General features: G+C 27.6%; 10 protein-coding genes across 16 annotated transcripts in view; 7 read left to right on the forward strand and 3 right to left on the reverse strand.

Annotated features, from left to right (window-relative positions):
• The first annotated feature begins 4,493 nt into the window (after positions 1-4,493).
• LOC149060895 (KRAB domain-containing protein 2-like) lies at positions 4,494-5,621 on the forward strand. Its single transcript, XM_089230772.1, has 2 exons — positions 4,494-4,901; positions 5,145-5,621. The coding sequence occupies exons 1-2, from the start codon at positions 4,494-4,496 to the stop codon at positions 5,619-5,621; spliced, it is 885 nt and encodes a 294-aa protein (XP_089086898.1).
• A 23,801-nt stretch (positions 5,622-29,422) lies between these two features.
• On the forward strand, positions 29,423-149,356 carry Camta (Calmodulin-binding transcription activator). 4 transcript variants are annotated; one of them, XM_089216231.1, is made up of 32 exons: positions 29,423-29,622; positions 38,406-38,550; positions 44,623-44,714; positions 97,265-97,332; positions 110,704-110,839; positions 121,831-121,902; positions 122,540-122,684; positions 122,777-122,820; positions 126,260-126,430; positions 127,093-127,212; positions 127,418-127,555; positions 127,918-128,246; positions 128,732-128,865; positions 128,959-129,074; positions 129,131-129,254; positions 130,842-131,062; positions 131,131-131,294; positions 131,370-131,472; positions 131,565-131,697; positions 131,765-131,849; positions 131,917-131,999; positions 132,097-132,247; positions 132,357-132,457; positions 133,278-133,424; positions 141,347-141,414; positions 141,807-141,955; positions 143,842-144,026; positions 144,105-144,238; positions 144,389-144,516; positions 144,812-144,886; positions 145,068-145,086; positions 145,468-149,354. In XM_089216231.1, the coding sequence occupies exons 2-32, from the start codon at positions 38,415-38,417 to the stop codon at positions 145,573-145,575; spliced, it is 3,879 nt and encodes a 1,292-aa protein (XP_089072357.1). In that variant the 5' UTR covers positions 29,423-29,622; positions 38,406-38,414; the 3' UTR covers positions 145,576-149,354. The 4 variants fall into 4 exon arrangements, with proteins under 4 accessions (XP_089072357.1, XP_089072356.1, XP_089072358.1 ...); XM_089216230.1 differs by having other exon boundaries at positions 131,128-131,294; positions 145,468-149,352; XM_089216232.1 differs by lacking the exon at positions 145,068-145,086 and having other exon boundaries at positions 131,128-131,294; positions 145,468-149,356.
• A 5,135-nt stretch (positions 149,357-154,491) lies between these two features.
• LOC149060896 (sodium-dependent proline transporter-like) lies at positions 154,492-177,355 on the forward strand. Its single transcript, XM_089224095.1, has 13 exons — positions 154,492-154,626; positions 155,439-155,565; positions 158,268-158,399; positions 158,527-158,761; positions 164,709-164,847; positions 166,824-166,958; positions 167,373-167,640; positions 168,836-168,948; positions 171,610-171,741; positions 172,412-172,609; positions 173,882-174,043; positions 174,147-174,357; positions 177,168-177,355. Exons 1-13 carry the CDS (start codon positions 154,492-154,494, stop codon positions 177,353-177,355), a joined length of 2,175 nt encoding a protein of 724 aa, XP_089080221.1.
• A 2,907-nt stretch (positions 177,356-180,262) lies between these two features.
• mRpS7 (mitochondrial ribosomal protein S7) lies at positions 180,263-184,752 on the forward strand. The gene is made up of 6 exons (XM_015515405.2): positions 180,263-180,438; positions 181,766-181,957; positions 182,637-182,700; positions 183,793-183,963; positions 184,287-184,424; positions 184,602-184,752. Exons 1-6 carry the CDS (start codon positions 180,383-180,385, stop codon positions 184,680-184,682), a joined length of 702 nt encoding a protein of 233 aa, XP_015370891.2. The 5' UTR covers positions 180,263-180,382; the 3' UTR covers positions 184,683-184,752.
• A 2,418-nt stretch (positions 184,753-187,170) lies between these two features.
• LOC107166640 (don juan like) lies at positions 187,171-189,607 on the reverse strand. Its single transcript, XM_015515397.2, has 3 exons — positions 189,484-189,607; positions 189,001-189,411; positions 187,171-188,200 (listed from the first exon to the last, which is right to left on the reverse strand). Exons 2-3 carry the CDS (start codon positions 189,409-189,411, stop codon positions 187,199-187,201), a joined length of 1,413 nt encoding a protein of 470 aa, XP_015370883.1. The 5' UTR covers positions 189,484-189,607; the 3' UTR covers positions 187,171-187,198.
• Positions 189,608-194,126: 4,519 nt separating this feature from the next.
• Positions 194,127-198,078, reverse strand: LOC107166642 (uncharacterized). The gene is made up of 2 exons (XM_015515398.2): positions 197,913-198,078; positions 194,127-194,825 (listed from the first exon to the last, which is right to left on the reverse strand). Exons 1-2 carry the CDS (start codon positions 198,076-198,078, stop codon positions 194,176-194,178), a joined length of 816 nt encoding a protein of 271 aa, XP_015370884.2. The 3' UTR covers positions 194,127-194,175.
• A 24,774-nt stretch (positions 198,079-222,852) lies between these two features.
• Positions 222,853-269,787, forward strand: Ppn (proteoglycan-like sulfated glycoprotein papilin). 4 transcript variants are annotated; one of them, XM_089215949.1, is made up of 41 exons: positions 222,853-223,148; positions 239,023-239,083; positions 247,447-247,649; positions 249,806-249,866; positions 250,229-250,311; positions 250,378-250,528; positions 251,036-251,159; positions 251,426-251,506; positions 251,580-251,752; positions 252,158-252,293; positions 253,157-253,350; positions 253,616-253,762; positions 254,499-254,678; positions 254,747-254,917; positions 254,998-255,180; positions 255,259-255,400; positions 255,488-255,606; positions 255,720-256,593; positions 256,680-256,814; positions 256,921-257,164; positions 257,275-257,450; positions 258,660-258,833; positions 259,025-259,177; positions 259,399-259,623; positions 259,689-259,865; positions 259,935-260,111; positions 260,187-260,363; positions 260,432-260,611; positions 260,848-261,042; positions 261,535-261,747; positions 261,813-261,983; positions 262,107-262,366; positions 262,454-262,589; positions 262,657-262,950; positions 263,273-263,467; positions 263,832-263,959; positions 264,380-264,530; positions 265,467-265,946; positions 267,600-267,755; positions 267,917-268,027; positions 268,650-269,787. In XM_089215949.1, the coding sequence occupies exons 1-41, from the start codon at positions 223,126-223,128 to the stop codon at positions 268,883-268,885; spliced, it is 7,650 nt and encodes a 2,549-aa protein (XP_089072075.1). In that variant the 5' UTR covers positions 222,853-223,125; the 3' UTR covers positions 268,886-269,787. The 4 variants fall into 4 exon arrangements, with proteins under 4 accessions (XP_089072075.1, XP_089072056.1, XP_089072069.1 ...); XM_089215930.1 differs by lacking the exon at positions 260,848-261,042 and adding an exon at positions 261,277-261,453; XM_089215943.1 differs by lacking the exons at positions 260,848-261,042; positions 265,467-265,946 and adding an exon at positions 261,277-261,453.
• A 4,010-nt stretch (positions 269,788-273,797) lies between these two features.
• On the reverse strand, positions 273,798-277,870 carry LOC107166647 (ethylmalonyl-CoA decarboxylase-like). Its single transcript, XM_089216428.1, has 3 exons — positions 277,669-277,870; positions 274,978-275,211; positions 273,798-274,624 (listed from the first exon to the last, which is right to left on the reverse strand). The coding sequence occupies exons 1-3, from the start codon at positions 277,868-277,870 to the stop codon at positions 274,170-274,172; spliced, it is 891 nt and encodes a 296-aa protein (XP_089072554.1). The 3' UTR covers positions 273,798-274,169.
• LOC107166643 (uncharacterized) overlaps positions 277,818-288,358 on the forward strand; it is a 13,632-nt gene continuing 3,091 nt past the window's right edge. The window contains exon 1 of the mRNA XM_089216430.1: positions 277,818-277,942. Coding sequence (XP_089072556.1) covers positions 277,941-277,942 — 2 coding nt within the window. The 5' untranslated portion in view covers positions 277,818-277,940. The remainder of the gene's footprint in view (positions 277,943-288,358) is intronic.
• LOC149060897 (uncharacterized) lies at positions 285,536-288,199 on the forward strand. The gene is made up of 3 exons (XM_089226468.1): positions 285,536-286,124; positions 287,530-287,981; positions 288,081-288,199. Exons 1-3 carry the CDS (start codon positions 286,108-286,110, stop codon positions 288,197-288,199), a joined length of 588 nt encoding a protein of 195 aa, XP_089082594.1. The 5' UTR covers positions 285,536-286,107.

Genomic DNA, 288,358 nt, shown 5'->3' on the forward strand with positions numbered 1-288,358 from the left:
CATAATAATATATAACAGTACGGTGAACGTGTGTGGGCCCGTGTAAAGAGCACTCCCCCGAGTGGTACCGGCTGACGAGCGAATTACGATCGTGAGACGTATAATAATAATAATGCACGAGACGATTTATAAATTATATTGTTATATAATATAATATAATATGTGGGTGAGTGTGTAATTTTATGAGTGAGAGGAGAAGAAAGAAGAGAAGGAGAGTGCATTTATTCGTATTGCCTCGATCAGTCGACTAGGAACCTATCGGTCGTGGTCAAGGGGTTGGAATAAGTGATTTTTCCACCGATTCACTTTAGTAGTTATCCTCAGAGATACGGTAAATACATGATAATAATAATGATAATAATAAAAATAGGGATAATAAAATACATTTTTGTGTCGAGTACCTAAAGTCACTTGTACTCGGCTATCTTATTTTTTTTTTTTAACTGCTTCTTTGCTACTGCTGGCACAGCAACCCACCGCCTATGGTTCAAAACATGACGTAATAAACATTTTCTACATTATCTGTATCCTGTCGGTATATAATAAGTCATACCTCTCAGCTGTGAGACATTCCTCTGCCACACATACGTCTGTTCAAAACCGTATATAGCCTATATAACGTGCCAACAATGTTTGAATAGGTCTTTATGAATATTTTTCTTGTGCACAAAAAAAAACTTGGAGAATGCGATTTGCATGGATATTACTATCAATAAGGCTTTGAATAATTTTCATTTGTGTGTACGGTACCTCCATAAAGGTAAAGTATTCCGGACAAAACCGGATTTTTAATTTCAAAACGTTGTTCACTTTTTTTAACATCTATACAAAAACACTTACAAAAGTTTATATTGCTCTATGGTATAACTCTTTTAATTGAGTTAAAAATATATTTTTATCAATAATATTTTTAGCTATAAACTAATAATGAAAGTATAATGTATCAAATATTTAAAATATCTTGTTTTTTGAAGAAAATAATTATTATGAATTATGATAATATTATTAAATCAACATATCCACTATATAGTTTACCGAACTAACCACTACCTATACAAATTAAATACATTTTAACTATGATTATATGATTAAGTGTAAAATAATTAAAAACGGCAAAATTGTAAATATCAATTAATAAAAACTATTATTATAAAAGTTATATGAAAATATTGATATTTTTTACTACGAAATAACATTAATAATACATAATTTTAGGTATCAATAATGATACATACCCCCAAATTAGACCTTTCGTCTTTCAAGGACACCGCCCGAAACTCCTTAATAAATAGCAAAAAGATTCACCAACGACTCTGGGACCAGGAACTGAACAACAAACTACATCAAATAAAACCTTTTCTGTCACCTAACCCAAATCCTCCCTCAAGTACGAGAAGACAACAAGTAATATGGACACGGATGAAAATTGGACACACTAACATCTCACACGTACACCTAATGAGAAGAGAGCCGAGACCAAACTGCGAACTATGCAACAACGCACCGATTTCCACAGCACACCTACTCCTGGAATGCCCTAATCTATCTGAACAAAGAAAAATCTTTCCACACTTAACATTAAAAGATATTTTAAGTATAGATAATTTTAACCTCCTAATAACATTCCTTAAAATAACTAATCTCTATAATAGAATTTAAATAATTATATATTACTGTTACCTATACCATTAACACCATATACCTGTATTATACTGTACTTCCTTTATTTAAATATTAATATTAAGATGATTGTAAATAACTTGTAAACATGTTTTTCCGGCTAATGACTTTATTGTTGAAGCCTTATCATTAATAAAAAAAAAAAAAAAAAAAAATAATGATACATAGTAAAATATAATAAAATTAATTTATGCAATTTATAAGTATAAAATATTCAAACTTAATAAAATATTTAACTCAAAAACATATTAAAAAATGGTTTGTAAATGTGTAATATAAATTAATAATAATAATAAAAAAAAAATGGTATGTCAGGTAAAAATAATAAATCATTTAGAATATAATAGGACTAATATAGAATATAATTCTATGATTAACATAGAAGGTTAAATTTAAGTAACTCGTCATTAATTTTTCCCAAAACTGATAATTTGCGTTAATTTATATATTTTATTTAAGTTGATATTTGAGTATATTTTAAATATATATAGTAATAATAATAATATATACTTACATATTAAACTTAAGATCAAAATGGTGATTAATAATAATGGCACTTACTGATTTTAACAAATTGAAATAAAATATATTTTACTTGAAATTAATAAATTTAGTTAGATATACTAAACTGCAGTTGTACAGTAAAAATGTCTAAATACAAATATAACAAAAATGATAGATTAAAGCAGTAAAATACATATTTCATTTCTGATTTTATATCTACTCTTTAAAAAGGTACCTCGGTATAGAAATAAAATAGCAATGTCGCAATGTAATTATTTGTTTGTTTATCGAATATGATTAAAATTAAAATTATCTATTATTTATTTGTAATTATTACATGCTATCATTAGGTAAATAGGATGGAAGGGAGAGGCTTTAGAAGTTCAAATCTACTTTTATAATTTATTAGATAATAGAGTTCTATAAAAATGTTTGTATATAAATAAGTCGTAAATACGTTTTATGAGAAACGTTATTGAAATAACTTTCAGAATGAGAGATTTTCCAAAGTTTTTCTTAAAAAAAGTTTTTTGCTACCTGTATCAATGATTTTTATGAATTTAATTATAGCTGCTTAAAATTAACTTGAAAGTTCTATCACTAGTTGAAGTTTATATGTTTTTTTAGTGTAAATTTTAAAGTTAATTTATGAATGACAAATAATCAAAATTGAAAAATAAAATTTTACAAGTACCTACCCAACAAAATGTTCTTTTTTATAAAATACAAACAGATAATACAAAAATAATATAGCAATATAAAACAATGAAATTATATGAAAATTTTCCATGAAATCGATAATTCAATGTTATTTTATTGTAATAAATATTTAATTATTTGTGTTTTGCATGTATCTTTTCTTAAAAATAAAGTTTATGCACCTAATTGTTAGTGATAATGTAATATAATATAATTATATTATATTTTTGTGCTTATATGTATATAATATATATGTCGTAGGCATATAGTCAAATCAGGCATTTTATTAAATGCCTAGGCATATAGTCAAAGAATTTAATGTTTATGCAATTTCACTATCCGCCTAGACATTTAGTAAAATGCCTAGTCATTTAATTAAGTGACTAGGCATTTGACTAAATGCCTATTTCATGCCAGGCAAATAATAAAAGAACATTTTGTATTATTTTAAAAATTTAAATATATTTTCTATCAGTTATTTATTGCTATTTTATACATAAAAAAAGCTGTGTATTATTTATTAATATGAAAAACACGTATAGATACTCGTATATGAAATAATATGTTTAATTTTGTGTCATTATGTCAACTATTACTATTGTTTTAAAAATGAAATAATAAAAAATAAATATATTCAGGTAATAACTAATTAGGTGTGATAGACATAAATGATGGTACGAGTATATTGTATAGCATATATGTATAGTCAGTAAAGTCTATAGTACGAGTAGTGAGTACTATATATTCTTATTAAATAAAAATAAAAGTTCCATTGGTTTTTACCTTGGAAAATTAACGTTGGTACTAGGTTGTATGAGAACCTTATCTATAGATATTGAGTACTGTGGGACAAATTATAATCTTATCGATTATAACGATAAAAATATGACGTTACGGAAAAAGATACAGAACATGCGATTGAATTGTACAATAATTTAGTTTAGTACGTCTATTACGTTTACGTAAATCGTATGTAGTGTGATCGCGATTGCATGTAATATTGTAACATAGGTATACCTATTGACATTTTTTGTATATTTAAAATTTTGATTGTTTTTATTTGTATTTTAAAATATAATATAATGTCACACAGTGTATTGTTTTATGAAAAATTAAAATCAATTTACGACAACCAAGATAAAAAAAAGGCATGGAGTCAGGAAGACTACGACAAAGCACTAAATGAAATCAATGATGCGAAATTGAATCCAGGTAAAACTAAAACTCAAAACCAATATTATTTATGTCGTAAATATGATCTGATTGAAGTAGGAAATGTTAAACATATTATTTTAAAACCAAAAACTAAAACCGAAAATATTATTTATGTTGTACCATATGAAAACTATTTTGAAAAAATCGAAGAAAGTCATAAAGCGACTGGTCATGGTGGAAGGGATAAAGTTGAGCAGAGTTTAAAAAATAAATACAATATTCCTCGAATAGCAATCCAAATATTTATAAATTTGTGTACAACTTGTAACAAAAAAAAATCAAAACCTTGTAAAGGCGTCGTTATAAAACCAATATTATCGGCAGATTTTAATTCAAGAGGGCAAATTGACCTTATTGATTTCCAATCAACACCCGATGGAAATTTTAAATGGGTTATGAACTATCAGGATCACGCAACCAAATATTTATATCTTCGACCACTTACTTCAAAACGAGCCACCGAAGTTGCACACGAACTTTTAAAAATTTTTTTGGAACAAGGAGCACCTCAAATACTTCAATCTGATAATGGGCGAGAATTTACAGCGAAAATAATTGAAGAATTAGCAGAATTGTGGCCTGAGTGTAAAATAGTACACGGGCGGCCGCGGCACCCTCAGAGTCAGGGATCTGTAGAAAGATCAAATCAAGATGTTGAAAACATGTTACGAGCTTGGGTCGTAGACAATAAAAGTACCAAGTGGTCAATCGGAGTTTATTTTGTACAATGGCAAAAAAACATTTCACATCATCGAATTTTAGGTCGTTCGCCATATCGAGCCTTGTTTGGCACTGAACCGAAGGTAGGTCTTAGTTCTACAAACTTACCTGCCGAAATTATTCAAAAATTATCAAGTGAAGAAGATTTTGAAAATATTTTACAATATTGTGACATAAATAATATCTGCAGTGTTTGTGAAAAATCAGGTAGTGAACTCCAATGTACTATATGTAAAAGAAATATTCATTATGATAATTGCAGCTATTCTATAAATAATAGTAACGATATTGAAAATATTTGTCTGCTATGTAATAATGAAAAACAGATAAAAGTTAACCGCATTGAATCTTACAAACGACAAACTATAGCAGCTAAAAAAATGGCAGAAAATAGTGAAAAACTATTTAAAGAACTAGAGGTTGGTGATCAAATAGTATTAAGTGTTCCAAAAGTAGACCGAGGACCTCTCGATAGTCAAAATATAAATGGGTTAGTGATAGACATTCGGAACGGCGTTTACCAAATTGGCACAGAAGTTGGTATAATAAAAAATTGGTGTTCAAGAGAAGAACTTCAACTAGTGTCAAATAATGGTTTAGAAGACAGCAAAATACAAAAAGACAAATACGTGTCCATACGTGAAGCAGTAGCAAACTTATCAATTTTCAACGGTCAAGGTTTTGTTAAATGTCAATGTCAATCAGGAAAGCGGCAATGTCAAACCAATAGGTGCTTGTGTTTTAAGAAAAATCTTAAATGTTCCAGCAAATGCCACCAAATTACAACATGTGACAACAAGTAATAGGTAACAAAAACTTGTAATTATAATATAACTTTTTATTTATTTTTTATTATTTCATTTTTAAAACAATAGTAATAGTTGACATAATGACACAAAATTAAACATATTATTTCATATACGAGTATCTATACGTGTTTTTCATATTAATAAATAATACACAGCTTTTTTTATGTATAAAATAGCAATAAATAACTGATAGAAAATATATTTAAATTTTTAAAATAATACAAAATGTTCTTTTATTATTTGCCTGGCATGAAATAGGCATTTAGTCAAATGCCTAGTCACTTAATTAAATGACTAGGCATTTTACTAAATGTCTAGGCGGATAGTGAAATTGCATAAACATTAAATTCTTTGACTATATGCCTAGGCATTTAATAAAATGCCTGATTTGACTATATGCCTACGACATATATATATATATATATATATATATATATTATTTTTTTTATTATTATTGATGTTAAGCCGGCGACTAAGGCCATTAGCTATTGTAGGGGTTATGAACTGTGGTAATGGTAAGGTTTTGGTACGGTAGGCTGTTTTTACGGTTGTCACGGTAGGTAGCAAACACGTGTATATGTGGCAAAGTTTTTAACTTACTATGAACCCGGGTGGTAACCCATCCAGGAGCTAGTAGCTGTGGCCGTTACTTACTTTCAGTGATTTACATTTTAGGTACCTACACTACTTGATTCACAATGTTGAAGAAGACTATTATTTTAATATGTATGTAAAATGTATGTAAAATGTCAACTTAAATTTGTTAATTTAAAATCCATCCGGCTGACGTTCTATGCTTTATATTTAATTATTATTTATTATATATTATGGTTTATGGTTATACGTTATTGAATTTCAACAAAAAATCTTTTTGATAATAACTATTAACTACTGTTAAAAAATGTTTTCATCAAGTTATAAAAAGCTCTGTGAGTGTCGTAACTTTTACCCCCTTAACTAGATTCGCTTTTCAAACAGAACAAAACTTCAAAGTTAGAAATTGAAACACTTCCAATTATAGTGACAGACACATAAAAAAAGAAAAAGCACTCACCATTGTGAAACCAATATAATCTAAAATAGTTATAATGTACAACAAACTTTTACTTTGCTGGTCTACAAATATTAATTTAAATATGTATTATGGAATTACTTGTTTTTATGTTACATACCTATTCATGGTTATAAAGGCCACTAAAAGTTTAAATTAAATTTTCTTCTAATTGATATATTTTTTTAAATATTTCATTTTAAAAGGCTTCATATTACTGTACAGGAATTGATTCGATTTTATTTACTCAGTTATTCTTTTATGAACTTTAACTATAATTGGACTCACTGGTATTTATCACTTACATTTGACGTTTGTTAAACCCATAACTTTTACTCCACTACGTTTTTGCTCCTCCGTGATTTTTATCAGATAACTGTAAATTACTTTATAAGTTTAATATTATCATAATAAAATATGTAAGTTTTTGCTATGAACATATTGCTGACATTATAAAAACTAAATGTTTTTACATTGGGTGTTACTCTTAAGTAGTAATAATGTTAATTATTATTACGACAAAATATTTTTTATATATTTTTAATATATATTCTTATAATTTATAAGAATTTAGTTATTAAAATCACTGTATTATGTTTTTGTTTAATTTTTACATGTAAAAATTTAATTTGTAAAGAGTATTTAATTATTTACACGTATTTGAATTTAAGATGAGATGACAAACGTTTTGCGGGATTTGACTATGCTATTCAAATCTGCTTATCAAAATTTTAAACACTTTTCACTAATTAATAACTATTATATTTTTTTCAAAGGTTCTTACAAAAAACTTTTTTTTGTTTGAGAGGGTTTGTTTCACTGTTAGAAAAATTTAACTATTCACTCGAATTGTAGTAATAAAAAGTATTTTAAAAAAAATTACAAAATAATAAATAATATATAAAACTATGAAGAAATGAAATGAATAATTGTATGTGGTTGGTCAAAAACCTGGAATAAAATTAAAAATTACAACAAATCATTAGTACATTTTTAAATTCCATAAAAACATTTTCGTCAACTATTGTATACATTGATGCACCGCAATGTCCATATTAGTATTATATTATAATATTAACAACATACTTTTTATATTTAATTATATACATATCTTCATGCGTATTTTTAGCTTAATATGGAATATATGTCATGAAAAAACAAAATATCATAAAATATTAAAATAAGTTTTTTAATTGCAATAGTTCGCGTGATAAACTTAACGTGTTTTTTTCCCCGTTAGCCGAAGCATCGTGATTTATATTGTTCACAGGGGAAAAGCGTCCATCTTTTTCCATTTTCTTGCCTTATTTAATATTTTACATACATTTTTATATTTCATATAAAAAAAAATGTTTGTGTTTGAAAAACTCGTTAACTCAACGGCAATTTATTTTTCTAACAACAAGGCCCTCAAAAGGTCAAAAAACATTTTTTTCCTACAATTTTTTTATTACTGTATTTAAACCATTAGATATTCATAAAAGATATCTTCATGTTATTTAATATAGCCACATACGTATTATTATGTTGTTAAAAATATTATAATATTGCATTCTTCAAGTATATCACCAGACCGCGTCAAGATAAATAATAAGAACTACATTCAAGCCAACAAAAAGTAATGTAATTGTATAATTTATTTAATTTTAATAATAAATGAAAATACATGATTTTATAATGTACAAATTGTTTTTATTTCATTTTTTTTCATTGTGTACTCGATAATACAATATCCATAAATAAATATATAAATATTATATTCATTAAAGTACTTAGTGAGTTAGGTAAGTTGCTTAGTATTATGTTTTTCATACAACTAACTATTAGTATGTACAGTTAATATTTTGTAATAATTGTGATACTGTCTAATTAATCATTGATTGTAAAGTGTAACGGGCTATAGTTTTTAGGTACTAAAAATTAAAATATGTATCTAACTAAAATTATGGGAATAAAAAGGGAAAAAAAATATGTATACAAAAATATGCACTGATATAATATTAGTAATTGTGAAATTTCTTTAATTTATAGAATATCATTATTTTGTAAAATATCTACCTATTACGAAATATGTAAATACATATATTCAAATTCGAACTACAGGTATAGTTGATTACACCATTTCACAAAACAAATTTATAACTCACCTAGAATATTGTATAACCATCACAAAAAATATATGAAAATGCAAAACATTCTAAACTCTAGTTCATAATAGTGATTAACTCATATGAGACATATATTTTACCTGTACCTACTAAAGCAAAATACAATTATGGTCTGATGAAGAAAATGTAGCTAGTGGGTGAAGTAGAAGGAAATAATTAATTTTTTATTTCTACTTTCTGCTCTTTTTCTCATAAACCTATTTGTTATAATTAATTTTTTTTAATTATTTATTCAAACAAAAATTGTTCGGTATTCTGTCAACTTTTTATTTAATTTTCATCATGCATTTTAATATTTAAATAAAATAATAATTTTTTTAATAAAGTGAACGACCTACCTCATATTTTTAATTAAAATTGTAAAATTTATTGAAAATCACACTCAACAAATAAAGAAAAAATTGATTAAATTAATCAAAACATCCAAAGTTCAGATTCTGGAAAAAAAATAAACACATAAAATAAGTACCATCAAATGATACATAATTTATAGTTTGAACTGAAAATACTTTTATCGTTATTCAGAGAAGAATTAGGTACAAGACTTTGTTCGCAATAGATTAAATCACTATCTTATCAACTATCTGTCATTTATTCTGGGCAGAACTTAACTAAAACTGTTCCTGTGAAATATCGATTAATGCTGTTGTATAAATATTTATCTATTTGTTTTTATTTAGAAAAATACCTATCTAGTTTTAAAATTTAAACGCAAAAGCTCCATAAAGCAATACTAATGCATTGCTCATAAGTTGTAAATTTAAGTGTTTAGTAAATAAAACTTTTAGTTTTCACTCATAAATGTGTTCTGTAAGACGTGACAAAATAATAAAACCCACTTGGATGTCACATCTGTCCATCGTTTGGTCCCAGTTAAGCATTTTGACTTATTTTATATGGCATAACAATTTATTGAGAAATATGTTAGGTTCTTACATCAATAATTATAATTTTAGATCAAATATCAAACAAGTGTCTGTAAATAATAATACCTATATAATTATTTTTCTATTTAAAAATCGTAATTTTAATGATAGTTACTAAATAATATAACAGGCAAATAGAATATTTATTTATCGTTTTTGGAAACAAATAACCACATTGTATAAATTTATATAAAATATATGTATTTATATAGCCTTCTAGGTGTAAAAGAATACTCTTAAGGATTAAAAATATAAAAAATTACCTATGTAATTAAAAAGTTGTTTTGTATCTTTCCGTTAGATATTTTAACTCTATAAAGGGTAGCATTTTTAATTTATACACTTTCTAAAATGTATTGAAATAAACTTTTTTTAATTGGTTTAGTTAAATTTTCCATCAGTTTATATAACTTGTATGTATAAATCCTATAAGTCACAGTAAGTAACTTAGGATGAATAAATAATCAAAACGTATACATTTTATTTTCGAAAATTTTACTCTTATATGATCCTAATATATTTTAATTTATATAAGCTACCATATTATATATTTATCATCTCAAAAAGTTTTTATATTTCCTGGTTTTGTGGAATGCTATAAATTTAATAAGTCTATTGATTATGCTTAAACATGAAAATAAAATGTAGGTACTACTTAATATACTCTTAAACATTTATTTTTTTATTTTGATAAAAATAATCATAGAAATGAGTAAATTACTATAGTTTTTAAAGTTTTTAAAGTTTCTAAATGTATAATATAACAATTCATTTTTATTGATATTAATCTAGTGTAGACAAATTATATTTAAATTTGTATATATCAGTAGGCTTAGATAGCTATTCTAGCTAGGAATGCCTTAATTAATAATTTAAAAAAAAAGGCAAATTATAAATTACATAAATCAATTTTATTTTTAGAATTAAAAAATAATCCTTTTAAATTCATAAAAAACATTTGAACCAACGTAGGTTATCAAATCCCAATAGAATGCACGGATTACAACTTAATAAAATATTATGAAAAATTAAAGCTCGAGAAAACAATACTGCTAAAAAAAGATTTTCATCTTAGTAGTTACCTATATTTTAAACAATATTACTGCTCAAAATGATTGACAAAATATCTCAGTGATATATTTAAAGGATTAGATCCTCTTTGAAAGTGGTCGCTAAATAGAACTACAACGACAGTAAGATGATAAATTATAACTTGGTTATTAGGAAACTTACAGACACTAAGTATTCGACATAGGGTAATTTTTTTTTTTCCAACTATGTATTCGATTCTGAGCGGAGCGATGAATGTATTGATTTTACCATGATGAGTGTTTTTTTTTTTTTTTTTGTTTGTGTCTGTCATCACGTTTTGGGGCAGTAAAAATGCTTCGATTTTTTACTTCAGTACCTCGTTTGATCAGAAAGTGAATCTAGTTGGTACTTTGGGGGGTCAAAAGTAAAAAATACTTAATACTTTTCTAAATAATCGAGAAAAACAAAATGTGAAATTTTACGCACACTAATTTTTCAACAAAATCGATTTTGGTTTTTGATGTAACTTTAAAACAAATGACCATAGATACATGAAATTTGCACCGAATTTTTATATAAATATATTCTATCCACCATGCAATTTTCAAAAAATGTCAACTTAAGTTGAACTATTCATAGGCATTTGAAATTTTCGATCATTATTAGTTTTTTTTTAAATTAATATCGATAAAAATTTATTTGTTCGACAGAAAAGCTTGAAAATTTAATACAAGGCTCTTAACACATTGTTACAGTAGCAGTTGAAAAATAAAATAAATTCATAGCGACAATTTTTTTTTTATAAGCATTCAAAGTTTTAATTTTGACAAAATACGTAAAAACCACGAAAATTCACAAATTACTAGAAATTCATAAAAAGTTTTCTATTTAAATCTAAGATTTCAAAATTTTATGCAAGATTCCTTACAAGTTTTTCAATCTTTATCACAAATAAAAATTTCACCGGAAATTAAAATTAAATTTTTATAAGCATTTGAAATTTAAATTTTTACAACATTGGATTTTCACTTTTAGCGATTTCCTTATTTTGGCGTAACTTTAAAACAAATGACCGCAGATACTTGAAATTTTCACTGAATGTTTATATAGGCATTTTATATATTTGATAATATTTTCAAAATATTTAGATTTGTTTTGAGCTGTTTACTGACATTTTAATTTTTCAACTTTTTTAGTTTTTTTTTTATAAATATCGATAAACAATTATTTGTTCCGTAGAAAAGCTTGAAAATTTAATACAAGGCTTCTAACACATTGTAGCAATAGCAGTTAAAAAATATTAAAAATACATAGGCATGATTTTTTTTATAAGCATTTAAAGTTCAAATTTTGACTAAATACGTAAAAATAACGGCAATGTTCAAATTATCTTAGATAGAAATTCATAAAAGTTTTTCTTTTTAATTCTAAGATTTGAAAATTTAATACAAGGCTCATAACATATTTTTACAATAGCAGTTGAATAATAAAAGGAATACATAGTCACAATTTTTATTTATAAGCATTTAAAGTTCAAATTTTTACAACATATTTTGTAAAAATCACGAAAATTCATAAATTATTTTATGCTAGAAATTCATAAAAAATTTTGCTTTTATATCTAAGCTTTGAAAATTTAATACAAGGCTCATTATATATTTTCACAATAGCAATTGAAAAATAAAAGAAATATATAGTCACAATTTTTTTTTTATAAGCATTTAAAGTTCAAATTTTGACTAAGTACGTACAAATTACGGCAATGTTCAAATTATCTTAGATAGAAATTCATAAAAGTTTTCCTTTTTAATTCTAAGATTTTAAAATTTAATACAAGGCTCCTATCATATTTTTACAACAGCAGTTGCAAAATAAAAGGAATACATAGTCACATTTTTTTTTTTTTTAAGCATTCAAAGTTTGAGTTTTGACAACATATTATGTAAAAATCACGAAAATTCGCAAATTATTTCAAACTAGAAATTCATAAAAATTTTTCTTTTTAAATCTAAGATTTGAAAATGTTTAATAATCTTTAATATATCCTAGACAGATAAATCGTCTTCGCTCAGAATCGTTTTTCGTATACAATGATATAATATCATTGGATTCAAATTTAATTCCATCCATTACAGTAACCCACTTGTAACCTACTGTACATCAGAGCGACATACACGACTTACCCGCTTTTTTTATTTGTATGTATAAACGTTACATTGATATAATATCTTATTTAACCTTTATATTTTACATATAATGCTTATTGTGTTAACAAATCGCCATTTATAAATAACAGATACATCTATTATTGTGAATCTTATGAAAAAAAAAAAAAACTGTTGGTGAGTACGGTTAGGGTATATGTTGATAATGAAAATCGATGGTTGCTTGATAAGGGATACTAAAACGAAATTACCGTAACCTATTTATAACAATGCGTAGGTGTGAGTGTGTGAGTTAAGCATAAATCGTATATAAATGAAACAAAATCCTTTCACTAATCTTATAATTGATCTATTTTAAAATGTTATAGTTACAACGCGACGTGGTGGAAGAGAATAGCTTTTTTAATGTATTCGATAAAATCAGTCAGGGATAATTTTTCAAATATACTTGTCCTTGATCACAGTGGTAATTCATAATAAGGACAGAATAACCATAATATTATAATAATATATATATATGAGATTTCAGTTTAAAATGTAGTCTGATCATTTTATCAGGTTTTCATTTTTTTTTTTTTTAAATAATTGACCGGCATCATAAGGGGATTCTGGTTTGGAATTTCAAATTCTAAAAAAAATATGCTAGTTCAATAAAAATGGTTAGCCAACGAACCTGTTGTAAAGCAAGTACGCTATATATAGGGTTATTCAAAAAGATTCATCCGATTTAAAATGGCTATAAAATGGTTAATAATAAATTGTATCTAATCAAACTATATACCAATTTAAAGAGGGTATTCCTAAGTTTTATCATATCATTAATTCATTATTTTAAAATAATCGCTTACGGCGATAAGTTAGTTTCCGCAAATATGTTGACCGGACAGAACAAAGCATTTTGTGTGTTGCGTTTTTCGAAGTGTGAATCGATAAAAACTGTGAAACGGGATTTTCGCCGTCTTTACGGGATCGATGCACCAACTACTCAGAGCATACGTCGATGGTATAAGCAGTTTGAAGAAACAGGGTTTTGTGCAAAGGAAAAAGCACAGGCTGGCCTAGTGCATCCGATGATAACGTGGAACGAATTAGAGAGAGTTTTGTACGCAGTGTAACCAAAGGAGCTCACATAGAACATTTATAGATACAGTTAATTAAACTTGACATATTTTTCTTTTATTTAATGTTTAACATATTGTTCTAAACCTAAAAAATAAAATAATGTAAGCACTTTAAATCGGATTTAATCGGAATTTTGAATATCCTATATTATATAGGAAGTCATTTGAATATAAAATTGGTAGCTAGGAGGAGAGGCATTATCACCCGATTTAATATTTTAAATATGATTAAGACATAGATGAAAAAACACGCTTTTGATATATCCATACAATATAATAATTATTCTAGAAACGCTGCCAAATTCAGTGGCAAACAATATGGAAAAAGTGTGTGATTGAAAATGAGGTGCAATATTGATTTAGCAGTTAATAAGTACAAAACAAACAATTTTATAGTAATTTATAAAGCTCAATATATAATACAACAACAGAACCACTCAATGTAAGATAATCATTCTACCATATTGAAAAAAATAATGTTGCTATCTGGGAGTAATTATAAATGGGAAAAATAACATACGTTACGTATAGTGAAATTAAGCTGAGAATGAAAGATGCCTATAAAAGTTATTACGCAATGAAAGATATATTATCATCCAAACATTCAAAACTATTGTCAAGACGAACAAAAAAAAGGTTAAACTGTACATACTCGCATCATTATAATATCACGCTTGTGAAACACGGGTCAGAAAAATGTGCATTGAAGAAAGCGTCTGGGATTTGAAAGGAAACTATTAAGAAAAATATATGGACCGACTGGTGCACAATATAGGCACGAAAAGATTTGAAAGAAGAAAACCTGACGTTATATAAACCTTTACGATAAAACGAACATATGTAATTTTCTAAGCAGTCAGACCATCATTGGCAGAGCGAGGGTGTAGGGAAGAAAAAAGATTCATAAGAAAATTCATCATGGAAAAACTGGGTGAAAAGATAGGGATGAAGACGTGATCTCATGCTAGATATAGTTTGACATGCTAAAGAGATATCCATATCTGATAAGATTGAATTCCACCCTTTCGTTTACCACAAACAGAGAATAATGAAGTGGTAATTACATAATTATTTTATTATTTATTTGCCTAAAATATTAATTTGTACACAATTTCAATATTACCTTTAAGTACCAATATTCTTAAATTATAATTTTTAAACGTCTCAATAAAATTATTAGTTATAATGAGCAACTCAAAACAAGAATGTATTAAACACTTTTATTTATATTTTATTTAATATCAAATTAAATTAAAATTTGTCGTGTTTAAAAAATTATTTAAATAATCAAAACATGTTCTAGAAAAATATAATAATAAATTTCTCATAATCACGAGTTTAGTAAATATACTACTAAATGTGCTAGTTGTTATATTTTTTAAATTGATTAATCGCAAACAGTTAATTTCACTTGGTAATTGTTATTAGTAATATTGAATTTGATACGCACATTTTTTATAAAAGAATATATGGTTATGTAGGTCAATATCATATATTATAGTATAAATGGAATTATTAATAAAAATGATTAAAACATCTATCAACTACAATTTATAAGAATTAATAGTAGGTATGTAATTATTGTTACGTTTACTTGCGTGAAAAGTGTAATTTAGACTGATAATACATTTAGTGAAACATAAAGAACTTCTATGATACGATCTAGGCTCTGTTCAATTACTTTAAATTGCATTTAAACTAGAGTTTGAATTTGTATGCATATACATTTTTTTTAGTTCGCCATAGTTTAAAACAAGTAAGAACTATCAACGATTTGTTCAGCAGAGAATCCCCAGAAAACGATTTATAATGCATATAAATGCATTTTTTTACGGATAAAACCATATTTTAAGAATTTCATATGTTTAAGCATACTTCTTCAAAAGTAGTTTTTTGTTTTATTCATTAGTTATTGTGAATATAAAATAAAATCTAATGAAAAAATGATAAATCTTGTTTATTTATACCATAATTTATAAATGTATTTCCAATGAGAAAATTGTTGGAAAATATTTATTGTTTATTTTTAAAAACAGGTCTGGCTCTACTAAATAATTTAAAATATTTCTAAACTATACTAATTTTATTATTAATTGATGTCAATGACAATGTTCCTTATTTATTTATATTTTGGCCAAAAACCAATGTTAATTTATTGAAAATATTGTATACTATTTTCTATATTATTTTGAATTGAATATACAACCATCAACCATACTTCAACCTTTTTTGATGCTTTAAGTTATATTACTTAATACTTTTTAGTGAATTAAACCAGGCATGCGATTTAATATATCTTATTTAACGGTATCTATATTATAATAATTAATCAGTACAATTACAATTTATTAGTTAACCTATCATCTAAACATTATATTTTATACACCAGAAAAAATTGCGATGATAAAGTGATTAATGTTTAATTTTTAATTTTTGTCATCTTTTCCTGTGAATATTTTTAGTAGGTATAATAGGTACAATAAGTCGTAAAAAATGTAGCGACTTAATCGATGATTGATTCTCAAAAATTAATGATAATTACTATTGTAAATGGAATATCGCTCACTATCGGCCCTATCATGCGCTGGTGTTATGGTTAAATAAAGCAAAACTAGTTTCCAATATAATATGCGATCTTCGTAGGTAGTCAAACCCTTGACCACATCAACTCCATATGATTTATATGGAAATAACAAAAAAGAAATAATAAAACTCTGTTGAACATAATAATAATATTTAGTAAGTACATAATAAAAACTTCATATAACTTAATATATAATTTCAATAAATGTCATAATAAATAATACTTTAAGTATACCAAATAAATATAGTACCTGGAAATAAAATTATACAATACAATTTTATAGCGCAATCCAAACTTTTACGACAAAAAAAAATGTTTTTACTCAATTTTAAGTACAATTGAACTTTTGTAATTTAAATACACATTTGACACAATTAAGCCATTAAATTATAATATTATTTTTGTAGCTTTATGTATCTTCAATGTTTTGGTTTACCGTTTAAAGTGCATTATCATTCAATTAGATTAACAGAATATACATTTAAATAAAGATTTTGAATTTTTGGATATGTAACCTGAGTAGTATAGAGCCATTGATAAAATATGATAGTGCATAAATACACTAAACCTAACCTAACCTAACCTAACACACTTTTTAATGTATAATACTGCTTAATAATTAGCTTGATAAGTTAATACATATTATTTAAAAAAAGTTTTTAAGAATTGATGGTATAGTAATTTTAATAGGTAGTTAAACATAATATCGTGTTATTTTTTTAAACATTTATTTGAACATATATAATTTATAATGGTGTTTACAATAAGCATATGCACGTAATAAATTTTACAAAACTTGGAGATTTAAGGAGAGAAGTCATCCAATAGTTACACTTAGTTAAGATCGACTAAATGATAGACTATATTATATTATATGTGTTTTAGTTATTACTTATTACCTATTATTATTATTATTTTTTAAACTGTTTAATTTAATTCAGCCAAGTCACGAATCCAGTGCTTTTTAAGACTTCTTGGTGGATTGCCTGGAATGTTAACCAAATTAAGTGCAGAAATATGTAAGTGGATTCGGATGGTTCGCAGCAGCGGAAGCGCTTTTAGTAGGATGTGGCCAATTCAGCAAAAAATAAGTTAGTTATTTAACTAAGAAATAGTATTGACACAACACATTTTTTTTCAATATGCTGCTTTTATTTTTATTACTTAACTAGTTTGCTCAATCCGATTTCAGATGAATAATTAAGTACTAAGTTCATATTAAATCGTAACTTGAAAAAAGATAAACGATCTAAGCAGACGTTAAACAGACGTCCTCAATGAAGATATTAGTGGAAAATACGCAACGACCGATAAAAATTGGTCAGCTGAAATTATCGTTCTCTTTGAGAAAAAATTATAGTTTATTTCATATATTAAAGAATTGAATTCAATCCTACTCATAGAATAATTAAATGTTTTATACCAATCACTAGTAACCATTTAATTATATCAAAACAAACTCTTAAATAACTTCATGATAATGCATGATATTGTAGCTGTGTACCTAATTGTATTTATAAAATATGATTTCATTAAAATTAATCAATAGTATCCATTACGAAAATCAACTCATTGGAAAAGTTACCACCAATCCGCTAATCTACCAATTTGCTATTCCACTATTTAGTAACGTGTGTGGTGTGTATAATTAAATAATTGTTATAAGTAATAATATATTATACATATGTACGTAAATAGGGTCTTAGAATGAATAAATTAGGTATATTAATATATTATACTATATTAGTTTATAAAAATAATTATTCCAATTTAAATGCCATATTTTTTTTCTGAATTAAATTTTATTTACGGCTGAAAAAATGAAAAGGTTCATATTTATGAACTGAAGTCTGGAGTTAAAATGATAAAATAAGTCATAATGTTAAGACAACATATGTTCTAAACTATTTTTTCAGTATGACATCCAAGCATTATTCCAAACATTTCTAGATTCAAATCAATTTATCACAAAAATGGACCGTTTCACTATAACAAAAATGTGTTACGAAATGCAATATTTTTATTTAAGAAGTTTCGAATGTATATTATGATAAATTGTTTAATAATAATAATAATAATAAACTTCATTCTAATTATTAATTTTTCTAGATTAATTTACAAATCATCTATTTTAGTTAAAAGAATGTAGCATAACATAGGTAAGTAAACTAATGCTACATTAGAACATATAAATATATAACGATATTTAACCATAGGTATAGGTTATATAGCTCAAATAAGTAAACAAGCATCACGACAATTTTATAGATATTATTTATCTATTATAAATGTATTTTATATTAAAAGATACGTTTGTTTGATTAGTTATTTTTATCCAGATAAATATTTTATATTTAATTATAGGTATATCAAATTTACTTTAGATCAGTTTAAAAAAATCTATTCATTCTGCATTAATACCTACACATAGTTTGTATTTCATTTATTATAGATTTAAGTGTTTTTATGGTATCTATTTTATATGATTTGCATGTAATAATTTTTCTTTTTCAGGTTTAATATTTTAATGTGGATAATATTATTTTATTTTCAGTTAAAAACAAAAAGTTATTCACCATTTAGTACATGAAAAAATAAATAAGTGGTGTGTTGTGTCATATACTTTTATTTCATAATATATAACGTGCTAGTATACAGGGTGTCCCGTGAGAATTTACCCATTGCGTTATCTCTCGAAATAATGGTGATATCGAAATTCTGGTTTTGTAACAAGACTCACAGGGATAAGAACTACAATTATTTAATATTTTAATTTATTTTAATGTTTTGGAAAAAAAGTTAAAAAATATATTTTTTTATTTAATTATTTCCAAAAAAATTGATCATAGCAATTTGGTAGAATTTCTTTTTCTGAAAATATTGACGTTTCAAAATTTGATTTTAATTAATTTCCTGTATTTTATTTTTTTTTTGTTTCGAGAAAAATTGTGAATTAGTTAACACCGTAATGTTATCAAACATGTGACCCTCCGTGCCGCGCGCATATTCCCATACGGCCGGTGTCACAGGTTTTTAATACCCTCAAATATTTGTACCCAGGGGGGGGGGGGGTAAAATTATCCTTGGATAACTTTACCGGGGGTATAAATATCCTAGGTTTATTTTACCCCCGATAAAAATAACCTAGTATATTTTTACCCCCGGTAAAATTTTATGGGGGGTAAAATTATCCTAGGTTAATTTTACCCCCGGTAAAAATATCCGGGGGTAAAATTAGCCTGTTACAAAATTATAGACAATTTTTCATTCGAAACTATAGTCACCTAATACGTATGAACTACAAATAATTGAAATTCAAGAGAGGTCTATTAAAAACGAACACATATAAATTTAAATATCAAATTTATAAATACAGTAGCATTAGAGTAATTGATTACACAATCAATCAAACGACGAATTGTAGATATGCATAGTTATATAACCACTGATACCTAATTAAGTCATAAGTTATTGTGCACGTCTATGGTGATATATTGCACACACTGTGTTATCACGTTAGTGATAGCCACATAATATTATATTGTATGGTTACGAAAAATTATTACTTATTCAGTTACTCACGTTTTTGAATTTTACTAATCACTTAATTTTACTCGTTGTGTTAAAAACACTAAAAATATAAAACAATTATTCAACAAATCAAAGTTTTTTTTCTTTTGCAATATTCAACACAACATTTTATGGCGCCAAAACCAGTGACAGATTTTCAGCAAATTAATACATTGATTCATTGATTATGATAGTGTTGTGTTCGAACGAAATACTGTTTTTACTACGTTCATACTCGCCAACACATTATGAAGCGTATTAGTAGGTACTATAATCGACAACAAGTTTCACAAAATTCGTAATTTTGAATGTTTATTATCGTACATGATGTTTGTCTGATACTATACTAAACGTCTTATAAAAATATACAGTCGGTGATAACATAAAAACCATTACGCTAGCATACTCACTACGCATTCATTGTTGATTGTATAACGAATAAACTCAATTAATAATACAAGTGATTAATCTATACTATTACTATAAAGAGAAGTCAACTATTTACGTTATTGAGGGTAATATCTGGAACTACTGAACCGATTAAAAAAATTATTTCACCAATAGGAAGTCACATTCTTTGTGAGTATCATAGGCATAAATTTATTCTGATAAAGTTATTAACAATAAAATTAATAGTTAAAATAAAATACAATAGTGTAGCCATTTTTTTATCAAAAAATATACTAATAAAGGTTATTTTTCATAAGGTTGTTACTTATTGATTTTAAATATAAGGTTCTGAATTATTTATAAGTATTTATTATTGTTTTCGCATTATTCATTTCGCGTTTTCGCAACATTCATTAACATTTTTGCACTTCATTAGGTTATCACTATTAACTTGATTAAAATGCCCAAAATAAAACCAAATATCGGCCGATATGTGTGAGAAGCAAAGAAATTTATAAGAGAAATGACGCCAAAGGGAGAAAACAATAATTTACCACAGTCGTCTTGGTGGTGTAAAGTAATGTCCTCATTTAGATACGACGCATCAATCAAATATGAAGATAATTTCCATGTTTTTATTAGAAATATGACTAATATTTGTATGTTTCATCAGGCAGTGAAATGGCCTCTTGAAGCACACAGTCTTTGCTGTGCTGAAGTGAAAATTCTTTTGAACGAAATCGCTGATCCGCCAGAACCATTAAACAATTTTATTAATAACACACATGATGACTCTATATTGCCTTCAAATTACATCTTGTGGCGTCGCTGATATTAAATATATATTCATGCATACATTAAAAGTTCAAGGTCAGAAATATCATGCAGTTAGTTCACTATAGCTAAGCACGATTGAAGAATCAAAAGTTTTACAAATTAATTTTATGTGAAATGGGAAATGGGAAATATCCGTATGTGATCACTCCAAGGAGAGAATTTTATATGATTTGTAAGAACTTCTGCAAAGTGGCGATCCATATGCACACAGTTTTAAATATGTTATTGAAATACTACTACATTAGAGCCGATATAAAAAACCATCAAACGAGCACAGAAGCCATTTTGATCCACAGGCAGAATGATGAAGTGGCAATACTAATTATTGCCCAAGAATTTACTAAAAGAAACATTATACTTCAGGAAAATACTACAAGCTTCAATCCATCGTACATACTGGCTTTTAGGTGCAATAACGCTATCAAAAAAAATTGTTCACTCTTGTGTAACTTGTTACAAGGTCGAACCACAATCTGTTACTCCTATCAATTACTGAAATTTCACACAGAATAGACACAAGTCATTACAAAAACTAGTTTAGATTAATGTGGACCAGTTTTCTTAAGAACTAGTCGATGCAAGAATTCATCAATCGTAAAAACTTACGTTGCCATTTTTGTAAGCATGGCTACAAAGACCGTTCGCATAGAACTTGCTTAGATCTCTCAACAGACCTAATCTCAAGCGATTCATCCCTAACTTATCAAGAAATGATGACACTGTTAGTGTTCATCAAAGCCTGTCAAATTCGTGTTCGATTAGTCAGATGTTCAACGACCCTGTCGATCTGGAGCCCATTACTCCACGACAGTTTGGTAACGTTGGAGTAGGTAATGAATAAATTGCAACACTTCAACAATGTCCAAAGTGGCACAAAAAGGACCAACCAAATCAACTAACTGAAGGACAGCTGGTGCTGATTAAAGATAAACATGCTCAACTTCTACGTTAAAAACTAGGTTGTTTTTTCAAGCTTTTTCCAGGACAAGATGGATTTCTCAAATTAGTTGAAGTTCAAACAACCAAAGGGACACTGAGACTTGTGATAAGACAACTTTTTCCACTGCCTCAAAAATAAATTATGTATTAATATTATTTTTTCTTTATACATTGCTTGTTATCGTATGTGTGCCTATAATAGTGTACATGATGCACACCCTAGTGATAGCCACACATATTGTATTGATACGAAAAAATTATTACTTACTCAGTTACTCACGTTTTTTTGAATTTTATTTATCACACTATTTCACTTGTTATGTTAAAAACACTAAAAATATTAAACAATTATTCAACAACTCAACGTGATTTTTCTTGTGCAATATATAACGCAACATTTTATGGCGCCGAAATCAGAGACGTTTAGATTTATTTCCAACGGAATGAACAAGAAATTACGAAATTAAGTGTTAAATGTCGTCTAATAAATTTAATCGATATAAATATATGTACATACTCGCTGTGGTATGTTGTAACTGAAGTTTTGCTAGAAATTCCCAACAGATTAACGTATCATCTAGTTTTTAACCAACGGAAGACAGTTTGTACATATTATATATGTTAAGGTGAATGACGACATTTGGTGAATGTTGACATTCATCGGTGAATGTCACATTCAACAAAATTCCTGGTGAATGTCACATTCAACGAAATTCCTGGTGAATGTCGATTTCTTCTTAGAAGTAGACATTCACTGGTGAATGTTGACATGCACTATCTGTTTTTAGTGAATGTTGACATTTTGTAAAAAAAGATTAATACCTAGTTATAAAATAGTTGTAATTAAAGGGTTAATAATTAAACATAAATTATATAGTGGGTACAAACAGATAGACAGATACCGTAATGTTAAAGTGTTAAAGTCGTTAAACGCATCTCTGATAATATTATATAGATCATTAAACACTGTACGATTAAACTATTATACGTTTCTACTGAAACATAATTTTCCCTTCAGCTATTGTGTGAACAATACCATATCTATAAACATTCACAATCTTTACGTGCGACACGATACACCACACTCCAATCGTTGAACGTCTATACTCCAATTTTCAAGGCTGGGAAAGTTAACGATTTTTTTTAACTCGTTAAGTTAAGTTGTTTTAAAATAATAAAGTTAAGTTAAGTTAAAAGTTATTCATATTTTTTTCGTTAACTCGTTAAGTTAAACGTTAACTTAAAAAGTAGCTTAACTTAGTTTAAAGTTAACATTTTCTAATTTGCAAAATAAAAAATTCCTAACACATAATAATGTTTATTAGTTAGTTTTTCTTTACGCCCAAGAAAATTACTGGGGAAATTTAAAATGATACATCAAAGTATTAACTAGCTATCGAAAAACATACTTTTCTAAAATCCTCATAAAAAAAATTTGCATTATTCTTTGGACGAAAATTTATTTTTGAATAAAATTCACTTGAAATTAACATATTAATCTTAAAAAAAGTAACTCATTAAGTTAAAAGATAATTTGAAATAAAAGTAATGAGTTAATGAACTTAATTAACATTAACTTAACGTTTTAACTTAATTTTAACTTTTAATTCATTAATACCCAGCATTGCCAATTTTAACTAAACATTTTTAAAATTCATCAAAACTTAATATTGTGAATGTCAACATTCACCAAAACTCAATTGTGAATGTTGACTTTCACCGGTGTCTGTTGGTAATTTTTTTATATTTAGGTATTTAATATGTTGACATTCACCAAAAACAGCAGTGAATGTCAACATTCACCAAATGTCATCATTCACCTTAACATATATACTGATTACGTAGTTTGTTGTATTATTATCAATTATCAGCCTTACTTTTGTTGTTGTTACTAATTAGCCCAACGCTTTCACATTTCTAGATCTAACGCTGATGGCATAATTATTATATAGTATATTATATATTAATTTACTATTGCGTTTTGAAATTTCTACAATTTTAAAAGGTTTTATTTGGTGACCAATTAATAGCAAAACTTGTTAGGCCCGTGCTCAAGGGAGGAGTGTTCGGGGGATCAACCCCCCCCCCCCACCATGACCGAAAAAATTAAAAAGCTTTAGAATCATTTAATTACCATAACTCACTAGAGTATCATAAAACTTCATTATTAAAATCAAATATGAGAGCAGAAATTAATAACCAAAACATTTTACCAGTTGATTTACAAATTTTGGAACAAAAATGACATTTTTCAATAAAAGTAAAAAAAAGTTTGATTCCTATAATCGAAACTTAAATATTATGTGGCCGTCAGGGTTTGTTCCTTCGTGGTTCAAATAATTCAGGGAGAATAACCTCCGAAGAACCTTTAACTAACGATGGTAATTTTCGGGCTCTTTTAAGATAGGTATCGAGCAAAAACTGATGATCAGCTTAATATTTGTCAGCGAAATTCCTCAAAAGTGCCATGTACCTTTATCAGTAACCGTATACAAAACGAATTTATTATCATCTTTCATAATTTAATTCAAAAACAAATTATTAAACGAGTTAATACGTCTCAACGTTTTTCAATATACTTTTTCAGATGAACCTGCCGATATTGCTGGCATAGAACAAGCCTCAATAATATGTGTAAGGTCTTCAAATTATGATGACCGTAACTTGAAAATATGTGAAGATTTTTAAGTTTTGTACCTGTAGCAGATGTAACTGGGAAATGTTTATCAAATGTTATTTTGAATTTCCTTGAACATTCTGGATTGACTGTGCGTATTTATTTGGACAAGGGTATGACGGGGCTAGTACTATGAGTGGTGAATTCCGTGGAGTTCAAGCGTATATCAGAGAAAAGTATCATTTAGCTCTCTACTCACACTGTGCTGCCCATAGTTTCAATTTGACAGTTAGTGCCGCATGTAGTATCTACCAAATTAGAAACTGCCTTGGTACAGTCCAATCTATTTACAACTTCTTTAATACACCAAAACGATAAATCGCACTTCATGATGCAATGCAAAATAATGACATTTTGTTACAAAAAAAGAAAAAGAAAATTTAAAAATACTGCGCAACAAGGTGGGTACAACAGCATAAAATGTATGCCATAAATCAATTGGAACCTATATAGATTTACAACCAGCTGTTATTGACGCCTTAGAAAAAACATTTCAAGTACCTGGACTGATTCAAAAACAACATCTGGATCTTTTTAATTCCAATCAGCAATAAAAACCTTAGAGTTTCTAGTATCAATTCACATTTTGCATTCAGTGCATGTGTCGTAGGCATATAGTCAAATCAGGCATTTTATTAAATGCCTAGGCATAAAGTCAAAGAATTTAATGTTTATGCAATTTCACTATTCGCATAGACATTTAGTTAAATGCCTATTTCATGCCAGACAAATAATAAAAAAAAAATTTTGTATTATTTTAAAAATTTAAATAAATTATTTTTTATCAGTTATTTATTTAAACGTAATAGACGTACTAAACTAAATTATTGTACGATTCAATTGCATGTTCTGCATCTTTTTCCATAATACCATATTTTTGTCGTTATAATCGATAAGATTAGGTATAATTTGTCCCACGGTACTCAATATAGATAAGGTTATCATACAACCTAGTACCTACGTTAATTTTCCAAGGTAAAAACCAATGGAACTTTTATTTTTATTTAATAAAAATATATAGTAGGTACTCACTACTCGTACTATACAATATACTGACTATAATATAGGCTATACAATATACTCGTACTATCATTTATGTCTATCACATCTAATTATTTATTACCTGAATATATTTATGATTTCATTTTTAAAACAATACTAAATAATAATTAACACAAAATTAAATATACTATTTTATAAACCTAAGTGTTTTTAATATTAATAAATAATATACAGCTTTTTTCATATATAAAATAGCAATAAATAACTGATAGAAAATATATTTAAATTTTTAAAATAATACAAAATGTTTTTTTTTTATTATTTGCCCGGCATGAAATAGGCACTTAGTCAAATGGCTAGTCGGATAGTGAAATCGCATAAACATTAAATTCTTTGACTATATGCCTGGGCATTTAATAAAATGCCTGATTTCACTATATGCCTACGACACATGCATGCATTGGCTTTATCTTTGAGAAGAGTTTTACAAACAGAAAATTAAGATTTGGTCGAGGCTGTTAAGTTAACAGATGCAGCAAAACACGGACTTAAGCAAAGAAGACAATATTCTACAGATAATTTCAACAAAATTTTTGTGATTGTAGAAGATATTTGTAAGAAGGAGTAGCACCGTTTTCGGCCAGTTCACTTTTCGGCGATTCTAAAATGTTCCTTTTCGGCCAGCACACTATTTTGGTCACCAATGAAATATTATTTTATGAGAGAGGAGAACTAATAAAATGTATTGAACGTATGTGTTATAGCCATATAAGGTCTATGGTTATAACTATAAAAAAAATTAAAAATCCAAATAATTTTATACTTGTTGCGTAAATGAATAATATAACTTTTATTTTGTATACTTTTTAACTTAATTCAATATAATATTATAAATTAATAATTGATAATTATTGACGCATAATCGTATACAATAATTTTAGATGTCTTATTATTATTATTATTATTATTAGTTTTATCTTTATTATATTGTATTATAGGTATTTTATTCTTGTCGATATCTAGTCGATCGATATCATTGTTCAATTATATTTCAATGTGTTTATATCGTGTACATATATGTATCTTTGCGTCTGCTGCCGTATAAATCAATAAAGTACTTAGACATGCAAAATAATTGGATCTTATTGATATATAATCAATATATTAATTTTTTTTCATATATATTATTAATTTATACAGTCTATTAAAAAAGTAGTGTTTTGGTAGTTTAAAAAAAAATGAAACGTGAAAATAATATTTCATTGGTGACCAAAATAGTGTGCTGGCCGAAAACGGTAATTTCAGAATGGCCGAAAAGTGTCCCGCCCGTAAGAAGTACAATATACCTGTGACAAAACCAAGACTTGCATCACGTCAAACTAACCATTCTAATATTATAACAGACTCCGTAGCAGATTATTATAAAATTATCATTTACATACCATATCATGATTTATTTATCACTCGTTTTCAGGATCAAACATCGAGATATTTTGTCCAACTTCTCATGTCTTTTTTTATTGAAACTAAATTTTTTTAAAGTTGCTTATAAAACGTTGTTTTAAACCTACAGTTCAATTTTACATGACGATTCCCTAGAAATTTGGATAAGGGGGGTAGAAATTTGGTGACGACGACTAGTCGATAAAAATATTGGAAACGCCTTTGATGCTTTCGATATTTGTAATGCAGATGCATTTCCAAATGTTCATAAAATGTTACGTGTAATATCAGATTCACTTGTAAATACAAAGACTAATGAAAGGTCATTTTAAACATTACGTCGGTTGAAAACTTAACTACGATCAACAATGGGTGAAGATCGCTTAAATGGACTGACTTCATAGAATTTACATCGTGATATAAACGTGGACATAAATCAAGCACTGAATCAATTCTTTTCTGTGTCTCGTCGTATAAATTTATTTAAAAAATGATTTGTATTTTACAATATTATTAAAAAACACTTTTAATATAGGTACATACAAATAATAAGTATATATAATATATATATGTTATAATTCCCACAAAAAGATTCAGCCAAATACTTGGGTATGCACCTTGATTCTCGCCTTAATTGGAAACATCATGTCCGACAGAAAAAAATGCAAATAAAAGAAAAAATGCGCAAGCTATACTGGCTAGTCGCGGTAGACATTCCACACTAGACCTGGTAAACAAACGGCTTCTATATGTAGCTATTATCAAACCGATCTAGACTTATGGCATACAACTGTGGGGCTGTGCCAGCAAATCCAACATCGAAGTCATTCAACGCTGTCAGAATATTTCCCTTCGTACCATTGTCGCAGCATACCGGTTCGACAGGAATGAAATCATCCATCGAGACTTGAATATACCATCCATAGAGGACGAAATTAAAAATGTTGCCAACAAACATGTGAAAAAACTTGAGTTGCACACTTGCACCCAAATGCAACTGCTAAACAACTTCTTCACAACTCGCAACACATTAGGCGCCTCAAACGCCTGAAGCCATACGACTTAGTTTAATTAACTTAGGCTAAGAAAATGGGCTATCTCATTGGAGGTACAACCCCAAACATGTTCTTGTATAATATATATGTATATATAAGTAATTATTATTATTGTATAATACTACTTATGTATTAATATTGTTATACTGTATTCACCCACAATGTATTATATTTATAAAGACTTTTGGTCGTTTAAATAAAGATGCCATAGGCAGTTAAAAAAAAAAAAAAATGTTAAAATAATATTTGCTAATTAATAATGTATCTATTTTATAAATTTTTTTTTCAAAACACCTCTCCCCGGCTTCCCCCCCCCACCACCACCATTACGAAATCCTGTGCACGTGCCTAAAACCTGTAGTTTTAAAGAAAATATCAATTTTTATTTTCGTGAAAAAGGCCACACTACATTTGCGCCTGTAGGCAATTTGTCAACTCAAATGAAACAATTTTTAAGAAAGTAGAAATGATTTATTTTTACATGTATGTTTGTTCCTATGCCTAAAAACCTCTAAAAAAATGTATGAATTTTGTATATGTTTTACACACATACACACACACACAACACAAGCAAAGATACTCGATACACCTTTTGCGGTGTGTCTGTTATAAAAATGATATACACCGAAGAGATTCTTTACGGCACCGCCGGGTGTGCTTAAGAGTTGTAGTTGTGCGTGCGCGGGCGACCGTGTCAGGGGCGTGCGGGCGCGACCGCCACCACCGCCACAGCGCCGCCGTCGCCGCCAAATCTACCACCGCCGCCACCGCCGTCGACAGAGACCGACCGATGAGAACCGTTTTATGCCAAAGGCTACTCAGTGTGTCGACCGCACGCCAGTCGGTCACGCTGCGCCGTCCGACAAACTCGTGTGTCGCAATGCTTTTCCGTCGTTTTAATTTGATTGGCCGTCTTTTTGGAAATTGATTTTTTTCCACCGATCTCGCAATGTATTTTTGATAGAAGAAACGCAGCTATAATACGACGGTGGGCTCACGTGAAATAATCTAGACGACTGTCATTTTTTACTGACGGTACGTATATAGTTAGATATTTATTGTATTTTTTGAAAACATTGAAATAGATATTATTTTAGAACAATAATGGAATACATAAAAAAGAATAAGTTTTCTTACCTTAAATGTGTGCTCCTTAAATGTAATATATTATTATTATATTCATAACTGGTAATACTTAATCTAATGCTCTACGAACTGTATACAATTGTATGTGATAATGAATATTGAAATGTTATATTATTAATTGTAGCCGAGAAACGAGAAATTTAATATCGTATGCAATTTCAAGATGAATTAAATAATTCGCAATATTTTTTATTATTTAATTTTTGTGAAACGCAGTGCTAACAGCGTGTCGTAATAATGCTCGTATAGTTGGGAATTGAAATAAAATGAAATAACAGCTTTTATTATTCATTAATTATTATTTTTATTTATTCGTTAGTATTTCTAATACCAAGTATTATAAATGTATAACATAAATATACATATATGGTATTGTATGATACTAAACTTTTAACTTGAATGATTTGTACGAGTATAATGTATGCTTTTGGACTAGGTTTTTCGGTAAGTTATCTACCATTTATCAAAACGGTGTATTGTATTTTTATCGTATAGGTATGCCTAGAACATTCATCAAATAAAATTAAACATGGTTTATAGAGTATTAATTATTAAATAATATTCGTTTCATTTATAAATCTTTTCGTATTTCAAATAATTTATTTAGGTACATACATGAAACAACTTTTAAACAAACATATAAATAGACACCCACGTAAAAGTTTATACCCGTGTGAATTATGATCAAAATAGCGTTTCATAGTGAAATTATATGAAAAAAGACTAATGATTATGTGCATAATAATTGATTAAAAAATTCTCGGATTTAGGAAGTAGGTACTTCTATATAATACATATTATACATATATATATATATAGATAATACCTAATACATTAACTTAAATATTATATATATGTTTATATAAACATTTTATATTATTTTTATCTTTCCTTCAATATCGATTCTATAATTATTATTAATAAAAATAATTTGTAATCCAGCATTACAAACAGACAATGAGTTATTATAATCAATCAATAAGTAAAAATATTTTAGTGTAGATTAATTAAAAATTAAATATTTTCAAATATCCTATGGATTTAAAGATTTTTTAGATAATACAACTCCTCTGCGTATTATCTCTGCAAGTACCTATCGACTACAAGGTTATATTTATATACTTATTTAAAACATCTAACGCGTGCGTATTACTTTTGAAAATGTTGTTTAACAAGGTTGTTTAGGTAAACTATTTTTAAGTTCTTTTTAATCGAATATCAGTATAAATTATGACAAAATAAGATTTTATGTTTTATGTATTTTTACTAAAATATTGAATTAAATCTTCATTTTTTAACTAAAAATACAAGCAAATATTTGAAATATTGTATTAACGTAAGTACCTATAGGTATCTACTAACAATTCTATGTAAGTTGTAAATGTAAGAAATTATTACCTAAATACTATGCACATGGTATCATATAATATTATCACAATTACGTAATTAATTATATAAATAATTTTTGTCATTATCTTACCACTGGAAAAAAAGGAATACCTAATATTTAACTTATTAAGTTCATGATATACGATAAAGTTATGTATTATAAATAAAGGTTTATTTATTCTAAATAATATGAATCACGCGGGTAAGCAAAGAAAAACATTGAAAATCTCACAAAAACATACATATTCTTTGACTTACTTTGTTTGTTGAAATTGGTATTCAATTATTCAAAATCGAAAATATTCATCATTCTATATACATATTCACGTTCTCCAAGGATGTTCAACACTATTTTCTCTTATAAATTATAATTTATTTATTTAAACATTGATTTATGGAACTTTAAAGTATATTTTTTCTATGGAAAATAGGAAAATAGTTTAAGTTTTTTATGTTTTACCGCTTCAACAAAAAGAATCCAAATTCAAAATTCTATTTTGTAAAATTATTTTTAGAGAGATAACTGTTTTAAAAATTTGATTGTATCCGAATGTATCATAATCAAAATTTGAAACATTAGTTTCTAAATTAGGTAAAATTATATGTTAAGTGGAAGCTATACAACCATTTGTTGTCTTCGTCTTACAAGTGCATAACATAACAAATTAACGTTCAGCAGATCACGTTTAGCTCCGTTAGTTTAAAAATCATCAGAATGAATCGACTTATTATGAAACTTGATGTTAAAAATATTATCTATCTTTGTATATGGGTTTTTTTTACGATAGTTCAATTTTGTAGTAAATATTATGCGTATATAAAAAATGTGTAAATTAAAAATGCTCATAAAGTCATAACTCACTTAAAAACTAAGTTAGGTATTGTAAAAAACCACTTATACAACAAAGATAATGTTTTTACCATCAAGTTTCATAATAGGTCAATTTACTCAAATTTTTAAATAAACAGAACTAAACATGATCTGCTATGTGTAAATTTGGTTGTTATACACTTACAAGACGGAGACGACAAAAAATATGTGTGTAGCGTCCTCTTAAGGATAATAGTCCTTAAGAATAGAAAATATAATATGTTACATCGGATCAAGAATTTGTTGTATAAAAATAATATTGAGAATTAAAATTTTCAAGTCACCATAGCCCCATATCTTTCATTATCATATATTTGGTGGCTTGGTGCTCTAAATCATATCTTTCATAAATAGACTTATAATGTTTAGTACACCAAGTAAAAAGTATCTCAAAACTACTAGTTTAAATTTCGAATTAGAAACATAGAAATGTTCAAAAGAATCATGATTTTATTTGAAAAAAATTAAACATTGATATCGTTACATGTAGCACACTCCTTTAATAGTTTAAAAAGTATATTTGTTTTAAATATAGATTGAGGTATACAATTTAACTGATAACTGTGACAACTTAAGTTGTAATACACATTGCTGGACTGTCATTTACATCGATACTATAGTATTAGACATTAGCTAATGAAGTAGGTACCTACCTAATATAGTTATAAATTTGACTGCAAACACTTTGACTGCCAGTGGTCACACGACATATCATCATCGTACGCCAAGTATATTTTTCTGTGTTATTCCAAGATTGTATATTATAGTTATGGTACCTATGTATTTTAAAATAATTTATAAGTATAAAAAAATTTAAAAATATATTTAGTACATCAAACAATTTGTAATGATTTCCACTACACCACGACACTTTTTTTTTGATGCATTATTGTAATGCCATGGATAATTCGATAAAATAAAATCATATTCAGTTATGGCCGCCGGCGGTCATGTAGCATAGTAGTAATGATCAACTGTGGCCGACGGCGTTCGCAAAAGTATACAATTTTAAAATAACAAATTACCACCGTCTGCCACATAGCAGGCAAAGTGTTAAGTAACAATTTTATTTTTTTATTAACATAGACACAATATAGTAATATATGTGACTATAAGAATATAAAAGGTGGCAAGGCAGAAAATTTCATATGGTTGAAAAAAAAAATTCAGACTTTTACCAATACTGTTCATGATTATACTATCCTAAAATTTATCAAAGCTCATTTGTAAAAGTCCAAAATACAAAAATAAATTATTGAGGTTTGACCAAACTTTTTCGTGTTTCTTAGGTGTTACCGACATCAGTTTTTGTCAAACCAAAAAATTACTGGTAAATAGTATTCGTACTATTATTTATATAAAATAATTACTATATAATGTTGATTTGGTGTACCAATTTTGAAGTACGAGTACATGTAATAGAATATGCATGTTTTTATGCAGTTTTCGATATTTTTTTTAATGTACTTGATTACATTCGTGGTTCACGTTAATCAAAATAAAAAAAATATCTTTATATACGGTTATATATAATAGGTACCTACCTATACTTATGATAATTAATATCAGTATCAAGTATATTATTTTTTTAAATGGATGTAGATAATAATTGAATGAAAATAATGTTTTGGAAAAAAAAATATGGATATTATAAATGAATTTAAATATGAAACTGTGAAATTAAAAATGTTTTTTTCAATAGTTAAATCGTTTCAACTGTGATTAAAAATATTATTGATTAGGTTGTTGTGAAATTATTTTTTAAATTACATAATACCTATAGAATATAAATAGTAAATAGGTACCTACATATTTGTATTTAAAAAAAATTGTTGTAAAAAAAATGCAAGTGAACATCATGCTTGATGAAACACCCTCCACAAATAGTTGATTAAATTCATTCTTCTTAAACTGAATTATCTATTTTATACTACTATTAATCAATAAACTATTGTCAATTATTAACTTTACGATGTTTCTCTTGGCAGCGATGTAGCATATCGATTGTTCTTTTTAATTATTTAAGTTTGAATTTATTTTATTGTCTTTGGACATTTTATTTTCGACAAAGTACCTACATGAAACATGAACCATAAATCAACCTCATTATGTACTATAAAAATTATATGGCTTATTAAATGTTTATGATTGAAATAATGATATATATAATAATAATTGATATATATATAATAATAATTAATATGCTTCTATATCCAAATGTATTACAATGGTCAATGATTAAAAATATTTGTATGAGATCAACTAATTAGTTGTCATATTAAAGTACATATTCTATGTAAAAATGTTAATTACTTAAATAATTGACAGATAATCGTTAAAAGTGATGGTAATTTGTAAGTATAGATCCCAAAATCAATAATATCATAAGCTACCTTTATTTTTCTGAAAAAAAAGAATGAAAAACATAGGTAACTACTCCAATGAATATTTCTGTGTAAATGTAAAATGATTTAACTATTTTCGTTAAAAATATTTTAATAAAATAAAAAATCCATTAAAAATATATAGATTACTTTTAAATTAAAATAATATGCAGTCATAAAATATATACTTTGGTGAAGCCAAACTAAAAATATGTTAGTGGAGCATAAATTAATCACAATAAAATAAATTATTATTTTCTTTGATTACTTATAAGTTATAAATTACCATTAAAAAGCTGAATAAAAATTATTTTGATAAATGCATGTAGAAAAATATACTAAAATATTTGAGAAAAACAATTAAAAATATTTTATTATTAAAAAACCTGACTAAATGAGGTTAGCGTGGAAGACCTGTAACGTTACAAAACTGAAAAATCGATTTTATGAAGGAAAAAACAACAAAGCTTTGATAATTGCATTTCAATATACAGAAACTACGTTGACAGTTCTTTTAGTACCTAATAAACTTGAACAATCTAGACTTTAAAGAATTTCTGAGTTTTATTAAATCTAATTTCCATGCAAGAAATGTATACGAATACATAATACAAAAATTATTTCAACGATGTATTTATAGATTTTTCTAAGTATTTGAATAACAGACGTATCGTATAATTATATTTACAAATATTTAGAACACATGGGATAATGTTTTTATAAATATTAATATGATTTGAAAACTGAAATAAAATAAAGAAATTATTATTGCACAAAAACATTTAGTTTAATCTTCAGCAATGTAATTTTCTTCAGAATATTAACTGTATAGATATTTCAGATTTAAGAGTTACTTTAATTGATGGAATTTAATCAAACTCTGAATTCAAGAATAATGCTATAATAATTAATAAGTATATAATATAAAGTTACGCATTAAATACTTTACTGTTCAGTGTCACAGTACCTATGTTGATATTCTCATTTTAAAGCGTAGTAATGTTAACTATATGAATATTTTGTAGCAGGGTCACTATTTGTGGTATAGTAAGGTATTAATGGTCCTACTTTGTCCGCATTATACCAATATAGTCCGCCTTGATTTTATACTGAATCCAGTACAACCAGAACTTAAAATTTACATACTTATATAATAAAATAATAATAAATTTATTATTAGGTATTTTTAATATATTATAAGTAATTATAATTTTAAAATTACACATTTCTTCATGGATATGGTCCATATACGTAAAGGCAAACAAATTCGCATAATCAAGTTAACATTTTTAAGTATAATAGAAGAAAATAACGAGTTCATGACCAAAATTAATGATTATAATTTTATATAAATTTCATATAACATACTATACTTGTATAATTAGTTTTAAATTTTTTAAAGCTAAAGAAGCTTCCATTAAGTGTAGTAGTGTACGCATGATTTTTCAGTGGGGGAGGGCTTGAAAATAAATAATTACCAACTGTCAACACCCGTTAAATTCATAACCTATGTATTATGTGTACTATGTTGAATATTGTTATATATTGTATGTATTGAACTTTCTTTAACATTATAAACGATGGTAGCCGGAGTAATGCGAAAGCAGTCCTCGTACCATGAAAAAAAAAGGTTTAACAGGTTAACTCGGGCATCAGAATAACGATGCTCGGATAGACGGATAGTGTTGCTAACATCATTTCAATTGTTATCATAGATTATAGATTTATATGGACTGCATAGCATGGCTAAATATAGCATCTTTAATAATGACTACTAACTATGTATAAAAATATTATCTATGAACCTTAGGAGTTTAGCCAGTTTAGGACAATATGGTTTGCACTGTTTGCAATAAATAGATAAACACACGATTTAAGAAACTATATTAACTCGAGTTAAATATAAAAACAATAATATGAGCAATGGAAGGTGCTTTATCCCGTAAGCCCCCCCCCCCCACTGTGGATGCCTTTGATTAAGTGTAATACATGGGAACTACCATGTTAGTTTCAGTTTCTTTACTATGTTACACAATAATTCGAAAAAAAATTATAACAATTATTATCATGCACTATCACCTATGATACTTATTTCATGTAGGAACATGCACAGATTCATTTTTGTTAACCCATTCTTCTTGAAATATGTACATTAAAATTTCTACCTTAATAATAGTAATGATTGTAAACGGTATATATAATATTTTGTGTCCTCACTAAAATAGCTTTTTAATAATTTTCAACAGTGATGTTCGGTGGAATATTATGTGTATATATAATATAAAGGGGAACACAGATAATGATTTATTTACATTGGTTGCTTATAGTTGTTAGTAGTTAGATACAATACAATTAATACATTTGTGTAAATGGTGAATATTGTGCAATTGGTTAGGTATTATATATTACACACACACATACATATATTCATATGTGTGACATTTAAATGTATTCTTCTTAAATTTATATGTAACTAAGCTAGGTACCTATTCAAATATAGATTTTTTAATAATTGATTTGTTATTATTTATTCAACAAATGCATGTATACCTACCTATGTATTATATACTTTCAATATAACATTATGAATGTATGAGGGGTATTCACAAAAGAATATTCATGTAAGCTACGGAGACACAATGTCGACCACAAAACATTTTGGCCAAGACAAAGACGAGACGTGCCAAGTAAATTCAATGTTTATAGCAAAATATCTGTACGAAAGAAATACATTTTCACTTTATGTTTGGTATACAATGTACTATATACATATTATACATGTGTGAATAAGTATGCAAATATTGTAAACGATATATCATAGTATTATACCACTAATGTACACTATACCTACTGTTGCTAGTATAGTGTTGTCAATTTGTTTAAAATACAATTTATAAATTGCTCTGCACGGAAATTTATTATTTGACCAACAGTTTGATAAAAATATCAAATTTAATGATTTATGTTGTGTTTTGTTGAATAATATATACTCTAGATACATGAGAAACATATGTGGCACATGATTTATCAATAAAATAAAATAATGATTTTTAACACAATACATATAGCACATAGATGTTTAGTTAATATTTGCCATTTGGACACTATATTATCAAAATGCTTTGATGCCTATTAAAATAAAACCAAAACTCCTAATCAGAATTTACTACAGGTGATTTAAATAACTATACGATTATTCGAATGCATAATACAACAAAAGATTAATTAATCAATTAATTATAATAGTCAATATTTCACTATATTGAATTATGAGTAAGATTATAATGGTGGAGATTCAAACAAAAATAGTTAAAGAGGGATTATAATACTTTTTTCTATAGATGCTTTCAAATCTGTGCAGAAAAAATGGAAATTGGAGGACTGATAAATTAATTAAAATTTAAATTAAATTGTAAAAAAGGATAAGAGAAGCATACTATGTGCGGATTTCGTTCGTTTGTAGCTTCTGCGTATTATTCGCGTTTAGTTTAAGAATCAGAAATATAGGCTAATTGGACTTTTGCAACAGGTTTTTTGAGAGTGACTTGAATTCTGGTAATCCTTTGAAGTTGGTAGCCTGGTAATAATTGGTGCATTCAGTGCCGGATAGACAAGGTATCGGCCCACCGAGTTTTAGTTTTTTAACCGGCCCTAAAAGGGATCTTTTCAAATAAAAATGTATAAATTGATCTAGATTTGACGTAGCGCACAGAGTTATATTAATGTATTTAAATTTGTGTTATGAAATAATTTCCCAAACACTTACGATTGACATTTTTTTTGAGCGGCCCAGGCCCACCAAGATTTTCTCGATAGCTCGCCTAACCAATCCGGCCCTGGGTGCATTGAGCACATTTGGTGGTAGGTACTATTACGAAAAATAGTGAAAATTCGTGTCATAATATATACCTATACTTAATAATAAAACACTTATTTGGTCTCATTTAATTGTAAATTAATATCCACAATGTACGTTTATTATTCATAAGAACACGTTTTCGATATTATAATTTTATTTTTATTTGCAGGTAAAAAAAATGTCCAGTCATCATGAAACGTTCACTGCCGAATATTGCACAGGTGAAACGGTCACACTGTACAGTCAACAACACCACACGAGAATACATCTGCAAACGCATGCCCACGCTAACAATCACATTCCATTAAATCAAAGTAAAATATTCATTTTTTTTTAATACAAAAATTCTAAGAGTGTATCATAAGAGTATTTAAGAAATACACAACAAAATAGTCAGTCTTGCATAATCACGGGATAAAATTCAATAATCTTTCAAACAAAAATGCATACTGATTTGAAACATATTTCATATTGCACTTGTATAGATTTTTTTTCTAGACATTTATGTATTATAAAGAACTTAAATATATTTTAAATTTAAATCCATAAGCTATTGTCATTCTAGTAATAATAAACATTATTAGGTTTACATTTTAATTTAAATTAAAAATGCATATGAAATAACAGATAGCTATATTTAAAAGTATTTATAATCAAATGAAATCGTAATTAAAATCTATAATGCAATTTAAATTTCTTTGGAAGTAGTGAGGTGTACATAGTTTTTAGATTCGTTTATGGTGCAAAATTAAAAAAAATGTGAATAATAAAACATATTAAGCCCCTTCGGGGTTAACATTAAAAATATAATCGACCATGATGTTATTTACAAATGCAATTCGTAAACTGTCAAATACAGACCATGATTTAGATATCTGGCTTATTTTTCACACTGCGATTTATTAACCGACATTGCAATTTAGATAAAAATCAGATATATATTGGTAACACCCTTATAAATATTGTCATGGAAAATGTGTACAAATTTAATGAAAAATGGGTATTCGAAACTGCATCGATCGTTCTGTGTTATTATGACAAACATTAGATGTACTTAGAAGAAAAATGTTTCTATTTTTTTTTTTAAGGGGAGGGAGGGGTGGTGTTGGATACAAAGTATGAAAAAATACGTAGGTATAATTTTGTTTAAAATATTAAGCCTTTATGGCTATGTTTATTGATGTGCTATGTGCATAGATTTTAATGTTCTATATATTGAGGTAAAAAAATGCAAAAACTAATATGTAACTAATTATAATTATTATTATGAAAATCATATTAAAAAACAAACATCATAACCTAACGTGTATTTACTATACTGTTATATAAAAATGATTAAATAAATATCTAAATTTATATTGTAATTAATAATATAAAAAAGCTTATTATGTCAAAGGTATTTATTAGCAAATATAAGTATTAAGTAACTCTCTACAAGATTAGTAATTTTACTGACGTGATTAATTTGGATACTTTTATGTAAAATATTTAAATATATAAGACAATAAGTACGTAAAATAGGATTTTTTTAAATTAAATACAATTTAAACTACTGTTTTTATATCTAAAAATATTACATTCATATTTTATGTTTGGGTTGATATTATTTAGAAATAATAAGTAATAATTATAATATTATATTGGTTTATATTGTATGCATACATTTTGATTTGATACTAAATTTGATAATGATAACTTTTAATTTAAAGTCTGAAACAAAGAAGTGTTATAGATTCTGAGTGGAACAAGGAATGTATTGATTTTACCATGATGAGTGTGTTTTTTTTTTATGTGTCTATCATCACGTTTTGGAGCAATAAAAATACTTCAATTTTCGACTTTAGTACCTTGTTAGATCAGAAAGTGAATCTAGATAGTACTTTGAGGGTCAAAAGTAAAAAATTATATTTTCTATTTTCTAAATAATCGGAATAAACAAACTAAAAATTAAGGGAAAAACGGAAAACTTTACACACAATCAGTTTTCGACAAAATCTATTTTGGTTTTTGATGTAACTTTAAAAAAAAATGATCATAGATATATGAAATTTTTACCAAATGTTTATATAAGTTTATTCTACCCATCGTTTAATTTTCAAAAAATGTCGAATTAAGTTGAACTATTTATAGTCATATGCAATTTTTGATCATTATTAGTTTTTTTTTAAATTAATAACGATAAAAATTTATTTGTTAGTTAGAAAAGCTTGACAATCTAATACAAGGTTCCTAACATACTGTTACACTAGCAGTTGAAAAATAAAAGAAATTCATAGTCACATTTTTATAAACATTAAAAGTTTGAATTTTGACAAAATTCGCAAAATATTTTAAGCTAGAAATTCATAAAAATTTTCTATTTGAATCTAAGATTTGAAAATTTAATTCAAGATTCTTTATAAGTTTATCTACCTTTATCAAAAAAAAAAAAAAAAAATGTCCACCGGAAAGTCAAATATTTTAATAAATATTAATAATAAGTAATAACAATCTATAATATTTCCTAGACCAATAAACTTTCTCCGCTCAGACTCGTTTTTCGTATACAATTATATAATATTATTGTATTCAAATTTAATTCCATCGATTACAATAACTAACTTGTAACCAACTGTACAGCAGAGCAATATCCACTTTCTCGCTTTTTAAATATTTTTTTTAAATTAAAATCCATCGTTTACAATATTATGATTTATTTTTTTTAGATTTATTAAGATGACGTTATACCTGCATGTATTTAAAATATTCTGACACCTGACTAACACATAGCGCATTTAATGTCCAGAAGAATCTGTTTTATTCCATTGTTTTAAATATTATTATATTTTGCCATATAATTAAATTTAAATGCAGGAATATTATTTAGGGTACCCTTCAAGGTTTTTTGCGTTTTGAGTTTGAAGCACGTTATATTATAGCATTTTAAAATTGTAAATATTAAGACAGAAAAAACACTTAGAATAAAAATTATCTTGAATTATTCTAACTTTTAAATTCAACTCAAATACTCGGACTAGTTTATTTTTTTTTTATAGGCAACAAACAAACGCTAGGTACCAAATTAATTGTTTTTGGTTTTTATACTTATTTTTCCACAAAATAATATATAGGAAGACTATAAAATAATAGTCATTAATCATTATATTACTAGGTTGACAAAAATAAAAAAGGCTCCTACATTTTGTTTAAATTAGGAAGGCATAGGGCGTTGAAACGAATTTGAAGGGAGCATATTTGGTGATCGTCATCTTGTAGAATTTGCCAGGCACCACTACCTACCACCACTGATAAGACGCCGTATTAGCGTATTATGCTGAATTTGTTTTACTAACGTATGCCAAAATATTCGTCATGTAGCTCCAATTTAGTTAATATAATAAATGTACACTATAGATAGTGAATCAACCTATAATCAAACTTAAATTTAAGTACGTTATCTGTGTTATCTCAATTGTATTTTTATGATATTTAATTTTCAATTAAATTATAGGAATTTTAAAATATCAATATTTTACATACTCATAACCCTCTTAAATATTAAAATATTGTATAACCTACCAACGAGAGAACCCCGATATGTCATTCAGTTCAAGATTGATAATAGTTCCGTACATTCTAATATTTAAGTTTAAAACACAAAATTATAGCTGTTGGACATACATTTTGATATGCGTTAGTGAGACTGAGACAACGCATTTACGCGCACGATCTTCGTGGTCCTCTTAAATGGTAATTGCATATCATATTTGTACTAATTGTTTAACAGAAAGACTTGAAACGTAAATAACTTTTGTTCTAATCAATATTTACATAATTAATTTTTTTTTTTTGAATAGATACGTACACTACAAGTATGTAAGTCATAATATTTTTTATTATTTTCTTTTAGATAAATTCAAAACAGTAAATTTTCATATTTAAAAAAAATTATAAAGTTAAAAGCATTTAAGTCAAATAGTTTATTTTTATAGTTGTTAGTTAATTTTTTCAAAATATTATTTTTGGTAATTTTAAGGTATAATTAAATCTTAGATTATTTTTTCAAACATTCAACTTGTATATATATTTTTTATTTATCAAGTATTTCTGTTACAATCTGGTATATCTTATGAGTAATTGAATCGTTTTTAATCTGTTTGTCAAACATTTATTTAATATAATTGATAAAATCGTGTTGAAGGATTTAGTGTAACTATTTATTTTTACAACCTGAACTGTGAATTGGTTGATAACCAACTTTACAGTAACTTAATTCTCTAATAAAGTCTAGTTCAGTTTTTTGGTCTCACTATTTAAGATAATAATTCAAGGCACTACCATTTCATTACTATATTTTATTAGAATATTTATTTAAATGACATGAGCAGCACATTTTTGGTTTATCTAAAAATCACAGATATTATCACTCAATATTTTTTGTTTATATTCATAATTCTCATATGTTGCATAATATTTTTAATTTAATATTATGCTTGTTATACGGTTATCATTTCATCAATAATAATAATTCATCTACCTAAAAATATTTTATAAATTGTATGCTGCCGAGACTAAAGCTAACCTTTGCTAATAATAACAAATATTTTATGAAGTGTCATATTCTATAATATATATATTTAAATATCGAATTCGGAAACTTGAATTTATAATGTATATAACAATAGTGATATTTAAGTACAGTAGTTAATTTTATTTGTGTGTTATAACATTTTACACCTTTTGTGTTTTATTACACAGTTATAACTTTAATACTTTATTTAAAAAAATATGTTTCATGATGCATTTACTTTAAAAACACTCATGTTTAGTATTTTATTTTATTTTACATTTGCGTAGAGATTATGTAGTTATTGACTAAGACGTAAACATTTAAACTGATTAAACCAAAGTACAACATAATGAAAAAAAGAATAAAATAACTTCAAATATGTCCATACTGTGCGATATATATATATACAGGGTGATTCTTTTATCAAACAACACTCAATATTTAAAAAAGCATTGACTTTTTCAAAACATTTTTTTACATAGTTTCAAGTTGTTAAAAAACCAACGTTTTTATTAAAAAATTATATTTTTTAAATATTTTTATCCTTATCATTTTTTAAGTTTTTACTTTTTTGAATGACAACATATAGTTTTAATTTCATATTACAAAGCAGAATATTTTTCTAAGTATTTTGATTCATAAAAATCGAATTTAGGACGAGTAGTTTATGAATTATAAGTATTTAAAGTTTAGACAAGCGGAGTAGTGGACAAACATTTTGCTGGGTAACCCCTTACCACTCCACTCTGACAATCTAAACTTTAAATACTTATAATTCATAAACTACTAGCCCTAAATTCGATTTTTACGAATCAAAATACTTAGAAAAATATTCTACTTTGGAACATGAAAGTAAAACACTATTTTGTCATTCAAAAAAGTAAAAAACTTAAAAAATGAAAAGGATAAAAAATATTTTTAAATAAAAACTTTGATTTTTTAACAACTTGAAACCATGTAAAGAATATTTTGAAAAAGTCAATACTTTTTTAAATAATGATTGTTGTTTTATAAAAGAATCGCCTTGTATTATATATAAATTAGCTTACAAATCACTTAATTACCTACTAATTTCTAAACAATGCAATTCCTAAAATATTTAACTCAAAACTCATATAATTTTATACCTATTAAATTTGTATAGGTAACTCTATGTTTAATTATTAAAAATAAAAATTTATTTGTATAAAAATATAAAACTAAAACACAAAATAATTAAACTTGTTAAAAAAATTGATATTTGATGATATAATAGTATCATTTAAATAACCTATAACAAATTAATTATTTCATAATGAATATAATGGGTTAATGAGAATTGTGTTACATGTTATGGACTCCGCTATTTCTTAAGTAAATAACACTAAGACGGGATCAATTTTTTACCTATCCTTAGAAAATGAATTGTATATCAAGCTATATTCTGATATATTTAAAAGCTTAAAGTTTTAACTTTTAATCTTAATTTAAAATATGAAGTTAGATAAAATATTAATAAGTATTTTTCTTTAATTTGCATTACTAATCAGTTTTTATAAAAAAACTTATAAAGGGACTTACAATGAAGTGTTATCATAATTACTGTTGGAATTTTTCATTAGCTTATAATGTACATGTTTTTTTATTTTTTATAATAATAATATATTCATATAATTTTTTGAATTAGGTTTTATACATAATTTTGTTTATATAAATATTTTGATTTAAATATTTTCAAAATGTCATTAAATTGTAAATAGTAGTTATTTTGTATAATAAATTAATGTATTATACATTCATTAAACGATTATAAACATTAAGTATTTATCATACCATGAACGTTTAATTACATTTTCAGAAGGGGAACCAATTAAATTGCCAGATAACTTAGAGAGTTTGCCGCGTGCTGAGAATTTTCCTGTTCAAAGACATCGCTGGAACACTAACGAGGTATGTTACAATGAAGTTATTAATAAAATTATACATCGAGATATTCAAATTATACTTACAGTGCATAATACGTTAAAAAGTTCATAGATTAAGTTTTCTAACAAGCAATACTTTGTTATAGTTGTCATTCTATCAATAACGTTAACTTTAATAAAAAAATCATTATTAAGTTCTTGAATACTTTTCAATCATATTCAATTACTTATATCAGTTTTCGCTTGATTAGGTACAGCTATTTGAAAATTTGAAAGAATGTTAGAGCATTTTATGGTTTTTAAATTTATAGACTGATCAAATGTATAAAATTAATTTAAATCACCATAGTTTAAAAAAAAAAAAAAGATTCTAATATGTGAAGAACAACGAAGACATATTGCTCTCAGAGAGTTTATAATATATAGGATAGTATTATGTAACATACTAACCTATAATATTTAAGATAATTGCTGTATGTTAAGAGTTATCATAAAGAAAGTATCAGAAATTATTGGATATATCATTTTTATATATAAATATATATATTTTTTTGCTCAAACATAACTCCAATTTTATATTTATTAAATAACATTATTTAAAAATATTATATAAAAATCAATTTTTATGTTTACATTTTTCGTTATAAATTTTCAATTTTAGTTTAAAACTTTTTCATAAAAGGTAAATGATAATATGTTAATCCTATATAGAAAAATAATAATTTTTAGTAAACTTTGTCCACATGCGTTGATTAAAATGATATTCAAATAACAAATAAAAAGAAGTATAGTAATTTCTTATTCTTGTATAAAAGAAGTAAACCTGGTTAGCGGTTATGATATTAATAATTGGTTCATTAGACGCTTTTTATTCATCATCATGATTTTATGAACAACTTAATCGTATTTTTTTTTTTTCTAACTACTTCAACAAATTAAAAATGTATACCATTTATCGTGAAACATTTATAATTTAATGCAGATATGTTTTTGAATAATAATATTACAATTGCATACTTAATTTAGTATTAGCACGTAAAAATTCCGTGAATCATGGAATTTATTATTCAAATATACACATATTTTGTTAGTTTAATAAATATTATAAATCGCAGTTCTTTGAAAAATCATATATGCAATTTAAAATCCAATGATACATTTATATCAGTCAGTATTTGAAAAAAATATCTATAATGAAAATTCAAACACTGGTCGTATTTTAAATACTTGTACTGTACATATTAATTGTAATATAAGTAGAAAGTTTTACCATAAATTTATTTAAAATGTATATAGTGCCAATGCATTCAGTAGATTCATCGTGCTACGCTAATAATATTTAATTATTTATATTTCAATATTTAATTGGTCTGACATATTATTGATGGTAATAATTTATAACACTGATAGCCATCATTGATTGTGATTTAATGCAATTTTCAACTTTTCCATGGTGGTAACCTTTTGAACACAATAAACTTCTTCCCTTACTCAGATTGGTTTATTAAATAAAAAAGTTAAATAACATCACGTCAAGTATCTATTTTATTCATAATTCAAGCTCTAATTTATTATTTTTTTTATTAAAATATAATTTTGAAACTATTGCATCAACCTATTATTATATCCGCTAGCAGTAAGTGCTGCAATTTCATGTAGTTTATTGAGATTTTTGAACATCGAATTTAGCCATTTAGCGTACTTCAATATAAATTTACATATCGTACTAGTAGAGACCAGTTTGTTACGTATGTGAAATGTCAATTTAGATGTCATTGGGTACTGACTGTCCGATAGGATTTCACGAGAAGGGCGGCTTTTTCTCCCTACTCTACCCAATGTCAATTCGTCGGTTGAATATAAAACGACGAATTTATCGGATTTCATACTCTATTAGACTTATTCCTCCCTATCTCTACAAAATCACCCTATGACTCGGCTGACGTGCGTTCATAATATAATTCAATTCCATCGCTCAGCTGGAATCCTCTATTTCTTTCTCTAATGATTCCTTGTTCACATATCAGGGTAATGTGTTTACTGTATGTATATATGTATGTACTATGTATGTATGTATGTATGTCTATGGATGTTGACATTAAAGGAACTGTACGTATAGTATTTTAGTATACCTACGCGTGTGCCTCGTATTGAATTTACATTTTTTTTTTTTTGTATTCGGAATTGAACGTCAATATCAATCCAATGATATATGATCTAATGATCCAATGCTCCATACAAAGATGTTTTATAATTAATTATTAATTACAAGTTGAAGAGTTATCTACTTATTTTAAAATATTATTAGTTTGATTTTAAAATATATTATTTATGGTATTATAGTTAGGGAGTAACTATATCTTCAAATGCTCTTAGCGCGTTAAGTAATAGTTCCTGTTATAATATTTGAGCTTAATACGATTTCAGTAACATACAGTAACTGTTGTCCAGTGTAGACTTTTTATATTATGGTTAAATTATATCAGTGACGGTCAAATGATTTTGCCATGGCCAAAGAGAGTAATAATCAACCCGATTTTTAATATGCACTATTTTATCATATGTAATTTATTATATTATATTAGTACTGAAAGAGGGTTATGTGGATGATCTATCACTCTCATTTCCTTCTCGTTTGACAAATAATGACTTATATTATATTTATTATGAAATATCAAAATTGAAAATATACGTCAAAAGTAAGTTAGTTTTAAAATATGTGATTTTTTTCTGTCTAATTTTAGATTCTGAGCGGATCGAGGAATGTTTTCGTTTTACAATGATATTTATTTCTTTGTCTTTTTTACTCTGTAAACATATTTTCTCCCTCTAAACTTACTCAAAAGTATCAAATGTAGGTAGCATCTTTCCTGAAAGGTAATGTTTTTGAGCACATTTATGGTACTTTAGAAAGGTCATTTTTAGATTTTTGAAACGGTACTAAAAATAAAAAAGGTTTAATGAGAAAAAACGTACGATTTCACGATTTTATAATATTAAATAATTACGGACGACGATCTTTTACCAGAAATATTGCTTCAAATGAAAAATGACAAGAGATCTTTTTTATTGTATTTTGGAATTCGTTCCTTACGGTTTAGAGTTGGAAAATTTTAGCTATTTTTGAGCTACATATGTTAATTTTGAGAGTTTTTTTTTATTGTAATTCAGTTAAAAACATTCGTAAAAACTTGAAATTCAGGTTGTTTACTTATATTACTTAGACATGGTAAAATTTTAAAAACATTTGAGTGACTTATTTTTTTATAAATCTAAGATAATATAATATCATTGGATTCAAATTTAATTCCATCCGTTACAGTAACTAACTTGTAATCTACTGTACAGCAGAATGTCGATCCACGACTTACCCACTTTTTTATGAGATTATTATTAATATACTAAGTATATTATTATTATGTAGCTAAATATTTTATGACGATTTAGAAGACTTATATTTTATTTTACACTTTAGAAACAAAATTTTAGCAAGGATAACATGAGCCATTGTCGTAACCATTGTATTTTTTCATCAATAATAATATGGCCAACAGCAAGTATAATATATTCAGTTTTTCATGATTAATCTTGAAATCTTAAATGTTATTCCTACATACACTTCTGTAATTTAATAGTTTTTTTTTTAGTGTATAAAAGGAATTGAAAGAATATTTGCTAAGATTTGAGTGCAAGGACAATGTTGTTAATTAAAGTTTAAAACAATTGGGGAGTATATTATGCTGTATATAAATATTAATTTCATGAAAATACATAAATGTCATAAATTGCCATAATGGAAATTCTTCATCATCAAATAAATAATAATCAATGTTATTGTTTCGTAATTTATTTATTCGATTCTTGTCGATGTATACTATTATTATTATTATTAGAACTTAAGTAGGAATTCAAATATACTAAAAATTTCATAATATTAATTTTGTATTATAATTAATATATATTCTGGCAAAATTCTAATATACACCTTATAGATTAAACTGTAATTTCATCCTTAACACAGAATGCAAGGGTTCCATTCATTGATAAAATTGATAATACACGAAATGTACGCATTGTTTGGACGTATTCCTTCGTTGCAAATGCCAACAACAATTTATGGCCAACTCTAAATCGATATTATAAAAACTGAATATTTAAAATGAAATCAAAATCGCTAGAGGGATCGAAAGCCATGATGTAGCACCTATATGAAGAAATAAATTGTTTTTTCCCCAGCTGGAACCAGCATCCCTCTAAAACAATTGTAATAAAATAGTTTTATTTGCATTCCTCTCTTTCATCGTTACTCCTACCTCAACGTGTATACACTTGTTTTGTACATGAATAAATATACTTATATATTTATATATAATATATACACATATAATCAATTTTTTCTTGTTTCAATGAGTAATGCTTTACACACTGTCATCAGTTATTTTTTCACGGTTGAATTTATACCAAGCCTATTCACCCTCTCGGCAATTGATATTGGAAGCAATCATGTTACCAGAAAAACATGCCATTATAATACTATAATTATGCTCGCCTACTTTTTTTTTTCAGTTTTGACAATACTTTATACTGTCTCTACAGTGAACAGTGGTCCTGTATTTTTTTGTTCTATGCTTAGTTTTGAATTTCTCAGTTATTCCAAAAATATAAGTTTTATTACGTCATAAAATTTAATATTTATTAATATTTACCTAATCGCATTACAATAATATATTATAGTGTATTGTGTATTTTATAAATTATAAATAATTGCGAATTATTCACAATAACTCAATACATTTTTCCAGTGATTATACATTCAAATAAATTATTTTAGATATGTATTTAAAAAAATCAATTAAAAATTTATAATTTAATGAGAAATCAAAAATGTCAGAAAATAAATCTGAGTATTTCACTTAAATATGATTAATTCATGATGGACATAAATAGGTTTAACAAATAGGTTAAACAGTTTTATAAATTATAGAATATTATATTTATGATGCATATTAGTATCAATTAACCAATTTTTCAATAACACGTGTGTAATTACTAGTTAAGACACTATAACTTAGAAATTTATTTTATTCAATAAAAATAAATTTAATTTCGGAAAATTTCATGAACACATTTTTTGTATTTAAGTAACCTCTTGTACCTATGAAAACTTATTTTTGTATAGTTAAAATATAAATCATAATAGGTAATATTATATTAATCTCTAATTCTATATGAACATAATTGGATAATATGAAACAATTGATGGCAATAAAAAATGGTTATGTACATTTACTTTTATTTTTAAACATAATCAAAAGCTATTTTAAGTGCCTATATCTATTTTGATTAAAATTATTCTTTATTCTGCTTGTGGGATACTAACTAATTACTGTACACGTAATAAACATAATTTATTTATATTTGTTAATTACCGTGCTTAGGGGATTTTCAAAACATTCTCTTAAACAAAATATTTAAACCCAACCAAATTTTTTTTTGCACGCAGTACGAACAATGAACATGAAACAAAAACCTCATAAAGTTTATTTGAGTACCTATACTTAATAAACAGTAAACACAAAAAAATAATTTATTATTCGCTTATTTTTACTTAACGACCAAATTTGATTAAAGTTTAAAACATATAATTTGTCTAGTACCCAACATTAGTTTTAATGATAAGTTAGTCAATCACATTTGTATAATAATTTTAATAAACTAATAAACCGTTAAAATAAAATATGCTTACCCTAATACTATAATTCAACATATTGTGTACTGTAATTATTTTAATTTTTTTCTTTAAGAGAATTTTATTTTATTATTAATTTCCGTGTTCAGTTCCTATATATTTTTTATTATCTCTAAAATATGTTCATTGATATTTCTGCATTATTAAAGTTATAACATAGGTAATGAATAGTTCATATTATTTCGTTATAGTAGTTAATTAGTATAACAGTAATTTTGTGTAGAATTTGGTCTGTTATTATCATATTTCTGACATATTTAATTATTCTCGATATTATACCTAATTATGAGGTATTGTGTTTTGTTTACAGCTTCTAGAGTTGTCTCATTCATATTGTTAGGATAATATCATTTGCTTACACATTATTTAATTAAAATCAAAATCAAGTGTCATCGTTCTAAAGAGTAGAATAAGTATCAATAGTTTTAGTGAGGATAATAAATATCATATTGTTGTGTAAGAAACCACAATATTTAATTTAACATCATAATTTATATAAGTGATATAAGTAAAAAAATTAATTCTGAAATTAGATATATTTTATGAGGAAATAATGTTGAAGTTAGTTTTCCTGAGTTGGAAAACTTAATTTAACTATACAGAGTGATTCATGAGGCGTAAAACACTCAATATTTATAAACACTATTTACTTTTTTTTTAAATAGAAACCTATATTAAAAATATCATAAATTAATAACACTATTTTTTTAATACATTTTCACGTTTAAATTTTCATTTTTCGTTAATCCGTTGACGAGATATAGTCTCTCAAAGTTGGATGGTTTTGGGGTGGTAATTTGTGTTATACTATGTCTCAGTACCGCGGCCGCAGCAATTGGGATTTTTGTACTCTAGCATAAAACATAATACACTTTTCAAATAAATTCAGTAAGTACGATACCTAAGCATAAGTTGTGCTCCAAAATAGGTAAACATATTTACACAGGACGAACACCACCCCAAAACCATCCAACTTTGGGAGACTATATCTTGTCAACGGATTAACGAAAAATGAAAATTTAAACGTGAACATTTATTAAAAAAATAGCTTTATTAATATATGATATTTTTAATATAGGTTGCCATATAAAAATCAAAAGTTGATAGTGGTTTACCTAATAAATATAAGCGCGAAAAATATTAAAAATGTATATAGTTTTAGAACAGCACGTATCTAAATGTCTACACGTCTCCCCCAAGGGTCTATATTTGCTCTTTTATACTTTTTCCATCATTCGAAATTCGATGCCACTTACGACACTGATAGGTATAACACAAATCGTTAGTATTGCAGGTATCTAGTGTAACATACAGAACTTATAATAAATAAGTGTCATTAACAAAAAAAAGAGGAACGTATCGGCAGAGCGTAGATTGTCAATTGTGTTTAATGCCTTTACCCGTTAAACCAATTCGACGTTTTTTCCGGTAGCAAAAATCGATAACCTGTATCAGATTTCACGATGTTCTAGATACACACTAGCGGATATGTATTATATTTTTAACTTCGTCACTAACAATCTCGATATCACGATTGTCACGTTCAAATATATTATACACTTTTAGTTCGAGTTCCAGGGTTGTATAGAAATAGAGGCGCCGCCGTCGCCACCGCCGTTATATTCAATCACGCACTCGATTTTCATACAATATATTTCCATAGATACAATATATTTTATTTAAGCTGCAGTTCTGCGTATGAAATGTTTAATGTGATTTGCCTATTTCCGAAGAAATTCATGGCAATATTAATTTTATTCGTCTGAGTGGATAGTTTTCCAAGCATATAGGTTATCCGCTCGGATATATCGTTGTACCAATAAAGTAGGTAGGTACCTAAACACGGCCGGTAGCTTATCGAAAAGCTCAGAAGTTTATATTGAGGCGAGATACTATAAATGATTTGGAGGCTGTAACTTATAGGTAAATGCGTCACGGGCGTCATCAATGAATAACCATTTTTCAGATGATGAAATATTATAATCGATCGTACAAATGATAAAAGAAATGAGTGTTCAAATACCATAAGTAACTCAATCGTAATAAAAAGTAAAACTATAACTATACATTAATGTTCACAATAGGTATTAATATATGATGAAGGTTTATAGATAGTGTTATTTATAATAATAATAATAATAATAAAAATAATTTTGAGTAGATACTGACGATCTATTAGCCATTAACCATCACCAGTTAATTTTGTTTTTGACGAAAGGAAAAAAAATATATTGTTTAATTACGTCTAAGTGTCTGATGCGTTTCAAAATAATTATTAATATGAAATAATAAATAAATTCACGGTTCATGGTACCAACAAATAAACTATCGCATTACAAAATGTCAATTACTTAATTAAAATGTTTAGTTAACTATTTAGGTACCTGCCTATAAATCTGATGAAAGAGTGACATTTTTTTACTATTATTTAATTACGTTAATTCAAGTTTAGGACTGCCAGATATGATATTGATTATGTACACGAATATAATACTTTTTTTTTTTGAACGTAGATGACAAAACAATAAAATAAAAAATTTTATTATTATTATTAATTTTAACAGGGTATTAAGTATCAACACTTATAATATTTGATATTATGTGTACATACCTAGTGTTTGTTACCTAGTGTACATATCTATATTTCGAGCAAAATACTTCGTAGTGCATCGACGGGCTAATTATGGTATTATGTATAGAAAATATTACAATTATTATCATGGGCATATTATAATTTAGTCTGTTTGAAAGTCATAAATATTGTTAAAAGGCACGTAAATATAATACACATCTTACGGTACGGCCTAAAACCGTATCTATGCCATATTTACTGTAATATATTAGATAATAATATTATTGTTGAAATACTAAAAAAAGATAATATTTGGTGACATTTTAAACAGGACCACCTTCCGACCAGATGCATGTATTATAACGGATTACACAAGTTAATTTAAAATTTAAAATTTTAATATGTATCATCTATACCTGTACGACTACGGATCATAGTTATTTGCTATTATTTATTGTGTAATGTCGGTGTATAATGGTAATAATAATATTATATAGATGTGCTAGCTGCAGTATACCTTCTGTACGCACACTACCGCTATTTGTTTCCGTCTTCACTTCAACCTTTGGTGAAATTTATTAAAATTGAACACTAAACCACTAGACATACATTTTTGCTTTCAAATTTATAATAACCTAAGTTATGAATATATGATAATCAAACGGAGTAAGAAAAAAAATAAAAACAGACACACTGACACTATCCTTGATTAAGATTCATTTTTGGTTTATTATAATAACATAGATCACATATTTATATAATATTATTCTACAAAACTTTCTAAGAATAAACAAATAACAACTGAAATATTACTTATTATTTTTATTTCTATTCCTAACCTAGAATTTTAATTTAATGGTAACTAACTAATGGCCATCCCTGCCAAAGCTGTAAACGATCAATAGTAATAAATAAATAAAAAAGACCACAAACACATTGATACATATATTTCTAAAGAAAAACATTATTGATTTTCCAATTTAAGATACTAAAATAAAAGCAAATATTTAAATAGTAGAAATATTAACATTTAAAGTTGTATCGTTAGATGAAAGTTGTTACTCCACCTGTCTGTTTGTACACCTTAGTATCTCACCATAATGATGCTAAACCATGGCCACTTAATGTAAACTACGAGTTAAAAACAACGCAGACACAGAGGGTTCGGGGTGTACTCACATCATATACTTCAATTTGATACATAATAATAAAAAAAAAATTGCATAATCATATTTCTTGTATTATTATTATTTTTAATTTTTAAGCTATGATTAATTATGGGTATTTGCAACAATAAAAAACATTTCCGTTTATTAAAGTCGTGTAGTACGTAGCTAATTCAATTTTATTCGTATGTTTTATGGATGTAATTAATTAAAACAAACAATGGTAATTAAAAAAAAAAAAACACCGTCGTATTAATAAGTTATTATATAATACGTTTTAGTTTTTAAAAAGTTAAAATATACTTGATTCGGGTCCAGAATATTAAATATGTTATAGAATTCAGCTTTTCGCTAATGATTAGGTAAAATCGATTGTGTACAATTTTAATTTTTCCTCTTCTGTCTTATAGTTGTCATAATATTATTTTATTAACATTAATATAAATATATTAATAATAATATTATAACATTAACATAAAAATTTCTATGAACTAGTGAACTTAATAGTTTTTTATTATCCAGTTCATTTTGTAAAAAATTATATGTTAGCTTACACTATAATATAATTATATTTAGCCCTACATTTGAATAATACACTATAGAACTCGTTCATACATAAACAATTTAAATATCAAAGCTAATTTTTTAATATTTTTAGAATTTAATCTATTTTTATGACATTTAAGTTAATTATAAATATCATAACATTTTTTCACATTCATTCATTCATTATACAAATTTGATTAAATATAGTCTTTTTTCTTTTTTTTGTAAACCTATTTGTGAATATGTTTTAATCTGACGTCAAACAAATATAAAAGGCATTAATTATTTTTAATCAAAATTCATTTTTAAAATCAAGCTGATTATAAAGACATTCAAATGTGTTTGTCATAATATTTTAATCATTGTATTTATATACTTCAATATCTTTTTGGTGTCACTATAACATAAGCATTTGCAAAGAAATAATTGTTTTATACTTCGTACATTTTTTTTTTTTAATTATTCACATAAATATGATTTGTTAGTATAATATTTAAAACGTTACCCATTTTTAAATTACGTATTTAAAAAAAAACACTTAATATATAATCGTAAAAGTTTCGTGAGTGCGTAGATATATTATTTATTATAATAACCAAATTTATATCAAACTTAATGGACATAGGTGGGGTCGATAGACTCAATTCAGCTTTCTCGTTTAATAAAAAATGTAAAAAGTATAATTATTGGTTTTATTGCCATTTTGCAACACATCAAAACATATTTTTATTATGAATCGTTAGTCGGGACCTACCTTCATCGAGAAATACATTTAAAAAGGTCAACAAAAAATAATAATCAATATATAATATGGATTTTTGTTATTCTATTAATTCATCGCCAACCTTCCTCATACTTGTTACTACAATTTCTGAATTTATCCTGTCCATAAAATAAACGAATTAAAACTTTCCTTTCATATTTTTAGAAGTTGGGCCCACCCAATAACCAAACGTTATTATTTAATAATATTTCTGGTTGATCAATTATGAAAATATGAAACAATTTTTTTCTCAGATATTTACTCACTTATTCGGTATAATATTGAATAATTATAAAGTACTTGACAAATTATAAAATATATGACTACTCGTAAGTCGTAAATATAAAAACTAAATACGGTTGGTCGTACCCTACCCCAATCGATATGTTTAATTAAAACCCTACATAAAATGGTGGAATTATATAATATTTCATCAGTCTTATATTTTATCTGTCACCTATCTATATAAGAAATGTGTTGGCCGTGTTGGTCAGTATTCTACATTATTGTATACTTGCTCTGAAATACGACGGCCGGCTGTAGTAATTTGCTAAGTGCCTAAATAATATAACTTTGGGTGGTTCTTAATTTAATGCACCACCACAGTTGTTTACTGACTGATAAACGAAATCTGATAAAAACTATACAGCTATATTATAATTAAACACATTCGTATGTTATCAATAAATAAAAGTTTTCCGGACGATACAAATGATTCACACGAAGACACTGAATACACAAGACCATATCTTATTCGACAAGGAAAATTAATCTGGCGGTATTCAGGTAAGCTCGGTGTGTTGATTTATTTATGGCACTAAATAATGGAGATGTTCAAACGCCAATATCATTCAACAGTCTCCTCGTGAATGGTTTACTAGAATAATGTTGTTGTTTGACGGGCCGTCAGTTAATAGGATCACGAATAGATACTTACTCGCACGCGCGTATATTTATATATTATTTTAAAGTATACGGGCAGTGTATTATGTGTTTTGTCACCGTGTTCATGGCTATGCACGACCCTATTTAAAGGGATAACGAAATTATATTGGGCCACGAGGTTACGACCATTGAACCGTTTACGCGTATACTCGTATTGCGAATGTGGCAAAGTCGCGTGCGAGCTTTGTAATACATATACATGAACATTTTATATTACGCGCGCGCGCGTGTGTGTGTGTGCGTGTGTAGGTTTGTGTAGTGTATTATATAATAATAATAATATATTGTACGGAAATCTCTCACACTAGAGTACTAGACACTATGAAGTAGGAATGGTGCGTGGACGTTACCTCTACGATTACACACTTACATTTACACACACCCCCGCACAAGAGTTGGTACAGTATTCTAGCCAGAGACCACCTCACACATTATTTTATCTCTTGACTGCCACCCATATTTATATATATACCTAATACCCTAATACCCCAGACTGCCCGTTGTCTGATTTTTTTACTCTTTTTAGTATATCCCTGCATGAAAACGACGACGATTATTAGCCTGTTTTTAAAATGTTTTTTATATATATGGAAATAAAATTTGTTGGCACTGTTAGTGTGACTCACTTCTTACTATCTTAATTTATCTCACGAACCGAATTGAACTCCAATTAAACATCAATGAAATTGTGAAAATCGTCTATAATATTTTACCATATACCTAATAGGAACTAGGTAGGTAGGTACTCATTGCACATGCAGTATATCTGGGAACACTAATATCTCTGCGCAGAAATTTTCAATGTGATTCATATGACTCATTTGTCTGTGTATTTACTACATATTGGAATACATAAAGAATACACATATTATTTATGCAATTAATTTTTTTTTTATATACACCTAAGGACTCAAGTTTCACGCTTACACACTAGAACAATTAGTGGGAGACCCGGTGTCTGACCTAACCTAAAATCGACCGATTCATAAAAACAATATACATGTCACATATCACATATGCAAATAATATCTGAAATTCAGAATAGTACGTGCAGAATTAACATAAAAGTGCGATTTTGAAAGTCAGCTTAACGACTAAAATTCAAAAAAAAAAAAAATAACATATAATTATAATCATAATTGGTGGTAAAAATGTAAAATGATAAACATAAAAACGTTATGACAAATTTTAAAAACTTTTCGTTCTCGGCAAACAAGTTTATAAGTTAATAATAAAAAAAAAAAAATAGGAACCAAAGCAAAACCCATTAATTATGTATTTAGAAATCACATTAAGTTATTTTTTTTGGTCAATGTAATAAATAGTGATTTTTATTCTGATGCAAATATAAAAGAAGTATCTACATCATCGCTATTTTTTTTTTTGAAAATGCATTTTTTTAAATATTATTTTTATAATAGAATTTCATTTCTACAATGAATGAATATAGTATATCTACTTACTAATTTTCTTGTTTATAAGTTGGCTTGTCTAATAATGTTTTTAAATACCTTTTCTTGTTTACTGTTCTTATTATTTTGTAAGCCACGTATATTTATGACTTAAAATCCCATTAAAATACCTTTAAAAATGCACTAAAAAATTATCTCCTTAAGGTTAGGGTACATTCATTAAAATAATACTGTTGCTTAAAAGTTCTAATATAACATAAAATGGTATATTAAGATGTGTTTGACTTAAAACAAAACTATAGTAAAATATAAAATATTAATATTCTACGATTAAATGATGAACTAATTTTTTTACTTGAATTCCTAAAAATGCGTCAAACTAATAACCAACGACTTATAGGTACTCTTTGATTTTTTTTTTAAGTATCACTTTTTTAATATTTTTCTTGATAGCTCAATTTTAAGACTATATACTTTATAACTAGGTGTACCTATGCATATTGCATATAGGTAATATTTAGCTTGATAGAATTCATAATTTTATGGTATGAGCCTTATTGTTTAAGTTGACTTTATAATTATTTATAATGGTAACAAAACTATTTTGTGCATCACGAGCGAAGCAAACCAAATTTTCAACACTATTGATCCTGTATAATATATATTTAGACCTCTTTTAATTTTACAATCCATTAAACTTAATTGTTTTCATAAAACTAAATTTTCTCAACTTACTCTTTCTTCTTAAGGTAAAATAAGCAATCGCCATTGTTTCCAAGTAGATATGAAAGCTAAAAGATATAAAAAAGAGCGTGCAGTTAGAGAAGTCAGAAAAATATGACATGTTTATTTTGGATTTTAGGAAAGTGTATGATTTCTGTATACAATTTAAAAATAATAGTTTAAAAATTAACCTTGATTTTAAAAATTCGTTATTTTATGCTTATTAAAAGCAATTGATGTCAATGATAATGATGATGACTTATATCATTTATTAATAGATACTCGAAATGAAAAATTGTAAGATAAATAAATAAAAAGTTTAAATTAGAAGATTATCATTGATTTGAAATAGAAAATAGATTTTAAGTTTTTTGGAAAGGATATAATAGTCTTGAGGAGGACAGCTAAAAGAAACCATTCTGAAGTTTCTTAACTTTAAATATGATTAATATTTAGTATAGCATTTAACTGGTTACAATAGGAATGATTAATCTTCAAATACACAATCTACTAGTGCGTATAGTATACTAGTGCGTGATGCTTCTTAAACAATATTTTGTGAAACTGTAATTTATAGCACATGATATTGGTTTTGGCTTTAGTTATCCTCAATACTTCTAATGCTAAAACTAAGTCCATTTAGTATAAGTTGTAAGTAGTAACTCAACTAAAAGTTTAATTCAATGGAGTTAAAATAAGTTCAAATGAAAGGAATCCAAATTCCATTATTGAACTCAGACACGTACCTATGCAGGATTCAGAGAATATTTTCGTAGTTCTATATTGTTTACCTATTTCTTTTTTTATTTAGAAAAATATTTTTTCCCTATGCTATACGTCATGTTATAATAATATTACAAACTATAATTAAATATTGAACTCGTATTTAAGACAGAAAATTAAACACTTTTAATACATATTACTATATAAACATGACCATTGGCCATTATGTATCCCATCGTTATATTTTATGTTAAATTCACTCCTTTTGAAATTTTGAAAGTGTGTGCTTATGGTATTAAAATTATTTAGCTATTGATTTACATTTTTTCGAGAGTTTTAAAATGACTAATCCTATTTATAGCATAATTATATTGTAATTAGTTGATTGTGTAGTCTTTTCAGAGAGAAAACTGAAGACTACAGAGATTAAAAAAATCTAGCGACATTATTATATAAATTAAACTAAAATCTAATTTTTAAAGCTGCCTCAAATTACCTAATTCATTTAACTTAAGTTTTAGTGACAAAACTCAGTATCCTAGCCAAAAAGGCTGATAGGTCTACAGAAATTATTGAGGAGTAATAACGAAATTAACTTTTATGACGATTAGGCCATGTGAATTGGGTAGTTGAAAATTTGAAATCACATGAAATTACAACCACTCAGTTTTGATTTATGTGTATAATAATACTGTATAGGTAGATACTATAGTTTTAGAAGTTACCTTGGGCTTATTGAAAGACCCTAATAGATGAGTAATATCGATGTTTTTTCTAACAATTGGCCATTTTCTAAATTGGGTAAACATGATTAGTCTTAACTTGTATTACATTTTATGTTTCACGCTTTCACTTTTTCACTGTATCAACACGGATATTCCATAAGGTATATCTACACAGTATGTTCTCAATATATTATTACAAAATTATGAGTATATGCAATAAAATATGGTTGTGTTTGGTACTTGACGTCTTAGTAATTGTATACTCTCAAAAAACTAATTGAAACATCTATGCACATCAGGTACTTCACCTATTTGTCAAATAAATTGCCAATAGAATAGGATGAGCAAATGTTACAATGCTGTTGACATTAATTCCGCTTATTATTGATATATCGAAATATATATGTAATAATATTGTTCGTGTTAATATTATAGCAATTTAAAATCACATCATTTAACCCATTATTTTTACAAATTCCTTGAAATAATAATTGTGAGTTATTTATTTTATGGTTCTGTTTTAATTCTATGTTTCTACTATTTCTATTTTATTTTACGAGTAATAAAACTAATATCAAGATAAATACAACAATTCACGTATAATTTGTTCCTATAATTCAAAAAATATAATATGCACATATTAATTATATTCCGTGGTACGATTAAATGATATAAATTACCTGAAAAGCGTGGAATACAGCGTAGGATAGTAGATTTGTATTTTGCCATTAAAACTACATCTTTCGCAAACTAAATATGATGTTTATGTATATATATAAAACTATTATTGTAATTTAATATAAGGAGTATGATGTTAGATCACATTTTCTTTATTATAACTTAAATGTTATTTATAATAGTATTGATTCTTAAAAAATGATTCTGAGCAAAGATGAGTATAGTTGGGTACTTCTATACCGATTTACTATAGTTAATATTGTAATAATTCCTCATAAATAGTAAACTGTTATTCAATATTATGATTTTCTCTCATCATCATAAAACTTCAATTTACTATATGAATATACAATCGAAAATATCCTCCACGTCCATTGAAAAAGTGTTTTATTTTAATTTTTAACCGACAAATGTTATATATTCGCATAATATTATAAATAACTTATGAATTATATCAGTTAGATAATCTTTAGAATTTATAATAACATAATAAGTGATACGGTCCGTCATTTTCCGACGGCCCGAGATCGTGAATAATTAAAATTCATTGCGGTTTCTTATAAACATATCCGTTTATTGGTTCAACTTTAACATTATGACAGTACAATTAAATGTGGAATAAGTTGTTATTTCCGAACCGTGCAGTCGACTTGGATAAGCAGACCGCAACGGACGGTGTTAGGCCTGTAGAGGCGCGACTAAAAAAATATACAATTTCGGATCCTAACAACAATTATACAATGTTTAATGGGACGCGAGTTGCACTCACTCTGCCACGGTCTTGTATAAGTCGTGTAAAATGCTATGCACTCGTAGTGAATACCTGAGCAGGCTCACTGGGGTGGAACTGAACTTATGGTTCTGAAAAGAACCTTTTTTTTCAGTCGCGATAGTAGGTCGACGGTACGTACAACCACGTGTGAATCACTGGCAGGTTTACGCAAAGTGAATTTTCATATAATAATGTTGCCTGCGTCAGCTGCTGTCTCGTCCCTCGAGTGTCTTCTCTGTTGAGTATGGAGCGTAGTTCGCAGGTACCAACACACACGTTGTTCGTCGGTTATCGCCTCGTTAAACGAGTGTTATCGCCGCTTGGGTCCAGAGCGTAGTCCACAGGTAACAGCACGATGTTCGTTGGTTGCGGCTTCTTCTCACGAGTATCTTCAACGCTTGGGTTCGGAGCGTAAGTATCCAACACTGTGTTCGTCGTTGTATGTCGATGATTATTGATCGATGTTGACGATGGTAGTGTTGATTGAAGAAGGTGTCTTGAATTGGAAAAAGGCCCGGTATATATACTATGATCCGTACCGACTAGTAAACCACCAGTGTGCCGCCGTTCATGCCTGCAGTGCTTACTGTCGGTATGGGTTTTGTTATTATGGGGTCACTTTTGGACTTACAGGTATGTGTGAGGTGTTGTTGTCTTCGTCATTATCTCCCCTGTCCATTGCTGACTTCTGGGGATGTGCGATGAATCTAAAGGTTTTAAATTCACTGCTAAATCCCTCCGATGGTATTGTATTTTAAATGCTGTAATGTGATTGGTGGTCCTGAAAAGGACCGTTTTATGTGGTGAAGACTACACCGTTACATAGGTAGTACTGTTCTTATGGAAGAAAAGTGTCAAGGCGAAACGACTTTTGTGGTCTCTTGTATTCCTATCACACTAATAATAAGTTAGTATATTTATTATTTAATGATATTACATACGAGGCGTGTCCAGAAAGTAAGTGTACTGAGGCTCTCACGGCCATAGGGAATATTTTTTTAGTATATTGGCTACACTTCCGTATAGCTTTACTCCTATCCTTTAAAACAAGATCAGAACAAGTTCAGTACCTTGAAAACTGTTGTTGCACGAATTTTCTTGTTAAACATGACGATCGAGTCTGCCGCCAAGTGCGAAATCCACACCGTTATCCGTTACCTTTTCGCGAAGGAAAAATCTCCACATGAGATTTTTAATGAAGTACGGACCGTTTATGGTGAAGGCCATATGAACTTGGGTTGGACACTATACACCAGAAACCAAGAGACAGTCCGAACAGTGGCGTCACACCACTTCACCCTTAACCAAAAAGTTCAAAACCACCATTTCAGCCAAAACCTTCATGGCATCAGTGTTTTGGGACCACAAAGGCATAATTTTGATTGAATTTACCTCAGGGGAGACCATCAACGCAGCAAGGTATTGTGAGACCCTATAAAAAATGAGGAGAACTATTAAAAATAAAAGGAGGAGTCTGTTAACGAGCGAAGTCTGCCTGCTGCACGACAACGCCAGACCCCACACGGCCAATGTCACGAAGCAATTGTTGGACTCACTTGGATGGGATGTTTTGAACCAACCCCCGTATTCCCCCGACCAGGCGCCTTCATATAACCATTTGCTCATTTCCCTGAAGAAGCACATGGGTGGAAAAAAATTTTCAACTGATGAGGAAGTGAAGGGGACGGTCGACAAGTGGTCAAAGGAGGTGGGCGGCAGAGTTCTACGAGGCAGGCATAAAAAAATTAATCTGCCGTCTCACAACCTGCATTGAAGAGATGGTGACTATGTAGAAAAATAGCACACATTAATTTAACCACGTATTTTTTTTTTTATAAATTTTTTTGAGGCCCACAAAAATTGAGTACACTTACTTTCTGGATACGCCTCGTATTATATAAATTTAATTTACTTCTTTCAAATACCAACGTGTTTAACATCCCTTGTTTCGGGTGACCATAATATGATTATAACACCGGTGATAAACTTACTTACTACATCATAACAACCGCGTCTATGGATTTATAAATATGATTAGAAAATTAAATAAAAGATTCCTCATAAGTTTTACTACTTTGTACAAAAAAAAGTCAAATAATTTTTTATGAGTGTTTTAAATATAAATTTTTTTGACAATGGATTTTAAGCTGTAAATTAACAATTTCTTGTTGAACGATTTTCTTATATTGTTGTATATTTCGATTAAGAATAATCTTAGATACTTGAAATGAGTTTGATTTAGAAATCATTTTCTGTATAGGATACAATTTTCAAAATGTTTTGACTCGTTTTGGTTTATTATAGATATTCTCAATTTTTTATTTTATTCTACAATATTGTCAATGAAATAATTTTCATTGCGTCAAAGATCTTGAAAATTTAACACAAGATTTCACATAAGTTGTTTATAATGCCACCAATTAATCTATAAAATTAAACACATTTATTTTTGCCATTGCTATGTCAAGTTAAAATTTGGATTAAATTAGATATCTAAACGAAGAATAACATTCTTAGTTGTTTTGTTGTAGGTAATATCAAAAAGTATTATAAACGTATATAGACTGACTGTTAAACCTTCTCGGACACCCAGAATAGTCTTTCTTATACAATGATATTTTATCATGAAATTCAAATTTAACACCATCCATTACAATACCTACCTAACCTCTTATAGACTTAGGAATGCTCTAAGTTAAATTTATGTTGAATCAATATTCATATTGTATCTATTGCTATATCAATTTAATATGAGTTATTATGGTTTTATATGGTTTTAAGTTTTTATAACATGTCAACACTCAATATTTAATGCTCGTTTGCTTCTAATTGCACGTTTACCTAACAATAATCACAATTTAAAGATTATGATCAATAATTACAAATAAATGTATGCCATTGAAATACAAACTTTAAAATTGATTGCTTACATAATATGTGGTTCAACTGATTCATAATTATTAAAGAAATTTCTGTTAATTGGTTAATTTAATTTAAATTTGATTTGAAAAAAAATATCTTAGCTTTTTAAATAAGATAATACGTAATATTATAATATCGTCATAAATGTCTTAAGTCAAATAAAAAATGAATTATGAAATTATAATTTGATATTTTTTTTCGGGAAGTTTATACTATCAGTTTATCACGTACGTCTTAGCTGCCTTTGTCAATTGGTAATTATATATATATATATATATATATATATATTATAAAAAAGGTATATTTCGTATTACCTTCTTCATCTCGCATTCTCGCAAGTTAAAATTGACAGAATCGACGTTTTAACTATTAGCTGCTGCCCGTGTAGCGGAATTGATGAAATCCCGTACATACCTAAGCATAAAATATAAATATAAGAATATCTATATATAATAGGCACAGGGTGCTCTACCGGTGCGTGACGTCTGGTTATAAAAATTCCGGAAGGTGTACTTATTATATTAATAATACACTCACTCTGTCGGCGGTGGCCCTACCGTTTAACTCCCACTTATAAAACATTATTATCACCACCCCGGAGGCGGGAAAATGTCGCTGAAATATTATTCTCCGGTGTTATTATATTATCGGATGGGGGAAAAATAAAATTGAAATAATAACAATAATAAAATAGTAGTATATAATATAATTGCCTCATACTCTCCAGGTGTTAATGGTAAAAATAAATGTATAAGGGTAACATTTTAAAATCGTAAAATTTTCTTTCCCGTATGTACCCAATACCTATAATGCGGTAATCTCAATTCCGGTGCATTTGAAATTTCACTATTAAAGGTCGTGACTTTCCTTATTAGCTCTATAATATTTATGAACGCAATATTTGGTGTAACTCGGTGACCCTATAAATATTTGAAGTTTGATGCTTCCTTGCATAGTTCAGGATTTGAAGTTATTTATATTAGTAGGAATGATGCTGGACAGTCTGAGCTGAATTCTAATAAAAAAAAAAAATCGAGTATAGGTGAACATTCTGCTGTTTAGTAAGTATCAATTGACTATTTTTCATCATTGATTAAGTTACACTGTAATGTTTTCAATTTTCATTGTATTTTAATTCAAAAATAAAGCATTTTATACGAAAATAAGTTTCTGATAAAAGACCGTCTGTCAGCCTGTAATATTATTAATACCGCTATAGATGCGTCCTTTATAAAAGTATATTTTTTATATTGCTAACAAAGCAATTTATTTCACCATTAGCATGCTAATGCATTACAGTAGATTCAGGTTGTTTTAATTTTTTTCAAATATAGAGGTACCTATTGCATTTATTATAATATTATTAATATTTAATAATTTATTACTATTATGATTATTTTTTTTTAAATAACCCGCGGCAACATAGGCCATTGAGTGTGGGGAGAATACTGTAGGGTTTGAGGTTGGATAGGTTAATTATTATATAAGCAAATATTAATATTATTTTTATTATTCATAAAAATACTGTATTCTCCAAACGAGAGCGAGATTTTTTTTTATTGACATTTATTAAAAAAAAAACAAACAAGGGCCTAAATATTGTTGATAACCAAGGTAATAAAAATTTAAAAGGATATTAACATTTTAACATTTGTTTATGTTTTATTCACGAATGTTTTAAAATATATACTATAATAATTTTCAATTTCAACTTACCAAAAGTACCATCTACCTAAATCCTAAAATAGAAACCATCATCAAAGTTGATAATCAGTGTATTAATTTTTCTCAAAGTAAAAGTTTTTCAGACCTAAAAATAAAGAAAAAAAACTTATGACTTATAAATAAACTTTCACATTTTTTTTTTTAAATAATAATATTGTATGCTAATAAATGAACTTCTCAAGCCTTCGTTGATAATAATTATTCATTTTTTAATGTCTTAAAAAAAATTCTGTGACTCCTCAACTTAGACGTACCTTGCAGTTGCGGGTCTCGCCCTAAATACGCCCTTTACAGTCATAACTTCTATGTAGCGTGTATTCAAGTGTCTGTCGCATGTTGAAAAACTCAGACGTAGCTGGTACCTCTATCACATTATATTAATAATTCATGGGCGTCTATATATTTTTAGTTATGATTGAATTGTAAGTGACGCGTCAAATGGTGTGGTTAGGCCTAATAAATAATTGAGTGTCGGATTTAATGTCATTGAAACTGCAGCGTAACCAATAACCACGTCATACGCGATTGCCTTACGCGTGTCTAATGCTTATCGCGCGGTCGAGGAGATCTCTCTATGAATGCAATCAATATTACATTATCGTCCTACACGGGTGGTTACGACTTACGAGTCCTTAACGTACGTACTATGTAGGAGAGACACGTCTCGAAATATTTCAAGTTGCGTCGTCGGAACTACACTTCTCATACTCGTTCAATTATTATTGTTATTATTATTATTATAGGTACGTATAGTTTGCTATAATAATTATAATTTGTTACGTCCGGCAATCGAGTACTAATACATAATAATATTATAATGTCCTTTTACACGGATACAATAATTTATAATAATTATTGTCGTTTTCCTCGCGAATTTCTGTCGAATTCAAAACGTTATTTTCTCTCTATCCGGTGTATATATTATATATACACTGTATAGTGACGCTTAAATAAATTTCAAACAAATCACGTAAGATGATAACGACACATTAAAATATTATATAGGTATAACAATATCACATGGCGTCGTGAGTAAAACACATTATATGTTTAATCGCTATTTTAAGGTTCCAAACGGAACAAGGAAGTATTGTTATTCCAGTGGTTGGACATTTCGACAATAATTTATTTTTGTTTTCATTTGAGATTTGTTTAGCATGTACAATATATTGATCCAGAGATCCTTTGCAGCATCTCAATTTATTGAAAATTATTGTACTTTGAGACGTTACATCGATTATTTTAATACTTAGTGATATAATAATTTAATTTTATAAAAAAATGTTTATTTTTAATTTCGAAAGTTCCTATTCCACTTATACTTAGCCTGATTTCCAAGAACTTACAATTGAAGTTTTTTATTCTAGCTTAATTTTTATTCCTGAATTCGTCAATAATATGTTGAATGAGGAATCGCTAAGCATTTAATTGATTAATAGTGAGTTAATGATCGATCAAACATGGTTAGTGGCCCATAATTGATCCATTATATTTTAGTGAACTATTAATTATTATATTTTTACATAAGTTACATATAACTTAGAGTAGGTATGCGATATTAAAAAAATGTATATTAAAGAATTTAAATTAATATTTTATTTAAAAAAAACGGATATTAAAAACATGCTTTATACCAATTCTACTATTAACAATATAACTTTAGTTTTAAAATATGTGTAATTTAAATCACTATTAAAACATGTTATAATTTTGCATTAATTGATGTACTTATTTGGATATTTATGATATTATATATTATACTACTAGCTGATTATTACCGACATTTTCCGTAACAAATTAAATGCCATTGAATTTACACCTTTTCAAATTCTGTTTAATGAAAACTGCATAGATTTTTAACACGTTTATTTGGGTTGTTTTAATCAAATATAAAATTACAGGTCTAAAATGATATACAATCATAACGAATATATTATTTTCTATGATAACAAATGGTAATAAAATATAGAAAATAATTTTGTTTTTTTATGACTCACAACTATAATATATAATATATATATATGTAATACATATTCTACATGAATGTGTTGAAAAATAAGGGGTAGCTCATAAGTTATGAGTCATAACACACTGTCACTGTGGATCTTGTTGAATCTATTGATGAACATTTTATGAAAATCAGTCGAAAACTTTGAATCTGCATAAGAGTTATCCGTTTTAGAACTAAAGTAGATATATTTTAATCATAGTTGATCCTGTATGACGTTACACGTAACAAATTAAATAATGCCACTGGATTTACCTTCTCTTAAACTCTATTAATTATATAATATAAAACCAAATACAAACTGCAAGTTTTAAATTGACTGCAAATTATATCAATTGTACAATACATATTTTATATATTGTAACCAATTGCAAACTTATAGGAATAATTAGTATTCGTTTTTGAGAGCCAACAAATCTCCTCTTTAAAATGTAAAATTAAAAATTTGACTTTGAGGGGTTCACCACATTTTTGTTTATAGGATTACTTATACACCACACATTTCAAAACCATGAGTTTGATAGACTTGTTGTATACACATAAATACTCACACCACCACATATCCAAATTGATAGCAAAATATTATAGTTAAGGTGAAATTTCAGTTTGGTTTAAAACTGGCTTTTATAATATAAAAATTTACTCAACAATTATTGTAATCTTTTAGAATGCATGCTGTAGGGTTACTAAATTTTTCTGTAATGAATCCATTTACAACTGAACAAAATACTAATTTAAAAGTTCATATATGAGAAAAGCTATATCATTTTTAGAACACAAATTGAATTTGTATCACACAAATAAATCTAAATAAATTTTATCAATGTTTTCCACCAAATTATCTAATCTTCTATATATATATAAATGAATTTGTTCTCCTGAGTGATCACCGTAGAGCCCAAACCACAGGGCAGATCTGCTTGAATTTTTTTTTTAAAAGATAATGTATTTTCACGGGTTATTAATATGTGCATTGAATTAATATAGGTAGTACTAAACACACGTCGGTGGTACGTTTGAAACACCTACAGTAAAATGATCGACATGATAAAGTTACAGCGTTTGAATCGTCGACAGGTAGCTACACGAAATATTGACAGGTTAAAATGTCGACGGTTGAAACATATTATATATTTTTCAATATTTCGCCAGAGATATTACTCGTATATAGCGATATATCATATATATTATATAGTATATAAAACATCGTCGATAAATTTAATACGAATACTGGGAAAGTAGGTCTGCTGTATATAGTAGACTTTGAGGCTCATCGACTATAGTCTGAAAGTCACTTAAATGTAAATATTATATCGTGTTAAATTTTAACTCAATAATAAAATGCCACATACGAAGAACAATTCTGATTGAAAATGGAATGACTCCATTTTTAATGAAGGATATTTTATACCCAATTTGTTGACGACCATCAGTACGGTATGTTGAACTACCATAGTTTTAGCCCAAAAATTTGCATTTATTTTCATAAAATATAATTTCAGTATAATATACGTCTTCATACATTATTTTTATTGACTTGGGTATATGTAAATAGAACGGTGTGAATAGATTTGAGGTATAAATATCCAATAATTTATCTAAATATTTTAAAAATTGTATAGAGGATAGAAAATTATATTTTAAGTATAATAGTTAGTAGAATATTAAAATTTCTATGACAGATATTTTTTGAATAATAAAAAAAAAAATATTTGAGGATAATTTGTTGTTAACATTTTAAATACAAAGGTTGAAACAAAAAATAGAAATTGAGAGTAAAGATGTGATTTTGAATGTTTTCAATAGCTATAAAAACCATTCATAAAAAAATTAATATTAAATGTTCACGCTTGTTTCCTAAATATGTATATGTTATCGATCGAAATAAAACTGAAAATTTCAAGAATTTCTATAAACAGCACAAGATTTAAATCCAAAAATATGTTCTAAATAATATCATGTGTTCTAGGAAATGCTATTATAATTATTTGGTGAAAATAAATTTTTGAATTTGGGTTATTGATTTTTAATTTCGATAAGCAGACAAACTAAAAACACGATTTTGCGTTAATATTTCAGCTTTTAAAAATATATTTTTTTTTTGTTTTCCCGATTATTTTAAAAAGTATGAGGAGTTATTCGATCCCCGAATTACCAACTAGGTACAATTTTTGTCTAGAAATAATCGTCAATGTTTATTTTTTGATGTTCTATAATTGCAAAGACAGATAGTATTTAATAATTAAATTGTGAAATCATTAGAATAAAAATTCAACACGATATTGTAGGATATCCAAGAAGTAACTAGGTACTTCATAGCAATTCTAAATGGTTACATTACATGGATTCATCATTTCATTTTTATAAAATAATTAATAAATATAATGTTATAAGAAGGTTTTAGAATTTTAAAAGATATCTTCAAGTTCTGTAATAGTATTATATGCGTCACATAATAATACAAAATAATGCACAACGATGAATGAATAAATGACAATAATAACCCGAGAAAAAATTGTGATATGATAATTATTGTCACTGGTCAGGTTTGTTAAATAGTTAAAAATGAATATTGTGTTCATTAAATCCAGTCAGATGTTCTTTAATTTTTAATATGACCTGACAGGTCAATTTGGTACACTTTGATGTTTCGAACGTCAGCGTTTTAACCTGTCGATGATGATTGACTTATGACTACACATCAATTAACAAAATGTAATTTTCATATTTTCATAACTTTAAATTTAAAATCGATAGTTATATGCAATCCCGCACGCATGAATTCGTATGTAGGTACCTGTGTAATAATATATTTGTAGGATGGATCGACGCAAGTGTCCCCATTTCCTACAAAATAATATAGTAAAAAAAAAAAAACTGGTAAACCAGAAAACACGATAGCCTGTCCTCCAAACATGATGCATAATATATAACATATGTCATATAATACATATACAAATAATAATAGATTGAGAACCCATGTAAATTATTAAACAGACATCGGTAGTCACGCGTATATCTATAGTTTCATCAAAATCCAGTCGGCCAGATGTGAAATGTACTGTTGTTGATTTTTTTTTCAAATGCATTCAGAGCGAAAGCAATAACGTATTGGTAAAAAATAAAAATAATCTCAAATATTCCCTTTTATTTTTATTTTTTCATTGTCACATAATTCAAGCGAAAAAGTCTTTGTAGTCGTCCTACGCCAGTTACCATTTCACAACGTTGTCTCGGTACACCTCCTAAACTTTGACTAGGTAGGATTTTTTTTTGACGCTCAACGTGATAATCGTTTCAGTGTGTTAAAACTTATATTATGTATTTAATATTTATGATTGATGTGTGTACACAGTCACAGTGCATTCTCAATTTTCAATGACCCCGATGTTATTCTGTGTGATAGTGAGACTTTACACTGCAACTGCAAATCGAATAGAGTGTAGACATTCACGAGTTTAAGTCAAATTTAAAACAATGGAAATAGTATTGCTATAATTATTATGGTACAAAGGCATTACGTGGAAAACCCTATTACAGGTACCATGAAATATGCCGTATTCCAATTTAGCTTGTGATACTTTTTATTCCATTTCGGACATCTCGAAAACAAGATAATTTCTCCGTACTAAAGTCTAGCTTCTATATTGTTAGTTGTAATGGAGAAAAATGGTTTATATTTGCAAGCAAATGAGTGTATGCAACCTTTTTTGGTACTAATTTTTATTATTTTATAAAATTATTTCTCAAATAGTAAATAGGTAATTATTAAAACTATCTATTATAAAACAATAAAAATAATTTGGTTCTCGAATTTAAAATTTATGATCATATTATTATGATATTATTGACTATATTGCAATCATAATAATGTACACAGACATTCTTTTTGAAGTACTGAGTCCAATTGAAGACATCAGCAAAAAAATTAATATTTTGTTCCCAAAACATATTAATATGTATAACTCAATCTAAGTAATTTAATATACTCATTAATATGTAGTACCTAATATTATTATTGTTGTAAGTTAATTTTAGCCTTTGTTTTTGATGCTGTACCAACAAAAAAATTATATTTTTAAACATGCCTTCTGTAGAAATAGAAAAAACTCTCAATCTAAAAGATTCCAGACCGGAAAACCTCATCCTTGATATACCCCTAGCTGTGTTCGTGTCACTTCTTTATGATTCTAATTAAAATTGTTTCTCCCTGCCTTTTCCCTCCTAAAAATATGACTTTTCTATTATTTTGTGTTTATTTATTTCAGTTCGGTATGAATTATATGCATTTGTAAATATTATGCTTTACTAACTTAAAAATTAATAATTATACAGACTGATATATATTATTATTATGACCATCTACCGGGGTATAATATTTGTCAGTAAAAATATAATTCTGTATCTATAATATGAATGGAATAGAAATACACCGTTGACCAAAATAAATATCAATATAATAGTGAATCACCGTACCAGTAATATGGAGGATTTTCAACCACTAAAATACATTTATATATATATTATAGTACACAACATATTAAAGTTTATATACTTTTTTTAAATAAGTACATAATATGTGTACTTATATAAGTACTGTTATAATTTTACACAACAAATAAAATAACGTACGCAAAATAATTTAATAAAAATTATATTCTATTATTTACTATGGCTAATGACAATGTATCGGTTCATACGTAATATAAAGACTAAAGAATATTGCTTGGCCTCCCGAATAGTGTGTTGGACGATGACGCTCCGTGTCACAATCAAAATCCTGTGTCAGTGGATTCCACGTACACACTATTCCTGATGGTCTTAACAAATATCATGTAAAATAATATTATATTATAATATGATTCAGGGGTTTATAACAGTACCTACTTAAAAATTTGTATACAGTTTATTTGTAAGATTACCTTTAACACCATTAATTTTTACAGAATAATATGTGTTCATTCAAGAATTGATTGAAATAATGTCAAAATATATTTAAAATCGATTTAAAAAATATAAGCTCATAAATTATAAGATATGTACGATAAATATAATATACTTTTATTTATTCTTTACAACTATCGATATTGTGTGCTTAATCTCATTTTAATGAACGAAAATACTTAATTAGCAACAGCGGACCCATTAAACACATTTTTTTTTTTTTTTTAAACTTAAATATTAAATCAACTGAGTAAATTATAAAACTTTACCTCGATCAATCCTTAGTACACGTTGTGAAAAATTAGAATATTTTGTCAAAATGGAAATCGAGTAATCTTTGAGATTACTCATATCTATTGTTGTAATTTGAGTTGTTTGATAGAGTGAAAAATAAAGTAATATTTAGATTTGTTTTAAAATGTTTCTTGGTAAACTATTATAGGTAGTGTTATTTTAATTTTACACCTGTAATATCTAAGTTTTTCTAAGAAAAACATTTTTATCATACGTTTGAAAATACCTAGGTGTCATTTTTAACAATAATAAAATTAAAATGCGTTTAAATTTATTAAATACAGTACACTTAATATTTAATATAGATTATATTTTCATTAGTTCGATAAGGACTATGCATCTTTCTAGCATGGTAGGTACCATTAAAAAAAATCTCCAGTGACACACACAAAGCACAATATATAAATACAAAAATATTATATTCTACGACTATTTTACTTATTATTCAAACACTAATTTCTGTAAATACGAATATACGTGTTACTAAGAGGGACGAGAGAGAAGATAGATAGATAGAGAGTGAGTGAGAGGAGGAAATAATGTGTGCGCAGTTTGGAATTTATTAATTGTATGCCCGAACCGCAATATTTAAGATGTTTGCTAGAAACTATAATGATAAATTCACTAAGCGAATATATATTCTACGTAAGTCGTTCGTTTCTCGGCTAGTCTACCTATATTTCATGCAAAGTGTCAACCTACCTCTACGATGCTGTATAAACTAAGAATACAATTTCTTCCATGTTTCACAGTGTGATGAATTTTTTATTAGTTCCAAAAGGAAAATCATCCAAAACCGCCAAACCACACTGGCCAGTATTTAGAGCACAATTGTTTTTAATGAAATATTGTGTTAAGGAAAAAAAATAGTAAATTAAAGGAGTCAAAACCACAAAATTCAGCAATATTAAGTACATACTGTGGTCTGTAAGTGTTTAAAAGAAAAAGCCCATCGCAAATTTATCTAAGAATAAATTTAATATATTTTATAAGGAACCATAATAATATATTTATTTAAATTATGATTTTTGTCTTATAATTAATTAATTTAGTTAGATATCAATATATCATCTTATACAAATTCTTAAAATACCTAATTTAAAAAAGTTGTTTCCTGTTAATTAATGTAAGTATAAGACAATAAAATCATTTTAAAATACTTGTACCAATAATAGTAATAAGTTTCCAAACATACAATTGCTTAAATTAAAATATTGGTAAAATAATAATATCATAATTAATATTGTATTGTGCAACTATAACATATCACTAACACTGCAGTTATTCCTATTCATAAATGGAAGATTAACAATGTTTTTAATAAACAAATCAATTACACCAGTGATTCGTGTTTCTTAGTTAATTTTGTGGAAATGGGACGTTTGCTATTATTATTATTTTTTTGCTTTTATACATTATTATAGCATTTCACAACGAGATTGTACTTCATAAATCTAATACACTTTTCCACATTCTTCAAGTACTGTTTAACATGATTTAAATTATCCAATACAATTTTATACTTCACGATTATCATGATCCATTGATGACAATAGTAAAATTAAAATTGTATAAAAAGCAATGATACTTTTCAATTGCTGCAGTATAAACAATAGATATGCAATGGCATTATAATAATTATATGCAGCGAATGTAGTGAAATCAATAAATACAAATGCTGCAGCCAGCTTTAGCGACTCAAGTCTGCTGCAGCTAGCTAAATGACATGAGGGTATTTTTTAGAAACCATCGGCATGTATAAAAATCTACCGGTGAACCTAACCTAAGGACAAGAATTATTTGGAGCAAAACTAACGAGCACAGAAACAAGATGCATGTATTATACAACATTTATGATGGGTTGATATATAGAAACTAACCATATTTTGGTTCATAAACTGATAATATGATATTATAATTTACGTGTAATTAAAATTTGGAGTTGGAGGGATTAAAATTTTTAAAATTTGTTTTAAGCTTTTAATTATTGCATAAAAATATAAGCTTACATAAATAATGTAAATGAATATAAAAGGAAATTTAAATATATTCCCTGGAAAAAATGTAAGCATTAATCAAATAACATTGCCAACAGTGTTTCCGTTCACGGGAAAATTAAATATTAAAATAATAAAATATAACAATTATAAAATTATAATTTATCAGTCAACATTTTAAATAGGTTCCTAAAATTAGTAATAATTAGTAATTAGATTATTTTTAATATATTCAAATTGTATTATTTAATAATACAATATAAATGATAATTGTGGTCTTATTATTTTTAAAATAAAGTTTTTTCTTCAATTTGTTAGGGTAGTCCCTCGTTTACTTCAGTTACTATGGCACTGAGTATACACAATAATTTTGAGTTTAAAGAATAATGATTCATGTTTTAGGAATATAAATATATGATATGTACTATGATTATTGATCATAAATCGTAAACTTATTCGTTGGTCGGAATATCTATCAGGCAGATATAATATTATATTATAGTATATAGTCAGTCAATAATGTTGATGATGATGATAATAATAATTTATCACTGTACCATCGCCACTGCCGTGTGCAGTTGGCTGGGCGGATCTCGAGTCGACGCGATGAAATATTTGCTCCAACTAGATATTATATACCTACGCTTAAGTATAAAGGGAAACAGCATAGCATGTGACAGCTGGTCCCTAAACTTTGCTCGCATTGTCGATGGCCGTCTTTTCGCGAATTATTGTTGTTATAATATAAAAATTGTATCTGAGTCTTCGTAGTTCACTGTTGTTGTTGAGGTTGTTTTTTTTTTGTGGTGATAATGGTTTTGATTTTCTTAAACTTTATCTAAGCGTTAATAAAGTTTTATTAGATATTAAAATTCAAAAAAAAAAAAAAAAAAAAACACTTTGTAATCGGTTATTAAACAAATATTCGTTCCGATGAGAATGATTCGAAAAAAAATCAGTGAACTGCGATTCGCGCATGATTAAACCGCATGAAATTTAAGTATATCGTATTATATCATCATTCATCAGTTATAAAAAACGATGGATGAAAATCATTTATTATCTACTGAAATATAGGGTGCATATTGCAATTTAAAAATTGTTAGATTTTTCATTGAAAATTGGTTTTTTATTTTTTCAATCAAAATTTAAGCTTATTCTATGTTTTTTTTTTTCATAATTTATAACAAAACAAATTTATAACTTGATCTGCAATATACACTAAGAATAAAAATATGAACCTAACCCTAATTATTGAGTTTGATTAGTTACGTTTCTTAGCCTAGGCATGTATAATATCATAACCAGGGCTAGGATTTGTATGCAATAAAAAATTGTAAAATATGCATTTTAATTACCAAAATATGCAAAAATATGCATTTTAATTTCAATCTTAGATTTTATATTGACCGACATACTTTTATTAATTGTTTATCTTTCTTCGTCAAACTATTCAATCTTTAATTGCATAACTATTATACCATAGAATTGTTTTTATAAAAATAAAATTTGTGTTTGACAAATAAACCAAGTTTTATACTTTAATCAGCAGAGCTAGAGTTAAATAAGAAATATTAATATTAAATTATAAATATTAATTACGAAATATACTATAAAATATGAATTTTTCGCATTCTTATAATCGAATTATACAATAATATTAATTTTAATCAATATATGCAAAATAAAAACACCACCATTTATCTCATCATGAGGTGATTCGTGGACAATGGACATTACTGATAAAATCAATAATCAGAAGTCGCAAAAAAAACATGATATTGGATACAAATCCTAGCCCTGATCACAACAGTTATGCACATTATAGTCTTAATATATATATCTACATAGTAATGTGTGTCTATATTTATTATAATAATTATAAATAATCATTTCTCATTTTCTCCAACTTTATGTTTTATTATATCGAAACACACATTGGTTATTATAATATGACATACACTCGTGTATATACCGATCGGCGATCACTATCATCACTTACAAGGTATGAAAATTATGATAGTATAACAGCACGTATTACAACGGATGCGCGTTGAGGTCTCTATAATATTCATAGCAATGTATCAATCAGTTATCGTTTATTATTCACATACAAAACATATCATGATTGATAACTAAATATTAAATACGTGATTGAATTTAATATTGATCGTTGTTATGTTGATAGATAAGGTACAATACAATCTGGACTGCATTTTTGACAGTTCTGATTTTTTTTTTTTTTTTACATATATTGGAGGTGTTTTCATCAATCAACAAGTGACAATAATTTTCCAATTAGCCATAACGAGTGTATAACGTATTAACGTTCGACATATTACTACGGTTATATAATAATATTTCTACTCAACATAAACGAAGACCTATTTATTTAATCGTATAGGTGGTTTAAATCACAGAAAAGATAAAATCAATTTGTATTTAGATTTTATCTTATTGTTTATTGTTAGATTTCATCTGTTCTATGCTTAAATTATCAATAACTATGATGATAAAATTCACAATTTAATCTAAATAGGATGTAAGTCCTTTTGATATTATGTCGTTAGGCGTTATCGTCAAGTTTTTTGATAGTAACATTTGTTTTTTTTATTTATTTAATAAAAGTTTTGAAAATCACGTCGATGATAGATAATATTATTATATTATCTAACAGGACACAAAATTGCACAATTTTTATAGCATTGTACTAAAAATCAATATTGTAATGCAGCCGTGCTTCATATATTATACAACTAGTACGTCTCTTGTAGGCCATTGGTTTACAAGCGATGTTTGATAATAGATATACTCACTAAAGCAAACAAACAATTATTCGAATGCTTAAGAAAAAAAGGCTTTATAGTTTCAAGTTATGTTATTGAATTTCAAAGCCGTGTTCACGAATCACGGCATTATAATAATATATTGTACCTATTTGCGTGGTTACATACACCCACACGCGTACGCATTACAATACACGTTCGTTTGTCGTGATATTACATTTAGAGAGATCCAAAAGACAAACAAATCATGCGTTACTAACGATTGAAACGTTTGTGCATCGGTAACGTATATAATATGTAATGCGCGTATTCATATATGTATATATGTATAAATGTGCATGCTTACCAATCCAATATGAAATAATAAAGTTTAAGGGTGATTCATCGATTTGGCGTTCGTGTGTGTAGGACAAGACGTTAAGAGAAACGTTCCATAATAAATGACAAGGGTTGAAAATATCGTCGGCGGCAATGATAGATGAGTTATGAATCTCATTTAAATAACTAAAACGAGCTCCAGACGTCTGCAAACTCGTAATATAGTTCCGTATCCTAAAGAGACCGTTATTATTATCATTATTATTATTACGTATGAGACTATCAAATGTTTCTATTTTTTTTTTTATACTTTTAATATATTTTATATACGTTATTATTTTCATATCGTATTATTATATTTAGTGTACGTAAAATCAACACAATCCAAAATGATGGTTTACTCAAAAACTGCTTACAATATAGTATAATTAGTATACAAATAGATAATGCTCAGCTACAGTTGAATATGATAAGTAATATATAATATGTTTACAAAAATCAGGTTAAATATTATATTATATCGTATACGTACACACAATCTCGTCAATAATAAAATACCGGACAATACAGTTTTTAATATATAATGTTTATTATATAGGTATCATATATACACAACACACACACACATATATATATATATATACATCGCAAATGAAAAATTGTCCCTTGGAATATCGTCCTTTAGCAGTGACAATAATTCAACCCTCTCCCGTCAACCCCTATTTTTAAACTTACCGTATACACGAATATGTTTGTCCAGGTGCATTTTACTATCCAGAAGTTACACGTGAAATCGTCTGGTATGTACAAAAAGAGAACACGACCCGGGAGTGGTTCACTACTTATTTTATTGGGTGTGAAATGGTCATAAAGTGTCCCCTTCACCACTTTATCATTGTAGTAGAAAGGAAAAAACCCTTCCAGAGCACTTGCTAGTGCGTCACAAAAACCGAAAGGCCATTATGACAGCCGACTATAATATCCATTTGTCTTGCGCAAATTAATCATCGGTCAATGGTCTGAAACCTCCGATAAACATCGTGCTTTCATGGCATTATTGATAGTAATTATAAATAGGTACCTATTACGTGTTTACTTTGACCTCGGCATTATTTCGCAAAGGGTCAGTTTAGTACAAATTAAAGTTTTTATTGGTTTAAAACTTTTCTTTTTTTTTTTTTTTAATCAAATTTTGACCTCGGTAAAAAAAAATCTATACTGTCTGTATACTATATATACCATTCTAGAGAATGAGTGTTTACTTTAAAATAATCCCCCCATAACATAAACCTATATAACGACTTTTTTTTAATTGTTACATCGAATACTAAATGGGTATGTAGGTCTATTCGTTCTTTCATCTTATAATTTTATCACAGCATTTGTCAATATTATAACGATTGTATTAATGTTTAATTCTTATTGTAATTTAAATACTTAAAATTACAACTCTATCTAAAATTGAATACCTAGTTATTTAATTTTAAATTTCGAGGGGCGTAGCTATTTTAATATTATACAATTAAATATTGAGTATGAATTAATTTATGTACTTAGACATCTTATTATTATATATTTAAAACGGTTCATGAATTACGTTTGATGAAAGTATGACTAAATTGTACTAATTACTTTGTTATCTTTAAATAATTCAATTACAAAAACAATTTTTTTCTTAAATTATTGTGCTGTAGTCCATAGCTGCAGAGTATAATAATAATTTATTCCTTATTTTTTTTTTTTAAAGCATTTATCTAAATATTGATTACATAAACTTAAAGAAAACAACTTTCATATATATATATATATATAATTACTAACTTTAATAGTAGAATCTATAGTTATATACGAATAAACGTATATTTATGAATTACATTTCAATGTAACTACAATATTAAGGTAAAATAAAAATATAACTATTACCTAGTGCAATATTAGATAAGATTCGATTAGATTAACCTAGTTTAATTAAAATATAAATACATTAACCATTTACGTTAACCTATATTTGTATTATTGATTATTGATTTATCATTTAGAGCTTCTAAAAATATAAATAACATTTAATAAAACAGTTAGTAAGTAGGTAACCACTCTGTTGTATAGTAGGGGTCGAGTGTAATTTTTCATTGAGTAAGTTATTGTAATGTTCATTTTGGAATCCAATGATGATTAACCTACACTGTTCGAAAAACAATTGTAATTTTAGAAAATGTGTCTCTATTTTCAAGGAAAAATTTAAAACCTAGTTAATTAACATTAAAATTAGAACAACATATTGTACAGTATAATATATTATAACTAAAATATATATTTATATATTTAGTAATACATTTTACTTTTAGTAATAGGTACGGTATATATAACAAATACGCAATACCTTAAATGCAATCTAATTGTATTTAAAACATCATTGAGTAAAATAAAATATAAAAATAGCAGTAAAATATATAGTAAAAATGTCAAGACACCGTGAACATTTTTGTATAATAACAAAATAACTTAAATTATTATAGTATAGTTTAACTTAAAATATTTTATTTAGAAAAAAAATTTACCTTCAAATGTTTTTAAAATAAATTTTGATTTAAGATAATTTAACATATTTAGGTTTCAATAAGAGCTATAGTTGTGAGGAAGAAGCTTGTAAGTTTTATTAAATATTCAAGCCTTCCCTTAACAAATTGAAAATTTTATACATTTTTAATATAAAATATTACTTTTATTTTTTTATTTAAAAACAATATATTTACAATCTATACAATACATAGGTAGGTAGGTACAATCAGTAAGTAGGATGACTAAGACGACAATTAATTAACGTTAATAGTTGGGCCCTAAGATGCCACCAGACATGATAATAATACACATAATTATTTTACAGTTTTATCGGGTTCATGGGTCATTGTTACTTTAATCTTTTGGGTATGAGAGTGGGAGAGGATAGTTTTTTAATTAGAGGATTGACCTTAGAATGAACTTTAATGGAATTAACATATCTATGTTGTTTCTGGAAGGTAGAATAAGATATTTTTTTAGATTTTTGTTAGTTACATACCAAGGGACAAAGGTAATTAGGTGGAGGTCGGTAGATTGGTATGCTTGCGAAGTTTTGGTGTTCGACAGCTTTTCCGACTCCCAAAGTAGGATGCCGTAGGTCAGACTGGGCGGATTATCGATTTGTATATTGCTAGTTTATTAGTTTAGTAGAGCTTTCATTTTAAAAAGCATCTCAGAAAATGTATAGTCTAGAGTTCACGGATTTGCATTTTCCTATTAAATGCGAGCTTCTGATAAGACGTTTATCAAATTTTAACCCTAGGTACTTTACTTCGTTCATCTAACTTTATTGTTAAACATGACAGGTGGCTTACGCATTGTGAAATTTACATGAGTAGACTAGTTTTCATTGTTTTCATTTTCCACAGATTTGTCCATTAGTGTATCATATTTAGATGACTTTGGATCACATGTCGTTTGGAAATCATAATGTGACTCTGATATTTATGTGTAATTCGCTAATAATAAGTTCACAAAATATTTAGCAAATATACTTTGAACTCTTATATTTAAAAAAATCACGCATATGCATTTTTAACATTTTCAAATTCCTTAATTAACAACTTATCTGGGAACTTGTGTTCAATTGTCAAGCTTTTTGATGAAGTCAAACATTTCAATTAACACAAAAAAAAAATCATAAATTTTCAAATAACTATAACTTATAACTATAGTAAAAATATTTTAAAAATTGCATTAAATAGGTGAAAAATCTTATAAATTATTAATGATAAAATATCACATATAATAATGGATCGATCACAGATCGATCATGGTGGATAAATGAGTGTTTTCATTACTAAAGGGGGAAGAGAAATATTTAATATTATTGGTATTATTGCGGTATGTTAAACTATAGTTTTAGCAACGAAAATGCATTATATCATATTACTATTATATCACATTTCTAATCTTATATTAGTATCTTATATTGTTGTTATTTACTTAAAATTTAAGTCAATATCCCGTGTACCGAATAAACGGTTTGAATTGGTATATGTTATAAACAGCAAAAAAATAGTCTAACTATTTTTGTTTTGAATTCTTTGTATAGTATAGAAAATTATATTTTAGGTATACTTGCTGTATTATTACTATTAATATTTTTGAATAATAACGAAAATTATTTTAAAATAGTCATGAATTTGTTGTAAACGTAATTTTATCTTCTAATGCTAATAAAATCAAATTTAAACCCTATCAACTCAAAAAAATACAAATAAAAATATATAAAAATAACCCACAACGTACTACCTCACACAGTCACACTCAATGACCTATCTTGCTACGGAATCCATCCTATATAAAACAATAAAAAAAAAAAAAATAATAATACAATTTGTGAGTAAGAATATATTTTCGATTTTTTATTTTTTTTTTTGAATTGTTATAAGAACAAATGTTGAAGGTATTTATTTTATATGCTTCATTACTTGAAAAAAACTAAAATTTCCAAATATGTATAAATATTACTTGACGATCCCAAACATTTGTAAAAATTATAACGTTATTTTTTTCTCAAAAATCTATAAAGTTATTATAGTAATAAAAATTGATTTTTAATAGTTGCTAAAAAATGTAATAGCTAACTAACAAAAGAAATTAAAAGCAAAAATGTCTTACTCGTAGACTAAGATAAAAATATGGGTTATCGGAATTAAGTATAGTAACAGGAAAATATTTTTATTTAAGTAAAACCAGTAAAATTAATTTAAAAAAAAAAAAAAAACCAATGGATTACTTAAACTACGTTAAACACACAGAATTAATACTACCTACATGCCTTACTAACAATGAATTTTAATATTTACATTAATACTTATAAAGTATATTATAATCACATTATACTATTATTAGGTGATACTCACACAAATTAATTATTCATTGTATAAATAACTGATATTTTTTAAATTTGCATAGGATATTAAAAGAAATTAAAATATATTTGAACAATAGATATTTGATCAACAGTTCTAACATTTAAAGAAACGATTCCAATGACAAAAATAAGTAGGTCAAATAAAAAAACGAAAGAAAAACCTGGAATATCCTAGAAAGTCAATAAAATATTAATAGCTTGAACGAGGGTGTTAAAAAAGGTTGTATCTAGTTCAAAACTGGAATTTAAAATTGTAGTAATAAACCAAGTGTTCTAGATAATATTTTAACGTAGGTAATAATATACTATGTATAAACTGTGTATACATTTAAATTATATTGATACATTTCAGCGACACCACATTCATATATTATTATCTAATCCGAGTGACTGAGTGCTGTACTTTCATTAACTATACTGATTACTCTTCTCAACATTAAATGCGTGATTATATTACACCTAAATGAAATAAAATTAATTAATATTTAATTAAATCTCAGCAATAGATACAATAATGTAACTCTGTTATAATAATAACACAATTGTGGCACAGACGTTATTTCAGTAAAATACTGCCTAGTATCTAAGTACTCAAATCGTGTCGTATAGTAAATTATCCATATTCCAAGTAAATTTACGAACAAAGATATACATAGGTACTAAAAATGTTTAAAACGTATTTTTATTTTAAAATATTATGTCTCTAAATTTAAAAATAATTTGATATATATTTTTTCTTATTTTTATTTAAAAATAGATTTGATTTTATGTCAACTATACGTGGATTCATACCTAATTATATTTAATGTTGATTAGTAATCAATAGATTTTGAATAAAATAGTTGTTATGATATGTAGACGTACGTTTCCCCAGCCCCCCCACTTTCATATTATAACAATTTTTTTATGCAATTATTTAGCACGTAATTAGCACGAATTTGCACGACTATTTTTGTAATTTGCACGATTTTAGATTGTGCGTAAAATCTAAAAATATCCATGGGGGGCTGAAGAAATATTTCACCAGCCCCACCAAACATAAAAAAAGGCAAAACAGAATTAATTCCTGTGCCAATATTTAGCACGTAATTAGCACGAATTTGCACGACTAGACCCGGAATTCGCACCTCACTCCCCCGCCCTACAAATCGAATTTTCCTTTTTTGCGCATTTCCCCAGCCCCCCACAAAACTTAAATAATGTGATTTTCAAACTTTTTCTTGTCCCAATATTTAGCACGTAATTAGCACGAATTTGCACGACTAGACCCGGAATTCGCACCTCACTCCCCCGCCCTACAAATCGAATTTTCTTTTTTGCGCATTTCCCCAGCCCCCCACAAAACTTAAATAATGTGATTTTCAAATTTTTTCTTGTCCCAATATTTAGCACGTAATTAGCACGAATTTGCACGACTAGACCCGGAATTCGCACCTCACTCCCCCGCCCTACAAATCGAATTTTCCTTTTTTGCGCATTTCCCCAGCCCCCCACAAAACTTAAATAATGTGATTTTCAAACTTTTTCTTGTCCCAATATTTAGCACGTAATTAGCACGAATTTGCACGACTAGACCCGGAATTCGCACCTCACTCCCCCGCCCTACAAATCGAATTTTCCCAGAGTATCAAATATAATTATATAATGTGTATTTTTTTTTGTATGTGTATTAAATCCATCATTTATGATGCTACATGTTTTACGTTGCTTTTTGAAGTATGATAAGAATTTATATTATTTTAGAAATAGCTATTAATTCTACTATAGGGCAAAATTGTATAATTCAATTAGTGATATCTAATTAAACAAAAATAATAATATTAGTACTGTGACGAAACAGCTGTGAGCTGTCACATTAAAAAACTACAATGAAACGTGATTCTTGTAGAATAAAATATTAAATAAGTAATAATTATATAAGTAAAATATTATAGTTATAATTTGAATTAACTATATGAGGTTATAGTAACTTGTACATCATTTTATTGTATAATATTTTTTTTTTTTTGTATCTATCTTATGAACATTTTTAAAATATTAATGTAACTCTAAAACAAATTACCGCAGATACTTGAAATGTTGACTGAATGTTTAAATAGCCATTTAATATATTTGATAAAATTTTCAAAATATTTAGATTTGTTTTGAGCTGTTTACTGACATTTTAATTTTTCAACTTTTTTAGTTTTTTTTTCTATAAATATCGATAAAAATTTATTTTTTCGGTAGAAAAGCTTGAATTAATTTTTAATAATCTATAATATATCCTAGACAGATAAACCCCGTTTCAGTTCAGAATCGTTTTTCGTATACAATGATATAATATCATTGAATTCAAATTTCATTCCATCCATTACAGTAACCCACTTATAACCTTCTGTACAGCAGAGTGACATCTACGACTTACCCGCTTTTTTTGTTTTTGTTTTTCTCGATGTTTTTGAGAACTGCTAGAAAATGTATACTTTTGATCTCTCTTATGCACAAAGGATATTCACTTTGCTATCAGGCACCATCAACCACCCCCCCCCCCCCCATGTATGAAATTGCAACATTATTTTAACAAGTTATGCTGTACATAGACAAAAAAAATACAAATCATTTTAGAATCAATACATTCATCACTCTTTCAGAATCTAAAATTGACTATTATCTTTATTATAATAATTTTACTATTGTATTGATTGTTATCATTATATTATTACACCAGTTAATTATTATTATTGTATAATAGCTTGATTTAAAAAACCTTGTTAAATGCTACAATTTATAATCGTTTATTAGTTATGTAATTAAAACATTTTTACATACCATTTTTCATAAGCCGGACAGCCCCTCTTTCTCTTATTGTTTCACAAGCCATTCCTTCATCAAACATTAAAGAAATAGCTTTTTCCTTAGTGGGTCCAATAAGACGACGTTTTTTTGTGGTTATATGTTCGTTTTTATAATTACCAATATACGTGCAATAAATTTATTATAAAATTACACTCAAGAAATATAAAAATGCACACTGCAGACCGTAAATCGATTACTGTCGACTGTCATCGGTCGCAATAACAATTACAAATGAAATGAAATGAAATGAATAATATCTAATGAAAATGTATAATTAGAATTAATATTGATAAAAAGACGCGCTAAATAATATAATATGGTCGTGATACTATCATGAAATATATATATGTACAACAAAACATGATTATATGATTATGATTTGATATTCTGGGAAAATGCGATTTGAAGGGCGGGGGAGTGACGTGCGAATTCCGGGTCTTGTCGTGCAAATTCGTGCTAATTACGTGCTAAATATTGGGACAAGAAAAAGTTTGAAAATCACATTATTTAAGTTTTGTGGGGGGCTGGGGAAATGCGCAAAAAAGGAAAATTCGATTTGTAGGGCGGGGGAGTGAGGTGCGAATTCCGGGTCTAGTCGTGCAAATTCGTGCTAATTACGTGCTAAATATTGGGACAAGAAAAAGTTTGAAAATCACATTATTTAAGTTTTGTGGGGGGCTGGGGAAATGCGCAAAAAAGAAAATTCGATTTGTAGGGCGGGGGAGTGAGGTGCGAATTCCGGGTCTAGTCGTGCAAATTCGTGCTAATTACGTGCTAAATATTGGCACAGGAATTAATTCTGTTTGGCCTTTTTTTATGTTTGGCGGGGCTGGTGAAATATTTCTTCAGCCCCCCATGGATATTTTTAGATTTTACGCACAATCTAAAATCGTGCAAATTACAAAAATAGTCGTGCAAATTCGTGCTAATTACGTGCTAAATAATTGCATAAAAAAATTGTTATAATATAAAAGTGGGGGGGCTGGTGAAACGTACGTGATATGTAGTCAAGGGTATTTAAATGATAATATTTCAACATAAGCATGTCTGAAAACAAAGTCTTGTGACTCGATCAAGTTAGTTTACTTACATAAACAACTATAAGACATAAAAATATATTATTAAAATTTTCGGAATCCGACAAACATTTAATACCTATAACTACTGTACCTATATTAACGCTGTAGACTGTGTACATCCCATGGTTGAAAATTACGATTGTTTTATTGCTAAATAATACAAAATAGTTACGTATAAATACAAAAGGTTTTAATTTGAAACTGCTTCACATTGACGTAGGTATCACTACCAAAATTCGAAGTTTTGGAGTTATTTATTTTTGTGTACTGGCAAAAATAAAAGGCCAACCGTAGAAATGATAATGAATTATAACCATAAATATGGGTTTGAAAAATATAGAACCTTGGTGTTTTTTACGTTTTAGTGATTTATTTATTATAATATTATCACCAACATAAACAATTTGAAAATGATCTAAGTGTAATAAGAGATAAATTTAATATTACATATATTTAATATTTTTTTAAAACCATTTTTAAAGAACATACTTATTATTTATCTTAGTATAGTCATTTGATTAAATGAAAAAGTACTTGCTATCATTTTAATTAGATGCATACCTCAACATTTTCAAATATTTATTTTTTATTTTTTTCAAGCAAGCGTACATTAATATAATATTAAATTTAATAACTAAAATAGTATATTTGTACAATGTTAATACCTAAATAATGTATCCACTAAATAAGTATTTAATAAACTAGTAAAAATTCGTGGTTCTTATTTGAAAAACAGAAGTTAGAATAAGAATTTTTTTTAAATAGTATACAATCATTTATGAATTCAAAAAATTAGACTGAGGTATATCAAAAAATTCCAAATATCAGATTTTGAACAATTTCATTATTAAAAGAAAAAACGTGGGTAAATATTCTTGATGAAGCACTTTGTATAGTAAAATATCTTTAGTAACAATAGTTGACTGGTAGTTACCGTTATTCGTACCAATCAATTATCATTGAATTCAAACTTTACACATCTATTACAGTAGTCTACTCAATGAAACGTCCAGTCGTATCAACTATAATATATAAGAGCGATCTTCAGAGACACTAAAATTCGGAATTAAATTATCAAATAACAAAACTCAAGCCCCAATCAGGAGAATCCAGAATACACGGAACAGTCCAAATACACCTCGCACTATCGATGATATTATGCATAAAACCTTACCAGACCTATTGATTGACCCACTCACGTTTAGCAAAATTATCTTTCCACCATCTCCCCCGTGGATGTGGAATTTCAAACCCAATACTCAACTACTTGAACTCAAAAAAAAAAAAAAAATTACCCCAACCTCAATTATTAGAAATACATTTTCAGAAATTATTGAAGAAAAATACCCTCACCATACAAAAATCTTTACAGACGCCTCAAAATCCTCCCATGGAACTGGATCGCCTTCGTAGAAAATAACAAAAACTCTTTGTTCAAACCTCCGCCTGAAACCAGCATTTTCTCTGCCGAAAGCCAAGCCATCCATAAAGCAATTCAACACGCAACGACTTTAGTGTCCGAAGAAATACTCATTATCAGCGATTCTCTTAGTGCACTTCTTGCTCTCGAAAACCCTTACCTCAAAAATGAAATTATACAAGCCATTGAAGACAAATTAACGCACTAAAATTAGCACACTTTGAGTATCTGGTTCGTATAAATTACGATTTTGTTTTTATTTTATTTTTTAACTATTGCCCAAATAACTCCACATTCGATTCCATGTATAATATGGATGCCAATAAATCGCGGAATGCAATTAAAAAACTAAAATCTCTCCAGATAAGTCTATGGTCTAGCAGTAAACGTACTCGTGTGTCCCTATATTCACACTCACTTTTACCACTCTAAAATTAGTCAGCACATATTGTTTCTTTTAAATTTTATTTTTCAATATAATATACGAAAGTATATCATATGTTAAATATAAATGTGTGTGTACGTGTACGTGCTTTTTTTTTTTAATCAAAACATTGTATTGAACTTAAAACGGTAATAAATTGCGTACTCCCGGTGAAAATATGTTTGGTTGTTAGACAAATTTGTCCCGGAGCAATAGCAGGGGTAAGTGTGCACTCCAACCACCCACACTTTAATATTGTGTTTGTATATATTATATTCCACTTTTTACGGGACATAATCCCTCCACTTCGACTGCACCACTGTACCGGCCGCACAGCTCACGGCTAGTGTATTTTATTACTTTTACACTGGGCTCAGACAGTGGTCTGTATAATTTATGACCATGTTAATTTTCCTTATGTAACAGTTAATAATTACATTAAATAATACACGAGTAGAGGATTAAAAAAAAAATTGCATACAAACAATTTACGCGGGAAAATAATCATATAGGTTGATTGTACCTATATAATATATTATATATATTATTATATCTGAGTATGTTTAGAGTACACGGAAAAACTTTAAAACTTATTCTCATTTCATCTTCATAGCACATGGCTTATATACGAGAATACAAAATTTTGTAATAAGTAATGGTATTATTGATTTATCATGAGGACTATTATATAACTTATAAATTATAATATAGGTGACTGTAGCAGCTTTACTATAAACAACATATTATTCCGATTAGTGTTCATTGAACCTGTTCTAATAAGATCAATAATTTAACTGCCCATATGATTATGAAAAAGAAACACAGTTGAAATGTGTCTAGTACAAAGTGCATATATTTATAATATTTGGATAAACAAATTGGTACCACTATTTTATTCTAGTTCTCCTGTATAAATAATTTTGAACGCGGTATTATATCACGTAGTTTTTGATTTCCAAAATAATAATTACTCTATTGATGTTTCCACTCATGTTATTTTTCTCTAATCATCCCTATTTTTTAAAACAAACGTCAATCGATTTTATAGCTAGGATTTCAAAATGATTTATTTAAAAAAATATCCAATCTCTATTCAGTATATAGTATAAAAAGCATAAAGGCACATTAATATTTCAATGGCGAATTGGTGCGTTTAAGAACCAATCCAGTGAGGGGGGCACTCGCAGTTCATCTACTTTGAGGTTAAGTTTCGAGTTTAATTATTTAAATAAAGCCCTTAAGCCATATTTTCATTATGATTTAAATCACTTATCGCATACGAAATTAAATAATTATTAAAAACCACCTATACAATAAACATAATATTCCTAAATTTATGTTCGGTGGTCTTTTCTAGATTTAGACATTTTATATCATAATATTAAGACATGTTCAATAGTAACAATTTAAGAACTCCTTAAACAAAATCTTCTGTATATATGCATTATATATTATTATGTACATATCAACTTAAGTGTATATTATAATACGATTATAATTCAGAATATTAAAATAATCTGACAAATCGAAACGTACCATCTATCGTATCCTATAGGCATATCATCGATTAACCGGTGGTACCTACACCATATTTCGAATCCGTTTGGAAACCGCACCACCACACAGCGTTTGTATATTTTATTTTTTCAATTTATCCGGCTCACCAACTCTCGTGGGACTTGCTGAAATGCATTTCGGCTTATATCGACAGTGACGTTCGGCCGCTGAGTCAGGGTGTACCGCAACTGCACAACGTAACACCTGTGAAATCGAACCCTCACATTAATCATAATATACGTATTGTATATTTGTATATTGGATATATAATATGTAAAAAATTAAGTATATTTTGATCTGTATGGCTGTAGACGCCGATAACCACGTCGGTTAAATTTTAATCACGATTAGGCAAAATTATAATGATGGTTTTTGTTTTTAAATATAACACGCGTGAAAACATTATATTATACAGGTGGGTAATATTATGATGTATAGGTAGGAGGAAAGCATATTATAGCGATAGTATTTGAGTTATTTATTCGCGAGATTAAATCAATGATTTACGATCAATATTGTTGTCGCTTGTTTTAAAAGGCGAGAGACATAATCTATAAACAAATAAATACACGTTATGAATAAATTAACATGTACAAATTTATTCTGAAACAATAATATAAGGATAAGTAAAAATGAAAACGTGTTATAAATACAATAACATCGTAATATTTCAATATATTACTATAATTATTGTAATAGGTATATATCGCACTAAAAATCAATATAAATATAACAAATAAATGTACCATTCTGTATATTATATGTTATAAATTATGTGCATAAATACACGAATGTTCGTGTACGATAAATTTAAGCTTACCTCCACCATGACCTGTCTTTTCGAGTGTATATAATATACGATGCGTCAATCGGACCTGAATTTGTAATGCAATCTGCCGCGCCAACCGAATAATTCGCAATTTAAGTTATCGCAGATCATCACTCTCGCGTGGTTTTATCGGAACACCACCATCGTCGCGTAATTTAATCGATCAAAAGTTAAAATACCTACCACATTAATTTGATACATTTTCCAATTTATAAAACGATAGGTGTCACGCGGTGGTATTCGTTTTAAATAATTTTCGGTTTACGTTAAATTAAAAAAAATACGGTTTCATCGTAGGTATGATTAAATCTGCTAATATAAAAAATTCTGTCAGTAATTATTGAGACAAAAATAAAAAATAAATAGATTAGAACTAATTTATGTGATATTAAAATCAAAGTTGTATCAAAATAATATATTATTAAAAATAATGTATAATAATTTGTAGTTTAAATGTTGAAGTAGGAAATGGGAGGTAACAAACAAAAAAATTTCCTGAAAACCATCTCAATACATTTTTTAAATAATTATGGTAATTTTGTGTAGAATTCGAACATTTTATATTACACTATTACACGTTTGGACTAGTTTAAATAAAAATTGTATTAAAAAATTGAATCACTTTTGGATAAATTTTTTAGACAGGAAAATAATTATTTCATGTTATACAAATTGATTGATGCGATTGTTGGTATTCATGGATATCTAAAAAATGTACATCCATATTTGATTTGCGACATATTGTGTGACAAACATTCAAATTGATTCCCAAAGGGATTATGTATAAAATAAATTTCAATGATTATTTTTGAGTAATATACCAGTAAACCTAATAAACCAGTAATAAAATTAACGACATTGAATACACACATTTTATAATAAGTAGATATAAAACATAATATAAGTATATGACTGTATTATGAGAAATAATAAAATTAAAATAGCATTGACATTGTTATTCATATGAATTACTTATCTAACGTATACATATTTAATATAGACATTATGAACAAATCATTTTTAAAAGCTAAACACTATTATTTTATTTTATTTTGGCAGCCATAATTTAAAACGTTAATAAATTGTCTTTAAAAAAAACTATAAAATATTTAAATAATAATACTAACTGGGAACTAATTTGAATAAACCTTCCAAAAGAAACAATCCAAGAACCAATTTAGATATCTCGTAATTAATTCAGAACTACTGAATAAAATATTCTATATTCTGGACGATTTTGTCTTTTGACCAATCGAATCTCATCTTATCTAACTATACTGATGTAGACAGTACAGACGAAGATCATATTATTATATAATAATGCTGCACGTCTAGTAAACGCGATATACAGCCCCCACATAATCATGTTCAGTCGCCCATTATCTCCACGAAGAATAAATAAAAATAAAATCAAAAAAATATGAAAAAATATGCGGGCTATGTATTATAACTTCTATCTGTTTATAAAAAAAAACTTGAGTAATAATTTGTTCAAATGAAGAAGGTTAACAAACAGAGGAAAATTGAACTTAATTAATTCATTCTAATATAAATAAAACGAAATGATGCTAAAGTAAAATATATTATGCTTAATATTTATGATAAATTTGTCAACGTTTTACTTGTATTTTAATTTTTCTCAATCTGAAAAATGTATACCATATAAATAATATATATTCCGTAAAAGTATAAATTAATATACAATCAATTCTAAACAAGCAATAAATTAAATTTTTAATGCATAACACACTAATAAATAACTTAAAAATTTAAATATCGTAATCTTAAATTAGATTTTGATAATACTTTAATAGGTCAATTCACTAATTTATTAAGGTGACACATAGTTGTTGATTTTGCGAAATAGCTATATTATATAGGTACTTTTGTAAGACGCGGTCTCTTATTGTTATTTACATGTTTTAGGTTACATATTATAGTAAAAAAATATACATAATATGTTAAAGACTACAATATTAATGTATGTGAAGCATTAATTTATATTATATGCTTGTATAGTAAGTGTTTATATTATAATAAATAGTATATATTACTTTTATAATGACAATGCCATTATAAAATATTTAAGATTTAATTTGAATTGATATGTGAATAATTATGTCAAACACAACGAGAAAAATTTTACATGTATAAAAAAAAGTGATGAGTTTCTGAGTAAAAACTAAGAGAGTAATTTTTCTAATTTCATGTGTTCTCAAAATTATTTTACACATTGTCACATTGATGGTTTGAAAAATAATTTTATATGCGCTCAATTGAGTAGTCAATTTTTTCTACATTTTTTAAATTTACTTATTATTATTTTAAAATGTTTCAGCATATCAGGTACAATAAAAAATACATTTACAATTACAATTAAATTTTTCATTTATATTGCTGATAATAATGATATATTAGTTCATAATTATAAGTTTAATATTAATAGTACTGGTTATTCTTCATATTCTGATTAGAGCTGTTTAGTGTCCGTTGGGAGTACCTATGACTTGAAGCAATCGAGGTTGTAGCTGTCTATTTTGGGTTTTTCTCACTAGTTGGTAATGACGGCCACCGTCCGAGTTTTTAAGCTTGGCGTAGAAGTTTTTGAGTTGGGTTTTAATCCAAATACTTATTAAGGGTGTTCCATTTTCTACATTTAAGTGCAAACGATCTATAAATTGTAAAAGAGTAGAATTTTTGAAATGAGCCAGTACATTATAAACAAATATGTGAGCCAAAAATGTATACAAAATGGCCAAAATGCAGATATAATTTCCAAAATGTTCAAAAACGGTTATCTTCCCTTATAATTACCAGCATATTAGTATTTTTTATTTATTATGGAACGAGGAAATCCGTCAACAGTCATTAAATCATTATAATATTAATTGTATAATAACTTATACACGTAATGTCCATTAAACCTGGAAAATAATCCACGAATAGTATTATTTGAGTTAAATTTAATATTTAATACAAGTCGCATGATTAGTAAAGAAGTAACGAATTTAATTTCAATTGTTTTCGTTCCACAATACATTACGTTAATACGGAATATCAATACCTTAATACAATCATAATTTTTCTACTTAAAAAAAAATGATATATATAAATATATATTAAAATATAAATGTCAAAATATTTAAGTGTTTTTTTTCAATAATAAATATCTGACATTACATTTGTGATTTAACCTTTTAAGTTTTAACCGTGACAGTAAACTACTCATTGATATACCATTATACATCTAATATAATGTACATTTAAATGACAGCTGAATAAATTACTTTAAATATCAATATAAATTTTAAACTGTATAAATTATATTACAATTTAATCCTAAAAAATTCCTTTTAGTATTAAAATATAATATATAATAATAATTATATAACAAATGTGAATGACGACCGAACTATGTAACGTATAGTGTAAGAGGCTGGTTTTTATAGAAATACCTAGATAGGTACCTGAAAGTGAAACCAATTTACTATATTTTGTAGTTTTTCATGCAAAAAATATGAATATAACTTAACATAATTACGAAGTTGACAAATAATCTCATCGCAAAAGTAAAATATAAATTAAATCTAGATTTTTTTTTAAATCTAACATTCATAATATAATTTATTATTATTATGACATTATACAATGTCGATCAGTTTTCAAAACTCATAGACTCAACATACCTAACACAATTTTAAAATGTTAAATATAATGTATTTTATTTTAAAATGAATTTTTAAACTCACAACTCGCAATAATACTAATTATCTAAAACATTATTAAATATTCGTACATATGCACATAATGTTATATTAAAATATGATGTTATAAGCTAATTTTATTTTATTTTTCTTTACGAATATAAAACGTATCAATATTTTATGAACTTACCTTCTCAAAAAACAAAAAAAAAAATAGTAATAATAATAATAGATATGCTAGTAGTGTTTCACACATTTCTTTTATAGATAGTTAAGTCTATATTATAAGACAAGATCCAAAACTTAGATCATGGTTATAGTTGACCGTTTCGTGCCAAAAGTATATTATATTGACATTGTGAGGAAGGTTGAAATCAGAGGATGTAAAAGTTCTTCAGTAGTTAGACAATTATCGTTAAATATATGACTATAGTTTAATAACGAAAATTCTAAAAGTTAAAAATTAGAAAACAATTATTGGTTAGTTAGAAAAAAATAAATTTATAAGATATTGTTTCAAATAGGAAGTTAAAATACTATAAAAGTATTATTTATAAGACATTTTTAAAATTATATTTTTTCTTTATGTACCTACTTAATAACACTTGGGTAATATCGGATCTATTTTTAATCTAAAAGGTTAGGTACAATATAGTGAGTACCACGCTATAATGCATTTATGAGTCAGGAATTAGTTATAGAATTCTATGAAAAACTCCTCTGAACACGATTAAATTTAAATGAAAAGTATTTAAACATTTTTTTAAATATTGATTAAACTTGAAAAAAGAAGTTACTGGAACTTACTATATGTATTTAGTTATTTTATATTTTTCTATATCATTCACTCTTAATTATCTTTGTTCAAAGGTACCATATTTTAACTACTTAACTATTGTTTATAAATATTACAAATGTTGATTTACTATCGTATAAATATGAAGAGTAAAAGTAATTACCTATATTAAAACATTATAGTTTGAAAAAAAGTAATCAAATGTTGAACATTCGCTTATAATATTATATATATATATATATATAAAGTGTATTTAGATGATTAGGATGGATGAACAAATTCCGATGAAACAGTTACAAGCAGTGAATAATAGTTGGTACAATTTTTCACTAACATTTTTAATTTATGTGGAATATGGAACTTTACATGAATAAAGTGACGTAAAAAAATCAATTCACATTCAAAAATAGTTTATTGCCTCAACTAAAATAACTAAGGTGTTCAATCATTCGTAAAATAAGACAAATTTATATTTATACGGACTGAATAAAAAAATGATAAAATTCCCCAAAAGATTAAAAGGGTTTTTTTTTTAAGTGTACTTCAATACAACGTTCATTGTAGATTGAAAAATGTTAATTTTCAGAATATACATATTGTAGTTAATAGGTACAATTTTAAATATTCTATTAAAATAAAGTAAATTTTAATACAATAATAGAATAACTCAAACAAAAAAAATGAAGTATAATCGTTTTAAAAATTGATTCTACAATTTTGTTATTTCAAATACAAAAATATATCATTTATAAGTACAATTTTAGGGTAGCTTATAAAAATAAAATAAAAGCTATTTGCATTAAAAGAAAAAGGACTTGATTTTAATTATGATAAGTTTTAAACCAGAATTAAATATTCAGTGTTTTTATTTATAAATAATATTTTTAAAACATAATAACTTTTAAACGAAAACTTAATATTTATCTTTATATTCTATACCTATTATAAACAAAACATAAATCAAAAAAGTTTACGATACCTAATTAATGTAAGGCAAAACTATTGTAGTAGGTATCTGTTATCATTGTTGTTAATCGAATTTTATAAAACGTATAGGTAATAGTGTAATACTCTCATACATTATATTTGTTAAATTATATATTAATCGCTTAAATAATATAACTTATAACTTATAAGTAGGTATAAATAAATAAATATAATGATTATGAGATTTGTGTACGTATGTAAATTACAAATAATTTTGTTTTATTATATTTCCAGGAAATAGCAGCAATTTTAATCAATTTTGAAAGACATAGCGAATGGCAGTCAAAAGAAGTAAAAATTAGGTAAGATTTCTACATAGTTATTATTTATGACTTACCTATACAAAAAGCATAGTAATAAAACTACTAAGTGTGCATTATAACACATTGTCTCATTATATAAGAAATTATTAAATATTAATTATTATAGTAATACTAGTATATCGTAATGTATATTTGAATTTAATTTGTCTTAATTTTATTAACTCAGACATACCAATGAAATTCACATAATATGTCTGCTGTAGTAAAAAAGTTTGTGTCACAAAAATAAATTATAGAAACAAAATAAATGAAATAGGCAAAAATTATTTTGCCTATATTGTCCTACATTATGAACTTCTACCAACGTTCTATGTATTATTGTATTATTCGTATCAAAATAACAAAATCGTTTAAGTAGGCATTCTAACATATCACGTAAAACCCCCATTTGCAGACTATTATACAATTTAAAGACGTAAGTACTTATTTCAGATCGATAGTGTACTAAGGCTTCCATCTTTTTTTTTTTTTATTATCACAATATAATAAAACAAAATTGCTACCGACATTTATACATGAATGCATTTCAAACGTTTACATATTATGTAATTTTAGATCTGAAGTTAACGGTCCGTTTGATCTTTAATCAAATAATACCTAATAATTACTTAAGTCAAATTGAATATATTTTAACCATATTATTTTGATGAATTGTGTATTTTTTTTTTTTTTTTTTTTTGGTTTAAGCTGGATAGTATTATACATTAATAAAATACGTGACAATATAATATATTATAATATTATATTTATATAATATTACTCTTCTATCTTATACTTACCTTACATTCTGGCATTCTACTTTATGCAGAAGGCAATTATTTGTTTATTGTTGCAAACATTTTTATTTAAGTTTCTTGCCAACTTGTTGATTATTTAAAAATAAATAGTGGACAAAATGACAGGATATTTTTTTTTATTTTGACGTGCCATTTGTCCATGCATTTGTTAAAGTAAATTATTATTATATATTTTTTTTTAATTAAACACTAGTTATACATATGGTTGTTTGTTAAAATATGCGTTAAAGGCTTGCATGCAAGTGAAACCGTGTGTAATTTAGAACCCTTGGGATATTTTGCGAATCTGGCCAAAAAAAAAAAATTATAACAATAATAATAAAATATTTTTCAGGATGCGCTTTTGCCATTATACCGCTAACTGAAAACATTTTACTATATGTGGTGTATATAAATCACTTTGTTGGAACTGTCCTTTGTAGATGACAATATAAGAGTGTGTGTTTGTGTATATGTATATGTATATGTATTTTGTACATTATACACGTGCGCTTTCAATTTACATCCGTCCAGCACGAATACTTTTTAAAACTTTTTCTAAAGCTCTCTCCCGAACTCAATAGTTAAATGTTATAGTGGCTTTTTAAATCAAAAAAAAAAAAAAAGAATTTTAAAAACACATCTAAACGGGACGATTTAAATTCGTGCTTTTTCTTATAAACTCACATATCAAACTACTTAAACAATAACTATTAGTCCTTTAGGAACCAGTAATAGTCATTACCCTAATGTTATAAAGTTACACGGTATAATTAAAAAACCCGAATCATAAATGATGTGCTTAGATTTTAATTTTAAAATGTAATTTAAATACAATGTGTTAATAATTTTCGATGCACAATATTATATTAATCAATAGTTGGGTAACTCATCGTTACTATTAGTGACCAGTTTTAGTACTGTTGACTAATGATTAATATGGCTATCAATAATCTACTAATTAGTTATTCGATAGTTGTTGACTATTACCTACCTAGGTATATGCATTTACTATTTATTCAACTGACTAAAGGAATTATTAGAATACGACAATACGTTGTACCTATAGGTTACTGACCAATTCAAATAAATTAGACATAGATTAATTGCTCAAATAAATCAAATTGCAATTAATTATTTTGTTTTGATATTTTTCATTGTCATTTATTAATATTTGAATAATTATTCAGTCGTTCACGTAGAATATTACTTATCAACTTGAGATAAGTAATTATATCATATTGTAAATTTAACGGAATAGTCTGTTACAATCAGATAAGACAAGGTATTATAGGATATCACTTTTTTGCAGGTGAATTACCTTTGTCGTAAAAATTCTTCTTACCACATTCGTTGATTAAAACAAATATAATCATTTTTTTGGAGATGATGATTGACACATTAGTACCTACCTATCATTCTTCACTTATTAAATATTTCTATTTCAATATGTCATCAATTCCTAGACAATTTTTTTTAGTAAAACAATTTTTTAATCTAACATAAACTACTACTTTTAAAGAAATTTCATGTCATAAATATCAGCATATTGCTTTACTACAACTATAACAAAAAAAAAAATGATTAAATTTTCATTTTCCAGTTGCCAATATTTTTTCCTTGCAAAATTACTTACAGTGAAACACTTTTTTCCATTGTTGTGACTGCACTGATTTTCCATGTATTTTAGTGAATCCATTCAAGTTATAACTCAGTATTTACCAACAGTTCAGGAAAAAATATCTAAAACACCTACATATTTTTTTTTTAAATTTAGGTGTGTTTAATTTTTTTTATTTCAAATGTTTTTTACAAAATTACCGTCAATTTTGTATTCCAAAAAGAACGTGTACCTAATACCTAAATAATATTATCAAAATACTATTAAACGTGTGATGTCATACGGGACGCACTCAAAAGTTTTATCGTAATAATATAGGTACTAGCCAGTTCGATCGATTGTCGATATCTCAGAGAACACCACCTTTACTCGAAGTGGCGGTAACTATAGAAATACGCGAAACTCGCATTGTATATACTGCAACGACTTCGAACAGATTACACTATTGCAGTTGACAGTTTTACTTAATGTCAAATGTAACTCGTCCACATACTGTTGTTTTCGTAATTACATACCGTTTGAACATCAGACATTTACAATTATCTCCACACATCCGCTATTACATCGCACTAATTATAATCGCGTGTCGGCGGCGGCGGCAGCGGCGACGACAACGACAACCAGAGGGTAACAAAAACCCCCCAAAATAAATCCGAACCACGGTCTGCGGCGGTAAATGGATCTCAAAATCGACCGGATGGGTGCAGCGGACTCTGGTAGGGCGGCCATGACCAACGAACAGGTCGGCGTAGTCGGTAAAGCGTTCGCGCACGCTTACTACGCGGCGCTTGTGGCCAGCCCGGCCACGCTGCGTCAGTTCTACGGTTACCGGTCCGAACACCTGTTTATGCTGCGCGGGCGTGAAGACATCACGGCACACAGCCCGGAAGCGGTTCAACGGTTCGCCGCCCGGATGGGGTATGACCGATGCCGGGTGCGCGTCAAATCCGTGGACACGATGCAGGTCTGGGCGAATCGGTTCGTCGTGTTAGTCGTCGGCAAGATAATGTGCTCACGGAGAAGCACTCCAGTGGGCCGGAAGTTCGTCCCGTCGACGGTGGTCAGGCTGCGCAAGTTGAGAAAGTTTTCCATCGTTGGCACGGTGTTCATGTTCGACGACGTGACTTTCGAGAACGACAGAAAAAACGCTGCCAACGCCAAAGACGATGACAACGATGACGGCAAGCCAAAATCGTCGTCCCAACCGCTGACCGATATATCACCACCCATCCGAAAACGATGCACAGTGCCGACAGGTATCAACAATGACAATCACGTGCTCGTGACCGGACTTCCAAACGGCTTCGATGTCAAGGACTTTTGGGCCGAGTTCAGTCGGTTTGGCCAGATATACAGCATCTGCATGATGCAGGGTTCCAAGATGCAAAGCCAGTCGACGAAATCCCTTCACGGCACCGTATTGTACGACCTTGCCGAGACGGCGCTCGCGGTCATCCGGCTCGGTACGGTCACACTGGCCAATGGTCACGTGGTGACCGTCAAGGGGTTGACAAACGTACGACTGGCACCAAGTGACACCCATAGCTAATCTTAAACCAGTTACCGGGACGTATTTTGTGTACCGTGTACCAATAATACCTTCATCATGGTTGTCTTCGTCGTCGCTTAAATTGTTTCTTTAGATATATTTTAACGACATAAAGTATTATTATAATATGGAATATGCTCGTTGCCTGTAAACATCATTTTTTTTTTTAAGTTCTCACATTATATTTTCTTATCGATATTTCTGTAAAAATAGATAATTCAATAAATCATTATAATATTGAGTATCTCAAATGTTCTTCAGTATACTATATTAGAGTGGATTAAATATCAGTTATATACCTATCAGTAATTAACCTATTTAATATTATTTTGTTCAAAAATATTTCAAGGGGGTTTTTATAATATAATATGCCCATAAATTAGGCATATAAAATGTCCAGCTATAACCAAACAACAATATGAACATTTTTTTTTCCATAAAAAGATATATACGGTAACTATTTATTGTATTATTAATATTTCACTAAATTTGGTTTAACCCAGGGTGTAACATTCGTTAAACCCTATTTAGATGTTATACACTAAACACACACACAATATGATTGACAAATACAAAATATACATACTCAACACTTTTTGACTCGTTTCAATTATTACTTATTATTAAAATGATACACGGCAGTTAGTTTGGAAGTAGTCATCAACACGAATAAACTCACCTATTCAATTATTGACAGCCATCTTCTAAAACAGTTAAGTATTATTTTTAATTTAATTATTAATATCTATAAACCAAACGTGTCTTCTTGTTGATAAATACCTAATACACAGTGCCTTACCCTCAGGTAATGAAAACTTATCCATAAGGAATAGAAAACCTTCTCTGGATAGGTAACTAATATCATATAGCAATAGATTCTCTCAACCAAGTTGCAGATGATTGAGTATCACTGTTTTTACATTTTTGTATTGTTCGATCCGGTCATTTAAAGGCCATTGATTAATTATTGAATTATATATTTTAATCAATAATAACAACTGGAAACATATTCAATCATTATTTGTATTACTCCAAGCTCACCAAGATAATGAGTAGGTTCGATATTTTCCCTCCTTATATAAGCTGTAGGTACATCTACAAAATATGGGTTTTTACAATATCCGCTATATAATATATATATATATATATATTATATATATAATATCGAGTTATTGGGTGCGTCAACAACGACTATCGGTGTCGTAATTAGTAAAGATATTAGCCCTGACATATAAATATTATATTGTGTATACTGTGTATAGGCACTAATAGTATAGGTATACTGCAACTATTGAGTGTATCACAAATATTTGATATAATTATATCGATGTAATTTTATTGTAATACAAATACAAACCCTATGGGGTATACTGATCTCCTGAACCCTGTGTATATACACAAAATATAAATGGTATTAATTACTAATTGGAGTATAGTAAAAAGGCTTTTTTTATTATAAATTAAAAACGTCACGAAGGTTACAGATAAGAAATAGTAGGCGCGCTCTTAATTAAATTATTTTTTAGTTTGGTATGCTTTAATAATGTATTATTTAACTCTTTTTTTGAACTTATGAAGTCGTAAAATAAAACTAACATTCTAGATTTGTATAATGGGCGTGACACAAGATCATTTTTTTGCTATATAACATCAACATAAATAGGTGCCTAGTAATCTAATTAGTAATATAATATACAAGGATGCTCTATTTGAGAGTTTCTATGACTTTTTAAATTATTTTAACTAAGTGTATAAAGGATAATGATAATAATAAATTCACTCGTATTTCCACATTAATATTTGTAATTAGCCACGTCTAGTCGTCATGATGAAAACAGACAATACCTATATACTTTGTCATAGTTCATAAGTTATAGTAGATCATGTTTTTATAAGATTAATTAAGACAATATCGATGAAATTTTATATTATTTTTAAAGCATATCGCTATTAACTTCATATTTTTTCAATTTACATTTATTTGATATATTTAAAAACAATTTTTTTAACTTGCAATGAAAAATATTTAAAAAATCAAATATTCATATTTATAAGTAATAATTAAGTTAGTATTAAAACAACAAAAAAGTATCAACAAAAATCAAACTTTCAACATAATATTAAAACCAGAGGAATAATTACGTTAACCATCTAATTTTTATAAAAACAATACATTGATAATTCAAGATACTTCGGTATACATTTTAAATGTCTGTTTTCGACGGAAATATATTCGTGTATAATATTCGTGTTCCATTTTAAATGTATTACTTACGTTTTTATGGTGAATTATTAAACATAGTACGATCACTTGACCAGTAGGTATTATTAAATTATGTAATGAAAATATGGGTTAAAAAAAAATTAGGTATTTAAATATATTTACGCGCGTGCGCGCGCACACACACACAACATTATGATGGCGTCCTTAATATTAAATTTTGGCAATTTTAAAATTATATTTGTCTTACTTTCGTAATAAAACTAATATTTTTAAATTGCCAATACCAAGTGTTAAATCATAAGATAATGTTTTGTTCAGTTGCAATACAGTGTGTAAAAATTACTTTGATACATTAGTTCCAAATCATATTTTTTATATAATGTTAGTTCCCTAGTATAAAATACAATTTGGAGGTTTAAAAAAAATTCTTACTTAGCCCTCCCCAATGCCATCACTGCCAAAAGTATAGACACATACGCAACTACTGTTTCCACAAATCACGATGCGTGAAATGTGGAGTTGATCACTACACAAAAAATTGCATAAAAAAGATGGAAGAACAAACAAAATGTGCAAATTGTGGGGGAAACCACACTGCCAATTATAAAGGATGTCAGACCTTTAAAAAATATTAAGCTACATAAAATTCAAAACAAGAACGCCAGAAACAGTTCATCAACACATTCAAACACATGCTGTACCACTTGCACCTCACAGAAGAGGACATGACACGCTAAGCTCAAACCTAAAAGAAAAACCTCATATGCCAAAGCCACAGCGAAAACTCCACCATTCGATCAACCCCTGTAAATCATCACCAATTTCCTTAACGATTTAAAATTAGTCCTAAATCCCCATCTTAGCTGCTCTAACATGCCTAATAAACAAAATCTCACTCCCACTCATTAATAAATTAACGTACGCATTACATATCTTTTGATCATACCATATTTAATAGGTATATACATTCTTAATTGTATTAATATACTTGTAATACCATGTAATATGTTGACACATTTTAAAATATAATAAATGAAAAAAAAAAAATCTTCTATATTTTCAACTTACATGTACCTACGAATAAACCAAAACGAGTATAGGTACGTAGACAAAAGACAAATCGTTTAATCATAATACGTAGAACTAGTTAATTAGTGTATTGAATAATATTGTATATGACAGCTCTTAACGTGTCTCTTGCATTGTTAAATTACAATATTGACGTCATCTACAGTATAGAATTTAAATTACAATTGAGATGAATTAATATAGATAATATGATTATTGTTTAGTTTAATATTAGTATTCAACTTATAAACGTTTATCTATTTAAAATGGATAAATTTAATGAATATTTGCTTATTACAACATATTTTATTTTAATAGTTAATTACTATAGTACTTATGATGAGCAAATATGTATAATATTAATATTATTGAAATAATATTAGGCAAAAAAGGTATTATATGGTATTTTTCTATAAATAATTAGAAAATATATATCACCTTGAGTAATAAATATGTAATGACTACATATTTAAGTAGAACAATAATTAAAAATGGTTTTTTTTATATAATATGTTATATTATATGGCTGGCTATTCTGTTGACAAAATACACAAGTAAACAAGTAAATCATAATAAAATTAATATGTCTATTAAATTCGTAACATTTTTTAAAATTTTAAAATTTTAAACATAATAATTAACACAACTACAATGATTGAAAATACTTTGAACGCACTCATAAAATCAATCGCCGTAATAGGCTGGGTATTTTTTATTATATGTACTGTTATTTTTATACGCTGGACTAGATTCGTGCACAGAAATCCAAATGCCCAGGATATAATAAATCAAATATTTCTGCGCGTGATTTTTTTAGACTAATTAAAAATAAAAGAAACGTCTAACAAATGAGTGAACCGAAAACTCCAAAAATGGAATGAAATCAAATTTACAAGTAGGTATCAAAGACCACTTAAGAATAAATAATTTAAAAACATTGAATAATGCATAATTTCACATAAAACATCTATATGAAATTTATTACAATATTACAAATAATAATAAATTATTGTTAAGCAGTTCAATGTTTTATTCTTTAAAATGTATACTGTTAAATTTGTTGTAGATGATGTGTAACTAGAAAATGGAAAACAAGATTATTTATTCGAAGCTATTTTAAAAGCATGATATGATGTTTTTCAGTATACATTTTTTAACACTATAATTTTTTTTAATATTAAGATATTTTAAATTAAACTGATTGTAAATTATACAATTACATTTATAAAAACTGCAAAAAAACAGTTATTAAAATTACATTGCAGCTAAATATTAATGAAATATATGAGTTGAGATCACCATGCTTATTAGTTGAGAATTCCCCTCATGATATTCTTTAAATGTTTAAAATAATATAGATATTGGTATGGATATAATATACGCGTAGTATCTACTTAAGACTGTTAATGTGGTTTTTAAAAAATTCCAAAAACTATAAAAGATTTAATATTATTGATAAAATAATCACTCACATAAGTACTATAGTTTATTAAATGCTATAATAATATCTAAATCACTATATTTTTATTACTATTATTGCAATTTATTCTTCAGGCACATTATGTTCTTCTAGTCTGTCTAAACTTCATGTTTTTGGTTCAGGCACCATAAGAAAATTAAATAACTTAAACATAGTGATTAATATTCTAAAACTTAATATTTTATTTTATTATCTTTGAAAAACATTTCTTACTAATAAATTTGTTTAGTTAGGTTAAGATGTTAAGTATGCAGTTATTAGAAATATGATTGTTCACTGATTACACACTCATAATTGGGAACGGATTTTATTGTAAAAATACATATTTTTATGGGAACGAGATATTTTTAATCCGATAAAAAATGTGCACGATTCAGATAATTCTTATTAAAATAAGTCCAATTTTATTTTAAATATTTTTACATATTTGGGTAAAAATACATATATTCACATATTTTCTAAATAACTGAATATTTCGTAAATATTTGGGTATTTTTGGTTTTTTTCGTCAATTTACAACGACGTCCAAGATTATTTGCCTTATCTGAATGGCATTCACATACCCTATGGTCTGTCAATGAAAGCCTAAAATAATTTGTAATTTTCAATGATAATAAATAAATAAACATTATCTACGTTTTCTAAATGGACTTACGTACTTTATACACTGCTATCGTATTATACACTGTGGACAAGTGGGTAGGTAACGTGTTTATTCAATGTTAGGTCTTTACTCTTCAGTCTTCAGTTTATGTCTAGTTACTGTTCTGGTGGGTGTAATTATTTGCATCGTAGCTATTTTTTCCTTCAACTCATACCTACATTGAAATGTTGTTGTTTTTTTTTTTATAAAATTATTTAGAATGCCTAAAGTTGCAAGTTCAATCAATTATAAGGTAGCCGCTTATTTAAAAGAATTATCGAATGAAACATTTCAAGGTAATAGGAAAGTTTTATACTTTAAAGGTTGTGAAAAATCGGTATCAATAGGCCAGCGCTTTCAAGTAAGTCAACATATTTCTACTACCAAACATTAACAAAATAAAGAGCGTCAAAATACATTTAAAAAACAATTTTTAACATCTTTGCCATCTACATCTTCTGATGATAATTCGTCAATATTTTATACTGATTTATACCGAGCATTTATTCGGGCTGACATTCCAATTTTAAAACTAAAAAAAAAAAAATAGCATTGAAAGATTTACTTTAACAATCTATTGGTACTGGTACAACAATTCGAGACGAAAGTACAATAAGAAAAAGATATGTAAATTTAATTTATGAGGAGACTTTAACTTCAATTAGACTACATATACAGGAATGACCTATTTGGTTTCTATTGACGAGTCAACTGATGAGGATGGTAGTTATGTGGGTAATGTTATTGTTGGTGAACTTAGTTTTGAGCCTAGCAATTCATTTCTCTTAAATTATGAGCACTTGGATAAATGCAATCATAAAACCATTGCTAAGTTGTTTAACGATTCTATGAATTTATTATGGCCTGAATGAGTAAAATACGAGTATTTAAATGTATTATTATTTTTGTCCGATGCCGCTCCGTATATGTCTAAAACAGATATTCTGAATGCATTTTTCCCTAAACTAATACATGTTACTTGTTTCACACATGCTTTTCACCGGGTAGTAGAAACAATAAGATCAAGTTATTTACCATGACGTAGACCAATTAATAACAACGATTAGTAAAATATTTCTCAAAGCATCAAGTAGAGTTTTAAAATTTAAAGAATTATACCCCGATCTCAATCTACCTACAGAGCCTAATTTAATGAGATGGGGTACGTGGTTAGAAGCCACTCAATATTATTGTGAACATTTTGAAAAAATTAAAAATATAATTTCAAATCTTAATACTGAAACTGCCACTGCTATCGATTAAGTAAATAATTTGATGGAAAATAATAATTTAAAAAATAATTTAACACACATTTCGGCTAATTTTTGTTTTTTGATTCATATTATAAAACAACTGAAAACTCGAAATATGTCAGTATCAGAAAGTTTATGCGTTATTGAGGAATCACAAAACAAATTAGAACTGTCAAACTCAAACCTTGATGTAGTTAATATAAAGTATGCTATCATTACTTCAGTTGATATGGAACGTTCATTCAGTCAATACAAAAACATTTTATGACCAAATCGCCGCCATTTCAAATTTTAAATCTTAGAGAATATGTAGTTTCACATCGTTTTAATAATTAGATAACTGATAAGATTTTTACACTTACTTTTAATACTTATTTTTTCTGTTGAGCAGTTATTACATATTTTGATTTTTTTTTTACATAAATAAATAAAAATAAGTACATATTTATGTATATATTTTGATTTTTTCATTACACTAAAATCCGTTTCCTTCTCATAATTAATGTTGATTTTTTTTTAACTATTAGGTAATTTGTAAATTATTAAAATTTTAATTTCAATTGATGCTTAGTGATAATTAAATGTGAACTCTGTACCGGAATAGTACATTAAAAAAAATTTGGATTGAATGGTGTCGCAGCGCATTTGATGTTCCCTATCATATTATGCCATGATACTGTGTTTAAAACTTAATAAACTTGTCCCAAAGAATTAAAACATATTATATGCACTCATTGGTAGCTAGGTAAAGTAAAAAATGCATCTATACAATCTCGAGGTTTTGTTTAATGACTTTAAAGGCTACGTGTTCGTTTTTTTAGTTGTACTCTTCGTGAATAACTAACATCAGAGTGTTGTTGACTTGTTTTGCAAAACAGCGTGAAAAAAAACTTTCATTTTAAAGTTTGCAAATGAAGTTGATGTTTTCGTAGCCTTTCGTCCGCGATTGAAAAGTTTTCGAATAAACGAGGAATAAATAATTAAATTGTCACCCGTCAAGAAACTACTCGAGAGAACACTATAACGGCGATTCAGAAGCAAAGATCATTTACGAAAACCTCCAGTGACTTGTTTTTTTTTTTTATATATATATACCGTTATAGACACCAGAAACATTTTAAGTGGCAGTAATTTCGACGAAGAAAGAGATAAAATCAACGTCTCTTTATACAAATTCGAGTCGATTTTTTTTTTAATCTGCATACTAAAAGATGTACCTATTAAAAAAAAAAAAAAAAAAAAAAATTATAAAGTTTCCAAATATTATTTAATTATGAACGGCTTATAAACTATAAATATCAGTGAATATATTTTTAGATATATAAAAACTCAAGAATTATTTATTTTTGATTATTTATTTGGCTATTGTTGATACAGTCTTTCATTGTCAAATTAATAATATTATGAAAAGAATAAAGAAGGAAATATAAATATTTATGTGACGTAAAAGCATGTACATCAATAAATTCAATTGTTACAGACAACCACAATTTTAGTATAGCCGGTTTATCATAGTATATTATTATTATAGCTAACTGTATGACAATTTGTTTTTGAAATATATTATACATTTGAAAAATGACTTATAAATGACTTCATACCTATTTAGTTCTACCCTGAACACAAAAAAATCATTTTTTAATTAATTAAATTATTGGGCCGTTAAACATTAAGCACATTATTTCACTTTTATTTTGTAATAAGTTGAGCGTTTGTTCTCGCATTATTAAAATTGATTATGATTTATGTAAAAACAATCAATTAATATTGTGCAATGCAATTATTAAATAACTTTCCATCTTTTTTAATGCGATTTAAAATTTTATAAAATTAGGTTATATATTATTTTATGGATGCTACAAAATAATTAGTTACTGAACCATTATTTATTCTATTTTAACACTGTTTCGTAGGAATAATTAAGGAATGACATAAGCCAAATGGTATTCTATACTTATTTAATTGTTATGTGATTTAGTTTCGTATAAAAAAAATTGAATTGCAGACTGTTGATAAAATCCTTAGCCTGTTGTACTAATAACTATAGGTATTTTGTTCAGCGCTGTTTCACTCACAGCGATTAAAATAAACTTATGGTGATTTAAATATTTCCACCCTTAAAATATATTTAATGTTTTATTTTATTTACAAATCCTACATTAAAATTGAAATTTTTTACATTGGGTGAATGTTCATCTGGGTGAAACTATTCTAGGCTGCATAGTGCATAGTGCCTATATTGATGCATTCTGAAGAATATCTATTATTCTGACAACCTTCTCTACATTTATGATTTTGATTTATATGCAGAGAATTCTGTCTTTAATTTTTTTGTTCCAATAATTTATAATTTACTCAATGGCCAATACATAATATTATCTCATCTTAATTGATTCTTTTTTATATTATTATACAGCTTAAAACTCACGAAATGGGATTTATTGTGTTAATCCTTAAATGAAAAAAATCCTAATAAAATTCATTAAACACTGTTATATTTCAATATAATATATATTTATAATATATATATATATATATATATGGTTTTAGGTATGGTCTATATATTAAAATATTATCACAGTATTTCTATACAATATACATATTATTGAATATTGGTACTAAATATTGTACTCATTGTTTATAAATAGTTAATACCTATTTTTATTTAATTTCTCAATAAACTTAACTGTTGAACATTAAACCTTGAGTGAGTGTAATTTATAACTATATTTTTAGGCCCAAAAGTGGTTCAATGTTATTGTACAGCAGGAAAAAAGTGCGGTACAGACGGGATGGATATTGTTGGAAAAAAAGAAAAGACGGCAAGACTACTCGTGAAGACCACATGAAGTTGAAAGTTCAAGGAACTGAGGTCAGTGCAATATTTTATATCATTCTGATATTAGAATGAATATGATAGATAAAAACTTTCCTCGAATTAATACATGTTACTACGAGTGAAATTTAATTTAAAGATAAAATAACGGTATTTCTCTTTGGACTGATATATTATAATATTATGTTAAGTGTAAATATGTGAACGTTTCATTATAAAAGTAGTGAATGAAATATAATATATATCTTGGATTTATCACAAATATTTAATCAGTAAATAACGCGTAGGTATTGTATTTATGTGTATATAGCAATACTGCAATTGAGTGTATTTATTCGTTCTTTCGAATATCTACTTATCGAGTTTTAAAAACATTATCGAGACTCTAATGTTTATGTTATAATTGTTTTCCTGCATATTATATCTGATACCTGTATGTAAAAAATGAATAATATCGATATAAGATGATTTTATTGGTTAACTAATATAATAAAGTGCATAACATAAATTTCCTTCAATTATAAATTCATTATTTTATGTACAAGTTTGCCTTAACGACGATAAATTATTTATTATTTTTTTTTAACCACAATAAATGTTAACAACCGCCATAAAGTTTCATAATATTCATCTTTACACCAACAATAAACTTTGATTGCCTTAATTATATAAATAAATTTCTCTACTGTTTACCGGTGTCTCATGATATTTATTTAAAATTTAAACACACAAAATCAGTGTGATATATTCTTAAAAATAAAAGAATTTAGTAGTTTTAGTATAATTATTCATACACTGTATAGATTTAAGTATTTAAATATCAACACACTAAAAATAAAATGTAATAGAATCATTCACTTCTATTATTTAGTTCATGCATTTTAGATTCTGATCACATCAAAAGAACTAGTACAATGGGTTATTCATATATTTTTTTTTATTTGAAAACAACTTTTTGACCATAAAACGTGATCTAGTGGATTGTGGATACATTATGTATACCCACCCATTTTCCAGTAGAACATTTTTATTTTATTGATTGAACTTATAAGAAGTCATTTTTCAGTGTTTGGATATTCTTAGTAATTGCTTAAGCAAAAACTATCAAAACAAGGCAACAAAACTGGTGAACGACTAAATCAAGGTTTTATCCTGCTGTTATTTAACCAACTATTCTTATCTCTTGATACTTTTATAAGAAAAATATTCTTAAATTTTTAAATTTAAATCAAATATACGATATATATATATATATATATATATACTCGTATATCGTATAATATAATACAATATTAAGCTATTAGTTAAATGTTCAATTTTTTTCTGAATAGTATAATGGTTATTTTTATAGACATTTAAAATGTTTTGGTTTTTATACACTGGCAAAATTATATTTATTCAGAAAATCATAGTTTATACATATTCTCTTCTGATGTAATGTTAAACATAATAAATAGGTACATAACAAACATTATTATTTTTAGGTAGTATATTACATAGATATTCGCTCAAAATCATTTCACTGATTGTTTTCAAATGTAATCAACCATCATGATGATCTAATCTTTGGTGATATACACGAAAACTTTATGATACTCTCAGGTCTTTATTTATTGTTATTCGTTTCATGCGGACTTCCATTGTTATTCATCGTTATAATATAGGTATATACACCCTAAATTTTCTGAATTCGTAAACTTGCACTTCGAAATACCCCTAACCTAACCTAGTATACAGAATATAAATTATATCAAAGTGGACAAATTTGATAATTTTTTCAAATGCTGTAAATATAGGTTTCGTGCTCGCGAGGCGTCAACTCCCAAGTGATGAACCAAAACTAATAAATCTACTACCACACCAAACAGTTTTTTTTAATTTTAAATGCACAATTATATTTCTGCACATTTTATAAATAATTTTTAGAGTGACAAATGTGTGCATGCCATTTGAATACTCACACGTTTTACGAATATTCGAGGAAAAAATAATACAATTTTGATCAAAGTGTAAGACGCGACGTCTTATCGGCACTTAATGCTTGAACTTACTTTTTACAAAAAAAAAAAAAATAATAATAATAATAATAAAATAAAAACCTTTTAAACATTATTAACGGTTGTTGTTGAACGTTTAAATATTATATGACCGCATGACGTGTTCTACAGTGCTTATAATTGTAAGTAAAAGCAAATAATGTTATCTTGTTTTCTTCGTCTTAAAATATAATCTTATCCGGACTGAAAGTAAAAGAAAAATTTTTTCAAGGCTTTTAAATCTTAACCATAACTTTTAAACGAACTCAAAGAAACTATGCGGGAATTAATGAAACATTTATTAATCTGTTACTATTATAATATTTAGTAACGATATGTTATCTTATTTTACTTGTTGGAAAAATGTGTTATAAATACATATTATTATTATGATACTTACATAATATTTGTTAGTACTTATAAAATGATATTACTGCGTTTTCGTTGTATAAATCACTATTTTGTTATTATTTTGAATAAAAAAATTGATTCTAACAGATATATAATTATACGATAAGCATAATATATTTATGGCTAAATAATATGTTTTAATTGCAATTCCAATGTGCTATACATTGTGTTATACAATGTGTTGTATAACATATAAAATATTGAACATACAATCCATACAAATAATAAATTAAAGGGATTGTTTACTTTTATAATAATTTAAATTTTGTGTATTTTTTAATTCATTATCTTTGTCCAAAAGTCAATGTTATGTATACGTTATAGATTTTTTCCACACAAGTTCGATGAAAATATTCATAAAAACGATGGCTTGTCGCTTGTTACATATATTTTAATTTCTAAAAAACCTTCTGTAAATTTGTGAATAGAACTTAATTATTGAAATATAAACCGTGCATTTTTATTTCAATTGAAGTTATTATCAAAGATTTATCATGGGACCATTGGGCCAATCTCATGTCTTTCACAGAGCCACGCTACCCAATAAAGCAATAAATGTATTTATGAGATGTCCCTTTTGATTCATTCCATTTATTCGTTATTTTTTATTCATAATTAATAATACTTCAAGTACCTAAAACAATTAAATTTATTTTTTATTCTTAGCTATTATCTTTTTTGTGTTGAAAATATAAAATTAATTGGTATAATTATATTATTCTAGTTTAGTTATTCGAAAAAAAACTAATCCAAGCATACAAAATATGTACCTCTACTCATCTAAGGAATCAAATACAATTATTTATATTGAAAATAAAAACAATTTAACTAAATATATATTTAAAAGGTGGTGTTTACAAATATATTATAAAATAAAATATTATTTAAAACTGTATTTTTATTTAATTTTATTGAAGTAAAACTTCTTTATTGAGGTATGGATGGAGAAAAAAATCGTCACCAAAAATGAAACGCCACGAAAAAATGAAACGGTGTATGACTGCGACAGAATTCGCTTGAATGGTTAAATGTTATTTAATGTTATTTTATTTATTTATTTATTTATTTCAGTGTATATTTTATGTGTTTTTTTTCGTACTGATTTTTTTCACTTCTTCCCTATCTCACTTATGATTTAACGGACCCAATAATTATGAAAGAAGTTTTACTTCCCCAGAGTGTAAATCACACACTCTATTATTATTATTATTATTATTTATTTAATTTTTTTTTTGGGAGGGGGGTGTTTGAATCCAAGACTTATTTTGTGATAAACATAATTGCTGTTATTATTAAGATTATAAACTTATTACAAAACCTATAACATTGACTTTTAAGCATAAAACCTATATCATATCTATATGACATTGTGTTTAAATTAGAAGAGGATTAGGTACATTCCAATTAGCCAAATATTAAGTAAATTATTGTAAATAAATAAGTAAATAGTTAACTAATTTTTATCCTTAAATAGTTAAGTCGTATATCTAAATTTTGGATTTTTTTTGTATTTAAAATTAAAAATATTTACTATATTTATCTTTATTCAAGTATTTAAATAAGTAATATTAAGAAAGGTATTAAATATTAAAAATAAAAATAATTTATATAACATATACTGGATAATTTCCATTCATAAAACAACGAACTACCATGCACATTTTAATGTTATCATTTAATGGTAATATAAAATATTAACAGCGATGAATGGATTGCAACATTTTTTATTTTATTATTTCATTATTAATTTAGGTACTGAAGAACCGTTGACAGAAGTTACACAACAAAAGCATTAACTTCAAGCTTCTAAGACATAGAAGTTAATCAAAGTCCTAATAATTCTGTAGGGCTATGTCCAAAGAAAATTAACGAATCTCCCATGATGAACGTTACATTGTTACAAACCTACCAAAATTTTTCTTCTTTTTATTAATCTAATTTTCGTTTTCGTTTTTTTTTTTTTTTTTTTTTTAACTGTAGATAATGTAGCAACAATTTATTCGTGATTAACGTTATATGTGTAATATTAAACACATACGTGAAAAAAAAATTTAAAACTTCAAACGTATTCTATTACTTAAAACATTCAGGTTGTCTCGTTCTCATATCAGTATGCAAATGCACACAAACCAGCTGAAATCACTATTACATTTTTTACAAAAAATATTTAATCATCACAATTACCTAACCTGTACAGCAACAGAGAATTAGATTATATTACGATTTAAGATAGTATTACTATCTTAAATCGTGAATTATATTTAAAAATGTTATAATTGGTTATAGCAATCGTAGAATTGTATTGATATTAGATAATTTTAAACATAACTTGATAAGATCTTTACGTATGATAAATATTACATTAAATTTTCAACATATCCAGTTTTGCTATGAGTCGTAAAAATATTGTTATTAAAATATTAATAATTGTGTATAATATTGTATGTTTGTATATTGTTATTTCTTATAACTGTTGGACGGCGCGGTGTATAGGCAATTTCGGTACATCGACGTGTAGGTAGCTTTCGAGTTTTCGTATTAAGAACGGTTAATTATATGAATAAATGACTTGTTAAGAAGGTAATTTAATGTTCCTATTTCGTTTATTTTATTTGATGTGTGTATTTATTTTGATATGACTGGTATGATGGTGGGAGAGAGGAGGAGTGATATAAACAGCCAACAAATGTGAACTCACCAATTTATATTACAGATGAAGATTTATTTTGTATGAGTTACGTTGCCATAATATAACGACGGTATTTGTATTTGTAATTTTTCCTATAATTTATTTCAAGACAAAACTCCATTTAATAAATTATCGCTTATGATTAAAATCTCATATTCCATTTTAAATTTTAGTCAACGTTTGGCGTTATCCTTTCACTAAATTAAATTAGCATTGTCCAGAAATAATGTATGATGCTGACACATTCAAAACGAAAGTTCTATTTTTTTTTTTTTTTTTTTTTTGGCAAACGATTTCCGACTATCCTATAAGAACACCATCATCCAAGTGGAGTGGTTTTGCTTCCATTTTTAATCGTATTCTTAGAAAGTTTTGACATATATTGTGCGGTAAAATCACTTTTTTCTAGTCAAAGAGAACATCATATACCAAAATGTCATCGTAAATTACGACGCTCCGACGATATTGCCTTCGACCGCCCCGGAGTAACGGACCATGAATTGAAAGCGACAAAAGATTATATTATATATTTTTGGTTCAGAAAAATGTTTGTTGATTGCTATTTCAGATTAAGGACTTATTATTTATATAATATAAATATATATTATTGGATTTAAATTTCAGAAGGGTTTAATTTTTTCTGTAGGCTGACAAAAACTTCTCTACGGATGTTAGTTTTTAATTCCGATTGTAGGGAGAAAGTTTTATTATATTATTATGATCAATTAAACAATGGCTTTTGTGAATATCCTGGTGCCTCCTTTTGAGGCTAAAACAATAAACAGTAAATAATAATAATACATTTTTAAATAAAATTGCAAAATACGTCGATGATATTTGAGTAATCTGGAAAATAAAAACTGTAATTTATGACAAATGTGGTCGCACACAATAAATCGTGTCCGTTAAATGTTATAACACTTTAAAAATCTGATAAATAATTCGGTTATATTATATCTTTATTTATATGTACTTCAAGCTTTAAATATTTATGTTATAATCATATATAAAACATAATGTATGATATCTTTTGGAAAATATTAATTACTGGCGTCTCAAGCCTTACCCCGTTCTTATTTCCTTATCAATAATTTATTTTTACTTTTAAAATGTGCATAATATAATACTTAAAATATGTTTTCTCGGATAAAAAATATCAGCTAGTTGTTGTACATTTTTTCGATGAAATGAAAAACGCACAAACCCATTTTTAACGATATAATATGATTGAACATTTGGGATCGATATGCAATCTCAGCAGAATTATAGGCGCACCGCAGTCATAATAGTTCATAAATATTTCCAAACAATCAGTGTATAATACAATATTCGTCGTTTTGAATCGGACATTACATATAAATTAATTATCAATGTGAAATATTCGATGACATGATGTCGAACACGATTCGTTCGAATTTATTACACTTTTACAGATGTCTCGTATTGCCGGTTGCACTGTTAAATTAATATATATTTATAAATGTATACATATAAAATTTATATTGACTGTCACAAAGACTGGGGGACGTTGTAACTAATTATTTTAATAATTATTTTATTATCACAAGACTATTTCCACATAATTTTATAGTAATACCAACTATGATATTTTTTTTTTTTGGATGAAGCTAAACGATTTTCCAATCTACTTTTACACAATGGTGAAGGTCTCCCGTATTAAACCTACAAAGTCAGTTGGACACGAAAATTGCATTTTGAACATGTCTTATTGTTTATGTTTTCCGTTATATAATGAACTTAATCTTTGTTGATAACGTGTACGGATATTTACCTGTGAAGGTCAACCGTAGTGGGCTGAGACACTGAATTATGCGTGACGATAAACATAACATAGAATTAATATTATTAGGCCGCAAAAAAATATAAAAATATGGTTTCGAGTTAGTTGTTCTCATATATTTATCTAAATACCTGAAGTGTGCAACTAATGTACGTTTCGATGTTTTTCCCTGCCCTAAAAAAAAACGATTTTTCATTGTTTAACAAAACCACATATTTCCTGAACGGTCATACTGCAGTTTAAGGTAATATATTCACAATCTTTTTTATATAAATCATATTTATACTTATTTTATGCCATCTTACCGTATTTTACGTTCGTTAGCTCTATCACATCATATTTTTACTATTATGTCAACAATATAATATTATAATACATATTCGCAGTCCACAATAATTTCACTGTACGCAAAAATAACTCTCATTGTCCGTACCGAACGTCTTGTTGGAAAATGTAAATGTCTCATTGACGTTTTTCTTTCTTTCGTTGTTACGTGACGTGCACTCCTTAGTCCTTTCGACCACTTCTGCTCAACGTCATCCCCACACCCATCCTATCATCTCACCCACCACCCGCACGTACCACCGAGACTGCATATATACACTACCGTTTATCACAATCTCTGTATACCGTACGTGCAGACGATCGGCCAGACGACCGGACGTATGCAAGCCGGTCGGTCGGCCGTGTGACATTTTTCAATTATTGTTTATATTTTATATAAAACGTATGTATAAATTATATACGTGTCAATAAATTATAATATAATTCTATGTTGAATATTATGATTATGATGACGAGGATAGAATTATCATTATTATTTTACACGTTTTGACATAACTTACTATACGAATTTTACTTGGAAAGCAATAATTGCGTGCAACCAAACTAGTGGCGATTGTTATTATTATGGTTATTTATTATGACAGAAAATTATTTTACACCATCAAACAAATAGTTGAAAGGTCCCATATAAATCAAACGTCCTCCCAAACCATTATTAACAGCAATTGAGGTAGATTTCAAAAACGTCTTTTATTTTTATTTTCCATTACAACATTGAACATATTTATTTTCATTTATGACAATTGTAAGGGTTTTACGATGGCTGAGCTACAAACTGTTGATAGATTTCTTAAGAACCCATATCTTTACCACAACACAAATACCATCAACTATCTTGCGATTAACAAAATTTTAACAAACACAAAGTTATATCAATTCAAAATAGATTATGTCTAACTAAATCATTTTTGGTGTATGTTATTTCAAAATTGAACAATAATATTTAGAATTCCTACTATTATAAAATCTATCTCAAATCATGAACCCATAACTATGAATATATCTTTAAACCAGAGCACACGACAGTATTATAGTGAAGTATAAATTCTAATAGCCAGTAAACTATAGTGAATCACAGAAAAAATGTTTTTAATATAGTTTCAATCATATCTATGACTCTGGACGGAGACATCTTTCATTTTTTGTTTCTTTGACGGCTAAAAAGTTTAATTTTCTAAAATAATTTGATATACATAATAAAACAAGAAAAATAGTTGATTAGTTTTTATAAATTCGTTTGTACGGGTGCTATCTTAAATTTGTTATTAATAGTGTTATAACTTATAAAGATATTTGGCAAGGAGTCCAATTTCAGCTTAACTTCTGAGTGACTATAGATAACCCTACTTCATTACTATAGTCTGCGCACACCTATATATGGATGTGACGTAGCTGTTAATAAGCTAGTATGACAACCTATAAAGAAGTTAGTTGTACTTGTACTTTGCATGCCGGGGGCTCAACGTGTACATCATAATTTTGTTTGTAAACTGAAACAAAACTTGTTTGATTAAACTGAATTTGGATTGGGGACACAATTAATATAATATCTATATAGTATTCGCCTCGAGTCCAAAACTGCAGTGGCGTGTACATTTGTGCACCCGTGTACGGCGACACTTAAATTAGGTAGAAAAAATGATGTTCTTTGCCAGAACGAATTCTTATAATTACTCCAAGACAGTAAGACACTGCTCAAGTTTCTCGGGAAACTCCAAACTTGGACTCTAAACTTTAAGATTTAATACAATGCCTATTGTGCGTGGTCTATAGGGATTTAATGCCGCGCTTGGCCGTGTCAACTGTATGCAATGTCATGGTGAACGAGTGCAACGCCTTCACATCCAAAGTCACGTATTCTGTCGATTCCTGTCCGTCTTCTGACCCGTATCCAATTAAAATTACTACAATTTCACGTACAATGATTTCAAAGATGCTAATTGCGATTTTCTAGCGATGGACCAGCCAGAACCGCCGGTCGCCAAAGTACCTAGCATGATAATAATATAAGTACAAGTACACGTCACGAATTCACAGAAATTTAACTGTCCGTAAATGTTGTTTATGAGCTGCAGTCAGTGCATTTAAGTAATTTCCTGTGTGTAGACTAAGTTATTATAGTTATGATGGTTTTTTTTTTTTTGTTATTAAACTTTTTACTTATAAACAAATTTGTTTTTCTACTCGTTTAAAAATACAATTTGTTTAATAGATCAAGCAGAACCAAGCATAATCGCTACATATTTTAATACCTATTTAATCTTTGATATATTTCTTTGCTTAATCTCATTAGAATACAATATTATGTAAAATTTCTCACAAAAATTATCATCAAACATAATAATATAGATACAATTATACTTACGGTCCTTTTTCAAACCCGTCTATTACTCACACATAATCTACCCATCTAAAACTATAGCTCCTGCTTAAAGTTTAACTTTGAGATTAAAATTAAATTTAAGTTTCGTCACTTTTCACCAGGGTTGTCCTTAGGATTTGCGAGGCCCAGGGAAAAAAATTATTGTTTAGTCTAACAACGAATTTCAGAAGGACTATATATTTATTTTATAGATCTCAGTAGAGGCAGAAAAAATAGTTGGTCTTTGAATTATACAAAACAATTATTCATAGCAGCTGGTATGGCCGGGTCATACAAAATCTCCATGATGTAAATTATGGCTATGAGTAGTGTGCGCAACAAAATAATATCTAAAGTTTTCTGAAAATATTACTGAATCATTTATTTTTACTACCCAATTATCATATGCTTGACCACGACATTTATTAACTTATAAGGTGCATATTTCATATTATGCATACCTTTATCGCGCTTTACTTCCAAGAAATCCGCGCGTATTTCTTTATGAAACAAAATGCTTTTAAATGCTATGAAATAATATGATTTTTGAAACTGTTTCCTATTTTTTTTTCTAACGTGAGGTGCTAAAACTTATAGCAAAAACCACTCGTTCAAGTACCCTCTTAAAACAGACTTTATCACTGTTAAATCAATACGATTTGCTTTCAAGCTTAAGACAGAAAGTTTTCTTGATTTATAATTGTGTACTTAACTTGATCGTCTTACTCTATACATTTGATGATATAATTTTTGCTTTTCGCACGTGCCATCGAAAACGTGTCTACCGTCATCGCATTTCTAATCGTTTGTAATAAACAGCAAGTAAGCAATCAAAAAACGCTTATACTCTTTATTTCAAAACACATGACAAATTAATGTGACAATACTGGTTTAGCTAATAGTATGCTGTATTATAATGTATAATTGTTTTAACTACCTACCTATATAATTATAATACAATGATGCAATTGTACACCTGTGATCTGTATTGATTACAATTTGACAAATCAAACCATACTTGGGAACAATACATGTACAGCGACGTATTATGAATCATGCCACAGGAAAGAAATTTTACTTTTGTTTATTCTACTTTATTATAATAATTATTGTAAAGTGTTCCTGACATACACGATCATCAAAGCTATTGATAAGATGATAACAATATTTTACATTTAGAATAATTGGTAAACGTAATTAATTACAATATTTACAACAAATTTCAATAATTTACATCGATAAATAAATATATAATGGTACAAGAAAGAATAATTAATTTGTCTAGGTTTGGTATTTTTTTTCCTTTGTTCATTCTATTTTTAAGGGTTCCCTAAACTTAACGAATCTCTATTAAATAATAATACAATCATTATATTTTTTTAGTGCATTTACGGGTGCTATGTACATTCAGCGATACTTCCGACATTTCACAGAAGGTGTTACTGGTTGTTGCAAGTGAGTATTTCATACAATATTAAGACCTATCTGTCTTTTTTCGCCATGAATATTATTTCAAAAATTTTAAATCATCAAATATACTTGAAAGTTATACTTAGATGTCACTTATACATCTTAGTGAGGATTAAAATTACGCATGGTTTACTGTTCTCAAGTAAATATTACGAGACGGAAAAATTTTACAATTTTCTTAGGATAAAATAATATCAATAGGTATATCAACCTATCACAGTAGTTTTTAGAATACATATTATACATAGGTACAATAAAACATAAATTCTCGCTACGTTTTGAATGTCATAATTGGATTTTTTAAACCAATACGAATTACGATAAGTTCTTTGGTACGTTTATTAAAATGTGCAAAGTAAGTAAGGGGTACTTGATACAAATTTTATTTCAATACAAACCATACGTAACTACTTATCGATTAGCTACGACAAAGCGTGTTAAAGATATAAGACATAAGTTGTTATAAATCTTATAAAAACAATTTTTTTTATAATTATGAAACCATAGAAATTAAAAATTAAAACTCAAATGCACGTAATAACGATGATACGGTTTTTTTAATATATATAATAATTATAATCAATTTTATTAATAATGCATGTCTAATTCCGGTTATCAATAGAATCCTGATATGGTGTTGGTGCATTATTTGAATGTACCGTATCCGGATGACAACAAATTATCGGTTATTTCGCCAAGCCTTGCACTGTGGGCTGATCGTAAAGAGTGGACGAAAGACGAATTACTATCTCAGTTAAAACCCATGTGTAAGTGGCCCTATGCAATTTGACTATTTCACTGACTTATAAAATTATTTCTCCTTACTGTAAAAATATCTTTTGTTTGTTTATCTTTTCAGTTTACGAAGAAGACCCTGACCTTAACAACGAAATGGAAGTATCGGTAAGTACTTGTAGTGCTTCAAACAAAATTAAATTAGGCCAACGAGCCCGTTTAAAATATAATAAACACCTCTAGTACCTACACGTAACGTAGTACACGATACATTGTAACTGAACACATACAATATTAATTGAATGTATATATTATAATTTATCCATTTAAATGTATATTTTTTATATCTGAAATAAAATAAAAACTATTATATTTTAACTAGGTATACATTTATTTGAATTCAGATTCATTTCCATAGTTGAATACCTATTTAAAAATATATAGTGGCTTGGTGAGGCGCGGTCGTACGCTCAATCTGCGGAAACGCACTGAGCGTACGTACCGGCCGCAGTTGCTAGCTCCTGGATGGGTGACCACCTGGGATTTTTAGCAACATATCCTTGCCACACATACACAAACACGTGTTACATACCTACTCACTTAAAAACCTACAAACAAATACCCCTACCGTACCACCCCACACCCAATGGCCTATGTTGCCGCGGGTACTCCTTACAAAAAAAAAAAAAATATATATATAAATATAAATATGTATACAAACATGCACTGCAGAAAATTCATTCAAATTGTTACAATCGATATATTATATTGTAGTTTATAAATTAAATAATTTTAAAATAATATAGCAACTTATTTATTAAAATTACGATTCAATCGATCAGAAAATAACTTTTTCTTTCGACACATGATTTATTTTTAATGGATTTCAGTTTTGGACAGTGACGCTAATAGTGTGGTCACATTAAACTAAAAACAAATTAATATTAAATTTGAAAAACTTTTATTAACAGTCTGGTTAAGTCATCTTAGCCATAATATATACATATTTTTTTTAATTTACAGTCAAAAACTATATATCTGAAAAGTTATTTTTAAACAATATGTTATTGATAAATGAATTACGTTTTGGTATAATACATAAACAGAATGAACTGTATTAGTACCTTTTCAAAAATTAATTAAAATACCATTTTATACTAAAGAAATGTATTATAAACGTCAAAACACATTATATAAAAATATAAAAACAGCATTCTGAAATGAGTAATCCTCATCATAAATCAGACAAAAAATAACGTAATATTTTACAATCTACTGTATTAATTAATTGTACAGATTATATAATGTTCAACTGCGAAATTTCCAGTCATGTTATCGTAGTGCAATATAATTTTATTTTTAATGTTATTATTATTTTTAAATGACACACAAAATTAAGAAGAATCAAAATGATGTCGTTATTGTTAATAAATATTTATCCTTAAAATATGCTATTTCAGAAGTTAACATTAAAGTAAATAAACTGAATTTCCAAAATATGAATACTAAAAAATAAATATAAATATGACCCATAGGTAATATATTATTAATTAATAATTACCAGTACTAAAATAAGACTTAAATTGAAACCAATAAAATTAGTTATGTGTGCTCAAACATTCTCAGTGAATTTGTTTACTTAAACTTTAAATAATTTTATATCAGTTTTTAGAATTCTATAATAATCAATGGGTATTAATTAAATATATTGGCGAAATTTATAGTATGATTGTTAGTACAAAGTTTTCTATATGATCATTTCAATTATAATTTGAAAAGATACATGATACTGATTTTTATACTTAACTAAAGAATTATCCATACATATTCAGTTGAAAAATGTGGCTGTTGATGCTGATGTATAAAATTGTATGAAACTCTATGTCCAAATATAAATCTAATACCATTTAACTTGTGGCAAGAAACGTTTGAAGAAATTAAATCTAATCGTAAAATATGACATTAAGATTTAAAATGAATAATCATAATATATTGTTGAAAAAATCGTGTTGTCGTTATAAAAATGATAAAAATCAGTTTTATAGAAAACTATATATGTAGTTCATATAAAAATGAGTATTTGCTAAAAAAATTAGAGGCTTTGATTTATAAATATAGATATATGTATTAAATTAATTTAAAATTTGTAATAACTTCAGATGGGATATAAAATTTTATTTTTTAATTGTTAAATTTGTAAGATATTATATATATATATATATATAAATTGATTGGAATGTATGATAATATAAAATTAAGATAAGCAAACTAAATGTTATCTGATATTAAAAAAAAGAAAATGTTTATACGACCAAATGCAATCAACTTATTTAAACTGATAAAAAACAAGCAGACAAAAAAATTTCCGATACTTTATACTTGTATACAATACTTAACATGCAAACAACACAAAGTCGTCACATCAAACTTTTCAAATCTAAAATACGGCCATTCTACTTCATACATATTTTTAACTTTTAATATTGCTTTTCAAAGTTATCGCGAGTTTTTTTTGAATCCATGTCATTAGCATACATGTTTTACCTGACATTATTTTACAATTTAAACTAACATTTATTAGATTTTTATTCCTACAAAGGAATAATGGATACAGTAAATTAAATTATTCCATGTTAAATGTTATTTGAAACTATATATTATACTTTATACTGTGATTTAATACAACAAATGAATACTAATATGATTTTAAATAATTTAAAAACTGCACATACAGATTGATATTAGCTTGTATAGGTACCATCTACAACATATTAACATATTATATGTTATAGTAGTTTGTAGTTTTTACTTTTCAATCATATTTGCATTCAACTAAGCATGGAGATTTCATAGAGTTCTTCAAGTTTTTGATTTCTAATTTCAGTTTTGTTTTTTATTAAGTGAAATAGACAAATTTGAAAAACAAACACGTACAAATAAACAATATTTTAATACACCATGTTTAAATTTCAAAAATTAACTTCATCAATGTACACAGAAATAATTAACCACCTGTGTTGGTATATACAGTACAGGTATAGTAATTGCCACTTGTTTATTCCAAGTCATTTTCCATAACAAAGGAGACAATTTAATGATAACAATTAATTTCAACAGTATACTAACATTGGTCTAATTAATGAATATACCATTGTGTTTAAGTATAGTAAATTAATGAAAGATTTTGAACATCCCATCATTGGTGAAATATCATACAATTCGCTTGAGGTCTGCTAGTATATTTTAAAAAGCTCTGTATACAATCTATGTATAGTTATGACCGCCATGATTCCAGTTCGAACCCAACGATTGCAACCTCGTGGTAATTCAAATCTGATTTACAACAAAGCTCGAATAGAATTGAATAATATTGTGATTAAGGCGTTTTTCTTTGACAATGTGACCTATATAATACATACAAATTAGACTACTGCGTTTTACCGTTTTCCTACGTTAATGTCAAATAAGAAAACAGGAAAAATTATGTGCCACGCTATCTATATCATATCATATGAATAACATATGACACCAAATTATGTATGCACTACAACTAAACCACAATTGAACCCAAAGAACTTATGAATTATTGTACTACGTTATCCGATAGACGGCCGAGTGTGTAGCGGCTATGGTTACACAACTGATGGAGTGGCAGAAGAACGCCAGAGCGACATTACTTAGCCGAACGCTGGAATGTGGATGTCCGGACTCCACGTGCGCGGACGGACAATCGTGCTCGCGCCCGATCAGACGGATTTCGCCGTCAGACAGTAATCAGGTGCGTTCTTAAAAATGTATATAATTATAATAGACTAGAAATAGATCAGGTAACAAAAATAGTATAAGTAGTTACAAAATTATCATGTTTATCATCCTAGTTCCAGAGTTCGGGACTTAAGTATCTAAAATCAGCGATATTAATATTATATTATGCACTAAATTATTTAAAAAACATTAAAATACATAATAAAAAAAATATTCATAAAAATAGTAATATCTCTCTCATACTAAAACAAAATAAAGTAGGTCACAACTCTATTCCCTAAAAAAAATAAAATACCACAACCACATTTATCCTTATATAACATTCTAAGACTTGAGTTATATTATAAGTATAGTTGACTATATTTTTTTTTAAACCACAAAAACCAATTCATTTTTGTCAGCGAAGCTTTCAGATACATCGTCAAAATGTCACGTAAAAATATGCAAACAAAATAGAAAAAATAAAACAGATAAAACTAGAATAATAGTACAGTAACATGTTACTGTCATACTTGAAACGTCACATAAACTAGCACTCGACTAAATTTCATTTCAAATAAAAAAAAACTATCAAATGCTTTAAGTCGCAAACCATGATCATCAGATTAATTATAACATAATTTATTGTAAAAACTCCGAGGTTAACTTGTATTTCGTGGTAACGACGCTTTGCAGGTGTCATCGACGACTGGGAATCGATCGCGCCCCGGTACAATATTACTCTCCAACAACCACATTAATTCGTCCAGGACCACGATGAACACATTAATGATCGCTAATCACGTCAGTCATAAGGTACACACGATGAAAAACTGATACAAAATATTTCATTCCTTCTATCGTAAAAAGTGAAAATGAACTTATGTTTTCACAAGTCACGTTATAATATTGCAGAATACACTAATTAGTGATTAATTAGTGAATTTTAATATTAAAGGAACTATGATACTTAATTCCCATAGAATTAAAATACTAATGAAAATATGAATTTTAATAACAGGCACAAAGTGGGCAAACCTCCTTGAACCCGACAATAAACAACAACTTGTTGTCAAATCCCACAAGGGATTTTCTCAATCAACCACAACAACAGCAATCGCAACCACAACAACAACAAATAATTCTCAAGCACGATTGTGTAAGTATCTTATCCAGGTCCATTATTTTTTTCTAAGAGTAGTGACAAGAAAATCATGTTTTAACAATAATCTATATTTTTTTTTAAATGTTAAGTAAACATAGTATAGAAAAAAAATTGTACATTTGAAATTTTAAACAAATAAATAGAAAATTACAGTTCATAATATATTTTTGTATTTTCAATGGTTATTTTAAGTGTTAATAGTAATTTTCTTCGTAAAACAATCACAAATTTCATTTAAAAAAAAAAAGTTCTTTAGTGATATTATTGTTTCTTAACTATTTTCGACTGTTCTTTAAATTTTATTATTTAAATAACTGCATAACAAACTATTATAACGTGATTTATTTTTATGATAGAGAGATAACAACCAAATATTAAACGATAGACAACCACCAATCAACGTAACGGACAATAATCACATTCCCACTACAATGATATCATATAAACCACAAGGTTCAGACGAAGTGATCCACGTGTATAACGAAAAACAAACATATCACACTTCTCAAAATCAAGACGAGCATACTGCACATTTATTCCACGGACAAGATCATCTAAAAGAACAGTCAGACCACGTGAAATCGGAATTCTATGATGTCACGTTAACTTTGTCTCACGACGATATACAACAGACACTTTCAGCCAATATGCCTGTATCGTGCACCAGTGCTGATCAATTACTAAGGTAAAATCACAATACATTTGGATAAACATTGAATAGGCAGTGTTTTATCACAAACTTCAATATAATGACTGATTTTAAATATATTATTATGTTACCTACTATAATATCTTCGATACTCATTTGCGATCCTTTGTAGAATCACTCAAAATTTTACATATTATGGACGATATTCATAATTTAAGATAATAATTAAAGTGCATGAACAGGATTTTTTAGGGATGCTTTTATTTTACATTAAAATAAAACTAATGAGGATTTACACACTGTAGTAGTGGTCAATCTTGAAAATAATAAGATCAACTATGAAGTAGAACCATTTTATGACAATATAGATACTTTGAAAATATCTCAAATGTATTTACAGTAAATATGTCTACTTTGTGAATAAATATTACTGAGGAGGAGAGGTATTAGACACAGAATACTTCACCTCGTTTGATACACCGCTGTCATAATTTATTATATAATAATTGTATTGTGTACAGATTGGATGACGATCATAGTAATAAGAATCTAAACGGTACTGGAGACGATGTATTTGTAAGTCTTGATGCATTTGATATGCTTACTGACTTCCAAGAACTTGATATCCTGGAACAAGCAACGCAACATGCTTCAAGTACGTTTCTGATGATGATCAGCACGAAATGATCTACTTATGAATTTATATTTTGTACTAATGTTTAGTTGAATATGTAATATTGTTTTACAGATCTGGTTACGGAAATAGGAGCAAATTCCGAGGATATGCAGCCACATGGTCAAACACAATTAGACATGGATGTATTACAAATAACTGATTACTGTCCTGAGTGGGCGTTTCCCGAGGTTTGTGGATGATATTTATATTATAAGCTATTTTATTTTACAAAATTTATTTATAGGGAGGTGTTAAGGTACTTATCACGGGTCCTTGGTTTTCTTCCTCGTCGTACACTGTTATGTTTGATACGATTACAGTTCCGAGCACTTTGATTCAAGGAGGTGTTTTACGATGTTACTGTCCAGGTAGATAATTTACTATTATTAAAATTAATATATATATAAGTATTGTATTTCTATAATATAGCAATTATCTAAGCAATAATATTACGAAATAATTACCTACTTAAAAAATGATGAGGATAAAAAATAAATTTTTTTTATTCGTCTTGTAGATAAATACATAAGTTATCAACATATTACAGAAGTATTATCTCTCTTTATAAAAATGAATCCCTATTTTTCTTCGTCAAAGCATCACGCGTGAACGTGATATAAGTATATAACTTGAATATAATTCAATATTCCTAGTTAATACAATTTTTTTTTTAAACTGTTTTAAATTGTATCACATTGGGGTTGCTATTTGATTTACACCGTTTCCTAATTCAAGTAAAGAATAACTAAATGTGTTATATAAGTAAATTACTAAATCATAAGCGTTAGTATTTTTAATGGGCATTAATAAGAAAATAAAAATAGATTTCTGTTTGTTTATTCTTTACGAGAATGCATTTTTCGTATGCATTCCAATTCCAATTGATGGACCAATTGCAACGAAATTTGATATGATTATAATTGCAGTGTTTATTCAAGCGTGATTATTGAAAAAATGTATAAATTATGTATATATTGTTAAACGTTCAAATAAAGGATAAACAGAAATCGAAGATAAACAGAGATAGCTATATATATATATATCCTATATGCATTCCTATGCGGCTGGACCGATTGCGATGAAATTTTGTACAGAGTTTTATTAGACCTATGGGCAGAAGATAGGCTAAGTTAGAAAGTGATATGCCTAAATATCTTTCAATTTAATATTTAAATTGTCAGAATTATATTGATAGAACAAAGAAAATTACATAATGATTTACAAAATTGAATATCGTTGTACGATTGAAATATATTTCAACCACTATCTATCGTTATGTATAAAATATACTGCTAGCATCATCACATGAAACGAATTAACTCACAGTATGGACCATGTAAGAGGTTGGATTTTTAATGGGCTACGAAGTGCACGGGTTCAGCTAGTATCATATATATTTATGTTATATTATGAAATATATGGATACTAAAAATTTAAAAATTGACATGTTTATACATTTTAATCAATCGGTATTTATTCAATTTTCGTGTTGATTATATAAAAATGTCTTAATGTAAGGATTATGAATCAGTAACATTTTTTAGTTTTTATTATAATGTTAGTAGGTATTTTATTATATGTGGTGGAAATTTCAATATGTTGAAAATACATTATTTAAATAAGAAGATATTATTATTCACAACATTAAAATCACTGAACTACTGATTGTTGCAATGATTGTTAATCAATTTAAATACTATTATCTACATATTTCTAACATTGTACCATATACCTTATACTATACTAGTACCTATAAGTTCTATGCATTGTACCAAATTTTATTGATAAAATAAAAAAATTGATTATTCATTAAAATCAAATTAATCATAGTTAAAAAATCAAACAACCATTCAGTTAGAACATCAAAACTGACGGAAATGTTAAAATTTAAATTTCTAGAACTCCTTATTTATTATGTACTCAAGGTTAAAAAAAAAAAAATGTCTTTTTTGCAGCTCATGATATAGGCACTGTTACATTACAAGTAGTCATTGATGGCAGGCCAGTATCAACCACCGCGATATTTGAATACCGTCAACACGAATTCCCACTAACCATTTCCTCGTTAGCAATGTCAAATACACCGTCTCTACTCAAGTTTCATTTACTACAAAAACTTGACTCCGTTGAAGATTACTTACAGCATCCGAACAATCAACAAACAAACCAATCATTAGTATATATAATATTGGAAGTAAACAATTTAGGATAACGAGGTAACAGGTTTTATTTTTTTTTTAGAAGGATAGTATCGTTATGTTTAGCAAGCCTAACTTTGAAGACCAGCTTGTAAATTACTGTGAAAAAATGAAACAGCTTAAATGGAAATCTGAATCTGAATGCAATGTCAAGCAATTAGAAACCGAAACCACAATTTTACATATGGCCGCATTTTTGGGATATTCTAAGTAAGATTAAACAATATAATTAACAACCGCTAAAACTTTTTCAATTAATTTTTCTAACTTTTGATTTGGTTTTAGACTTGTATGCATACTACTTCAATGGAAATTAGAAAACGTATCACTGTTTCTAGAAATGGAAGTCAATGTGTCAAAACAAGATCGTGAAGGATATACGCCGCTGGTAAATATTTTACCAGCAGCGAATTTAATAAAATGTCACTTTATTGCAATTATATTTTGTAATTATTATTTTTTTTAATTCTGTTTTCCTAGATGTGGGCTTGTAAAAAAGGACACAAAGATACAGCAGTTTTACTGTGTCAGTGGTATCAAACTGTTCAAGGTTCGAATAACAATTTTAATCAAGATTTTTCTCAGCCTGATATATTGGAATCCGTTCATCAGTGTATGAAACAAAATTATTTTTATTTTAACCGATAAATAAACAATATGTAATGTTTATATTATTACAGATTTCAACGACTTCAATGAAAACCAGTATTACACCAATGACAATTTAAGTAACGATGTATTTTTAAGGCCCGATGGAATCAATAGGTATAAAACAAATAAGTACATATAAGTAGTTATTATTTTTTATTCAAATAATATTAATTTTTTTTAGTGACATCAAGAAAGAAATTAATCAAACTACTGTCCATCTAAATAATCCAACAATACCACCTAATAAATCTGTTACCATATTATGTAATTGCTTAATTTATTTATATTATAATATTTTTATACTAATATACTATACATTTATATAAATAATCAATTTAAATTTTATAATTACACGCAAAAGATTCAAAAGATGAAACCAAATTAGATAAAAACGAAATAAAACCACAAGAAACTCAAGGTTCCAAAAGATCATTACCTAATAGTTTTTTTCAAACTGATGACTATTATGATCAATTTTGCAAACCATCACTCTTTTTCCCATCTATTCAAAAGTAAATAATATCTTAATTTTTAATAATATATAATAAATAAAAACTAAGTGTAAAATAAAAATTCACGTATAATTATCAATAACCCATATATATTATTTTGTATGTATAGGTTCCAAAAGAGTTTGTTTCTTCCACTACAATCTCCTACATCAGATAGCGGAAATTCTTCTGAAAAATCACCAGTATTAACAAAGTCTGATTTTATAATTTGTGAGTATATGATTTGCTTAATGACTATCTATATTACTTATAATTTATTATGATATATTATATTATTATAATTAGACTTCAAAATTTCGCTTTTGTTAATAATATAATAATGCTGTATATTATACAGTTCAATTTTTTTTTTTATTATTATTATTACTATCATTATTATTTTGGTAAAATCGAAATTTAGAAAATATCTTTATGTGTTATATTGTTATTATGTAAATGTAGGTGTATATAAGTTACATAAATATGTTATCAGCGTATTTATTATTATTATTTTAACCATATTTAATCGTCATACGTTGACAATACCGTTATATACAAATAGCTGTATATTAATCGTAGAGTAATTATACTGTTATTTTGTATTATAAGTGCCATAATAATAAATGTAGATCAACATAATATGACATTAGTTACAATATTATTGAATAGAAAATTCGCAATATTTGCTATTCGGGTATAATGTTCAAACTGTTCAGAGATCGTATTGCAGGGCATACTTGCAAGAATTGTGTTTGTTTGTTTTGTTTGTTATTATTAGGTATCATTATTATTATTTTTTTTTTTTATCGTTAGGAATTAGTTACCTATGTCGTCGGGCACTCTATCCCGTTATTGTAAATTAATATTAAAACGAACAAGTAGGTGACGTGAATTTATCGTTTCCCAACCTCTGTAAGAGGCCAGATAGTTTTTTGAATTTTATTTCTACCTATTTTTTTCTTTTTATTGTTTTTTCTACATAACTTTTAAGCGTTCGATAGCTTTATTTTTATTAGCTTGTTACGGTAGAATTTGATTGGCTGACCGTTAGGCATGGTAACTGCGCTGGCCGAGGGACCGGCGGACAGAGCCGTGGGTAGTGAGAACGATGGCAATGGTAACATGCGATCCCACGAACGTCAGAACGATGAACGAATCGAAGACGCTGTTCAAACGCCCAAAGATCCCGCTGAACATGGTATGAACACTACTATACTCTACAGTATATTTTTACACTGTGTTATTACGATTTTAAAATAGATGATTGTGTACATATTATTATGTGATATGCATACATATTACATAATGTTACGGGTGGATCACGATGTGTACGTGTGCACATTAAAATTATCGATATACCATTTATTTTGATCTGAAATCAATAGTATTAAATTCAAAAATAAAACAATAATAATATGCATATCCATGTTTCTGTTATTGAATAGGTAGATTTATACTATCTTAATGAAAAAAATATAAATTACCTACTAATAAAAATTAAATAAAAGAAAAAATTATATTAAATTAAATTTAAATTACAACAATTTGAACATATTTATAATTGAGCTATGACGGGACATCAAAATATAGAATAAACTATTAAAAAAACAACTGTTTTCGGTCATTTTAAAAAGTTCCAAAACACTCGGTGAACCTACGAATATCAATTTTAGACTCTCTCTTGTAAATAGAGCCCCAGTCAAAAAACCATGGATTAAGTAGTGTGATACACTATAGTGCCGTATCCAGGAGGTGGGCTTTTGGGCTTAAGCCCTCCCCCCCAAATCTCAAGTGAGATATTTTTTTCCAGTAATGCGTAATGAGTACATATGTTTTTAAATTATTTCCTATTTTCCTATAGAGTTAAGTATAAATGATTAAGCTCCCCTACCCCCGAAAAAAAATCCTTGGTACGGCTCTAATTTTATTAGTAAATTATAGAATTATAGTTTAACGATGTGTATACAAAAAATAAGTAATGATGATAAAATAATTTTTTAAAAATAAAAAGGATTTTTTTTAAATATTGTAATTCATATTGTCATCAAATATCGATCAGAATTTAGGGAAGTTTGGTGATTTAAAATGGGAGAGAATAATAATATAAATTAATGCAGCTTTTGGTACAAAAAAATCGTCATTGACAAATAGGACTTTGATAACAATAAGAGCAAGGGATAAGGGGCTAGTTAAGTTGGGTCTGAAATAAGTTGGGTCCGTTTTGAAAGCGGTAAATTAAGTCCCGGAAAAAAACTGGTAGTAGGCAAGTTGGGTCCCATGAAAAAAATTTGTAGACCCGACTACTAACTAAATACATAAAAAAATAAAAAATAAATTTCATTATTTTTATATATAGGTACCTATGATATTATGTACTCTATAAAAATAAATTTCACTATATTATATTATTATAAATTGTTGAGATATTGATACGATCCATAAAATTTATAACAAAAGAAATTAAAAACGCGAACTACTGGTACTTTTCAAAATTTAATATTCAGGGTCCTAAAATATTTATAATGTTTATAAATTTTGATAAATCACTATCTTGATGATAGTTAAATTTGAATTATATGTTAAAAATAAAAGTATAATTTTAGCAATCAAAATGAACAAGATACACAAATAAGTACATACAAAGTAGTGGGTATTTAAAATAAGTATAAAATACACAATTTATGATCAATTGATCAATAATAAATATCCCCCATACTATGCTATATTATTTAAAAATTGCCCTATATCCTTTATTTAAATAGCTCTCATATTCGTTGTGTAATTTGTCCTGTAATGTATTTATTTATTTATTTTTTTTTTTTTAATATGTATTAAGTCATTATTGATGTATATTTAATTAAAAACAGGTTAAAATAGTGGTTTTTTAACTCTCAATCACTCGTGGTTTGAGGTTTCCCTAGATCATCGGTAAAATTAAATTAAAAATAATCGTTTATATATTTTTATAATTTTCTTTCTCTATAATATTTTGGGAAACCTTAATTATTTTGGATCATATCAGTATTTCACGTTTATAAAAACTGTAGCAGTTTTCCGTTTACCATTATTATATAGGTACTTACTTCATTTATATTGATTAAAAATATAAAAAATAGAAATTAATGAAAAAAATAGAAAATAAATGTCATTATTATTATATTATATAGTAATATTTATTTCGCAAACAAAACAAACAAAATAAATGGGAAAAACTTAATTAATATCGGATTTAATAAACTCAAATCGGATTTTAACATAACTGTTGTATTTGACCATTTCCTTTCTACACATATAATAACATAATTAAATTTATTTATTTTTTGTAGCTGGGACCTACAATCTTTTTCCCATGTAACCCAACTTAACGGGGTCAATTAAGTTGTGTCCCGTAAAAAGATATACACGAATTGTATCCCAAAAATACAGAATGCAATTCATATATTTTAATTAGGGGTTCTTAAACAACTAACAAAAGTAAATAAATAAATAACAATTATAAATATTAAATATAATCACGAATCAATTAAAATATTATTTATAAAATGTAATAAAAAAAATTAAAAAATGTTAAATAATTTAGATTTGATCAAAATCAAAATCAATATAGTCCAAAATTTATACCAAAATGTGGGGCTAGGTAAATTGAGTCCGAGATAAGTTTGGTACATTTTGAAAGCGGTAAATTGAGGGGTGTAACACGATTGCGCCCGGCTTTTCCATTCAAAAAACGCAATACAATTGCGCTCGACCAATTAGCAATATTGCGCTCGTCTATAACCTTTTTTACCTGCATAAAACGAAACACGATATTCCCTATATTTATGACCATTTACTAATATGCATGGTTTACCTTTCTCAGTCTCGAACTTTTTTGATATACATAGATCCATGTATTACACTATTATTATTTTCACGACGATACACTTTACGGAATAGCTAGTGAGTTAAACACGGTTTAAAATAGTTAACAGTCAACAGCCAACAGTCAATTGCAGCTCAAATGTAAAATCCGATCACGACACTATCATTGACGCATACTGATATCTGCAGTCCATGGATAATAAGATAAATTAACAATAAAACATTATCTCGATTACTCGGTTGTACATATGGGGAAATCAATTCCAAGGAAAACCAAGTCCGACTGTATTTTTAAATAGTGTACTAGAAAATTGTTATATAACATATACATATACGGGACAAACACATATATATATATTAGAGCGCAATCGTGTTGCGTTTTATGCAGGTAAAAAAGGTTATAGACGGGCGCAATATTGCTAATTGGTCGAGCGCAATCGTATTGCGTTTTTTGAATGGAAAAAGGTAAGCCGGGCGCAATCGTGGTTCACCGAAATTGAGTCCCGGGGAAAAGTAGGTAGTAGGTAAGTGAGTCCCGTAAAAAATAAGACAGTAGGTAATTTGAGTCCCAGGGAAAAACGATTTATTGCATTTAAAATTTAAAAATTTGCACTATAAAATTTTTATTTGTGGACATTCATTGACTGCATGTATATGATTTTTTATTGCATAAAAAATAATTATATAATTAATAAAAATGCATGTTGCTATATTCAAAATCATATACATGCAGTCAATTAATGTCTACAAATCACAAATAAAAATTTTATAGAGCATATTTTTAAATTTTAAATGCATATAAATCGTTTTTCCCTGGGACTCAAATTACCTACCTGTGCCCCTATAGTTTTCCTCTCTACTCGCTCCATGTCTTTATCAACGTCCATTTGGTTGCCCCTGTTAGTAGTAGGGACGCTTACTTTACCCGTAAGTCTTCCCCATTGAACCAGCCCGTTTACGCTGTTCGCCAGCTGTGTAATGAGTGCCTTTATTTCTCGCTTTGTGTTTGGGGCAGCGATGACCTCAGCATCCAAGTCCTTAAACAGCTTGTATCTGGTCCACTCGCGGGAGGGTTCGCACTCCGCAACCTTCTAACCCAGCGTTTCTCAACCTGTGGTACGCGTACGTAAGAAGGTATGAGGGGGTACGTGAAAAAAAAAGCGTAATGGCGGAAAAAATTACAATTGGTGTGTTTTAAATGGTTTGTAATTTGTTAAATATTTAATAATGTGGTACAGCTAGACGCTGGATTTTATCTTATCGGGTTACGTAACGTTGTTCAATACAATAGCAATCATAACTGATATAAACCTATCGCAAGATATCAAAGTCCAAGTTGTTAAACATTTGAATGGACTCAAGGTGGCTTTTAATAAATACTTCCCAAAATGTGAAAAAGGAGACCACTGGATAGCATTCCCTTTCAGTAAAAAATATTTCGAATCTGCAGTTTTATCAGTACGAGAAAAAGAAAAACTTATTGAACTGAAGACGAATTCTTCACTTGAGGTAATATTTGAAAAAAATCTCTCATCGCTTTTTGGGCTGACGTAAAAGAAGAGTATCCTGAGCTTTCAAACAAAGCATTTAATGTTCTGCTGCCGTTCACGAGTACCTACTGTATTGGTGGAGAGGGCCTTTTCGTCATACACGTACATTAAAAATAAGTATCGTAATAGACTCTCTGTGAGTTCAGATTTACGAGTTTACTTATCATCCGAGGAGCCAGATTTCAAAAAATTATGTGCCAGCAAACAAGCCCAAGGGTCTCATTAAAATTAAATTGTAAAGTTTATATTACTTTTATGTATATATACGTACATTGTATGGCTAATTAAATTAATTAATAAATATTATTTTGAAATTGTCCATCATCGAACTTATTTCATAATATCATATTTGTGTTGTGTGTGAATAAATAATAAATTGACATTTGGGGGTACGTAAAGCAGTGGTGAGAAGTCAAGGGGTACGTAAATGAAAAAAGGTTGAGAAACGCTGTTCTAACCCACTTGGCCAGTATCCGATCCCTCAGGACCCGAGGTTAGGTTAGGTCTGATAGCGGCTCTAGTTCAACCGGTGGGAGGGGCCCCCGTCGTCTGTTCCCGTTGACGTTGCCACCCTTATGACCCCGAACGCCACGAACCGTTCCATGGCCATCGGGTCAATGAGTCCATCTGGTCGATGGGAATGACACCGGCGACGACCGTCACAGCATCGTAGGACACGGTCCGGTACGCACTCACCCTGCCGATGGCGACTCTTCGCTGAACTGCGTTCAGAACATTGAACATTGAGGCGACGCCGATTGTACTTGAGTGTAGGGGCCCACGTCAGGTTACCTTTTTTTTTTTATAATCAAGACATGGAAGGGTATCGCTTAAGCATTACTGCCTCCCATGCCTCATCATTTATTGTGGAGATAGAAACTTTGTACAAAGTAACACAATTTACACATATAACCCGCGTTGCGGGTGTAAATTTGGTAGAGGGCCTCTAACCCCCCTGATTTGTCTTTCAGCCCACATATAATTAACTTAACTAATTTATGTTTCTTCTTTCTTCTTCCCTTTCCACTTCCTCTCTGGTTTTGAGAATTTTCGTTACTGCATCCTCTATTCTCGTCCAAGTTTCCTTGTTCTGCATCATTAATTTCACGATGTATTCTACCGTGATTTGTTCGCCAACGTACACCACCAGTTCCTGTCTTTGTCTCTCCCATGCGTCGCACTCGAAGAAGGCATGCTCGGGCGTATCGGGGGATAATCCACAAAGTTGACATTTGTCTGTATTTCTTCACCGGAATCTATAAAGGTACTCGCCAAAAGCCCCATGTCCTGTTAGAAACTGGGCTAGGTGGTATTTGACTTCGCCATGTTTCCTACTCACCCATTGATGGACGTTTGGTATCAGCCTGTAGGTCCACCTCCGTTAGTGGCGTTACTCCAGCTTTCTTGCCATTCAATCCAGACGTCTTTTTCGCTCTGCGTTCTGTCCTTCCTGTCGTATTTGTTTGCTCGGTATTTAGCCAGGGCCTTTAGAGGCGTCAGTGAAGACACAACCGCAATGGCCTCATGGGATACTGTTCTATAGCTACATACTGTTCCAATGGACATTCTCCGGTACACTGTTTCTAACTTCTTCCATGCCATAGTCGTCATTATCTCTGCCCAGCAAGGTGCCCCGTGTAGGAGCTTCGAAGTCACTACACACGATAGAAGCTTTCTTCTTTTCTGTCCAACTCCACCTATATTAGGTAGAATGTATCCTAGCTGTCTTGTTATAACCGCGGTCTTCTTTGCTGTTTGTTCTGCATGTTCTTTGAATGTGAGCTTTGGGTCAAACGTTAAGCCCAGGTATTTGATCTTATTGCTCGAGCTCACCGTCGTGTTACCGCACTTAACATTTATGTTTTTCTGCGTATATCGTGCAGTAAATATATTGCCTCTGTCTTGTGTTCTGCCAATGTAAGTCCGTTCTTCTGCATCCATTCCTTGACTATTCCGAATTCCATCTCCAGTTTCTCCTCCAAGAAGTTTTTATGCCACTCTGTTGCGACTACTGCCACATCGTCGGCAAACGCTATTATTTCGACGCCTTCTGGTAGTTTTGTTTCAACAGGCCATTGTACATTACGTTCCAAAGGCATGGGCCGATCACTGAGCCTTGCAGGACTCCTGCTTCCACCCTGTACTCTTTTTTCTCGTCTCCTATTGTGTATTGGATTTTTCTGTCCGATAGGTATGACCCTACTATTTTTTTTTTTTTTTTTTTTTTTAACGTCAGGTTACCTAACCTAACCAAGATTATCCTTGGTGAAACCGATATCTGCCCACATTTTCTGAATTACCTTGTGAATAGAAACTTCAAAGTCAACATAAAAAAAAATAGAAATTAAATTCTTGGCAAGCTTTTGAATTATTGTAATTTATATTATTGTCGAAACATCATATCAGAGCCCAAGCTTTCGTATAACTTTATACCTCGGAGAACCCCTGAAAACGAAATAAAAATTCTACAATTTCACCAACATAGTGGGACGCAATTCATGTGTAACTTTTTGACGGAACGCAACTAAAGTACCCCGAACATACCTACTACCTTTTTTTCCGAGCACCAATCTACCAATCCCGAGGGATAGAAGAACTTAAAATTTATGATTATTGTAATCACCATTAATGATATTTTGTATAATATCCAACAAATCTATGCGACTTAACTGTGGTGGTATATAAAATCATTGGACATTATGTGGAATTCGATTGGTATCGATTTTACTAAGAACTATTTTGAGATAAGTATTAAGTGTGTCTTACAATACAGATTTACCATAGTTGTAAATGATAAAAATTATACTACTCATTTAATACCTTATTCTTAACTGTGTCAATCTGAATTTTGTTTCTAGTAGTTTTTGATTCAATCGTTCTTTCTGCGAACGCAACTTTCTAGGGTTGAATCTAAAATATCACCAAATATGGTGGGACATTTCGTTTAAATACAATATAATACGTTCTAAAAATTATAACAATTATTGACTTCTGGCTTTAATTACCGCATTTGATTGCAGTGACGAATAGAATTGTATCCTAGTTTTGTGAAATATCGACCGTAACGCAAATATTTCCGTGTAGCAATACAAGAATATTTTTAAGTATTTAAAACAAATCAATTCGCATCTAATTTAAACCATAAAATAAAAATAAAAATAAATTACTCGATTTCTCCAGATAAAATTAATGAGCCTTACCTATTACTAATTCGGGCATCGCATGATCTGCCTGTAACATATAAATAATATATTATGTGAATGCGTAAAACATCAAAATGAAATATAATTACAGTATATGTGCGTATAAAACATAGGTATTAGGCGTTTTGTTTAATTTTTTTTTTTTTTTTAGTAGAACATTTTGTTGAAATGCACCATAATATTAGGTTATATTGATGCGATTTTATTTTTCGTTGATATAATATTTTAATATAGCGCTGAAAGTCGTCATGATTTATCATGCTGTATGTGAGTAATACTGTGTAGTCTACAATTATTGTTTGTATACCTAATAATACAAATATTAATTATTTCTCTACAATGTACGTGTAAGTATAACAATGTCACAGTGGCCAGGTAAGCATAAAAACTATATAATACCTACATTTGAAAGCTCAAAAACAATATTTCAATCGATGCGTTTTGTTTTATTTTATATTACCTATTTCAACCATAATGAATCATTTGCTTGGTTTTTATGTTCACAGGGGAACACGATGTTCGTGTTTTGACATTAGCTGAACAATTCATAGCGGCTATGCCTGATCATATTAAGGTACTTGAACTTAACACAATATATATAACCGCATTGTTTTTAATTTATCTTGATTATATTTTTAAGTACTAGGTATATCCGATATAATTATTTTTATAAAAATCATAAGTACGTCTACACAAATATTAGAATATTTACATATATTATTTCGTATATAGACTATATATTATTTTTTAATTTTAAAAACACTGGTAATAATATTTTATATGGATTTAAAGAATATATATGATATATCTAATACGATTAGATAAATTATATACAAGTCATTTTAATATCTATAGTTCTACCTATACTTTATTTGAGATATGATCATCGATAGAATTAAACGATTAAAAGCTGAATACACATTATCAGTAATATTATAATATTCTATATAAATTGTTTACGATTAGAATGAAAACGGATCACATGGTAAAATTGTAGAATCATCAACTATTACAATGGATATGCTCGACGATCCTCCGTCATCTGTGTCGTCGTGTTGTTTTGACACCAACTCTGAAATAAACACGGAATTCAACGAACATGTTTACCATTATCGGTAATACATCATTTTATAAACATAAATCTCCTTCTTACTTAATAAAACACTGATATCCATATCAACCAACAAAATATGTATTGGGTATTTGCAAAGAGTATCAGGTACTCATATTATTTCCTACGCTTTTATAACGACATACTTTTGTTTAAGCCGTAGGCTCATAGGCGCACATAGGGTGTGAATTTAGGGGGTGCTGAAATAATTTATAGTACACAGACCCATGGGGAGCGAAGCCCCCCCACTACACCACCCTAATACTATAATAATTGCATTGCAATAATTATAAATTTTATTAAAAATAAAAATAAATATTTTGTAATTTTATTACAAGTTATAATAACATGCATGTAATCATTAATTATTAATGTTAGACAAGATTTAATTTTCTGTTTGATATTGCAAATGTTTGCAATATAATTTCCCCCTCTATTTTATTGGTAAGATTACTCTCAATGCTAAGCGTAGATAGCTTGGTAAATCTTTCTATCTTTCTTGGCCCATATTGGTGCGTAACCAGTTTTTCAATCAACGCATAGCTGAGAAGGAGCGTTCACACGTTGACGAAGAAATTGGAATTGTTATTGCCAATAGCTTACAGACATTTGGAAACGAACTTTTATAACATTGATTTTGCATGCCTTCATATATAAAGCTGGCTGGTAGACTATTCATTAAAACCATCATTTCTGCTGATAAACTAACTGTTGATATTTTTAAAATATCCTGATATACATAAACAGATTTATATAATAATATTTCAAAAGATATGACTATGTAATAAATATTTTAAATAGTTTTTGCGGTGCTAATTTTAAACCTGGGAGTGCTAAGCACCCCCAAGCACCCCCCTATGTGCGCCTATGCGTAGGCTTAATTAGGGGAGCCAAGTACCTCTCCCCAGTAACTAGTATTTTAATTTAAAAGATAAATTATCAGGGTTTTTTCGGAGTTTACATTTCTACACCTTCCCTTCCTGGAAAATTTGCCTTTGTTGCACCAATGCTTTAAGGTCAACTTGAAATACCTACAGATTCTCAATTAAATTATATGTATTTTTTTTTTTATGCATTTCAAATTTCAATTTATGATGAAACAGAGTTTTGGATAGGAAATTTTAATTGGTACGTCCTTAAGAAATTATTTTCAATTTTGGATATTTTATTATTCGTTAAAAAACATCAAAGCTAACCTATGGATAGTAATTAGATAAGTATCTATAATTATTAAGGTTAAATAAACGAACATGTCTGTAACTTGGGTACATTATTGGCAATAATTTTAGGTTCTCATGATTGGAATAATTAGCAATTATTATATTTTTATTTCGATTTAAATGTATAAATAAATCATTATCTATATACAGTTATAGTACTTTTTATGCATACAGTGCTTAACTATCACGGCCATCATAAGATTAGGCATCGCATCGTGTTCATAAAAACCACTGAAAACTTCAAACATATATTTCCACATTCTGTTTTTCCTTTAGTTATTATACTCTTACCACTACTTTTTTCTCAAAGTAAATAAAGTAAATCCGAATTAATTTTATTCTCAATACAAAAATCACCACGCAAATTTTAGCACATATTATTTTATCGATAATCTTTCCAACAACTGTATTATACACTCTGGGGTAACTTTAATAACTTTAAGTATCGAAAATTAGCGAATGCTAATAAATATAATATTATTTCAATTCACAAGTAAATGTACTTTTGCTAAACAACTGGTCAATATGTCCAAACAATATAATTTATAAGAATATTATATATCTAAATAAAATTAGTCTAAACTATAATTACCATTAATAAAAAAATACCGTAACTAGGTGCATCATGTCTGATTAATTAAACGTGTTTTAATTTCATTATATCATCCAGGCAAAAAGATCGTGAAATAGAAACACCCACGTCCAGCACCAGTTTGACCTTGAGTCCAGTATCAAGCGCATCACAATGTTCGCCAGCATCACCGCCGCCGACTGCTGCAGATCTATGTGAATTCCTCCATGCTTCATCAAACAATCAATACTTTGAAAAGAATTTTTCAAACCTTACACTGTCTGGTAAGCGTTGTGTTAGGATTAAAAATTCAACGAATAAATACAAACCATTTTGGCTGAAATATTATCCAATACGTATAGATTACGAACAACGAGAATTATATGAGGCGGCCAAAACTATTCAAAAAGCGTACAGAACGTACAAAAAAAAAGAAGAAGATAAAGAAATTTCAGCTGCTTCAGTTATTCAAAATTATTATCGCCGTTACAAACAGGTTAAATGATTTATAGATGTAGACTAAATTAAATAGTCACATTCTAAAAATTTTATATTTTATAAGTTAAACACAATTAAATATAATTATAGGTGATAGTAATAATTTATTAATTGTTCAGTGACTAAATCGTATGTTTTTTCTCACCAGTATGCGTACTATAAACAGATGACAAAAGCTGCGATTTTAATTCAAAATCGGTATCGTATATACAGAAGACATAAGCGGATTAAAAAAGAAGTTCCTCGTTACATTAATAACACGTTCACTGTCATTAAGTAAGTTCGGGTAAATTGTGTATACTTCAATAGATCCAAAAATATAAGGCACATTTTAATCAATTTTTCAATTATTCATCATCATCGTATGGTATATTTCTAATTAACGTTTTCATTTATTTTTTAATTAATATATTTATCTGACCGTAATGGTTTAGTAATTAATATTGAAACTATCAAACAAATTTTTTTTCTTTAGCGTATATTTTAATTTATAATGCCTTAACGCTAATGAAATATTTACTAACTATATGAAATATTTCTTTAAAATTTTTTATTTCACTTTTAACTTTAGAAAAAATCAGAATCAAAAATGCCAAAACCAAGCAGCACGAAAAATTCAACAATTTATGAGACAGTCCAAGAATAGGTTAGTATTAAATCATTTTTGTCAGTTAAAACTGCTGTTGTGTTATAAAATTTGTGTGAAGTATTATATTTCCGTGAACACATATCGTTTTAATATTTTTGATGTAAAGGAAATAATACTATCTTCTTACTGCACATATAATTTTCCAATTAATCTAAATGTTTAAATTATTTATTTACAGTACGTCTCCTCCTGCGACTGTAAGTCAAATTATCTAATCCGTCTCGTAATAAACTTACAACATATATATTTACAATCCAGGATCATCGTGTTCATGGTGGACTTAGGCTGCAGATAAATTAATTATAATATTATTGTCCGTGATTTAATTTTTGTTTTGAATTTAAAAATAAAAAACACGATTCTCGTCAGTGTTTTAGTATTCGTATTTTATTATTATTATTATTGCTGAATTAAAATGAGGTACTTCCAAGTCCACCGGGACAACATGATCCATTTCAAATAATTAACCTCTGGTATTACTATGTAGAGCTTTTCACGTTTTATCTAAACATGAAAATATAATTTGTGTTGCTTTCAAGTCTATTTAATCACCAATTTGTTTTAATGACACGTTTCAGATCAACGAACGCAATTTTGGATCTCGTAAGCGAGAAGCTAACGGCAATCACAATATGAAATATCCGCCGTCAAAAGTGGCCCAATACTCGACACTCAACCAAAACTGATGTTTGACATTGCACCACTATAATTACGATCTAATTTAATGTTACTGCGTTATTGTAAAATATAATTTACCGTAGAGTCTTAGACTATATTATTATCAGCTGTAGTTGTTAGTTTCTTAATGTCAGCGTTTGAATTGTTTAGTACTAACGTATAATAGTTGTGAAGAAAACGCGAGTGACGAAACTCGTCCACATGTTAAATCTTGTTTAGGCTGCAAACAAACACATACCTATTCATTATTATTAAAACGTATATTATGTACAGGTACCATAATATTAAATGAAGTGGAGACGGATTTCTACTTTACGCGTGGGATGTAAACGAAAAATGTTCAAGTAACATGATAAAAAATTATAATTACATGGTAACGTGGTTAACCGTGTGGTAACCTAACCCAACCAACCAATCAAAGCAAAGGATTTAAGCGAACATATTGTACAGTGGAAACCCACCTTTATTTAAAATGTGTATTATTGTCAAATGCGTCCACGGTCGTTCATATTGAAACTAGTGTGGTTCGACCCCCGTATACGCGTACCTTGGTATATAGGTAATATTATTATACCACACTCGTATTGATTGGTCCTTATATAATACTATATGCACATAATATTATTCTATTTACTCGTACGTACACCACCTTATTCGATGTACTTTACTTTAACGTTTATATTATTATGTTGTCTATTATTATCTATTATAACACGATTTTATTTTAATTGTTTGACATTTTAAGTCATCGTAATATTGTAATATCTATAATGTATTATTATGTAGTTATTTTTATACACACACATATTGATATTTTATGAAGATTTGACAACTCGCGACGGATTCAAAAGATAGACGTTTTATCGGGGGCATAGATGATTATTGTTATTATTATTATTACTATTAATCATAAAATTATATTATGTATTACACAAATGTACGTACACTTTTCAATAATATAGTCAATCATTAACATGTATACGAAAATACAGGCTCAAAAACACATTAAACCTTAGAGAATAGACGAATGGGAACGGTACACATTAAATAAAATTATTGCAATATTATTATTATGTGGCATCCTACAACTTTGTAAGCTAATTCCCAATGTTAATATCATAAGATATAAAGCGGTAGGAAGACCACGAGGTGCGCGTACAGTATAGAATTTTGATTTGAGATATTAAAAACCGTTAAGGTTTAGAATGATACTGTGTTCGTCTTTTGTTAAAATAATAATATTACATTCTTTACGACCGCATTAACAACAAAGTTTAAACAATTTTCAAGTTTTTAATCAGATGTTTGCAATGCACGCGTGCAACTTACAGTGATTAATAAGTTGTTTTTCTCTTCATAATTTCTCTATTATTCTTCTGTATGGTGTTATAATATAGTAGATAACATGTATTCTTCTTGAATACCTTTTTCCGTTATGACTTATGACTAATCATATTGTTGTTATATTATTAGCGCGTTCGTTATATTAATATATACTCGTATTATGTTAAGGCAAAATTATTACTTCCTAAAAATTAAGAACACTATTTTACTTTAAATTAAGTCAACACACTGTCATCGTATATTTATTCAAAACAATAATATTAATTTCTTATAGAACCGTCGTATATGCTGATGAATATTGTGAGAAATTGTGTCAAAATTAATTGTCAATTTATTGATTTCGGGCAGAAAATGAATAGTCTTATTAGATCATAAGTATTAGCATAAGTATTATTGCAGCCGGTTACGAAATCGAAAATAGATACTAAATCAAAAATACTGAATGCCAATCATAACCACTATAATATTATTATACTTATAATGCTTTGATAGTGATTGAGTAAACATTTTTCTCGTTCACACACTAAAAACTGTTCAGTGTAACCGAGTTATATCCATGCTACTATAGAAGGTACCGATAAACGTGCTAGATCGTTGTACATGTGCAATTTTATGCCATGTAACATTTTATAATACGATTTTTGGCGTTATCCGACGAAAAAATGTATAGTTTTATATTTGGTTTTCAACGATATTGTTTATGTTAACATCTAGGGGAATAAAGATTCAATTTTTTTACTTACAACGAAGAAACGCTCCAAATGACAACAATAATGCTGATCACATAATTGGTCCACTAGTGGCACGGTTGCAACCCTATTGAGAGAAGTGCGCCTTCTTTACGACCCGATTGAGCACAAATTTCATAAAAACATAACACGATTTTGGACAAATATAATATGTACATATAATAAGTACATTTAAAATTATCTATAAATTAATAATATTTGTACAAGATTCTGTCAAATTTATAATTCAATATTTTGTTTAACAATGTAATTAGTTTTAAATTTCAAAATCATGTACCATAAGTAAAAATGATTTCTAGTTTACATTTGTATTCAAAAATCAAAATATTATAAAAATACTTGAAAGGTTAAAAAATCAAAATGTTGATTAGGTTATAAAAATGTAATAAGGCAGAAAAATGCTTGTCAATTTAAATAGGTTCTTTTAAATTCTAAGTACTTACTGCCCAAAGTGCCAAATATAAAATATAATTATATACTTATTTAGTACCTAGATATTTTGTGTACGATTGATTGGATCAATAAATTAATAAATTAATTAATTAATTAATAAATTACAAATCAGCTTATTATTTTTTTTTTTTAATAAAATATATTAGTTTAAAAATATATAATACAATTGGCTGAAGATATTTAGGTCGTCGTATTTCTTAAAGTTTCTCATCGAACCATAATTACCACATTATTTACTGAATTAAAAATTTTATATTATAATTCTTATATTTATTATTTATTATTCATATACCCATGAAAGTTTATGCATGTGAAAGTTTGTAATACGTCCTCCAACACACTACTGTAATTAAAATTCTCAAAAGATTCACCTCGCATGTTTATACAGAAAGTCAATTTGACAACGCTACCTAAAATAATAACAATTATTATTTGTGCTCTAATTGGGTTGTCAAAAAGGTCACTGAAAAAAATACAGTGCTCAATTTGATGTTATACTGCGATAACACATCCAGTGGTCGCTAATCGGTATGACTTGTAATGCGTTGATAATTCCGGGGTTAAATATTAATTTAATTACTTACACGTATCGATAAATGACCTAGAGCAGTGGTTAGATATGAACTGCATTTACATTTTTTTTTAATGATTTAACTTATTAACATAGAAATTGTATAATAGTCTTCCTCTTTTTTCTAACTAATCATTGAATCTTCTATCCGTATTAATTTTCTTACTAAACTATAAACCACATTGATTCGAATTTAAAAATAATTATATTTTTTCGAAGCACTTACCTACATAAATTAATAGTCTTTATAAATTAAAATTTCAATATTTTATATTAATTCTTAAAATTTTTAAAGAATATATTATTATTGCCATATTATATGTTTTTGTTCTTTCCTATTTCGCTATTTTGTGTTTAATAGACATCATTGGGTAAACTTATTTTTCTATAGTTATATGATTGATGTAACTTTATACGTCCGATAATAATTATTTACGTATTTATACGATTTTTTAGTGCTGCTCAATTTTAATAACAATAAGATTTTTTTATTATATTCAAGTTTAATATTGTTAAAAATGATTTATACTATATTAAAACATTATGATTATTAAGATTATTAATATTACTATAGGTACCTCCTATTATTATTTTACTCTAGCATTAAAAACTTAAATTTAAGCATTTATTTTAAAACTTTTAGAGTTTAATTCTATTGGTTTATAAACTATTCTACTGTTTTATTTGATCGTGTCTTAATGTTATAAACTTTTTCTCTTGTGTCCGAAATTGTAGTATTTCAATATATGTTTTATGGCATTTTTTGGTTTAATAAATATTTAAGTTAAAAATGAAACTTGTTGTATTTTGACCAATGAACAAAGAATCCATTGATTTATAATTATCATATAATAATAATATGCCAGTAATAATAAATCCAACAGAAAAATCTAAAGTTATTTTTAGTATGAAGTACAATAATAATAGAAACAATTTAGGAAGTTATAGTAATAAAAAAAATTTAAAAAAAATTTAAAAAAAATTTAAAAAAATATGAAGATAATAGAGCGTAGGAGCCTCTTGTGAACTTGACAGTGCAACATTAGCAGACATACATCTGATCAATCCAACAAATTTGTTGGACATTGTTGGACAACTTTTAAAGTTTGTTGGACATTATTTTCATCGTGAGACCAATTTCCAATTTTGCGCTGCCAAGTTCAAGCCAGCAGTGCAACTTTTTGTTGGAACGTGTTTTTTGTGCTAAACACGTTCTCCTCGACTTGTTGGACACTGTTGGACAATTTTTGAAATTTGTTGGACATTATTTTCCCCGGTATAAAAATTTTCAGTTGCGCTGCCAAGTTCACGCCAGTAGCGCCACTTTTTGTTGGAACGTGTTTTTAACGCTAAACACGTTCTACTCAATTTTTTGGACACTGTTGGACAACTTTTGAAATTTGTTGGACATTATCACATTTGTGCTTATGTCTTATGTACGGTTAACTGTTTTTTCGGCCAGGTTAGGTTAGCAAAAATTTTAACAATAAAAATATTATATCATTAACCGATTGACCAAACGAAATATACCATTTTGAATATAAATTTATAAATACCATGTGTAGTAAGCTAAACTTGTGAACCCTAGTGGTGATCACGACCCCCTAGTTTAAAAACGCTGCTCTAAATGTTTTGGCCAAAGCGTAATTTTTAAAACATTTACCAAGTTCTTATAAGTGTGTTAAAATAGATATTCGAAGTACCTATACATTAAGTAAACATACTTTTCAAAGCAATATATACGGAAAAGAATTAGTTGAAATACATTTAATTTTTTGCAATAAAAAAAGAATATAATAGATACTCGTATAACTTTTCAAATAATATAGAATATAATGTATATTAATGAAAAATATTTAAACAACTTTTAATATACATTGGTATCTTCATGGAAGAATACTTAATCTGTTTAAATAACATGAGATATATAATTAACAATTAAGGTTCTCCGATTAGCGTCACCCTATTCCTAACTGTGATTAATGACGTTACCAAAATAATAAAACTACCCACACACATAAACATATTTGCCGATGACAATAATATGCACCCCAAAGGAAATAATAAATCCATTCTAGAAAACATTCAAACGAGCTTAGATATCATCAGTGTTAGGAACAGATAACAAAAAAATCATCTGGATAAAGATAAAGATAACAACACTAAATTTTATCTACAGATAAAAGATAAACAAATTTAATTCATCTAACAAAAATATAAAAGATAAAAATATTTTATCCAGATAAATAACAGATAATTATAGAAATTAAAATTAAAACAACTAATTTAAAAAAACATATATAATGTCATGTAAGTACATGCCTATATAATATGTTTATTTTCGACTTAACTTATTATATCATGATCATGGTGTATCACCAAACATTAACTTCAACACATATAATTATATAAGGAACCAATAAGATCCAAGGGACTCTAGGGAGTAACAAAGTATAAATAAAAATTTGGGAAGTCACCCTGCTGAAGAAGTTGTCGAGTGGACCAAAAACAAAATTCACGTAGTTAATAATATTTTTGGTACAGATCTATCTAATTTTCACTAAAAAATTTATCTTTTAAATTTATCTAGATAATTCAAATATTTATCTAAAATAAATACTTAGATAACTTATATTTATTTATCTAGATAAGTCCTAACACTGGATATCATAAACAATTGGGGCAAAACTAATGGTTTTAACTTTGCTCCCAGTATGATACGATTGATGTTAGTAAGTTTTATTGATCCCCAGAGCTTTAAACAATAGACCCACATTGGTTTAAGCATTTTGTATATAAGGAGCTTGTTGTTCAGTTGATTATCTTTAGAAATCAGTAAGTATCGCAACTGGCGGCTACGATCATTGAGCGTTAAACGTTTGGAGCGTATATGAGGAGCCCATGTGAACCGACGGTCTAGTGTTAGTCCGAGATATTTGACGTTTTGAAAGTATAGCATAAGTTGATTATTGAGGAATAGTTATGGAAAAACTCTAGGGTGTGGTGTGATGGTAGAGTGGAGCGATTTCTTTTGATTTAATTTAAGATCCTATCCTGTGTACCATGAGACTAGTAGGTCAAGATGGGTTTGCATAAAAGAGGCAGCCATGTCAGGGCCAATGTGGCATTTAAGTAGTGCTTTGTCGTCCGCAAAGTTGGCTACTATTGTGTTTTGAGTAGTAGGTTGGTCCACTTTGAAAAAATTGTCCCTGAGCGCACAGAGAAGTGGTGATCACACGTACGTTAGCCCAGCCACACCAATTCGATTTTTGCAATTTTTTTTGCGCCAGTAAATAGTGCTCAATTTCTGCCAATTCCTGCCGCAAACCCCGGAATTCCTGCTCAAAAACCGCATCCGTAAAATTAAAAAACTATATGTGCGGTGGGGGAAAAATTTATCCAACCCCACAAGAACGGGATTTTTAATTTTTTCCAACGCCAATATTTAGTGCTCAATTCCTGTCACAAACCTCACAAACAATATCGAAAATTCGACTTTCCGGGAAAACCGTTAGAGCAGTAATTATTAAAACCTGGTCAGGAATTCACAGGACTTGAGTAATAATTACTGGCGCAAAGAAAATTGTAAAAAGTTAATTATAGAAGGTGGGTGGGGCTGGAGTACGTTACCCCAGGGCCCAGCCCCACCCGGGGAAAATTCGTCACACATAGTTTTTTAATTTTTACGGGGGCACTTTTTGAGCAGGAATTCCGGGGTTTGCGACAGGAATTGAGCACTAAATATTGGTGTTAGAAAAAATTAAAAAAGTCGAATCCCGACCTTGGGGGAAATTTTTCCCCCGCCGCACAAATAGTTTTTTAATTTTTACGGGTGCGGTTTTTGAGCAGAAATTCCGGGGTTTGTGGCAGGAATCGGCAGGAATTGAGCACTAGTTACTAGCGCAAAGAAAATTGCAAAAATCAAATTGGGGGGAGGGGCTGGGGTAATGTACGTGGCGAACACTTAGATATTATTTTATAACTAGATACAAGTATGAGGGAGGGGGAATAACTTTAATTTTATGGAGGATACCTTGGTGCCAAACTCGATCAAATTCCTATTTAACGTTCAAGAAAACCCCTGTGTATATGAGCTTTTCTTCAAGATAAAAAGAGATCTTACCTACAATATGGTGGATCTGATGTATTGTGTAATGATTGTGCCTAAATCTAAATTGAGTATTGGGATGGTTTTTTTCTATAATTGGTAGGAGACGCTTAAGAATCAGTTTTTTGAAATTTTTTGAGAAATAGGGTAAGAGACTGATTGGTCTGAACGATTGAGGCAATATTCATGTCAAAGAGAGTCAAGAGATGTGTTTATTTTGTCAACTTTGGTGTGGCTGAGTAACGAGTATTGTTGTTTAAAAGTCAATGAGAGGCATTTGCAGACAATATTTCTGCCTTTTCTTTATTTCTTATTGTTCAGATTCCATCTGTATTTTTAAGGACGTATATATTTTGTCATGGAGTTGGTAACATATTTTTCGTAGCTATCCTACGTAAACATTAAAAGCGAGAGCACGTAAATATTTTTAAAATAGTATAATTTGTCCTTCAAGTATCATATATATTTTGCAGTTAAATAAAAACTGTTTATATTGATTGAAATTTAATTTTTAATTTTAGATTCTGAACGGAGCGATGAATATATTGATTTTACCATGATGTGTGTTTTTTTTTTTTTTTTGTCTGTCATCACGTTTTGGGGCAGTAAAAATGCTTCGATTTTTGACTTCAGTACCTCGTTCGATCAGAAAGTGAATCTAGTTAGTACTTTGGGGGGTCAAAAATAAAAAAAATTCTTAATACTTTTCTAAATAATCGAGAAAAACAAACTAAAAATTAAGGAAAAAACGGGAAATTGTACGCTCACACATTTTTCGAGAAAATCGATTTTGGTTTTTGATGTAACTTTAAAACGAATGGCCATAGATACATGAAATTTTCACCGAATGTTTATACATATGAGTATATTCTATCCACCATGCAATTTTCAAAAAATTTCGACTTAAGTTGAACTATTCATAGGCATTTTAATTTTTCAACTTTTTTAGATTTTTTTTCTATAAATATCGATAAAAATTTATTTGTACGGTAGAAAAGCTTGAAAATTTAATACAAGGCTTTTAACACATTGTAACAATAGCAGTTGAAAAATAAAATAAATTTATAGTCACAATTTTTTTTTGACAAGGATTCAAAGTTTGAATTTTGACAACATACGTAAAAATCACAAAAATTCATAAATTATTTTATGCTAAAAATTCATAAAAAATTTTATTTGAAATCTAAGATTTGAAAATTTTTCATAATCTATAATATATCCTAGACCGATAAACCGTCTTCGCTCAGAATCGTTATCGTTTTTCGTATACAATGATATAATATCATTGGATTCAAATTTAATTCCATCCATTACATTAACCCACTTTTGTAACCTACTGTACAGCAGAGCGACATCCACGACTTACCCGCCTTTTTAAATGTGAAAATAACAATTTCAATCTAAAAGATAGTATTGGTAGTTTTCGTAATCGTAAAAATATCGTAATTTAAAATATTACTGGTATTTCTTTTATTTATCAAAATCTTTTTTTTTTTTTTTTTGAAAGAATAATTTTTTTATTGATATAATAAAAATACTTTTCGCTAACATATGGCTTATTTTCCTTAGAAACAACTTATTTAAATTAGCATATTATTCTTATTCGACAACACTGCACATAAATATTCTTATATCTTAATTACTGTTTTTCTCGATTTCACTGTTGAATTTACTTCGAAGTGTTAATATTTAGAATATTATGGATGTTTATCATGAAAACCACTTACCTAACTATCCTAGATTTTACATGTGGCAACTACAAGATAATATCAATGATTATGATAGAGGAGGATTTATGAAATTCAAGCTTTACGGAAATTCAAAATCACGACCGGTAGGTATATAACAATCAACTTAAATCAAAATAAAATAGAATGAAAAACAACATTTCTTTATTAAAAAAACAAATAAATTTCTTACGATATAATTACGATATAATAATATCGTTTATAAATAAATTTATATTGATAAATCAAACTGATATTAATAAAGTTATTTTTATAAACTTCGGATATAATTGTTCTCATGTTGAACAGAGTAACTTTTTATTCATTTTATAAACCAAGCCAATGTGTTTGATGGGTGCTTTTTATCCAAACACTACAATAATTACCAATAATAATACAGATTAATTATTAGTCTAGATACGATTTCAATCTTTTGAAACAACCTTGTTAAATAATGTGTTCGGTTAAAGATCACTCATCTCAGGTTATACCATTTTATCGACCTATATTCAATCACGAGTTTTTTCTTAATGTTAAGTGTCTAGTTTCAAACTTAACAAAAATAAGACAAACTATATAACATGCGCTAACTACTTAGCGCTTAAGCAACTATAAAAACATCGCTATATAGATTAAAAAAAATAACAAGAATGAATTATATATTTCTATTTTTAATAAAAGTTAAACTTTGTCCATTTATTATCGGGCAGTAAGCAATAATACCCAATTCATATACCAATTATGCCTAATACTGCAGAATGCAGATATAAATATTTGCAGGCAATATATTTAAAGTATCATAGAAAATATTGAAAAATATCAGTTCTTAAAGGATTTTTCTAAAAATATTACAAATTTTATAATCATACAAACCTGAAAATTTTCCATGACATAAATGTAATATAATTTATTTCTTCAGCTACCAGAAGAGAAACTACGCAGCAGTTTTGGTGGCTATGTGGACTATTTACTTTACTGCTTCAGTCTGACTGGAAGTCTTGCCAACTTAACGAGATTTCCGTACTTGGCATATTCATATAGTGGATGTAAGACATTCATAATTTTACGAGTTTATTTGACACGTGTTGGTGTAATAATTAAGGGAACAGGGAATCATTCTAATATAATATATATTAATTTATTATATTATTATATATTTTTTTTATAAGTAACAACAGTGATAAGTACCGTATTAATCTCAGTAGATCTATTTTTATAATTTTTGAAATGAAAAAAAAAATTTGTTACTAAAAATGTTTAAAGGATATAATTCTGTAAAAGGAACCTTATAATAAAAAAAGTATTATTATTCACATAGTTTTTTTTATATAAAAATCATAAATAATATACGATATTATTGTGAATATTAAAAAAAATGTCATGAGGGGTACTTCTCCTTATATTTTATCGCTCCTCGGTGTACCTAACCATTTTCTTAAACCGATTGCAATCGTAGACTAAATCTGTTTAAATCGGCTATTGATAGTATATAACTTAACCTAATTTACATAGCCATCAAAAATACAGTGATATATTGGCATTCATGAAATAAAATAATATGATGAATAATAGTAAAAATAATAATTAACCACTGTAACGATAATATAAGCAACCTATAATAAGCCCAATAGTAAGTACGTTATGGATATTATTCTTTGCAAAATCAGTCCAGTCAGGAGTCCCATGGGAGTGATGAGGGTGTTATATCCCGTTTTGGTTCACTTTTGTGCCATAAAATATATAATGAAACAATCAATGTAGGTTATAATGTGGTCTAAAAATAGTAAAATATTCATATCTCCTCATTCCCCTCCCGTTAAAAAAGCTGAGCACACCTCTGAGTCCCGTTAAGATAAAGTTAATTATTTGATCAATAATATTTTTATACACTCAACTAAATTTGGAACGATAAGTCATTTCACACATAGCTCCGATATTATTCAGGGTGGTGTCGCAGGTTTTTAATACCCTCAAATATTTTTACCGGGGGGGTAAAATTATCCTAGGATAACTTTACCGGGGGTAAAAATATACTAGGATATTATTACCCCCCCCCCCCCGGTAAAAATGTATTTTTAAAGGGGGGTAAAAATATCCTAGTATATAAATGATCTGTTAAAAATATACTAGAATATATTTACCCACCCATTGAATTTTTGTAGTAGATTATTTTTACCCCCCGGTAAAAATGTGTTTTTAAGGAGGGTAAAAATATCCTAGAATTTAATTAACGAACCGTATGTAGTTCAAAAATAGTTTGTCATAGGAACTTGTAATTTGCATCAAATAGACATTTGCTATTTATTATACAATTTGCAAAATATTTGGCTCATTTTAAGCTATTTTAAGCTATTTAGAATTATTTTTTTTCTTAGGCCTTTTTGCATAGTTGTACATAAGTATCTATATGTTTATGCTCAGTTAAAAAGTATGAAAATTTAATACAAGATTCCACACAATTAACAAAATATAATATGTACCTTACCTACCAACACATTCATTATTTTTTTTATTACGATTGAATTAGTTTTGGCCAAATAGTAGATTGATTTAGGGAAATAAATTATTAACATATTTTGCATTTTAGCATTGTCTCATAATGAAAAGGTTTTAAAGTAATTTTTGTAATTGTTCATTGAATCATTTGTAAATTAAAGGACATTGAATAATATTTTTACTGTAAATACTAAATTATAAAAAGTTTATGCAATATCCAGAAATTCAATTAACTTTAGTTTAGAATCAAAGTTTTTTTATCCAACTTGATTGTTAATTATTAAGTATAATACCGTACATTTTATTTTGAATTGTATAGTTGTATTTTTATTCTTATCATAATATTTAGCGACAGTCACGAATATGTTGAAAATACTGTTTAATTTTTAATAAACAAATCAATATAATAATAAGAACATATTTTTATAGGGGGGGGTTAAAAATATCCTTTATGAATTCACCAGGGAGGTAAATATATCCTAGTATAATTTAAATAAAGTTTAATTTATCCCAGTATATTTTTACCCCCTCTGGAAGCGTTTTACCCCCCTGTAGAACAATTTTACCGGTGGTAAAATTAAGCAAGTATATTTTTACCGGGGGTAAATTTAACCTAGGATAATTTTACCCCCCTTATAATTTTACCGGGGGTATATATATACTAGGTTTTCTTTACCCCCGGTAAATATATCCTAGGTTAATTTTACCCCCGGTAAAAATATCCTAGTATATTTTTACCGTGGGGGGTAAAAATATCCTATATGAATTCACCAGGGAGGTAAATATATCCTAGTATAATTTAAATAAAGTTTAATTTATCCCAGTATATTTTTACCACCTCTGGAAGCGTTTTACCGGGGCGGTAAAAATATCCCAGTATATTTTTACCCCCCTATAGAACAATTTTACCGGTGGTAAAATTAAGCAAGTATATTTTTACCGGGGGTAAATTTAACCTAGGATAATTTTACCCCCTTATAATTTTACCGGGGGTATAAATATACTAGGTTTTTTTTACCCCCGGTAAATATATCCTAGTATATTTTTACCGTGGGGGATAAAAATCGCCTGTTACACCGGCCCTCTACAAACAGCAAATGTATGATAAGAATTTCTGCACCGGTTAGCATACTATTATTATTTTAATTCCACACAAACACGTTCAGTAGAGCAAATTGTCTTCTGGATGAACGAATAAAAAATAAACATGAATAATCTTTAGTGTAATCCTTTTGTATCACATTCTCCACAGGCTCGTTTTTGGTCAAATTCTTGATATTGCTCGTGCTGATCGGTATCCCGTGGTGTTTCATGGAAATCGCTGTGGGACAGTATTCGGGCAGAGGTCCGACGGCGATTGGGGACATGGTGCCCATCGGAAAAGGTGCGAAAAGTCCGGCAGTCAGACTTTGCCTGGTTTTTCTTTTTTCTCTATTTCTATATCTTTGCAACAATATACTGCCGTTTCCATCTCATCGTGTTCACGTTTCTGTCCGTTTCGTTTTATACAGGCGTAGCGGTGGCCATGAGTTACATCTGTTTTTTAAACGTTATCTGTTATAGCCCCATACAGTCTAGATGTCTATTTTACATGTATTGGTCGTTACCGGAATCCGATCAGCTACCGTGGAAGCGATGCATTTCCGCCAACGGCTCGTTATGCTTAACTGACGACAAAAAACTGAGTCTGTGTGAATGCAAGACGGTCGGGCTCGATTTACGTGTGCCCGCCGAGAATTTCTACCTGTGAGTCGATTTCAGCAGTATAATATTATCTCGTGCAGTGTAATATTATTAAATCGTTAAAAGCCCGACACTTCCGTATCAACTTAGAATACCCGTGAAATACGTAATAAATGGCGCATTTAAGAAGTGAAGAAAAGGGCAAAAGCTCCAAATGGCAAATTTATGGAGGTGGCAAAAGATTTTTAGAGTATTTAGAAACTTAGGGGTCAGAGCGGCTCGACCACTCCCCTTGGACTGTGTAGTTATACACGCAAAGCTATTTATTTATATAGTATTTAATCTAGTGTCTCCTTAAGATATTTCTGACTATATCATTGTATAGGTAGTTTATGTCAAGTATAAAAATACAAAAAAATTATTATTTATTTTTTATCCAGATAAAATATTATTTATCTGTTATCTTTATGACTTTATCTAGATACTTATTTATTACCTTTGTCTAGATAAATTCCTATCAAATAATCTATTACCTATCTTTATCTATATAATATTTTAGTTATCTATTTCCAACGCTGAAGGTGAGAAGGGCAAAAAAATGATTGTACCTCCGGACGCGTATATGTATATTAAATACGCCACCTACATAATATAGGTATATGTATACATAATATATAAGTCTACACATTGATTAGGGCAGAATGACTTTATATTTTCGTCTAACTAGTAATTAAAAATATGTAAAAGTAAAAAAATACAATACATAGATGGATAATTTAATTATATATGAATTATTAATGTATAATATACCTATTCCTATAGTAATAATATCAATTACTTCTTAAATATAAACTATACAGGCATATTTCTTAGCTGAATTATAGTAGATTGCATTATGATTTTTTTTAAAGCTGGGAGACACTACAGTGTAAGTGAACATTTCAACGGGAAAATCAAAAATAATTTAAAACCTGCCAGTATAAGTGCAACATCCGTTTTTAATTTTTCTTTTAAATTAGCAACACCTATTTATGCAGGCCAATTAATTTCAAGTAAATTTTTCTCCACTGCTATGTCTATATTTAATTGAAATTTACTGTATGAAAAGTACTGAAAATATAGTCCTAAATACATTTTTTTTCAATTTAAAAACCATTTGTAACGTTTTTAAATTTTAATGTTATTATTTTATATTTAATAAATGGTTGTTATTGTTGCATGTTTAAAATATTTAAAACTTTTAAGTAGATATTGTGATGATAAGTATTAAGTAAATGTAAAAACAAAGTCTTAAATCATTAAGAAAAACATTACCTAATATAAAAAATAAATAGATTTAAACATTAAGATAAGTTGAAAAAAAAAATGTAGATACCTATAAAATAAATTCCAAATAAATCAAATCATATTCATTATGTACCCAACAACCAAACTCACTCAGTGATTCATAGAAGGATAGTACAATTTATTATAAAGTATTAATATAAGTCATTAAAGACATTAGCTATTAATTTTAGAATATAAAGTATATTCTATAAATTTAAGCACCCACAATAATATTTTTAAATGACAACTATCACTAAAATTGTTATCCTTGATTATTTAATATGTAATTTCATCCAAATTTAAACTTTAAATGATTATAAAAGAAACGTGCCTATGCATTTTTAATATTTTCCAAATGCTATTTTTTAAAATTTTTTTTTTGAGTTCAACCCTAAAGTTGGTTTTACAATTTTCCGAAATTTCTCCATTCATCTCTATTGTCAGCTAACCTCTTCAGCTCCTTATAGTTTGCTAGACCCGCATCGGAAATCATCCTTTTGATATAAGACGTTCTTGGTCGTCCTCGATCTCTTTTGCCATTCATCTTCCCTTCTATTATAATATACAAAAGCTCTTCTTCGTGTCTTAAGGCATGACCAATCATATATACCATCTTCTTTCTTTTATGGTGCTAAGTATCTTCCTTGTTTCTTTTATTTCGTTTAAAAAATTTTCGATAGTTCTTCTTTCTACCCAGATTACTCGCAACATTCTTCTCCAGCACCACATCTCGAAACTTTCGAGGAACTTTTGTTCCGCTTTGTTTATTACCCATGTTTCACATCCGTAGAGTGTGACACTCCACACATATACCTTTATCAGCCGTTTCCTCATACGTATACTCATGTTTTTAGAGCACAGTAGGTTTCTTTTGTTCGTGAATGCTGTTTTTGCTTGAGCGATCCTTGCTTTTATTCCATAGTACATTTTCCATCTTGGCTAATTATACTACCTAGATATCTAAAGTTTTCCACTTAGTCGAGAGTGTGGTTATCAATTTTAATTCTCAATCTATGAATACGATTCTTTTTTTGACACTTTTGACCTTGGTTTTATTCCAGTTGATTTTAAGGTGATAATTTTGGAAGCACCTTGCTATTTCTTCTAACGCTCTTTTGAAATCGTTTTCGCTGCTTGCAATAAGAGGTATGTCATCGGCGAATCTTAAAAATGATATCTATTCTCCTTCTACTATCACTCCAATTTTATCTCTGGTGAATGTTTCTTTAATTTCATTGATAGCTTGTTCTACGTAAATATTGAACAATTTTAGTGACAGTGGACATCCATGTTTTATTCCCTTTCTTATTTCGACTGTTGCAGACTCGTCTGACGCTTTTATTATAGCTAATTTCTCTTTGTATATGTTGTATATTAACTGTCTGTCTCTGTAATCAATGCCTAATTCTTAAAAAGTTCTTTCCAGGGAATTGTGTCAAATGCCTTCCCCAAGTCGATAAATGCGATAAATTTATCGTTGTTAAATCGATCTGTTTTTCCACAAATGTTCTTAGGCTTAAGATCGCTTCTCTAGTACCCTTGTTTCTTCTAAATCCAAATTGATCATTACTTAATTGCCTTTCAATTTTATGTTCTATCCGGTTAACTATTTTTTTTACTAGGATTTTATCCGAGTGTATCATCAGACTCAAGTTTCTATGTTCACTGCATTTTTCAGCCGTTGCTTTCTTGGGGAGAGGAATTATAATGTTTTTTTTTTAAATCTTTTGGTATTTCTCCAGTTATATAGATGTCATTAACCAATTTAAACAATTCATTCTGAATTTTTATACCTGCATTTTGAATTAGTTCTGTTGATATATTGTCTACACCTGGAGATTTCCTAGTTTTCATCATCTTAAGGACTTGGTTGAATTCTTCCCTTAGGATTGGTGCAGCCTCATTATCTGAGTTACTTTCATTATGTAGGCTTGTTATCTCTTCACTCTGATACAGAACTTCAAGATATTGTTTCCATCTACTAGCAATGTCTTCGTTTACTATTAGTAGATTTCCGTTTTTATCTCTTATTTTGCTGTTAACTTTTGTTTTACTACTGACAAATTTCTTTATGGTATTGAACGCTTGGTCCATTTTTTTTTCTTTTATTAATAGCTCTACTTCATGACATCTATCTTCTAGCCATTTTTCCCTTGCTTCTTTTGCATCTCTGTTTATTTTGTTTTTAAGTTCTTTATATTTTCTTATTCCCTGGTTGTCTTTGGATTTTTTGTATTTTCTTCTTTCCTCAATATCTCTTAGAATTTTTTCATTTATCCATGGTATTTTGGGATCTAACGTATTTCTTATAAGAGTTTTATAGGCTGCATTATGTATAGTTTCTTTTATTGCTTCCCATCTTATATTTATTGAATCATTTTGTGAGGGTACTTTGAATGTTTTACTGATGCATGATTCATAGGCTAACGCTATATTATGATCTTTTAGCCTATTTACGTCATGTCTTCTTTCCTTTTGTGTAGGTTTCTTCAGTTTTTTATATGTAACATTGCTTTTCATCATTAGGAGGTTATGGTCGCTGTCCACATCGGCCCCTGGGTAAGTTTTACATCTCCAAAATTGATTTCTAAAGCGTTTTCTTACCAATATATAGTCGATTTAGTATCGTCCAATGTCCCCTGGCATTTTCCACGTATACTTTTTTCTCCAATGAATCTTTTGGTATGTGTTTGTTATGAATAAGTCATATTGTTTGCAGAAATCTATAAGTCGGTCTCCCCTTTCGTTTCTATTACCCAATCCATAAGCTCCTACAACTTGTCCATCAGCACCTTCACCTACAACAGCGTTCCAATCCCCTATTATTATCAAGTTGTCACTTCCTTTCGCTAATTTGCAGAGTTCCTCCAGTCCTGCGTACATTTCTTCTATCTCGTTGTCCTCTGCTTCAGTTGTTGGGAATTATACATGAATTACTACTATATCGCTTGGTTCAGCTTTAAATTTCACCATTATAAGTCTGTCATTGTACGCTATCTTATTTATCACTTGTTGGCCCCATTTGTTGTTTATTATTACTCCAATTCTGGATTTTCCTGTTCATTCACCTCCAGAGTGAATACTACCGTGAAATACGGTAAGCATCGGACCAGAAATCTCCGTTTCCTGCCCATCGTGGTTCACTTACACCCAATATATTTATTTTTAGTCTTGTCATTTCGACTTTAATATTTTCCAGCTTTCCAATATTTAACCTAGTTCTCACATTCCACGTTCCAATGTTTTGGCAAAGCTTTCGCTTGCTGACGACCTGAGAAGCCTTGCTTCTTCTCCTGCCGAGACAACTGATATTTCCGAATATATCTGGTCTAGTAATTTCCATCTTTTCTTAACTTCGGTTCATATTGCTTACTAGGAGTTCTAATGTGGTGGTAACCTTCTCCTTCCAAATCGCATTTTACAAGCCAGTGTTTGGAATATGCCCAAACTGCCTCTGTCAAATCCTTCTATTGCCGTTAGTTCTGCTGTAAAACTCGCCAATGGTCGGTAGTAGCGCTTACTGCTGCCCTCCGCTACCTCCTTTTAATCGCCTTCTACGATAAGCAGGAGTTACTGTGGGTCTATTCCAATCCCCAACCCACAGGGATCTACGTGCCTATGTATTTTTAATATTTTCCAAATGCTATTATATAAACTTATAGGGAACCTTATATTAAATTTTCAAGTTTTTGACCCAACGACAAGGATTTCATTGTAATTTATAAATAAAAAACTAAAAAGATTGAAAATTGTAATGTCTATAAATAACTTAAAAAGTTTTGAAATATTTTTAAAATGTTAACAGGTATATGAATTGATAAAATAAACATATTGTGTAAATTTCCATTTTCTTTAGTTATTCGTTTTTGAATAACAGCAAAATGAAAATCGGTACAAGAGAAATTGAGTGAATATCCAATGTTGTAATTCAAATGCTAATAAAAATTTAATTTGACTATCCGGTAGACATTTTTTATTTGATAAAAATAGACAAACTCATTAAGAATCTTGAATTTCATTTTTAAATCTTATATTTAAATACATAAAAGTTTTATGAATTTTTAACTCAACGAATAAAATTGTAGTGTCATTTATAAAAAAAAAAACTTAAAAGATAGAAAATTTAAAATGACTGTAAATAACTTAAAAAGATTTGAATTTTTTTGAAATTTTTATCATTTATAAACCAGTATAAACAATTAGTGAACATTTCATGTGTCTACGATCATTTGTTTTAGAGTTACACTAATATCTAAAATTGATTTTTTCAAAAATTGATTTTCCGTAAAAATCCTATTATTCCTTTAATTTTTTCTCTGAGCTTTTGAAAACTACTAGGAATTTCAAAATTTATCGTCCCTAATGCATCAACTAGATTCATTTTTCAACCAGAAAAGCTACTGAAGTTGAAAATATCGAGTACACCGACACAAAAAAAACACACACACACAACATTGTAAAATTAATACATTCATTGTTCGCTTAGAATCTAAAATACGGGGAGAAATATTATCCATCGATGTTAAGACGAAAAAAAAAATCATATAACTCTTTTTAAACGTGTATTCAATTATAATGTGTATACAAAATATTAATAATCAGGTATTTTACAAAATGTATACTGTGTACAAATATTTAATGTTTAAATGTTTTGTATTTCTGACTGATTTATTATTTTTACAAGACATGAAATTGTAAAGATGGACAGAAGCGTTCTCTACAATGGAATCGGTAATTTCAACGTACCATTATTATTTTGTCTTATTATTTCGTGGACCATCAACTACCTGTTGCTCATTGCATCCAACGACTTCATGAAATACGTATGCAATTTAAAAAAAAATTCATTATTATTTTATAGTTCAAATTTGACGTGATATCATCATGTTTAAATTGTCCATAATAATATATTGTCAATATTACATATGAATTTACTTTTGAGCCTTGCACTAAAATTACAATAAGTATTATAACATTAAACATTTAAATGCGGTGTACCTACAACCTACACGATAGTTTACATCTGTCTACACGAATGTAAATATTGGGTGGATTCAATATAGATTATATTATTCAAAAATATAAATAATGTATTTGTTAAATTAAAATTGGAAGATAAGTGTATTGTTACACATTACCTACTTATTGAAACATTCGTTATACTATAATATTATATATCTATTATCTTTTGATATACACTAAACATACATTATAGAATTGACCAATATAAAATATACACAATCAACACTTTCAATCAATCAAAATTATTCATTATTATTAAAAAGACACATTTTTATAAATTATTAATATATTTATTTTAACACTAGCTGATCCCCGTGCACTTGGTTGCCAGTTAAAAATATCAACTCTATATTATTTAAAATTTGTGTTATATTCGTTGTTTAATCCTCGGTTAGTCATGTTCAAAACATCCCGTGACAAAATCCCATGGATTTACAAATTTACAAAAACTCAATATTTTAGCAGAAAGTTGCTGGAATTACTTCTAATAATTAGTTTGTATGCGCACAAATTCATGGCAGAAACTTTTTTTACCTGAAGAATCTCTCTTGTATTTGGATCGACTTATGGAATGTTGATACAATATCCATCTTCTCCACGACAAAATATCAATGGTATTGGAGAGCATCATATTATGTTCGATGTGTGTCATCGATACGCTGGAAGGTATCATCTCTTGCCTGGAGTTTCTTTTAGTAAATTCTTGGCCAATAATTATCATTGCCACCTCATCTGACTGTGGAGTATTGAAACGGTCCCTTTACTCGTTTGATGGTTTTCGATTGGCTCTATTGATCACTTTGAAGTCAGTAGAGTTGGGTGGTAATGTTTCAATAACATATTATCATAATATGGAACTAATCCATGTTTTTATTGGCAATATTACTACGATCTGTGAGTTTTGCTAGGCAATTAAATAGCCTCTTGAAGCGCCTGGTCTTTGGTGTGCTGAAAGAAAAGTTCTTTTAAATGAAATCGCTGATCCACCAGAACCATTAAATAGTCTTATTAATAACACACGTGATCACTCTAAAGTTTTTGAAATGAATAATGCGAAAACAATAATAAATAGTCATAAATAATTCAAAACTTAAGATTATAAACCTTACAATAATATTTTATATTTGGTATATTTTTTGGTGGGAAGACGTCGAAACTATTATGTTCATTAGCACGTTCATTTTATTAAACTAAATTATGCTCAAACAATGAATGTGACTTTCTATTGGCGAATCAATTTTCGAAATCGATTTAGTTAATTCCAGCGATAACCCTCAACAACGTCAACTAACAACTCCTCTTTATATGATGTATAGAAAAATAGATATATAGATAATTAATAATAACACATTAGCTATTAGTTCAATGGTAACCATCAAAACGAGCAAACTCAACTATATACTTACTAACAATCTTTTTCAAAACAGTGAAGTACTTATATAGCAATCTTAGATATAATGATTAAAATATCAAAATATTAAATACATTTTCCATTTTCCACATAAAGGGGCAGTATATTATAAATAATAAATATTTTACAAAATATAGAATCACATTAAAATTTACAAAAAATGGATAACCATGATATAAAAGTTAAAAATAATTTGAAAATGTTATAGTATTATACCTAGGTACTTACAATTCCGTTGTGTGTGGAATCACTATGAGTTTGAACTACATTGATTATAATAATATAATTATCATATAATAAATTTGAAATATACCAATATAATTATCTAAAAACAATACCATCAGAATAAAATATTTTGTTTTATAGATGCAGATATTCGGTTCGGTTGCACCGTTTACTTTGCTGGCGTTCGTGTTGTTCTTCATAATGACGGACAATGACGCATGGGGTGGTTTTAATTTGCTGTTTGACACGAGCACGATCGACTTTCTAGATCTTCAGGTACCTACCAAAAATCAATGTATCCATCCTCAAGCCAGGAATAAGATCATTTTGGCCCCAGGTCAAATAATAATAATATATCAAATCCACGTATACCTAATAGAAAACATAATACCCGTCAGTAGCCACTATTTTTCAATATCCGTTGTGGGCTTTGGCCGCTCCTGCATCCCTTAATCCAGGCTTGCCTACCACACAACGTACATATCGTTATTTGGGCACAAAATAATATTTTAGCTTACAACATTAATCCTAAATATTTAGTTTATCCAACTCCTACAAAGAGATCCTAGAGATCTTCCTACAAAAAGAAGATCTCTCTTACTTAGATAATATTGATTTCTATTCAAGCTTTAATTAAAAATGTTGATGAATAAATAACTTTCATATTATTACTTTTATAAAAAATATCAGTTCTTTAGTAATTATGACACATTATTATATGTTATTCAGTCATGGCGGAGGGCAGCGGAACAAGTTCTGTACTCGTTGGACGTCGGTACCGGACATTTGATAATTTATGGGGCAAACCGCAGTTTCAATAACAACATACTAGGTGGGGTGCTGCTGGTAGCTTTGCTGGACACAGTTTGCGCCGTAGCCGCCACTATAGTCGTATTCGCTACGGCCAATATCGAAGCTAATAAATTTAACATCGAGTTCAGTTTAGTGTTTAAATCCGGTAAGCCCACTCGATTCCTACGTTAATTCCTAAGTTTACCTTTTTAATCTACCTATCTACCAATGTTTAAAAACCCAATAGTTACCATTTAATTTATTTTAAAAACGTTTAACAAGTCCATTTATAAATAAATAAATATGCCCAATAATATAATATGTGTCAATAAAAATTAATAACTCTGTTTTCTACATTTTTTGAATTTATTGTTTATCTATATTTGGATCTAAACAGTAGACAAATTTAGCACTTTAGTGCTAAAATATAAACTATCAGCTTGCAATTACCATTTTTTAAGACCGACAATAGCAATCAATACAAAATTTGAATATGATTTCGACAAACCAGGTGTATAATTTTACTTTGTGCGCCAATAGTAAAGCATAACTAAACCATTCTGAATCGAAAAGTTCTGATACCTCAATTGATATGAATATTTTATAAGTTATTTTAGATACATATTTATTGAATTTTTATCATGTTTTTAGAAAACGTAATTATTTCAAATAAAAACCACTTATCAGAATATTAGTCGAAGTTCATATAATAGTCGGATAATATAATGGAGTGTAGTAGATATACCTATAAAAATAAATCAGTAGATATAAAATATTCACCTACCACCATTTTCATAACTAAAAATGATAAAAGAGACGATAACAATTTTTTTTTTTTAAGTATTTATTATTTTAAAGTTTGTCCAGAAATGACTATAAATATTGTTCATTTAAATTACTAAGAAGTGTTTGGTCCGCTCTAAAGTAGATACCTATCACCTAATTCCAATTTGATATCGAAAACCATCCTCAAAGATTAGAATTGAAACTTTTTAATACTTCAAAGGTAGACGTCAGATACACATAAAATATACAACATTAAGTTTGGTAGATCATTATTTGCTCATAATCTAAGATTTAAGTGATAAACTAAATTTATTGGTCTAATTCACATTACAAATTAATGCTATCTACCAATATTGTATTTATTCAATGTTTATTGTTTAATGAGATATTGTAGATAATATTTAAGATTTTAAGATATTATGTATCAATACCTTTTGAGCTAAGTGTCATTGACCAAAAAAATACATTTACAATGATATTTAAAATATAATAAAAATCAAAAACAAAAATACTATTATATGTATTATAATATATTATTTTAGAATACATACTATTCTTGTGATAATATATTACAGGTCCTGGTATGTTTTTCATCGCTATTTCACGTGTCTTCGCCGATCTACCCTTTCCAAGATTGTTGAATTTCGTGTCGTTTTTAATTTTGTTCGTCGTCTGCATACTTACTCAGGTTAGTTGGTTTATCATATCAAACGCATTGTTGTGTTGTTATATTATATACGTTCTTCTAGAATATGTGTTTGTGGAATTTCACAATACATATTATATCAGCAAAAATATAACCATGCCTCTTCTACTCAGAAGGTTATAACAAAGACTACTGATTAGTGATTATCATGTTAAAAATTACAATTGAAGCACTTTCAATATTATTGAAGTGATACTTTTTTTTACAGAGAGACAGATGATAAGAAAAAAACCGAGATATTCGGCATCACAGTCAACCTTCACGACACGATAGCTAGCGTGACGTGATATCATGAAACCAGCTTTTTTATACAAAGAAAATCTTAGAAACATGTGTGCCATGACAGTTTTGTTTTCGTTCTCTCCATAAAAAGGTTTCACTTTAATAATATTTAAAGCGATTCGACTGTAAAATAATAAATTGTAGGTACCTTTGTTATTATCGACTGAGTAGTAGACATATAGTTATATTTGTGTTTATATATTTTTGTAGATATTTAATATGTATAGTGCAATTTTCCTTCCATATTACGGATTCCAGAAGAATGTATAATACCTACCATCCGTAAAAATGTTTCACTTCATCCTCGCGTACTCGAAACACACTGTTTTTATTATCCCTCGTCTTATACGTATGTTATTTATTATTTATTTAGGGTTTTAAAACATCATGGTATTTGATTTTTGAATATTTATATTAGTTTCGTATTTTTCTCATTTATTTTTTCTTTTATCTTTTCTGCTTTAGTTTGTATTTTAGCTTATAAATATAAATAACATCTAACAAAGATATGTTCTTAAGCTTTTGTAATCATGTTATGTAGTTATTATCAAGTTATGTACATAGTATTAAACAGTACACATCGTAACATTATCAAAACTCTATAAGTATTATAGTCAATTTATGACTTCATTATGATTCATGATCGCTAAACTGTAAAAGAGTGATTATAAACTTTTTTTATTTAGACACCCAAAATTATATCCATAAAATATGGCTAGGTAAAATACTCACTCTGGAGTGAAATCAAATCCATTCGGTTCTCTATTATAAAAAAAAAATATCACTACTATGGTATTACAACCTTAACTTTTATAACTCAACTTTTGACTTTTTTTTTAGTATTCAAAACTCAACATATGAATCAATATGTATTATAGGTGATATGTTTTTTAAAATTTTATTTTATTTTTTATTTTTTATCCTAATATCAATGATTTATTATTAACTTTGAACTTTAAATCATAGGTAAAATCTAAAGTAACTATAGAAATAGAATATGAGGTAGATTGACAGATTATTTTTTCACTTGATAGAAGCCAGTGGTTACATAAACATTTAACAATCACGAGTCGCGAGCAAACCAGCCGAGACACTAGCTGTACCTATAGTTTGTTTGGTTATCGTTAGTTGGGCTTAGTTAGGTGTAGTTAGGCGTAGTGAGGTTTAATCTAACTTAACACAAGGAGCAGCATTGGCCGATAATAAATTCTGTGGTAATATTATTTAGATTTAAATTAATCCAATAACGGCAATGTCATCTTCCGCCGTCAAATTCTTTTGTGCTCTAATACGTACCATTGATTATATACTATTTCCTAATAGTTTATAAATTATTGAGGCTTAAATCATGTTTTAAATAACAATCAATATTTTAAACTAATAACTCAATTTATTTTTCATAAATTGTATTTAGACATTTAGTGCTTTTGTGCTATTAAGTGTTTAACTGCTTTAATCAAAAATAATATAATCAATTAAATTTGAAATGTTCAAATATTTTTTTATGACAAACGATGGTGTTTGTAAAAGCTATATAACTTTACGGAGTATGATTTGACTAATCGATCACACTTCCTACCTGGTAAGCGGAAAAAAAGCCTAGAAATATAAATATAAATGTGAACACTTATATACCATTTTACCATTTTATCCTTATAATTTTTTAAGATTTTACTTTTTTGAATGACAACATGTCAACATATAGTTTTAATTTCATATTCTAAATAGGGCTAGTAGTTAATGATTATAAGTATTTAAAGTTTAGACAACCGGAGTAGTGGACAAACGTATTGTTATTTAAAGAATAACTTTAGATAAAAAAAATCAACTGGGTATATAGATAATATAAATTGAATTACAACAAAATAATTATCATTTTTATTCTTCGTTCCAATGAAATTATATGAGCTTCTTTTTCGTTGCTCAAGTTATAGCTTATATAAGGGGTTGATACTAGGATAATGGACACATTTATGGACCAACTGTCAATGAATACAGTCGACCGATCTGCTGTGACTATTATTATTAATATATGACTATATCATGTATATTGTACCTACTATCTTTGTGTTTGAGTATCCGTAATCCGTATATAAAATTGCCTATATTTTTTATATTTTTTTTCCGTGAGCTTTTTTTCCATGGACTTTTTTTCCTTGAGCATTTTTTTCCGCGATTCTTCCTACCTATAATAGTAATAACTATAGTTACTAGTTAGGTAGTTGTACATTGAATTTTAATAAAGTTTTGATTGAATTTTAATCAATAAAATTTTAATCTCTTTTAAATATCCAATAACGTACACTTACCCTATATTTACGTGTTTGATTTTAAACTAACCGTTTTCATGTTTTTCTTCAGCTGTCTTTCTTGAAACCTGTGATTTATTTGTGGAACGTTTATTTCCCAGATTACAGCCAACAACGATCTCAACGTCGTGCTTGTATATTGTGTGGCACGATGTTCGTATTGTCGTTAGTAACAGTCACTAAGGTACCCTCTAATTATTTAATTGCATATACACTGTATTAGATAATATGTTTATGAAATATGATGATTCATAAATGACTTGGTCATCTACCTCCAGAAAAAAAAACCAGATACCCTAACCATCACTGCAGATTTAATAGATATAGCTATTTATCAACTATTAATAAGAATTAATAAGTTATAACTATGCTTTTTAAATTTTTGATGCCATTTCAACAAATTTAGATTTACACCAGTTACAGTGATTTAGAATACATCGCTAAATGTAAAATTTTCTCAGAATCAAATAATTAAATGTTATAATATTATTCTTTTAGAAATCACACGTCATGTTCATTAAACAAATTAAAAATATACACAGTGATTCATATTTCAACACTGATTGTTATTATAGGTATTAATAATAATAATATATGATGCATTTTTCTTTGTGAATCAATTATATTAGCTATTTTATATCATTAAACATAAAAATATAAAATTATAATAATGCATTTAGATATCTATTTATAATTATTACTATGCGTATATTTTTATAGTGCATTGTTTTCAATTTTTTTATTCTGCATTTTCACGGTACGAATATTTTTATTTTTAATATTGTTGTTGTTGAATAAACTCATTATTCGTATCTCCAATTATTATTATAAGTTATAACATATATTTATCATAGAGCGGCGAAATAATTATATCAATATTGGACGACATAGGATCCGCCATGGGAATACTAATGATTACAACTTTCGAAGCTATATTAATATTTGGCATTTATGGTGTAAGTGAATTTTGCGTCGATCTGACGTTCATGTCGAAAACACCACCTTCTATCATACTGAAGTTACTGTTCATTGGAAGCTCAATATTTACGATCGTAAGACGAATCTTAAGGACATTTTAAAATAATATTATATGGTTAAAATTTTACTATCGACATCACCTTTAAAAAAAAAAAAGCGGGTAAGTGGATGTCACTCTGCTGTACATTAGGGGGTGGGGTGGAGCTCTGACTGGGGTAGGTTAAATTTGAATGCAACGATAGGTATCATTGTACAAGAAAAACGATTCTGAACGGAGATGATTTGTCAGTCTAGGATATATTATATTTAAATATTGTCATATATTCTATTTTTAAACAAATATTTATTTATTTATTTTTCAATTAGGACGCATTTTGAATAAGGCATGGTTAATCAATTTTTCGGAAAACATTACATGTAGTTATCATAATTCATAATATCTTATATTATTATAGATATGCATATACCTGGTTTGACGATAAATCGTTATTGTTACGCGATTTCATAAAAATTTAAAACTTAAACGCTCAAAACATTTATCCTATAATGACGCTTCAAATTTTCTCTATAGCTAGGTATTTGAAGCAAAACTTATGGAAAACTTAGTGTTGAATTTTTAACCTTAGATAAATACAAACAATTTTATGAATTTTGAACTACAAAATAATTTGCAAATATTCATGGTTTTGACGAATTTTTGTCGATATTTGAACTTCAAATGCTAATAAAAAAAATTGTGCCTATGTATTCTTATAATTTTTTAATCACTATAATAATAACTTATGAAAAACTTTGTATTACATTTTATTAATACAGTCTATAAATAACTCAAAAAAAGTCAAACATTTTTTAAATTAAACTGTACATAGATAACACTAACATAAACATTTGGTGAACATTTCAAATATTTACAATTATTAGTTTTTGAATTACAACCATATAAAAAATAGTTTTGCGTAAAAATTCCCGTTTTTCTGTCATTTTTGTTTTTCTCGATTTTTTTGAAAACTGTTGGAAAATGTTAACTTTGGACCTCTATAATGCACCAATTATATTCACTTTTACTTCGGAAACCGCCCCCAAAGTTTGAAATTGAAGCATTATTTCGACTAGTTATGTTGTACACAGACACACAAAAAAAAATAAAAAATAAAATTCACATCATTGTAAAATCAATACATTTATCACTTCGTTCAGAATCTAAAATCAATACCTATGTAATAATTATTATTGTTTCTTGTTTGTTTACATTATAACATTATTATTTATCGTATGATTATAACTACATACAGGTTGAAACAATTTCAAACGTTTTATTTTTATTTTTAATTTAATATGGTGCAAAGAATATAATGCTCGCATGCAGTTTCGCTTGGATTTCGCCAAGTTTTCAGTACGTAAGCTATCCACTTACGATGCATATAATATCATGGATAACGGCAATGATTACGCTATTAATTATACTGGCCGCAGGTGTGCATACAACTATCGAATTCGCAAGAAAAAAGGTAATCAACTTATGAAGATCATTGTATTTCATTTTCAAACTTTTTGACCTAACAAAAAAATTATTACTTCAGACGCTCATAATATTGAATTTTCATTATACAGAATTTTTATGGATCATTCGAACCCACTGATCGATGGGTACCTGATTTAAGCGATTTATTGATTCATGATGAACTGAACCCAATTACGTTTGAAGGAGAAAAAATGACTCATGACAGTTTAAACCATTTAAAATTTGGGATCGGAAAACCTAAAATATGTGTTAAATTAGACAATGCCACACAAACAGATGAAACAAATAATGAAAAATCAGGTGATACTCTTTTAATTTTAATTTATAAACGAATTCAAAACGCTTTAGTATATTGATATATTTAGATTAAAATTCAATATAATCTAACAATTATTAATAAAATGTTATGTAGGTACTATTATTAGAAAGATTTATTATTACAAATTTTTATTCCTCTAACATAAAAATATTACCTATTAATATATGTTTTTTGCTTATCAAATAAACAAATGAATAAATAACTTCTAATGTTTGTATCGGAAATTAAGAACTGAATAGGTACTATGATATTGACGAGTTTTGTAAAAATTCTAACTTCAGACGTGAAATGCCGCTTATGAACAACCTCCTGCTAAATTTCCAAGTATTTTGACTGAATTAACATTTTTTATTGACAATAAATCCCTATAAAATATCACAAAAAGAATTAAAATATTTTTAAAATTTAATGACGTATTTTTTTTTTATAATATAAATGTATTTACAATCTGAAATATAATAGAACAATAAGTAAATTTGAAATTTTTTTACAAGGTTTAAAGGCTTGAGTGAGAGTACATTGACATGACTTCAAACTGGTCTTTTTATTTTATTATTTAGCGAAGTAAATCACGAGGCCAATTTCGTTTTAGTCGACGGGGAGGGTTATCCGGGAGAGTCTTTGAGAAGAGGTTTGAAATTAGCGGGTTTGGATGATTATTTGTTTTAGAATGAAATTTTTTATAGTGTGTTGAAGCGAGGGTGTGAAGAGTTGGAATGTTCAGATCTTTATGGATTGTATGATTAATAACATACCAAGGTGCATTCGTCAGAAGACAAAGACTAATCGTCTGAAAGGTTTGGAGAAGATTTAGGTTTGAATTCTTGGTTGAGCCCCAGATTTGAATACCGTATGTCAATGCAGGACAAATTAATTGTTTGTATACAAGAGTTTTGTCACTAAGTAATATTTTAGAACAGAGAAGTTGACGAAGCTTATGTAGTTTTAGTTTCATTGATTTTCTTTTGGTTTTGATGTGAGTGGCCCATGTTAATCTTTGGTCTAGATGAATACCTAGATATTTTACTGAACTTTCTCTAGGGATAGTTTCGTTATTGAGAGTAGTTATTTGGTCGAAGCGTAAATATGATATGTGATGATTTGTTTTCATTTATTTTTATTCTCCATAGATTAAACCAATTTTATAAGTCATTTAAATGGGATTGAAGGTTCCCCGTTGACTTATTTATATCTGGATCAGAGGATGTTATGCATTTGTCATCGGTAAAAGTAGCTAGACTAGTAAGGTTAGAGTGAGGAATATCAGATGTGTAAATAATATAGATCGTGGGTGCAAGAATGCTACCTTGGGGTACACCTGCTTTTGTAGTAAGAGTTTCAGAAAGAACATCTTCACAGCGCACTTGGAAGGTACGATTAGAGAGATATGAGTTAATAATAAGGTAGAGAGGAGCAGGAAGAAATCGGGTTTTGTATAGAAGTCCTTTGTACCACACTCGATCGAATGCCTGGGCAACATCTAGAAATACAGCCAAGCAGAAATATTTTCTTTCTAGAGAAGAAGGTATGTTATCTACAATTCTATGAACTTGGGGGAGGGCTGATTGTTTATTTCTAAATCAAAGTTGAGAGTTTGGGATCGTATTTTGAACATTAATGATTGGGTAGATTCTTTTCAGTATTACTTTTTCGAGTATTTTTGATAATTACGGCAGTATGCAAATTTGACGAAAAGAAGAGGGAAGATTTTCAGGTATACCTGGCTTGTGGATTAGTATAATGATTGAATGCTTCCATGAAGGTGGGATATAAGATAGTCGAAGGATCGAGTTGAAGATGAACGTGAGGAATATTATGGATTTTTTAGGTAAGTTTTTTATCATACGATTGGTTATAAGGTCATGGCCTGGTGCTTTGTTATTGTGAAGTTTTTTGATTATGTGTAGAATTTCAGACGTGGAGGTATGTTTAGTTGGTAGAGACATAGGAAGAGTTTGATTGAGTAGGGATTCTGACGTGATCTCTGTTTTGGATATCTATCTGCAAGATGGGGCGTGAATCTATTTTCAAGATCTATGACAAATAAATTTGCCTTGTCTAAATTAGAGATTTGCAAGTGAGCAGTTTTGGTTTTTTCTCTGAGGATATTTTTTGTTGCTTTCCATAATAAGTTATCAGTGTTTTTAATAGAATTTAAATAATCGTGAAATTTATTTGAGTTGAATTTACGCAATGTATTCTAAAGAGAAGTAGTAAGATTATTATAAATTATTTTGTCACAAGGCAAGTGGGTTCTTTGCCATTTAGCGTGGGCTCGAATAATGACGTATTTAAAATTATAATATAAATATTCAAAAAAAATTAAGTTTCTATTATTATTATACTTATTAGTTTTGTTTTTTTGATTAAACAAATTAAACAAAATTGGTTTTGAGTAAAAATCAGTTTTCCATTAATTTATAATAAGTTTTCCCATTGCTTTTGAAATCTTCTGGGAATTTCCCATATTAACCTCTATAAATAACAACATAGATTCGATTTCCTATATTGGAAAAGAACTAAAGTTGAAAATCAAAGCATTATTTTGGCTACCTAACGTTTACCTGTTCATACACAAAAATAATCACATATCAGTTTAAAATCAATTCATTCATCGATCAGTTCAAAATCTAAAATTAAACATTTTATTCAAATAGATAATGTAATATAATATTATTAATGTGAAAAATGTTTGGAATTTAAAAAAATGTTATTGTTTTTCATGAATAAAACAAAATATATATTATCATAAAAATGTAATGAACATATTCTTTTTAAATTTATATAACAGAACATATTGTAATGATATCAAATCAACGATTACAACATTTTTACTTAGAAGTATTAAAAATCACTGATTCACCGTTTGAAATTGAAAGAAGACATAATGAAACCGAAGTACTTGCTTGGAACAACATAAGGTTCCAAGAACATTTAATCGACACAGGACTATTGGAAAAATATGTTCAAACTGACTAGTTATCTATTAACCGTATTAACTATAATTATTCAAATAATGTATGTAAAATATTCCATATTTAATAATATACACATTTGTTCAGTAATCAAATTATTATAATACAAAATACCCAAAAGTCCACTGATCTATATTATGTCCAATACAGAATACTAGCTGGGTACCTACGCGTATTTGTATACATTTTAAATCCACAAATAAAAATCAGCCGGTAGGTCCGGTATGACTATATGAGTATGATATACTTACCAATTTACCTATTTAAAAATCTGTCATCACTTGTCTTTAGTAACCAACCCATTGTTATACTTTGAGTCAGTGGCGTATTTACAATTTTTGATTAGGGGGAATTGGTTCTTGTTTGAAAAGGGTATTTCATTAAATAAAGTCAATTCGACTTCCGTTTGAGTTTCGGTCAAATAGTTTCAATTTTAATTTTTAAGCATTCTTCTGCAATATGAAATCATATCTAGATACCTAAGTAGGTATAATAAAATTGGTAAACAAAATAAAGAATTTACAAGCACCCATCCTAGTATATTTTATTTTATAGAAACTTTGAACAATATTCAAACAAATATTATATTAAATTTGGCAATAGTAATACGAGCAAACTTACCAGTAAATAATAAATAAATAACCGATAGGTACTTGGAAAACTATACGACTGAGAACATTAATGGAAAACTTGCCTGAATAGAATATTTGAAGAAAGTTTGTTTCAAATATGGGAATTAATGATTTTAAGTTGTATATTCTATATAATATACTTTATAATTTTTATTTTAAATACCTATTACCTAAGTGATAACTGGTTGACTTCTACATATACTTCAACGATCGATATTGTACATTTTTAACCAAACCAAGTTAGGTTATACACTTGTAAAATTGAGAAAGAAAATGTGCGTAAAAGGGAACCAATTAGGTCGGGACTCAATTCAACATGTGTGGAGTTGGAATTCGGTTACCAATTTGATACCAGCCGGTAATGTTCAAAGGTTTCAAAAATTAACTTGTTAAATAGTTGATTTTTAACTACTAAATTAGCTACCTAGGTAGTTTGCTAATTTTTAAATTAACTGTACTACTTCAAGTATTCATTGTGATAACTTACATTTGAAAAATAATATTCGTATAATATATTATATACCTAATTATTTATAACCATATATGTCATCTATGTCTATAACTGATAAATTAATCATTTGATAATTTTTTATTGTATAATCACGCTGTAAAAAAAGATTTGTAATAAAAATAAATACCGAAATATGTTTTTGATTTATTTCCTAATTAATAGTTGACAAAAATGTATACCTACATGTAAGATGTAACAACATAGTGTTACATAGGCATTACAGATAGTGTACAATAACAATGGAAATAAGGTTACGTTATTACCTACCTAAATACAGTGTTGTAAAGTATTTGAGTAAAAGTATTTGAATAGGTACTTTTTTACGTATTGAATACTTTTTAAAATACTTTTATTTTTGAAGTGTTTGAACGGTATTTTAAATACGTTTTTTTAGTATTGTCGTATTGAATACTATTTTATTGAATACTTTTTTTTATTCCTATAATTCTTTATTCATTGTCAAATAATAATAATGTCATAATAATATTATAAATATAATATTATTTTATCATTTATAAACAATTCGATATAGGTTTTAGTTTTCGTCTATTAATAGCCTAACTAAATATGTTTTACTCCGATAAACCGTCTGTTTATCGTCGACGACGATCGCAACGGTACGTTATAGGTACCTACTACCTAGCAGTGCGTCAGTAGAGAGAGTGTTTAGTGTTGGTGGTGCAACAATCACCAAAAAAAGAACTAATATGACTGATAAGCATTTCGAACAAATTATGTTCTTAAAATACAACACACAAATGTTCGATTAATATTATATATTAATATATTATGAATGATTCAGAATTAAATTGATTTTTTGTGTTGTATTTGAAAATTATGTCAAATACTTTACTATAGATATTATTTGGGTGGTATTAAAAAATACTTTATTTTATAAGTATTTGAGTACTTACTTAAATACTTTTTAAAAGTATTTTTTACAACACTGCCTAAATATTTAAATATTATTTAAGATTTGGAAGTTTCACCATCACTATGTATGGCTGTATAACTGTATAAGTTATGAGTGTTGTATATTTGGTAACTTAAAAGAAATTAGGTACGTCGTTGAACGACTAAACTTACTTTTGTCTGGGTTAAGTTACCTAATATTTTCTCATGTCCACTTTAAACTTAAATAGTTTAATATATTGTTTGTTACCTTCTATAAAGTACCAATTAGATTCACTTTTCCATCAGAAAAAAAAATAAATAATTAACGCACATCATTGAAAAATCAATAGGCACATTCATCGTTACACTTAGTATCTCTAAAATTTCAGTAGGTATTTAATATATGTAGACTAATATAGTAAACAATACCAAGTGTTAAGAATACGTATCACAATATTATGGTCATTAGTAGGTACAGTGTAAAATTTATCAAACAATTATTTTTAAATTGTATAATAATAATATATGGAATTATTTTCCATTTCGTTCCATAATATACGTTTGAAAATTTTCTATGAATATTATACTACTTAGCACGTTCACGGAGTGAGCTTTTCTAACTCATTTATGACAAGTAACCATACCTAATATAAGTAAAAAAAAATATGTCATAAGACCACCAATTCGCCACCAATGCCCAATGTATTAGCGTATCCTTCGTTTCGTCTTTCGTCGTCGATTCATACAGAAAATCGAAAGTAATATTCATACACGGTCGACGAATACGGGAATATTATTTTATCCAAGACAGCCCCACCTAGCGGACAAAAGGCGCCCACATGTGCTGTTTACATTATTGTCGTGATAACGTCGATTACTGATAACTGATAACATGCTTTATCGACTTCCACAATTTCACATTTAGCTTTGGCTAATTCCTTGCAAATTATTCAAGTCCCTATAGAATATAGATCCAGGTGCCGGTTACAAAATAATGACCATGGCGTTATTCGCTAAATACTTGAGGATCGGCAATACTGTTAAACACGGGTGAGTGTTCGTTTTGATTCATCAATATTTTATGAAAAATTCGACGTGTTGTTACATATGAGATAATATTATTATCGACTATCGTGTCTATTGACTGTAGCTTTGAATAAAATGTGTGCTATGTGCTATATGCTCATTACACATTAGGTATATGCAATACGGTCAACAAGAGTTATTTTACAATGCATACGATTTCTGTGAATAGGTACGGGTTCTCTGCAGCGTCTAGACTGAAACAGCAAGGTGGAGACATTATGCGTCTATACCTGACCATGTTATGAACAGGCACTCGACGTTAGACGCCACATCTAGACTGCTAGGAAACTGTACTTTTACAAGTCTTGAATTGTCTTTTGGATTCCAACATTTTAATAATTCTGTAATGATTTAAAAGACTTAAATTATCTGAATACGGTTATATGTCTCTTAATAAATTATTACTCAATTATAAATTGTTATATTATCTCTCCAATCCTTGTGGCAACTTCCTCGTTGAAATTGTGGTTAGTGACTGAGGTGTAATTTAAGGTGACCGATTTGTATTTTAAAATAATAAGACCTTTCTTTTGTGGTTCACTATTGTTAATTTTATTTAACTTTTTAATACACAATAATATAAGTATTTTCAAATTAATTTACACAATCACGTCTTTCTGTATAGATTAGCTGCGTAGTCTTATCTAGTTACACTCATGTTTGGACGTGTATACAAAAAGACAATAATAACACGTCTGGCTCCGTGATTGAACATTGATTTAAAAGAGGTGATGGCTTAGGTGCACATTATTACAATTATATCTTAAATTATCATTAAATTACCTCCATTACCTTCTCCTTCAATAATATCAACATTGTACTGTGAATAATAGTTGATAATCCTTAGAATAAGTCATAGATAGCATGATAAAATAAATATGCTTACTTTTCACAGTCACTGATTATGCTTAGACGTATTTATTAGTATTTGGTTAATATTTATTATTTTTGTACATTATTCATGATTAGTAATTTTTAACATGTTCAAATGTATTTAATAAACATGATCTGTTTATTATTACTCTATGAATTTTATTTGCTTAAACATGATAATGATATTGCTGATTGCAAAATGAATATTGTATTTAATCTACCTAAAATATGAACTTGTTATTAATATTAGCTATTTCATGCAGACAAATTAAAATTAAATATGTTATGTAAACCAAAGCAAATTATGTTTTATTTTATGTTGTTGTGGTGCAATAGCAAACGAGTTACAATATTTTATTAATACCTATTTTAAATTTTCTCCTGCAAAATTAACTATTGTTTTTTTTATTTTTTTTAGATTTCAAGTATTTCCACAATTAACAACAGCTAAATATAGTGTATATCCACCTCATTTTGCTGAACCAGTCTACAAAAAACAAGAATTAGATAAACTTTATGAATCTGGAGAGATTGAGAATTATAAGTTGATTCCATTTAAAGCAGCTAGAAGTAACGAAACTTGTTCTATATTTCATGATCCTATAGTTACGTAAGTATCAATTGATTATTGTAATAAATAAAATATGACTAATATGAGGAACAGTATAGTAATAGCCTATTGTATATGTGAAAGCCTATAGCTTTTCTTATATTCTTGTAAGCTATAGCCTTACTTAAAACTACCTACATATTGTAATTGTGTTTGAATGTTTTCACTGATGTACAATAATGGAATATAAAATAATGTTTTAATCATAGTTTAAATTGTTGTAAAATAAATTAAATGCGTTTAAAAAAAAGTCATATTAAAGTGTATTAATTTTAAGAATTTGAATTATTAGTAAACATTAATTATTATTAATATTTTATTCTCCTCACAATAAATATAAATCTATTTTGAACTATTTTATTTAACTTATCCAATAGAATTATTTAGACCAGCGGTTCTCAACCTGTGGTATGTGTACCACTAGTGGTACGTGACGAAAATCTACCTTTATAAAAAATTAATTTATTAACAAAATTCTATACATATAACATAAATGTATACATTATTAATAAGCAAAAAAATTGTCAGGTGGTACGTAAAAATTTTTAAATTGTGTAGGTGGTACATGACTATAAAAAGGTTGAGAACCGCTGATTTAGACTATTAAAATTGGTTGATAAATATTGTACTAATAATGTTAAATTATCAATACTTTTAGCTATATCATTTTTTTTTTCAGAAAATTTATAAACTATATGCTACTCAGAGGACAAAAAAAGTTGGCCAGAGGAGTCTTAGAAAAGGTATGTGATTGATTTTTGTTATTTATGACCCATAATAGAACTTAATTAAAAACATTCTTTTAACCTGTGACATAATTTTCAAATGTATTAATATCTTAGATATTATAGTGAATAAAGATGAACTTAACTAATACATATTTCAAAAATATATCAGCCTGTTTAGAATTAGTTAAGGCTAGTACACTCTACCTATTTTTATTGTTCAGTGGGTAGAGTTCATTCATTTTTGTGGTACCATGAGATATAAGAAGGATACCTAAACATTTTATTCAGTAATACTCATTTACAAACAATATGTTTCTATATAATATAACAGAAAAATTAAATTGATATCACTGTAAAATTTTAATGATTACCAATACCAAGCCTTCGCAGTTAAATTTAAAAACTCCTCATTAATGCTGTCAATATTTAAATTAAGTTATATGTATATATTTTTAAAAAATATGAGCAATTAAATTAATTTATAATAGTCTTACTAATGTAATGGTCTTACAAACCGTTTAACCATTTTAAATTATTTAAATAATATTTCACTAAATTTGGGTCTACTACTTTTATACTTTTCTTTAATCATATTTATCTGTTAAAATTATAAAGCATACTTAGATTTTGCATTTTATGAATTAAAAGCTTTGTCTATGGAATTTATCTGCTATCCAACTTAGACGGATGAGTCCAAAAAGATACAGAAAAAGACTTAAATGTATTATAGATCGCTTTTCTGTTGGCCTTATATACAGTGTGATCCATTTAACATCAGCATTTAAATTATTGTCTTGCATTAAATTAATCACCTCTCTGGTAATTATTACGATTTTAATAATACTTTGGAAAGTTTTGATATACCTTAACCAGGGACCATGTTGTAATGTTTCATGCTTTTTAAGATCAAATTTCAGAATGATATCTGTTTTAAATTTTCATTTAATATTAATGTTAAACCCTGATGTGTTAAATCAATGCCAATTCAACCTATATTGTCACTTTAAACATATAATCAAAATTAATTATTGTACTTTTGTATGGAGGTATAGTATGTAATTTTTTATTTCAAATATTAAAAATATTTTGATGTTTTTTTTTTTTAAGACTTTTGAAAAAATCAAAAAACTACAGTTAGAGAAGTATAACAGAGAAACAGATCTTGAGAAAAAAGCCTCGATTATTGTAGATCCTATAGCCATACTGAAAAAAGCAGTTGCGAACTGCAAACCACTTTTAAAATTAACTGCAGTAAAACGAGGAGGATCATTTTACCAAGTATGATATATTTCAGTTTTATACTATTTCATGTATGAGTACATTAAAAATTATTTCATCTCTTGTTTTATTCCTATTAATTATATGTAATCTCATTATATTTTTATCAATTATATTCAATTCAAAAAATCAACAGTTCCAACTATTTATATAAATTTCCCATTTTTTTAAAATGTTTTATTTAACTATTTATTGTATTGTTTAGGGCCAATAATATTGTTTTGTTTTACTAAAAGTAACTTATAGAAACTATTTAATGTTTAAATTTAGGATTTTAAAAGTTTAATCGTTTTCAATATTCTCTTTGGTTCTTCTTATTTAAGGTTCCAGTTCCAATAACAGATAAAGAATCTACATTTTATGCGATGAGATGGTTTGTACAATGTGGACGCGAAAAAGATAAATCCATTAGTTTTGCTGACTTCATGGCGACTGAATTAATCAAAGCATCCAATAATGATGTAAGAATGATTTTAATTTCGACTACTGTATCAACAATTAAATTTTTTTATCACTCAACATTTAATTAAAATAATTTTAACAAAACATTGCATTAAAAAGTTTTAGTGAAATTATACTTTGATACACTTTTATAATGAATGTCATATTTTTAAAAATGTATTTATTATTTTGTTTAGGGAAAAGTTGTGCAAAAGAAACTGGATTTACATAAACAATGTGAGGCAAACAGAGCATATGCACACTACCGCTGGAGTTAATTCTTATACATGTAATATTATTATTAATTTAAAATATGTTATGTAATAAATATTTTTCTTAGTCATGTAATTATTATTGTAATATGTTATCCATTATTTCTAAATATTACAAAAAAACTAACCTCTTACTTATTGTTATACAAATATATGCTCACAACAGCTGTTTTATGTATAATTTTTTGTAACAATTTACTGAGTAATAATTAATAAAAACATTATAAATATTTCTTTGAACCACGGTACATATATCAAGTGCAGGGCTCAGGACTTAAAGCACTTAAAATCATTAAAATCAGCGCTTAAAAAAGCTCTTATAAGCACTCAAATAAGCATTTAAAAACTTAAATGTTTGCAAAAATATTTATCAAAACAAAAAAATAAAAAATAAAAAAAAATCTTTATCTCTATATTAAATAATAATTTAATTTTCACTTTCAAGACTATAAGGATCTTATGGATTTTCCGAAAAATGAAATGTAAATTATATTTATAATATTTGAAAACATTATAAAAACGTAGAAATACTAGTCAAATAAGCAAAAATAATCAGAAAAACTGGAAGTAAGCATATTTTTGAAAAACTGCCGAAATAATCGAAAAAAAGCACTTTCAAATTTCATAATTAAACATATTATAACATGACATATACTTCCATAGCACTACGCTACATTTTAAGTCAATCCATAAAAATAAACAAATTAAAAGGTTAAATTAAATAAAAAAGGCCCGAGCCCTGATCATGTTTTTTTAAATTGGTGTTCGTCTCACTATAGTTTTTTTTAACCACCTGAATGATATGGAACGATTAACATGACTATGAATTATTCCATCTTTGAACGTTCATTTAAGCAAATGGATATTAAGTAACATTTTTTTTTGCTACTCATATTTTGTCATCTTAATGACTAGTTTAAATTAAGCTTTAAAATTTTTAGACAGGATCTATGCCCATTTGCAGATATCCAGTTTACCAATAAGTTCTTAAAAATTGTTTATTTTAAAACAAAAATGGCAAAAGAGTAACATATTTAATAAAAAAAATAAAATATTCTATAGTAAAATTTATAACTATACTTAAATTGTTTTTTCTAAAATAAAAAAATTTACCTGAAAACTAAAAATAAAATGTTAAGACAAATATAAAAATATCCGATGTGCATTAGCATAATTATTTGTTATGGATTGGATTTTTTTATTTATATAAATAATAATGATGATAATAATTTGTTAAAACATGTAAATTATTAAATTATTTTGTATTTACAAAATTATGAATTTCTTGCATTTTAAAAATCTGCTTATACTGCATGAATTGAGATTAAAAAAATGCATTAGCAATTGTAATACAAACTTAAATGACAAATACCACTTACTTTTAACTAGGTAGAACTTATTTTACCAAATTAATTCAACACCAATGTTAGATGGTTGTGATTTTTTGTAAGATTACACTCATATCGTTTAAATTGGCATTTTTACCAAAATTATTTATACATGTATAATGAGTAATGACTTACCATGATTGGGTATCATGTCATCATATATATTCTATATAGATAGGTAGGCATCTATTATTACAAAATATTGGTAAACGGAAAAGTGTAAATTTTTATTAAATTTTAAATTATTTTGTTTGCCTGGTAATGAGTCAGTTGAAAGGAACACCAAGAATTTTTTAGGTAGTTTAATAACCCAAAATAGCATGCATGCAACTCGGTTTTCGCCAATGATTTTGGGGGTGTCAAGTAGACCAGATAGTATTGATGATATTGGATTTTTTTTGATGCAATAAATTAATTTATAGCTAACAATTTGTTCGATAATTTAACAATGTAGTTTTCGATATGTTATAGGAAGGTAATTGAAACTTTAAAATTTTTGTAAGATGGGCTGCATAATACAAAATAATAAAACATTATTTTATCATATCTTATTCCTATGTTTAGGCTATATACTATCCCTACTTGATACCTAGGTATATAATGTTAATAACGTTTCCAACAGCCGAATTATTATAGGCAGAATATATTTTTTGATTAGTATGCAGGTTAGCCGTTAGGTAGGTAGATATGTATCGTGTTAAAAAATCTGGGCCACAATTGATATATAGGTGCCCCAACAAAACTTGCCGTAATTAAGAAGATATTTTTACTGCGGACATAACAAGTTGTCTCCAAAACCAAAATGTTTGGCTGTTCTAGAACCCCTAACCTAACATCGATATTTTTACTCTACAAGGAAAATCTATGAATAAAAAAAAAGAAAGCATTTTTGTTAATAAGTAGGTAACTAAACGAAAAATCGTTTAGAAACAAAAAACGTGCATCCGGCCCAAAAGCATATTTATGTTAAAATAAAAAATAAGCAATACCTACACATCTTTAATATGGTCAAAATAAATTTTGTTTTATTTATAGTACTTTTTCTTCTATATAAATAATTATATATAGAACCTATTTTAATGACACGCATAATTTTATATCTTGAATAGGTACCTAGTTAAAAATTATTATTTTTTAGATGTTGCTAATACTTTTTTGTAAATCTTCTAGATCACATTTCAATTGTTTTAGTTCCGTTTTATACATATCGTTATGAGATCCATTCGATTTTGTAGAATATTTTTGGATCACAGCTTTTGTGTTGTTGGATTGACCGCATGAAGGCTTTATATCTGTCGTGGAGCTTGATTCCAGTTTCTTTTTCATACAACAGGGAGTTGATTCACAACAAGGTTCTGGTTTCTTTTTCGGACAACAAGGAATTGTTTCAGATTTCTTTTTCGGACAACAAGGACTTGCAGGTTCACATTTTTTTTTCGGACAACAAGAGCTCGCAGATTCACATTTCTTTTTTGGACAACTGCAAGAGCTTGCTTCGCATTTCTTTTTTGGACAACAACAAGTTTCGGCAAAACTCTTCATTTGCTCAATTTTTTCCGACAGTAAAGACATTTGTTTTAATTGACATTCCCTCTCGTAAACTTTAGTTTTTAATCCGTTTATTTCTGTACACTTACTATTATTTTCTTGCTGCAACTCAACGACTTTTTTATTCAAGGAACATAATTCGTTATTCTTTGCAGATATTTCATCTTGTAATTTCTGTACCCTGTTTTTCATTTCTAAGTGATTCTTTGCACTCACTTTATTCAAATCTATTAATTTTGAAGCAAACTTTTTGGATTTACATCTCTCTTCGTTTAGTTTACACATTGCATCGTTGTATCGCATCTCTAAGTCATTATTTTTTTTACAACTTGTTTTCAATTCATTTGTTAAATTATCACGCTCTTGTATGAACCTCTCTTCCATACTTGTAGCAGAAGATTTTGCATCACTTAAACTTTTTTTTGTGCAGTTTAATTCCGTATTCAAAACTTCGTTTGTCTCGTTTAATTTATTGGATTCAATTTTCCGCTCCTCAAGTTCCTTGTGGACTTTACAGAGCTCTTGTTCGTTGGATTTCAAAGTTGTATTCAATTTATTGACCATACAGTTCTTTTTTTCCAATTCCGACTGAAAAATATTAACTCTACTTTATTAATGGGTTTTCAACAAAATATTTTTTATGTAAGTATGTAACTAATATAAAATATGTATTATTTTTATTCGATATGTAGAATGTAGGTCCATTAGTAACTTGTGAAAGAATTCACATAGATATACAAAAAAATACAAAATTAGATAGCCTATAATACCACATAGTATATATTCTATATTATGAATTATTATGTCACTGCATGATTTACGGTAAGCAGTAGAGGTAAACTAGATCAAATGTGACGTTTAGACTACAATAATTGTGCAACTTTTTTTGATAATTTTTGTAATATTATTTATTTAACTGGTGATACTTAATTAATCAAAAATTGTTGTTTGGATTTATAGCAAAAATGATCATTACAGTGAAACGTCAACAAAACACAAGGATATTCCAAGTTCAACAATATTGGACAGTTAAATTGTGTGTAAAAACAAAAGTGTAAAATTAATTAAAAAATTAAATAATATTTATAAGCACCTGTACGTACAAAAAAATATAAGTCTAAATACTTTTGTCTGGAAAATACAAATACACTGTTTCAAGTTACTTAAATGTATAATATGATATATGATAGTATTTGGATTTAGTACCTATAATATAATATTATTTTATTTTAAATTATTTGATTCAGTGTTTCATACATTTAGATATGTATATTCGATTGAAATGATTCAACAATCTAAAATTACTTTTTAAGTGTGTGATAACATTTTTTGTAGTATCTACCTACCTAATTGTTATCGTTCTAAAATCACGAAAAGGAACTATTTACTTTAGTTGTACATAATTCTTTCTGAATACATTTCAAATTTGTCTCAGTCTCTGTTAATTGTGATTGTAATTTATTTTCATTACATTTTAGAATTTTTATCTGACGATTCATGCAGTTGTTGGCATCTTCTAGTTTCCCGTACTTAGTTTCCCATTGGTATTCTGCACTCGCAAATTGCTTAAGTTTCTCCGCTTGTTCTTCACACTTCGCGGATAATTCTGCAAACGCTTTCTTATGGCCATTGGTACATTCTTCATTACTTTGTTCAAATTCTTTGTAAATTTCTCGTAATTCATTTCTTTCAGAAACAACTGAATCAAACTCTTGTAATTTTTTATTTAACTTACATATTTTTTCACTTTGAGAGGATATAATCCCTTTAAGCTCTTGCGTTGGGTCATCTAAGTACATCTAGATAAATACAATTTTAGATAAGTACATATTTTGGATTTTATACTGTACATAATACTGCGAATAACTTACTTTGTATGAATTTATTATATTTTGTATGAATTTTGATATTTAGAATATAAATTAAATGTAGATAACAAATTTTATGACCTACTAATATATTTTTAATTATTGTAGTTAGTTTTACTGTTTGTTTATAATTAAAACAAAACTCTGTTACTATACTTGTAATTCTAATAAACAGAATTACATGAAATTTAATCATAGCATCGATGACAAAGATAATATTTATTTTATAATATTATAAATTAAATGTCTTAACACAAAATTTTATTCGTGTCTCCTTGGATCAGAATAAATTCTGTACTTGGACGTTCAAATTAAAAATCATTGTCATTATTATTCGTTATAGCTGATAAACTATTTTATACAAAACATAATTTTTATATTAACCGTATGTTTTCAATAACATCTTTAAGATGAATATACAAACAATTTTTTGAAAAATGCATTATATTTTATAGCAAAGAACATAAAATATAATTTTAATAAATATTTAATGAATTACTTATCTATTTTATATTATAATATAGACTACGTATAACAATAACAATAACAATATAATAATTGATAATAAAAAAAAATGATAAATATTTTCTATTTAAAAGATAAATAGACATACGTAAACTAAATTATAAGATGATAAAAAGATTTTTATAAATGCGTGAAGTGTCTTACCAGATAAATTATAACCAATAACTAATAATATATAGTTATATATATATACCTATATATTAGGTTGGTTGAGTTCATTATTGCTATAACATTGTATTTATTTTGCATTTCCTTAAAATAATTAGTAATTTTTTGGTAAAAGTATAAACTCCATAATAAAAACAGACTTAGTATTACGTTTTCAAACCATAAATATTAGTCATATAGGTATACAAATAGATAGATATACATATTTAATACTTTTTTTAACTACAAATTTGATATTAATTGTGATTTTGTTGAAATCTGAATTGTAGATGCTTGTAAAAAAACATTGTTTCTATATTATATCGATAATATTTTTAAATGGATATACCTAGTAAACGTGTATGAGAAACAAATAAAGCTGATATTAGTTTTATACGCTAAAGCTTTTTGACGGAACAAATAATTTCTTATTAATATTTTTAGAAAAAAAACTAAAATTAACCCAATATAATCCAATCGAAGACTATCTAATTGCTAATGTTACCAAACAATTTTAACGGATGTTAATTACTTAATTTATCTTTATGTAATTATTTTAAAAAAAAAACAATGAGAATTTTCAATTTCAACCTCCCAAGAGTATACGAACTAGATCCAATTTTCTTTCAAAAATCTCCATCAAAGCATACAACTAAAGCTTTTTTTCTGCAAGAAAAGTTGCGAAGTAGAAGTTGTACAACATTTTTACTACAAATATTTTCAAATACCACATCTCAACGTCTGAAATAATTAGACTTGACAAAATAAAAATACAATTTTAATTACTTTTCAACCCCCCCCCCCTCCCGTATATCGTCAATATTTATTGTTGAGTGACTCGCAGATATAGAAGTGTTAAATTTGAGTTCAGTGATCAATCATTGCATATTTACATATGAATAACGATTCAAAGTGGAGACAGTACCTATCAGTAGTATCAACTTCTTTTTTAAAGATATTTTATAATTGTTATATATTGGTATTTATTGGAACTCCCGATTATTATACCATTGCGCGTGTAAAAATTCCTGTAAAATAATTTAGTATAAATAACATGAATAATTGTATGTATAAGATAATACACATCAATATAGGTGCATGACCCCGTGGGCATATAGAGCTTTATTATATTATAGCATATTATATAAAATTGATATTCATTTTTTATCTTTATTAATTTTTTTTTATCAAGTGCAGCTCGTACCGGATACAGTGACTATGACATAATTATTTAAAGTATACTTTGGGTTCGACACTTTGATCTCCTTGGTGCAAGATAATTAGTTGTGACAGTTGTGTATTATTTATTAGTATTTGAAATATAAATTAAAAACTCATTACTAGGTTTTAAAATAAGAGTCTTAAACTATCCTAGTCAATAAATAACAATATTGTTATGTTGTATACTATCGTAGCATGTATGTGTATACTGTACAGTTATCTGCAGTTTATTACCTATATAATATGGTTAGACCGGCTAATAACCATATATAGTTGATGCCATAAACAATTAATAAAAAAAAAATATGGTTAGTGGTTACCAATATAATAGGTATCTACTATAGTTTTTTTTATATATATATATTATATCAAGAAACCTATTATTTTGCATTATATATTATGTATTAATGAATTTATTTTATTATGTGTTTTTGATAATGTTTTAATTTTAGTAGTTTTGTATACCTAGGTGGCACATAAGAATAATTAAGTTAAACAATTAAAATAGCCTAATTATATTTTATTCAATACAGTTAAGCATTAGTACCTACTTACCCATATAATACAAATTAACTAAACTTGACTATTATTTAAATTCGCGATAAAAATAGCTTAATGTTAATAATTGTATAACTAATAGCTATATTATAATATGTATTGTTAATATGTTTTCGATCTGAAGATTTGAGATAGTAAATTATAGAAATATAATACTATGAATGTTTAAAAAAAAAAAAATGTCACATAAACAAGAGGAGTTGATTTTTATTAAAATGCATAATAGGTAATGTGTAGGTATAGTGTCTAGAAATATAAGAAAATGTCTTCTATATTTAATATAAGACTATTCCTAAATAAATATTTAAGTCATGTGTCGATACTGGTTTATTTAAATAGGTAATTAATATAATATTTTTATTATTTTTAATATGACAGCCAAACGAAAATGTTTGCTTTTTATGATTTTTTGTGCTAAATATTTTATGCACATTATATTGTGTTGCCTATTTCACAAAGTAAATTCTATCATTTCGAATCAAACATATTGACTTACCAAGGTACTAAGAAATTTGTAATGTACAATTAAATAATACTAATAATTTGTAAGTATTGTAATCTAAACCCTACACATCTGATTTAATTTTGTTGTTTCAAAAATGTTGTCTGGACGAAAGCTTTCTGATTAAAAATCTTGAATTACCTACTCTGATGCTAGTGTAGGTAATGCTGTGTTGCAACCGATGGTAGCCATCACATGATCTATATTCTCTATGATCTACATGATCTAGAATTCTAAAAAATTCCTATGCTGTATGCTTTTTATGGGATTTGGTAGATTTATAGTATTTTTTGGTTTAAGGTAAACTAAGTCCTGGGTTTGAAAAAATTTATGGTGAACTGATTCCCCTTAAAAGCACATTTTCCATATCACTGGTTTAGGACAGTCAGTATAATAACAGGCATGGTTAAAATGTGCCTTTTTTGTTTTCTCAATGATTTTTAAAAATAATAATTTTAATTCACAATTTTTTTATTTTTTTATAATTTAGAATATATAATATGTAGGTATGATAATTATTATTTTATTACAATTTTTATTATGCATAGAGTAAAAATGTATACAACATGTTTTTAACGAATTCAAGTCATAAAATAATTTTATTTTCAGATTTCACCATTTTTATTGTCAAAAAAAAAAAAAAATGTCCTACTGTTCTTTTTTCCTTTTTAATTACCTCTTTGCTACATAGTTTAATGTTTCTATTTGAATGCCATTGAGTTTATCAATAAAGATGATATTCGGACGAGAACACATTATATTAAATGTTCAGTAACTACTAATTGGTTTTTTCAAAATGTAAGGACTTTTCATTTTAATGTACAACGTAAATATTTATACATTACCTTCCGAAAAATAAAATAATATTATTCTCAGACTTAATTTACCAGTAAATAATATTCAATAAATTATATGATTAAATAATTTAATCATTATTATATGCAATTCCTAGCTCACTTGTATTACAATGTGCAGCATATAAAAGTAAGAATAAGTAGGTACCTACTTTAATAATACATAAAATAGACATCAGACCCGAATTATCTAATATTATATTATAATTAATATAGTAATATAATATAATATATTGCATAATGTATAATTATATTAAGTAATTATAGGGCTAGGATTCATATTATGCATAGGTGTCTTTTTTATTACAGTTTTCTTTCACAAATCTGGTTATTCACATACGCGAATCGGTTCATATCGACACATGGCTTAATTTGTATTTTTTTTTTTTTTTTTTAAGTATAATGCATATACTTGCATATTTCAGCTACCTATAGACACGAAAATGCTAGTTTTAGTATGCGAGAAAGAACTTTGTGTAAAACGCTAGACGCCACGTTTAATTATATGTCCCTCTAATAATTTTTATTTTTATAAAATCAAAGATTTTGTCTATGATGAAAAAAATGTGAAAACTTAGTTGGGTATAAAATTTGTCAAACTTAAACAAAAGTAAGACGTTAGACAAAAATGATTAAGTTTACATTACATAATAAGTGGATTTATTATTTGTTTTCAAACTTAAAAAATTGAAGCTTCACTTTCACGATAGTTAGTTAATTCGGAACATATTAATCTATTATTAAATAATGTTTTATTATATTTCTTATCATTAATCCTAACGCTACTGATAACCTACAATAATTATGTGATCGACATCGAATCCTGCAGGTGGTGGACATCTGTGGCGTATCGTTCTGGAGGCTAAGACATCTGGAGCCGTCACTCCGTCAGTCGCGGTCAACCGTACTGCAAGCGGCCGCCACGCTATTGGCACATCTTTGCCAGACGGACAGGAAATCGACCACGGCCGCCGGTTCGTTTCGTGGATAAGCGGCCGCGTGCACAGTCGTCATGGCCGTCGAACCACCGCTGCTCAGAGCGGTCGCCGTGTACTGGAACCAACACTTGATCCTCTGGTGGGTGTGTCGGCGCCGCCTGACCACAGTGCCAGTGGCCGAGCTGTGCCGCTGCTGATCGTCTGACTGGCGGTGCAGGGCCATCAGCTTGGCCTTGAGGCGTTCCAGAAATCCGGGTGGCGGAAATTCCGACAGCCTGTCCGCGCCCGACTTGTGCGACATGCACCACGGGTGAATGACAAACAACAGGTTCCGCTCAGGATGTGCTATCCAATCACGGCCGTGGTTCATGACGGACACGGTAGACGTGTACGCTGCACCAGTCGAGGAATTCCCACCGCACGGAACAGCGACCCCTTGGGCTGGCCTGTAGTCCGACCGCTCCGAACCGTTCGTCGACGCCACATCCGCTCCGTCCGCTCCGTCCATTCCATCAGCTCGCTCAGATTTTTTCACTTCCTCTGCCTGCTCCGCCTCATCCGCCGTCGCGGTCGTTGTCATCAATCGCCTCTGTGACAGAGCTAAATTCACGTGGACATGAGTGTCACGCTAAAATCGATGGCCATAATACTAATATATAATAGTAATTATTTATAATATATATAATATAATACATCACTAGGTGTCTAGGCATATTATAATGATTATACCACAGAGTATTCAATAATAAATAATGTTCCTGGTTTCAAAAAAAAAGCAGGTTTTTGTCGTAGCACGATCTATCATTCGTTAAGTGAAGACATGTCGGTCCCTAATTTTCCACATCTAACAATAACTCTTGAAGAAATATGAGAAAGAATTTAAAGACCGTCGGTTTACACCTATCACCTGACATGTTGCCGAAGTTCAGAACTAGTTTAATTATCGATTCGACTTTATAAAATCGTCGGCAAGGCGAGGACAAAACATATTATTGAACATTTGTGAAAAAATTATTTAAAAATTTAAAGCCAAAAGTTGTTATGCTTCAATATAACTCTTTATTAAATTCGTACATAGTTTGAAACCAAAACATTATTTATAGACCATTCCGAACCCAAGTATTACATCGTCATCGTCATCATTATGCATTTTCCGTTACAATAATATATAATTATACTGTAACTATTAACAATTTATATTATTATCATTACAATACTATACTTTTGTTTGGCATGAAAAACTAATAATTTAAATAATTGAGATGGAGATAATATTTAATTTTCAATATTTTATTTACTTATATTGAAAATTATTCAAAATTGACTTAAAGAACAATTATTTAATTGACTTATATTGTTTTGTTTTTTTTTTTGGTGGGGGGGGGGGGGGTCGCGGTTACAGAGTGATACCTATCAATATAAAATACATTAGACGCCGCTTATAAGTTTCACGGATACAAGATTAAGTTGTTTAATAGACTCAAAATCGTCTAAAACGGCCTGAGGTATCCAAATACATTATAAAAAATTCGGTTATAATACTCACCTCTTCGTTTATAAGAATCGAATTACGTAAAAATAAAATGGTATAAAACAAAAATTGTTAGTTAAATTTAAAAATAAATTTGTTTTCAAAATTAATATATTTTTGTCGATTATAACTGGTTTTGATTCATGTCTTATAATGTGTGTATATACAATGTTAAATCATAATTTTTTCATTAATTCATTAATAATATATAATGTAAAATATGTACGTACTATAGTAGTTTAGAATAAAAGCGTTAAGAGGACGCCACACCCGCATGTGTTGTCTCCGTCCTTCAAGTTCGTAGCATAGCAAATTTTACGCTCAGCAGATCACGTTTATCTCCGTTAATTTAAAATTTAGAGTGAATTGACCTATAATAAAAATTAAAGGCAAGATTATTACCGAGGGCATCTCATAGGCTTTTTATTATATTTTAATTTTATTTTAAAGCGAGTAATGAGTATTTTAAAATTGTAAATAATTTTTATGTCTAAAAATACTCATAACTCGGCTTAAAATTAAAATATAATAAAAAGCCTATGAGATGCACTCGGTAATAATCTTGCCTTTAATTTTTATAATAGGTCAATTCACTCTAAATTTTAAATTAATGGAGATAAACGTGATCTGCTGAGCGTAAAATTTGCTATGCTACGCACTTGAAGGACGGAGACAACACATGCGGGTGTGGCGTCCTCTTAAGTTACGAACAAAACATTTCTTACTTTATGTTTACACCTTTCCAACCCTAACATCCCCAGAATCAAAAAAACATAACCAGCATTTTTTAATATAAAAATCCATAATTATTTTAACCTATTTTCCCTATAAATCAAAAACAATCAACTTTACATGTTTTATATTTTAAATTTTTAAAATCCTTCAGTCGCCATCGATCGTTGTGCTAACAGTAATTCGATAATTGATTACAATAATTAGGTGATTCATATAATAACGATCATTTTTATGTCCCCATATTAGTAAACGCAAATAATATTACGGGAAACGTTTCCGGCCACAGCATTACGAGAGTTTTATCTGTCCAGTGTACACTGTAATATTAACATGGTTTTATCAATAGCGTCGTTATAGTTTTGCAGTCAGAAATATTTTAACTGTAGTCCAAATCACAGCAAAGTGATGCTCGATGTAACATATAACATAGTGAGTGATATAATAATATGGTAGTTGAATCCGGTCCTATTATTGGTATATTATGAGTTTATTAGATAATGTATATATTAAACGCCTATGATTACCTACACTGTATCCAACATACGTATATTAAATAAAGCATATAATGTATAGTTGACCTCCAAAGAACGATAAAAGCTTATTACACGTCTGTCGGCCAATATTGTCAATTATTATTTTTTTATGTTATGTTGAAAAAAAATATATTCATTACTAGGTATTTAGAAATTTTCATAAACCACGTGAAAAATGTACATTGTTTTTAATAATACATTTAGTTAGATCACTATTTTAAGTTCTATTAGTTTATCAGTATTTCACTTAGTTGTATGGGAGTTATAATAATATGAACTTTAAAATGAACCTATACTTAAAATACCTGTATGGATTATTACTAACTTTACATTCTCCAGTAAATTTGATTTGGAGTTTTTATCGTCTAATTGAATATACATTTTAATACGTTTTTGTAGGTATGCTCTTTTAACAATATTCTTTAAAACCATCCTAAGTATCCACACGTTAGAATATAATATCTAAAACATTAAATAATTGCATATATTTTGTAATTTTAATGTTTTAAATTATTAAATGATTTATAGCTATAATATTAAATGTTGAAAATATGTATTCATTGCCTAATTATTATTATGGTATAGGACATAGATGATAAATAATTTCAAATAACTAATTTTTAATTCACTTTCATAGTAGATGTCTTTTTTTTTACATCCAGTATTCAGTGCCATAATAATAAGTGATAAATGATAACACTGTATTATAATAGAATATGAATAGGTACATAAAATACAAATACAAAATATGAAATATTATTTTATAACTTATCTATTTTCTAGGTAAATAAATAATTAACTGTGATCTGTATTTATTAAAAATGTTGTTCTATAAAAGTACTAATTTAATATCTACCAATAAATTGCATGAACATTTTTAATACTTACATTTGAATTTTGTTTTCGATTCTTCATTTTCAAAAATAGATACAAGTTGTTGAACCTTTAAAGATGGTTCGCTAACTGTACATTTATGTTCATTGATGATTTTTTCATTACATTCATTTTCATTTAAATTGAAACTATCATTGTCATAACTATAGTTATCGGACATGGTTTATCTTGATAATAATTTTAAAAAGGCAAACTACCTACTTCTGATTGAAAACATGAAATGAACACCAGTTAATCTTTTCAATTACCTTAATACTTCCACCTTTTATTGTAGTAAGTGTAAGCTATTAATTAGCTGTAATAATAAACGGTATATATTTAATATTTACACATGCTTTTAATCATGTCATAGGTATGTTTCTGATTCAATAGTTTATATTTTTAATTGTTTTAAAATTACGCACGGAACACGCTACTATTGATACACGTACGATTAATGTTACCTATCAATAATGTATTATAAGTACTTTGCATAATAAATGATATTATTATAATTTATTAAAAGTGAGTACATATATTATGAAGTCATTCTTTTATCAAAACATATTATATATTTTATAGATTGGTTTTAAGTTATATTTTCACCATTTAGTGTATAGGTAAGTTTAGATAGGTACCTAAATTAAATATTGTTAGCGAGTTTTTATTTTGAAGTAGTTAATTTTTACGTTTTATTTTTACTTTAATTCTTCATTTTATTTACAATAAACATCAAAAAACATTTATTAAATGATTATGCATATAATCTGTACCAATATTATAAATATAGTAAGGGTAACAATAACAATATTATCAAATTAATAATGATACCGAATCATTTAAAATTATATAATTTATAGGTACGCCTAGGTAACATATAAGCTAAGAACTTAATTAATTCAGCAAAAATGTAGTCTTTCTAATCAGTAATAATCCTTGATTTTAAAATTGAATACAAATTATAATTTAAATATTTAAAATCCTTGATAGTAATTTTTAAAATTATAATAATAAAATGACATAGACATTTTCAGTTCTGGAAAAATTAAACGAAATTTTCACATTTCATTTAAATTTTATGAATTCTTAAATATAGTTATATATATTTTTTTTTAATATAATGAAAAGCACAAAGATGTCACTATTATAAATATTATGCCTAAACATGGTATTCACTAGGTTCTATATTCAGAATCGTTTTATGAGTGTTATAGTTTATTGCTATTATTTTAAAACGTATATTAATAATAATTATGCGATACTGACTTGTTCGAGTGCCTATTTAATACTTAGGTTTTTTATCCTGTATTCTTGTCCGTTTTTATTATTTAACAGCTGTGGTAGTAAAACTAGTAAAATTTACATAGTAAATCAAACAATTGTAACCATAATCATGATCTTGATAATGATCTTAATTTATTAGTTATTAGGTACTCTAACTGGTATCCCACAGTTTTAAATGTTTTAAAGTGTTCTGGATTATGTATATAGGTAGATATATAATTATCTTAGCATCAAAAAAATGCAATAACTTTTAAGCACTGTAATATTTTAAGCACTATATATTATAGTATGCCTATTATATTATTATCTACATACATTTTTTTTCTTACGAATAATTAATATTATATCAGTTCGGTGTCTAAACTACTGCTTATTAATAACAATTTGATTTACTGATTATATTCAATATATTTATTTAGTGTTAAACACTACAACACATTTTATGATAGTTTTTTAATTTTTTCAAAGGTTCCTACTGTGTATGCTGAAGTTTAAGGTAAATTACGTAATCTTTTAAAATATTTTAAGCACCTATACAATAAACACGTTTGCCTTAACTAGATATTTTCTTCTAGTTAAAAATAAAAGGTTTCGAGCACATACAATTTGTAAAGATACCTACTTACTACAAATTTAATTAAATTAAAATAATAATTTAATTTATTTGGTAATCACTAGTTACTAGTATTTATTCAAGTAGGTACAGTGATATTGAAAAAAATTGTAATGTATAATGCATATATATCTAATTATTACACATCGAAATGAGTTGATAGCAGAAGAAGTTGGATAGGTTTTTAAATGTTCTTATTCTAAAACAACATCAGAATGAACACTATTTTATAGGTTTATGAATAGTGTATATAGGACATAGGCATTTAGGTTTCTTTTATACAGGGTGATTCTTTTATCAAACAACACTTATATGGTGTTTGTGTGTAAATACCACCTAACATACACCTATAACACACAAACACCACCCAAAACCACCCAACTTTGGGAGGCTATGTCTTGTAAACGAATTGACGAAAAATGAAAATTTAAACGTGAAAATTCATTGAAAAAATAGCCTTTTTAGTTTATCAAATTTTAAGTATAGGTTGTCATTTGAAAATCAAAAGTTGATAATGGTTAACCTGATAAATATAAGGGTGAAAATATTTAAAAAATATATAGTTCTAGAACAAGATGGTTCCAAAATTTTGAAAAAAAAAAAATTTGAAAAAATTCAATAGTTTTTGAAATAATGAGTGTTGTTTGATAAAAGAATCACCCTGTAGAGACGTCTATAAAATTTTATTATGTACTACCAACTAAAAGTTACTACATATTTTGGTTTTTAAATTGTTTTTTATATCTCAGTTTACGATTAATCATAGTTTTGAATTCTCTTTTAGTGGCCACACAATGTACAGAGCCAACTGCGAACATATGAATGTACAATACAAATTTAAATAAGTGTTTTATGACAATTTATAATTTAGGTTGTGTAATGAATTATGAGTTTCAACATTTTCAAGAATATTTAATATATTATAGTTATACACTTATATACTTTATCAATATTGTATCTCCCATATTATTTTGATTTCATAAACTTAAAAACATTTTTGTTTTTAATGTCAAATAATATTATTGTGCTATACGAAAGAAAGAAACATTATGTGAAATTGCAACTAGAATAACTTATTATAATATTAAAATATCTTCATGATTACCAATGCTACTGTTCTAACCAATCCATAAGTTCTAATTGTCCATACATTTATGTTTTATTTTTAATGATATATTAAGCGAATGACATTTCCTCAAAGCTGATGTTTGGTACAATAAATGTATTCCATATTTTATTAGAATAAAGCTGATGTCATAAGTCTAAAAAAAAATATGAGAACCGGAAGAAAAATATTGAATGAACACGGGCGTGCAAATTTTTAACGGTAAAATGGTTCATCGACATCAGCGTTTGTAGAACACATCCGTTGTGCGATAACAACGGCCATGGTGTCCTGCGATAAACAATTTCCTGTTAATATTTCAACTTGTAGGCTTCAATGCTGGTCTAATTCATAATATGTATGCGATCATTTAAGGTATAATAAATGCTAATATACTTAACATGCTTTAACTATATAATTTAACATAGAAACTAACAAAAGTATTTTATGTTGTTTGATAGTTAAATAAAATGTTGTCAAAAATGTTGTTATTAGTATACCTATTTCGTTAAAACTGTTTAAATGCTATTAATCAAACGGTAGATTTTATTATATCTAATTATATCTAACTTAATAATCAACAATGTTGTAAAGTATTATGCCTATCACATAAATCACACCTATACTAACATTATAACACAGTTATATTGTTCTTTTTAATCATATTTTCTTATCAAGTTATCCCTACAATCATAATAGTAAGGTAGACGTCATAATCGCTTTTATATACATCCGATTCAAGTAATTTTCTTTTTACATTTCTAATCAACCGTTATTTATTATTTGTAGAAAAAGTATTAGATATAAGGTAGAAGTATGTAATGATTTGTCATAAAGCAATCAAACATTATTTTTTTTAAATACAAAACAATAACATAGGTAGGTAAGTAATTATATATAAATATTATAAAAATAGAAAATACGTTCAGTTGTAATATGGTACCTATTTATATTCTAAACTGACTATGTTTCGTAAATCAGTTGCGAGCATGTACGAAGATTTTATTGTGGATACTATTAAACTAAGAATTTTTCATCTACTTTTTTTTATAAATATTGTGTTTATTCTGTAAAATATAAAGTCTACAGTCTACAGTTAATATTATAAGCATTAAAGAAACCATGCATCGCAAATAGATCGATATTACTATCACTATTAACTATTAAGGCTACCGATTCATATTCAAAGCTACTTCAGATATTCAAAATATAATCCCTAGACCAATATCAAGAAGTGAGAAACTCGATTCGATATAGACATCTACATATAAAAGTAATATTATTTATATTGCGTGTAGAAAAACAAATTATGGAACGAATACAGGATCAGCAGCGATATTATAATATTGTTGTACTTGCTTGACTCCAAAAACTATAGCTTCTGTGGTAAGAAAATTTATAACATGAGTAGATACTCCCTCATATTACATATGTAACGTATATGGATTACTAAATATTATAATATTCACTCAGCAATGAGTGGACAGTTATCAGTTTTTCTTTGACATCGAATTGATGAGTTTCTTTCTATTGGACTTTATACCTTCTTAAGTTCTAGGAATGTATTCAGAATAAATTATAGTGGTAAAAATAACTTTTAAAAATTCAATATGAAAGGTAGCAATGGTACTCAATGTTGAAAAGATTTAATTTCATTTTTTTTTTATTTTTTTAATTTTAAGAAAATAACTAAAATTGTCATATTTTTTATAGGTAGATACAAATCTAATCTCATAAATATTTGATTTTCTAACACTCAAAATGAATTATTGAGAGTTTAAATTCTTTACTTTTTTTTTTATTTTAACAACAATTTTAAAGGAATATTGTATTAATAGTATTTTTTTAAAGCAATCTATTATAATACAATTATAAAAAGCTTATAAAATAAATGAAAATTAAATTTCAAATGTCCACAGGTTTGACAAAATATCAATAAAATATGTTTTACAAATAATCAAACCGTGAAAACATATGACGTATTTTTTAAATGTTTTAACTGCTAATGAACAAGTCACGAAGAATTAACCTAATACCTGCCTACATTATCAAGATTTTAGACTTGGAATTAAAATATTTCTATCAAAATTAATCGAAAAATAACTAAGTCAAATATTTCAAATGTCTGTGAATAGCTCAAAAGGTTCTAGAATATTTTAAAAACTATATCTGGTCTTAAAAATGTTAATATAAATATTTAGTGAATGTTAATTCAAAAATCAATGGTATTAATTTTGACGTAAGCTGGTGTTGCCTAAATCTCGGTTTCCCGTAATTTTCTTGTTTATGTGATAGGTACGATTTGTTTGGTTCCCCAGAGGATCGATTTGATCTATAATTCACTGCCAAAAACAACCCTCAATATTGAAGATATTTTATGTTATAAAAAGTGACCTATAACAATTATAACCCACAAACAAGTAAAAAAAGCGGGTAAGTTGTGTATGTCGCTCTGCTGTACATTAGGTTACAAGTGGGTTACTGTAATGGATGGAATTAAATTTGAATCCAATGATATTATATCATTGTATACAAAAAACGATTCTGAGCGAAGACGGTTTATCTGTCTAGGATATATTATAGATTATTAAAAATTTTCAAATCTTAGATTTAAAAAGAAAAATTTTTATGAATTTCTAGTTTGAAATAATTTGCGAATTTTCGTGATTTTTACATATGTTGTCAAAATTCAAACTTTGAATGCTTGTGAAAAAAAATTGTGACTACGCATTTCTTTTATTTTTCAATTTTTATTGTAAAAATATATTATGAGCCTTGTATTAAATTTTCAAACCTTAGATATAAAAAGAAAATTTTTTATGAATTTCTAGCTTAAAATAATTTCTGTATTTTCGTGATTTTTACATATGTTGTCAAAACTCAAACTTTGAATGCTTAAAAAAAAAATTGTGACTATGTTTCCTTTTATTTTGCAACTGCTTTTGTAAATATATGTTAGGAGCCTTGTATTAAATTTTCAAATCTTAGAATTAAAAAGGAAAACTTTTATGAATTTCTATCTAAGATAATTTGAACATTGCTGTAATTTTTACGTATTTAGTCAAAATTTGAACTTTAAATGCTTATAAAAAAAAATTGTGACTATATATTTCTTTTATTTTTCAATTGCTATTGTAAAAATATATAATGAGCCTTGTATTAAATTTTCAAATCTTAGATATAAAAGGAAAATTTCTTATGAATTTCTAGCATAAAATAATTTACGAATTTTCGTGATTTTCGTGATTTTTACATAATATGTTGTAAAAATTCAAACTTTGAATGCTTATAAAAAAAAATTGTGACTATGTATTTCTTTTATTTTTCAACTTCTATTGTAAAAATATGTTAGGAGCCTTGTATTAAATTTTCAAATCTTAGAATTAAAAAGGAAAACTTTTATGAATTTCTATCTAAGATAATTTGAACATTGCTGTAATTTTTACGTATTTAGTCAAAATTTGAACTTTAAATGCTTATAAAAAAAAATCGTGCCTACGAATTTTTAATATTTTTTAACTTCTATTGTTACAATTTGTTAGAAGCCTTGTATTAAATTTTCAAGCTTTTCTGCCTAACAAATAAATTTTTATCGATATTAATTTAAAAAAACTAATAATGATCGAAAATTTGAAATGCCTATGAATAGTTCAACTTAAGTCGAAATTTTTTGAATATTGCATGGTGGATAGAATATACCTTTTATAAACATTAGGTGAAAATTTCAATTTTTATCGATATTTATAGAAAAAAAAACTAAAAAAGTTAAAAAATTAAAATGTCAGTAAACAGCTTAAAACAAATCTAAATATTTTGAAAATTTTATCAAATATATAAAACGCCTATATAAACATTCAGTCGAAATTTCAAGTATCTGCGGTAATTTGTTTTAGAGTTACACCAAAATAAGGAAATCGCTAAAAGTGAAAATCCAATGTTGTAAAAATTTAAATTTCAAATGCTCATAGAAATTTAATTTGAATTTCCGGTGGAATTTTTATTTGTGATAAAGATTGAAAAACTTGTATGGAATCTTTTATTAAATTTTTAAATCTTAGATTAAAAAAAAAAAATTTTATGAATTTCTAGCTTAAAATACTTTGTGAATTTTCGTGATTTTTACGTATTTTGCAAAATTCAAACTTTGAATGCTTATAAAAAAAAATTGTGACTATGAATTTCTTTTATTTTTCAACTGCTATTGTAACAATATGTTAAGAGCCTTGTATTAAATTTTCAAGCTTTTCTGCCTAACAAATAAATTTTTATCGATATTAATTTTAAAAAAACTAATAATGATCGAAAATTTGAAATGCCTATGAATAGTTCAACTTAAGTCGAAATTTTTTGAAAATTGCATGGTGGATAGAATATACTTTTTATAAACATTAGGTGAAAATTTCATGTATCTATGGTCATTTGTTTTAAAGTTACATCAAAAACCAAAATCGATTTTGTCGAAAAATGAGTGTGCGTAAAATTTCCCGTTTTTCCCTTAATTTTTAGTTTGTTTTTCTCAATTATTTAGAAAAGTATTAAGAATTTTTTACTTTTGACCCCCCCAAAGTACCAACTAGATTAACTTTCTGATCGGACGAGGTACTGAAGTCAAGAATCGAAGCATTTTTACTGCCTCAAAACGTGATGACAGACACAAAAAAAAAAACACACATCATGGTAAAATCAATACATTCATCGCTCCGCTCAGAATCTAAAACTCAAAGAGTAAAATAAACATTTTCACACATAGTAAATCATATCATTAAAATAATATATATATATATATAAAATATATTTACACAGTATACATTTGTTTAGGTATGTATTTATTATTATAGTGTGGATTTAATTATCTTCGTTTTAAAACATTTTAGTAGTCATTTACTTAGTATAATGTACAATTATAAGATATAATTTAATTCAATCAATATAAGGCGCTGCTAAAAATATGTAGTTCATTTAAAAACACTTTCAATTTGGGCCACGATATTATAATATAACATATTAAACGGCTAACATTTACTGTGGGTTAACATGTTGAGTGGGATGGTGGTTGATATTTAGTATTTACACATTGTCACTTTATTTAAGACCGTAAAAACCATGGAAAATAAAATTCATTAGTTGTAAATTTGGGTAGGTATAAAAATGTTTGCAGTTGAATCAATTATAAGTTGATGATGAGCTATCCCACTTACTGACCTTCGTTTAGTAAAATGATTTACTCTGCTCTATGAATATTACCAATATTTTAAGTTGTTAATCGGTCAAAATATGATTTATAAGTCCTGAATATAATGAATCTTTTTATTTTATAGCTACGCCTCCAAAATATGGTAAATATATAATATGTCATTGTTAATGATTATTGTCATATTTGTAAAGATTTCTATTTTTGGTAATAATCAACTGTTTTGGTTCGGGAGTGCAATAATAATATGGACGAATGAATGCGGATTCAAACAGTAACAAAATCGAGCTCACCACCTGGACGACGATAGAAGTTGAAATTCGACGAACGTGATATTATAATAATAATTAATCAACGACATTCCTTCGTTGTGGGTGCAGAAAGGTGGAGTGTGGAGTATCGCATCTTCAATCAATCAAATAATAATAAGGATAAAAACGAATTAAGAAATCCGTTTTCGAATGATATATAATACCTACTATTTTACAACTTGAATCAATCACAGCTTTTCAAATCCGTTTAAGCTGTCTCAGTTTTTGAAAATAATTGTTGTAATTATTGCTTATCTGGGTACAGCAATATTATTTACACAAAAAGTAATTTATTATAATTTATAATATTTATTTCTGCAGCTGAATTTCTTGGCTTTCCATCACAGATACAATCTAATAATCATCTGAATATGATACCTAATGTTGTTTCTTTTATAATGCTATTTTTCATCATGATAATTAAGTATAACAATAACTTTTATAAAATATTATGTTAATAGTTTAATCAATTTTTTTTTTCCTTTATAGTCTAGTAGTCTACGTATACGTGTATAGTGGTCATGTATTCTGCAGGTTATCAGATTTCTATAAGATATCAGATATCATATAATTATATTGTTTGAATGTATCGATTTTAATTAATATATAATTAAACAGCAACTAATTACCAAATATTATAAACTATAATATTATGTAAATATTAGGTACAGCATTTTTTTGTCATATTATTTACTTGAGGGACTAGTCTTTTTTTTACAATTTAATTTTATTTTATTTTTAATCTTAATTTTTTGTTAGCTCAATATCAACTAACAAAGTTTAAATTTTTATTCAGCATGACAATAAATCATCTTTTTTAAGATTTAATTTATAGTTTTTTAACGAATAAGTTTATTTAAGCTTTGAATATATTTCTTGATTTTCCTATCTATAATTTTTTTTTTTTAATTATATATATTTGTATTTTATCGTCCATCAAAAAACGTAAGAAAAAACGTATCCTAAACCATTAAAAAATTTCAGAATTATACATGTTATAATTTACTATAGGTACATAATGGTACTTTAAGAAAATGTAGAGTAGTTATGAGCTATTTATAAAATTATAAAATTAAAAATTGTTTTTTGATATATGATGAAAAAATTATTAGTTTATCACGTAGTTCATTTTAAGTTGTTCTATACATTGTATAAATCAAATAATTGTACTATATCTATACTTAATTATAAATTATTGAATATTATATTAGGTAACCTAATTTAATTATTACAAAATTGTAATAATACAATAAATGCTTTGGTTATGTATTATGTTTTTTTATTTATATTTTTTAAAGTAATTTAATTATATTTTATTGTTCTAAATTTTATCGTCTATGTAGTATACTAAAAGATGCTTTTGGTGAGAACTACAATTCACACTTTCAGTTTTATTGAATATTTGATTTATTACAGAAACCTTATAAACTGAATGAAAAAGAGGCCAACGGAACATGGAGGCGTCCGTACCACTTCCGTCTGGTCCATATCTCTTTTCCTCAACGATAACACAATTCATCGGACCGTAATTTTCGGTTAGATTTTTTCCACTTTATTTATAAATGAAAGAAATTAAATTTATCAAAGATTTTTAAGTAAATAAATGAGAAAAAATAGATTTGTTTAATTAAATATATATCCATGTATAATATATATATATATATATATATATATATATATATATATATATATGTATATATCATAGTTAATATATACATCCGGTCACAAGTTCTATAGCTTAAAATCTTCAAAAAAATAATTTACAAGCTTTTTTTTAAATAAACAGACAAAAAAAAAAGTTAAAATATTCAAAATCAATAATTAGATTTTCAAATTAATCTAAACTATCAAACATTTTAACACGTCGTATTGATATGTAAGATACATGTAATTCTATTCAGATTCTTTGATTTGAGTTGGGTTTTGATTTTTGTTAATGAAACATTGATATAATAATGATATCTTAGTTCATCGTATGAACATAATATAATTGAATATCTGCTATATTCATGGATATGAATAGAGTTAAGGTATTTTCAATTTTAGTTTTTAAATTAAATTATTAAAATAAGGGTAAAATGTTTAAGCTGCATATTTAGAAACTTTAGATTAATTTTATTGCGATTTGATACAAAAATTTACATTGGGAATTTAAATTAATGCAATTGGTATAATAAAAATAAAAATAACATTATGGCCATACGAAAAGATGGAAGTTTGTGTTAAATTAAGCCACTAATAATTGCTGTAAACCTTAGTAAAAGTTATTTTGATATAACAATATACTATACATAATAATAATAATTAAGACTTATTACTTATTTTTTTTAAATAATTATTTACGTATTTAAAATATTTATGAGATTATAACTATATTTGATAAAAATAAATACCTGTATATAAATAACTTTATACAAACAACGTTTATGAATATAATGTCAAAGTTTAGTTAGTCGTTAGTGTACCCATTTTATAAATGCGATTAAATTGAATACAATCTTTATCAATATAATATCATAGGTACGTGTAAATATGTAATACGAGGTACAACTCTTTAATAAATAAATAAAGGGTGAATTATAAGTTTGATGACATTAAATAGTCTATTTATTATTATTATTTATATAATTTTTAAATCGTTTGCCATGATAAATTATTTACAATCTATACTTGGGAGCATATTAAATAAAATATTTGGCTATAGAATAAGAAAGGATGGTGAGAGACAAGCAGGTACTTCACATAAGAAATTCCCGAACTTGAGTAATTTCAATAGAAATCTAGGCGATTTTCGATTAACCCGTCTTACTGGATTTCTTGGAAAATTGTGATACTTATAATTTATATTAAAATAATACTTAGTAATAAATTTTATTTTTAACTAATACTCATTTTAAATTTGTAGACCTTTAATTTTTATTTTTATTCAAAATTTTTGTCCAGATAATATAGGCATTATTAGATCATATTTTATAGACAAACATAAATTTAAGAACATAATATTGGTTTTGGACGTGTATTTGTAATACCTAACATAATATAATGAATATTTTATTATAGATATACTATCAGATAATATTTTTTGTTGCATATAAATTTCACTATATATTACCCAACTGTTCAAAATAAATCTATATTCATACATACGTACTATACAAACAGGAAGTATTTCTATTTCAAGTACGCATTTTTGTTGGGGCATCATGTTCCCACATAAATGGTATAATAACTTAATGACATTCTTAGTTTATGATACCTAGACACCTATAGTATATATGATCTTATTATTCGAGTCTATTCTATCTAATTGATAAAATTTATTTAGAATATTTTTGAAGTGGTCTCAGTAATAAAAGCTCTTGTAATAAGACAATAAAACAAATAAGATTCAATAAATCAATAACAATTAAATATTCACAATCGATTTCTGTATCATCAAGTCTTCATCGTTGCGGTAACTCACTGGCATGGATATAACAATTTTTGTTTATATATACAACTATTTAATATTCTTTCTAAAAGTACCTATTATTGATAGGATTATTATTTATTATTATACTATATATAAATACGTTTTCTATGGATTGTATCCATTAATTTTTATAGTGCTTATATTCAACATAAATAAGTGTGATGTTTTTATTTTTCTAAAAATTAATCTTGTACGTGATAGTAATTTGTATAATGCAACTTATATGGTGGCCACTAATACTTAAAACAATAAATCTCCGCCCCATTTTTACTTTGTAATCGTAATTACATTTTTATTAGTAATTGGTTTTTTTCTACGCTTTATACAATAAATTAATTGAAACGCTAACACAATATATAGATATTGGATACGTATGTATATATAAAAAAAAACAATATCAGATGCATCGGTGCACCTGATGGCCATTGTAAGCACATATTATGAATAATATAGGCTATAGCTGATATTATTTTACATATTATTATTGTATTAAATACATAATTTTAAAATGTATTGACGTTTTTCAGAACAATAATCATTTTTAATTAGTGTGTATAATAATGTGTGTTACTTCGTAGGTGACTTCATATTTGATTTTTAACTTAATATGAGATCGCACAAATGACAACAGCCAACAAACAACGACTAACAAAAAATTAAAACGAATGGAACAGCAATATTTTGGTTCGGAGAAGTGAAATGGATGTAATATTTTTACGACTTTCTTCTGTTGAATAATTATTGGCCGTATTTCTTTATAGTTATACTATAGTTTATTGCTAGGCTATATAAAATGCTTAGTTAGAGTAAGTGTCTTAATGTCGTATTTTTAGCTGCATATTTGTATTGATTACTGTATGTGCACATTTTCTAAAATAGAAATATTTTTCCATTAATAATTTGTAATTATCAGGTTAGTAAAATTGTTGTAGATCGTTTAAAATAATTGAATATTTAAATTGATTTTATGTATGTATACTTTATTTTATAGCGTGGTAAAATTATTTTGGTATTAACAAATCATTAATTTAATTTGATTAATTAAATAATAATATAAAATACTACTTAAATGTTAAAACGAAAAATTATAAAAAAGAATGTCAAAATATATTTAGATTTGAAAATTTAAACTTTTATGTATAAAATTAAAAAATATGTAATATATATTTGCAGTATTCATGTATATTAAACATATTAAAAATATTATATTATATTATAATTGTATGGTGCAAACAGATTAATTTAAATCATTCTATTATTTTTAAAAAAACAGCAATAATACTAATTAATACATAATTTAACATCGAGATTTTAAGTATTCTATTTCAAAAATCAGCCAATATCTAACTATCTAATCATACTGCTCTACAGTAGGTTAACCTAAAAAATGAAGTAAACATTACTATTTAGTGAGATATTTGTTTCTCAACTCGTTCACTAAGCTTTTTTTGTTTTTTTATTTTAAAAATACAATTTGCTATAAGCTAGTGTCTACTCGTATATATTTTTATCAGATTAGATTAGAATTATTGTGTTTATATAATTTTTTTTTTTAAATACATATTTGATAAATGTCGCGGGCCGCAAAACTTTCCAAGGCGGGCCGCGGGTTGGCCATCCCTGCTGTAATGGATGATATTAAATTTGATTTCCATGATATAATATCATTGTATACGAAAAACGATTCCTAATGGAGAAGGGCTTGTCAGTTTAAAATATGTCACACTATTTATATTGTTACTATTTACATAACAAATAAAAATAAAATAAATTACAAATCAATCAAATCATATTCATTATATATCCAACTTACTCAGTAATTCGAAGTAAGTATATCAAATTTGTGATAAAGTATTAATATAATTCATTAAAGACATTAACTATTAATATTAGAATATAAATTATACTATAGAAATTTAAGTACCTACCCATGAATAATATTCTTAAATTTCAACAATAGGTATAACTAAAAATGTAATTCTTGATTATTTATTATGTAATTTCATTCAAATTTGAACTTAAAATAACTATAAAAAAAAAGCTGAGTTTGTATAATTTTTAGATTTTTTTTGCAGCAGAATTAACTACTTATGTGGAACCTTGCTTTAAATTTTCAATCCTCAGCAATAACATTTAAAAGTTTTATACATTTTTAGCAACTAAAGAATTTATAAATTTTCAATTAAATACATTTTGTCAACATTTGAACTTTAAATGATTATAAAAAAAAACGTGCCTATGTATTTTTAATATTTACCAACTCCTATTATAAAAACTTATGGGGAACCTTGTATTAAATTTAAGTGTTATGGCCCAGTGATTAAAATTTTATCGATTTTATACAATAAAAAAATTATGTCCGGTAAACATTTATTATATTTGATAAAAGTAGACAAACTCATGAAGAATCTTGTATTGAATTTTTAAATTTTAGATTTTAAAAGATACATTTTTATGAATTTTAACTCAACGAATAAAATTGTAGTGTCATTTATAAAAAAAAAAAAATTAAAAGATAGATAATTTAAAATATCTATAAATTACTTAAAAAGATTTGAAATATTTATCAAGTATAGAAAATACCAGTATAAACATTTAGAGAAAATTTTTTTGTTCTTCCCGGTGCTTTTGAAAACCACTGACCTACTCAATGCAACAACTAGATTCACTTACCAACCGGAAAACCTACTTAAGTTGAAAATCGAAGCACATTTCGACAACGTATCGCGTACACAGACACACAGACACACAGACACACAGACACACACACACACACACACACACACACACACACACACACACACACACACACACACACACACACACACACACACACACACACACCTATACATCCCTTTGATATGGTGAGAGATCCATATGGAAAACATGACCATAAGAGATCCAGCCGTTAAAAGCATTATATTTGAATTGGAGTAAGCGCAAATCTTTTTTTTAAATACATAAATCATGAAACTAAAATAAAATTACAGAAACACTTGATTTTATTTTAAACCGTCTTATATCCTTGCGAGCTCCAGTGTGTGTGACTATTAATTTAGTACTTAAAGAGATCCAAAAACTAAAATCATCAACATACGAGATCCGTTTGTGTTTCGAATTTTTAAACTACAGTACTTAGTAGATCCATACACTGTTGTCAAATTTAATCAATTATATAATTGTTATACGATTTTGTCAGATGGATCTCACAACATTGATTTAGATAGGTAGAAAAAACCATGTTTTATAAAATAAATAGTTCTACTGACTACTATAATATAATGACTATATCTAAATAAATATAATATCTAAATATATACCTAAAGATATCTAATATTATCATATAACAAGGTTTAAATAAATAGATTACCTTTGATATATTCTAATATCAAAATTTTTTATTGTTATGAATAGGTAGTTATGATACCCTTATTAGAATCTATTATTATAAGCTTCTCTACCTATTTGGCGTACCTACCGCATGGGTGGGGGGCTAACGGACTGAACTACTGAAGACCGTATTATTATTTTTTTAAAAAATATTTATCAAGTTTCAACTTTCAACTGTCGTCAACTAGGTACTAAGTAAGAAGTAAATTCATATAGACACGTCTTACCTATACCGGAATTTATTCATTTTTGCGAAAACATTGTATTTCCACACAGTAATAAAACATTTTGCATAATTTTCCAAAAATTATCTAGGTACTAGAAAAGTTGAAGTTGTACAAACATTTTCAAATAGGTAGGTAGGTACTTCATCTAAATGTCTGAAATTAGTAGATTGGACAAAATAAAAATAAAATTCTAATTAATTTTCAATCCTTCCCCTCATTGAATAACGATCCTGCGGTCACCACTGTCTCTACCTATTACCGTAAAATAGAGTAACATAGAGTTGAATACTGAATAGGTGAAATTTATTTAGAATAAAATGTATTCAGTCATGATAATATTATCTTTAATTTTCCAATTTTTGCGATTGTCATAATTTAATTAGTCTACCTAGTACCTAAGTAATAACTAGTAGAGTGCTTTGATAGAGATTGAGACACCTATAGAGGCACCTCTATCAAGGCACTCTATATAGTAAGTAAGTACCTAGGTAACTAATCCTTTATAATATACAATATTTCTGAATAAAATATGTAATTTTTTGTCACAAAATATCGTATAACTAATCACGGGTCATCACGTAAACTAAGTCCCTAACCAAACGAGATCCATATTTTTCTATTTATTAAATCCGAGTAAGTCAATATAAATAATGTGGATCTCACAGACAACTTTAGCTATCTTTCGTGTGTGAGATTGTTTATATGATATTTTTAAATGGATCTCGTAACGAATATCGAAAAATAAACCAATTTATATAATGTGGATCTCGCACAGCACTTTGGCTACCTCGTGTGTGTAAAATTGTGAATATGATGTTATATTTAAACGGATCTCGTACTGGATGTCGAAATAAAAATTAATTTATATACCTAGTGTGGATCTCGCAGAGTATTTTAGCTACCTACTATGTGTAACTGTGTAAGCTTGTTATTAAGATATAATTAAAAGGATCTCGTAACGAATATCGAAAAATAAACCAATTTATATAATGTGGATCTCGCAGAGTACTTTAGGTAGGTACCTAGTGTGTATGGGATTGTTATTAAGATATTTTTAAACGGATCTCGTAACGAAAGTCAACAAATAAATAAATTTATATAATGTGGATCTCGTAGAGTATCTTAGCTACCTAATGTGTGTAAGCTTGTTATTAAAATATAATTAAAAGGATCTCGTAACGAATATCGAAAAATAAACCAATTTATATAATGTGGATCTCGCACAGCACTTTGGCTACCTCGTGTGTGGAAGATTGTGAATATGATGTTATATTTAAACGGATCTCGTAATGATTATCGAAAAATAAATCAATTTATATACCGAATGTGGATCTCGCAGAGTATTTTAGCTACCTACTATGTGTAACTGTGTAAGCTTGTTATTCAGAGATATTTAAAAGGATCTCGTAACGAATATCGAAAAATAAACCAATTTATATAATGTGGATCTCGCACAGCACTTTGGCTACCTCGTGTGTGGAAGATTGTGAATGTGATGTTATATTTAAACGTATCTCGTAGGTAATGAATATCGAAAAATAAATCAATTTATATACCGAATGTGGATCTCGCAGAGTATTTTAGCTACCTAATGTGTAAACTGTAAGCTTGTTAATATGATGAGTTAAAATAAAAGTGATAAAAATTAAAAAGTGAGTATACGACAATAGCTGTTAGTTGGTACTTAGTACTTACTATTGTATTGTGGAGGGGCCCAAAGGGCCGCCCTGGTCCGTGTAGTACATATTATAATAGTATAACACGATACTACTGAGTACTTGTGTTATACTATAATATAATGTAGGTATGATTAAATAATGATTTGAAAACCTGCAACTACGAGACTGGTCAAAATCAGTGGCGGAACTAGGGGGGTGAAGCCGGGGATTGATCCACAGGCGTAACATTTTAGTGCACTAAAATGGGCGTAATTTTTCTTTGGGTCTTTATTTAATGCTTGGTGGTAGAAGTTAAGAAAACATTTTTATTTCGCATAATTTGTTTATGATGTAGCGGTGATGGGACCACGTTCGAAAGAATGAAAAATACAAAATAAAGTTAATGGAAGATTATGAATATATTCGAATTAGTGTACTAAGTAGGTGCACTGGTATACTGGCATTAGCATACCTACTGCAGGTATATCGTATAATATACAACTATGAACTAATATAGGTACATACTATAATTATTAAGATTCTGAGTGAAAGTGTGTAACTAGTAACATTTATTGGCATTTATAGGCATTTATTGATGCTGTGTTTTCGTTAAAATGTCTGATACCTACACAATAATAACTGTTATAAGATTATAAATCGACGTACGATACGTATATTATACCTGTATATTAAAAATGATGTTAATAGTTTATAATATTTACCGAGATGGTTATTGGTTACCTATACATTTGTTTATGTTTTAAAAAAAAGACTTGATTTTAAATATTTAATTTTTAATTTTTTCTTTTATAAATTGTTTAATAAATACAATTTTTTACTGGCCTAAATTGTGTACCTTAGTCAGAATAAAAGGTTTTATATTTCAAAATAAAAATCTATTATAATCGAGGGCTGAGGCGCATAGAACGAAAACAGCAAAAGTGTTTTTAATTTTTATACAGGTAGGTAATTAAAGTTTTGATTATTTTTCAACATTTTTTTTCTTATAAAATCCAGCCATCTATAAAGCTTTAACCCAATTAATGTTGGTTAAGTTTTAATGTGGGTTAGGCCTATCAAATTTTGAAAAACATTTAGGTATATGCTATTGCAGGTGGGTTAGTCAAACTCATTGGAAATTTGTTAATCACTTAAATATGAATCTTTTTTTGTATAGTTTATTAGTATAAACTACTTGGTTACACCACAGTCCACAGAATATATTAATTATTTTATTATATATAACTATGTATTTAAAAGTCAATAAATATGTTTGTAATTTTAGTTCGAGTTATTATAAAACAATTGTAGGGAATGATATTATATTTTTAATGTAGGTCTATGATTCGGCATTTGGGCGTAATTTTAATATTTTCCCCGTGCGTAAAAATTCTAAGTTCCGCCTCTGGTCAAAATAATAGACGGTACTTAAATATTGTATATTCTTTAATATATTACGTAACTAAATTGTTACATCTTAATTAAAATATATTAAATATAATATACTAAAATTTATGATTTTGGTGTTATATCTGGTGGCCTCCCTTGGGGAGATTTCTGGCCATGCCACTGCCTATAAATGCTTGTAACAGCTAATTGAGTAATTAACAAATAATGTGATATAACTAAAATATTATAACATTTTTAATAGATACCTAATAATTATATAATTTGATTATAGATATTATAGATATTTAATATAGATAGGTACTTGATGTATTATGGTACTGAATGTATTACACACATAAATAAATTATTATAAAAGAAGTTATTATTACAGTAGTATCATAGTACCAACGTATGTTTAATAGGCTAGTTACTAAAATATTATTTAAAAAAATACGAAACATGAAAATGAACTTAATTTGTTCAGTGCAAATTTAAATATTATATCCACCCATTATGATTATTGTCATTCAATCGATTATAAGAGATCCATGACGTTAAATAATGCGACGTTGCCGATGTCTGGATCTCGAGAAAGGCGCTCATTACCGATGGAGTGTGTAAATAATTAAATGTTCTGGATAGACACCACCGATAGTGGCGCGGTCTACAGTCAACACACCCGAACCAGTCCACACACCAGATTCTCATAAATCATGCTTTTCGAGATCCATCTAATCTCATGCGTAAACATATTTATATCACTCATACAGTCAATATTAAGGGAAATCTTTATGAGATCCGGGATTTTGGAGCTCACAACGAAAAATGATCTCTTAGCGCTGCTTCATTTCCATACGTTGGATCTCATTTCGTATTGAATACCAACGCACACACACACACACACACACAGACACACAGACACACAGACACACACACACACACACACACACACACACACACACACACACACACACACACACACACACACACACACACACACACACACACACACACACACACTTTTAAAATCAATGCATTCATCACTCCGCTCAGAATCTAATATATTATTATTTTAAATTTAAGTCATTGTAGAAAATTATTATTTTTTTATTTTTTCACGGACTACTATTGTACCTAAATACCATAATTAATAATCTATACCAATTTATTTTAGTAATAATTTTTAATTATATGCATTTTAGTTAGGTGCTATACATAGATTAGAGAATGAATTCATATTAAAATTTATAATAAAAGTTAACTGTTTCTAATATTTCAATTTCGGTTTGACAAACATTATTTTTCTAATCTAAACTTTCATTATGCTTATATATGATGTATATTGATTATTATATATGAATCTATTTAGTAATAATGATCAATGATTTCCAGATATTATAAGAATTTACCTTAACTGGTTAGGAAATATTTTATGATTTTTCATTTAAAATTTATTTAAAATTATTATTTTGTATACTCGATCCTTTTCTATATACCTAAGGTAATTCTTAGAAAAGTTAATACTTCTATAAACCAAGGTTCGTTTTTAAAAGTTTCGTGTTCCTTTATTCTCATTCATAATTATCGCTACTCAATTTTCTCATTTTGTGTAATAATTCCTGTTTTGTTTTAAATCTATTTTATCTTTATTTTTGAAGGTAATGTATATTATTTATTTAAATTGCATAATGAATTATGCATACATATATTTTCATCAGCTAGAGTAATTTATACTTAATATAATTATATAGTTGTTTGACACAATGCGTGATATAGAAATATTTGTTCGTCAAAAATAACTGCATTTGTAATGTTTTGTGACCATCGATAGACAGTAAATTCGATAATCGGAATAGCCTAGGGAAGAGCAGCTATAAATCCCAATAAAGAGCCGACACAGCTGGAGTGAGGAGATAGTGGGGAGATCCATTTTCAGATGCTCTTCGTTATGTGGAATTTAGTATCTGGCCGAAATAAGTAACTAGGAAAGAAAAATTATATATTATGCAGTGCATGTTTGTATAAAATCCCCCCAAACTAAATAAGAAGAAATAGTTCTAAAATTAGTTTTAATGATTGTTTCACATAAAATCTGAGTAAGATTTACCTTTAGGTATACCTTTCAGGTGATTCAAATTCAGCATGTCTGTCTCGTAAGATGAGACTGTGCGTCACTTGAATAAACGGAGTATTTTAATAGTAACTATATATATTATAAAGTGTGGTTTAGAAGGAGATAGCCATAAAACCTTGAATTATATATGTACTTATATTATAAACTTATCAAGTTCTAATCTTAATATATAATGATAATTATAGTAACCAATGTATAGACATACATCGTATAGTTGTCTATGAATTTTATTCTATAAAATAATAAAGCTACATTTCTTCGTTTTCTTTTTCTTTTTCACGGGAAATCTGAGCTACTTATTATATTTTACCATCAATACATCAAATTTATAAACATAAATTTCAAATTTCAGAATTGTTGATGGTTTATCGTTAAATTACTTATTTTATAATAAAATTGCCTGTTTGGTTTTTTTTTTATTCCATAACTTCTTAAGAAATAGCACTATGACGTCCACTAGTAGGTATAATCTATTTTTATTTAAATTTTCGTGTTTTTTTTTAAATTTTTTGTAAAACTAGTTAATTTTTAACGAAGATCACTTCAGTAATGTGAAGCTAGGTATAGCGTCTTTACTCAATGAACTCCAAAAAAATACCAATAGGGTATGGCACAACATTGTAAGGTACTCAATTCTTATCAATAAGTTATATTTATTTTATACCAATATTGGCTTCTGTATGTAATAGTAAGTTTTTATTTAAATTGATTAAACGTTAAGTAATATGAACGTGTTATTTTATATAATGTTTATACAATTTATGAAGTATTCAGTTTATCCTCAAACTAACAGTTATAGAAATTTTAACTTAAAGACTTAGTTTTAATACCTATAACAGAATAGCCTATATACTGCCATCAGTGCCATCCACTTTAGGATATAGTAATTAGTCATTAATTTTTGTTCTATAATCACAGTTAATAGATTCTGTTGATTACATGAATAATTAAATAAATTATCAGTTACAGTTTTATTTTATTGAATAATCCTAAACTCATACAGTAAAATATTAATATTATAATCATTATAAATTAAATAATTGTAATTATTTATTTATTTGGGTACCTATCTTATAGAAAATTATAATCTGTCGTCAGTGTCAAATGACTTATTAATCGTCGATTAAGCGGATTGATTCATAGAATTATTTATAACTTTTTTCAATCGTCATCAACAAAAGTACATTATATCAATAGGTACATTATTCCTATAAAATGAACGTCATGCAACATTTTGTATAAAAATGGATGTTATGTAATGACATAATATGAAAAAATATATGGAAATTAAGTGAATAAAAAATATACTAATTAATGTGTCAACAACAATAATAATTTTTTCTGCTTCACAATACATTATTATTAGTACAGATTGTACAGACTTTAGAATACAGACGAACAGTACCTACCTATTGTTTGATGTTTACTGGTAATGGTTACATTTAATTTAAGTATTATATACACATACGTATAATGTATAAATAGGAATTTATTTACTAAACAATTTATATTCATATTAGTGTACAACCGAAAACCCTTTAGCATGATACTTACTAAAATGTCTATATAGTAACTAACTAGGTTCGTAAACTGGATTAACATTTATATTTAAAGTTGCTGGCAACAATCCTACAAGTATTAAATTGGAATATTCACTATTTTTTTTTTCATCTAGCTAATGAGATAAAGAAAAATTATATACTACCTATATAGGTAGACAATTAATATAATATAATATATTAGAACATCCTAGGGCGTTTTATTTCAGCCAATTCCTTCCCTGTAAAAATTGAGTTCACGGACGTTTTGACCTAGGAAACTATTAAGACAGACATTAACTGGTCTTCGGGAGTTATTAGCCATTTAATACTTTGGTCTTCAGAGTGTTTTAGTTATATTTAGGAGGTTTACCCTTCTATTATTTTGTGCTATTTTTTAAATTAATTACTTTAGTAGCGTTTGAATAGTAAGAAAACAATTAAAAGTTAGGAAATAAATTTTATATTAGTTCGTTATTTCATTGATGCGAAAAAAATGAAATAATAAACGTGTAATCAACAATTATTAATAAAAATAAATAAGTAAATAAAATTACCTACATCTGTACAGAATTTAAATATAATAACTATAGATTATAATATATAAAATAATATACACGCATAAATTGGTGTTAAAATTAAATGTACATTTATGAGACTTGAGTTACCTAGCTTTATTCCATTGATATCCAAGGTTTATATTATTATTGTTGTTTTTAGGAAATTATGCTCGGGGATCAAATATCCTATCATTCCTATCTGGTTATTTTTCGGAAACAAAATGATGGTTAACTCAACATTTTTAAAGCTGTCAAAACGTCCATTCATCTAATATACATATAGTATCATATATGTCCTACCTAATTGTAAGATAAAATTCAAACAAATTTAATTTTAATTTTGAATCGATTTCTAAAAAATTCTCTTAAATGCTTCCGAGGGTATAAATATTATTTAAAAAAAATATATATATATATATTTATTTATTATAATAATCAGCTATAGAAATCATATAAATAAGCCCTCTTCCAAAACATTACAAAGTAAAATAGTTAATAGTACACGAAAAATAATAATATGACACTAATATTTAGTTTATATTTTATCTTTTATGGATGTTAAATTATTAATTAATAATATTAGTAAATTAAAATATATTGTTAAATGCATGAAACCCAAAACTGTAGTTGGTACTAAATACTAAAAGATGTTTTGGAGGATTATTATCAGTCAGTCATTTAACGCACAGAAAAATACGAATTGAACTTCAAGTGTAATACACGTTTATCCGATGGCTTTTAGTTTAATGGCTGTCGTATGAAGGCATGTTATTTATATTTTGTGACTCGGCTAAGTTAAGATTCTTACATAATTACGCAATTAACTTACTATTGTAAGTTAAATTTTTGTTTAAAACTAATATAATTAGGCAATAGCTAATAGACAGCTTACAATAATTGTATTTTAAAAATTTAGGCGTACGGCAACAAGAAATAAATTCAATAATTAAACTTTTATACTCCCTACTATACATATATTACGTGTCATCAATAATCATTTTGTTGTATGTATAGATATCAACTGCTCAACTATTCACGGATAAACGTAAGTAACTTGGATTCGATTGAATGTAACAACTATAGTAAGTATGAATAATTTTATTGAGATCATTATTATATCAACAAAAAAAAACCAATAAAGTGAATCAAGTTAATACAAATAAAGTGAAAAAGGTTTTATCAACTTAACTATTGTTGACTCACCTGTACTTTGCATTTCAAAAATGACTAAAAATTACGCCCCTTTAATAATTTTACACCATTTTATTATCTTATTGTACAGTTAACGCGTACCAATGATGCCTACATTTTCTGTACGAGAATTTTTATTTTTTCGGTACCTCAAGGTATGGTTACATCGATAATAATGTCATACTGATGCATATAATATAGGTACCAAACCGAACCACATTATATTGATATAATAAAACATAATAATATAATATAATAATGTATAAATGGTGAGAGAGAGAGAGAGATTCCCGGAATTGTCGTGGAATGTCCAACGCCGACTATACAACATAATATACATTTTATTATATTAATATTACAAAAAATAACATTATATTGTATGATATCAATGATGTATCACGTTAATATATTATTGTTATAATTTTTTTTTCGGTCTTGAGCACCCCGTCCGACTGTAGACGCCGAACCATATGTGTCGGTTTCTCGGATTTAATTAATACATTTTGGACATTATAATACCGCGGGTGGGGCAAAGACCACCATTTATAATATTATATCATGTACGCGCGCACGATAATGTACACGCGCACGCACACGTACACGCACGCACCGCGTATATTAATAGGAGCGCGATTCGGGTGCGTGTGTGCGTGGTGCACGCCGCGCCGCCGGGGCGGCCACGTTTGTGCGTGTGAGTGATCTCGCTCTCCGTTTCCATCTCTCTCGCTCGCTCGCTCGCTCGCTCCGGTGCGCTCCTCTCCTTCGGCGGCGGCGGCGGCGGCGGCAGAAGAGCGGTAATCCTCCGGCACCACCACCGGAGGCGGCGGCATCGGACAGCGCGGAGCACCCGCAGCATCGCGGCATCCCGCCGTCCCGGGGACCCCCCGACAGAAAATTCAGTCGCTTTTTCGCCGCGAGTCAGTGACGACCCACCAACACAGAGAATAAAATAACGTCTCGCAGACAGTCTGTCCGCCGCGGTCTGTATACACATATGCGCACGTCGGCGATGTGAGCGTGTGTCTTAAGCGTACCTCTTCAAATATTATTTCATAATAATTATAATTTATATTATTATATGCTAGTTAGATAATACAAACACACAAACACATCTCTGCGCACTTGTCAGGCAGACGCCGCAATCGCAGTCCGACGTGCCTTCTAAATGGACCTGCTCAGACACGAGAAGTAAGATATTATAATTTTTGTCTTTATCTATAATAATTAAAATTAAGCATAGGTATATGGTACGAATTATGTACAATGTATAATATCTATGTGATATATTTTATTTTATTTTATGGGGACATTTCATATATTAGTATTAAGTATAAACTATTAAGTATTAATATTATAGATTAAGATCTATGCATTTTTTTAAATTTAAAATTCGATTTATTTATTTTTTTAATTATTCACCCCGTTTGGGGTCTAAATCAGTTAAATAAAATTATTTTCACTAATAGTCCATAAAATATCAAAAAAACAATAATGGTATTGTAAATATAGGTACGTTTTGCAAACGGCTAATATTTGTAAACCTTTTTAAATTTTCAGCATGCTTTTATTTCTAAGGTATTTGTCTTTATATTTTTTAGTCACAAAATCTGTACACATGTACAGTGAAAAAATGATGAATGTGAAGTGAAATAGACCAAAACTATAACACTTCATTAATAAAAAACATGTTTTAAGTTGTATGATAAACAATTTTTTTTTTTTGATAAAATGACATTAAAATAATTATTTGTATTTAATGCAATATAATCATTTCATCGCAATTTTATTTGAAATAATGTAAAATGTATTATTCTAAAACAATATTGTAAGAAGTACAACCATAGACATAACAAATCAATTAAATTATAATTTCACAATGTAATAAATGTATTTTTTTTTTTTTACATAGAAAATTTAAAATATAATAATAGAGAATAATCATAGATTGTTCAGAAAAAAAAACAATAATATTAATTTGCTTAAATTTCAAAATTGGTTTTTTCAGCTTTATTTTAATCACCAAATTCTTAAAATTAAACTTGTTATGTTAATTATGAAATAGAAAATTCCATGAAGCTCATCACGATATTAAATACCAAAAATGATCATTTCTCCCTAAAGATACAATCTCAAATCAAAAAATACGCTAAACGAATGAACCGTCACAGTATTAAATACCAAAAACGATCGTTCCCCCCTAAAGATACAATCTTAAATCAAAAAATACACGAAAAGAATGACTATACTTTTGCAAGTTTATGATTGTTGCCGAGTAATTGATGTTTTTATATTTTTACGTGTTTAGTTTCTATAAAACGTAAAACGGAAGTTAGTTTATTTTTATAAATATCAAAAAATAAATGATGAATAAATACTCATTAAAATGATCAAATTTTGCATATAAATAAATATGATTATATTCAATAAATTATATCATCGTAAATTGTACTTGTTGAAACCATCTAAATCAGAGCACACTTTTAAGATAAATTGTAGTGTGCAGTTCAATTAATATATTATATAATATATGTACGTTTCCCACGCAATTTTGGCGTATGTATCAATAACGTTGAAATTAATAATTATTATCTAGCTTTTTCATGCGATTACAGCTCTTTTATCATCTATTCAACTATAAAGCCAATATAGATCATTTTTTGCCTCAATACACACGTGTTTCGAAATATATTATCATACAACAATGAAATGAATATATAATAAATAAATATATTATATATATAATATATATTATTTATACATTATAAATTAGATACTTACTAAATTATTAATAAAATACAAGTTTTTATAATAAACTACCTATTGAAAATGTTACAAACTATTCCTGAAAATTTTTTTTTTATAATCAGATATAATTTTGTTAAAAAATTTAACAACATCGTAATAATAATGTTAACATTGCACGTGTGAGTTGTTAAGTTTAAACGAAAAAAACTGTTGAAGATTATAAAAATACTTAGGTACATTCCATTCATTAAGTTACATTTTAAAACTGTCTCGCTCGAATCATTTAACGTGTTTTAATTTTTTGTTGGGAGACTTTAATGCTCCATTCGAATGTTGAAACTTCTTTTCATCTATACAGAATCTATTTTAAAAGTTTTAAAAATCTAAAACAACTTAAATTAACCTCAGAATAATCGAATAAAAACAAAACCAACTAAAATTCTTGTTGATGAACATATATAATGGTATAGAATTTATTAAAACATAAAAGTACTATTATTACAATTTACAACAGTTCATATATCCACCAACAAAAATAAACAAATAAAAGTTATTTGGCCTATTTTGGTAATATTTAAAATAAACTTCTAAATGAATTGTAAAAATTATTTTAAAATGTACCTTTTTTCAGCTTACATTTATATATTAATACATCTATCTATTGTTCTATATTATTTGTTGGCGTGATATAAAATTTTGTTGATTCACATCATTTTCTATAAATTAAGTAATCAATAAAAATATAAAATTTTACTAAAATCAAAAATGTATATAATGTGGTATATATTATTATTATTATATTAATAAAGATTCATTTTTGAAAACCAGCAACTATAGTACGTTTAAACCTTGTTCAAAAAACAAGAATTATAATACTAAATTACTGAGTACTTTTTAGTATTTACTGAATATATATTTTTACATGGAAATAAAAGAACGTAAAATGTTTGACAAATTGGGTATGTGTACGTTCATTGTGTGCCTTCGGATTTTCAGACTAGAAATTCATTAGTATTTAAAGTATTCATTTGTTTGGTAAATTGGTGCGACTATATAATAGGCACATCGTTATTTTTTTTTTCATTTCGTCGATATACAATGCATTCATTTTATTTTTATTTTTCACAAAACAAAATTGTATTGTAGACTTATCAAATAATTGAATAATTTATTGAAAGTATATATTTCAATATATTTACCATTTTTGTGACTTGCAATTCGTCTCGTTTGTACAGTAATTATTTCTATTTCCAAAGCCATGAAACCGTGTAATGCAAATATTAGCTCTTAAAAAGTAAATACTAAATACTTCATAAACTTATACGATCTATTAGTCTTCTATAAAGTATCTTATATATATAAATATTAGTTTTACAAAATTGATTTTTGCAGAATAATAATAATATTTTTCATTTGCTAATGCAAAATAAAGAGTAAAAGAATGACAATATCTTTTTTAAACGAATGTTTTCTCTGTTATTTTTTTATGAATTAATCGAATTAAGCTGAGTATTGCTTATAAGACAATGGCTTCAGTTCGATATAGAAATTATTTTGTAGTACTTTATCTTTATAATAATTATTTAAATATATAATATATAATATTACAAAACAACAAATCATACTATTAGTATAAGTATTTTTTTTTTATTTAAAAAAAAAAAAATATGTTATATATTGTGTGTGTACCAAATTAACAATATTAACATTATTTTTTTAATATTTTTAATTTTAATTTTCTTATAATATCTGGTACGCCATTACTTACAATAAGTATGTTGAAATATGCAAAGAAAAATGTCACTATACTATACACGAGTATTATACTATAATCAATGGCCTTACTGCCCTTACTTATTACATACTTCAGAACTTTCTTATATTTATTGTCTAATTTTTGAAATCTTACTCCTGATGAATAATTATTAAAGATATAGGCAAGAAAAAGTAATCCGTTAACTTCTTAATGTCACTTGACATATAAAAACGGTTGCATTTATTATACATTTAAATAATGATAATCAAACAATAGCAAATAATATACGTGAAAAAAGGTACTATGGTGAAATAAATTATATTTAATTTTCTTTTTTTTTGGACGATTATTTGCTGTGTCAATATATCAGTATAGGCGCGTATAATCTTATAAGAACGATTCTGATTCTATAATAAAATTTAATTGTTTTATTAATACTTGGATATTAAGGTTATTAAGTAGAATAAAACATGTTTACGCATGTTTTTAAGTATAACAATAAATTGGCCAATAAAATTCTACAAGAATTTTTGAAATAGATAAACAGTGAAAATGTATTAAGTATGGTATTTTTAATTATCATTCTTGTATGCCAATCAAATAAATTTTTACGTTGTATATTTATTATGATTAAATTTAAAAAAAAAAAACAATTAAATATTACCTATAGTTCACTTCGGTCATTGTATGTTGTAAATACAAACAATTCAAATAGAAACTTAAATGTTTAAAAATATTTAAGAACATAAATATTAAATAGCAAGTTTTAAACTTCACGAGTATTTTTATATATAAAAATCGAGGAAAGATAATCTATAGATGAAAAACAAAAACAAAATGAAGTGGTCTCTGAAATAAACACGATCAAATCTATACAGGTAGGCATGCCTATAATATAATATTTAGATATTTTTTTGGATATCGGTTTTGTGGGAAAATATAATCGAAATAACTGTGATAGGTGTCTGTCAAGAAAAAAAAAGTATAGGCCTAGTATCGTGCCTATGGGTTTACGCTGTAACCACTTACCTACGGTATAGATATTGTCTTAAACAATGCACATTTCGAGTAACGGAACGTATAACATTATATAATACACCACTACGAGTGCATCCCCGGGCACATTTCTCCGTCTTTTTTTAGCGCCAAAACTATCGCCGTCGATTAAGAATATCCAGGATACGGTTTTTGCTCGGTGAAAATATATTTATGTATATAGATCGGATCGACGTTTTTACGCCCACGGGCGAACGGCCAAAACTCCCGTGTGCGTATAATTATATTGACTCGGTAACGTCCAGCAACATTATTGTAAAACGTAAATATGTGTGCTGGTGTAGCGACGATTTTGCTATTAGTACCTACTTATAATTAGTGTTGTCCAGCGATTTTATCAATCTCCTTAGTCAACTGTGGTCTAAAAAAGAGGCATATAATATATATAAACAAAACGGGAATAATCGCAGTGATGAAGGCAGGGGTCGCGTGGCATCTGTTATGAGGAGGTACTTTGGCAATACAACGACCGCTGGAAAAACAATCAAAAAACCGTTCTATACGCGTGTTACTCGATTATTTATAAAATTATTTGTTGTATAATTACTTTTTTTAAATAAATATCTTATAGATCTGTTTATTGTCTAAAGGCGCAATAGATATGTTTACCCAAATTCCAGAATCTATAGCCGAAAATTAAAACAAAATAAAATCAGCACAAAGTTTAGATTATCTGACCTGAATTAAAAAATTTCATCTCAAATGTCTAATCCTGTATGGAATAGCTATATTTATATTTCGCATACGAACTTCTGGTAAAATAATATCTTCGCAGCCGTGTATTAGAGTTTTTAAATAAACCGTTTGTTTTTATTTATTATATAAACCACACCAAGATTTTTAAACAATTTGAAATGTATTTTAAAATCGTACGTATTAGAATCTCCAGAATTATGTAAATATATTTGAAAATCAATATGATTATTCTATTATTGCAGTTTAAAAGCATTTTTAAAAACTAAATAATACCTATTAACTTTATAGAATCTATTTTGAAAGCTAATATTTATATACTACCTATATTATATGTAATGTTATGAAGGTGCGTTTTATTGTAAAAGATGCATACTTAATTTTTTTTTTAAATAATTTGTTTAGTTTAATTTTTATAAATATTCCACTCATTGAATAATTGTATTTCAATGCAGGAAAAATCAATTAAAAATTTTAATTTATGTAGTGTGTATGTTCTATTGATTGTTAAACAAACATATAATAGTGAAGACATATTTCTATTCAAAACTTGATACATTTTTAATATATTATTGATGATGACTGTTTTAAAAAAAACAACCAAATGGATATAATGGACCTTCCTCGAAATCTGGAGTGGTATAAAAATTCAACAATAGGTACATCGGATCACTTTAATATTTACCGATGAATCGAATCAGAATAATAGCTCCATGACTGAGACAGGTCCGTATTACTCTTCACTATTATCGAAATCTTTTCACATCTGGTGGGTTTGGGTTGTCCGAATTCTGAGATTTCAACCGAACTGTTCGAAAATGATTTAACGATACAAAATGTTTCTACGGTGGAATGTTTGTCATCGCGGTTTCCTGTTTTTTTTTTTTTTTTTTTTTTTTTTACGACATGAGTATTTATTTGTTACTTATTAGTGCCCGTTTGTCATAAAATATATTATATTTGACATGTTTAATACCAGAATAAATTATATAATGTAGTTGTACCTTGTACATGATATATTTTGATACAATATCGACTGAAGTTATTAAAAAAATTTTAACGAACATAAATTAAATCACCTTAATGAACGCCAATATATTCAAATTAAACCATTTTATATTATATTCTAAATATTTTTCAGTTCGTATGATTGAATGTACAAAATGATAAAATCTACGTTTTTAGAAAAATTATGGCTTATACATTTTAAATATACTTACTTACGTATACATTTGCTATTATAAAGTGTAATGACAACTTTGAAGTAAAATTAATTGAAATGTTTTATTTCTTCGTAAATAAATAATTGGTAATAACAAATTTTATATCTATTGAACAATGGAATCAATAGTTGTTATACGTATTTAATTAAATCATTCTAAACGTACATTCCATTTATTTAAAACTGGCATTTATATGTAAATCAAATGGCTTGTCAGCGGATATTTCTCAGTTATTATATCGTTCAGAGACGTCCTAATGAGCTACCACTATAAAAAAAAATAAAAACATCCATATGTGATCGTAACCGAGTGATGTGGAGATGAAAACTACTGTTTTTCTCCGGTCAGACTATTAATGTGCATTTAACTGCAGTGACCATTCATTTCAAAAAATTCAATAGGAACTCGATCATAAGATCCTGTATATGAATACAAATAGAGTCGTTGTTGGGAAAAAAATCTAGTCACGATGATTAGTATTTTTGAGAAATTAAAACGAAATTCATTATGAAAACCACTTTTTAATTTTTATTTATCTAACATGCGTGTAAATCGAATGAACAAAAATATATTTATTTCTATAAACAGTACTATTGAATAAATTCATTTGGGGTGGAGAGGGGAAAATTAGTATTTCCTGGTATATGTATCCCATTTTTGACCAAAGTAAATCAAAACCACATATTATATTTAATGAATTCTTTTCAAAATTCTCGCATCACAAATATTTTTGTCAGCAAAGCAGTTTTTCTCATACGTTCGAGTAATCTTTTTTGACTCCTTAAGTATAGAGGTAGTGTACTTTGTTCTTGTTTTACGTTCGTTAGGATTATACACTAGCTATGCACTATACATAGCTATATGGGTTTATGAATTGAAAAAAAAACATTCAACATGGTAATCATTTTAAGAAGCCGGTTTCAGCCATAGGATAATGTACCTGTCTACCCACCCCATCCCCTTTGTAACTATATACTTGGTTATAAAAGGAGCGGTGCCAATAAAATGGTATCACATTACCCAGTCTCTGATATTTTAATGATTGGTCTCGTGCACGTCTGTCTGCCAACCCTGCTCGTTTATATTGCTGTGGTTAATATTATTATGCCTAAATGTAAATAGCTCCTCTTTGTAAGAATTATTAAAAATTATATAATGTGTACCTATCTGCATTATTGTTGTTTCTGACGATCTTCGAAAATATTTGACTTTGGAGTAATCACATGTTATTTTTCATAAACTATATACATGATTCATGTGACCGTCTCAGACTGTATAATTTGAATGGAACATTATGTTTTTGTTAAAGGTTTAATTTTTATTTGGTTTTCGTGATATATAGTAAACAATTATCCAATTTGAATAACTCGACTTTCATAAACACACTTGCACACGTATAACATAGGACTAAGACATATGTGCGTGTAATGCTACTTATATTCTGAAACGTCCCCAGCTATTGCGTATAGTATTCAGTTATTTATTTTATTCATAGAAATGGAGTATAAGAATATATTAAGTAGGGTCGACGTTATTTTAAGAGTCTATGTATGGTAAAAACACAAATGTACAGTACAACAAAAATAAGTCATAACTGAGGATAATAATCGTATATCTAACAAAAAAATTTAACATTTGTTTTAACATATAAAATATCTTTGCAACATTCTGGCGTACACAATTTTTTATGTTGTTTAATATTGTTGTTTTTCATCATTTATAACTTATGAGACTTGGTTAACCTAACTTATTAGACCATTATCAACATAGGTCATATAATATTAATGAAACACTATTTAGCTGGCCAATGTGAATTTTAAATTTTCAAATAGATTTACGTTAGTAAATATTTTTGTCGTTAATGTCATATTTTATCTTTGTAACTTCGTACCCAAATCAACTTACGTGGGGTAACATTTTGAAAAACTGACATATATTTCTAAGAAACGCGTGACACACGTCTAAATGTGTGAGAAGTGTGTTTCGAACAGTAGTCTTCGTGGGTGGTTCAAAACTAGCAACTTCTACTGCCTACTGCAGGTAAAGCGATTTTAAGGGATGAATCGATGAATGACATTCACGCGGCCCTATTTCTTGTTTATTTAATAAAGTAACACATTAATGTCATGGAAATATAATATATCGTTTGTACTTAATTTAATACAAAATAATTTATAAATTCTAAGTATTCTCGTGATCAGTTACACCGAAGTGTTTAAATCAATAATAATAATAGTATTATGTAGTTACTAGTTTCTAGGTATGAAAAACCACTCCAGTTACGAATTTCCATAAATGTGCGCAGTACCTACCGTGAATTTCAAATTGAAACAGTATTATTGGAAAATATTTATTAGTTTATATAATCTTAAAGCGTACGATTTTCATATAGTCGAACACCAGTATTCATATTTTTTAGATTAACCCAACTAATATAAACAAAACAGTAAAAAACTTAACACTCAAAATATTTACAACCATAATAATAAAACACATTATAGCTTAAAAGTTAGTACATTAGCCAAAACTAATAAATTGTAATAAATGCCTACTTACAGGCTACTATTACTAAAACACTTGGAAATAATATGCTGAATATTTTTTTTATAGCCCATATATGGCCATATCTAATTTTTTACTCTTTAAATTTTAAAAGACTTATTATTTTAAAAACTTTAAATATTACTTTATATTTAAGTAAAAATTAGCATAGAGTAATTTTGACTATTATAGTATTATTATTTAACATATTTTTCTTATTAAACTCCTTTAATGACGATGACGACATATTTTTGACAAAGTCTTAGCCTCAGACACTATTATAGATATAAAAAGTTTACAGTCACATTTTGGGACGTGCTTACGGATGTAAAACCGGAGATATCATGTAAATTATTGTTCTAAATTTAAAATCAGATTATAAGGAATGGGGTTGGCGGTTGAATCTTAAAAACAGCAGTTCAATATACCGTCCGTCGTGAACAATAATGTCAAAGCGTATGAAAAGGGGGAAAGGATTAGACGGCATGTGTAGACTACGCACGGACCCATTGTATATTATAAATAGTAATTAAAAACTCCAGATAAAGTTCAACAGGACAACGCACCTTCCTCTTGTGCAATCTAATTTTATAGCAATAAAATAAGTAGAAAAAAAAACGTGATCATAATGTCTGGAGAGTATTAGTTCTACAGGACAATCAGTTACGGTACGGTGTTTAATATATACATATACATATATATATATATTATATATATCCTGCGTGCTGTTATTCTGGATGGAATGCGTGCATTTTTTAACTGGTCATTAAAATGTACAACTCATTTATGAAGACTAAAAGCATAAAAATGATAACTAATACGTAACCATGAACATTATTAATTATTATAGTCGTCAACGATAGGGTAAATGGTGAAATTAAGGAATATTTAAATTTTAATTGACTTATGTACATACGACCTACCACTTACCTTAATACTAGGTATGATGTAAAAATTTAGCCATTTCATATCCATGGTATTCCATAAATGATAAATACATTTTTGAAATTGAGTTTTTCTCTTTCGTGTAATATTTTCCTAAAATAATAATATATATATAATTGTAATCAGGAATTAGTTTTAAATTTAATTTTAATTTTTAGCAAAAATTAATGGTTTGTAACCATGTATCATTACATACATTTGAAGAAAACTGAGTAAATATAATATAACTTTAAATTATAATATTAAAAATGAAATAATACGTTAGGTAGAATACCTATTGTACAATAAATTGTGTATGTAGGTATTAGTGTCTAGATCTGAAATAATTGATATGGTTTTTATGAAAAATCCATTTCTACATTTCCAAAGGTAAAAAAATATTTTTCAAATGTAATGTATATAATAATATATTATACAAAGGTATAATATTTATTTAATATAACAATATTTGTTATTCTAAATAATTTAGTATCATCATGACAAATGACATCACATAGTACTTGTATAAGTATGTTGGTACACGTACACATCATTTTGAAAAAAAAATCATTACTTTAACATAGTTTACAAGTTGAATCATTTGTATGGGTTTAACGTTTAAAACTAATATGTTTTAGATAGCGTTTTATAGTCAATAAAAATAGTAACTTAAACTCACATGTTAAATTCAATTTGGGGGTTTGTAATTCGTTTCATTTAATGTTTTAACCTGATGCATTAAATAAAAACCACTTATCTACGTTTATATTATTTACATCAGATACCCATAACAGAACAATTAATATTATACAACCACATAAATATTAGGTATATATTATAAACAATACACTTAAATAAACTCAAATACCTTTTCGTCTTAAGTAATAATTTAACTGACCGGGTGCCAGATAATGTAAATTATACGAGATATTAGGTAGGTAGTTAAATACATTTTGTTTACCTATTGTTGATTGTATTTACTATTTAGTGTCATTATATTTGTCATTGAAATATTTAAATTTTTTATAAATTGCATTAGGTTTTTTTTACCAACTGTGTGTACTTTTTATTTAAACCATTATACTTACCTATTTTTTAACCTTAAACTCCTTTTCACAAAAATATGTGATTTAAATTAATGTTATTGTATTTTTCTTATTAATTATGTATTATAAAAGTAATTATATTTATTATGATTTTTATTTGCTTAAATTATAACTTATAATACTATTTGTATATACGCTACTGAATTGATTATTCTCATTTTTCTAAATTTATTATACAAGAAAAATGTTTAATTTGTATCTTTCACATAAAAATATAAATCGATTAATAAATAAAAAAATGAATAAAGTACCTAGGATGTTTTTGAAAAATAGGTACACCTAAATTTTTATTTCACAATATTCATTAAAACCATTTTTTTAAGTGTTCGTCATACATTAATTAAATTATCTAATCAGTTTTACTTGTATGGTTTTAATTAAAATATCATTTAGTTAAATCAACAATTAATTTTCTTGTTCAATGTTTTTCAAATACTTGTACTTAGGTTCGGAATATTATTTATTATGAACTTTGTATAAAAATCCCATCGAATTTACATTCATCCTCAAATCAGATACAATATATTTAACAAATTGAGTCCTGCAAGATATTATTATATTATATGTAACGCATTTATAATAATATAATATTTAATTTTTTTTTATGTGGTGTAAAGCTGCGGTGTACCTACATTATGATATTTTGATATGTATTAAACTGACAGACTTCTACATAAATATACCAGATAATATTAAACAGTGGTGACGGCGTGGTGTTGATGATGGCGGTGGAGTGGTAGTGGTAACCACAGGACGATTAATAACGAGAAGAACCAGCACAGAAATATTATTGTCTGAGTTATTATTACATCCGAAGTCGCGTTCAAGTCTCCTGCGCGCGGGTGGTCCTTGCCATCGTATATCTACCAATAACTACCTATAGTACACAACACACAAAACATCACGCGGACGGTCACTTTAAGCTCTTCTCTGTCAATGACTTTCACAATTCATCAGGCCACGGTCTTATCACCGTTGTTCATCGGGGAAGACAAAACAGGGTCTGTCCGATCGTTATTGTTATTTTGTTACGTGCGCGAGCTCCCCTAACGAGTATCCAGCCAGTGTTTATATTTCAGGTGTTTTAGATTATTTATTTATAATATTATGGTTATTCGCGTATGCGTGTAAAAACACTAATTTAAAGGTGAGATAATGGAAACAGCTGGTCGTCGTACCTCGTTAAAATAAAATAAAACCATTCGATATTATATAATATGATTATATAGAACCCCTGTCTCCCTACATCTTTATCTTGCATTCCGCTGCGTTATACCATCGGGTTACAATAAAAACGTCCGAGTTGGAAATAACATTTTAACCAAATTCGAAATGTAAACATGTTGTATACGAAGGGCAATGATTATTATTAATCGACCGCTCTTCATCTTGTAGCGCGTATACTGGGATTGTTCATCTGAAGGTAGAATATATCGAAAACGGTCTCCCGCCGGTAATCGAAAACATGAATAAGGGACACATCGAGATAATAATTTTTTTTCTCGAAACAAAATAGTTGCGAATGACGAGACGTGTCCGTCCAATAACGACGGTTGTCATAAAAATCGTTTATCAAGATGTATAATATATCTATCACGTATGTTTATAGCCGTACAATCACGGAAACGATCGTAAGACTACAAACCATCTCCACTATAAATTTCACAGCAATTTAAATGGATTAACTTCTGTCTGATTGTACATTTATGCTTATTATTATTATCTGTGACGCAAAAACATTTCAAGATATAAAATTATAAACGGCCGTTGGTCAATAGATAAATATATTATGATTAAACTTTTAATCTCGAATACAAATTTCAATAGATAAACATATAAATTAAAATGTTTAATGATAATAACTACTTCCTTAGTGGAAACGAGCGATGTTTAGATTATTTTTTTAATGTTAAAACGAAATGACATCTTAATATTTTAATTTGGGTAATATTTCATGGTATTATTACGTACCTATTTTCATATTTATAATTTCCAATTTCATACAAGTGTTAGGTCATATCGTATAATTACATAATATGAGTAACGTAGTATTTTCTTCATAACAATTATACTAGAACCCAAAGTAATTTGTCTGGAAAAGGGATAATAATATATAGGTACCTACAGAGTTATACGGTATCATTGTTTTCCATTATCCTGCCCCCTTTCGGTCAACGTTGTCGGTTACTTTTGATGCCTTCTTTAGGTCTACCAGTCCACAATAATCGGTCGGTGGAATGCGTGTCCCTTGATATTCGATTAAATCGTTAAAACTGTTCTTCTACAGCGTAATTTTTTTTTCTTTTATTTTTTGGTTAGTTATTTTTTTATACACTCATTCCGATTACATTAAGATTTATTTGTCTGTTCATCTGTCAACGTGTATCTAACTACGTTATTTTACACCTCTACAGAGATCTTAAGCGTTTCTGAAAGATGGTAAAAAATATCAAAAATATGTGAATTTCATTGAAACTTCTATTTAAAAAAAATCATTATAATTTAAAAGGAATGAATTTATTAGTGTTTTTTATTCATTAATCATATTAATTTATGATTGAAACGTTAAAATAACCTTAATGTATAATTATATTATATATATATATTTTTTATACACCTAGTTATATATTTATTTGCTGTTTTCAGAACCACAATATTAGTATACTTAGTTGCTTATATACATTAAAATGTTCTGATGATAATATCATTATATATTTAATATTTATAATAAACACCAATGAATACGAAAATTAATTGTTAATATTAAAATAAAATGCTCCTTTGTTAACATGCGGCACCTGTTTGGTATTGAGCCAAATTAAATATCTACAATTCTTCATAATACAATTAGTTTATAACAATTATATTTTAATTAATTAAACATCTAATATTTTTTTTGAATAATAAAAAAATTAATGACTATAAAGAACCTACCTATATGTATATTCGGATTATGAGAACAATTAATTATTATAATATAACAATACAAAACGATAAAAATATGCTTCTACTTATACATCAAAACCTACATCTGTTTTTAATTGTAGAATCGTTATGCTTTTTCATCCGGTTTCATCCGGATACCCTATAATATATCGTATTTATAGAAAAATCAAGAAAGTTTTTTTTTAATGTTTAAAAATGTTCTTCCATAATAGTTTAAATTTTAACATATCCGTTTTTATTATTTAAAATTAAATTATTAATTTGAATTGTCAGAAACTCAGGATGTTTGAAAAAACATACAGCATATATACTAAATATATTCAGTATTTCAGTAAATCTATATAATCTTTATGTATTCTTTGTTAACTTATATCTAAGTATTGAAAAAATAACATAAAAAGTCTATGAAAATTCAAACTATATAAATATTAATAAATTCTAGGTTCATATTAAAACATTATACTTTTTAATTCATACAGATTGTTTGAATGATTTCCAATTAATATATTTGTTGATAATCATAATAAAGAAAGTGGAAGCCTCGTTCAAGTTATAATGTTATATAATGAAATACAACTTAAATAAAATTGTTCATGGTAATCAATGTTGTACGAATATTATAAACGGTATGATATTATGTTATCGGAGAAAATAACTGTTGAATATTTAAAATTTAGTAATGGGGCATAAATTAAATTGTAATATTAACGCATATTATAGGTATCTAATAATATTTATTATCCATGAAACATTTGTAATTTTATATGATAATAGTAAATTATAATATTATGATTCTTATTTATCTTGACATAATACAAGGTATAATATTATTATATTATTCCGAATACAACATTATTTTTAAAAATAAATCATACGGTTGAAAAAAATCAATTATATCCACAGTTTTATAATAACCCACAAAAATGATTAAATAGCAATTTAAAAACGATGACAATTTTTGTAGCTGACCAAGACTGTTAGTAGAGATACGAGATTGTATACGCCACCGACCGAGATTAATTTTTTTTTTTTTAATAATAAGATAAAATAATGTTCTTACATATTTTGTCGTTATGCGTGTTTTATTAAAAATCTGAGTGCAAAATGATCTATCGATTATTATATCTTAACTTTGTGTGTAATATCGACGAGTGAGGTTTACCACACAGTGAGACGGGCTCTGATGTATAAATATATAGTATAATTGCTGCTGCTTCGTTTTTTTTTAACTCGACATGAAAAACATAATTAATATTATATTGACGTCTAAATGATTATATGGATGCCTGGATGAGTATCGTATCGTATATTTGTATGTTAATATTGTAAATGGATATTATAGCCCATAGGTATCTAATATCTATATTGGTTTTTCAATTTAAATCACGTGAACACGTTTCAAATAGTAATACGATTATTTTCGATTATGATTTGAATATTCAATAAATAGGCAGTCATTATGAATTTCTTAGGCACAGAAAAAATGTAATTATACAATGCAACAAATGCAAGTTACATACATGAAAAAAAAAACAGATATGGCCAGTATGCCACTACCACTTTTCAATAGAAATTTCCCATTGGCTCCGATATGAATATATTTCGTCTAGAACTAAATAAATGTAGGTACCTACTACAACTAAATAAAATATATAATGTAAATCAGAAATTATTTATTATTGTTAAATATTTTGTTTCTTTTTACATACTATGACACGTGTCTATATCATTAAAAATATTAATTGTAAATAAGATAACCCCAGACCTCCACACGAGTTTTTCTCAGTGAGGTCCAGTAGATGATAAAGAATGGATAGACTATATGAGCCCTTATCATATGGTCTCGTTTTCTAGAGGTCTTATCAAAATTATATACCATTAAATTATAATATATTAATAATGACAAAACTCCTTAGTCCTTACATTCCGGACTTCAATTTCTTATTTTGTTAAAATAGGAATGGCTTATCCATTCTCATATTATCTATGCATAAAGTAATCTCTTTTCGATATTAATTTTAATGCAAATAAACAATATTATTACTATTACAACTTTTTTTTTTCGTTTTCAGGTACCTAGCACTATTGATACTAGTTATATCATTTAACATCTCCGTATCATTGACCAAACAGGTAAGCTTTTTATCGTAATAAAAAAATACATTTACGTGACCATACATTTTGTTATATCGTATAAAATCTATTATTATTATTTAGTCGTATAATATAATATACCTACTGCGTGTAGTTTTAATACACACGCTGCATAATATGGTTTTTTTTTCGTGGGATGTATTGTACGTAAACGTTACACTTGTTGTCCATCGCCAACCCTCCATTCATCAAAACCATACACGTGCTAGCCATGTGCGCACGGTGTACATGTGTGTGTGTGTGTATAATATTGTACAACTGTATAATACATAATATATTATATTGTGTGCAATGCGAACATCAAACAGCTTCGCCGCTAATCGGGTGCCTGGCGCGTTTATTAAAATGTGCAACACACTCCGCAACGGCATTCGGTGGTGCGTCTGAGTTCGGTAGTTATGTGCACATACATTGTGCACATACACGCACGCACGCGCGTGCGCACACACACACACACACACACACACACACACGTGTATATTATACAATGTATGTTATGAAAAAATGACTCATCCACCAGATTTTCATTAGCGTGGCCAAACGCCGATGGAAACGTACGAAAGAACTTGTCAACGAATACGAGATATGAAATATTATCGTGTTCCCGGATGACTGATGATTACGTAAAATATATCCATTCGGCGTAAAAATCTTGTATGTTATTTAGTGCTCTGTCGCGAGTTTTTTTTATGTGTGTTATGCAGTTATAATGACGTGATAATAATAATTTCATGTTTTTTGCTCAAAACAAAGGGCTTAACGCACTGATATATTCAACAGAAAACCAATAATAGATGTAATATTATAGTAACGCCTAATATCATATAATTTAATTATTAAATGCCAATTTAGTATTTGTTGAACAAAAGTTTTGTGATGGGAATAAAGTATGCATATATGCATATTTAATTTGTTACACCATAACTACACTATAAAGTCACCTATTATTAATATACCTATAATATATAATATATATTTTTAATACAGTTTAATAGTTCCAATTACGTTAATCGAATGTTAGTGTATGCTAATAAATCTGGTACTTAAAAACAGTTTCTAACTTAAGTACCTAATATCAGTAAAAGAAAACTTTATGAAAATATAGCAATAAAAAACTGAACGATTCTTGAACTCATATTAAGCATTAAAGTCATCGACCCAGAATATTAAGATATTATATTTACCACTTCACTTGATATTCTATATTTATTTACAGCACTCGTTAGATGCATTATTATCCATCATCAGACGTGATTTACATTCTTCATGTTATTTTATTTTATTTATTTTTGAGTTAATTCAATATTTTATCTAGCTTAACTACTATCTCTATAAAATTCTTACACATCAATGCATTGTATGGGTCTTGCACCTGTAAGATTATTTATTTTTTTGTAACAAGATTAAGGTACACGATACCTTACATTATATTTTACGGATTAATAACTACAACGGACGATAAATTATCGTTTAAAAAATATAATTTAACTTCTCAATTTATTTAAAAATCAAAAAAGAATTGAATCTAGTTCTATATTTTGGTCAATGCTTGCCATATATAGCTGCATATTATAATGTTTTTTAAATTATTGTTTTTTACTTTTACCGACACAATCTGTAAATATTATTTTATTTAAACTTAAGCCTATATATGCCATTATTAAATAAAATATAATCCACGGACTAAACGTTATGAAGTATATTCAAGAAATTAAAATAATCTAGGCAATAAAAAAATATATCTTAAGATTTTATCCTTATTCCTTTTGTCACCTGTTCGTCAAGCGATTAAAATAATTGTATTCCTAATAAATTATTATTCCACTTTTTTTTCTAACCCGAATTCGTTATAGTCATAAATCATGTGTGCGGCCTTTTGATTTATACACACATACCTACCCATCTTTTTGTTCGGCAAAACAGAAACATAATGGTCACTGAAAGCTATTTATCAACACGTCTTAATGGCGATTTAAAGTCAAGTTTGTTATGTGACACAATAGACACGAAAATATGACAAATATCTCTTTGCTTTGATATAAATTAAATTTTAATTATTCAAAAAAAAAAAAAAAAAGCCCCCCGTGTAAATTAAACAGGAAATCTTCTGGACAGCGGGCTTATCTATAATATTATATACTCATATAGTCATATTATTATGTGCCTATACACCGACCATATCTGTGGTAGCAACAATAATGGATATATCATTTAACTTAATCGTGCGCATGGTTATTTTCAACTTAATGCTGTGTTTATCTCATGGTTAGTTTCAAATTGCTATGTTTACCGCATGAGTTATAAATCAAACAACAATGTAGGTAGGTACCTACGTTATAATAGCATTATTGAATTAAATATTAATCCACCAATGATCTATACCTAGACCGGCTTGGTAGGTACCTATATATTTTTGTTTGAAGTTTTTTTTTTATTTGTGTTTGTACCTACCTACCTTTGTGTATTTAATGTCCGTGAATACTTAATATATGTTATAGGTATTAAATATTAGTCGTCCACATTAATTGATTTTTTAGATAATGCGTACCTAATATTATTAAAGCAGCCTTAGTTTAACTTCTTTTCAAGTATTAGTTTGAAAATATTTTGGTGAACGTTATCATATAGAAATTATGACCAACGTTGACTAAATAACAAATTAAATATAATATATTTTTATTTCTACATTTATACTTTGATTTTAATCGACGAGATAACAATGAAGTTTCTTTATATTAGAATTACTACAGTGAACCATAATAACTACTAGTGTAGATTAGAAAAAATATACATTTTTATGGCTTTTATTTGGTCGGAAATACGTGCCCGTTGTTCCAATTGCACGGACGTTGTTGTAAATACCTACAAGAAATAGGATTTTAAAATTCCACTGTTAAACAATAATAAACTTCTACTATATAACATTTATATTATACACTGCATATATATATATATATATTAGATATCCTGTTGCAGTTATTTATGTTAGGCGTAGGTACATATATAGTTATTTGTGCCGATGGTGCAAAGATGGTAGTTTGAAAAAGAAACAGACAAACAATAGATAGACATTTTAAATTCTTCAGTCGACAACCGTCCGTGATTATAATATTATTTTCATCAAATCGATTAAATTTTAAATTGACATAAATACTAGTGAATTAGTACCTAGTGGTTAACGTAAAAATATGATCATTATATTAGATACTCGAAAGAATATATTCTTACCTAATCCTTTTTGATAATTTTGAATTTTGATGTATAAGTGTATATAATCATATGAAATCGTACTTTCGGTGTAATTTTAAAAGATATGCTCGAATTGCATTGCATTCATCTGAATCTATTTCTAGACTAAACTAATTCAGTTAGAAATTATTACCGAATACAAAAAATTTAAACATATCTACACAATTTTTTATTTTTTCCGACCAAAAAATGTTTGCTCTTACTATATCAGTTTTACCATGGTATGTATCAATGTATCATGCAGTTTACTTTTTATGAATTTATAACATTTTTATATTTTATGAATACTAATACAGCTTTGGACAACTAAATTCATATACTAAATAGGTAGTGTTCACTAAAATAATATCACCAATTCACCATGATTAATATATTGAGAACGATATACTATATAATATTATATTATATATAGTTGTAATTAATGACTTCATTTTGTATCTGTAGTACCTTACCAATTATTCAGGTAATTTCAAAAATGTCCATGGAATATCTCTAGTCCATCTTAATAGGTATCTAAAAAATAAATGATTTATATATTTTTAAACGTTCCTATAGTTTTCAAGAAAATTATGAAAAATGATAAAAAAAGTTCAAAAGAAATGCACATGGCTTCTTTTTTTTTTTAGTTTTGGACATAATATTAGTTAATTGCACGCATTAGCGTTGGACGAAATAAATAAATAATTTTGATTATGAGAGTGGTAATAACTAATAAGATATGTGGCATGTACCTACACATTATAGGTGTATGCCTTTAAATGTGTTAATGCACTTACTGCCTGTGCATGTTGTACTTTTCAACAAAGTAAATTTGGCTATATATCTGCAGTTGGAAATGAAACATAATTGGTCATGTATTATTTAGAATAATGTTGTTATGTATTTTTTTTTTTTTTAATTTGTATATTTCATATCTAATATGGGATTACGCGTGATTTAACTTAACTGGTAGTCAAAAACTTGTTTTAAGTACCTAGTGTAACTTAGTAATTTATCGTCAGTAAAAACTAACAGGTAATATTAAGCAATCTATATAATAGTTATAACAAAACATGTTTATCATTCTCATTCCACACATTTAACGACTCAATTTTGATAAGTGTCTAGATACCATATAGTAGGTAACTATAGAATAATGTGATAATAATGGAACCATTATATTTTTTAAACTAATAATTTGTTTAATAACAGACAAATATTTATAAATAGAAATCGATTTTTTTTCCTGATAATTGATAATTAGGTTTTCACTACTAACCTAATACCCTTCCCAGCAATAAATATCTTTTAAAGGTGACAATCATTATAATAGATATAATCCAAATGATACCAATCGTAAATCGACTAGTCGTGGATTAATATTACGTTTAATTTGTTAGTTAACAAACATAATATGATTTGTGCAATAATATTTAGCATAGCATCATATAATTACACACTAAAAAATTTGTATTTTTCGCTATTTAAATTAGGTAATAACTTAATACCTAAAAAGGAATTTTGCCATTTTAAGATTATCTATCTATAATGTAATACGTAGTATGCTTAAATAAATATAAATTTATCGATACTAACATAAATTACAGTTGCGACTTGCACTATATATAAATTACGAAATAATGTACCTCTTTTAATAGGTTGTTGTACTGATTTTATTGGATTTCTTATACAGTTTAACGCACTCAAGTAAAGGAAAATTACAATGCTCTTTCACGAGGGGTGTCCTTGGTTCGACAACGTGAAAACCCTACGAATAATGTGTTTTGGGAAATGATGATAATAAAATATAATGTTCGAGTGACAATGCTATTTGATGGCTTGGTGCGTAGAAAATCCGACAATTTAATCTGTTTCATGGTCGGTATTGTGATTGAAAACTATTGCCATGTATATAGATCATAATATTTTGTACTATTATGTCATAATATATATTTGTTAACATTTTGAACATGACACCCGATATACTGTAGTTAATGTGGGTAGGTACCAGCACATAAAAATTGTAGCAAGCTACAGTTTTATTAACTATTGTATGGATTATACGTGCCTGTACTCAATAAAAATAAGTAATTGCACATATTATCTCAGTGGATACCTCTATAAAATAAGTAAATATAGGCAGAAGTTAATAAATTCAAAAAAGTAATGTTAACTATTTGTCAGTTAGGTAGGTCAGTAAATTCATATAAATATATTTCAATAATATGAAGCAACTGTATGTATCAGAAACGTATATAATATAATAGCATAAGTAATAAATAATAATTATTATAAGGAATAGTAATTTTACATTTTTAATTAATTACCAAAGACAGTCTAGTAAACTAAGTGGATTGTCAGTTTTAGAATTCCATCGAACGTTATACTATTCTACCATTAATGCCTAATTTTATTTTTTTGTTTTATGTTACGTCTTCAACATCAATGTCATTAGCCGGGTACAAATATAATTTACATTTTAAGTTTAATATTTTAATAATATGTACATTTATCTAATAATCATAAGTATTATATAAGAATAGGTTAATACAAATAATAGAGAATAAAGTTAAACAAAATATTAATTGTACATTATATGAAATACTTAAATTCGGTTTTATAGGTTAGTTATTTATAATTACTTCCATAACCACAGAGTTGTTTATACCGACGAATCAAAATCCAGCGACAAATCAGGTTTTGCGATTTTAGATGAAGAAATATTCAAATTTTCCTCCCTTGAATATAACTCTATTTTCACCAATAAAGCCCTCGCTATCCTTATATCACTTGAAATAATTGAACAGTATTGGAAAAACACAGAGTCATTTGTAATAGCTAGTGACTGTCTTAGCTCTATCCTAGCTATAAAAAACCACAGATCATCTAATGAAATAATAAACCATATCCAAGAAAAGACCTCTTCCCTATCCCCTCGATCGATAACCTTCTTTTGGATACCCACACATAAAAAATCCTAATATTGTTATACGACTAAAAAGTAGCGTTGAGACTCTTCGTGGGATTAAAGATTTTAGGGGAAAAGAATATGTTTTAACAAAACACGCGGGGCCTCATGATAAACCATTTAATAAAAAATCTTGAATATAATTATTATTTAAGGCGATAGCGTATCGAGTATCTCGTTTTCTCGGTATTTCGTTGGTGTTTAACAAAATACATACGTAATTCGAGACAAACGGTCAACAATATAAAATTAAAGACGAGTTACGGCAAATACGAATAGGTTGTCCTTTTCAGATAAGTATCTTATATTTTTTATAACGCGCACCGCGCACGTATAATATAATTATATGTACCCATATATTGTATACATATGTATAATTATATCACTCTACATACAGTACCACAAAAAGTACATATCATACATATTATATTGTTTGTGTGTAACATACACTTCATACTGTAGACTCGACAGTGTAGAGTGTGTTGAGACTCGTGATTTCATAGCTCAACACCTTAATACAATATGTGTCCCGACGAATGATATATTTATATTATTGCCTTCTACAGCACTATTTTATAATAATATATTCTCTTCTTTTGTAATCGATACGCAGTCATCAGCGTTTCGATGATGTATTTCCTACATTCTGCAATTTTTTTTAATTTTTTTTTCACGACCACGATGATTAGGGAATCGTGAGAATCGCCCAAGCCGTGATATGATGTCGTGGCGTTATTTTTAACACTCCATTAATCACCTTTAACGAACTCCCGATCTTATAATATATGTCTAGTCGTTACAATACGTGTCCAGTCACCACCACCCGTGCCCACACCTTTTGTCCTGAGTCTTTATTTTTATTAGATATTATTAACAGGTTTGCTATGATACAATTACGGTCGATTTGATGAGTAAAAAAAAAAGAAATTATAAGATTATATTTTAATACGTAGTCGTGAACACCATCATTAATAAATTAAAATATAATATAGGTAGGTTATAAGTTATAAGTTATAACTATTATACAATGTAGGTAATAGGTTATAGGTATATTACATTGGTGAGGGAATGAAATAAAATATTTTGTTTGATAAAAATTTTTTTTTATTGTTCCGATTCATTGATTTTTCACCATAATAAACTTATTACATACTAATTGATAATGATGAGCATAAATCTTTCTATATTTTCCTCATTTTAAATTATAACACTTCACCCTAAAAATATATAACACCTAAATGTTAAATTAAAAATACCTACTTATGAGTACCTACATATTGTGTTTCTTAGATCGAATGTAAAAATGGGAATAATGAAATATTAACACATTACACGTGTAAATAAAATAATAAACAGATACAATTTAAATATAAAGTTATAAAACGAGCATAGAAAATTTAAATATTGCATAGATTTATTAATGTTGAAATATTAATGAAAATCTATAAAAACTAACTGCTTTTTTACTTATACAATTTAATATGGGTTATAAAAAGAGCATGCGTTATACATATATATTTATTTATTTTAAATACCTACTTGTCATAACTGAGCTGAAAATCCTACAATATATTATGATCTAATAATAATTTGATTAAAAATAAATGGTTATGTTGAGTTAGCTATACCATTTATTTTGACTTAAACTGTCTATAATGAGAAAAATTTTATTGGTAAAATTATTGGATGTTATTTTTCAATCTAAATATTATTAATATGAATTTAAGTATCTATATTTAACTACTTTGTACTATACGTTTATACTTATTACAAAATCATGGTAAAATATACATTATTTACCCTCAAGCTTGGTCAAAATAAATATTACATTCGTTTATTTATATTGCATTAGATACTGATAGTTAATAAATATAATGCTATTTATACGAAAAAAACACTAAATAAATAAATAAACTCAACGTCACGTGCATAATATGTTTTGTATATTGTGCTAGTATTTCAGATCATTCAATTGAAAAATAATACATGCATACTCGTATTATTAGCATTTACGTCTAACGTATCGCATATTTCAACTGTCGATGTTTATCGTTGTCCATTAGGATTAGATACATCAATGCATCATACATCTAATACTATAATATTATCTAATATTAATTGTATCATATATGGTTTGAATTCTTAGCATCACCTTCGACACGGTCGACACAAAAGACAACAATGGAACAATACATTTAGCAGCTCCGGATTCGTACCAGAATATCATGTATACCTGGACAGCAGTACCTCGGAGAGTGGTGAATGGAGTCCGTGGTCCGACGATAGCCAATGTTCCCGTAGTTGTGGCGGAGGAGTCGCTTATCAAACCAGGAGATGTCTGACATCCAGGTACTATGACACGTTTGAAGTTTATTATTTTCCAAATAATAATATAATATAACTAAGATAATGTTAATCAATCCAATATGAATCTCGATATATTACTTATGGCTACTCCGTGTGTGGCAAAGAGTTGTATTGAATTGAAAATCATCTGCCTTTAGAGTTGATTATGATAATATTATACATGCATGGGATGGATAATATTATATTGTAATCGTCCTTATTGACTATGTTTGATAATAAACGTCACCGCACAGTGAAATACATGAAATATTTCTATTTTTATTACCTATCATCTTATAAAGTGGGTCTATAAAATGTCATTTATTATAGATATATACTTATGTAGTTGAGTAGTTCCACTAACAGTTATAATAGGTAAACACTAAACCTAAACCAGTGTTAGTTAGTATTTGTTTCGAAACATGCAGTGAAATTGACTCATTAACCAAAACAAATTTAAGCACTTTTAAAGTTTACTATATAAACGAATTAAATAATAATGAAAAAAAAAATATTAAATAGGTCATACAATTTGTTGAATTAACTCTTACCTATCTTATTTCACAAAAAACATTATATATATTACAGCGGAAAAGTTTATTTAGAATCTATTTATGATATATCCGTGTAACAATTATCAAAATCCAGACATAATCTAGAATTGTTACATATATGTGAATGTGATACAAACTATAGATTTAATATAAATTACTGTTCTACACTAATCATTTGACAAGTACGTGGGTAAAAAGAAAACACGACCATTTGGTCATTTTTTGATAAGAATAGAGAACAACACGAAAAGTAAAAATAAAAGTCTTGATTTTTTAAATTTTTTATGATCTTAAATAAATCATCTACGAAAAATAAAAAACCATAATAACTTCCCGAAAAGTACCTAGGTAGATAATAATTTTTACTAATTTCCTTATTTCACTTTTATCCCGCACATCGATTTATTCGATAAGATTTCTATAACTGTATCCCTATGCCAAACAATTCTAAAAAAAAAAAATTATCGATCATCTATCCGAGTAGGTTATACTTACCAATAGCATAAAAATGAACGGATAATACTATTCACCGATGTAATATTGGGCAGTTCCATTTTCCTCCATAAACGATATACAATTTTCCTCCAGTGTCCATTTTCCTCCACATTATTTTCGACTAAAAATGATGTCTATTGTCCTACAATATTTTAGCCAGTGTTGTAGTATTACGTTCCAATTTATAAAAATGGAATAGAGATAATAGGATCACATTTTGTGCTTATCGGTTGATTATTATTAATTAAATTCTGATATTAACTATATATCAGCTATTGAAAAACACTGGTCCGAGTAATTATGAAAGAAAAAATAATTATTCATATTATGTCTAATTTTTCTTTTCTTTAAACAGGTATTCATTTATTGTTGAAATGTTCTATAATTATAAAAAAATATAATACTGTATCATAAATTATTTTTATTTTTTGGTATGAGTAAATTATTTATATTTATTATTTTATTATTTTATTTATAATTTTTTGGTGGAAGATGGAAAGTGGAGGAAAACGACTACGATCATAATATTATTATGATGATAGATTACACCTCGGGTCGGACATTAACGTATTATTGGTTTATATTATAATTAATGCTAAATACTTGATAATTGCTCATTTGTATTTTGAATATATTTTAAATAAAACATTCAAATTTTCTACGTAGATTTATTTTAAGAAAATTAAATAAATTATTGTTATATAAATAGATCTATAAATAGGTGCACCAATTATCACACAAATCAGGAAATTTATTGAAAATAATGAAACTATAATTAGGTACATTATTATTTTATGTAATTATTGGACAGGGGTAATTAATGCAACACGCTAGAATAATATTTCTAATAAATTTCATGAGAGTTTCAAGGAGAACTTCTATAAAATCGAGTAGGTAATTGTAGGTACAGTGTCCTTAAAAATGCGTTAGTCAAAATTATTTTTATTTGATTAGTTGGTAGCTATTGTTATTTTATTTGGCAAACATCAACAAATGGTATCCAGTGTCCATTATATAATTTTTCGCATGAAGCGAATTGGCTCATCAATTTCTAATACACATAATACACCTAATATTAGGCACTTATTTAAGACTTATTTTTGTTTATAGACAAGACGGTTCCGAAGATTGCACGGGATCATCGAAAAGATATTATTCCTGTAATATTCAAGTGAGTATACACTTGTTACAAAATATACAGAAGTGGAAAATCATTTTCAATATAAAATCAGACATTATTCTTTTAAGCCATAGCTATATTTTTTAAACTACCAAATTAGTTTTGTATAATAAAATACTGTATTATGGATCTCAAACTTTTAATAAAAGCACAGTCAAGCCACACTTGAATAAATTTATCGAATGAACATAACATTCATGTACCTCATATTAACAAAATAAATTGAGTAGAGAACCTTAGTTTTAAATTTATGATATTATAACTTCACCATAACAATTATTATTCTTAAATAACGCACATGTCAGTGAACATTAAAAATCAGACGTGTTTGAAATATTCATGGATTTTTATAGGAATGTCCCAGAAAAAGTCTGGATTTCCGACTGGAACAATGTGCTGCATTTAACAGTGTACCATTTGAGGGATTGACATACGAGTAAGAGAAAAATAAAAAATAAACTTTTTACTGTCATACGCTATACAATATAAATTATTTACACAGATGGGTTCCCTACACCAAAGCACCAAACAAATGTGAACTGAATTGTATGCCGAAAGGGGAACGATTTTATTACAGACATAGAAATAAAGTAATCGACGGTACAACGTGTGATGAAGAAAAATTGGACGTTTGCGTCGATGGAAAATGTTTGGTAATTTCATTATGCTTATTTTCACCACCAATAAAAATATGTTTTATGCTATAACTATGTTTAAAACGTATCTTGTATATGTCACCTCACTGTCATGAATTTCCTAGTTGAATATATCATTCATTATTACCCTATTAATTAAATTTAAAATTTGTACTCTTGTTAATATGTTTATACCTACTGTCGTAGGTAGTCTATATTGCTTACCTATCGAATATTTGTATTTTATGTTTCAAGATATCAGACACTGTTTTACTATTTAATTGTTAGATTTTACTTTTAATCAAATAACACAATATCGTTTACGTTTTAATATTATTTTAATCTAAAAGTTCTAATTATATGAATTAATAGATATATCAATGTTTTAGCTATTTTAGCTAGATACACATACTAAGCTTGCACAACCAAATGCTAATATCATACATTTTAATCTGCTCCGAAATTAATTATTGTGATAATAATGTAAAATACGTATAATGTGGATTAAATAAATATGAATTTCAGCCGGTTGGTTGTGATAATTTATTGGGTTCACCGGTAAGAGAAGATCGTTGTCGTAACTGTGGAGGAGATGGATCCAACTGCAACACTGTCCAAGGAATTTTGGACATGAATGATTTACAGTACGGTACGTAGCTATATAAATATTAATAATATTATGTTTTCTAACAATGTTATAATTTTATTATAATATTTATGGTTTTCGAACAAACATTCCGCACAATACTGTTTACAAAGAATGTTTTGCGTATAAGATTTAAAGTGATTTGTAGTATTTGTACACTATACTTACGTAAAATTTAAATATGCTTGAAAAATATTATTTGTATCAATTATATTATTTTTGTATATATATTATTATTTTAAATAATAATTTTTTTTTTTTTTTTTTAGGGTATACGGATATACTTCTGATTCCGGCAGGTGCTACTAACATAAGAGTAAGGGAAATTCAGCCGTCTAATAATTATTTAGGTAACTTACAGTTTTAAAACAATTTCTCTTATTTTTTATATAACATTTTATAATATCAATATTATATTTAAAGCAATTAGAAACATTTCTGGACACTATTACCTGAATGGTAATTGGAAGATCGATTATCCTAGAAGTTTGAAAATCTGCAATTCCGTTTTTCATTATGAGAGGAAAAAGCGAGCACTTTACACACCAGAAATAATTACAGCTTTAGGACCAATTTCAGAAGCCATTTATATTGTGGTAAGTTGATTTAACAATTATTTTTCAATTTTATGTTTACTTACTAAAAACGTTATAATAATTATGAATGGTTTTTGTATTCATTCGGTATATTTTAATTGTTAATTAAATTGCATATCGTGTTAAAATTTATATTTCTCTACGGTTATGATTTATGGATTTATTTTTCACTAATTAAGTATTCATATATTTTTTTCAACCACTAACTATGTGAGAAATAATGATTTATCACAAGTCTTTAAGCTAGTATGTTCATAAACTTGACACCAATTAGTTTTAATTAACTTTTTCTTTGATAAAAATAAAACCATTCAATTAATCAAAAATTAGTATATGCTTACCCAGTTTTTTAAAGTAAAAAAATAAAAATATTTTTAACAATATTTGTATTACAAATCACACTAGTTACTGTATCAAGAAGCTAACCCAGGAATCGAATATGAATATAGCATTCCAACTAGTGCTGCAAAACTAACATTATCTAAAGGATACGGTTGGATATATAACGAGTTCACTGAATGCAATACGACTTGCGGCGGAGGTAATAATAACAGTCAATATTTTTTGTTTGCAAAACAAATTTTAATTAGATATACGTAGTTCAGTTACTTGTTAAATAAATAACATCTTATACAATGCATACTACATTGGTATAATCAATTTTACTTGTCAATATATTTTATTAAAATAATGTAATTAACTGAAAACAACATATTATTTTTTTAACTATAAATTCTACAAATTTTTATTCTAGATATTAATTTATAACAAACAATGATAACTTTTGTATATTTATCTAGGCTTTTTAATTTTTAAGAATAGAAGAGGAACTAGTATTAAATGGATTTTTTTTTATAAATCACAATCAGATTTTTTGTATTATAAAAAATATTTGCGAATAGGTTTTTTATTATTATTTAAAAAATATATATATTGAAAAGACTCATTTTTACTAACATTTTTGACTCCGTTTTTACTAAGGTAACTATTTTACTTTCGAAAATTAGAATTATTCTGTTTAAGATTTATTTAATTAGCGATCAAATATTTAGAAAAGTATTTTAAATTTTAAATTTTAGTCGTTAAATTCTAAATCCTATTATTATATTAAAAATGTAAAAAATCTTGGAGTTTAATATTTTTTTTATGTTTCGTAAATTACCTATACTGGGTAATATGACTAGACTGTTAAACAAATATAAAAATATTTGTAATAGAAATTTTTTAATTAGACCCGTTATATCTTATACCTATAATAGTGAAAATTGTCTTTGAAAAATGTAATGCTAATATTAAGTCGGTATTACTACTAGTTTGTTACTAGCTTTTATTATTATTACCAAACTAAAAAATAAAGTTAATGAAAAAAAGCCATTAGATTTTATTTATATTTTTTTCTTGAAGGTACAAGAACTCGAAATGTTTGGTGTGCTCAAAAGAATGACTCAATGCCAGTACCCACAGAACTTTGCGACCCAGGTTTGGAACCAATAAGATCACAATCATGTTCAATGGACCCGTGTCCACCGAAATGGGCTCCAGCTAATTGGACATCGTGTACACACAAGTGTGGAACAAATGGAACACAAACTAGAGAAGTATACAATTTAAATTAATAAAAAATAATTTGACGAATAATAATTTTGAATCTTTGTCTTTTATTACACTCTAATTAAAAACATTTAAATAATGATACAAAATTAAAATAAATAATTATAGTTACATAAAACAACATTTTTTTGCTATTATTAACTAAGTTCGATACCTACTAATAAAATTTTGATTCAGAAACACTTTGGATTGTTTTAAAATCAATCGATATTCATATTTTATGTGCATTACAAAAAACGTATGTGGTTTTAGATTGGATGTGTGCGAAGAATCAATGGTATCGATGTTCCCACAGATAGTAACTATTGTGAACAGTATGATGGAGTTAAACCAGCCACTGTACAACCATGCAATGTGGGGCTAGAATGCCCATTATGGCACACTGATCCTTGGAAACCTGTAAGCAAAAGATTTGTTTAGCACAATATTAAATAGTTATATTATTTACAAATTATATTTATTAAGTATTTTATATATTATTTGGTTTAATATAAAATATAAAACTTTTAATTTTACTTTTAATATTCAATTTTTGGAGATAATTAAAGTTATATTATTATTACAGATTACCTTTATATAAATATAGTAAATTGTATAACATTGGTATAGTGGCTTTTTATTTGTTTTGAAAAAAAAATGAAGACTAGTTCAAGTAATTTGAATGTTTTTCTAGAATAATTTACATAAGTTTCTTTATATTTTTGTCCTTATCTTTTAATTGGAACTCGATAGCAGACAATTTGGACGTATCTTAAATAAAATGATACCACTGAAACAGAAAACATTAATTTAGATAATTTTTAATCGCTTTGAGAAGTCAAATATATCATGAAAATAAATAATTAACATAAAATATAATATAATTATATTTTATACAAATTATTATGTATAATTTTCTATGTATTATAACTATCTTAACTTTGAATACAGTTTTAATAAAAATAATCTTTATTAATTCAAAATGTAATTAACTGTAGGAATCTTGTAATATGTAATTGAAATATAACGATAAATGGTTAATATCACACACTAAAAAAATTGTTTTAATTTTTAGCTCATAATAAAAATATTTGTTTAAATATATAAATATATAAATATATAATTAGATTATTTTTTTATTTTTTTTTATCAACAGTGTAATCAACTATGTGGAGCAGGTAAACAAACCAGAAAAGTCAGTTGCTACAGAAAAGTGAATAAAAAAATTATCGTTTTAAGCGATGACGAATGCGATACGAAAAAACCAGAAACAGAAAAATCATGCCAGCTGCGTCCATGCGAAGGTGTCGATTGGGTGACGTCTGCATGGTCAGGAGTAAGAAAACAAATCATTTTTCATATATTTTATCAATGATAATTTAATATTTTACTAATTTAATTTAGTGTGGTGATTGTAATTTGGATTTCGAAACGAGACAAGTGATTTGTGCGAATGCTAAAGGAAAATTATATGATTCTAAATTTTGTAAGAAATCAAAATATCCAGAAATCATAAGAAATTGTACCCCTTCAGATGCATGCGAGTATCAGTGGTACGCCACTCAATGGAGTGAGGTATATTGAAATGTCTATTAAATTATTCTTATTTTGTTTGATATGATATATTTTATAATGTGATGTGAAAATATATCTAGTGTTCATCAAAATGCAGTACTGGAAAACAAATCAGAAAAGTGTTTTGTGGATCTTTAGTCGGTGAATCAATCAAAAAAGTTGATAATTCAAAATGTGATCCAAGCAAGAAATACGAAGATACTAAAAACTGTACTGGAAAAGAAATATGCAAAGGAGAATGGTTTTCAGGCCCTTGGACTGCAGTATGTTTAAGCAATTAATATCTAACATTTTTGTTTAATTATCTGTGGTACTAATTCATAAATTATTTGTATATATAGTGTTCTAAGCCTTGTGGTTCTGGAGAAAAGAGTAGAAAGGTATTTTGTATGGTCGGCAACTCCACTGTGGACGCTAGTCAGTGTAAACCTGAAACACTTTTATACTCTAGTGATGAATGTAATAAACAGCCTTGTGGTGAAGGTAAAAAGATTTTTTCTCCATATCAGTTTGCTCATCTATTATTAATTCTAATATAAAAGTATTACATTTTGCTCATTTTTTTTATAGATCAAATTATGCCTGTCGAGTCTAGGAAACCAATAACGGAAGAAGACACGCTCGAAGAAGAAGAATGTGAAGATGAAATGATAACTGTTACTCCATTTGCAATTGAACCTAATTATGAAGTAAATTTATTTCTATTATAATAGTATGGTTGTGAATTATAATATTTAAGAGGGGAGTAGTTTACTTTTAAAACCATATTTTTCACATGTTCTAATAAATTATTTTATTCTAGGCTACAACATCACCGTACACACAATCACCCGATGTCAATATGATTGATACAAATTCTAAAAATACAATGACATCTGAAGAATCAAATATATTTACTACAGATTCAATGAGCACCGAGAATGGAAATACTACTCCTTCAGAAATAAATGTAACATCTACAGAAAAAAAAACAACTATTACTACTACTTCCCCAATCAAACGCAAAAAGAGACAAGCTATTCCAGATGCTCAACTAAAATTTTCGAATGCTAAATCTACTATTGTTCCTAAGATTTCAAATGATTTATCAACTAATTTTGAGTCATCAACCATTATTTCAACAACAGATATGTCAACCACTGATATATCAACCACAGATATTTCAACAACGGATCCAACAACTATTGACACGCCAACAACTATTGACGTTTCTTCGACAATTGACTCCGTGACACCTGTTTTTCCAGCGTCACCGTCCACATCACCTGAACTAACAACAATTACATCTCAGACTGAAACTCTTCAAACTGAACCAATAACGAGTGATGGAAATATATCTTCTTCGGTGGATATTTCATCATCTACAGCTGATTCTAGTACCGAAAATAGTGAAAAGACCACTCCTATGGAGTTAACAACAGTGTCAATGTCTTCTATTGATACAGACAGCACTGTAGTATCTGATTCAATTACTGAAACAAGTACAGATGCAATGATTAGTACGGATATTACATCAACCATTAACTTATCATCAAGCACCGAACCATCTACGTCTCTTTCATCATCAGAAACAATCGCATCATCAACCGAGATATTAGTTAGCACTTCTGACTATACTAGCGAAACGTCTTTAGTTATGTCAACATTATCTTCAATGACTAATAAAACTAAAAAAAGTATAACGCTTAGTTAATTCATAGGGTTTAGAACTAAAAAAAAAAATTAATAATTCATTAAATATCTTTTATACATTTATTGATAGCGAATCCATTGATTGAGGCTTCAAAGAAGGGCAAACGTATATGTAAGAAGAAAAAGAAATTGGTTGGTTGTCAGACATCAGAATTTGGATGTTGTTTTGATGACAAAACACCTGCTAAAGGACCGTTTAGTGCTGGTACAACTAAAAAAGAAGACATATTTTATTTAAATATAATTTTTCTTTTAAATACCTAAATCTAGTCTAAAATTGTAATCAATGTTTTTGTTACAAATGTTACTAGGTTGTCCAGATGTACATACTTGCAAAGACACAGAATATAATTGTTGTTCAGATGGTGTGACTCCTGCAACTGGTCCTAAAAATGAAGGATGTCCTCCTTCAGTATGTAACGCTACTTTATATGGCTGTTGTTCAGATGGCTTTAGTATTTCACTAGGAAATGATTTCGAGGGATGTCCTGTTGAGGTAACCTTGCCTGTCTTGACAACGACATTGGCGCCTGATCTCGGATGCAAGAATACACAGTAATATTAATATATTTAACTATAAGAATTAGTCCTTATTTGTAATTGTATTAAAAATAATTATAATTATTAATCATTAATAACATAATAAACAATCATTTTTATATCAGATTTGGTTGTTGTCCAAATGGAATAACTCCTGCTACGGGACCAAGTTTTCAAGGATGTTATCAATGCGTTGAAGGTTCAGGAGAATGTGATTCATGTTTAGAAACGACATATGGTTGTTGTGCAGATAATGTAACAGCAGCTACAGGACCAAACATGGCTGGTTGCCAAGATAATTGTAAGTTTCAATATTAATGATCTTAAATTTTTTAAATAAAACGTGATGGAAATAAATCTTAAAGGATTATATAGGATTAATCGGTAACAAAGTAAAAATTGTGTATATATTTAGGACAAGGTTCTACTTAGAACTGTTGAAAATTTAAAAAATAAATTAATATTAAAATAAGTCTTAAGCCACATTAATTTATTTTTTTATGAGTGTTTAAAATACGTATAATATACTGATTTATACTCTAACGATCTACATTGCTTTAGAATGTATTATATATCAATAAAATATGTATCTTAGTACCTTGAAATATTTCACTCCAACTTAAATTATGATTTCTTTTACACATTAATATTTTAAAAATAGTTAGACCTATTTCAAGATATTTAAAGGAATTGAAAAAATTTTTTTAATAAACGTTGGTAAAAAATTTCTTTTGTTCAAAAATATTTAAAAATTGTAGTGATTTTAGTTTAAAAATTATTACAAAATTCGTCAAATTCGTCAAAATATTGGTACAAATTGATTTATAGTTAAAAATGGATTCAATTTTTAATTTCAATACCTTGCGTATAAAAATATAAGTGTTCCTCGTGATATTTTATTTTAATATCTATTTAAAAATGTTGAAAATACATATTATGCATATTTATTTTATAGATATTTGAAGTTTATGTATGACAAATCTGAAATGTTAACAAAAAATTATATTTCATTTTTTAACAATTTTTGTTTATTTAATTTTTTTTTCCAATTCAAAAAATGTTAATCGTAAGATCCTAAAAAATTTTACCATTATATATTCTATATAAAATTAAATTTTCAAATATTTAGAGTAAGTTTAAATTGCTGTAAAAAACTTTAACAGATCTGTAAATATATCTGTATTTCTATAGTAGTGATATATATTTTAACACATATTAAACATTAATAACTCCTACTAAACTTACTATATTGTATAATCCAATAAGGGTAACAGCTATAATGCTATATGGCCACGCTCAACTTTTATATTTATATTTTGAATTTTTATAAGAAAAGAAGTTAAAAATAAGAGGTCATTCAAATGCAATCTACCAGGTTGTTTAAGTTTTGATTTTGGCCTTTAGTTTCCCATCCTTGTATTTTACAATAAATATAATAAATTGTATTATTCATAATAGTAAAACAATTATTTAAAAAATATTCAAACTAACAACACATGTTATATTCCAGTGACAACTGATGAATTTATTTCCGTAACATCTACCTCAGAACAACCAACTGACTCATGTCAATTATCAGAGTTTGGATGCTGTCCTGATGGAGTGACATCCGCATCAGGGTTTAATCTTGAAGGATGTGTAGGAGTTGACTTCGATAATTGCACTTATAATGAAAATGATACAGGTAAATCTGACAATAAAAATCAAAATGAGTACTATAAATTATAATGTTTTACATTCTTAGTTAATACATTATAATTAAAATTGTTTAATTAAATAAATGTTAAAACTGTTTAACTTTGATATACTAATCAAATGGTTGAACAAAACAAAAAGTAATTGCAAATTTTACATCAATATCTGACTTATTTTTAGAATGTTTATCTGCATGTGCTAAAGAACAATTTGGATGTTGTGGCGATAATGTTACTGCTGCACATGGCCCAAATAAAGAAGGCTGCTGCTTATATTCCCAATATGGCTGTTGTCCAGACAATATAGTACCAGCTAATGGCCCTAGTCTGCAAGGTAAATTTAAAACTACTCGCACATTTCTTTGCTTGAATTATTCTATATAATATGTTGAATACCTAATTTTACATAGGTAGGTTCCTAAGTATAATCTGTAAATATTTAATTTACTATTTATAAAATAAGCATATCTTTTGCAGTTTTAATGTGATATGACTTGGTATACATAAAAAGAGCTGGCCATTCAACGATAATATTGAAAATTATTTTTATTTTAGGATGTGGATGTATTTATACTCCATTCGGATGTTGCCCGGATAATACTACAGCTGCTAGAGGACCAAATAACACTGGCTGTAGTTGCCAATACACTGAACACAAATGCTGTCCAGATAATTTCACACCAGCTTCAGGACCTCAGTACCAAGGTTGTCCGTGTCATACATATCAGTTTGGTTGCTGTCCTGATGGTATTACTAAAGCGATTGGTCCAAATTCACAAGGTACAATGCTGAAAGTATACATTCTTAAAAGATTTTTAATTCATTTATTTATTTTTCTGTCTTAGGGTGTGGCTGTGAATATACTCAATACGGATGTTGTGGTGATAAAAATACACCAGCTCTAGATGAAACTAAAAATTGTAGTTGCGAGGCATCTAAATATGGATGTTGCTTAGATGGAATAACTGAGTCTAAAGGAGAAAATTTCGAAGGATGTCAATCTAAACCTATTATACCTGGAGGTTACTATACAACTATAAATCATTGATAGATATTATATGAAATAATAATATTAATTATGAACCTTTTAGATAGATGCAAAGAGCCCAAAGACCGCGGTAGCTGTTCAGATTTCACTGTTAAATGGTTCTTTGATACTGAATATGGTGGTTGTTCAAGATTTTGGTATGGTGGATGTAATGGAAATAATAATCGCTTCAAAACGCAAGAAGAATGTAAAGATATATGTGTTGAACCATCTGGTCGAGGTACATAAATACATAACAATTTAATTCACAAAATTATTTCTTGAACTACTCAATTGGAAACATTTAATTTTATAGATGTATGTTACTTACCAAAAAGCGTCGGACCATGTGAAGGATATTACCCTACTTGGTACTACGATCAGGACCGAAAACAATGTGCGCAATTTGTTTATGGTGGATGCCTTGGTAATAATAACAAATTTCAAACACGTGAAGAATGTGAACATCTTTGTGTCATTCCTGATACTTTGGGTATAAAAATTAATAATTTAATATGTTGAATGTATATTTATTTATTTTTTATTTCGAACTATATACAGATCCTTGTGAGCAACAACTTACACCTGGTCCTTGTAAAGGTAACTTCTCACGTTGGTATTATGATAAATCAACACGTTCTTGTTCACAATTTACTTATGGTGGCTGTAAAGGAAATCAAAATAATTTCTTGAATAAAGAGTCATGCAATCATAAATGTATAAACCCACTCAAAACTCAAGGTAAGTTTAATACGTTTTAGATTTAAAATAATAGATACGTTTGTGATCCGATTTTTAGTAGAAATAGATAGTTTGATTTTGTAGTGCATGAGAGTAGATAAGCTTAATAAATAATACTATAATACTATAAATACCACATGTTATATGACATTAATTAATTGGAGAAAAAAAGAGAAACGAATATAGAATTTTTAGTGATTTATTGTCATAAATAAATACATCTAATTATTTTCTAGAAAAACTAGACGAAGATGTTTGCAAACTACCAAAGGACTCCGGTCCATGTGAGGGTACTATAATCTATTGGTATTATAACCATGAAAATATGAAATGTAGGAAATTCGTGTATGGAGGTTGTGGTGGAAACACTAATAGGTTTCATTCACAATCAGATTGCATAGCGAATTGTTATTCAGAGTTATTAATTAATGGTATATAAAAACCTATAGTCTGTAAATTACAAATGGACTTGGGTTGTATAAGTACTCTTTCAACTTATGAAGGCTCTAGCGCTGTTGATTTGTTCTAACAATGTTGGTTTTAATAGTTTAATATATTAATATATAGTAATATTGTGTCTAAATTGAATGTATTAATCAATGTTTAATTATTTAAACTTTGTTCGCTACTAACATAACATGCATGTGGGTTCGGTAAATATTTAGAAGAATGTTTGATGACTGTCGCTCGGGGTGATAAGAATTGTGATAAGAAGATCCCAAGGTGGTATTTTGATAATAACGAAAACGCATGTAAACCTTTCTATTATACTGGTTGTGGTGCCAATGCTAACAATTATGCGACGCAAGAGTCTTGCGAAAGCAAATGTCCACCGAAGAGAAGTAAGCCATTATAATGGTTAAATGTATAGTATTCATAATATTTTTCTGGAAAAATAATTCAAAAATTCATTAATATTTCAGAACTCGATACATGTAAATTACCTGCTCTTGTCGGTGAATGTCATGATTACGTAAATCGTTGGTACTTCAACTCTTTGGATGGGCGTTGTAGACAATTTTACTATGGTGGTTGTGGAGGAAATGAAAATAATTTCGAAACAGAATATCAATGTGAAAATAGATGTATCAATTCTGGTCGTACTACAACCCTGGCACCTCCTCAATTTTCAAAAGGTATGTTATCAAAATGAAAAAAGAAATTCCGTAAACAATGATTGGTTTTTTAATACAATATATAGACAAATGCTTCTTGAACCAAGACCGTGGAAATTGTAGCAATTTATCTTCCAAATATTTCTATGACAGACGAGACGGAGTTTGTAAACAATTTATGTATGGTGGTTGTGGAGGTAATGACAACCGTTTTGATTCTAAACAAGAATGTGAACAACAGTGTTTCGATGCACAAGGTAATTAAAATATATAACATTGTAGCTGGTAACATGAGTTTAGTAAAAACATGAAATCCTAAAAATAAAGTAGTAAGTATAGGTATGAACAATTAAAATATTATACCTAGTTTTCTTTTCTAGATCTATGTCAGTTGCCAAGAGTAGAAGGACCGTGTAGAGGAGATTTCAGACAATGGTATTATGATAAAAATAGTGATAGATGTTTCCAATTCCGATATGGTGGGTGTCAAGGAAATACTAATCGCTTTAATGACCGACAATCATGTGAAGCACGTTGTGTACAAAATGTCTTAACAACAGTTGCTTCACCAATAATACCTGCAACACGACCAAGCGATGTTTGTCTAATTCCACTTGATCCTGGTCCTTGCCTTCAAACCGTAATATAAACTTATTCAATACTTAAAATATCAATAAATATAAATAATTTTTAATATTTATATATAATATATATATAATTACTATAGGTTGATATGTGGTATTTCAAAACTTCCTCAAGACGATGTGAATCTTTTACTTATAGTGGTTGTGAAGGAAATGCTAATAAATTCCAATCGGTTGAAGAATGTGAAAGAATTTGTTACCCGTATATTGATCCAAATGGTAAATAAAAATGAAAACTAGCTTTCATTTTTGATGAAACATAATGAAACTTGTTTATGTTCGACAGCAAATACAATTGAACAGATAACAAACATTCCAAAACCAGATGATCCACAAATATCCACAGACATTTGTGAAGCAGGAAAATTGCGTTGTAAACAACTTTCTGAAGAAGCAACAAGATGTCCGTATGGACTTGAACAATGGGTTAATGCTGTTGGTTGTGAAGACTGTCGATGTTTTAATCCTTGCTTGCCAGGACCAGATCAAAAATCGGTTTGCCCTGCCGATTATCAATGTATAGTGGACGTAATTACGTCAGATAACGGAGACTCGAAATATAAGGCCACATGTAGACCCGGTAATAATATTTATAAAAACGAATGCAATTTCATTAACTTTAGTCAGTTTGACTTTAAATTTAATTAACTACCTTTAAAATACAAAATACAAATGTATAACTTACAGGTGTAAATATAAAAATGATACCTTCAGATCTAATCTTAAATCAATTAATATTCACTAGTGTTTTTGCTGAAAATCATTAATTGTTATAATATTTATAGTTAGAAATAGATCGAAAGACAAAATATGAAATCAAGTTCTATTTATCGTATTTGCAGTATTGAGATAATTATTTATTATTCTTTGTTTTTTTCAATACCTGTATATTTTGTTTGAAGTATTCAAGCCAGGAGAATGTCCTCAAGTTGCCATATACCAGAGCGACTGTGCTGAACAATGTAGAACAGACGCTGATTGTGTGGGAGACGACAAATGTTGCTATAATGGATGTGGTACTTTCTGCTTACGTCCACAGCCATCCATCTCAACAACAACAACACCTTCGACGACCACTGTGGTAACACAAGAAAAAGGTAAAATATTGGGACCTACTTATCAAAAGTATAAAATGGTTATGATAAATTTGTAATATGTAATTTAAATATATTTATTATTATTATACATAATATGAACAGTGGTGCACTCAGCGGAGCCTTAAGGCTTTCCTTTGGTACATTTTTTTAAAAAGATTAATGTCCAAAAGTTAATTTCAAAAATATTATTCTTTGGAATAATAAAACATAGTAAAAGGGAGGAGAACGAAAAATATATTAAACTCACACAAAAAAAAATGAGGGTGTGAGCCTTACTTTGAGAGACAAAAATAATGAGATCTAAAATATTATACATCTCTAATAAATTATTTTGATTTTTCTATATGTTTTTATGTTCCAACAGAATCACCTCCGCAAATCGTCACGGTCGATTCAAACGTAGAGGCCGATGAAGGTAACTTTGCCACTCTCAGGTGCATAGTCATCGGTACACCTACGCCAACGATCGTATGGCAGAAAAACACTACATTGGTAATGATACTTAAAAAATCAATTATCAATGTGAATCGAAACTATGTCTTACTGCAGTCAAATAGTAAACTATCATAATTAGTAACGTTCTTAAATTTCTAATAAGCCATTCACTTGTCATTACAGTTTGCGAGCACCAACAAATAGAAATTCCGGGAATTTATAACAAAATTTATCTATATTTTGTAAATCTTAAAATAAAATACTTCATACACCTTCCCAAACCCTTTAAAAAACCATTAGTCTTATGTGAATATTAGTGGTGGTGAGTAGTATTTACTACATGCAACGTAAAAAAATTATAAGACAAATTTTCGATTACTTTGAGAAGACCGACGAAAAACAAAACTATTACCGACGACAATTAGATACTAACAGATATTATCATTGAGCGTGTGTGTTTGTATACTCATATTCCAGATCGACGGATCGGGTGGTCATTACAAGCTGTTTGCCGACGGTACTCTACAAATCATTGGACTGTACAAATACGATTCTGGAGTATACATTTGCATGGCAAGCAACGGTATCGGTGAACCGATCAGAAAAGAGGTTTACTTAACAGTTAAAGGTACGAGATTTATTGTTTTCGTATATAATACATGCGCTTCATATTTTGGAATATTGCAGTACGCGTTTGCATTGGTAGACTATCTTTAATCGTATAATACCAGCTTTCATAATAATGTTATGTAGACAAGTTTTTTCTACTATACAGCACCGTGTCCTTTAAGTTAATGCAGGTGAGATATATAAGTATAAACGAGCTTGACGAAAATGTATGTCTTGCCAACAGCTACAACCCTAAAGGACATTACGCATGTTTAAATCATACCATTAGTATTACACGATGTACTAATCAGGTTTTTGTGAATTTGGATTACTACTTATCTAATATGTGAAAAACAATTTTAAGATTGAATTTTTTTGAAAAATATTTACACACTTTCATAACTACAGCTTTTTTCTAAATACACCAACCTGACATTTAATGTCTCTGTTAATATTAAGGTGCGACATAAAAAATTTAGTTTCAGCCGTTTTTAACAATTTAAATTCAACTCCAATGGTTTTAAAATGTATAATAGGTTACAATAATATCTGTGTAGCCACAGATTTTTTTTTTCAACATTATAATTTTGAAACGAATTATGGCATTTACCTAAATTTAAAGAATTAGCCGGATACAATAAAATATGCTGATATGGCATATTGGTGTCTCCTCATATTCGTGATGCTTGTAAAAAATAGAAGATGATCAAACGTATTACATAATGTTAATATTATAATATTATGAATTTAATACTTCCGGGTTCTCTGCATAACGCACTCATAATAATAATATAATAATACAATCCTACTACGCTTACTTTAATTTACACTCAATGTTTGCATGTGTTTTTGCACCGTTGGCTGGTGTTCTACTTCGTCTTCGTGTTCTTCTTGTTCTTCTACTTCTAATTCTACTTCCCGTACCCGTGTACTCGTCGTCCCCGCCGTTGTGCAGACCCATCCCCTCGACCCGCGAACGTTATCGGTGAGGAGAGCACGGCCGTCATCGTCGCCCTCAACAGCCCCACCGTGCTACAATGTTATGCGGTCGGCTGGCCGCGGCCAATCGTCACTTGGTGGCGTGCCGACCGGATGTTGCCGATGACGTCCGAAACGTACGAACAGCGGAACGACCATTCACTGTACATCCGGATGGTGACGATCAACGTACTTGGACCATACACGTGCCAGGTATACAACGGCATTGGCCGAGCGTCGTCGTGGAGCGTCACTCTCCAGGCTCACGGTACAGCCGTCAATCAACCTTATAACCCATACCTCGTGCCACCACCAAGACACCCAAGCACCGGTGACGTTATCCGACTCAAGCCGATCGTCGTCAGGCTCACCAGGCCACCGCCCATATACAGGACGGCCACGTCGCAACGCACCGATATCGAGACCACGCAGGCAACGCAGCAAAAGGTCTTTACTGGTAAGTGCCCCCCCCACCTGCGACTCCATTGCTGCCATCGTTTAAATTCCCTGCCATAGCGCTATGTTATATCCGTCCGCATATTTTGACCTACGAAACCACTACAATGTGTTTGCAACAACATTTTTCGTATAGAAAAGAAAATGATAAATCAGGTGATTAGTATTCATGCAGTGAGTAACAGTTTCACTTAAAAGTAGTTAACATAGAATTTATACCCTGTGACTTAAAATTTTAGATTAAAATGGGAAAGTCTATGGAAGATTTTTTTCAATGTACTATTTTGATGAGTAAACCTTTCTTCTACTACTCCAATTAACATGTTGACAGATATATTTAAGCTTCAAACAAATATAGTTTTTTCTTAAAAAAAAAAAAACAAATAAAAAACGTGTCAATAGTTAGGTAGTTGTCAATTAATAAAAATTATAATTTATTTCAATGTCACGTGCTCTTATCACCGGTCTACTTTATTTCGTCATAATTAAATATTCTTAGTAATATATTTTTTTTTGTTATATATATAAAACATTATAATATATACCTGTCTTTCAACAGGAAACTTTAAATAACTTTAAAACATTTTTGAAATAAAAAAATTAAATATAAGATATAAAACAATTGTTGAGATAGGAAAAAAGTAGGTTTATCTATTATATCTATAGTTGCTATTTGAATTTGTCTAATATAATTTGTGTTACTTACTATTTAAGTGAAACTACACGCTGTATATTATTACCATGGGTGCCCAAATATAGTTATGTATTTGTTTTTGAACCAGATCAATGTTGTGAAATATAATTTTTGGTACAGATGGTCATTACTCAGGTAAAACGATAAATTTTTTTCAATTGTGGATTTTTGGCACCATATAAAAATAAAACAAAATACACGAAAATCTTCTTTTGCATAATACTATACTACTTTATTAAATACGTACATATAGGTAATATTAAATTATTACCATTGCATTTGGTTTCCTTTTACTAATAACTGTGTTATATATTGGCGTAATGTAATATCGGTGTTATCTAACACATAATTGATTTAAAAATACTAAAATGTTGCTTTTAAATAACTAATATTAATTTTCTATTGTATTATTAGTCTAACAGATTGACACTATTCATAACAAATAAGTAATATATTTGGGTGGTACTTAGTTGAAATCAATATTATAAAATTGCGTATTCTATATGGATGTAAGAAAAACACTACACCTAACACAATTAATTTTCTTTGCTTTTGGTTAAGGGAAACATTAGATATTGCGTGGTACGTACATTATATCACTCAATATTATTTATCATAACTAATGAATTATTAGTTTCGAGAATATTTATAATTTGTTTGGGTTATTATATTCTAAAGTTTATGGGATTTGCTGTTATATAATAAAATAGTTATTAATTTGATTAGCTACATTTGGTATGTATTTTCATAATCATTTAGAACAATATGGGATACTTTATCATGTAATTATTAACTTTTTGAACATTTATTTTGAAGCTGACAGTCAGCTAACTCGGTGGTACCTACTAGAAATCAAAAATAATGTTCGTACAAACATCTCAGTTTAAATTTTTCTTTTTTGATTGGCTTAAAACTGATACCGTGTCGCAATGATTTTAATTGAATATTTTTCTGGCACAGTCCCTGTACGAGTTAATATATCTTTGCCTACTACAACGATCGCCGTCGGTTCGGATCTGACGATTCCTTGTTCAGTGGATGGTTATCCGATACCCACTGTGACCTGGTACAAAGACGGACAAATACTACGGAACAATGAACGGACTCAAGCGACTGGTAAGCGTGTGTACCTACTACAAATGGCGCCATTACGATTGTTTTAAATTATGCAAATCCGCATAATGAGTTTAATATACACTAATATACCTACCTACCTATATGACTATAGGTAGGTACATGACATTACGCTTGAACGTGATTTTTTTTTCTTCTCTTAGAAAACAAGTTGGTCGTCGTCCGCACAAATGCTTCGGATTCGGGTTCTTATAAATGTGAAGCATACAACTCGTACAGCTCCGACGAGAAAACCGTAAACATTACAATAGAAGGTGCGTTCATTATAATATTATATAAAAGCAGCATAGTACATAATGACACGTAATAATAATAATATATTTGCAAACTTTTTTAAAAAAAAAAAAACGCTTAACAGTGGAGCAGGATAGGAGGGAAGTTGTTTAATTGTCTCTATATGATAATATGGAATGCTGTAATGAAATTTATAGATATAGATAAATATTTTTCCCCAAATTCCTTAATTTATCGCGGTAGACGAGAATTTTAACTCGCAGTTTACAAAGTTAATTCTGAACTTCGTCAAGAAATTAATACCTAATGATAATAAATTACATTATTATAATATTGGAAAAAATGATTTTACGGTGGATATTTGTTGCATATTTGTCTTTCAACGGCGCGGCGTAGAGATTGTAAATTTTAAGAGGTTCTACGTATTTACGATATATGTTTAGTAAAAATTATAACGTATTTCAATTTATTCATTACATATTATGTAACGAATAATAACCAATTTTGGTTATTTCGATCACGATATTCCACGATGTCGCGGAGAATGAGGCTTTAGCACAATAATGATATAATATCATAATATCAAATAATTAAAAAGAATAGTGCTTTTGTTTTAAGCCTTTGTTTTCCTTTGTGCTTCAGGCTTATACATTCATCCAAACTGTACGGACAGTCGGTTCTTCGCGAATTGTTCACTGATTGTGAAGGGATCCTACTGTAATCATCCGTACTACAAGAAGTTCTGCTGTGAGTCGTGCACGCGAGCCGGTCTGCTGCCAAACAACGATTATCAGACCAACTTCCCGTACATCAGCAATACAATCAGACGGTTCAGAAGAGATCTAGTCAACAAACTCCAGAGTTTGAACTTATTCTGAGTGGAATGCAACGGCTGATCGCGTTGCATTTTAGTCATGAATTCATGATTTAAAAAATTATTATACATTATAAGATTTAAAAACAAAAACAGAATAATACAAATTTAGATAATATCGCTACACTTTATATATTATTTGTTCGTGTCACATAATAATTGTATTATTGCTATCATTATCTTATTATTATTATTATTACTATAACTATCATCATTATTATACTATTACTATTATTTTTTTTTATTATTATTATTATTATTACTATTATAATTATCACAAACCAGAATTTTATTCGTTCCAAATGACAGATGCCTTCAAAGGTTTCTTCGTAGGAAATCAAATATTTTTCAAAATTATGCATAGTCATTCCACGTAATATTATATTATTATACTTCATTATATATATTATAGTTTTAATAGACCATATTATTTCAATTTAAAAATTAATTTTTAAATATATATTTTTTTTTGTTTTGCCAATATCTAATAATCAGTTATATATATATATTTAATCAGTTCCTAATAATAGTTACTCGTTATTGGGAAAAGTAGTTAATTATTGCTTTATGTACTTTAGATAGTTGAAATTATCAGTTAAATATATGATAACTATAATAAAGTATATAATATTTTCTTTTAAACGTATAACATTTCCTTTTCGATACTGTATTAAATATTATTTATCTGTATGTTGGTTATATTTATAAATAACATTACCTATTTTAAGTTAACTGCATTATTAAAATTTAAGAGAATAATTTCATTTTATTTTCCAATTATAAAGCGTCTATTAACATTTAAGTTTTTGTGTTCAGGTTTATATAAGTTACCTTTAAGAGATACTAATTTTATATTTTGTGGCCATTAAACTGTGCTTTAAAATACAAAAAATGATAGACTTTTCACATATCCTTGTATTTTTTTCATGAATTTATTTATTTATCTTATATTGGTTATAACAACTCTGATTATTATAACTTAAGCATTCGCAGTATACAGGAATGGGTAAGACAATAATAAAAAAAAAATAGAGACAAGTGAGTATCACTCTGCTGTACGCCAGCTGTACTATAAGTGTCGAGACTATAATCAGAAGGATGTGTTGAATTTGAATTAAATTTATCATTTTATATTAAGAATCATTGTGATCGAAGATGACCTATCACTTATCAGCCTAAGATATTTGATATTAAATTAATTTCATAAATCACACAAATTTACACAATACTCAAGATCAGTCAAAAAAATTGATTGTATTATATTATCATAAATTATCATTTTTTCATAACAAATATTTATAATTATTATTATTATTATTGTTATTATTATTATTATTATTAATTATCAGAACTTTAAACTTTTAAAGATTGTACTAAACAATTATTATAGTTAAACGAACGATGAGAATATTAAGTTTATGATATGAATACCTTAAAATAGGTTTTAATATTTTGAAAGTTGTTCTATGTTTATAATATACTGATGTACGTGATACCAAAAAGTTTCAAGTCCCTGCAACGAATTTTGAATTATAAAAAAAATCTAAGATCGTTGTCTTATCCAACTCTTATAAGTATTAAATACCATTATAATTTGAAATGTGTGTCTATAAGAAAAAATATGCTTGTATTATGCCTACATTTTTTAAGGTACCATTTGGTTTTTAATGTAACCACTGCAATTTAACGATTGGTATACCTTAATTAAATTTTTTAACTAATTATTTGATAGATTATAAATTAGAATTAGGTCTCAAAACATATTTTTAATATTATTATTATTATTTTAGGTATTTATCAACTGGGTGTAGTTTTAGAAGTTTAGCTTTTACTTTTCGAATGGGTAAAACAAGTGTTGCGAGAATTGTAGTGGAGACATGCGAGGCTATTTGGGACAAATTGTCGGCAGTTTATATACCGGAACCAACGGTTGATGACTGGAAAACGAATGCAAAAGATTTTTTTACTAAATGGAACTTTCCTAATTGCCTCGGAAGTATAGATGGCAAACATATACGAATCGATCAACCACAACATTCTGGTTCGATGTATTATAATTACAAACATTTTTTTTCAATAAATTTATTGGCAATTTCTGACGCTAATTATAAGTTTATAGCAGTGGACATAGGTGCATATGGTAGAGAAAGTGATGGTGGAGTTTTAAGAAATTCAGTTTTTTTTAAAAAACTTCAACAAAATCAATTAAATATTCCAGATGATGTAGACCTACCCAATACCAACATAAAAGCACCATATACATTTATAGGGGACGAAGGGTTCCCCCTTTTGACCAATTTATTACGACCTTATCCTGGGAAGCAACTTTTGAATGACCAAAAAAAGAAAATATTTAATTACAGACTATCAAGGGCAAGACGTACGGTGGAAAATTCATTTGGAATTTTATCCTCAAAGTGGAGGATATTAAACAAGGCAATTGAAACAAACGTTGAGCACGCCATCGCAATTACAAAGGCAGTATGTGTATTGCACAACTTAGTATTGAAACACGATCAACTAAACAATTTAATTGATAATTTGGAAGAACAGACAATTATATCCAAGAACAGTGGAGGAAGACAAAATAATAGATTTGGAAGACTAGCAAAAGATTCAAGGGAACTATTTACTGAATATTTTAGTAGTCAGGCTGGGTCTGTTCCGTGGCAACTGGACCATATATAAACGTTTCGTTTTAAATATTTCACTACCTATATTACTATAATTTACTACTATAATTTATTTTGTAATTTTAAAATATGCATTTTGTATTAATATTGAAATTAAATAAGGTTCTTTGTAAAAAAAAAACAATAGTTATAAGAAAAATATTTACAAGTTAATTTTGTTTATCATATTAGTTATATTTTGATTCTTATAGTATAATATGGATCACTAGTTTCTAGTATTTATATTTTCGTATAATGATGTATAAAAATAAAGTCAAATACCCGATAATACGTAATCAATATGAAAAGATTAAAAATAACCATAGCAATAATTTATTTTTACATTGTGGTTGTTTATTATAATTATAACCAGATTTTATTATATTATAACACTTTTCAGTTTTATCTTTTATAACATTTGATCTGAGAAATACTGTTTTTTTTATAAAACAAGTACCTACAATAGACGCAGTAATTATTGTCATATGTTGTCAATATTTATCTAATTTTGCAGCTCTAATTTCTTTAAAGTTATGTCACCCTAAAGTAATGCAATACATGTGCTCTAGTGAAGAACCTCAGTATACTTATTAGTTAATATACTATATTATACTATGATACTATATAAGTTAATATATCAAAATATATAATATTAATTAATTAAATTACCATTCATGTTAAGATCCTTTCCAATGTTGGACCAACATTTTTGAATCTTCGTCCTATTACTGTGGTCCGGGTGTCTAGGATTCCAAATAGCTTCCTGTACGAAGACAGCGGCAGCTATTTGTTCGGACACAACCGACGCAGAAGACATTTTGACAGCGATTAATCGCCGAATATCAAACTATTTTGTTCTTTCAGCGATTACCGCGCGTGTAAAGCTACACGCGACACGCGGCACGCGCTCAGTGGGGCCACTACATATGAGTTACATACTTTTGTTAAAATCGCTAAAATGCAAAATCGCTACACGCTATCGTAAAAACGCAAATCGCTCCCAGTGGGGCCGCAGCTTAATAATAACAATAAATATTAGAATCCTTGAATTTAATTTTCAACCCTCGACAGCAAAAATTTAAAATTGTTTGAACTTTTAACTTCACACTTAAGTATAAACGCTTGTAAAAAAACATGTCAATGTATTTTTATATTTATAAAAGAATTACTTATCTGGAATTTTGTATTCAATTTTTAGGGTTTTTACCAAGTCTAAAATGTTTGTTAACGCTTACAAAAATTCAAAAATTTAAAATGCCTATAAATAGCTTAAAATGTCTCTAAATATTTTACACATTGAATTAAAAATATAAAACAATAATTTAAAAAAATAATAGAATGTGTCGAATTTCTAAGCTTTCAATTAATTTTTACAATAATACAAAAAAACTAAAACCATTTAATGACAAATCGTTATTACAGATGTGAATAATATCTATAATTTCATAAAAATTTTAAATACAGTTACTTAAAAAAAAATTATTGATAACCACCCTTAATGCCTTGCATATCTTATTCAAGAATATTAAAATTTTAGTAATTTAACTACACAACAATGTTTAAAATTGAAAAAAATTAAAAACAAAATTAAATTAAATTTCTTTAGTTAATTTATACAACTTTTAACATTGTAAACATGTAATTAAATCGTTTTTAGTTAAATCTTAAATTAGGAGTTACTATAATATACAATACTCAAAAACATTTCAGAATGAGTTTAGATGTAATTACGTTTACGAGTTTACGTGTAATCTAAATAATTTTTGAGTGTACAAGTGTGGCTATAGATAGTAATTACCTAAATTGTGTTGTCTTTTTGATCGTATCACGCAAATCAACAAGCTATCTAAAAAAATAACGTTGATGTTAACTATTGAAAAACAGCAAAAATTTGGTAATTTAAGTGATAGTAAATTTAAATGTTGACCTAACTGATATCTAAATACACGAAAAACACTATTTTAATTTTTTCATTGGTTATCAAGCAAACATTTTCTCTACCTAATATCAAATACAAAACGTTATTTTTAAAATGTCTTCAGCAAATTAAAATAATCAGATGTCTAGGTATAGCGGAAAAAGTTTTCGGTGAAAAAACCACTAGACCTTACTGACTAAAACTACGGCTACCATTTTGAACCGAATAATACAATTATTTTGATGTAATGTAGTAGGTAAGTTATAAATACAAATCTAATATGATTGTAAAAGAATCCATGTAACATAAATTTTAAGGCAGCAGTATATAGTAAATCGTTATAAAAAAACAAATATATTTTCCAAAAAATGTGAAATGTCCCATAACATTACAATATCATAGCCACAAAAATAGCCATGTATAATAGTACGACAGGAGTATGTTATTTTTTCATCAGATGATTATGCAATTTTATCCAGTGGAATGACGAATCGGATGGTTACATCTGAGTTTTTAAAGAGTGGCACCGAGGCACAGATTTAGAATTAATTACAGTATTTTGGTATTTACTACAACGTGTGTGTACTATAAGTATTATAGTTAAAAAATATGACAAAAAAATGCTTCAATCGGGTTTTGAGTGGGTGGAATATTAGACTAGCATCAGAAAAAATGTCAATTTCTCCATGTCACTGGTTTCATCTGTTGTGTTTCAAGCGCAGTCGGAGTGCCGCCTGGTTGGCGGTGCCACCCCAAAGTGGTGCAAAAATCTTACGCTCCAGCTCTCGGGCGTCAGCTTTCGAGTTGTCGTCGTTGTCGTAGCACAGCACCGTTCGCTTTATGGCCCGAATAACGTTCACGTCCCGCTTAATCTTGCCCGACAGCCACTCTCTAGCGTCCTCCAAAGTGGCCACCGTGCCGTCCACCAGACCCAGGTCCATCGCCTCAGCGGCACTCAGCGTCCGGGCCTCGAGCAACAGATCCAATGCCTTCTTGGAGCTCCCCAGGATGGACACCAACCGGCCGGTGGAGCCCCATGCTGGTACTATGCCCATTTTCGAGTGAACGAACCCAATGCCTGTGTTATCTGCCACGTTGCACATCAGTCTATAATCGCACGCCGTAGTCACTTCCGCACCTCCGCCAAGTGCACCTGTGAACAAAAAAAAAAAAAATATATTAAATCAAACATTATAATATTATACGTTACTTAATTAATGTTCCTATAAAGTTAGGTTTTTAATCTAATGGCTGTCGTTTTTCAAAAACGTTTTGCCCTTTCGTGTATTATAATAAAAACAATTTTGGTTTTAAATTTAACAAAAAATTGAAACAGCAAAAATTAGTAATGTCTTCGTTAGATAATCAGATACTCAATTTACAAAATTTACGAAAAAGAAAACAGTATATAAAGGTACCGACTACCGACGATCCCGATAGAAAAATAATTTTATTTATTTTCAAACAATCACGTAAAAAATAACTGAAATAAAATTATAACATTACCCGTGCCATTAATAAATGCGACTGTAATAATGGGTAGCTTTTTGAATTTGTCGAGAATATTACCCATATAAACAGACATCGCATACCCGTTCGTCGAGTTGCTCATTTTTTTTGCTAATTTCAAATCTCCTCCGGAACAAAAATTCCCATCAGCGCCATATAATATTGCTCCTTTGCACTCGGTCCACTGGTACAATGTGTCTGTGATCTCGTCTAGGTCCAACATCATTTTTACTGTATAGGAAAGGATAAAATTCAAAAGTTAGACACAAAGATAATCATATAATTGAATGCATACATAACCTAACTACTAGATCATCTACTACATACGTCTTGACTAATGACATAATAATATGTACGAAAAAAAGTTTGTTTATTTATTAAACGGGCATAATGCGCAATATAATAGTAAGACACCAGCTACCTATACTCAATAGCTACACATTGGCAACATTAAAGAAAAACAAATTAAAACATTTACCTAATAATGTAACGGATGGAAGTCATAATAATGGGAAATTATGCTAATAATAAATAATAATAGGACAATTTAAAATAAGCTTAAGTACTCGTTCCTCTGACATATCAGTCAGTGCATCTGCAGGTGATTCCTACCATTTTAGCGATATGAAACGGAGTTAAAAACAGTAAGTCATATGTATATGCTGCATTATTTAATGTTCTAGATTTTAGGTCTTTCTTTCTCTTAAAAAGCTAAAATTTTAAATTATCTTTTTCAAGATAATCTAAATTAAAATATTTTCATAAATTAGTTGTGAATTGCTACATGAAGATTTTTTAATAACATGAAAATAAGCATTTAATTGTTTTTTTATCTAACAGCCATAATAACAATGTTCGTTGATAGGTTGATACAATAATAGTTTTCAAAACTTTCAATTAAATAAAAAGTCAGAATAATAGTGTAGGGAAGTATAACTTATAGCGAGAAAAAAATAATTGTACTATGTTAATCATATGAAAAATAGCTAGGTGATTATTATAACCTATATACCTAACACTATTCAAGATGGATAATTATTTATTAGTATGTAGCGTACATTTTATAAACTAGTCCTCAAAAAGTAATTTATTAAATATCAATAATTAGGTAGGTACATTAGCGCAGCTAGAAAATATATGATAATATATTAATAATTCGGGGAGTTACATTGTTTCAATTTATTTGCATATAAGATATAACATGCAGATAGCCAAAAAAACAAGACGAATAAACAATATTTAAGAGGGGGGGAGGTTATAACCACCAAATCTCCCTGATTGCGCCGCTGATTAAGTGATAATACCTACACAAATTAGCAGCGGTATCCGATACCGGCATAACATATTATAACGATTTTCTATTGTTTTCATTTATTTGTTTTTGGTTATTATTTTATAATAATGTATACGCTTAAGCCATCACATCTTTTTAAATTTAATATCTATAGTAAAATAATTATAATAATTGTTAGCCATTAAGGATATAATATGACACATACATACACACATGCACACACACACATACACCATTAGATATAAGGAGCTCCGTTTTTAGTCACTAGTGCAGACGGGTTGTCACCGTTCTTTTCGTATAGACGTTCATAAGCGAGTGTAAAAGACTACGCAGATCGTCTATACAGAAATACGTAATATTGTTAAAGTTAAAAATATATATATGTGTATTAAAAATAAATTAATAAGTTAGTTAAAAGTATATAAGTAATAAGTATATGTTAATGTGCATTAGAAATTAATTAAATAAAAGTAATATTTATAAACCAAAGAAAAAGGTTTAATTATGTTAAAATACCAATCGGTTACCTCACCTTGCACCTCAGACGCAAACCGCGGTTTCAATTTGGAAATCAATTCAAGGATTGGAGAGGTAGGTAGGTAATATAAATAATTTATTTTAACCCCTTTTTAACCATTAAAATTTAAAAACGATTATTTTGTTCTGCATTTTTTTTTTTTTTTTTGACTTAACGCTCCAATTATAAATAACAATATTGAATAAACTTTAGATAATATCATAGTATATTATATTTTGTGAATATTTTAAACTTTTTGTCTATACCAAACACTGTTAATATTACTATACATAATACAACACTATGTTGTCTCTGTGATTCAAAAATTTGAAATAATTTTAAACATTATTTATAAGTCTTTAAATTTTTATTTAATTCTTTTAAGTAACTTGTTGACAAACAGTCTGCCATTTATTATTATTTGAGACGAAACTCAACTGCAGAAAGACTTCCATTTTTCTCACAAATTATAAAACAACATTTTCGTTCTCCTAGTTAACAATCGTCAGGTTAAACTTGGGCTCAACTTAAAAAAACTCCACTAATGCATTACACCTGTTTTAAGGCTAAGAACTTAGGGACCTAGTACCTACGTACTATAATTATGTGACATTTTTAGGTATTACTTACAAACTAAGTTTTTTGGCTTAAATTATAATCGAATGATACCTAACTATTTTAACTTTTAAATATTATTTCTATTAGTTGCTGTTCAAATACTCTTCTCTCAAAGTTCACTGCACTCATCTCAATGTACCTATAGGCTATAGGTAACTATATCTATTATCTATAAGTACACGTTTATGAATACTGAACTTGACGTAAAATGTTAACTCAATGGCATATTTCTTAATTACAAACTGTTATTATTTATTACCGCTTATGGCGTTCTTGAGCCGAGGATTGTTTAGACAGATTTTGGCGATGCCATTATCATCTTTTTCCAGGTCCACAGATCCGCTGCCATCGAAATACGGAGATAAGACCTCTTTGGCTTCACTGACCGACAATTCCTTTCCATGATACGTAAAATCGTGCAGATACTTTTCATTGGGGGTTGACCCGTTTTCCATCTGCATTAATTTCGAAGCACGTTTTAAACGCAGTGACTCACCTGCAACGGCTGCAACATGATAACGGAACAATTTTATGTAGGTATGCATAATATTATGTGACGTATATGACCTTTCGATAACCGTTTGACATTTCAACTATCTCAGATGGCGTTGTATATTACTAAAACACTATTCGACGACTAAACTAATGTTATGAATATTATTTGTGGTCTTTGTATAGCGTATCAGCTATTTATTTAAATTTATTTTAACTGTTTATATTATTTTTTTAAGAGCCTGCAGATTAAACAGCATCTGGTTCAACATTAATTTATCTATTTACATTATCGTAAACTAATTTTATCATGTTTACCTACCTACAGTTAGCGTTGTTGAAATATCAATTTATTTTTTGTCTATATTTTGACTTTTGACCATGCCTTGTATTTTAAATAAGAGATAACTATTGAAAACAAAAACGAAATAAAACGATAAATATTTAGATTTGCACACAAAAATAAAATACTTACTTAAAACAACTATAAATATATATAATATTATATATATTTTTAATGTTTTGTAAATTGATTTTAAATGTACCTACTGAATTCGTAACTATAACTAGGTATGAAAAAAATGAATAACCGCATAGCCATTAATTTTTAAAATGAATAAATTATAAATGTAAACATTGTCTTAAATATTAATTTTGCACAATTTGAACTCTTACCTACATTAATATGTATACATTTCACCCGGAATGTCATTCACCGAAGTATTATACCTATACGCGTTTTTAGTTTCAATATAATGGGAACGTTATTAAATATGACAATTGATAACCTTGATATAATAATAAATAATAATTGGTTGTGTAAATATGATAAAGGATAATAATTTAATAATTTATCCAACAATTAATTAACCTTACCGATTGAACGTCTGAACACTGAACAGGTTTAACATTTCTAAAACAAATGTTAAATACATTTTAAAAATATACTACCTACTTTAACTACTCGTTACGTGTGTTATTAATCATCGGTATAGTTAAGTATAATAGGTAATACAGGCTAAATAAAACTTATTTAGTAGATTGATTTTAGATTTCACAGCTATTGTTTTATCTTTATCAAATTAACTAAAACCTATACCAATATGTACTTGATAACATTTAATTTACTAATATACTAACCGGCAAGTATAACTGGTGAGCGTATGTCCGTCAGTGCAATGGAGATAACCATGCTTATCGGTCAAATGTAAAAACAAATAAGTTGTTTAAATTATACTTTAATGCTAATTCAATGGCGCAACCAGAAATTTTCCATACGGGGGAGGGGGAGGTCTGACAAATAAATTATCTTAATTTGTATAAACAATAAGTATATGCTTTTAATAACAATACATTTATAAGTGCCAAGTGAGGGGGTGGTAGAGCAGAGTGGTACAGTAGGTATCACTAATTGTTTAATTTTTTTAGTGCAAATATGTTTAATATAACATTAAATAGGTATATATTCTAATTTAATGTACCAACAACAGATTTTTTACCTGTCTATATAAATATAACTTGATGACCAAGAAGTAAATTAGGTAATTAAAGAACTATCAAAATCAAGGTTTCCTAAATATCGTTGAAATTGAAATTTTTAAAAAATCCTTCTTGTACATCTAGAACAGGGGTGTCCAACCATTTGTGAAGACTGGACCACATCATATAGGTAGAAGTTGTTGTGGGCCATATACTTTTTTATAATAATAATATACATTCAAATTTAATGATTAAATTATATTCTATAATACCTACAACAATACATTTTTTTATAATTTTACTATGGTGAATAATAAGCAGAAATATTTTTACAAGTATTAATATTTAATTATAAGTATACTCAGAGAAATATATTTATTTATAATAAACGTGTCCATCGGCCTTTACAGTTTATTTGATGTTTTATAATTTTATATTCTTAAAATAAATTTGTTCTCGTAATATTAATATATTATATAAAATTAATTCATGGTTTTTATATTGAAGTGAGGGCCGCATCAAAATCTACGCGGGCCACGGGTTGGACACTCCTGATCTAGAACATTATTCTAATATATACATTTTGGTATTTTGAGCAATATTAGTGAGTGAGTGATATTTGACTTTTATGTTAGGTAGATACTTATATATTACATATTAACCTATAGATTAAAAATATGTATTTAAAATGTTTAATATACATTTTGTAACTGATATAAAAATAATAAAGCTTTGTAGTATTATTATAGGGGAGGTAAGGACTCCATACGACATTTGTCCAAAAAAATTATACATCATCCCCTTAAGAACCAATTCATAACCACGCCACTAAATGAATATATTGAATTTGAATTTGAATTTAGAAGACAATTTTCCAATATTACTATAAGTATTATTATACATTTATATTGCTATTGTAATTATTATATTTTATTATAATACTATTAATAATACGCTCTAAACCAGAGGTTCCCAACCCGTGGTACGCGAAAAAAAAATTGTATTACTATTTGCATTCAATATTATTCAGTTTAGTTTAGTGTTTAGTTTATAAGAATTGAGGTGGTCGCGTATTGATTATAAAAGTGTCTGGTGGTACTCGATGATAAAAAGGTTGGAACCCCTGTTCTAAACCAGACTAAACTATAAATAAGCAAAAATAACCTAAACATTTTGAAGATATTATTGCGAATAGTAAAATATAAAAATATCGGTAAAATATTTTAATATTCTACACAAAAATGTTTGAATTGCAACCAATTAACTAAAATCGTGTATCTTTGTTCAAATTAGAAATAATTTCATTATATTCAAATGAATATATATTGTGCTTATAATATATCTATATTATTAGGTTTTGGGGTTTTAGTAAGAACTACTGAAGAAGAATCTTAATTTATATTAAAATGTTTAAGCTTAACTATAATTATTGAACATTTTAATACATTTTTAATTACAAAATAATTTGGAAGTTTTACGGTATACTGTCAAATTTTGCAAAAATTTAAACCTTTAAAGTTAAACACCCACAAAAATTATTGTGGATTCAAGCACAACTTTTATTTTATATTAATACTCATGAAGAAACCTGCATTAAATTTTCAATTATATTTTTTTAAAATAATATTTGTCAGTGGAAAAAAATATCGATTTTATACCTATATCAATTTTTATATATTTCACCATAGAAAAAAAATTTAAAATTTAAAATTGTTAAACGCAACTCAAAAAGATAATTTCAATAGTATCTACGGTATATTTTAGTAAATATATTTATATTTAATTTATATTTTATAATTTATATTTTTATACCTAATTTATATTTTATATAAACATTTATTCTAAGCTGAGAGATGGTTTCTAACAAAAAATACACATTGGCCCATACAAAATCGTCAGAATCTAATAAATAGATAATATTTTGTAACAAAATATAATTTTACATAGGCCATAGTCAATAGATAGTTTATTTTTTTCTAGTAATTTTAAATAATAGAAAATATTTTGGCTTTAGGAGGAGGGTATTTAAAATATTAGTTATGTGACTTTTTACGTTTGGTTATAGATTATTTTGTCTACAACCATCTATAAAAACAATAGGTATTACTCTCTTCGCACATCTTTTATTTTACCTATATAGTTTATCTACCTATGTGTAAATTTAAAAAAAAACATACCTAGGTTTATTTAGAATAATAGTTACTACATATCTAACCATAAATAGGTACTTAATAATTAATGAGTGAACTAAATTACTCACAATTTAATTATATTGATAATTTAACATTGATACAAATTTCTTCAGACTATGGCCCAATACTAAAAAAAAATGTATAACTTTGATTTTTATAATTTATATTATTGTGTAATAATGTATACTTTAATTAATTAATTTTCATTATACCTAAACGTTTTTTTTTTATTATTATGTTTTAAGCATGATGAATATTTTATATAGCTGTAATGTATTCATTTAGACTGCAACATAATTTAATAAATTATAATTGAATTATGTTGGAAGTCTGTATATGTTCTAACTGTCAAACACAATACCTATTGAATAATAATTCGAGTGATTAATGTCGGAGAATTTAATTTTAATTTTGGGTAATTAAGTCGTCAGAAATATTGTCAACGCTTTAAAAAATGATTAATGCGTGTGTAAATTTGCTTTTATTATGTTACCGGTATTCCAATAAAGAAGGTAAAATTACATATTTTGGCTTTTATTCAAAAAATTATAGAGTGCGTTACTAAATATATATATATATTTTTTTTTTTTATTTTTAGTAGACATAGACAATCTGTACAATATTAGCACAATAAGAGTATAGAATAAAAGGCAAATAAAAAAAAAAAAGAGCATAGAAAAAAGTAGCATGAAAGGTGTGAATTAAGCAGCCATCCATTAGAGACTCTTAGCTATTGATTAATTAGTTTTTTTTTTATTATAATTATTACATAGAGACGTAAGTCATTGAAGTTTTGTAAAAGGTCACGGCACAATTTCCATTTTACTCTGCGTTTAGGATTTCCTGGGAGAATAAGGCTGGAAAGATCTTTGTGAGATGGTTAGAATGGATTTGGAGTCGTCTGTAAAAATGTGTCTAAAAATGCGTGCTTCCTCTTCAATTGTTCTCATATTAAGTGTTTGGTAAGAGATATATATATATAAGGTGAAGCGGATTGATCGTCGGATTGATATATTTTGGAATATTTGGATCCGATTAGTGTTTATTTTATTTATTTATACATTATAAACGGGTACCCTTATTTGGTATTAATAGTACAGAAAGTATAAAGTTTCAATATGACAATATAAGATTTAACAATTATTAGGATAATAATAATAATAACAATAGAATATAAATACAATAAAATAAAATAATAATAATAGTGAATAATAATTAATTAATAATTTATGACATGAATTAATTTATAACATTTAATATTATACAATTTGGTTAACAGATAATAACAAATTTCAGTTTTAATATTTACCTTTATCAATAATAATAATAAACATGGTATTTAATTTATTGCTAGATTTAAACCTAAGTATACATTTTGTTTAAATAAATCACGTGACATAAAGAAGAAATCTATGTGATCGGCTATAACATTACCTACATAATGAGAATCCTCGGAATATTGGTACGGTCCATAGAATTTATAACAAAAGAAATCAAAAACGTGAAATACTGGTACTCTTCAAAATTGAATTTTCAGGGGTCCTAAGATTTTTTTTAAATTTTTACAAATTTACAATGTTTATTTATAGTTTTGATATATAACCATTGTCAACAAGTTAAATTTAAATAATACGCTGAAAACAAAAAAATAATGTTAGAAATAAAAATGAACAAAGCACACAAATAAGTTCATACAAAATAGTTGATAAATAAAATTAAATAAAAATAAAATAAAATAATAGTTAATAAATATAAACGACTATTTCGTACACTTCGCTATATTATTTGAAAATTGTCCTAAATTAATCTCTTTATTCAAATAGCTTTCACATTCATTATGTAGTTTGTCTTGCAAACTATTTTGTTTTTTTGAACTTTTAGGCATTAAGGTATTATTTTTATTGTGTGTTCTTTCAATCCGCGTTGTCGCTTCACCTTGTTAGATACATTTAACTACTAACCAAAAATATGGATTATTTACAAGCTTATTCAAATAGCTATTCCAACCTTCACAAACATTATTTGTTCTGTTGCCATTATTTAAAGTAATTTCATGCACATTCCAAAAGTGGGGACAAAATATTGGGCTCCCAGACTTCACACTAACATAAGTTTCGTCAAAATAATTTAGTAATGGTAACAATTGTACAGGTGTTGTCGTTGTATATAAATAAACCATTCTATCTATTACTTCAATAAGGGGTAAAAATGCTAAAGCGTTAATCATACCATAACTTATTCTAAAATCTAAGTTGGGAAAACCTTGACTATTGTGTATAGTACCAGTATTTCGCGTTTATAAATACCGTACCAGTTTTCCGTTTACCCATAATGAGAGAGCGCTAGTGAAAAAAGATGCCGGACTGAAGTTGTTTTTATAAAATGGTACATTAAACAAATTCGATTTTCTAAAATAAAGATTTTGTGTTTTAAAACCAATCATAGCTAGATAGCAATTCCGAGGAATCAATAAGACCGTTCAATAAATTAAATAAGAACATAATATCTGCAACATTCCTTCTTAGTTTACAACTTGTAAATCCGAAAACCGAGTTTTGCAAACTGGCTGTATTCAATTTTATAACATATAAGTTTTAAAAATGTATACTGAACTTTTTCAATCGCCTCTTCATATGAAGAATAACTAGGAGAGACCCCACTACAGAGCCAAACTCAAGATGAGAAAAGTATAATGTTTTAAATGTATAAAGATTTTTAAAAATTTTCATACATCTATTAATGAACCCTAACATTTTAAAGGCTTTTTTTTAACTATATGGTATTAATATGTATTGAAAAACACATATTGCTTTCGATAAAAATTTCTAGGTGTCTAACAGAATTGACACGCGTTATGACACAGTTATCAATTTTATAATTATAAGAAATTTCATTATCTAATCGAGAAAAAGTAATGAGTAATAACACTACATTTACTTATGTTTAAGGGTAGGAAATTATGACGGCTCCAAAATGCAAACCTAACCAAATTCGATTGTAAATTTAAAGTATCTTCATGAGATCTAACTATTAAGAATATCTTTGAATCATCAGCAAATAAGAGAACTTCCACTGAGCTATCAAATATGGAAGGTAGATCAAAATTTATAAATAATATAAATAAAAGGGGGCCCAGGTGTGAACCTTGAGGTAGGTAGGTACCTACTCCAAAAGTAACTAAAAATTCGTTTGAAATATTAAAAGATACTTTTACTGCTTGAGTACGAGAGCTAATATAAAATTGTATCCAATCTAAAAAACTACCATGGATGCCGAATAAAACTAATTTATTTAGAAGTAGGCTGTGGTTAACTTATTCAAATGCCTTTTGGAAATCAGTATAAATTGAATCCAATTGGTCATGGTTAGTATCATAGACTGAAAAAGTAATATATTAGTTGAAATCGACATTATTGGTCTAAATCCATGTTGGTTTTTACATAATATGTATGGAGACATTATTTTGGTTAATTTTTTGGTTATAATTGCTTCAAATATTTTAGGTATATGAGATAATTTAGAAATCGGCCTAAATGTATTGGTGTGATGAAAGATTTTTTCCAAATATTAGGGAAATAACCTAAACTTAAAGATTTATTAAAAATTAAATACAGTGGCTTAATTTAATACATAACTACAGAATTTTAAAAATATGGATGGTACACCATCGGGTCCTGTACTCGCATTTATAACTAAATTATTTAAAAAATCAAGAATTTCATTTTGATCAATAATCCAGGAGCTTAAATAAACATTTATATTATTCATTAAGGGGGCTGGAGCAACCTTCATATTCCACGCATTTATACCAATAAGCAAAAGTAAAATAAACATACTTCAAGTTGCTTGAATTTAATTTTGAAAACTACATCTGATTTGTGCTTATTTATTCTAGGTTTGCTCGGAAGTGAATTTTTGATTTTTTAATTTTGTGACTATCTAAATTTTAGTCAAAATATAAGTATTTTTTGAAAATAAAATAAACTTACTATGCATAATACTCTATTAACTAAAAATAAAATCGTAAATCTATTTCCGAACAAACCTAGAAAATAGACCAACGAATACAAATCACTTTTCAAAATTAATATAAGTCGATCAAAACAATACGAATTTTTCTTTCTTTTTTGGTACTGTTGGCATAAAATTTGTGCCGGAGAACCGGAACAGAATATTATTCCTCGTTTAATTAGACATGTGCATGCGCGTACGGGCATTCGAACATTTCTAAGAATCTAGGTAGCCGCAATAAAAATAATACCTGTATGCCGGGCGATTATAAATCGATTAGTGATAAGTTGGTTTCCTACTCGATCAAATTTATACTATTATGACAAAACGAAAAAAGTATTACTTGTTTCCAAATAATCGGACAGTGAAGTTCAATTTTTCGTGTCACTTATTTTGTTTGAATTTCAAAATGAATAAAGACTGGCGATTGGGTAAAAAAGCGCGCCTCAGGTTGGGTGCACCACGAAAAAAACCTAACCTGGCTAATCTTAAATGTAAAAAACTTGAAAAAGAACCTGAAGATCATGGAAACAATAATGAGGTAATTATAATACATTGATTATGGTTTGATATATTATGGTTATATTTTTAATGAATAAAAACTGTTTTGTTAGTAACATAAGATTTTATCAATTTTAAATATAATATAGAATTATATAATATATTATATAGGTAGGTATGATTAAATTATATATTTAGTGGATAATTTATTGTATTGATATTACAATGGTCTGTGTGTGTGTGTGTGTTGACAAATTGGATTTTTGTATTTCGCTGTCATTCACAATGAATCAGGTACAACAGAAATTGAGCGAATATCTAATATTGTAATTCTAATGCTCATAAAAATTTAATACGACTTTTCCGGTAAAATTTTTTTTTTTGATAAAAGTAGACAAACTCATGAAGAATCTTGTTTGGAATTTTCAAACCTTAGATTTGTAAAGAAAAATTTGTATGAATTTTTCTAACTAAAAATAAATTGCGAATTTTCGTGATTTTTACGTATTTTGTCAAAATTTGAACTTTCAATGTTTATTAAAAAAATTGTGACTATGTATTTTTAATATTTTTTAACTACTATTGCGACAATATATTAGAAGTCTTGTATTAAAATTTGAAGCTTTTTTACCCAACGAACAAAATTTTATTGTCATTTGTAAAAAAAAAACTTAAAAAGATTTGTACGAGAATTAGTTTTAGAGTTAAACCAATATCTAAAATCTAGTTTTTCAAAATTTGAATTTGCGTAAAAATTCCCGTTTTTCGTTTATTTTTTTTTTGTTTTTCCTGGTGCTTTTGAAAACTATTGGAAATTTCAAAAAATATAGGCATGATTTTTTTTTATAACCATTTTAAGTTCAAATTTTGACGAAATCTATTTAATTATTTTAATTGATATTAATTAAATATTAATATTGTATAAAATATCTAAAACTGAAAACTCGTCTCCGATCAGAATCGTTTTTCGTATACAATGATATTATATCATTAAATTCAAATTTAATATCATCCATTACAGTAGGTAACCCACTTGTAAACTACTGTATAGCAGAGCGACATCCACTTACTTACCCGCTTTTTAAAATTATAAATTAAAACAATACACTCGTAAAACTGAATAGCCCTCATTTTTTTTACAATTATTATTGTAAACAGAATGTATCATAAATCGATATATCACATCATATAATATACCTAACAAAATATTCAATAAATATAATATAATTTAAATATAATACATATTGATCATTGTTAATTTAATGCATTCCTAACTTAAAAATAAATAAAAATGAAATCCATGATTTAGAAAAAAAAACTATAAGGCAACACCAATGCGAGGAATGGCATTTAGAAAGAAAAAAAAGGTTTATTTCAATTATTTTTTGATTAAAAATTATATTTTTATTGTTACATAAATATTTATTACTTTTTACTTTATATAGATTAACAGCCTCTGTATTTGGTAAGATATGCAAATTACGTGAATCCACTTCACGAGACAAAGTCGCCAAGGAATTATTGTTTGGGACTTTTAGCGGCAATGCTGCCACCAGATATGGAATCGAGCACGAAGACATTGCCAAACAGCAGCTTGAAAAAGTTTTAGGCAAAAGTATTAAAAATTCAGGCTTAATAGTAGACCATGATTTATCATTCTTAGCAGCATCTCCTGATGGTCTGGTGGACCATAATACTTTAGTCGAAATTAAATGTCCAGCATCAGCGAAAAGTATGAGTTCTGAAGACGGAATCACTTCAAAAAAAATAAAATGTTGTGAAATAAAAAATGGACAGCTGCATCTCAAACGAAACCACAACTATTATTATCAAGTTCAAGGGCAATTACATATTTCGTGTAAACTATACTGCTATTTTTGCATTTGGACCCCTAAAGGTTTTTAAATATCACTGTACTATATATTTTATGCTTATTATCATGATCATCTATATTTAAATAATTAACTACCTATGTATATTGTGTATGTTTATACAGGTTTAATGTTTGAAAAAATAAAACGTGAAGACAGTTTTTGGGAAAACAAAATGAAAGATCAACTAAAAACATTTTATTTAGAAAGCATGTTGCCTCAACTAATTAATGAAATTTATTAATTTATCATAATCTAATAAACTTATTATTGTATTTATTAGCATTTTTATTTCATGTAATTTAATTTTTTTTAATATTGTGTACAGTTTACAGCAGTCGCGTAGGTAAAGATTATTGAGGGGGGGGGGGGGGGGTCGATATGTATTTTTTCATATTATTTC

This window comes from Diuraphis noxia, unplaced genomic scaffold, assembly GCF_037042655.1.
Source record: "Diuraphis noxia isolate RWA-SAM2 unplaced genomic scaffold, SU_Dnox_SAM2 contig0001, whole genome shotgun sequence".
NCBI lineage: Eukaryota > Metazoa > Arthropoda > Insecta > Hemiptera > Aphididae > Diuraphis > Diuraphis noxia.

Bases quoted from the DNA above. Each gene is read 5' to 3' on its own strand.
- LOC149060895 (XM_089230772.1), top strand. From the start codon at position 4,494: ATGAACTATCAGGATCACGCAACCAAATATTTATATCTTCGACCACTT. The intron at 4,902-5,144 runs GTAGGTCTTAGT...AATGAAAAACAG, and splicing joins TGTTTGGCACTGAACCGAAG to ATAAAAGTTAACCGCATTGA.
- Camta (XM_089216230.1), top strand. From the start codon at position 38,415: ATGTCCAGTCATCATGAAACGTTCACTGCCGAATATTGCACAGGTGAA. The intron at 97,333-110,703 runs GTAAGATTTCTA...CTATATTTTTAG, and splicing joins TCAAAAGAAGTAAAAATTAG to GCCCAAAAGTGGTTCAATGT. The intron at 128,866-128,958 runs GTACGTTTCTGA...ATTGTTTTACAG, and splicing joins AGCAACGCAACATGCTTCAA to ATCTGGTTACGGAAATAGGA.
- LOC149060896 (XM_089224095.1), top strand. From the start codon at position 154,492: ATGGATGTTTATCATGAAAACCACTTACCTAACTATCCTAGATTTTAC. The intron at 167,641-168,835 runs GTAAGCCCACTC...AATATATTACAG, and splicing joins CAGTTTAGTGTTTAAATCCG to GTCCTGGTATGTTTTTCATC. The intron at 174,044-174,146 runs GTAATCAACTTA...TTCATTATACAG, and splicing joins TCGAATTCGCAAGAAAAAAG to AATTTTTATGGATCATTCGA.
- mRpS7 (XM_015515405.2), top strand. From the start codon at position 180,383: ATGACCATGGCGTTATTCGCTAAATACTTGAGGATCGGCAATACTGTT. The intron at 181,958-182,636 runs GTAAGTATCAAT...TTTTTTTTTCAG, and splicing joins TTTCATGATCCTATAGTTAC to AAAATTTATAAACTATATGC. The intron at 184,425-184,601 runs GTAAGAATGATT...TATTTTGTTTAG, and splicing joins TCAAAGCATCCAATAATGAT to GGAAAAGTTGTGCAAAAGAA.
- LOC107166640 (XM_015515397.2), bottom strand. From the start codon at position 189,411: ATGTACTTAGATGACCCAACGCAAGAGCTTAAAGGGATTATATCCTCT. The intron at 188,201-189,000 runs GTAAATAGTTCC...AATATTTTTCAG, and splicing joins AAGAATTATGTACAACTAAA to TCGGAATTGGAAAAAAAGAA.
- LOC107166642 (XM_015515398.2), bottom strand. From the start codon at position 198,078: ATGTCCGATAACTATAGTTATGACAATGATAGTTTCAATTTAAATGAA. The intron at 194,826-197,912 runs GTAAGTATTAAA...ACGTGAATTTAG, and splicing joins ATCGAAAACAAAATTCAAAT to CTCTGTCACAGAGGCGATTG.
- Ppn (XM_089215949.1), top strand. From the start codon at position 223,126: ATGGACCTGCTCAGACACGAGAA. The intron at 251,507-251,579 runs GTAACTTACAGT...TTATATTTAAAG, and splicing joins GCCGTCTAATAATTATTTAG to CAATTAGAAACATTTCTGGA. The intron at 256,594-256,679 runs GTATAACGCTTA...ATTTATTGATAG, and splicing joins GACTAATAAAACTAAAAAAA to CGAATCCATTGATTGAGGCT.
- LOC107166647 (XM_089216428.1), bottom strand. From the start codon at position 277,870: ATGCAGATGGAAAACGGGTCAACCCCCAATGAAAAGTATCTGCACGAT. The intron at 275,212-277,668 runs GTAATAAATAAT...TTTCCTATACAG, and splicing joins GCTCAAGAACGCCATAAGCG to TAAAAATGATGTTGGACCTA. The intron at 274,625-274,977 runs GTAATGTTATAA...TTTTGTTCACAG, and splicing joins CGCATTTATTAATGGCACGG to GTGCACTTGGCGGAGGTGCG.
- LOC149060897 (XM_089226468.1), top strand. The intron at 287,982-288,080 runs GTTTTTAAATAT...ATGTTTATACAG, and splicing joins TTGCATTTGGACCCCTAAAG to GTTTAATGTTTGAAAAAATA.